This window comes from Ruditapes philippinarum, unplaced genomic scaffold (assembly GCF_026571515.1).
Source record: "Ruditapes philippinarum isolate M1 unplaced genomic scaffold, ASM2657151v2 ctg1881_1_1_1_1, whole genome shotgun sequence".
Classification (NCBI taxonomy): domain Eukaryota; kingdom Metazoa; phylum Mollusca; class Bivalvia; order Venerida; family Veneridae; genus Ruditapes; species Ruditapes philippinarum.
This window is the reverse complement of record NW_026865939.1, coordinates 62,886-351,243: the sequence shown is the minus strand read 5'-3', so window position 1 is coordinate 351,243 and position 288,358 is coordinate 62,886. Positions and strand designations below refer to the sequence as shown.

Genomic DNA, 288,358 nt, shown 5'->3' with positions numbered 1-288,358 from the left:
TATATAATCTGGTAAAAAAGATACATGTATTTAGGTTATATGAAATAGACAAATGAAACAGTTTTCTTAAAAAAATACCATACAAATATATATATAACATGGGACGACAATTATGTGATCATACACATCTGTCTTTTGATTATTTTTTTTTAAACGGTGCATAGATTTAAATCTTCCATAGATTTATGCTTAAAATATAGACTAAAAATCTTCCAAAAATTTATTTATTTATTTAAAAGTTTTCTCAATAAATCTATGCCAAAGCAAAAAGATTTGAATCTTCCGAAAATCAATAAGCGCACAGTATTGAAGCATTCAACAGATTTTTGCTTAAGTGCACAGATTTAAATTTTTCATAAAGTGCAAAGTATTTAAGTGTTTTAAAGAACTATGCTAAAACTTGTTCATAGACAGAAATTTTGAAACTTTAATTACTTTATGTATAAGTGCACAGCTGTTGGGCCTTATGACTTAATGAACAGATTCAAGCATTGTTAAATTTATGCTTAATCAAAGTCACTAAATCAGCATATCACTAAAGAAACAAGCAAAAAGGTTTTTGCTGAGTATGAACAAATGTAGACTCTTAGGAACTTACCATAACTAGTAACATCTGGTTTATAGTGGGAGTTATTGAACCAGTTTGCCCCAGCTGTAAAACCAAAATTAGTTCCTCCATGGAACATGTAGAAATTCACCGAAGCACCAGATTCCAGTATGTTCTGTAAGTCCGACCCTAAATCTGTAAAACATAAACAATAATCAACAAAAGAATAAAGAGACATCTACGTCATTTAATGTGATGAATTTAATTAAGAAATTGACAGGCCGATACAGCTTCTTTTTTGAAGCATGGTTAAATTTTAGCATAATTATGTACTATATATGATAAATAATTACTTGGTATTTAAAAATTAAAAGTTTGCAATAGTGATGACTAACAAATGTTTTAAGATGGAGAAAAATATCACAGCTATGTTCAAAGCAGCCTTCAGCTATTCTAAAGGTCAAATATGTTATTTTTAGATAAATCATTTCATATAATTGTCAAATGAAAAGAACTAAGGTGGAAACTGAAATTTACTGATGATAAGATACATAAACAACAAGGAAACCCCTCAATTACTCTAATCTACCGGTCTTCTCTCTTTATTAAAATTAGTGAAGTGGAAGATTCTTTCCAGATCTTCTATTTTTAAAAACTAACGTCACTTATGTGATATATATCAATCTCGAGAAGCTGTTTTGGAAAAGGCTTAAGTGTGATATGATCCAATTTTCCAAGATAAAATTACTGAAACACAGCATTGTTTTTCCAAAAGAAAATAACAGCTTAAGGTCACTTCATTATCTTTTTAAGAACAAAACTATCAAGCATCATTTTAACTGTTACTTTATTTTACATGTAACAAGATAAGATATTTTAAAATATAAGAATATATATATTCCCCAATCAATCTGTTTGTTTCATCCCCAAAGATTTATAAAACACAAGAAATGAAATAGTATTTGCAGGAAATAGATAAGTAAAAAGATAGTAATAAATATAATGTACGTTTAGCCAGGGAGTAAGCATGTGTATGTTCCCAGTGATCAAACCAGCCGGCCCAAAACTCCATCACCATGATCGGGAATTCCGGACTGATCGACTTCACTTGCTCTATCAGAACCTCACCAAGGTGAAACTTCATAAAGTTTACAGTTGGTAAAGTCTCTGAAATAAATGACAAATACTACATTTAAAATAGCCACATGCAATCATCAGTATATAAATCATCTGAGTTATTTTTGACAATATATGAGAATAACACCTCTTGTGAGATTAACCCTTGACCTACTAGTGTGGAAAATGATTGACCTTTTCCATCAGTATACAGCCAGGCAGTTGATGACAGGAATAACAAGGTCTGTCATTACTGAAAATATGTGCACTTCCCAATGACCAATCATGAAAAATTTCAGTCAGTAGACCAAATGCAATATTTTTTTAGTTAAACTTACTCAAACACAGTCGAAAAGAGGGTACAGCAATGTTACACATACATGTACGTATTTACTAAATTTACAAATACCTACATACATGTACATGTACATCAATCTTAAAAGTTAAAGGAACTTCACTGCCTAAAAACATTAAACTTGAAATTCATACTGGGGCACTCAAAACAGAAAAATATACAAAAGAATGATTGTTAGTGCTGTTTTAGCCACTACTTAGTAAAAAGTGGTTCAACACTTTTCATTTTTGTGTCATTATGCACAATGGAAATGATTAATATTGAGAAACAGAGTTAGCAAATGGTCTGAAATATTGCCTACGAGTTATTGATATAGACCTACATTAAATGGTATAAAAAAAATCTTTAAAAAATCACTCCCATCAGGTCAGTAAAGTCCCTTTGACAAGATAGCATGTGATTTTCAACATTATCAAAGCCTTTTAAAAAACACACAAAAAAACACAATTATACATGAATATTTTACCATCATAGAATGGTGCAACATTGAATCCTGTCAGCTCCTTGCCTACTATGCCATCAGCAACAAACAACAATTCCTTTACACCATTTTTAAGCAGCAACTAAAAGTAGATTATCATTTCCCTATATACAAGGAAGAATATATGTACATGTCATATGAATTTGAAAAAAGTTTTGTCATGTTTTTGTTTGATTGATTTGGTATTTAAGTCACATTGACACTGTCAAGGTCATATGGCAGTTTTTCTGCATAACTGTTAAGAGGACCTAGACACCTTGCAATACTTCAGGTACAACTAAGCTTGCACTATTTCTTTTATTGAAAACTTACAAATCCTTAAACAAATTAAACATCTTTATATAGTTTTATATTAAAAACAAAAAAGGCATTTCTGAGTGACAAAAAATCATCTGATTCAGAATAATTCTAAAAACTACTGTTTAGAACTAAACTAATAATTGTAAGTACATATACATACATTTGCAATGTATCAAATCAATAGGACAAAGTTACCTGTTTAAGGAACAATAAATGTTCCACCTCATTACTGTATGATCCAAACTCATTTTCAACAGCCACTGCAATAATTGGTCCACCTTGTATATGCTAAAATGCATGCAAGATACATTTAAACAATCAATGTTGTGTTTATTTAGGTTTAACACCACTAAAGCAACAAAATTCCAATTATATACTAAGTGATTCTGTAACAGTCATTACAAATAACTGAAAACTACAGCCCTCAGGAAATGGTTATCTGAATACATGCCATGAATATCAAGAGGATATTTTTTCGTTTGCGTGAAATATGGTTTATATTTTCACGAAACATGATAAAATGCCCCATATTTTCACAAGCTGGTACAGCGAGTGAAAACATGTGGCATTTTATCTTGTTGAGTGAAAATATATACCATATTTCACGAAAAACGAAAAAATAACCTTTTTATTTAATTTCATTATCAAAGAAAATGGTAACGAATTCCCTTGCTTGTAGCAAGCAAGTACTTTCAATTGTACAGTGCGCAGTAATTTATGCGTAAGCACTCGCTGTTTGGGGCTACATTGTGACGTCATGAAAACAACTCTTTAAACGTCTGTACAGCGTTAATTACTGTATTAAAGATATTGGTGTTCGGATTAATTTTCTTAGTTAGACCATTTTCTATCATGTTAGATAGTTTTCAAAACAAAATTCAAGAAAAAGTTGTTTTGTATTTATCAGATTTTTCAAACAAAACGGCGAAAGAAGTCCCTTAAAATAAATATGAGTTTTGACTCCGCCCACTTTTATATTTATATTTCATATTTATTTTTAAAAAATATGAAATATATTTAACTGATATAGCACCATATTTCATGGGTAAAATTAAATAAATGCAGATAAATGTCATGCAAGCAAACGGTCAACTAAAATATGCCAGTGATTTTCTTTTTCAATTTTAAAAACAACCTGTGGCTTCCCTAAAGGGGAAAATACAATAAATCAGAAAAGGGTGATAACTTGAAATTGATTCCAACAACTGAGAGTGAAATTTAGGCATTTCATAAAATTTAAATTTCATTTAATTTAACATGTATGGTACAAAGTAGAGCCTATCTAAAGGGACAGCTCTTGTCTTTCAGTCAATTAAATTTATCACAAGCATATATAAGTCACCGCACCTTAATATATACATATTCAGGATATTCAGAGGTGGCACACTTAGGCGTTTGGAATGTTTATAAATGTGGACAAAGAAGCAGTTTTAACTAGTATAAGTAAAAATTTCCATTTGTCGAAAAGTTAGCGGATTTAAAATTCAATTTAAAATTGAATCACCAATCTTGGAGTAACATGAAAACTGAAAACAGGTTGGGTGATATTCACACTTTGGGAAATTTTAGAGATTTTCATCAATTCGCGAAATTCGCTAATATTTCTGCGTGGCTAACTTAACCACTTAAACAGTATACATTTTAGCAGAAGGAAGTGAACATGTGACTTACCTGTAAATCAGCTACAAGAGGTATAAGTTTGTTAAAGAATCTCTCCACAGCTGTCTGATATGGTGGGTAGTTACTGCGTACCTTCATATTTGGATCTTTCAATAACCACCTGAAATAATAAACATATTGACTTGATATGTATCTTATCATATTACAAAATAAAAATCAATTTTTGCCTTTGCCAGTGTCAGAAATAGACATATTTTGGGCCTTATCAGTGTCTTACAAGGTGAAAGCTGTTTTCATTGTCAGTATCTGACATAGAAAATCTATATCAATCTTTCATCTGGAATCTTTAGCCATTGTAAATAAATGACATTAAAATGTTTCTGGATTTCACAATTTTTTATGACAATATCAGTAACAGCTTTCTTAACACATGTTAACAAGATACAAATATACTTACTTGTTGCCTTATCTTTGATCAAATATATGATTACACTTACATGTACATTCATTCAACATGTAGCAGGACAATTCATTTGAATGGTGTTAATAGTACAAAACAAACTTACGCTGGAAGGCCACCAAAGTCCCATTCTGAGCAGATATAAGGCCCTGGACGAAGGATAACATAAAGTCCCTCTTCGTGAGCCATCTCTATGTACTTCCTGAAATATTCATACATGTAACTTTAGAAAAAACAAATACAGTACAACCTTTGCAGAAAGGCCCTCTGTAGAGCAATTACCTCTTTACATCAACATCATTATTTCTTCCAAAAGTAAACATTCACAATTCAAAACTACTAGTCATTACAGAGTATCACTTTTTTTCCTCCAAGAGGTTTTATTGTACTCTCCTTTATCTTTTCAAATCATGAGGCAATAATAACTTGTCTATGTCACAAGTAAAGTGTTAGGTTTGATTGTCTGACCAGTAGGACATTTTTCATTTCTGATATTTTGATACTGAATATGATATTTTGATACTGAATATGATATTTTGATACTGAATAGAATATGATATTTTGATACTGAATATGATATTTTGATACTGAATATGATATTTTGATACTGAATATGATATTTTGATACTGAATAATAAAGGACATTTGAGTGATGAAAAAGAACTTATATTTGAAAACTGGTATAAACCTTTTTAGAAATAAGAAAAGTTATAGTAAAACTTCACAAATTTCAAAGGAAATTCAAAGTTTACAAAGAGATAAAGTTTAAACCCATTCACTTCTTTTTTGGAGATACAAACTTGCACCCAAAAATTTTTAATAACAAAAGTGTGACACTGACTTGAGTACAAAAGCTCTGCCTATTCTTCGCATAGTCAAGCTCAAAATGAGTGACACCACATTTTGTATAGACTATGCAATTCAACGTTCGAATCTCAAGATGAATTTAATATTAACACTTCAATTATTTTTTAATCTTTCATTATTTATAAAAAAATTACCTTATATCTAGAATTCCCCCAAAATTGAAAACACCAGGCTGTTCCTCATGCGAATTCCAGGACACATATCTGAAAAGGAAACTAGTGTTTGAACAAACCACATCCATCATATTTGTTATAAAGATAATTGACTTGTTACACTACCAATTATAAATGGTCATAGGTTGTATAACCCCAATTTAGAGTTGCTATGCCAAGTTTGTTTATGCTTACAACCATTTATATATATATGGCTATAGGATTAGGAATATCAAATCTAAATATATTGCAGCACATCTGCTTTTCATGATTAGAATAAATTTGAAGTAATCATTTTATAATATATACAAGCACTATAGAGTCTAAAATAGATAATATACATGTAAATGTCACAATTTATTAGTTTATTGATACATTTTGTTCAATTATAACATCTGATCAAATACACATTTTGGTATATAATAAACTATAATTTATAATACAAATAATCATTAATGATCCTATAGATCTTACAAACTGACTCCTTCTTACAGTGACCATTTCAGGTTAAAAATTCATCCACATTTTCTCATTTTATTTCATACTGAAGTGTTAATCTTACAATCTATACACTTATATACTATGTGGATATGACATGTTATTATAACATTCTTATTTACATATCAGATTATAATTCAAGAATTCCAGAATTAAAAGTAATCTATTTTTATAATTTGTATCTTATTTCAACTGAAAATTTAAAAACTCACGTTTCCAATGTATTCAAGCCACATGCTTTCATTTTCCGCATACGATCCTGCCAGTACTCTGGCATGACTCTAAAATAATGCATGGCACCACTGAGAATACGGAAAACTTTTCCATCCAGATAAAATTTACCTCCTTTGAATGTCAAACTTCCAGTGCTTGTATATGGTTTCTCCACCTTTTTCAGTGGAAATTTCTCCACCTTTTTTATTGTTTCTTTTTCCTGGTCATGAACAGACCGACCACTGTCAATCTTTTCTCCATTATCAATAGCACTCAATACCTGTTTCAGTCCAGTTTCTGTCAGGCCCTGCTTGTGATCTTCATACACCCATTTTGAAACTGTCTGCACTTTTTGTTGCGGTGGAACTTCGGCTGGGGTTTCAGTGTAATTAATGTACATCCATAACTTCCAAACAATTATTAAAGCAAGGATAACAACAATAACTTTTTTAATCAGCGCATTCCTGTAGCGCATAATTTTTTGGTTCGCTTTATTTTTACTTTCGTCTTGTTGCTCCATTATTCTGACTAAATCTTTATTTCTTCTTTTTTGGGCATCAATGTGTACAGAATACATTCTTCATTACAATCTGAAAATACATAATTACATAATTCTATATAAAATGCATCTATATACTTACCTTTGTAATAAACTCATTCCAGCTGGAGAAGGATAAATTTTCTGACAGCTTAATATTTAGTCCTTCCACATCCATTGACTTCATAATTTAATTCACTTTCAAAAGAAATATAAATATATTCAAAGAAAACTAAAAAAAAAAAAGAAAGAAAAGTTTCCAGATAATAAAGCTTAAAATAAAAGATACTACTGTTTTAAATCATATTAAAAATGTCTAAATTTCACTGAAACAATCTTTGTCTAAAACTAGGTCTACTAAACATAGTCAACGGGCTCATCTCACAAACTGTATTGTATTTTTAATTTTCTTCAATTTAGTAATATTATTAGAAACTATTTCTGCCCAAGTTTGATATTCAATAAGTTGTCCCCATGTTCCAATCCCGATGTCCCAACCTGTATAAAGTTCCTGTAGTCTGTAAGATGATTCTGAGCTCTGATGGAAAGGCTCTCTTAAAGGCCCTGTTCTTTTGACAAACTTACTCCACTACTTCATAGTTGGTTCATTTGTTTGATTTGTGTATATAACAAGTTAGAAAGAGGCATATTAATTACTTTTCTAGAAATATGATTTTTATGTGATAAGCCCGATCGGGTTTTAACCAGCTTGCTATAAGAATATATTTAATTATTTCGGGTACATTTTATTTTGGGTTCAAACATGACAAACTAGTAAAATATAAATATTCAAACGCATTAAGCATTCATTCTCGATTAAATTGCTTTTGCATAAAATGTTATTTGTCTCAGACCTACAACAATTGAAAACTGATGTCTTTTCTTTATGATTTCTAAAAAAAAACAACATTATTTACCTGTAAAATGCAGTACGGAAGTTGACAACCATTTTAAATATCACGTGATTAGCACGTGACTGGTTATATTCCGAAATCGGATCATCTAGGTTAAATGGTACTAAATTTAATGTTCAGGAGAAAATCTGGGAAATAATATTCTCATCGTCGGATACCCACGATTGATAAACATGTCACATAACATCTGATGAATGTTAATGGTTCGGCCGTGGGTATCCGACGATGTAATATTCTGTCCCAGAGAAAATTTACTTTGAACAGTGTTTAAAAATGACGTTTGAAATTATGTTTTGTCAAAGGGACCTTTCCAATTTTAAACTCTTTGGTATATATTTAACTCATTTAATTGGTACTAAAATCTGGGATCAAAGCTAAAATGTACTATCCTGTTAAATCAACGAATTACATTCGCGCGATTTAAAGATTCAAAACATAATTTCATTTAGTGTTATTAAGTCGGTATTAATTCCGCCGCTCGACCGATTAATAAAATTAACGTTGACTGAACATTAACATATTAACCTATACGAAAATGACTGAATTGTGTGAGCCTGTTCATTGACCTTAGTGGGGTAAATGCAACCTACTGTCTGTCTCGTTCCCCAAGCCCACCACCCCCACACAGAGTGAGCTCGCCTGTTCATTGACCTTAGTGGGGTAAGTGCAAACTATATTGTCTGTCCCGTTCCCCCCACCCCACCCACACACACCATAGCAACGGCTTTAGCAGATTTCTTGTTATTGTAACATGTAAATTTAGGAGCATCCGCAGATCTGTTCCTTTGTCAGGAACCATGGCTGGAAACTTCAGTGCAACACATACTTTATTCCCATTCCATGAAAGTTTTATGTTTACATGAAATTAAGTATACTACTTGGACGATGATAGTTTTAATATGTTCCAAACCATGAACTTCTTCATTAGCGAGAAGATTAGCCAATTTAAAAAGCTTTTCATTGACTTTTCAGAGGTCATCGATTATAAAAATCATCTTGCTAACATTGGTCTACAAAAATCACAGAAATATGGAGAACATTGAAAAATATCTTGTGCGTTCAATTAATTAAGACTTAAAATATCGCTTTACACGAAGAAAATGGTCTATTTTGAAAAGCAAATTACTTCGATTCTACTTAAATTGTTTCGGTTTCGCCCGATGAAAATTGCAATGGTCATTTCTTGTTAAGGTTAGATTTTTGATTTATTCATATTTCTTCGTTGCGCAAAAGTGGCGTATCCGAATGAACATAGTTACCAACAGGGTCTTTAAAAATATTGTTTAAAAGACCCTGTTACCACCAATACTCAGCGAGATTTGAAGTCAGTTTACAAAGCAATGTATATTATCAAACCTTATTATTGTTTGGTTTCGTCATTTTTACCTAACATTAATTATCTACTACTGGTATTTTTTAAATTCTTCCAAAAGTCGCCACGACGCAAACATTTACAGCAAATCATTTACAGCAAATCATACGTAGTTATATTTACGATTAATTAAATATTGATTATTTGTTGAGAATTACATTGTACTTCGATCATCAACATCTTGCGACTTTATGAATTAAAGAGTTCGAAACGAAAGTTAAGTGCATGTATGTAAACGTTGGTATTGAAAATCTATTCAATATTTCAATGCATAAAATGGAAGAGGAGCTAGCATTTAAACTACACACATACATCCTAGCCATTTTACAAAAATTAACTGCACGAAATAATAACAAAAAGGGTATACTTTGTACATGATTTATAATATCTACAAATTTGTCTCAATTTGACTAAAATGTAGAAGACATTCCCTGGTAAGAAGGTAGGAATAATCGTAAACACATATAAAAGCTTTTATGGTGTACTTCCTTCAAGTTTTTAAAAAGTTAAAAAAAGTGAATATAAACACCTTCAATTTTGTGTGTACATATTAAAATCTTGAAAATTTAATTGAAATCAAATAAGCATGACGATCATCGATCTACCATTACCTTGTTAAACTGATTTTATCTATAAAGAAACGTGAGTACAAATGTATACATACTACCGGTACCTTTTTACATATAACAATTTCCAAACATTATTAGAATATTAATACTAATACTATTGATATATGAACAAGATTAGGAAAAGTCAATTTGATATAAAACCATGCACCAGTTTTGTTCCTAAAAGTTATAATGCCGTCATCTAAATTAGGGCTGACATTGATGGACAATTTTGTATGGATGTATCGAGGTACAAATATCGTGGTGTTATGCATGCTTGTATTAGACAATACAAATACTACAAACTAACAGAAAGTTTGTTCTTTCTATTTATTTTTGTCACTGACATTTGAAAACAGAGTGTAAAGTTCAAGTTAGCCAACAAAATTGGAAAAAAGTGACTTCTCTTATTAGGCAAAATAGAGAGGTATTTTCACTAACAGAAATTAATAAATTTTAGCTTGTATCGATATTTGAAAGTGTGTATCAATATTGTATCAAATGATGAATATCGATGATATATCGATATCGCGATATTCAATGACCTCCCTAATCTAAATTAACCATCATATCAAGCTGTCGTTGAATCATTGTATCAAAATTGCCTACTTTTTGGACGTTACAAAACAATGCAGCAAAGGTGCGAGTACATATATAATATTTACTTCGTTATTTCATTTTTTGAAGAACTGTATTGCCTAATTAAATAGTGAGTTCGAATATATGGGAATAAATGTCTAAAATGCTAAAATTTCATTTTTATAATATTTAACTTTATTGTGTTTAGGTCGTAATGAAATCTAGCATTTATCTTCCGACGGTTAATTTACTCTTAGAACTTCAAAGTTTTAGAACAAAGTTTCATTATAATGGAAATATATATAGTCACGCAGTTTGAACAATGAAAACAAACGCTTTTTTTACTTGTGAATTAATGAGCATTCTTTTGACTTTTATTTTAAAACTACAATGATTAAACGTGTACGACATAAAGAAGACAAACCTTAAGTCCATTTCATTTCCACATCTTGTTTGTAGCCGTTTTCAAATGTCATAGCTCTATATAACACATGTTGCTCTCAGAAATGGAGGGAATGACGCTACGAAACAATCAACTTTTGTCGATTTTACAACATGTTACACCAATGAGCGCATTTACTGTTGTCAAGAATGAGTTGATTTGTCTATTTAACCGCAAAAAAATCGAAATGGTTATTTTGAAAGAAGGAAGAAGAAGATGAAGAAATCAACATAAATAAATAACTTTAAAAAAACGACTAAATTATGTTATTAATATCAGTTCAACAATATGTCAACCATTTTAACATTTTTGTTTTTCATGGATGCAAATCTAGATAAGTGACCACCAATTATCAATATACTGTATATCCTCATGAATTAAAACTGAAAAGCCTATAGCACTTTCCCAGTTAATTAAAACGATAACTTAATTACTTTGCCTAGATATGCATGCAATATTTATATTTCAACTAAACTAAGTCCTATTAATTTCTTTATTTATTTCATATATGTTTTCGTTTTTCTCGCGACTTTACTTAAGACGTGCTTTTTCTTTATCAATTTTGTGAAGAACTGGTCAATCTAGAATAAATCATAATTATTAAGACACACACTTAAATATTTGAAAGATCCTGTACAACTTTAAAGGTAAGACTATAATATTTTGTTTCCACACAGGCAAAAAGACCTTTCCCGATTTTAAAACCTTTTTCATTTTGCCCTTTCCCATATCTGCACATAAAGAAAAATTTATTGACCGTATTCGTATTTTTTTTCCAACATTTTTTTTCAACCAATCATTAGCCGGATATCCTGAAGTCTCGTTCCTTCAAAAGTAGTACAAGTCAGTGCGGTATTCATCCGCAAAGTAGTACAGAATATTTTGCATAAATCTGATAAGATTCTGGTGTTTAACAAGTGATTTTTTTTAAGTAATTTAAAATTAAGAAATAATAAACGTAGTAATCGATAACGGTTTATAACCATCACTTCCGCTGAAGTAAAATCATAATTGACATTTATTTTGGGATTTCGAGACGTTGTTCGGTCAAATATGTCTGAAATTTCCCTGACCGAAGATGTCCATAAAAAATGTAGATATCAAGAGAATAGAAAAACCCTTAAATAATTGCAATATTGGATTGACTACAATAGTAAAACAAGTTATTTATTAACCAATGTATGAGATTGTCAAATTTATATTTATTTGTTATAACATAGACTTTGATAGTGTAAATAAACATAATTTTGACCTGTGCAGTTCTTTCCGAGAACTTTGTCGAAAACAAGAGACAACCATACTTTAGACTGGTGTGGTATGAGTTGCACATTTTAGCAGACTTAAAACCAGATAAATTTGTTGTGATACAGTGCAAGCTGTCCATGCTGAGATGCCTCTCTCGGAAAGGTGAGTTCCTGTTTACCTGCAGATGTTTCACTTCCTGTTTTACTTATTTTCTATTTCTTGTCGAATATTATTGACAAAATCTCTTTCTCATTCCTATCATGCATTGAATGAAATTAAAAACTTGCTCCTGTCTGCTATATACTTAAAAATGTGTACATGCTGTAAAGATGCATTTTGAACAATTGTTCTATCTTAGAATCTATCTATCTCTATAAAACCCCTTATATATGACAGTCAAGTTTGTGTGTTACTATCACAAAACATTGCAAATGTAAGTTGCCAACACTACATGCTCCACAAATGTTACTTCCTAATGTTTTTGTTGTTTTTTTTTTTTTCTTCAAATGTATTTTTCAATGTCTAAAACAATATGGTAAATTGGTAGTCAAAATATATTGACATGCCAAAGCTTGATTCTGAGATATTTTCGTTCTTGGGCAGAATCTCGCCTTTATTTTAGAGGCGAGATATTGCCCAGACACGGAAATAGCACAATATCTTGTCGCGCAGTATACTCGGTTCCTATGGTATCAAGGGTTCTATGATATCAAGGTATTTAAATTTTCTGTGACTGCTAGTAAAAGAAACACATGATGATGCTAATATTTGTAAAACTTGCACACTAGATTCATTTTCATCTGCCAATGAATTTAATTTGATGAATAATGAATGTATTAACGGCAAGAACCCTATTTTATAAAACCTTTATATTTGACTACCATTTTCCTTAATGGTTTTTACACAGTCAATTAAAATATGTTATAAACACATATACTGACATATAGTCTGTTCATATAGTTTTAATTTAACAGCAAGTTAACTGTTGGAAGTTTTTCACAACTTAACTTGAAAGTTTTGACTCATCTATCCTTCCATACTTGCTTTTTTGGGGATTACCTTGATACCGTAGTAACCTCCTCTGAAATTACCCAAAATGGCAGACATTGAAAATATTCTAAAAAATTTCATTTTTATTGGTTCTTTTGAAATAAGTTTTTGACAAACAGTTCTGGAAAAGGTTCACTGATAAGATGGACGAAAAATCTCACTCTCTTATGATATTTATATTTAAATATTTTCCGATTAACGTTAAGTACCTTGATATCATAGAACCCCGGGCTACAATCAGTTGGACTAGGTAAATTGGTAACAGACAGTTAAGAATTTCCACATGTTCAGGTTCAGGTACTGTTTCCCAAAAACATTAAAAGTGTATTAATTTCCTTTGAAAAAGAGGGACTTAGGGAGAGCTCTGATAGTCTATGTATCAAATATAAATTGTGGATTTTGTACAAGAATAGAATTCCAAGGGTACACTTTAATTGCTTATTATCTAACTTTATCGCAACGTTAGACTTGCAGGATTATCTAAATTTATCGCAACATTAGACTTATTGGGTTTATAAAGTTTATTATTTTGAACTTCACATACATTTTAAGAAAATGACATGCCAAAAGTAATATTAAAATAATTGAACAGTAAAATCTCTTATCACGAGAAACTTGTAGTTTAAGTGATAAATAAACGTTATTCTTCTATAAGAGGGAAGTTATGAAACAATGACAAATTCAAAATATTAAGTTGTTTAATGTTTTACATGTTGATTTATCTGTTACTTTTGAAATCTTTGACAATAAAATAGACATAGACTTGATAAAAAAGTATTTCTGGATAGTCTATGTATCACATATAAATTGTGGATTTTGTACAAGAATAGAATTCCAAGGGTACACTTTAATTGCTTATTATCTAATTTTATTGCAATGTTAGACTTGCAGGATTATCTAAATTTAGCGCAACATTAGACTTATTGGGTTTATAAAGTTTATTATTTTGAACTTCACATACATTTTAAGAAAATGACATGCCAAAAGTAATATTAAAATGATTTAACAGTAAAATCTCTTATCACGAGAAACTTGTAGTTTAAGTGATAAATAAATGTTATTCTTCTATAAGAGAGAAGTTATGAAACAATGACAAATTCAAAATATTAAGTTGTTTAATGTTTTACATGTTGATTTATCTGTTACTTTTGAAATCTTTGACAATAAAATAGACATAGACTTGATAAAAAAGTATTTCTGGTAAATGATATTTTCAAATTATAACAATGCTTTCAGCATGATTTAACAAGTTAGCTTATTATGGACACACCACTTCTAAATAGTAGATGCATGTTTACAGTGTAGGTGTGGTCATCTTTATTTAAATTAAACCTGCTTTCCAAAGATGTCATTAAATATTAAAAATACCACCAATCAGGATTCAAATTCGGGTTGCATACAGGTGAATTTTGAAAATTGCAAGTGACTTGATCTTAGTTCTTACACTTGCAAATTTTTACAGATGAATGTTATATGCATTGGCAGGATGTTGCTACATTTTGACGAATATATGTCAACAGAAACTTTGATAACAGGGGATAAGCAGCTCTAAAAATATTTAATGCCACCGCACGGAGCTTTTACGTTACTGAATGTTTTTTTACATTTTCATCCATCACTGGATTACAAGATATTTTTTGCCCCTTCTTTTGATACTAATGATGAAGTCATTATACCATGGCTGTGTGCTCATTGCGTTAATTTTCTGATTTCATAGACATATGAGAAAATACAAAAGATAGACTTTCCTTACATAAACACATTGTGCAAAAGTAATTAAATTAATTTTAGAAAAAATGATTATTTACGAAAAAATGCAAAATCTTATTCTATAAATATATTAAATAGAAATCTTAAATAAAGGTAAAACAATGTGATAATTGGTTCATCTATATCATAGCTAAAGTTATATTGATAATGAAAATGAGCGGTCCAGTTAGCTCAAAGGTAGGGCATTGGACTGTTAATCAGGCGACCAGAGTTCGATTCTCGGAAAGTGCAGGTCGGTTCCGTGTAATTGAACATGAAATCCATTCTACGGTCATCTCACTGTACCTCTGCTCTGGCATGTACAGAAGTTCGTTAAGAAAGTATATGCAACCAGTGCTGGTAAACTGTTTGATGGCATGCCCAGGAATGTTGCAGTGGCTGAACTGTGCTCTGGTAAATTCAGTGTGGCTGGCTTTCGTGATCTGGAGTGAAAAGTACCACCACCACCACCAAAGAAACATATTTACATTTGTCTAACATTGAATTTTAAAGAAATACCGTACATCAAAGTTTTGATTCTTCAATGTCTTCAATAAATAATTCAGTATTTTTTTAAAAATTATTCTGTGAATAATAAACATTTCTTTTTTAGATTTGTTGAAAATTAGTCATGCAAGTTGCTCCTGTGATTTAGAGAATGAACTATTTTATATGACTACCAGGTATATATCTTCTGACACTACTTTAGTTTAAGGTCAAGGTCATACGTCTCTGATCTATAGAATTCTTATCTGCTCCTGAACCAATTGAAATATGTTCTTGAAACTTATCCAGTGTTCAATGTCATAGAATAACTGTCCACTTCATGCCTCATGAATTCATTGAAGGATATTAATGATATGTGAGTTTAGAGGACACATAGAGCCCACATTTAAAGGAAACTGAAGTTCTACTATTTAATTAATTATACATTTGTCATAAAGGTGCAAGAGAGAGCTTTCACTAGATTTGATTTGATTTTATGTTTGTGCTTTGCTATTTGATTAATTTTGATTTGTAACTCAGGCTATGTTGTGTAGGAAATACTTAAAAAAACAATATTTAGCTACATTGAAAGACACCCAATTTTAATGACACAAGACTGTCTACAATTTGTTGTTTGCCTTCCATTTTTTAAGTGCTGCGTTTTGATTGGATAAGCAAGAGTGCTTAACCAGTGAAAAGAAAACTTTTGTTTAATATTAAAAAAAGATATTTTCACGAAAATAGTGACAACGAATCAAATCAAAATACGGCCTAGGAAAAACAGTAGTTTAATTCTTTTTTTTTTTGTGAACATACTTTTTTCTGTTTTGTTATATATATTCATGTGCTACAGTCATTGCTTTTGTTCATCTCTATAGTATGCACATAATTATGATAGACAAAATATATATACGAAGACTATCATCGTATGTGATTGTATATTTTTTTATTATTTATTTTTTTTAAAGTATACATGTATCATAATATGTTGCCATTTATTGTTTTATACCTTTAATAATCAAGAGAACAGCTGATACATGACACATATATTCTATTTATAATATTATCCTGTATGTATATTCTGCAATATTTATATAACATGTAATATATATTTCACATAACACTGGGAAATGAATTCTTGTTAATAATAATGGGAAAGTGAATGATATAGACTACATGTATGACGTGTTTGTGCATTATCTATTATCTGTACAGAATATTTATGCCAAAAGAATTATTGCATTTCAATGTAAGCATTGTAAATTACTACAGCTTACTTGGTATATGTTATATATACATGTATACATGTAGCAGAAGATAAAGCAGTAGAGGAAACTAGTATCAGTAATTTACAATCAGCATGTAAAGTTTCAAGTCTCTTTTTGTAGCATTGTTTTGATAATTTATTTTTGTAAATCATTTTGAATTTTTTTTTACAAGTATTGTTGACATTTGAATTAATAAATCCATGCTATAAAGTATCTACCTTGACAACGTCACACTATCCGACTTATTTTTGAGTGAAGTTATTTTTATCTTTCTTTTGGATCATGACATTGGCTATGATAGGATTTTAATGATAAATTGCGATACAAAACATAGGATAACTCTTAAGTTGTAAGCAGATTGGATGGCATTTGTAATGACAGATTTTTTGCTGTATTGTTAACTATCTCATTCATTCACTTTTTTGTCAGAGGTAACTCTGTAAGAAGTAAGTTGTGATATTTATTAAAGATTACCTCCCTTGGAGTACATTAATTATTTTTAACTACTGTGTTATAGACTGGAATTTCTATATACAGTTCTGCAATGGCTCATTCAGTGAAATTTTAATCAGTTTTGATTGTAACAATTACCTGATTTTACTGTATTCTGTATCCGGAGAATATAGGATAATTTACATGCTTTTGAAGAGAATTGAGAAATAAAATATGTAAATATTATAAATATTAATCTCCATCTTTGCTTAATAAATGACACATAGTGTTATATGTGTTACCATTAAAACCAAATTAATTCAATTAATCTAATTGATGTGGAAAAAACATAAACCAATGTCAAAGCATTTTTCTCAACCCATCATTTGCTGTAGGTGCTGTACATGAAGCTGGTTCCCTTAATTGTTTCTCAATAAAAATGATGCTGGGAAGCAGTAGCAAAGGAAAAAGGTGAAATTTGATATGTTAACATGTGTTTATGTAGGGATCTTTCTAACATTCTCTATGGGAATTTTGTACTTTGTGATAGTCAATAAGTGTACAAAAGTCGATGAAAAATTGATAAGATTTTTGTTTTCTAATACATGTATATTGAAGAAATGTTTTATTGAAATGTCTTTGGATTAAGAATTTTGTGACAGGGTTATTATAAATACACTAAAAAAGATGTGATAAAGCGGCATGTAAAGGGTTTATATTCTATGAGTGTGTGCTAATATGCAGTGAGTAGAATTGACCTATACCAGCCTAGAAATACTGTGTACATGTACACTTTACACAATATGACCTTTGAATGATTGTACATATTAAAGACTGTCTTTGTGTTAATGAATAGATATGTAAATGTGTTGAATAATTACTTTAATTATGGAAATTAATTACCAAGCTGAATAAAAAAGCTGCTTTAAATGAAATATATATATGATTTGCATTGCCATTGTTCTATAGAAGTGTACATGTAGGATACACCCTTTTCTTTGTGGAATGAAAATTTTATCCTTGTGAAAGGAATTACAAAATGTTTTAATTGGTATTCTGATGTTATGTTCCATGTAACAAAACTTTCCTTATATCAATTATGGCATTTCATAATTACATGTAGATATTTCACTTAAATTAGAAAAGATGTTAACAGTTACAGAAAGTACTTTGATATTAAGTGATATTGTTACCCAGGGAAAGTATATAATCAGGGAAATTAATTGATATTTGCGGACTATTTTATTGAGATCTAACTATTTTCTCTAAACTTCACGATTTGTCATGAGTATTTTATGGAGAACTACCTTTAATTACTGGTTCAATAGCTAAATATAACCAACAGCGATGGTTAATTTGACTTAAATGTATTGAATGTGATCAAGCAGAATATGTACACATACTACAAAAATGTAATCAAGCACAAACATTTATAAGGTCAGGACTTTAAAGTGAGTCTTTTCCCCTCTAGGCTGTAGACTGTGTTACAACCTTATCCGTTTTAGTTTTAAGTGGTAGTTATCTTGAAGGGTAAGGATGTCAAATAAATACACAGTCTATCAAGTTATTGAAAGGGAAATGTGTAGACAGTTATCACAGTATTGTGATTAAATTGTTTTTATTTAACAAACACAACATTGGAAATACTACGTCTTGTGACAAACGTACGATAAGGAGACAGAAAAATAACAATTTTCATGTGCTATAACAAGAGGAGTTAATACAAATAGTTAAGGAATAGTGAAAAGATAGTTTTGTATGATGTGCTGTTCAGTGATACAGGAAATTATTCTGTGTTGTTGGTAATGATAATGAGCGTCATCTTAGTTGACATAGTTTGTTAAACTCATTGGCTACTTGGATACAAAGCAATGATGGGGAATCGGGGAGAATGAGCTGTGATACATGGAAAGGTCAATGTGTCGATGTTTTTGTAGCAGAGTGTGATAGAAACAATAGAGAAAATAAGCCACATGAGATGATTAAATCAGTGTAGATCATTGACTTCAGAATTATACCACTTAAATACAGAAAATATAGTCAAGTGAAATCTTTTATTGGTCATTTTAGGAAATGTTTTCTAGTCATTTTTCCTTTCTGAAATGAAAAGTTAATTTTATATAGTGTATAATATAGAGACTTGAGGAAGGAACAGAATGGCTGGTAGGTCAAGTATTAAATGCATTAATAGTGAACTGTTTACTCCTTCCATGTTGTGGTAATTATGTATATAAATAGAAAGTTGTATACATGTAATGTAGCGTATGGTACGTGACAGAACCTTAATCTGTAATGTAATTAATATTTTGCACTGGATCTTAATGTTCATTCTTCAAGCTATGCAGTTTGGTAATTATAATGTTAGATTTGGTACAATTAAGTGCTTGGCTCAGGTCTGTAGTTTGTTTTGGTCCATTTAGTAGCTCAGGTTTAGGTTGTCTACCAGTTTCTAGACAGTGTAGTTTGCTGATTTTATCATTTAGTAGCTTGTGCACAATTTGTAACGTTTTGCCAAGTCATATAAACATGGTTTCAGTTGAGTTGTTTGTCTAATTACGGTGTATGTGTTGTGCATGTTCCGAGGTGTACTGCATAATCGTTCATAATGTTATGTGTTGAAATCAGTGAAGCTCAACGTTTGACGATATTTCGACTGTTTGTGAATAGTTTTGCATCAACGTATTTAAGATGGTGACAGGATTTAGATTTGTTAATGCGCTGTTGCTTCGTCTCATTTACATATGGAAATTTACGACACTTTCCTTTGATTGTCATATCAAATGTTGATCGGATTAGTTATTGACAATTTCTTGTATGATAAAATAGTATTATAAATATCTCCACCATGTCATCGAGCTAGGTTTCAAGTGGATTTATTGTTGACTCATTTCAAGTTGGTATAGTAAAGTTAGATTTCACTTAGAGGAAATTGAGACTTGAATCTATGTAAACTGTGCTATTAGGATGTTTATGAAACTTTCTTTTACAACTGAATTTAAATTCGATTTCTGATTAAAAGCGTTTTTATTTTCAAGTAGAAGAATGAAAGATGCATCCCCCTACAGCAATGATATTAGCTGTTTATCTCCAATTAGTTGTTTACTTGTAACAGTTTAAATGTTTAATTGCATTCCCATTTCAACGTAAAACATCAGATGTGAAATTTATTTTAAGACAGTCGCTTTTAATGATTGTTTTTGTTTTGAAATACTTTATCTTACTCTAAACTGCGGAAATTCAAGTCATACTTTAGTTATGTTAGGAAGAGGGAAATTCCAAAGATGTATGAGGTGCTTAAATAGGACAGCACCATTCCTTTTAGATTGTCTTTTGGCCTAGTTTAAGGAATACATTTTTTCCAGAAAACATTCTTTAATAATCTATGTTATGCTTTAAGCATTTATCAATTTCAAAAAATCTTTTACATCAGCTACATGCATGTCTAGAATGCTCCCTCCTACTTTTAGCTTTCAATTTTACCTTTATCCCCTGAATTGTCTTTACCCAAATTAAACATTTAATAATTCAATTGAGAACGAGACTCAATTGGTTTTTATTGAAATGTCTAAAAATACTTTTTACTTTGGCCTGTATTTGTTTTGGAATTGGCTAAAATACTATATTTACCTGGCATACAATATACATTTTCTGAAAGGAATGTCTGGGAATGTACTGTTAGTTGTTTACTAGAGAGATATTGTTTGTTTCTCTGTTCAGCATGACAGGATCATTGATGTTACAGATAAACTTATAATTGTCTTACTTGACCTGTAATTATGCTTGAATTGAATGCCCTGTTTATCTCCCATTGCTATCATTGCCTTTAAGTTTAAAAGAAAAATGAAATTCGTCTTCTATCACAAAGCTTGCACATGATGTACCTATTTCTGATTTTCTCTGGCATAATGTTGGTTACATCATTTAGAAGCAGTATGTTATGTGTTCTATATCTTTTAATTTGAGACAGCATTGGTAGCAGCAGGTTGGCTTGTTTCTAGCCAAAAACATGTCATTTATGTGAACAGTTCCTTCTAGTAGATATTTTGTGATATAGACATCTTTCATGGGCAATGTATATATATTATAGTTAAAAAGAAACATATTGTGTTTGAATAAGCTTTGTTTTTGAATAATTGTTGCGACTTTATGTATGCACTTAGTGAACCAGGATACTAAAGTGTCATTTTTTGTGTTTCATCCTCTCAGTCATAAGTATAAAGTTATATTATTAAGATTTTTCTTGGCTCTTAGTTATACCATTAGTCTTGTATCTTGACAAGGTAAAAAATTAAACCAAAAGGTATAGTTGTGTTATACTTATAGTGTATATATATATGTCAGTGTGTCAAGTGTTGAAGAGAAAAAAGAATATATATTTATATATGTGTGAAAAAAGTTGGAAATTTAATAATTCTCTGTGCATTATATAATGTGTTGAAATTAGTTGCAAGTGTTTTTAGTTCAAAGAAAGGGAGAAAAAGTGAGGAGTTGTTTCAAGTGTATTCGTTTTTCTCTTTTCTGTGTTGAAGGATTTACAAGCAGGAGATATGCCTTTGAAGAAGTGGCGTTCAATGGATATATTTAACTTTTCTCCAAGAGAGAACCCTATTATGGAAAGTATAAGTAATAAATTTGCCGAGATATCTCAATCACATGCTGGCACCTTACTCAGAAATCGCAGGTGAGAACAAATCAAACTTTGTTTATTTTCAGTCTGGAAAACGAAAAAAAAGGTCAAACCATAGTATAAGCATGTTACTGTAAATTTAAAGGGGTCAATGAAAAGTTCTTGTGTGTAATTTAGGTAATATGAAGTCAGCCAACAAAAACAAGGTCGCTTTGAGATGGGAAATTACATAATATATAGCAATTTGGTCCTTGTGTTTCCATTCCTGGTCTTAAAATTTTTTTTTAAATGTTGTTAGAATGCAAATAAGTATAGAAAAATATAATTGGCACTGCAATTAAAACTGGCATGCACTTAAGTCTTATTATTGCAAGAGATAGTTCAACATGTGATTAAGTCCTATACTACATTCATTTGTATAAAGACCATATTTAGAAAACATGCCATTAAAGGTCACTATTTTATTTCCTTATTTGATAAAAATAATGTAAAATTAACAACCATTTCTGAGATCAGTCCTAGTTGTTAAGTAAATAACACATTTGTTCTTAATGAAAGTTAAAACATTAAACTTATACTGAAGAATAGCGTTTTTAAGCCTCAACTCAAAGCACACATGAGTATGACTATCTATAGATGACACTAGTGCTGATTGGAAGTTCCAGGAACTGAGGAAGCGGACAGCTTAAAAGTACTTGATAACAGTTTGGAATCTTAATGAATTAAATGAAAATTTTTAACTGCATGTATTGTGTTTGAACAAATTCTAACAATTTTACAACAATAAACTTGTTGGTATGTTACATTATGTAAATATAAGTTCAATTAATTATGGACAAAAAATTTAAAAAGTTAATAGAAGGCACAATCATCACAATGTTCATTGCGAATTGACTTAAACTTTCCCCCTCAGCTTTTATTGAAGATAAGTGACAATGTGAAGTCATGTTTAGTAATATGGTTAAGGTGAAGGGAAAACTTTTGTCATAATTATTATTCTTCCCATTGTTCTGTGTTATAACACAATGAAAAAAATATTCATTGTTTTGTAGAGAATTATGTATTTAGGTGTATTAACATGTTTGCAGACATATAACATGATGTTTGTAGAGAGAACTCTGATAACTCTATATTTATATATTATCAGGAGATGAAAGAGAAACTGTTGTTTTTTTTTGTGTTTTTTTTCACTATTTAATGTAATTTAAATTTGAAGATACCATGTTGTTATGTTGATAAGATATGATAATTTGCCAAATTGTTGTAAAACTGTTGTACAATGATAAGAAACTAGATTGTGTGTGCTTATTTGAGTGCATGTACAATTAATAGATCAGTTTGAAATGATGTAATTAATAAAAAAGTATGACATTTCAATTGTTCTTAATCCACAAGAAAAAGACTGGGGACTAAGATGGTTTATCCTGGGACTGGTCAGTATGGGATTGTTTATCATGAGACTGGTAAGAATTAACACTCTGATTAGAGGGTTTATCCTGGGACCGGTCAGTATAGGGATTCAGATGGGTTATCATGGGACTGGTCAGTATGGGATGGTTTATCCTAGGACTGGTCAGTATGGGAACTTATATTAGTTGGTTTATCATGGGACTAGTCAGTAAGGTCTCAGATTAGATGGTTTATCCTTGGACTGGTCAGTATGGGGACTTATATTAGATAGTTTATCCTGGGACTGGTCAGTATGGGGATTCAGATGGTTTATCATGGGACTGGTCAGTATGCAATTGTTTATCCTACGACTGGTCAGTATTAGGACTATGTTTTAGTTGGTTTATCATGGGACTAGTCAGTAAGATCTCAGATTAGATGGTTTATCTTTGGACTGGTCAGTATGGTCCAGCTGTCATCTTGTATAATAACACACTCTTATTAAAATAAGTTCATGATTATGCAGCACAAAATTAAAGAGGTCCAATGAAAAGCTGCAGTGTTCAGTCTGCTCCATCGTTATCCTGAGAATGATTTAAAGGCCTGCAGACAATTACATATGTTATGAAAAAACAGCCTTTTGCAAGTTATTCTCTGATAGTTGACAATCATGAATTTAATCTTTGTCATATGGAACATCAAAGCTGGAAATATGCATTCCATTTGATATTTGTATTGTATGTGTCGTTATCAAACAGTGAATTGTTCTCTGATTCAAAGTAGGGAATATATTTACAGAATCATACGTACCCACGCATTATAATTTATATCACAAATATAATTTACATTTTTGAAACATGCTAGTTGTGTTTGAATTACATGTTGACAGACAATATTGTAATATTTTTATGAATATGTAGAGGCTATTAAGGTTAATTATCACCATAGAAAAATTACGATCTACCATTGTTCTTGACTAGTTATTTGACATTTACACAATATATTTCGTACATTGATTGAATTATAAGTCATGGCAATTTTTGGATAGAAGTATACAATCTGTAAATGCATTTCAGTATTTATTGAAAGTGGATATACTAATAATACTATGATATTGTTACAGTGGAGACAGACACAGACATTATTTTATCGCTGACACTTAGGCCAATGTTATGTTTATAAATTATGTTAATTTTGTTAACTAGAGCAGCAAGAAAAACTCTGTCTTATTTGAAAATTCATTTGCATAAAATTTGTCTGTCAAAATCTATGCAAACTAAGACACATTCATTTATTCAAGTATTCTACTATACAAGGGTGTTTGTGCATACAGTATTATTTACTTACCAAATATAGTGTCATACAGTATTAAAAGGCATTTTTCACTCATCAGGGGCTGTTTTTAGCAGGGTTCAAATATAAGTTTGCATTCTTGCAAACTACAAGAAAATTTTGAATTTTTTTTTATCAGAAAGTTAATTTTTTTCAAGAGTCATTTTCCAAAAACATAAAACAAAGTTAAGAGCATGTATTTCCCAGTGTGAGCATCGACAGGATGCTGTTTCATTATGATGACTATTACAATGTGAGCGTTTTTGAAGCTGCCTGTTCTGTCAGAACAAGCTCCTCTAGGTAAACGCTCAAAGACTTCTTCCGTTTGGATAAAACTAAAACTATTTTAGTCAGTTTTCATGATGACTGTGAGAAGGTCAGAGAAAAAGATTCTTTCTAGAACGTTTTGTGTTCCACATATTCCAAAGTTAGACATATTATTTGAATGCGTACATTGTATATAGGAAAACTATTCTATGCTCAGTGCTGTACTGAATTCTGCGTGTTCATATAAGTAGGTACCGGCTGGGTGGCTGAATTCATGCACAGAGAGTCTTCCAGTTTTCTGCCATTTATAAGTAAAGCTTAAGAAAGATGTTTATTCCATTGACTTTATCAGTGTATCATGTTAACCATTAAGCTGCTGTATTTATGTATCGGATTTAACTAGCTTAAAATTTTGAACAGTCTAAAGATTTATTTCAATATCAAAAGACAAAATGCTGCCAACAGTATAGAGCCTGGTCAGACTCACGCAGCACAGATCCAACCCAAGTTGTATACAGGTGGCAAGGGCTTATCCCTCTTGATTCCTTCAGGTTTATAGGGAACAAAAAATAGAATTGACTTAAAGTATTTAGTGGAATCAGTTTCTGTTTGTAGTTTGTAAACATTAAAATCAAGAAACTATGGAAAGCCTGTAGTACCTTATCATTTAGTGTTTACATTCTTTTACAGATTATATTGATTGGTTTTTTCTTGAGTATGTCCAATACTATAAAAAGAACAAAGTTACACTAAAGGGATTGAAAAGAATGTAACAGACATCAAATTTGTGCTATGTTGCGTTTGTAATGCCAGTTTAGAAATGATAAGATTAAGAGAAAAGAAAATATTTCAAGAGATATTGTCACATTTCCTTGTTAGCAGACGGACAGATTTGTGAGTCAGAGACTATTTAGTTACTGCCAGCAGAACAGTGTTGACGTGGAGGTTACCGAGGCTGTCTATCAATATGATACATGATTAGTTTTCTAACTGCTGAATTATAATAGTTGTACAATATATGTTAATATATCTGTGAACTATGCTGTACATTGACCTAGATCTGTACTGTATATAGAATGAGTAATTTCTATAATTAATGTATGACTCATAGACACTTTAAACAGGAGCAAGTCTGAAACAACATAAGACTGGTTCCCTTACATAATTATATTGCAGAATTTTTCATACAAAGTTTTCAGACATTTGCCTGAAGTTCAGGTTTTTTTCCCTACTCTTGAAAGGTTTCTTTTTCTAAAAAAAAAGAACACCAATTAAAATAATAACTAAATTCTGGGTTTCCAAGGTTTTCTGATATTTTTAACCCATTTAAAAAAAATTTGAATTCTGGTGACAATGATAATTGTGATGAATTATCATCATCATCATCATCATAAGCTGAATTGTCATCATTATCATCATCAGCAATTATCATTATTATCTGTATTTAAAGACACCATCAAAAATTCAGTTAGTATACAATGTTTTATCAAAAACATATTAAAGTTTGATTTCAACATATTGATTTTAAAGACATTTTGCATGGTAAATAACATTATAATTTGATACCATTTCATGCTATATGTGATATAAAACTTCAAAAGGCATTCATTTGAGTGTATTGAGTGAATTAAAATAATAATCTTTCAATGCCATGAAATGATAGTGAATATATACATAAATATTTAAAAAAGGGAAAAAAACATCTGGAAGAAAACTATATTTCATGAGAATCAGCAGTGTGATTTTCTTCATTTGGCAGCTCTGATTTACATATACCTTAAGTATATTACAAAGAACCCCCACATCAAAATACTAGAATCAATGAGTGAATGGCTTTTGTTCTTATACATAGGAATAGCTATAGTTCTGATATGATGCAACATGTATTTTATAAGTACAGACTGAGATGAATCATCATATAGTATTACATAAACATTACTTCTTTAACAGGAGAAATCATTGTTGTCAGTAATTCATCTTTTAAGTCATATATAAATTAAAGTGAAAAATATTAATAAAAAGGTTAAACAAGCTCTAAAAGACCTAAAAACATAAAATTATTTTTTTACATAGATCAAGACTTGTGAGCTCTTGAAATGTAAAAATCTGCAAAGGATAGTGAAAGAAATATACTCCCAATTAAATTGAAAATTAGTAGTTAATGCAATTTTTAGCACTTTTTGAGTGCAATGCTTTTCATTTTTGTGTCATTTTGCACAAGTAGAATAATTATTCTGGAAAATGAGGATGAGGAAATGAATTGAAAATTTGTGCAGAAGTTATTATTTTATACTATTAGACATACATCAAATGGTATACAAAGTTTGGGGAAAATGTTTCTGGTCTTGTCACATTAAAAAAACTGAGTGGAGTCCCTTTAAACCAAAATTAAGTTCAAACATCCAATGTTGAAAACTATAATTAAATTATTATATGGTATATTATTGTTTTAATTTCAGGCTGGGCAGCCTTGGTAGTGTGAAGAGTGCAGATGATCAGTCTGAGCAGACGGACAGTGCTAGTAAGTCAAGTATCTATTATCTCTACTCCTTAACCTGCTGAATTTGTGTAATTTGTGTCCATTTAAAATTCTAACGATTTCAAAATCAAAATACAAAAATAGAGCTACCAGCAGTGTAGAGTTTGGTCAGACTTCATGGATGTGCAGGCTTGGCTGGCAAATGCTAATCACTTTAATGTTGATAAAAAAAGTGATTACTTTTTCGACACTGCCCCCCATCAAAAAGGTACATCAGGATGTTGCCAGAAGGGGGATGTACCCCCTTCTGTTTGGGGGGTTTGAAGGGGGACGGTAGCCCCCCATCATCACCAAAAAGATTTTGAACATGTGACAGGCTAAATAAAAATGGCCTCATGGTAACAGGAAATTAAAGATTGAGCATGCTGTTACAGAGGCTATGGTCCAGTCAACATTTGTGCCAAGTTTCATCAGTACTGAAGCATTTTTCATTGTTTCATAGCAGTTGGAGGCTTTTTAATGAAAACGGCCATTTTTCACAATGTGCTCATGCGGTTAAGGGTTAAAACAATTTTGGCTGAAGATAATTATGCTGATAAAGCACTGAAAGTGCTGCGAAAAGAAATGGATTTTATTGTAATCTAAAATATCTTTTTCCTTAATTCATGTAAATGTATACAAAAATTGACCACAAGACACTCTGTATGATTTTGACAATGATTTATTGTATTTGGGTTATTTTTGGTAATTAGTAATTCATTAGGGCCGCCATAGTCACTTACTGCAGATCATATACCCTTCACTTCTTAAAGTTAAAAACCAGTTTCTTCTGTTTGAGAAATAAATGTCCGTTTCATAAACAAAAGTTAATAAATGGACAAATATTGAGATTGGGGCAACTTTGAGTTTGAGGTAAATGTCATTGACTTATCAGGTATAAAGTGACTGCACTCACCTTTGTCATTTTGGTTTGTATAAGGTGTAAATTTTTCTTGCGTTGGTGTTTATTTTGTCAGCCTACGTAATGTTGGGAATATAACCCTTGTTATTACCTTATTTAGTTACATTACAATGCAGTGGAAAATATAATCATGTTCTTATGTAATTATTAGCTTTTCACTGCTTTTGGTTTGAATCCCTCCAGGGATCTTATCTTTTGAAAGAGCTATCAAGCTAGCATACAGAAGGTTAGTGGTTCTACTCTTGTGTCCCTGATTCTCGGAAATAATGTATTGAGGAGAAGTTAAGCGTAGCTCTTCCTCTACCAGTACAATTGGAAAGTCATCAAAAATGTTGATACAACCTAAAACACAATAAATCAACTATATAATGAGAACAAGATAAAAATAAATATTTTAACAAAAAAAGGATTTTCTGTTATGCTTTTTGTAATAAAAGTCCATGATTAGTTTATTTATTGTTCTTGTCATTTTTACATATAATTTCATATTGTCATATGACTGATTTTCTGTCTGGACTTTCTAATACTTATCTCTGCAGTAATTACAAGTTAATAATGAAATTGTGTTTCAATTTAGTGCCATACCCAAACAAACTGTACTAGAAACAGTGTTATAAAATCTTTGTATTTGTAAACACTGAATGGACAATATTTTAATAGAGTTTTATTATTTTCAGACTCTACGGTACTGCTTCAGAGGACTGCCATTATTCAGAAAGATGAAAAAGGGTATGGGTTGACAGTGAGTGGGGACAATCCTGTCTATGTGGCAAGTGTGAAAACTGGTGAGTTGTCTCCCCTGTTTGTTTGTTCTTTTTAACTGCTTTCATGATTTAAACAGGTGTCAAATGATGGATTGCGCAGGTGTTGTGAAACTTTTATTTAAGCAAATTCATTATAATTTTAAAATTAGCAAATACAAAATAACAGGTTTGGTGTTTGTATTATTATGGTTACCAAACAGCTGTTGTCCTAGATTATTTTTGTGATGATATATTAATAGCATAATTGAATAGTATAATATTTGTCATAAGATTTTACCAAGGATGTACCTACCTATTCTGAAGATGATTTGGTAAATGAAAATTATCAGCACATAGTCAACCCACACCACCTTAATAGGAACTTTACCATTAACCTTCTTGAACTGGAAGTGATTAAACTTTGCCACCAGTATAGAACCAGGTCAGCCTGCATGTCCATGTAGTCTGACAAGGCTTGTTACTTTTGGTAATTCAAATTTTGCATTTGGTATAATGGACTGTTCCAAATTCAAAGCTGGGCAAGTCCATTATGTAAAATTATGTAGGTAAAGGGGTTAAGAGGAGTCAGAATATACTAGAATATCTTTCATCTGTTTAAACAAGATTCCTGAATTTCTGTCACATAATAATACAGATTGTGGTTCTTAGCCATCGCAGTTTTGAAAATTTAATATTCCATAAATTATTATAGTTTGTTAATTTCCTAAAATCATAATTTTTACTGTTGCATATTAGAAAGCAATTTGTACAATTGTAGTTTCATAATGATGATAAAATCTTAAACTATCTAATGATGAACTACTTAAAAATCATGAATATTAATGGGTGACTAATTTACATAGATTTCCTGGTTGTTTCATCTGATAAAGTTGATCAATAAATATCTGTATTAATGCAGTATATCCCTAAGGCATATCCATAAAAGCATATCCCCCTGTGATGAAGCTGTTTTTTATGTATATATAAAAAAACTATGCCAGCATAATGTTGATTATATGACCATGTCAGCATTAAAGTGATTATGTAAACAGTCCAACATGATGTTGATTATATGACTTATCATAGCATTACAGTGATTATATAAACATTCCAAGATAATAATGATTATATGACCATATCAGGAAAAATGGTGATTTTATGAACATTATGGTGAATGTACAAACATAAAAGCAAAATATGCGAGCAAACTGGTCATTATATAAACATGCCAGCAAAATGGTGAATATGTGAACATACGAGCATAATGGCGAATATGTGAACATGTTCTGACAGGTCTTCTGTTCCAAAATTTGGAAGTCAAATACTGCAAAATGTCCAGCACTGGAAGTTACAATATATTGGTAAAGAAGAAAAATGACTCTGTTTTGGAAGTAATAAGCTAAAATCAAGGAGAAAATGACTCCCAAACTTCCGAAGCTCTGTGTCTGCATAATGATTTCATAAAAATACCAAAATAATTGTGAATATATTACCATGCCAATTTAATGGTGTTTTCCAGCATAATGGTGATTATCTGATCACAGGGCCCAAATAACCTTATAGGTGACTGGGGCCTGGGGTCCTAATGTAGGGGAATTCTGCGCCATGTTGGGGAAAAAAGGGACATTAATTTGTCAGTCAACAAAAATACTCATAATCTGTAGTATTTATTTTGCAAAAAGCAAATTTCAATAAGATATTGTAAAAGAGCTCCGTCAAAAAGAAAGAGGGATTTGTTTTACAGGTATGCCTGTATTTCATACCAAATAGTTGAAGTATGTAAAATATTTGACTTCAGTTTACTATCAACATCAGGTAAAGATTAAAACATCTCAGAAATGATATTTTTGTATCATTGCAGGGTAATAATTAAACTAAAAACTATATGAGCATTGTTATTGTGCATTAATTTACAGAAATCTCGTTTGTAAATTCCTTAACGGCTATGAAATAGCATGTATGTTGAATAATGTAAACTACATGTGTTGTATTGCGAAATTCTTGCGCAATGTAATGGTTGAAATAGTATTTTGTAAATGTAGTAGATGAGAAATTTGGGTGCTTACTGATGGCTATCATTGAATTAAATTTGATTAAGGAAGTATACTATATACTGATTTTGGTCCAGAAATTTTGAATTTAATTTGAATTAGCAAAATGAGCGGCATCATGACAAAACCAACATAATGGGTTTGCGACTAGAATGGATCCAGATCATTGCGCGGATGCGCAGGCTGGTCAGGATGCATGCTGGTCGCAAACCCATAATGTTGGTTTTGTCATGACGCGGCTCAAATGGACTTTTTGATATGAATTAACCACATGGCTGCCTGTCATTGATAACATACTGAAATGAGTAAAATAAACTTTAAAGATTTGTAGTATAAATAATTTTAACTATTTGATGACTTGGATTATTCAAGGACTGGTGGTGGCAATGATAGGCCTGACCTTGTTGGTATACAGTCTGGTCATTCTTTATGTATATGCTGCTCTAGTCTTGGCAATTGCTTTGTTTCTGTTAATTCACCTTTGAAACTCCCTAGGCAGTCTTACTGAGTAATTAATTAAGCCTGTTGATTATGTTTCACTTGCAATTCACTGATGTGGGTTTGAAGCCCGCTTTAGACTTCAGAATAAAATGGAACCCTTAAAATTTACAATCTCAAAACTGTTAAAGTAAATGCCCTTAATTGAAATAAAGTCATTACATTACTATAGCATCTAATTGAAGTAAGCCTTTATTTCCTCAGTTATTTGTAGAATTTTACCCTCAATTATTTGTAGAAATTACTACAACATAGTCACTTCTCCTGTTCTTTAGATTTATTAAAAAAAATCAAGAGATGGCAAGATTTTTTGACTGTTGGTCCTAGTGAGTGAGATATATTTTGCTGATCCTAGTGAGGTACTTTTTTCGTTCTAGTGAGGTATATTTTAGCTACATGTAGGAATTAAAAGTAGGCAAGTTTGCTGAATGTTTGAAACTATTGATATCGCTATATGTTTTTACTTGCAGGTGGTGCAGCAGAGAAGGCTGGGGTACAAGTCGGAGACAAGATTATCAAGGTAACTATTTCACCAATCTGGCATTCAATCATACATCACTTATCTTATATATTATATTACAGGGTTTATGTTGAAATGACTGTATCACAGTCTATAAGGCTATTAACATACAGCCCTATAGTGTTGAACTATCAATATATTTATTTATAACATATTTTACTTTCATATGGCTGTAAGGCATTGTAGTTTGTTGTTAGAAGATTTACTGCCATCTTATGAAAGATTGGGTATATATTCTATCAACATGAGAACCAGTCTAATATATTATATATGACAATGCCTTTACTGATTTACATTTTAATAATTCAATTATTCATTAACTGTATTATGATAATAATTATAAGACAAATCTTCTGGTTTCACCATATTAAGGCATCTTCAAGATAATGAATAACATTGTTGAAACGGCTGGGTAACAACATAAAAAATATATAACTGAGGTACATTAAAGTGTATCTCTTAGTGAAATCAAAATGTTTCTGTCTGACTCTATTTGATTGATAATATATTGAACAGATTGAAAAATAGCAATATTAGACTGTATGATCAAAATACGACTTAATTATGCAGGAAATAGGTATTTTTACTCCAAGAAAGCCTAGCTATTACGATTGCTTCTGCATTGTAGTCATGCAAAAACTTGAATGAAGCCAATTATTCAAACATTTTAAAAGTTATCAATATAAAACTTGGAATACTTACTTACCATCACAAGGTGAAGTTGGTAGACAATTGTGAAAGCAGTGTTTTTGGAGTTGTGCCCCTTTTATATTTGAATTTTTAACTGGCTAGCGTTAACACCACACGCGGTGCTCTTGTAATAGTATTTTGATTGATATCTGTTCTGATAAAAGTAACACTAACTAAGAAAATGAAAACTGTCTCCGGCTTTATTAAGTTGGTAAGGTAGTAGAATGAAACAGTCATGATTTTTTTGTTCACAATTATTGTTTTCAAGTAAAGAAAATATTGTTAAAAAATGTTTTTCTTGAAAATAAATAAATGTATGTAGTAGTTTTAATTTTGTATAAAAATGTTTTGTATGCTGTATGTGTACAGGTGAATGGGAAGCTGGTGACGAACTCTAACCATACTGAGGTTGTCAAGATGATTAGGGGTAAGTCATTAAATACATACCCATTCTGAACCCCCTTGTGGCTGAAATTTAGGCATTAGAATTGCAGCATCCGTGTTTTCATTTGTGATCCTAAGAAGCAACTAAATAGGTTCGAATCACTGGAGTCTTCGGATCTTGTAGCTCCAGCAGGGGAGTTGGTTTTGACCCTTGGTGTGAATATAAACTTGTAACACCGGAGATGAGCCAAAATCATCTTTCATGTTAAGGTGCCATATGACCATAACTTAAAATCAGGTGAACAGCTATCCTTGAAAAAGCGTACAGTGTTTTGGAAATGTTGATGGATTTTATTTTAAAGGGTTATAATATTTAAATTTTAAAGTTATTACAGAATCTGGAGGTATAGAGAGATGCTTAGATTGGTTTGGAATAAATTCTGAAACAAAGAACTGTTTAATACTTCATGGATTCTTTGTTGAATGGTTGTACATTTTGTATTAGATATATAAAGATATTCTATACCAGCTTTATATATATATATTAAATGCTGCATTGAATGTAATTGTAAAATTTCATGCCTATGAATTTTAATGGCATTATTATATGGTTTAAATAAATTATAATTTTATGTTTGTCAGTGTAAGAGTCTGTAGTACATAAGATATGGTTTTATATGTATATATAAATATACATAAATAATAAAATGCATATCATATTTCAATGTCTTCTGTCTGTTCAATCATAAAGATTTAAAGATACATCTTTAATAGTGTATTCATTGAATTTTGTAGCACACCAGAATGGTAAATGTTATTTGTGTTGCTAGGGGTTTAGGATAGATACAATAATCAGCAAAAAAAAATTGTCAGTTTTATTTTGTTGCGTCAGGCAAATGTTTGGCATAACTGTTGCAAGATTTTTTGATGTCGTGCACAGTTTAAATTATTATTGTAAATGAACTATAATTATGGTTTATAGGAATGTGGTTTCTGACATTGGTTATTTATAAATATGAAGAATTCATTAAGGTTTTTTTGGTTTTATGGCAATGGAATTAGCACAGCTCAGGTTGACAGTTTTGAAAAGGTTGTATAAACTAATTTTGGCAAGAACTAATTCCTAAGTGGAAGACTGTCTGTCTCTGGTGAATGTCTCTCAGTATATTGTTGTTGTTTTTTTACTGTAAAAAGCTGGATTCCTCATTCTCCTATGGAAACAACTGCTTAATGTCAGTTGTCATGCTCATATAAATTAATTGGCCCAAAAAAAGGCCATCAAAAATCTGAAATACTACTTTAGAGGCAGTATGTTCATTATGAGTTGGTGGTATTCATCATCTATTACAGTATGACATACATTACATTTCCTATGACAGCCTGTTTGGCAAAGTGGTCAAGTTTTCAAAATCTTAGAAACTGACCTTTCTTTCACTTGAAGGGTATATGTTGAAGTGTATATGTTGGTCTTCATAAAGTGCATTTTAACTACATGTATGCCTGAAAGCACAACAGTACAAGTGTTAATGACCTGGAATTTGAGTTCAAGTTTGGGTATTGCATGTGTGTTAAATAGTAATTTCAAATTGCCATGGAGGGCAAAATTGCATTTAAAGTTTTGGATTTATATATATTTGCATAAAGTCCAGAAAGTCTTCTGCCATTTGTCCATCCCACTGTTTCACATTGTTCAAGTGGAGGTGGAGTTGTGACCATGAGAAAAACAGGTTGATGTTAAAAACAAAATTCTTATTTTGTATTTTCTCCCTACCTGTAAAAGCATTTGAAGACCAACAGTTGAATATTTTATGCAGAACCCATGTCCTGCCTAGTTTGGTATGGAATGCCTCAAAATGTAAAGTATGACCTTACTTGTGTAGACGTGATACAAAACACAAACATAAATGTCCCCGGTCTAAGGATGAGGATAGTAAGTGATGTTTCCTGATGTACATTAGGACATTTATGTTGCGTTAAGTAGATTAGGTCATCTCTAGGACAGTGTTTACATCACTCCGGTCTGAGATAACGACCTAATTTAGATTATCAATCATTGGGATTGAGCTTCTGATGAACAGAATTACCAGTCTGTTCTAGTTATAGACTTATTGGAGTCTTGTACTGTCTGTGACATGCACAAAAAAATTTGCCAGGACGTTATAAGAAAATCTATTATTTATAGCATATTTGTTACAAGAATTACTTGCTGATCCCTTTTTGTAATGGATTGTAAAATAATTGTAAAATAATAAAAAAATTCAAAATACAGTAAAAATGGATGTTTATGTGACTTATGTCGTTATGGCTTTATATTATATTCCATATTTTTTGATGGTGTGTCCATTTGTCTCAAAGTCAGTAGAAGATATTTTTAAGATGCCAAAGTCAAAATTTATCCCTGACTTACCTACAAAATAGAACCAGGTCAGCCTTGCAGTTGCAACTGAATCTGTTACTGAAATATTTTCACATTCATATTAATTTAATTATAGCTAAAATGTAACAGTACTAAATTCAACACATGGCGTGGCATAATTAAAAATCAATCTGCTTGGGGTCATAGGGTCTGTAACATTTTCAATTTTGTTGTGTTGGACTTTCTTTAGGGATTCTGTTTTTCTCTATTTTGTATTTGAAATTATGACATTGATTTCATACATGTTGATAGTTCACTTTTTAAAAAAAATTTATATGAGAACTAAAACATACTGAGATGCAGAGCTACTTGTTTTGAAGATTTTCAGTTATATGTGAATCGTGCTTTTAAAATCTTCTCTTTCATATTTTTAACCACTACACATATAAGTTTATATACTGATTAAAGAAGATTCAGAGAGGTTTGCTAGTAAATTTCAAAGTCGTGGTTTAACCCATTGCTTCATGAGCATTTTGTGAAAAATGGCTGTTTTCATTGAAAAGTCTCCCGTTACAAGTTCAAATTGCTATAATACTATAAAAACTGCTTCAACACTAATCAAACTTGGCACAAATGTTGACTGGACCATTGCCCTTGCAACAACATGCTCAGGCTTAAATTTTCTGTTACCATGGCAACGAGGGGACATCTCAAAATTGCCAAAAATCACTATTTTGCGTTGATTTTTTCCATCAAAATTGATTTCAAAGTGCTGCAACTTCTCAATGGATTGAGATAGAGTCAAATGCTTTTCAGCGTTGGTTACACGTTACCTTATGATCAATCTGGGGTCATTTACAGCCTCTCACAAGTCCAAAATTTTCTTGGCGATGAGGGGGACTCCGCCCCCCTTCAAACCCCCCCAAACAGGGGCACATCCCCCTTCTGGCAACCCCCTGATGTATCTTTTGGTTGGGGGGCCGCGCCGAAAAAGAGGTCACTTTTTTTTAACAACATTTCTCAAACAAAAACAAGTGTTTGGGGCCTAAATAAGGCATTTTTTCATCATTTGAGACAACAAAAAGGGGGGGGGGGGGTGAAAAAGGCGTTAAAAGGCGTGTATATGAAGTAATGGGTTAATGTCTGCAGAAAGATTTGTATTGTTGATAGATAAACCTCACGCTGGGTTGCTGGCACCATTTACATCCTTCTACCTGCAAAATATTCCCCCCAGAATCAACATGCTCTGGTAAACAAAATGAAAGTGGGAGTTATTGTTTTAAGTGTGTATGGTTTTAAAGGTATTTAGTAAATGCTTGAATAAAAAAAGAAATGTAAGGAAATAGGGCAGTTTTTAAGCCATAGGCAAAAAGAACGATTTTTTTTTTGTTTCTCTTCAAGAATTATTTATATTGTAAAAGATATATGAGATCTGACATGAAACTTTTAGTTAGTGTTCAATCATTTGAGCTCTTGACTTTTTGAACTCTTGACTATTTGAGCTTTTGGCTATTTGAGCTCTTAAATATTTGAGCTCTTGGCTATTTGAGCTCATGTCTCTTAGCTTTTGGCTCTTTGAGCTCTTAGCTCTTTGAGCTTTTTACTATTTTAGCTTTTTGCTATATGAGCTCTTGACTTTTTGAGCTCTTGGCTCTTTTAGCTCCTGACTCATTAAGCTCTTGGCTGTTTCAACTGGTAAGTTAAGTGAGAAGGCTATTATAAATTAATTTTATGGAGTCAACCCCTCTAAGCTTTGTCAAGACTTTTGATGATATCAACAAAAGAACTGATTGAAGTAAATCCTATATGATATCTCTGTTTCAGTTTCTTGTTGGTTTTAAATACAGTCAACCCTGTTACCCAAAAACCTTGACTATAACAAATAAAGAATTGATGTTCTTTACCAAACAGGTGGTCTGTTAAAGGGAGCCTTGACAGAGTCATTTTTTTTGTTCAGATTTAAACCAAATGACAAACTCTGTAAGATGTGTTCTATTGTGAATTTATGACTTTGAGGTTTGATTGACTTAAACTTATGAACACAATACACCATGTTCATGGGTATTTATCTAAAATGTTCCCTGGCACATAAATGTTATTAACAGATTTACATCACTATTTATTTTTGAAATAAGTGTAAAACAGGGATAACTTAATCATTTAACATAAGAATTTGCCGCCCAAATTTTGGAGTTAATCTGTTTCTCTGCAATTATTGCTTTTTTCACACATAAATCATCCGCTGACTAGAAGATAGGATCAAAATAGTTCTATAGATTTTCATGTATAAACTGCTGGCAGTAACATGCTCGGAATTTTCAAAATTGATAATGCTAACTTCATTGAACTCTGGAGAAGGAAATTTGCAAGGAAAAGAAAATTGATTTTGACATTTATTGAATCAGTTGAACTATTACTATCAATGAAACTGTTTATTTGTGAATGAACAACTCTTGTTGTACAGGGCACACACAGATTGCTGACCTGGTTTGTATTTCCCTGGTCAGATATTTAATTCATTCATTCATTCAGTGAGCCAGGAAAGAATTCCAAGAAGATAAGCTGTTAACTGATAAGCCTTGCAGGCTTTATAGGAAGTCAATTTGTCCCAAGAAATACATTTATTATCAAAAAATTGGTGTGAAGGTCAAGTGAACAGATACTTATCTAATATTGGTCAGTTCTGGTACAGTGTACAGAGCACTGACTTGGTTGATTTCTGTCCATGGTGATATTATTATGAATAGGCATACAACTGATATACCTCGGGTTTGGTTTTTGTCAAGTCAAACCCATGGCAGGGGCAAAAGAAGATCAGTTGTCTTGGCTAGGTTGTTCGAAAGCCTGTAAGAACATGTGAATTTTTTCCAGAGTAAAAAATCACACAGACAAGTAAGTTAATTTTATTGGATTAAACAGAAGCAGATTTTGTCGGCCCTGATTGGTAAAAGCCTTGCCCTGAGAAGACAGGCAGATGGTCAAATCCCCCTTAAAGCCATGGCATTACAATGTGAACATAACCCTTGCCCCTTTTGACACCAAAACAAAATCACCACATTGACGTGGCAAGTCAGGCAGTTCAGGGTGACTTAAGGTAAAAACTGAACACTGCTCCTAATCCCAACTTTTCCCAAGGGAGGTGTGGCATATTTACAATAGAATATGCATAAGCAAAAAGCAAAATCTTAGAAAAGGAGAATTTTTTTTGTCATTATTTTCTTGTGAAGGTTATTAATCCTATTTGAGATATGTATGATATATTCTGAATAAAGATAAAATTTTAAAAGTGATGATGAAATGTTTAGATACCAGTTAGGAAAGTGCTCTGTTATTCTTATTCAACAAGGATTTTGATAGTGTTTCAGGGCTGTAGACATAAGTAGACTGATGTGCTATATTGTATATATAAACAAGTGTTTACAGTGGTATATATGATACATAATGCATGTTAGTTAGAGACAGGAAGCTTCAAGGTATCTTCTGAGAGAGATGTTTATCTCTACCCAGTTATCCTGCACATGATCTCTTCAACTGTTATATTCTACTTCAAACAGTCAGGCCATGTATATTATATTGTTGAGTTTTGTATTTCCATCCTGTAGTTGAAGAAACATTTTTTTGCACTTTGTCAATTATAAAGAGGTCATTGGATAAGCTTAGCTTTTGGAAGGGCATGAGTTCTTACTCATTCCTGAACTGATGCCCTCTCTTGCCTAAATTTATACTCATTTGAGCCTGAATTAATGCATTTAAGATATTGTCGTCTTAGTGCAGTAATGGGTTAACTCCTTATATAATTTAATAGGAGTTAACCCTTTACTGCACTAAGGGGATGATATGATATTCATTAAATTTCTATTGTGAAACAAGTTCTTACTACTTTACTAATTTAGTATGCTTCCATATAAATGTGACCCATGGAGAGAAATAATGTATTGAATATAACAGATATGATAGTTATCAGTTATTGGAAAAATACACGCTTTAAATCGGTGATAAATTTCTTAACTGCATTGAAAAGCTTTTAGTTTCAGGTAGATTATATGCAACTGTTGAGAGAAAAAAATTCCAAACTATTTATATAAGTTGGCCTAGAGCGAACATCCAATGGTTGTACAATGCCAAGTTCTAGGTAACTCATTCTGAGAGAGCTGTAGTTTGCTATCTAATATATTGGAATTCTCTTCACTAGTGAGCTTGTGTAACTTTTTCAATTTCACTGGAATTAAATATTAAGATATTTGATTAATTAAACTGTGCGTATATGTAATTTAGTTGTATTTATTTGGGAAATCTATTTATAATGTTGTTATTCTTCTATTTTATGAAGGGTTTTATTTAATTCCTGTGTATTTAATGGAACTCAAAACCGTGTCTTAAGAGCACAGTACGTACATTTTCTGGAATTTATTTTCAGTAACTTAAATGTAAAAATATAAAATAGATTAGTGATATAACTAATTTATACCATTGTTTTGTACCAATAGAAACGATCGTAAGTTGGATTTAAGGAACCTGGCAGCTGCATATATCGTGAAAATCTACATTGCATTTTATGTATAATAGCGTGTTGGAACACTGTCAAGTTTTCTGACATTTTTTGTTTTTGTTTGATTGTTTGATTCTCGTAGAGTTCTTAGTGCCATTGTTGTTTAAATGTTAATGTGGAATACCTGGCTAATGATTGGACGTCATGTAATAACTATTGTTCAACATTCTGGCTCGATGTAGGATATAAAGCTGTATAAATCGCTGCAATGACAGAACAAGCAGGTATATAAATTTCTTCATGCTCGTTAATTCTGTATGTTTAAAATAATAAATATATTTTTCACTTATAAAGTGTATTAAAAGGAGCTTTGAGAAGTGGCGGGTAATTCTTAAAAGTGTTTGCCCTTTTAAGTTAACTTTATTTTAAACTGCATTATACAATTATTAGCTCATTAAATTGATCCACATACCTTCAACAATCAGATAAATTGTTTCCAACTCTGAAATGTAGAGTTATGGCCCTTGTCAGTAGGTTTTTACAGGCATACTTGCATACAAATGTCATTTTCGGTGACAGATAATTCAACATCAGATAATAACAAGACTTCAAAGTCATCCCATAAATAATGTTTAAAACAATATTTTTTTTCTGGTAAATTTTAGCCGGATATGTGGTCTGATTTAAGATCTTGAGTAATATGACTGTGTGCATTTGACAATATTCTCTGATAATGTATGCCTTTTAACACGTTAATTAATTCTCAGTTTATGTTATTTGCTTTGGCTAAAAAATTCTTAACTTATATGCACTTTTCTAAAGTTTCTTGGTAAATTAATATTTAGGGGAAAATTCCTTATGAATCTAAAGACATTATAAGCATTAATGACAAGATAAAAAATTGAAAGTTTGTCCAGTAAACTTCTTTTATACCTGTAATGCAATTTGAATGAAACTTTTACATGATTGATTGGTAGCTCAAGTACTTACGCATATTTCATGGATTTTCCTGTTGAATGAATTTTGGCTTAGTTATGGCCCCTTAATAAAGAAAATCTTTTGGCCTGTTAATGAATTTTGTGTCTCCTGCTACACAGTAGCTACAACATGCTTCAAAGTAGCCCAAACATAAAGGGAACAAGCTGGTCAATCATCCCTCAATACAACTACTTAATTGGCTATCATCAGGCGACACAATGTGATCACTGATCACTCTTGTTTATTTTGAGTGCTTATTCCATTAGGGAACCTTTTTGCCTCAGTTCCATCAACAGACAGAAACCTTGATCGATTACTTAAAAGAAATAAACTTTTATTCAAAGATTATATAAACTCATTCTGATAAACTAAGTCTCTAGGATTACACTAATTTACTTCTAGCTTATATAGCTATATTATTTGGCACAATAGGGCCCAAACATACAATGTCAAAACACCAGATCTGATAATAATTCTGGTATATTATTTGGGTGGAGAACTATAGGTGCATAGGGAATAACTATGACATGTTATAGCCTAGAAAACAGTTTAAGAAAACATTTAAGAAAACACATCAAGGATGATTCATGATTAACTACTGTAACTTTTCTTAAATGTATGCATACAATTATGGGATGACACTACTAAAACCACAGGCTGTCCTTCTACTACAGTAATAGACTAGTGTTATGAGACATGTGAACCTTTGACTGCTACAATTTCACTGGGTAACTGTAAGGAGTTAAGGGGAATTATTGTTTTGATTTTTGTTAAGAAACAAAATAACATTGAAAAGACAAGTAATTTAATATAATTTTTGTTACAGAAAATTATTTTAAAAGAGGTATATCGTATGAAAAGTTGTCCACTTTCGTATCAAAATAGCTATTTGTACCTGTAACTGTCGTAAGATTAAAATTTATATCTTTTTGGTATCTTATGTTTATATTGTGGGCAGAAACAAAACTTTGAGATACTTATCCATGTATCTGAAATTTTAGTGTCTTGTTTATAAATTTTGTGAGTTCTCTAAAAAAAAAGTTAAACTGTAAGAAAAGGATTATTTTCTATGAACATAATTTAAAAATTGGGTGGAAAAAGTAAGTGAAGAACAGTATGAGGGGAATATTTATGTTAATATCACGATGGATTTAACAGCTGTACCTCATTCTCTGTTTTTCACCTAAATTTGATGATGAGCCGAAAACGATTTTCAGGTAAATACAGAAAATGATTTTAGCACATGATGGCAAGGAACATGTACGTTCTTTTAATGTAATTGTTTATATATTGAGGAGAAAATTCTGCAGGCTTTCAGCAGATGTTTTGTGGTAGGAAATATAATTATTTTACTGTATAGAACTTGGGAGGAGTTTCTTATTTTAATCAATTCCATTCCCAGACTTGAACATTTACTAGGTCAAAATTTCAATTAAGTCGTAACAGGTCAATGACTTTGATTGGATTGTAATATTTTGTATCAAATATTGTTATATTTTGTATCATATGAGCCGAACACGACAAAACCAACATAATGCGTTTGCGACCAGCATGGATCCAGACCAGCCTGCGCATCGGCGCAGTCTGATCAGGATCCATGCTGTTCGCTTACCAACCCTATTACAATAAGCAAAACTGATAGCAAACAGCATGGATCCAGATCAGACTGCGCGGATGCGCAGGCTGGTCTGGATCCATGCTGGTCGCAAACGCACTAAGTTGGTTTTGTCATGACGCGGCTCATATATATTATATACTTATCATGGATTATCAGTTTTTGCTTTGAATATTCTTCTGCTTCACTTTATATCTTGACATGTAAAGGTAAAAATGTGATGCATGATGGCAAATATATTATGGTGTATACTGTTCTTAATTTATGGGTTATTTAAGAATTAAGGCAGTTTATATATTCAGTTTCCGGTGCGTTTTACAAAGTGATATGTATACAACTTTCATATGTCACCCTACATCAGTCTCAGGTGATATACAACACTCATTATGGTACTATACAGCATTTACAGGTGGTAAACAACATTGGTACAGGTGACATACATCACTCACTTATTTCTATATACATATCAGTAACAGGTGATGTTTGAAACCCTGATAACCCTGATACAAAAGTCTTGTATAATATACATATTTTTATGGTGATGGACAGCAGTAGAATATCATATTCAGCACAAATTAGGTGATATACAGCACTAATAATGTGATATACAGTAGTCACAGTAGATATTCATACTAATATGGTGATATACAGTCACACTGGTGATATTCAACACTGATATGATGGTAAACTGCAGTCACAGGTGATATTTAACACTAATTTGGTAATATATATCAGTCAAAGGTGATATACAACACTCTTATGGTGATATACAGCAGTCACATGTGATATACAACACTAATATGGTGATATACACAGTCACAGGTGATATACAACACTAATATGGTGATATACACAGTCACAGGTGATATACAACACAAATATGGTGATATACAGTCACATGTGATATACAACACTAATATGGTGATATACAGTCACATGTGATATACAACACAAATATGGTGATATACAGTCACATGTGATATACAACACAAATATGGTGATATACACAGTCACATGTGATATACAACACTAATATGGTGATATACAGTCACATGTGATATACAACACAAATATGGTGATATACACAGTCACATGTGATATACAACACTGATATGGTGATATACAGTCACATGTGATATACAACATAAATATGGTGATATACAGCAGTCAAAGGTGATATAAAGCAATCAAATTTGATATACAACACTAATATGGTGATATACACAGTCACAGGTGATATACAACACTAATATGGTGATACACAGCAGTCAAAGGTGATATACAACACTAATATGGTGATGTACAACAGTCTCAGGTGATATACAACATTAATAATGTAATATACAACAGTCATCTGGTGATATACAGCAGCAATAGAAGATATGCATTACTTGTATTTGAATATTTGCTTATATAAATAATTTGAGGAACACAAAGCTCAAAAATGATAATTATATTACAGCACTCATGTGTTAGTACTTGAGTACTCAGTGGTGATTACTTGAGTGCACACAGGTATGCTACTTCACTCTGTAACACTATCATATAATGCACTCAAACAATACTTAAAACGTCTTTTGAACATATTCATGTAATGTAGATATTCAAGCACTCACAGAAAAAGATTACATGTTTGCCACAAGGCAACAATAGCCCTGTAACCTAATGTTTCTTATGTAGGATGAGGAAAGGGGAATATATTACAAAATGTCTGGCCATGATAGATTATCAGTGCCTGATAAATTAATCAACCTTTGATCTTATAGATTAGCCTATCAATCATCTATAACTGCTATCCTATACAGGCAAGTGATTTGTTCTAGTCATAATTTCAAAATGTGAGAGAAGTTTGAACCCTTCAGTTATATAACCGGCTCATATAACTGTCCACTCAGACTGTGTTGCTTTGGAGTTGAAACTGTATATTTTTAAGAAATTGTAGATATATAATTTTATATATAAGTATTGACCTTAGTAACAAACAGTGCATTCTTACATTCAAATTGTTGTTTATGATTTGTTTGGTAAAAAAAGACATAACTAAATGGTCAAGCAAAACTATATGATATCAAAACTTGATATGTAAATTTATCAACATATGTTGAACAATGTATTTCAGTAGACTATATATTGGCTTATATAAAAAGTAATGTAGGCAGCTAGTACATAAAGCTTAGCTTACATAAAAAACATAGATAATCTTCAGGGAAAGAAAAAACCTGAGAAAATTCATAATAGCTACAAAGAGGTTACTTTTACCTGATTGCGAGCAGGTGCAGCGAGCCGGTTAAATGAAAGTTGTGTGTTTACAGAAATACAGCCTACAATCATTATACTTAGGACTGTTTGCATAAACTCGATTTGAATTGGATTGGCAAAGTATTTCAAATGGAATTTCATGAATTTAAGAAAGTCAGTCAGATTGGTATAATAAGTAAAGTGTTATGAACAATTAAAACAGTCTTTGAGATAAAGAGTGAAGCGCGATTGATGCCTCCGAGAGATTTTCTAATTTTCATGATAATTGAAAAACGTTTAAAAGTAGCAGGATGTTCTTGAAATAATTTCAATTGTTCCGTCGAGAGTTGCTAATTACCATTGCGATGGGTTTAAGTTCTTTTGTTATCATATGAAACAATGTGTATAAAATAGCTATTAATTTTTATATTTTTTTTTCTTTATAATAAAGATGGGGCTGATAAATATATGTAATTTATAGGAAATCTTACAAATAATTTGAGTGTAAGAGTTAACCATTATATGCTAAAGATCTTAAATCAATCAGTAAATTCACCAGTTTTAGGTAAAAGTAGTTTGACAAACTAGTTGTAATTTATTCTAGTTTTAGAATTGATGGGAGGAAAGAAAAATAAAACAAAACCCTGAATGTTTATCCATTGAAGTCTGCTAAAAAATCTTTTGCTGTGTTAAAATAATACAAAACTACTAAAACTATCTCTGTAAAGATTTGAATTTTTTTATTTATTTTTACATTATTCCTGTTATCAAAATGACTCTTTCACGAGGTCAGTTTATTCAATTTAAATTTTGACCTACTGACTTCCTGACACATATAATACATATGTGTTATGTATGAGATATGTTTTGATTACATATTCACATAGTATGGTAATGAATCATAATTACACACGTGTTTTGTGTAATGACCTGCATACATGTAGAGAATACAAATATAGTATATTTATTTATGTTCAGTCACTCTCTGTTGTTTTTCTCGCCAATGTTTTATGAGTATATATAATATTACTATTGTTTATACAAGTTCGTACTGTATGTGATGTGAGATAGGCTGCCTTTGATGTTAATGGGATGGAGCGAAGTGGATTCCTAGGCTTCATTTTATGATATATCTACCATATTTAATTTAGTAATAGCCCGTCAGCACTTTATATTTCTGGAAATTTATACACAATGTAAAATAAAATATTCATAACCCTTAATTACCCCACTAAATATCTTAAATGGACTTGTCCATCTTACATTCAGGACAAAACCATTCATATTTTTTAAGGGAAAATTTGAAATTATTTACTGACAGGATGGATATAAGCAAACAGTGCAGACCATGATTGGATGGCACAGATGTGCTGGCTTATCTTGGTCTGCACTGGTCACATGGGTAGAATCACCACTAGGCATTAAGGGTTAAGCATATTTCTTTGCACATGCATAATTTCCTATGTGCTTATTATTCTGTGACTTAAAAATAGATTGACACATAAGAAGCCACTGTCTGATTATTTGGAAAAGGGGATACATAATATAAAAAAAATTTATATAACAAAAAATTATGTGAAAATTTATTTTCATTTTACACCTCAATTCTAATATTATAAGAGCAGTTTGTCAGGTTGTAATATGCTATCTTTGTTTTGCACCTCATGAGGCTACTTGGAGAATATTACACACTGTGCACCAGTGACTTATTAACTTGCAAAACTGGTGAACTAGACTTTCCGCTTTAAATTATGACTTGCTGAAGGGATTTCAATAGATTTGAAAATGAGCAACTGTCGAGAATCTGTTCAGCTGGACACAGTGGACAGATGAGCAACCTGGTCTGGTAATCTGTATAGGCAGCATAAACAAAATTGTTTATTTTTACATAGTAAATGCAGTGCCAGTGAAATCTGAATTTGACTTACTTGTCTGTTTTCATCTAACGCATCTCTTAACTTGTCTGTATGATATTTATATGGTAAATTAAATTCTGAAAATTTCCCCTTATCCATACAGACTGTGGGACAGCCTGGGCAATAGGGACAATTGATTTTGCCACCCCTGGAAAATGGATGTGCAATGTAGAGCCAGTCAGAACATAATAATCTATGCAGTCATTGTGCTATAGAAACCAGATTTGTAAATTGATTTGTATCCAACTTTTATCTTTAAAGTAATGCAGAAATAGTATCAACCACTGTCTTTTTGCAAGGCAAGGATTTGCTTAATTTTGATGGTTTAAACCAAATAATTGTATTGAAATGTATAAAATTATGAAAGGAAGAAGTCAGTATATGAATATACTTTTTCTCTGATGATAATTTTACATTTGACAGTGAGCTCATCTTATCCTTCTATGAAATCAGTTATGCTTCACTGATGGTATCCACCCAAGCAAGAAACGAAATGTTTATAACCAGCCTCCCATCCTCCCTCCCCTCCCTCCCTGCCAAGTCATCCCACAGTCTTATACCGCATCCCAGTCTAGTGCCCCTGTTAAGTTTTTTTTCTAGAAATTAATTTTCCCTGAAAAAAATACAACAAAAAACATTATATAGACTGCAGGTTTCAAGAGGAGGTACTTACAGGGAGACAGAACAGTTGTGGTTAAAAGATGAATCCAACAGCACCTGCTGTGAAAGAAGATTTTTAAGCTAGGATAAACAGCATGTATTTCTATGTTGAACTTTTGTAAGATAAAATATGTGTAATATATATAAATATGTGGTGAGATATATTATAGTGAATTATTTTGTGGCTTTTATTTCTTTATACTCTGGACTTAATTCTGAGCTGTCTTAAACTGTTTCTATGTATTTGGTTACTATTTTGAACAAATGTAAAGTGTGAGGAAAACTTGTGTATTTTATTTTGGCATTTTAAACTAAGACAAGACTTAAATGTTAAAGTAGACTGGTCTGTGACCAGCACTGGTCTGTGGGATTTTAGGATCTTGGCAGAGATGTTGAATTGGTTCATATGGGATGAAGCTGTAATGAATTGTCTGATTATTGTTCAAACCAGGTACTTAATTGTCCTTAACCAGGGGCTTTGTTGTCCTGAACCAGATGCTTTGTTGTCCTGAACCAGGTGCTTGCTTGTCTTTAACCAGGCGCTTGCTTGTCCTAAACCAGGCGCTTGCTTATCCTAAACCAGGCACTTCCTTGTCTTTAACCAGGTGCTTGCTTGTCTTTAACCAGGCGCTTGCTTGTCCTTAACCAGGTGCTTTCTTGTCCTGAATCAGGTGCTTTCTTGTCCTGAATCAGGTGCTTTCTTGTCCTGAATCAGGTGCTTACTTGTCCTGAATCAGGTGCTTACTTGTCCTGAACCAGGTGCTTTCTTGTCCTGAACCAGGTGCTTGCTTGTCCGTAACCAGGTGCTTGATTGTCCTTAACCATATGCTTGCTTGTCCTTAACCAGGTGCTTACTTGTCTGTATTCAGGTGCTTGCTTGTCCTCAACCAGGTGCTTAGTTGTCCTGAACCACATGCTTGATTGTGCCTTCCATAATTCACAAAGGAGTACCTGGGTTCTTCTTACTGCAATATAACTATTATAGGAATTGGCACTATAATAATGGTCACTATTACTTAGCACTGAACTTAAGCTAAAAAAACAACCCATCTGGTTTTGCTGTTTTCTGCTTTTTCTTAAAAATGTAATTTTGAAATGTCCTTAATATGTACATAGTTTGTAGATGGGACATCTTGCGCAATAAGGAGAACATAAATTATGCTGAAGGCAATCTGTATGTGATATAAAACACATTATAAATGATAGTAAATGTTATATAATATCCCAAGGTTGTGGCTCTATTGTTTTCAAGTGTCAGGTGATAAAGGTTGTAGCATACCAAAAACCAGAAACCATGTTATTCTTGGAAGTTATGTTGTTTTGTATGTCATGTGATGCTGGAGGAAATACCTAGGGTGTGTTAAATGCTCCACACAGGTAATTAAGTAAGTTCAGAGTAGAACAAGTGGTAAGGTGTACATGTGTATGTGTGTGTTCTTTTTTTTCCCTTCATCTGTTTAGAAGGTTAGTTCAGAACAGTAGGTTGTTTTCCTCAAGAATTGTTTGGATTTTGGCAGAGATGTTCGATATACAGTGACAATTATATGATGTAAAATTGTGGTGGATTTGGTACATAGCATTCATAAGATAGGTGCAAACTAAACAATCAATTATCGCTTATGGAGTTTACACAGTGCAGTGGTTAATTTTGGAGTGTTTTGGGATATTCATATTCGTAATTTCAGTTATTGTAATATTTTCCTCAGAAATATATCTAGTGAGTTCTTGAAAATTTTAACAAAATATTTTCATGTTTAGAAAAAAGTATTTTATTCACTAATTCTTTGAAGTATTTTCAGTAACCAAGTGATAATTATAAATTAACTGGGGTTATATATGAGTACAAACTATAATGTTTGGCAAAAAAATAAATTTAATAAAGACCTTGTTTCCACAAAATTAGCATATCTTTGTTGAGAAAGTCAACATTAGACTTTTGTCTGATTGTATTTGATAGTGTTTTAGTATATTTCCACATTACAATCATAAAATTGCTGAACGTTTCACCTGAAAATCAGAAAATACTGACAATTATAGTAAAGGTTAGACCTTTCTTGTAATTGAAATATATTGGGCTTGCTGTGTTGTCATTGGATTCAACTGAGGAGAGCTGTATGTCATCACAGAGTTTGGAATTTCCCAGTTTTTGCCTACTGGTTTGGTAAACTTTGTCTTCTTCTGTTGCAGTTTCATTCTCAGGTGATTTATATTGACAAGTCTTGCCTCATGCATAGAAATTGGTGAATATTTTTCAGTTACTAATCTGGAAATACTGGTCAATGTTTTGTTTCTACACACAGTTATTTTAATTTATCTTTGACATTGAGTCTAATGGTCATTTGTCTCAAAATGCTGATTCACAAATCATGTAAGATTGGTAAGTCGGTCACTTGTGAAGAAATTAATAATTACTGGTTCGTTTTCTAGGAGAGCCGGTTAGGAAGATAGTGTGCCAAGATGTGACCCCAAAAATATGTTGAAATCGGTATAAATTCCAGAAAACCATACAGACAAACATTATTATATGATAAGTAATTTCTTCATTCTGCTGTTTGAACATTTAAATTTTAATGAGCAAACTGTATTAGACTCTGACTGTGTTTAGAATTTAATTACAAACTGAAAATCACTGCAATAAAAATTAAGTAAATCCTTGCTTTGCAGTTGGTGAATCTAAAATTGAGGAAGACAATTTATTGATATGTTTTACAAATTGATCCTGAAGTTTTTGTTGTACAAGTCACACTTGAAATGTTAAATAATTTATTCATCAACAGTTTTAATCTTAAGTATCGTACATTATTATAAGTGTGACACATAATATTTGGCTATATTTTCGTTCATGTGAAATGATAGCATTACGCTGCATGATATCATTATATTCACCGTCTTATCTATTACCGTTTAATTAAACTGTGCATGTTTAGGTTTCATATTGACCTCAGATATCTGGGTTACAGTACCAAACGGACAATAAGTTGCTATATATAGTAACATTTTTTCACCTAGCTTCAGAGCCAATTAAATCATTAATGGTGCAAGTATTCATATAAAGGTGACCTCTTCAGAGGAATTAATTACCGTATTATACGACCATATATGTTTATGGTGTAAATCAAGTTATATTAATATATACGCTGGCTTACTGAGTCGACAAATTAAGTAGAAATGCAAGTAATAGGTCATTTAACGTCAGTTTTGTTGCACAGGTTCGGTGTAGCGTGACCAGCTATATTCTAGATTTACTAATATTATGAAGGCAGATTATTAGGAGAGGAAGAAAATATGTATCATCCCTAATAGGAAATATAACTTGACGAAAACTTAAATGTAACACAAAATTATGTGGTTTTAAGTGAATAGTGATGCTTGTTACACACTGCGGCGGGTAAGTTGATTAATATATGTTAAACAGTCGTATATTTTTATTTTAAGAGAAAAAAGAGGAAATGTTATTGTGTTATTTTTGTATATGGTGAATGACTGCAGGTAAAGTCAAGGTCATATGTAATATTACCAGCTAAATATACAGTAAACTTAATGTGAGTGCATGAAGTGACATAATTATAAAACGTGTTTTAATGGCGTCGTCACAAGGCAAAATTTCGTATCACAAGACTGATTTGTTTATATTACAACAATCTTTGCTGAAATGCATGTGACTTTTATTGTCATTAAATAAGATTTGTGTAAGCAATTATATTTAAAATTGTTTTATAGAAAAGTTTATTATAGCAATACTTGAGAATTTATGAAGGCTATATTTAGTTTTGGTTAATGTAAAATGAGGGCTCAGAGCTGTAGTTATTCTGGTATAAAAAGTTGTATTGATTGTTCTGATTTAATATATAATTACAGTTTTTGTTTTGATCAAATCCATGTTTCAATAAAAAAAATTTTTTTTCTTTTTTTTATTGGGTTTTACATCACACCGACACAGTATAGGTCATATGGTGACATTCCAGCTTTACTGGTGGAGGAAGACCTCAGGTACAATTCCGTGCATTATTTCAGGCACTAAAAGGTCCCTGAGTAGAACCACCCACATTCCGTAAGCTAGCTGGATAGCTTCCTCACATGAAAAAATTTAAAGTCCCTGTAGGGATTTGAACCCACAGTGGTGAGGGGCAAGTAGTTTGAAGTCAAGGACCTTTACCACTCGGCCACTGACGCCTCTTTAGATTAAATCGATGCCTAGGTGCGAAAGGGTTGTAACTCATAATTTCACCGAAAATGTTTTTATGGTATTTTTCAATGAAGGAGCAATATACACACATGTTGTAAAAATATTAAACTTGAAAGCTAAAATTAAACTACCAAAAAAGTATATTGTCCAAAGGTTGTAACTCAAACAGACATATTTTGTTGGTGCGAAACGGTTGTAACTTAAGTTACAACCGTTTCGCACCAACATTTTGATAATATTTTGAATAAATCCTAGTGCAAAACAGTTGTATCTCAATATCTTATAAATATTTAGTGGATTATTTCTTTCAAACTAATTGACAAGTTAATAAAACAGTCTCAGCTTCTGATTCCTTGTTATTTACATAATTGTTGAGCTTTCATTCAGACATAATACAAGAATTTGAATAACTTATACATATTTCAAACATAAATCAATTCCAATGCTTATAAAAGAAACAATATCATAGTACATTGCTTTATTTGACTAACAGTACTATTATAGTGAATTTTTTTCAACATAAAAATTGTCATTGGTATAATGTTGCAAAATAGCAAGAAAAAGTAATGGAACTATTTTGGTTTTACGAAAATGAAATTACCGTAACTCAAAATAAATTTATTATAAACAATTACCATACAATATATTATGATTGTATCATAGTTTGGAGACTTTTGAAAACATGTCAGAGTTAAATTGCATACCAATACATGCACAGTGCTTTAACAGAGCTTGCTTGTTAACTGGTTCATTTTTTCTGGTTTCTACATATTGTGATGACAGGGAAAGAGAAAGGGAAGGAGATAACAGTAGAAAAGTCATATTCAGATGCTTATACATTTGGTACATTTTTCTTGGATGACTGGGAATGTGTTTTTATTTTTGCCTAAGATACAAAAGAGAAAGAACATCAAAACAATCGGCAATCTGATTTATACTCTCATACAAATCCGACAGCCTCGTGTTTCGATGCTTTTTTAATTACTAAATGTTAAAATAACTTAAAGAAATTATACAATTATTACTCAATTCTTGATTTGGTTTTAAACTTACATGAATTACTATTGGAATATTTTCATGTCTTGTCAAAGACAAATTGTATAAATATTGTACTAAAATTTATTTACGTTACAAGACAATGTCTGACTAGATATGTGAACAAATTTTTCTTTGACAACTTATTGTAAACAGTAAGTTTAGATACATATACATAATAATAAAATAATTATGTATAGACAAAAGTATTACAATATAACAAAGGTGTTACGTGTAGATGATATAAACCTACATGTAGATAAAAGATGTTAAAACTAAAATTCTTAAAAAAAATATTAAAGGATTTCTCAGTATCGATAGAAAAATCTAAACCTAACATTATATCCCTAAAGCAAAGATTAAAAATGTAACATGCTTGTTTGCATGCCTGTTTGATTGAGCTTTTCAAGGACAGCAGTAGTAAATGCAATCAACTGTCAACTCTTCTGGCACAAATTTAAGCAAAACTCAACTAAACATGTTCATGGTGTTAAAATTGAGAAATCACAAATATCTGCTGATGGGACAAAAGAAAAAGACTTTCCATTAAACTGCAAGCCAACAGTATGATGTATGGTTGAATTACACAGATAAACAGGCTACATGTATATCTTGCTTAAGTTACATAGGTCTATTATTTTAGAAATAATATATCCCAAACTGTGATTTTATCGCTCAATAAAATCACTGTTTGGAGGTCGGATGTGTGGAATTACGAGGGCAGAGGGCGTAGCCCGAGTGATATAATGATGCACATTCAATCAACAAACAGTGATTTTATCCACTGATTCCAAGCGATTTGGATTTATTATTTTGATTCTAACACGACATCCACAAATAAAATTTTAATGCTGCCATACCTTATATATAGCTTAATTGCGCCCGATTTGTTCCGTACTCATTTTCAGCGCATCACATTTTTAGTGGTTACTTTGCGTGTATAATGATAACATCACATGTCTTAATATAGAATGTCAAACAGTGATTTTATTGCATAATAACGCACACTTTTGGTTCTTCTATGTTCAATAGTGAAAAATGCGGGTCGTGTTAGAATATTAAGTAAAATATGTTATTGACCCTTTGTTTTCTGTTAGATAAAACTAAATTATCAGATATATTCTATCTGCTATTTAAAATCATTCTTAAAGATATTAATCACTTCTTTAGCTGTATGTGCGTTTGTGTGCACACCTGTGAATTTTATTGGGGTGAGGGGATCGCATTTTAATAATTTTTATTATTTGCAGGCCTTATTTTTTTCTCATTTAATTACTGACTGATTTATATAATTATAAGGACTGTAATTAGAGTTGTAAGAATAGCATGAGCTTAGAAGCTTAGAACATCTATTATCATCTTTCTCATACTTTTGGCTTAATAGTAAAGAAGATCCTGGATAATGCTTAAATATATAGAATTTGTACACAAAAGCACATCCTAGGAATTATCTAAGTTTTCAAATTAAGAAAAGCCTATGTATAGAATAGATGTAAAATAAAATGAGAGTATTCCCATTTTCTAAAGGCTTATATTAACAAAAATAAATGTGTCTTAGATGGTTTTGTCATTATGTAAGTTTACATTTTGAATTGGGGAATTGGGAAAATTTACCTTTGATTCTTGCAAAAGCATACATGTTAATGCATATTTGGAACTTATGATTGGTTTGACAATCTGAACTGTGTGTCACATGGAAAAAATATTATACATAAAGTGAATTTCTTTAAAAAAAAATTATTTGACTGAAATTATATTTTAAAAACATAAAATTTGAAGGTTCTTCACTGAAATATCCAGGCAATATGTTAAATTAGTTCATACTAAACACAACTAAGCTTTGATCTGTTCATTTGACCCATTACAATTATCAGAATTTAAAGCAAAAATTTAGTTACAACCCTTTCGCACCAAATCATTTTTTGAATTTTTTTATTTTTTTGGTGCGAAAGGGTTGTAACTGAAACTTTATCAAATATCTCTTTATCCTGGCAAAATAAAATAACCTTTCCAATCAATTATATATCAGTAAATGAATGAAAGCCAAAAACCAAAATTAAAGAAGTATTTATTAGAATGTAAAAGAATAAATAAGTTTTTTGTCTCTCCTGAATAATTTCAAAATATTGAGTTACAACCCTTTCGCACCAAGGCATCGAAATAGTCTTGAGTAAATTTACAGTAAGATCATTATGATAATTTTGGGGCAGTTACAAGTCTGTCTTTTATATGAATGAAAAGGCAGTGAAGTTATAAGCTTTTAAGGTGTATAATTGTATTAGAAAAATTCACCATCAGTTCACTGACTAATTTAACAATCAACTTGCAAACTTTTTGGTATGATAATATATTATGATCTATTGTTAACTCCCTCATAACTTTAATGTTAGAAACAGAGAAATTGCCAACAACTGTTCTCAAAAGTTCTATATAAGTTGTACATGTAGCAGATTCTTCTTATGTTCAGGTAACCATAGATTTCTTGCTATATGATCAGGTGATGTACATTCAAATCATACTATATAATAGCTCCATGTTACGAGAGAGAGAAAAAAAACTCACACCAAACCCTGACCTCATGCAAAAAAACTAGGCGGGTTTATGATTTCCTTGATGTTAAAATATTGGTTGTTGATTATAGAAGCAGGTAAGTATGGCACTATAATTATGTTTGTTGTTAATTATAGAGAACAGGTGTGAGCCGCTGATCAGTTGCTGTTGTTTTTATGTGCGTTCTGTATTCACGTAGCACAGCCTCCTACAGGGCTTGTTAGAGGAACTTGGTATGTTATATTGGTACACATTGAATTGCTATCATCGGCTTTGTTGTCAGATCCTGACCAGGATTTTGCCATATTTGCTACAAGCCTGAATTCTGAATTTTGTTTAATCTTCTGAACATTTCGTGATTTCTAGACAGGATTTCAATTTTTGTTTTTGGATGGATTAGCATCCCTGACTGAGTTTTTCTGAATTCTTACTTTTGATCAGTTTAGTCTGCTGGTTCCAATCTTGCAAAGAATATTCTTGCTTTTCAATTTTGCTGGTTCCGGTTGTGAATTCTTTCCTGTAAGAAAACTTGAGCTGGATGTAGGTCAGATATTGTGATCTTGAATAATTGGCTGAAAGTACATAATTTTAAAGGTGCGACTTTGAATCCTTAATACAACAATAAGAAAAGTTTAACTTGTCAAGTGACCACTTATAATGGCTTGAAGTAGCTGATAAAACCAAACAAACAATCAAACATCTTACAGTCATTAAGATCACTATTAGGTTCCAGGAAGTGAATAAATAAAGCGAAGTGTGAATATAGCTTCCATTTAGCCTGCATTGATTGGTTTTATGATCCTGCTCTCCAAACATTTTTCTTCCCTCTGCTCTGCCATAGTTTCCTTAATATTTGCTCTTTATATTGTTTACCAAACTGTCAAGTTTTTGGTGATTAAACTCCCCAGATCTACAATTTTATTGATCATAAAAGCAAATTTTCTGGAATCTTGTTTATCAGTATCTGGCTGCCTTACAACACCACTTCAGGTTTTTTTTACCATGAAGATGATGAAAAAAATAACACAGATCTGCACTATTTTATTTGTTTTCTGCAGAAGGTATGATTGTCTGTACAAGTGGATGAATACATTTTGAAGAACTATTTTTTTGCCATGACGGGTAAGGCGGTGCTGTAAGGTTTTGTGAATGTTGGCAATTAGGTCATAGAAACCTCCTTTATGCTCTTTTGGCATAGTATTTTAAATTGTTTATTTGGACCAATGCAAATATTAAAATTTGACAATGAAATGTGTGGAAACATCATTATGTTCTTCTTCTGTTCATCTTTAAATGGACTGTTCCAAATTTAAAACAGGGTCTAAACTATTATCTGTAAAGGGATAAATTCATCAGAGAAATTGGCTTCATTTAATTTTAATTAAAGCCTCTTAAAGTTTGAGGTGATGATCTTAGTAATACCAATTTGCTTGTCTATTTATACTGTTGAATGCTCTGAACTGAAATACCTCAAACTAACATTGGGAGATACAAAAGTTTTAGCAGGACAAAGAACACAGAACTGAAAAATTGTAGGGTCAAGTCCTAATTTAACAGGTAAAAATTGTATATTTGTTTAGTTATAGAAATATCTAATGGGGACACTATTTAATTTTTATTTCTTAAATAAATTTACATTTCAATAATGTGGCCTATTTGATTTTAAGTTCCTGTTTGCAATGATATTTATTCCTTCAGTCTATTTTGTATGTAAAAAGATTTATAAAGCAAGTAGATTAATCACTTCTTTTTACAAGAATAAAATCATGTAAATTTATAATATTGATGTATTTTCCAATAAAAAGATAACATTTGCTGGCCACATTTTACAGGACTCTAATGTATTAATTATGAAATTACTTAGTTTAACCCACTGCCACTGCTAAAGTTATTTTATGAACTTGCCCTTTGTTTGTTTTGGACCTGCCCATTATGAGTTTGATTAAGGGATTTCAATTTTCAAATGTTAGAATTAAGCATTCATCAGGTCTGACAATGGTTAGACTGTCACTCAAGTCCTCCTCTGCAGGACTCTTGTCAGTCAAGTCCTTTTGGACTCATGTGTCAAGTCCTTTTGGACTCATGTGTCAAGTCCTTTTGGACTTGTGTGTCAAGTCCTATTAGACACATGTGTCATGTCCTTTTGGACTCATGTGTCAAGTCCTTTTGGACTTCAAGTCCTTTTGGACTCATGTGTCAGGTTCTTTTGGACTCATGTAAAGTCATTTTTGGACTTATAGTGTCAAGTCCTTTTGAGACCTTTCTGACTCATGTGTAAAGTCCTTTTGGACTCATGTGTCAAGTCCCTCTAGAAAGATGTGTCAAGTCCTTTCAATACTGGTGTGTCAAAATTTAATACAGGAAGTATACTCAGAATAGATTAAGATTATTTTACATGAAAATAGATAAGTTTAAACTTCAGAATTTAGTTAACCTGCTCCTTCATTGATCAAGTATATAAGCTACATACTGGGTCGACTGGGTATTGTGGGAAGGGAAGAGAAGTATTTGTTTAAAGATTTGTTTCCTGTAATAGTTAAACCACAGGTTGACATAGAGAGGTTTCTGTATTATCTCTTTAAGGGTATTTTGTTTGATTTTAGTGGAAAGTTTATAAAGTGTAGATTGTTTAGTTGAACATTTATGCTAACTGAATGCCTGGATTGTAATGATTTATTAACATAATTATACTGGAATAAAATTGTAATCATGAAGACATTGAAAGATTTGTGAAATATGTTTGAGTTACAACTGTATTAGCTGTTTGGGAAAAATAAAGTTGTGTTTAAGGTAAGAGTTTCATTTGGATTTAATGTTTGCCAGAAAAATTAATAAGTAGGTTTTTTAAAATAAATTTATGAAATAAATTTTGAAAAAAAAAAACAAACAAAAAAACAGGTTACGTCACTTGCGATCAATGTTCAATATAGATTTATTGATCAATATAGATTGATACGTAACAGAAACCTTGCACACAAAAATTTGTATAGATTAACTTCCTTGTATTACATGGTACCTAATTTTAACACATAAAGAAATATGGGGGGAAAATTTGGCAGAATAGACTTTTTAAGATATAGATTTTACAATTTGATTACATTTGGTCAAGTGGTTTCAGATAAGAGGCCACTTGATACAATAGCCATGATTGATAGTCATTGACCATGTACTTTAATTATAATACTGATTGTGCTTGGATGTTTGACATTGTTGGTTCCAGGATGACCCTGTCTGTTATTTAAAGATCATTATTATCATTTATGCTAGAAGATTGGTCTGTCATGATTTTGCTTCTGTTTAGAAAGTTGATTTGGTACATTATCTTCAGAATGTCATAAGAATCTGAGATACATTCTGGTTGATGATCTTCACACAGGGGAACGACCTTATTTTATTTAAATGTCTCTGGTACTAATAATGTTTAAAGGTCATGAAATAAGATTGTGACATTTATGATTTACTTTTGAAAAAATGATTGTGTTTGGTAATTTCTGGACTACAGAGTGAAGTACATGTGCCTGTTATTCAACATGTATTTTATTAGTAAGTTGACTCCCGAGGTTTCAGTTAGTTGTACTAATATCACTGACTTATGGATCATGTTGCTAGATAACTTGTGTAAGGAGTTGGATTCCTGGAATGGACAAGTTGTTTCATAACAAGCTGTTTCATGTAAAGATCACATTTATACTTACCAAGCTATGTTACAAAAAGTTCACTAATGTTACAGCTTAATGGGACAGAAATAATGGACAGAATGGGTCCACATTGACAGATATATTGACAGTAAAGCAGCATTCAGTGACATATCATACAGATATTTCATTATTATTTAAAAAATGCTCAAACAGCAATTTAATGTCTTTGGCAATTGTACCAGTTAACGGTCAGCAGAACTGGACGTCCATGCATTTTGAGTAGATTCCATTATTTTATTTGCTTGCTTGAAGTGATTTGATAATGAAAACTCTTAAAATAGGAATAAACTATTCCAAATTCAAAGCAGGCCAAATCAAATGCCTAAATTCAGTAAGGAACCAAGTGTTACCGCCTATGATATCCATAAGAAATGATATTGGACAGAAAAAAGAATTGGAAGCTGCATTGCCATGACCATTGCAGTATTGGTTATAGGGTTAAAGAAAGAGAAATTCCTGTAAGATATTTCCCATCATGCTTCAATTATATTGCAAGTTTCTTAAATTAATTATTGCAATAAATTTCTTGCATCTAAAGGTAAATCATTGTTTTGTAAGTAGTTTCTGGCAAATAATTGATTAGTTTGTAGTCAGCTATGATTGGCCAACTCCGAATAATGGTTCTAATGTAAGATAAAGCACTGGGCGTGTGCATGCTTTCTATTTATAGCATGACTGTATCTATATTTAATGTAATGTCTTGTAATGATGGGGTATTAATTACATTGGTGAACCAGTCAGCAATAAATGCTATTATAATGCAGGCATTGTCTTAAACTACAGTACCGAAATAGCATAAATGACATATACCAATGGAGATAGAGGGCATTTTTTTCTGGCATTATGAGTTTATACAGATAGCTTTGAAATGGACAAGCTGTGTTGAAATGGAAAGAAAATTGAGTCCTCTATCCATCAAAATATATTGTGCATTTAAGGTTATTCGGTAATTTGATTATTGATCTTTACTAAGTTTGTTTTGATATTATAGAATTATAAGTTTTGTAGTAGAGGGTGGTAGTCTAAGACAGTCATATCTATATCCAAAATAATCATTGTTGGCGTAACTAAAAGAAAGAAAAAAAACATTGTATATAAAAGGAACTCAATTGAGGTTTAAAAGCCTAAAAAATCATAAAATGTGAATTTTTTACATAGATCAGCTGAAGCGCTTGCAGAATCATATACAAAAAAGAAGAAAAGAAATACACTCAGAAATAAATTGATAATACTATTTTTGCACTATTTTTTAGGCGTTACAAGGCTTTATTTACAGTTTTCGGTCATTTTCACAATTAGAATGATTATATAGGAAAAACAGAGTGGATAAATGATCTGAAATTTTGCACACAAGTTATTGTTCTAGACCTACATCAAATGCAGGTATATTAATTTCGAAAAAGATATTTCTTTTCCTGTCATGTTAGAAAACCACTGTCGAGTCCCTTTAATGTTGGAACTTTTAGTTATTTGTTAATATGGTAGATTTATACTTGATTGCAGTACCAGTGTTGATGTTTACTCTGTAATGGAAGATGAAAATGTATTTGCAGTAATTGGTAAAGATTTCTTCTTCTCAAAGGAATTTTATCATGGTTACAGTTTTTTTTCTTCACGAAATGTTGGCTAAATTATTATATAAGAGTATATTCTTTCCCAATTATTACAGTTCTTGTTGATATATGACACTTTGTAAGCCAGCAATTAACCAGGTTTTACTGATGCCAATTAACTTAAACATCCAAGTTTCCCCCAGAATGATTTTCCAAGGTAAGAATGAAGGTTCAGTCAGAAACTGGGTTAGTTTCAAGTGTGCTAGAACCTTGAAATTTCTAAATTGTTTGAGAAAATGATTTTTCTCATCTCTAAAAGATAAGCAGATGTGGTTGAAGACATATTTTAGACACTTTAAAGTGGACATTATAGGAAGAAAATAGTCTGTTTTATGCCACATTTACTGTTTAATTGCTTGACTTATTACTTGAGAAATTATCGGATAACTGGTCCAAGTTCATGGTTGTCAAAGAATTATTTTAAGATCAGGTACTCAGTGATCTCAAACTCTCAGGTAACCTCTTTGCACTTGTCACATTCTTAAATATGTTACCTGATTAATTCAAAGTTTAAATTATTTCATACAACAATTTGAAATGCTTTTGATATAATTAAAGAAAGGATTTTTGCTGTGACCTTGAAAACTTGTCAGTTTAAGTAGAAGAAAGAAGAAGTTATGTATAATTATAGGAAAAGTGGCATTCAGGAAAGAAAAGACTTCTGGGAAGTTGAGTCCATTTTAGCATACCAAGGCCAATGGATTTGACATTTTGTATTGATATTGTTGTTTATTTTGAATATGAATGGGAAATAAAAATGGATTTTGACCAACATTAAAATTACATAAAACTTACCTTGTTGATTTGTGGCACTGGTTGATGACCAGGCAGGTGAGGTTTCAGGTATAGACTAATTAAATACTTCTTGTAACCAAACTAATAGATCTAAAAATTTTGATATGACTAAAAATTTGTTACATTATAAACTTGTACTTTTTATCTAACAAAACAAATAAAATTTTAATGCCTAGACTAAATGCTTACATGTAACGGGAAGTTAAAGTGTTTTTTACAAGAACATTCCATGTACAAGATGGATATTATGAGGGAATGAAAAGCCTGAAGGAAAATTTGATAGTTGTAGATTTCCAGACTTTGTTGATGGTAGCCTGTTCTTGTCTGATTGGTTTGATAAGCCATGGAGCACCTGTTTCACATACTTGCTTTTTCTCTGATGATATAGGTACTCTCTTTAATGTTTCATCCATTCAATTATGTGGTTGTAGCAATGCTATCTCATGTACAATGTCAATTTAGAGGCCAGGCTTAATTGTAGACATTTGATTGGCTATCGGTGACATTTTATGAGATTTTGACCAATGGGAAGAGTGCATTTATTGTCTGGTTCCCGGTATGAATTGGTTTATATTTGTTTAGTACATATGTATCTTGATATATAGGTTATCAGAGCTGTGTTAGAATGTGCCAAACCTTATCAATGGTGTTATATTTTTTGTTGAAATGATAGGTTATAGTGTTTTGAAATTTGTTCTAATGTGCTTGCAGGCGCGAGTCTAGAGCCAATTGCATTTTAAAGTGTTTATCTTAAAGAAACATACTAAAATTGACAACAGCTCGCAAGATTTCAAAGTGGATGTTATGTAATATCTGAAGAGACACTTTCTGTCAGTAAAAGTTTTGGCAATGGTAGACATATAAAAAATATAATGTTGTTAATTGTATTATATACAAGGATAGCTGTTTACAAGATACAAAATATCACGTATGATGTGTCACTGGCAAAGGTCAATAATTCTAACATGGATTTTTACAGAATTATAGCCCTTGTTTGAACTTTGAAAATTCTACATTATCCCAGCTCTTGTTTTACTATCAAGCAGTAGTCATGCATGCTGTCCTTCTGACAGCTCTTGTTTTGTAAGGGCCTGTTGCATTGTAAAATGTTGTTTGGTCTATATTTTTAAATAAAATTTATTGTAACTCATTCATTGAGAATATTTCATTGACTTTATAAATACATACATTGACATATATATGTTACTATAACGCAAGAGTATATTTAACATTTTGTTCTTCCTTTTATTTTTCAGCTGGATCCTATGTGGCGTTGACGCTGCTTGGCAAGCCATCTAACACCCATTTATCCAACAGAGATTCTATATATGAGCGCGAGCCCAGTTCAAACCGAGAATCATCAGGATCATTTAGAGACTCAATAGTTGATAAAATAACTGGACCACAACCAGTTGATGTAAGTATATGTCTCCATGGTAACACAGTGTGTCATTTCCATGGTTACCATTAAATTGAAGCTGACAAAACAGATTGGTGCCAGTATTAGGCTGCTTTATTTCAAGTCAGAGGTTGAAGAAAATAGGGAAAAAGCCATGATCCACATTTGTTTGTCTGTCTGGTACAGTACTTTTAGAAGATCTTTTTATTTAATATTTTTAGAAAATATAATTATGATCCCTTGAATACCCTGAATTATTTATAGAATCTAGTTTCAAGCTTCAAATGTTGAAATTGTTTCAAAGAGGTTTAACATAGACTATCATGAAAAATTGCAACCCATCACTAATGTAGCTTTTCTTGAACTGCTGTAATCAGTTTAAAGATATCAGTGAAGGTGTTTATTTGTATATACTAAATTGATTGACAACACTTCATGTAATATGACAAATATCACATACAATACAATTAGGATACAAATAAGCAATATGTATTAAAAAACAGATTTGGTTTTTACCATGTTGTGATATGAGGAGGGTTTTTAGGTTGTTGGGTTAATGTATGTATTGATAGATCATGCTCTAATATTATTGTGTCTGGCACACCTCCAGTTCTTGTACTGATCATACAGGATAACCTGGCAGCTAGAACAGATCAACTCGTGTATTTTGAATTGGTTAACCTTAAGGGAACAGGCAAGGAACTCCTATATAAGCCAACATCAAATTAATTGTCCCTCATAGTTGTGGGTTCAGTGTCTGTCCAGGAACTTTGATTTTTATTAAGTAAGAAAGGTTCCAAAATAATTTTTCCAATGGTTCTTTTCTTAGTGACATCAATGCTGTTTATGCCAAACAAAACAACTGCTCTAGATTTTAATTGGCTTAATTTGGGTAATTGCTTTGCCTTGTATGATTTTGGAACAGTCCAATCGGAGATGAAGGGATTTCATTATAGAACTACAAGAATTGGTCAATTATCAGTGTAGAGCATCGTCATGCTGCAAGGAGGAGCATGCTGGCCTGGCTCTATACTGGTGGCAAAGGATTATCATTTTAGGTTCCAGCCGGTTAAGAGCTAGGGTGGCATTAGAGTGTTGTTTTTTGTCTACCAGTTATTGTTGAAAATTGTTATATGACCTTGACAATGTTCATGTGACCTGGAACTTGAGAAAAAATGATAAGATATGGATTCTATATAGTTATGCATGTTCGAATGGAAATATAAATTAGATTGAAGCGCGTAAATGTTTTATACTACACAATTTGTCTTACAGATGCTTTCATATCAGGACATCTGGTACTCCCAACTGTGCAATTTTATGTGATAATGCACTTAAAGTTAATATCAATTTTTGAACAGGTTATTGTGAATGATCAGTAGATTTGCGCATAGTGAATGCAACACTGATCATGGTTATATCAATGCTGTAACATCCATAGGTGTTGTGATATATATTATGTTGTAGAAAACTATAAAGATCCCACAAACTATCTTTGTTCAGAATCACTCTTTCTTTGAACTCATTTAATGTATATATGCCAAGGTCTACTTGAAAAGTTTTATACAAATACATTAAGAACAGCCATACCTATTGATTTCAATTGGATTTATTTTGTGAATGAATCTATTCAGTTCATTTGAAAAAGCTCTACCTTTGAAATTTTAAACTCATCAAGGCCATGGTCATATTTTCTTGCCTGTCTTATTTTTAATTGAAAATGAAAATGTGAAGCAATGGTAAGCTAGGAAGTTAAACTCAGTATGTTGAAGTGCCTAATTGTAAGAATTGAAGTTTCAGATAAAAAAAATTATTTTTGATACTTTAGATTATTATAAAAAACAAGGTCTAGTTAATATAAAGCTATTTTTAATAACACTGGCAAGTTGAGGAAGTATCCTCTTATCTGATGCAGATAATGTTATGTTACAGGGTGGCAAAATTAACTGAAGTTTTAATCATGGTTTTGAATAATACACATATGTAAAATACACCAGTATGATATAACACTTCATATATGGTAATTTATATACATTTGTAATTTATATTTAGGAAAGTTCTTTTTTTGTCATATAAAAGTGAAGAGAAAAAAGCAAAACACTTTCATTACATTGCCTTTATCATGTAAACCATTCCTTGAATAGATAATATTATGAGGTTTGTGGTTAAATGTTTGTGTACAAGTGTTGGAGAAAAATGTGGATTTTCTGGGGATGTTTTATAAAACACCTACACATTATGTTAAAAAGAAAGTGGTTCAAAGCTATCTTAATCAGAATGTCATATATGTTTCACCAATCAGTGGATTTTTCCACCAAACTTATAATCGCAACTAGTTATAGCCCCATTGTGTTAAGATGTTGGTAATATTTGTGACTTTCGGCTTCTCTCTGTGACTCATTGTTTAAGAACCTTTGAACAATGTAATGAATGGTAAATATTACTTACGTTTACTTTACACACAAAAGAAAATGAATTGTTTTAGGCGAGCAATTTGTTCTCCATATTCCCTCTTGTTTATAATGTACATGCATAGTAATAACCATTAAAGATAGAGAAATTTAGGATATAAAATGATTTTGCTCAAGTGTAATTTGTGGCAATGATAAGTACTTAGCTGATAAAGACCTTCATCTTATCTAGAAATGTTCAAGTTCAACTCATACAATTTTCTTTATCATTTCTTGCCTGGGCCTCATTGGCTATTTAATCCTCACAGTTTGAAATGTGTGGATAGATCATATGAGTGGGTATTTTTGTTCATCAAAGTTTTGTACAACTTGGTCAGTTTTACGGGAAAAGAAAATTTTTAATAATTTTTTAGTTTCCGTAGTTTTTCTGAAATTTTATATTATTTTGCTATGGTGTCAATTAAATTTTAGTTGTTATACCCTTCTTACAATCAGTTTTCAATATTGTTGTTGTGTTGAACCAGTGATAGTGACGGCCCTGGGAAGTTTGTTATGGCAGTCTGTAGTTTAAACATTTTACTATTACACTAGCTTTCATGGTGCTGACTTGTAGATCCTTGGTTTTACCCTGTTAAAGACATATGGTGTTTTTAGCTACCATCAGAGTAAAAAACAAGCATTCCGTTTACAGATGCATGACTTTATATTTTTATTTCTTATTTAGAACTACATGAAACATGTTTGGTTTTCTCATAACAAGTATATATATAACTATTATTTCAGCAATACCTAGTAAGTAATCCCGTATGCTTTTAAAGTACATGCGTGTTTTTCTACATGTCTTTTACAGTTCCTTGTTATACATGTCTTTGATAATACAGTATCTTGTAAGATTCTGTGATATATATATTAACATTTCATGTATTAAAATATCCTTGAAACTCTCTCTCACCGGAATGGTAGTGGTTGGGGGAAATACTTCTTCTTGAATACCGCCTCTTTTTATAGAATGATTATAAATGCCCTTTTCAATTAATGAAGCCTCTGAATCCATTTAGTTATAGAATGATTGACTTCTGCAATTATTTAGTTATTCATATTTAAATTTCATATTGTGTTATGAAATGAGGAAAGGTGCTGTGTTACCAACTCCCTGTATTAAATATTTTTCTTAAAATAGGAAATTTGAAAATGTGAGAATTCCTTTCATTATTATTGTGGTGCATTATTTTGTAGATGTCCATAGATTTATTATAAGTTTTGAATGCTACAATCAAATATAAATGTATAATATTATATAATCTAAGATCAAAGTTATGGGTGGGAGGGGGTTCAGATTTGACAGAATGGTTCATGTTAGTGACTGTGAACCTATAACTAGAACAAAGTTTGATGTATCTTTGGCCTCTCTGATTATCCCCCTCTATCTGTGCAAAAAGTTGCATGCAACTCAAAACAATTTCATTGTTGTTTCTGTTCAGATTGTTTATAAAATTCTAACTAAATTCTATGTCAGTTATTTAAGTGTATAATAGTCTATGAAACCAAATTGTTTGTTGCCAATAACAATCTTTATATTTTTCTGTATGTTACTTTTCTCATTATTCTTTTTGCATTTTTGTAATGCTCTGTATTATTTATTATTTCTTTGCAGTGAAGTGGAAAGTTTAAATTGTTGTAAAGTTGTTTCTAGAAAGGGCCTCATTTAATACTTGCTATCTTGTAGGGCCTCATTTATCACTTGCCATTTTGTAGGATCTCCTGTATTAAAAGGGATTATTTATTTTTTCGATGCCTTTCTCAGCTTTACTCTTAAACCGCCTCCGCAGTGGAGGGGTTAGAGTCGATGACTTCTAATCCAGTTACCTCTCTGGCGTGGGTTTGATCCCCAGGAGATGCTTTGGTAGTTTAGCACAGAGGAAGGTAGTCTAGTTCTGGTGTAACTCTCCAGGAACGATGGTTAGGAAACTACCAGCCTATATGACTGAAATACTGTTGGGAAAAGGCGTAAAATGAAACAAACAAACAAACTTAAAATTTGCTTGGGATATTCAGACTTTATAATCACACGTACCAAAGGGTTACTATTTAGGATCTTGTTGCACGAATGGATTGTGCTAGGTCAGGATCACAGGAGTCGAAGGTGCTGCATGTGATCCTTTAGTATAATAAATAAGAGCCATATTTGTAAAATTATTTTGCATAACTATTAGCGATAATTACTCAGCAAATAATTATGATTATGTAACATGCATTGTAAAACAATTTTATTTTTTTTGACAGATTTGTTTATTAAGTTGATTATTTATTTCAGGCTGAGAAAGAGAAAGAAGTAAGGCAACAAAAAGTGAACACTATACGTGTTATGTACGAGACTGTACATGAGGAATATGATGTAAGTTGTTACATGCCAGGTGACCACCAGTATAGAGCCAGGCCAGCGTGCATGCCATTGCCATCTAACAAGGCTTTGTACTGTTGCTTGCTTGGTTTTAGAATTTTGATTGAAATCTCATGGGTTTGAAATTGACTATTCCAACCATGACAGCAATTTTGTTTTGCAATTGTGGAATTAAGTGTAAAGGTGGAACTATAATGATCTTATTTGTTCTGATTATTTCATTGTTATAAAACATGATTATGAAAGCCAGTTGTAGAAATTTAGCACTATTTGCTGTTATAAAGTTGTTTTCTCTGACTAGAATATAGAACTAGTCCTGATGCACTTTATGAGAATTCTTGTCTCAAAATACATACTTGGGTTCCACTATGACTCAGTGACTAAGGTATCTGAGTTCAAATCACTTGCCCTTAAATGCTGGGTTTGAACCTTACTAAGGACTTTAGATAAATTCTTTAGAGGAAGCTATCTAACTAGCTTACCATAGGTTAGTGGTTCTACTTAGATGCTAGCACTTAAGTAATGTGAAAAGTTGCCTTATGACCGTAACATTATTATGCGATTATAAAACTCAGCAATAAAACAAACCAGCAAAATATTACTAGTAGAAGAACAGTATATTGGAAGGATGTTTTTAAATTCTTTGCTCAAGGTAATGTTGTTTATCGCCTGTCCAAGGTAAGTAATGGAATATCTGTGCAATTACTTATTTTAAGAATGAAGTTTGTTGGCAAATATTCGGAAAAATGTTCGTTGCTATTAAGTCAGTAACGTACATGATGTATGTTGAAAAACACTGTTCTTAAGCTTCAAAACATAGGTTGGCTCAACATGAAATATTTGCTGCGATTTATCTTTAAACGGAAACAAATAGACAGTTTTTGCATTGAGCTCTGTAGGAATGTACAATCGAACAATTTTAAACATATGGAATTTTGCATGAAAAAAAAATAGAATTGCCTCGACTAGGATTTGAACCATAGGCCTCTCACACCCTCAATGAGACCGCTTACCTCTGCACCACGGCGAAGTTATACATATGAACCTTGAATAAAAACGAATACATTATGTAATTCTAAATTGAGAATTTCCATTTCGTGTTTGTAATCCTTATTAATTTCGAGGTATTTTGTTGACGATAAACGTGTTGTTTAACACTGATGAAAATAATTTATCGAAAATCTTCTCGCCAAAACAGTCCGACATGTATATATTCCACTACTCGACAGTTAGATTTATTTGTGTACAAATGTGTGCTAAAAATAGCATTTTCATTGATTAAAATGATATTCATGATAATCCGAAGCTGTACGGAAATAGCCGAACATTTTTCATCGGGTAAAAAAGATATTCATCCGTGAAATTTGTGATTGTAACCTCATATTTCTATTGACTAATCTAAACTTTTAATGCACTGTAATTCGTTAAATGCCTACATTTAAAATTATTCTTTCTTTTAAATTGCTGGTTTTTAAGCAGTTTTGAGTGAGAACTACTTTGCGTTGTTAGGACTGTTAGGATAAACGGACTGTTAGACCGTGGATGTTAGCTATGTATTTACTGATCTTACGATCAGAAAATACAAAAAGTTGGTAAACATTTACATTAGCATGATACATCAGAAAATCATTGTGTTTTGGAGGGATTCGAACTTATGACCTCTGCCTTGCAAGCAACTGAACACAGTGCTATAGGTCATTGAGCTTAAGAATCAATTCCTTGATGCAATTGTCATATGTCAAAGATACTGTTTGGTTGTTTTTATAGCAATGTATGTGTGTGTTTACTCAGAGTAATAATGATCTGATCGGCCTAAAGTAAAAGGGTTACCATGAGTAAAAGTGAATATTGTACCCAATCCTAGAGCAGTCTTTTCTCTTATCGAGGGCAAGTGACTATAACGATTATAAGGCCTATATCAACAGTTTATAGCCAGTCTATTTGACACAATCCTTGAATTCTGTGCATTATGATGGCACAGATGTTGCCAGCTGAACTTGGTCTGCAATGGTTGCAGCTTAGAATTTTTTCCCCCCAGCAGGCAAAGGGTTAGCTACCATGCACCTCTTTACCAAAAATTAAACTTTCTGATCTATTTTTCATTGGAGAGGAATTCGTACTTGTACTTTTTGAGAAATGTGTTAATACTATTTTAGAAATGGGATGGAAAGATTGTATGTTAAACATGAGTTATTATAGACTGTTTTTGATTGACTTGGACAGAGAGAAAAGAAAATCAGGTTAATAGAATGAAAACAAGGAACGGAAAATGATAGGTGTGTGTTTAACTCGTCAGAACGCAAGGCAAGAGGGCATTTGTACTTCAGTCAAATATATAATACTCCCAATATATTGGTTGATTGTAACAAAGTGTCTGATTTAGATTGACTAGAAGAAATTGAAAGAGTTGATTGTTTAGAAATTCGACAGAAATTTTGATAGGAAAGTCATTAGAAAAAAGTAAACTGAATTGTGAATAGGTATTAAAAAGGATGAGAAAGAAATGTCTCTGTAAAAGTTTGTTTGTACCACAGGATAAGGTTAGAAAATCAAAAATATTCTTAATTCCAGAATAACAGAAAAAACTTATTGTCATGATCCCCTTGTCAGCAGTGGTGTTGTCATTTTCATTTGTTATACTTGATTAGTGGGTACGAGTGTCTAAAAAGAAGCATAATTACCTTATCTCTTTATGGATTTTGCGTTCTCTTCACAAATATGTAAAGTTAAGTAAAAATTGTAATGCAAATATTGAAAAACAGAAGAATTTTAATTTTCTTTTTTCAGAAATTACGGAAAGCATGTAAAGCAAATCCTTCAGATAGTAAACTTCAAGATAAGTTGCAAGAGAAGGAGAAGACATTGAAGATTTTAGAGGCACAGTTGATGAGCCTACCTGGAACTGGCAACTTTAACCGAGATTCACAGGTATAATATAAACAAAACATTGACTGGTTTTATGAAGTTGACTCCTTAGACTGGTTGAAATTTTAAGGGAGGGTTGATTCAGGGACTTTAAGATCACATTTTATTTGTCTTATGGAATGTCTAAAATTGTTCTGTTTGAAAAGCCTGCCTTGTAACGGTATAAAAAGATAGAAAAAGAGGAACTTTTTATATTGTCAGTTAAAGAACTGTATCCTTAATGGTCTATACTATAGGAGAAATACAAAGTGCAAACTGAAAACAAAAAAGGTTGGTCCTTCATAAGGCTCACATTTTGCTTACAGTTTGTGAAAGTGCAGCTTCAGAAATGAATACAATACTCAGAGCTTAAATTGAACATAGAAATTCAATTTTATTGCATTTACTCTGTAGTTGTCCTTCATAAATTTAAACTTGTTGTTCTTAAATTAAACTTGTCGTATTGCCCCCAGTATGAGAAAAAAAAAAAGATAAAACTGAACCTTCAATTGTTAAACATGAAATTGTTACAGAAATCGTTAAATTAAAGCTGTTAATACAATGTCATGGTAAAATGCTACCCAAAGTCACCAGAACAGTTTAAAGAAGAAATCTACATTTTCAAATGGTCATTAACTGTCTATGAAACACTGCTGATATGTTTGTTCATTGTGGAACCTTCCGTGTAACATTGTTTTGTCATTCAATGAAAAAATGGCGTCATTTAGTAAAGAAAAAATGGTCTGAAATGAAAATAGCATATTCTTTTCGGTCATGATTTTGACACTTCCATATTGAAATCTCTTTAATCAACAATGGACAGTACAAAATTTGAAGCTTGACAGGTCCATTATGTAAACATGGGGTTGAAATGAGAGGGAGTTAATAAGTTATGAGGAAGCTATGAGGTTTGTCTACTGGACAGCTTGATTTAGTGCCAGAATTTTGTCAAGAATTAAACTATGGATATGTAGCTTTTGATGTTAACAATGTGATAAGAGGATTATTGGCAGAGAAATGTGCTATTTATAGATTTTGCAGACGTAATCTGTTGCTGACGCACTAGTGGTAGTAACAGTCTTTTAATGTATATGTTTTGTATGTTGTTTGTACCAAGATTCAAGGACACGAAGTTAAAGGTCAAAAGAACTTTTTGCAAGTGAATAAATTGGAAAATGATGCTTCAATATAAATTGCATTCTGCTATAGGCTATTATGGCTAAGATTTGTAACAGGTTGAAATGTATATTGTAAGCCTTGCTTCTCCGATTTATTATACTTAACAAGCTGTCTTCTTGAACATTGCCCCCATAAGTGCTACACATTCCACAATATATATAATATACCTCATAAGAAAACATACCCTCATATGGCAACACATTCCTCATAATATATCACATCCCTCTTATAAGATGACATATTCCTCATAAGGTATTACATCTCATGACTGAAAACATCCCTCATAAGGTTACACACCTCTTATGAGAGAACATATCACACCCCTCATAATGTATTACATTTATTCTAAGGTAATAACTTGCTCATAAGATAACTCTCCCCTAACAGGTAACACATCCCCAAAAAGGGTGACATGTCTCTCATATTGTTACACATATCTGGAAGAGTTATTCATTCCTCATAAGGTGAACACACTCCTCATAAAGTAACACACTCCTCAAAAGGTTAAAAAAATATGTATGATCAATAAAATATTTATTTAACAGTGCTAACAACTTAATATAAACACTTGGAATGTTAATTTTTTTCCAGAAAAAAAAAACACTCAGTAATTCTTAGTAAAATCTGTTATATTAAAAAGTTTGAGTGAATACTAATAATTGGTGTTGGTTTCTTTCTATCTCACAATTGTGGAAAAAGTTCACCAAAGAAATAATAATCAATGTTTTGCCAAGAAAATTTATAGTTTAGAATTTTTATATAGAAATAGTAGAAAGTTGTGGTTAATACAGGGATTTCACCAATTTTGTTTCCTTTTAACAGTTTTCCTACAGTGAATGTGGCTGGATTTTTAGCTCACCTGTCACAAAGTGACAGGGTGAGCTTTTGTGATCGATTTTCGTTCGGCGTCCGTCCGGCGTCTGTCCGTAAACTTTTACTTTAAATGACATCTCCTCATAAACCACTAAGCCAATTTCATCCAAACTTCACAGGAATGTTCCTTTGGTGGTCACCTTTAAAAATTGTTCAAAGAATTTAATTCCATGCAGAACTCTGGTTGCCATGGCAACCGAAAGAAAAAACTTTAAATATCTTCTAAAACCATAAGAGCTAGAGCATAGATATTTGGCATGAAACATCTTCTAGTGAGTGTCTACCAAGTTTGTTCAAATTAAAGCCCTTGGGTCAAAATTGGCCCCGCCCCGGGGGGTCATTGATTTTCCCTATATGCATATAGTAAAAACTTAAAAAATCTTCTTTTAAAGAACTCAAAGAGCTATGGCTAAGATATTGAGCATCAAACATGTTCTAATAGGTGTCTACCAAGTTTGTTCAAATAAAAGCCCTGGGGTCAAAATTGGCCCCGCCCCAGGGGGGTCATTGATTTTCCCTATATGCATATAGTAAAAACTTAAAAAATCTTCTTTTAAAGAACCAAAAGAGTTAGAGCTAAGATATTTAGCATGAAACATGTTCTAATAAGTGTCTACCAAGTTTGTTCAAATAAAAGCCCTGGGGTCAAAATTGGCCCCGCCCCGGGGGGGTCATTGATTTTCCCTATATGCATATAGTAAAAACTTAAAAAATCTTCTTTTAAAGAACTCAAAGAGCTATGGCTAAGATATTTAGCATCAAACATGTTCTAATAGGTGTCTACCAAGTTTGTTCAAATAAAAGCCCTGGGGCCAAAATTGGCACCGCCCGGGGGTCATTGATTTTCCTTATATGTGTATAGCAAAAACTTAAAAAATCTTCTTTGAAAAAACCCAAATAGCTAGAGTTAAAATATTTAGCATGAAACATCTTTTAGTGAGTGTCTACAAAGTTTGTTCAAATAAAAGACCTGGGGTCAAAATTGGCCCCGCCCCGGGGGTCATTGATTTTCTTTATATGTGTATAGCAAAAACTTAAAATCTTCTTTGAAAAAACCCAAATAGCTAGAGTTTAGATATTAAGCATGAAACATCTTCTAGTAAGTGTCTACAAAGTTTGTTCAAATAAAAGCCCTGGCCCGGCCCCAGGGGTGTCATTGTTTTTAACTATATGTGTATAGTAAAAACTTTAAAAAAATCTTCTTTTAAAAAGCCCAATGAGCTAGAGCTTAGATGTTTAGCATGAAACATCTTCTTATGGGTGTCTACCAAGTTTGTGCAAATAAAAGCCCTTGGGTTAAATTGGCCCTGCAACGTTGGGGGTTGGGGGGCCTATATACAGGTGAGCGACCTCAGGGCCATCATGGCCCTCTTGTTATTTGATTTTTGTGTTTTTTTTATTAAAAGTAGTAAATGATATATGCTTTTCATATATCTGTAATATAATATTTTTCATTTTTCAGCCACCTCAGATAAATGTAGATTCAGAATCAGCCACAGATTCTCCGCACTCAGTGACCCCATGGGTAAGATATTCAGATTCTTATATTTATTTTATTTTTCTTGTGTACACATTTGCCTAGATAGTAGCTTACAATATTACCCTGACTATTCTTTTCTTTATTGTATATACTCGTAGGTTTTTTTTATGGTAATAATTCTTCAGTTTCAAATAGTACCTTGATGGTGAAAACGTCAACTATAAATATGTGTTATATATGTTTTATACTATACCAGATACTAGCACACCCTTTATTTACTCCTTTATCAATGTTACCTAGGTTTCTGGATGAATTTAAAATGTTCATACATGTAACAAAATACATGTATTTCTTACGTGCAAATAACTTAACAAGAAATAAAGGTGTGTACCCTTAGAATGCTGAAAATCTTAAATGAACTAGCCCAGCCTTCATTTTCAGAACTGTTCATTCTCAATTTTGGGGATATCAAGATGAAAAAAAATCAAGATATAGTAACTACATGTATGTCTAGGGGGTAATCTGAAATTGCAGGTACACAAACAAATTATTTTATTTTTTGCACTTTCCTCAAAAAAAAAGTGAGGCTGTGGTCAGGCAGTTCGACTTGTGACAGGGACATTTCATTCATTTTCAGTATTCTATTGGTTAAACAAAAGTTAACTTAGCACAAAAATTGCTGAAAATTGTTACATAGTGAAAAGCTTAGAATAATCTTATTTCACCCTGCATAGAAGTGTGTGAGTGTTTTTAAGATTGATGTTAAAATGCACTGTGTTAAACAAGCACTTTGTACGAGTGAGTGTAAATTACCTTCCCTTTGTCTAGTTGAGTAGTACATGTAAACCATGATAAGGTTTTTAGTCATTGTGAAAGTTAATAAGTTAAAGGGACTCCACTGAGATTTTTTTGACATGGAAATAATTTCTTCGAAGTTAATATTCATAAAATTATTTTGATGTAGGTCAAATCTTTCGCTCACTGTTTCCAGAATAATTATTCTTATTATGAATAAAACACACAAAAAAAACACTCTATTCACTCAAATGAAGCTGAATTGCACAAAAATACGATGTGCAATATATTTCATTATTATCTTTTGCATATCTTTCTGTTTAAAGTGTCCCAGCTGATCTATGTAAGAAATTCAGACCTTTTGGACCTCAGTGGAGTCCTTTGTTTTGTTAGAGGTAGAGTCTCTTTTTATGAAAAATGAATTTAACAAAAGGCTAGGGAAACCAATATGTTAAAACATTAAACACTATTTAAAATATATAAATTATCCTTTAACTTGAATGTTGTATTATGTTTAATTATTTTCAATCAAGGGAAGAAACTATGCACAGAATATCCTGCTTAATGTTATCAAAGGGAGATAATAAGCTTTTTCAGGATGTGTCTATCTATTTATAGAAATTATGACCACAGAAAGTAAATTATTATGATAAGATTTGTGTGCATGATTTTAATGTGTATTTATCGTTGTTTTTGATTCTGTAGCTTCCAAAGAAAGAGCGTAAACATATGAAACACAGCTCTTCCCCAGGGGCCATGTATAGCCCCGCCGAGGCCCAGGAAAGGGGTAGTGCAAATGTTTCTAGGTCAAAATCCGATGTTTCAACACGCAAAAATCCTCTTTCTGAGTATTCCTTTGGGCACCTGGGATATAAGAGAACAGAATCGAGTCCGGAGGTAGTAATGCACTTCTATTTGGAGTTTGAAACCACTAAATATTTTTGTATTTCCCTAAACTTGCCTGTTTTTTGCCATACCCATTATGTTTGATCTATATAGTTCATTATCAACTTTTTATACTTGTATATACATATAACCCCATTTATACTTCACAACACATTCAAAAATTGGTTGTCTTTTCGTGAAGTTTGAAAAAGCAGTATATGAAAACTAGTAAGTCTTTCGGCCAAAGAATGTAGCTTTTTAGATTTAATGTCTTCAAGAAATGGTATATACATGTATCTACTTTTTGATTGTTAGTGGAAATAATAATTTGGCTATGATACCAGCCTGCCAGTCTGCATATACATGCCTTCTTTAAGTCGTATGAGTTGCAACCGCTTTTAACCAAACCCTAGAAACATCGTTACACTAGCTGAGGCATAGATTGCAATTTGTCATAATTATATTAAATTTGTGGTTATTATATTAAAATGATTCATAGACAGTGTTGTGAGTATAAATGGGGCTAATTTGTTACTTCACTTGGATAGGTTTGGTTTTTGGTTTACGTATTTTTATGTTGCTCTGACATTGTAATCTTCGTTATCACGATAGTTCATATATGTTGTACAATCTTTTACTTATCACCGAATTAGAAACAAAACTTTTGACTTACACTTTTGCTCGTTCTGAATTTGAATGCTTTTTCAATGGCTGTAAAAGTATATTTTTTTGCGATAAAATTTACTCGTATAACCTTTATTTTTTTACTTTGTGTATATTTTATGTAAGTAAATGTAATTTTCCCATACGGCTGCCTAAATATAGCTTCGATGTAAATGCCGCTTACAAAAATATAAATACTTTAGCAAAGTATCTTCTTACATTTCTTGTATGAATTTGATTAGAACAAAAATTTTATAGTAAAAGTAGATTCTTAGTATTTAAACATAATATTGAAATTGATAATAATATTTTAAAATTTTTATGAATTACGGGTAAAATATGTATATATCTAAAAAAAAATTATTTTAATTTTGCTATCGTGATATTATTATGTTTGTTATAAATGTCGCCAAGTTTTATTTTTAGACATAAATTACTATTACCCTACAGGTGTCGCAAGTAAGCACAGGAAAAAAAGTAAAAAAAAGTGCCAGTTTCAAAGGGTTTTGTAGAACGTATGCCCGTAAGATGAAATCTAGCGTAAGAAAATAGTTCCGGTCATTGTTGAAAGTTTTTGTTTCATATTTTTTCACACGGTTATTGTACTAGTTGACATGCAGGGCAATGGTGTTTTGTTTCTTTGAAAATAGTAATTCATTTAACATTATTATTTGATCACAGACTAATTTGGGAGATCACCACAGCTTCAAATACAGTTATATTAAGTTGCTTTGAAATGTTACAAGAATTTTTAGACTACAGTTCAATCTTTGCGGAGGCCTTTGGGAAGTTGGTTGTTACTGACAGGTGTTGCTGTAGGGAGGTGAAATATATTGTGAAGTCTTACTTTGGGAAATTTTAATATGGTTGTTGGAGAGATTGCTGCTGTACAGAGGGCCTGCAGAGGTTGCACTGTAGTGTATCATAAGGCACGATTACTATCTCTTCACTTAACATAAAAAAAAATGTTTTATATATAAATAAATAGTAAACATTTGATCAAGGAAAATTTTTATTGATAATATAATAGTCAGCAAGTTACCTTGCTAAAACCAACAAAAAAAAGCTAGACGTAAACTTTTAATATTCAAGGTAAACGTAACTTTTGCCGAATTATATGGAAGCTCCTTTTAAAAATTGACATAACTTTAAGCTAGCATTAAATTTGTTCAAATTCAAAAGTTAGACAAATTTATGATAAGAGGTCAAGGGTTAAATTCTAGACATCTCAAATGCATGCATTTCAGGTTAAAGTTAATTTTATGGTATACAGTGTGGACAAGGTATATGAAAAAACAGTAAATGACCCACAGATGATGTACTTATAAATTTTTATGATGACAGTGTATATAATAAATTTTTTTTCGTCTTTTTGCTTGTTTTTGTTTTTTGTTTTTTTTTTTAATTAAAAAATTTTTTGTTACTCAACTTTTTGTTTAAGCCCGGAAAACTGTATAGATTAGTTAATATATAATTGCTAAAATATAAACATTTTCTTACCAATTTTCACAATTTTCAGGTATGCATTTATTCCTAAACTTGTTTTTCTTTTTTTACATAGACAAAATAGCACATGCATAATGTAATGTATATTTAAGTATTTCAAATTTTTTTGAAGTGACAAATTTTGTGTGATTTTTGTTTTGATCTTTTTCAATGGAAACAAATTAAATTTTTTTTATAACTAAGTTGTCACATTTAAAGAATCGTCAAGAGCATTTTGGTATGGACTAAATGGAACTGATGTCATAGATCAGTGTTTAAACTGGAATTATTACGTTCAGAAAAGTAATTCTAAGAAGTCTAAAAAACAATGACTTTAATTCAAATTGTTTATTTTCTTTGTTTCTGTGTTTAGAGGTCGGAGTCATTCCGAAGAAAGTTTGGTAAACCTAAAATGACAATCAGGAAGGTAAAAGGCCTGCTTGATTTCCACCAAAGCCCCATGTTAGAATAGGATGCGCTTGATTATTAGAAAAATTAAGATATATCAATTATATATACAGGAATATGTTCCTATTTGACCAAATTAACAATCTTGTATAGACAGCAGGCATTACCCAATATATTCTTCACTAATACAAACTGTTGACCAGTGGAATTCAAATAATTTTTATGTTGTTTTTATGTTGTGTGTTGTGTGTTATGATGTTATAGTATTATTTTTGCTTGAATACATTCATCAAATGTAAATTAGTTTGACATGCTAACTCTTAAGTCGATGGTCCTTAAGGTTTGGGAGTAAGAGTCAAGCGTGTTGCACATGTTTTTTCAGCGCTGATTTTTTGGTTGACAACAGTATGTCTTGCAACAGCCATTTTGACAGCCATTTATGTTCCATGCTTTAAAGCTCACCTGAGCAGGCTCAGGGTGTGATTTTAGGATCGTCGAATGTCCTTTTTCGGCCATTCTTTAACATTAAGGTTGATAACACTCTGATGGTCACATTTTTTGCCTCAATTGTCACCAAACTTGGCTAGATTGTTTGTCACACAAGTATAATCAAGAATCATTTAGAGCCTTACTAATCAGGTGGGCTATATAAGGACTAGCTTGGCCCTCTTGTTATGAGAGGAGATATGAATAAGCAGTTATTTGCAGTAATTCAGAATCAAGGTTTACTTGTAAGGTGATTGAAAGATATTAAAGCACTTTCTTAGTGTGCATGGTTATTAGGATATGATGTAAATGTTTGAGAGATCTGTGCTCTATTGAATGACAACATACAGGTTGTTCTTAGTACTAATAGAATTACTATAAACATGTCTGAATAAGGTTTTGAAACTGATAGATGACAGAATATAACTTTTAACTGTTTATCAGTAGAAATATTAAGTTGTAGACATTTTCTCCAGTTTGCATAATTTGGGTAAATATTGTTCTTCAGGTAGAAATGCTAAAATAATGTCAACCCAAATTCTAGGAAAAAATGATAGTCCTGATGTTGTATTGAAAAAAGAATTAATTCAATTGCACCTGACATCAAGTCAGTTTTCAAATATTTTTGAAAATATAATTACAACTGAGAAGGTGATTCTAATCAAGCAATATTAAAACAATCTGTGGGGATGATGACATTCAATGACATCATTGAAATGATTTTTTTTCCCCGCAAAAACTGTCACTTGATACAAACGTTAAAATAAATAACTTAATATTTTATTTTATTTTTTCAAAATACATTGAATGTCATGAATGTTGAATAGATAGATAATCAAAACAATATAAGACTAAGTATATATACATTGTAGTGGACGATACAGATAATTTTATGCAGTATGTTGTTATGGCATCATGATATGTTATTGTTTATCCACATGAAAAAGTCACAGATATCTGCATGTGATCACAACATTGATAGCATTAATTATACCCTTCTTTGCCTGCAAGATTGGGAAAGGCTTCTGCATGACTTTGAAGATGCACATGTTGACATGTCAGAGGTTCACTGTAACACTGAACCAACCATTTACTTAACCACTATGTTCATTAATTTATGATTATTAATTTATGGTGCAGTTTTATTTATTAACTTTCAAAGGGCCACTGTAGACAGGTGGTTAAGGTAGCTGACTTTAAGTCACTTGAACTTCACTGCTGTAGGTCCGAATCCCATGAGGGATTTTGGATATTTTCATTTGAGAAAGCTAACCAGCTAGCTTATGGAAAGTCTGTAGTTCTACTCGGGTGGCCATTTGCCCTAGAAAATTTGGCATGAAGGTTCAAGAGGTACCAAATGCCTTTTTTTACCAGTAAAACTAGGAAGTCGCCATATGACCTCAGTATTATCAAAAAAGGTTTATAACTTAATAGTCAGAATACTTACAATGTGTACTTTAACTTAATACTTCATTGTTTGTATCTACATAGTCCATAAAACAAGTTCAATGAACAGAAAATATTTGTTTGTTTGGTGTGAATATGCTAAATATACCAATAAAAAATGAGAAAATTGTAATATTTTCAAGAGTGCATTGCCCGAGTGAAAATTCAAATAGTTACTTTAATGTGTGATATATACCAAAAAATAACATATTTTCTTTTTATTTAATGCCTAATAAGAAAAAACCCGTGAATGTTTTACTGTTTTCATTAAAGCGTCGGAAACAGAAGCATGTGAAATAGATGACGTCAGATGTTTTAACAGCTACACAAATGCTGCCCCATTAAGTCATTAAATTTTGCAGTTATTGCTCTAAAGTAAATTTTAACAATTTTAAAAGAAATGGAGATAACTGACAATTAAGACTTAATTGCAACAATTAAATTAACAGAATTGTAAAAATTTAAACTTTGTTAAATAAGGTGTAGGAAAGCATATCAGTCACAGTGTGTGTGATATACCATGAGTGATATGGAATTTTTAAGGATAAAACCCAGTTTTTCACTGGTAACTATGAAATTAAACCAAGTTGTTCACTTGTTCTTTGTAACAGTGATATAAAAGTACATGAAGGATCTTTATTGCTGCAAAAAAAATGATTAAAATTATTTTTTTAAAGTGTGGGATTTTTTTCTAAGCATGAGGGAATTGTTTTAAAGTACACATCATATTTTTTATAACAGTTTCTCACATATTATTGTTCATGTTATTGTTACAAGGATGACCATCTTTGTTTTCTGTTTTTGAAATTATATTTAAAACATATTGATATTTTTTCATGCAGCTAACAATAAAGACACATGGTTATAATTTTTACATAGGATTTGTATAATTATAATATGATGATACTCATATATATGTGTGTATATACTGTTAAACATACTTGAACAATATTGATTTTCTGTCAATTTTCTCATGGTTGTATTTATTTTCAACTGAACATATGGATAGATAAATTATTGTAAAAAGTGGGCATCATTGTTAGTGAATGTTTGCTATTTGTTTGATGTTATAGCTATATAGAAAATATGGATAATATACAAAGTGTGATATCAGTGCTTAATAAAGGATATACCTTTGTAAAGCAACTTCAAGTCACTCCAAATAAGGTACTCATTGCTTTGGAAGTTTTATTAACGATCTGCCAAACTAAACATGCATTCCTTTTTCCATTGCACACAAATATAAATATGAAATCTTAAGCAAGGTAGGAAAGTAAACTGTCATGTCAGGTTGAGTGACTGGGTAGACAGAAGTGTAGAAGAAGAACAGTTAAACATTACCATCATGTTTTCTGATTTTATTATGTGGATGAGATTTGTAGCAGTTCTTACAACATCACAGGAAAAAATCTGAACTATTCTTTTGTCATTATTTGGACTAATGTTTTAAATCTGATTTTTTTTTTTCAGACTGCTTCTGTACCTTACACAGTTTCAGATCTGGGCTCTGATTCACCGTGTACCAGTCCAAGTTGTTCACCTACACCAATACATAGTCAAAACCTAGATATAGATACAGTTACTGGAGACTCCGGCATTGAGGTTTGCTATTATACTTGTTCTGCTTTGTTGTTATTGTTTCTATTTACTGTAGATTGGGACATTTTCGGGATATTTTTATTTTGCTAATATTTGCATATTGAATGCATCATGAATTCAAAAATAATTTTCATAATTTTTTATGCATTCTGTTATGGAAATTAATGAAGATTACCAAGGCTTGGGAGTTTTATTGGTAATATATGTATAAATGTATAAATGATCTTTTTAAAGACATATAAAATATTGAATATCAAAAAAATATAATAGGAGTAATTTTATTTATGTCGAAGAATCATTTTTACGATTTTTTTACAATCATTAAAAAAAGGCAAGATCAGGAATCAAACTCTGATCACCATGACTAAGTTGCACCTGTCAACAGCATTATCAGCTGGTTGGATAATGCATATATGCTTTTACATATTACCACTTTGAAAATAATATAAAATACCTGGAGTTTTTACCAAAATTTTTATTGAAATTAATATGGAAATTTCCGAACATTTCGAAAATGACATGGTGCTTTAATCAATTTTGTGACATCATGATAAAAATTGGTCTGCTTGCAGTTAGGACCATGGTTGTATTGTAATGTTACATTTATATTTTGGAAATGTTCAAAATTAGCAGTAAAGGCATAAGAATGTCACAAAAGTGCTTGTTAGTGACTCTCTGTGTGGTATAAATTATTCCATGTCTAGAACAAAGAAAGAATCCATGTGATCTCTTGTGTGGGCAAGAAGATGTTTCAGCAGTACAATGAACCTTTTATATAACAGATATGATATTTAAGATGATGTGACCAGCTTTTCTGGTGAACAGAATAACTCTCTTCCTGTTAGCTCAGACTATAACTAAGCTACCTGTAAGGAAAGTTGATTCTCGGATGTTCTCATGCAGATGAACAAGTGATTTATTCATTGAATAAAAGTAAGTCAAAGGGTTCGAATCTTCAGATAAAGGTATTTTCGTCATACTATTATTTTTTTTCATGAGTGTTTATTAAATCTTTGAAAATTATCTATTCTGTTTTACACAGGACGGAAGTCAGAACTCTATAGTGATGTCTACCAGGGCAAGTACGCATATAATTGGTATGGATGATGATGATTTTGCATCAGATGATGAAAGTGTAAGAATTTTTTACCGTGCCTGTTTTATGTGTCTAAATATAGCAGCAATGTGACGTGATAAATGTCTTAATGCACTGCTTGTCATGTAATAAATGCTATAGCAGTGTTTTATCTTTGTGTTTGAGCAAAAATGAAAAATACATCGCTAGATTGTCAGGCCTGATGATATATTTTTCATCGGCACTCAAAGACTTCGCAATTTTTGGTAATGTCTTTTCATTTTTCAAGTTCAGTAGTTATTTTATTTGTTATTTTATTATATACAAATAATACCTATGGTGGTTACCAAAATCTTAGGGCCTGATATTGATTTTTTGGGGTAAAAATCTTTTTGAGAAGTTTTCAATTGAATTAATCTTAAACAAAGATAATAATCTGAATTTGCATATTTTGGTGAATTTTAGCTTTTAGTTTACATAATGTGAACAGAAAACCAAGTGCTTTTAGTAGCCACCATTTTCTTGTGTAGAATTTTCAACTGTTTTGTAGGTATACAAGGGCATGTTTACATGAGTACTTATTTTGTTGTCATGTAACCATGGCCTGATAAATTACTGTTTTTGGTTAGCACATTGTACAAGAATTATTGCACCACTGTGAATAAGTTGTTTATCTTCCTTGATTTGTAAATAAATTAATGAAATTTTGTATCTTTACACAATTCCAAATAAATTTTGGTCAAGAAATAACAACTTTAATGGTAGTTTATCATTAAGACTTAGGGCTTTTTTTACATTAATAGGACTTAACATTTTATTAAAATATAATTATGTTACATTTTATCAAACACATAGTTCAATATGTAATGTTGAAAATATAAAAATGCATGGTCGCATGTATAACTTTTTATTTCTATAGATATTAGAATTTAACTAAAATTTTGTGTTTAAGAAATATTTCTGGCATGTCTGATCTACTGCACTGTTATGAACACTTTTTGAAGATATGAACACTTTTTGAAGAACACACTTTTTGAAGCTCACTGTTGGTCTCCGTACTAATTTTCATGAGAAAAAACAACAACTTTTTTTTCTTCATATAAGCAATTTTGATGGCTATATAGTGGATTTTTGTTTTGTTTTTAATGGGTGTAGAATATATTTAAAGAGAGGTGTAAAATGCACGATTTTCCAGTGAAATGTAGAAAATATTTTACTTCAGTGAGGTTATGTTTTATAATAAACAATTTTTTCTTTTATTAATGCTTGAATTCTTTCTTTTCTTAATGCTTGTCAATAAAATAAATAAACTTGATTTTCACAATGTGTGATATTCAGTAAATGGTATAAGTTATACCTCACTGAGAAAACTCAGTATTTCATTTAAAGTAGCATAAAAATTTGAAATGTTTATTTCAGTTTGACTACGAGCGAAGATCTAAACCTCCTGTCTCACCATTTTTGATTAAGCTTCAGAACTTTGAGGTTGTTTCAAAATCATCTTTCCATCATTTTCTGCACTTTGGCTTCATATACTGCTCCTTGTCGTTGCTAGGTTACACACTTTCAACAAAATAAAGTCTCGTCTTGTACTGGAAAATGTTTTACTTTGATAGAGTATTATCTTTTTACCTTCAAGACAACACTTTGTATAAATGTTGGAAGTTTGAAACTTTGCTGTACAATCTATATAACCATTTTATATCATTGACATTAAATGAGTGATCATTCTTAAAAAAGGACCATTTGTTAATATTGTCTTAATTGTTATAGTTACTGTTCCAAGTGAAAGATGTCTTCAGATTTACATTTGTAGTTATAAATGCATTTATCCAGCTTTTTTGGAGGAAATAAAAAAAAAAAATATATAGATACAAGATTATTAAAAAGTTACCAAAATGAAAATTCAGCAAACTTCAGGGAAAAAAATCATGATTTCTAAATATTTTTAAATGGGTAACAAAACTTTTAGCTTTGACCAACTTCCAGAATTTTTTATGATTTTTTTTGGAGGGGGGGGAGGGGGGGTGAAAGATTATAATGTGTTGTGAGCTGTTCTTAGCTTACGTACTTTCTAAGTTCAGTATGGATGGACTGTCATTTCAAATCATTATGTAACAAGTGGTCTTTTTATAGAATGATGACTCTTTAACATGTACTTGTATATTTATATACACAAATTAACATCTGCTATTTATAGAGAATATTACATTCTTATATCTTCCATTAACAAATAAGTAAAGGTTTTCTATATTGAAATGTGACAACAACACTGGTGAAAAATGAAAACAGACAATTCACACTAACATTACCTAGCTAAAACTAAAAATGTTTAGCTTTTGTCACCAGTAAAAACAAGGCCAGCCTGTTTGTTTGTGCAGACTGACCAGGCTCTATGCTGTAGGTAGCTCAATTTTTCGTATTTAGAGGATAAAATCAAACCTTGGCAAATTTATTACAACAAATTAGCATGTTATGAGTACTATATCTTTTGTGACTGCTGACTTTGTATAGTGGACTTGTGCCACTTTGATTTTGGAACAGTCCATTAATTTTTTGTACTTAAAAGGATTTCATTATCAAATACTAAAATTGGGCAGCTGCAAACAGTATAGAGCCCTGTCATACTGCATGGATATACTAGCTAGTATGAATACTGGTAGTGGCATAGATGTGTCATTGCTGTCAACATCTAAAGGGTCAAGGTCAAAAGATTGATATTGCTTAGCAACAAAGTTTCATTGCACCATGAACAGTTTGTTAGAAAGATGATATCAAGTTATAATGTAAAGTTTTGTTCACATTTTATTCACGTAGTATATTTAAAACCTACTCTTTACTTTCACTGCTGGAGTTTTGAATCCCACTAGGGGATGTTGACATTTCATTGATGTGAAGAAGTTAGATAACAGAAGTTTGATGTGGGTTTTTTTCAGTTGCATGTTTGATCCAATGACCATTACTAACTGGATTGTTATGATTTCAAATCTTTAACTCACCTTACCTAAAAAAAGCCGTATTCTACATTTAAGTTTATATAAAAAAGGGAAGTTGTGCTAGATTTCGATTTAAAATTTATGTTTTGAGGCCATAAATAACAATATAAAAAGGTGACTCAAAAGTCTGACAAGGGTTTATGATTGGTTACTTTGATTGGCAATAGGTACATTTAATTCCACAATGTCAGCTAGACTGCTGTGGTTGAAGTGCATTGTAGGAATGGCTAGAATAAATTACCATCTATAAAAATTGACCAGCCAAGATAAAAATTAAAATCTGACAAGATTCTATATACTGTTGGTTACTGAACTTTAGTGGTCCTAACATTGGACAGTGTTTTAAGGTTAAATACCAATATGCAATATGGGTAAATGGCTAACAGAAAAATTGTCATATGATTTATACCACACACATATATATTCATGTATTAAACAGATTGCTACTTAGACATGTATATATATCTAACAAGCTGTCACCTTTAAGAGAGATGACTTTAATATCATCCATGTGTCGTTGGTTGACATGTACATATTTTATTTTCCCCTTTTTGATTGTTTTTAGTTGAATTACTTAGTATTCAGATAAGATGTTTTTTTTCACAAAAAGATAGAAAATAGCTGTAGACTTGAAATTGTTATATTAACATAGTGTCCTACAGAATTATATAATATATTTGGATTAGTCCTATTTCTTAGCTCTCCTATTCTGTAACCCTTACAGGCAGGCCAGTAATGAATTTTTAGTCCCTTGGATTAGTTCTACATTTGTATATTTAGTTCATCTTCTTTTCTCTAAAACAAGACATCAATTGAAAGTCACTTTAACAAAAGGTTTAAATCCTAGGTCAAATATTACAGTACGAATGCTTTTTATCCAACACTCATAAATTGTTGAAACAAGTAAAACATAAGGAGCTATTGCCTTGTAGTAAAGGTGTCTGCTTATCAACCACGGGATTAAAGGTTCAAACCCTACTTAGGTCACAACATGTTAATTCCAGGAAGCAGACACCTTGAGGGTGGTTCAAATATGAGCTACAAGTGTTCTACCCAAGATTAAGTTAATAGCATTTAACTAAGTAACATATAAAAGTCATGATATGATTTTAACCAAAAGTTCGTTAAAACATGTATTATGAAGTGTGTCAAAGAAATTGAAGCATGGAATGTAGCAATGATACCATGTAGTCTGACCAGACACTCACATGTTGGCGGTTCTAAATTAATATTTAAAATATAATAATCTCTTAACCTTGTACCCTGCGGAAATCGTGAGTTATAAGCCTTTGCCCCAGAAATAGAGCCAGGCCAGCATCCTTGTCTGTGCAGTCTGACCAGGCTCAATACTGTTGGCTGCTCTATTTGCAGAAATCACCATTAGTCCTCAGTAAGATCACTGGTTTATTTTAACTGAACATTTTCACAATTTCTGCAGGGTAAAGGTGTAAGAGTAAGTTTAGCTTTCATTATGGGTTGTAGTTTCAATGTTTGAGAACTGGTTTAACACAGTGTATATACTAAAATAAATCACGCTCAAAATCAGTGAAATTTAGGTGCTGGTTTCCTTCGAGGGTTTGTTTTATATTGGCATAAAATCACGATCAGCTAGATTATGAAGGATTTCTTCACTGTCCAGTCACTGAATTAATACTAGTATATTCACTTTTCACATTATACAATATTTTGCATGGGATTGTATACTCAGAATTTACATTTTACAGCTGTTACTCATGATTTTATCTAGATAATTAAATAAAGATAATGAAATATAAACCAGGCTGCATGTTTATAGTGATATTCTAGCTTTGTTTACCAGGGAAACAAAGCGTAAAATCATTTAAATAGATCAGGATATACAATTTCAAGTTTAGAGCTATTTTAAGTCAAAATTGCTTTAAATTAAGAGCTTTTATGGCGAAAAATTTTGAAATTTAGAGCTTAAATGCCAAAATTGCTTGAAATTTAGAGCTTTATGTCAAATTGCTTTAAATTAAGAGCTTTTGATGTCAAAATTGCTTGAAATTTAGAGCTTTTATGTCAAAATCGTTTTAAATTTAGATCTTTTGTGTCAAAATTGCTTTATGCTTTAAACTGACAAAATTGCTTTGGAGTCTTTAATTCAAAACTCTTCAAATTCTCTTTTTCATTGACTGAATGGCTAATTAAGGTAACTCAAAGTACTAATTCTTCATATAACAACATGTCTCTCTAAAATTCCAATTAAGGTCATTCCAAATTCATAATAATGTAAAATTTGAACTCTGTTTTCATACCTAGTTTTTTTCACTTTAGTTACAAGCATGTACAGCATGCAATGTTTTTCTAACTCTGAAAAGAAATGTGTTATGAAATTGATATTGAATTTCTGATATGTATGTAATGTATGATAAAATATTTGTCTTGCAGACAGGGGACAGTAAAGTGTTCAGCGACCTACGTGTGTTGGAGACCAAGCCAGCTCACATGGCGATATTTATGCACTACGTTTTAACACATCATAATCCTGCGCCACTTTTATTCTATCAAATGACGAGTCTGTACATGAATGCTCAGGGCAGCTGTAAAGATTTAAAGAAATGGGCGTATGAAATTCATTCAACATTTATTGTACATTCAGCTGTAAGTAAAACAAAACCTTCTGTTAATATAGTATTATTGCTTGAAATGCTATACATTATTTCTTTCATTGAAAGTGCATTGTTTTGATTTAACATAAATAATTTCTATAAGAGTATATACAGAGTGTGTTTTTTATTGGTCAGAATGTGGTTCTAAACTGAGGCAGCAATGGTTATCAATGTAAGATTGCAACACTGGAAGATCTTGAAAAAAATGGAGGGACAAAATGAAAAAGAGATGAAGACAATATTGTAAAAAAAAACATTTTGTGTTTCATAAAGTTGTAGTCAAAGTTGTCCTGCGGGCTCATGGGATTAAAACTCTGCCCAGTCAAGTTGGTCTGTCCAACTGTCCACATTAAACTTGTCTGGCTTTCATAGGTCAAACTACTGATGGGATTTCAACCAAACTTCACAGTACCAACACTAGTTGTGCATGTGGCTGCCATGTTCCACTTTGCTGCACAAAATGGCCGCCAGCATGTCCTTGCAATATTCTTTATCTGTGAGAACCAGCTGATGTTATACTCGCACTACCACAAAATAGGGCCAGGCTGTTATGTGTAGCCATACAGTGTGCCATGGCCATATAATGTTTGATGTACAGAGTTATGATCTTTGCAATGGACTAGTTAACACTCGAAGCAAGAAGAGTTTGCGTTCCTTTGAGTGTTACTAAAGGTTATATATATACTTAAATTTATCTTTGATTGTGTTACAGCCTTTAAGAGTGCCATCATTGGGTGATCACATCGTACAAGAGGTAGATACTATGTTAATGTTCAAGTCAGAACGGGAAGAACAACTACGTTCTATATTTGGTAACGCACGGACTGTTGCTAAGGACGATGTACAGAAACTTCTAGAAGATCTCAGACAGAAGAAAGAACAAGGTATAGTCAGATGCAAAAATAGAATTATTGCATGACTGATGTTTGATGTCAGTATGAACAAAATCTGCATAATTGAACAGTTGTTATGGCTAATGATATTACGAAATGTTAAAAATTATCAAAAAAAGACACATTTAAATCTGATGTACATTGGTGCAAGTTTTCAGGCATATGCCTGAAGATTAGGTTTTTTGTGACAAATTTCATCATGTTTTACTATTAGATTATGTAGGAAAATGAATATGAATACAGTTTTCAGGTTTTTAAAATTTCGACTTGCACCCATGGATATAAATTCACATTTATCTCTGTATTGAGTTGCTTCATGTGAGAAAGCAATCCAGCTTGCTAACGATAAAGTATGTGGTTCTACCTGCTCTTGCTGGAAGGAGTACAGGAGATCTTTCTGAAGTAGGAAAGCTGAAAAGTCTCCAAGCTACCTTTATGTTATTGTGTTGATGTGATAATCATCCATCACAATCACCTTGGGTTGTAGCGCTGACAAAGAGCTTAATGTAGTGTTTTCACCTAAGTGTTGTTTAGTCTGTCTTTGGTCATTCCACTATTTTGTTGGTATAAGCAATTTGAAAGACTTCTAGTCTTCTTATGACTTAAAATTAAATAAATTCATGATATAGTTATTCATCAGATACTTAGTAATAATGTTATTATTGTTAAGTCTGCAAGGTTGTTCCACCAATAGAGTATGGCCTGCCATCATCTACCTTTGGACTTGGACCATATTGATTAGTTTAATCAATTAATTCTTTAAATTACTTGAATATACACTGAATGAACTGTTCCAAATTGGAGGGAGGACAATTTAATTACTTATGTTTATTATCGTTATGGTAGATGCTCTAAAAATGGTGTTGCATTTGAAACAATAAAAAAAATATGAGTAATGATTGCCTTGTTTGACAACTATGTAGATTAATGAATTGTCATTCATGTTTATTTTAGGTTTGATAGAGGGCTCAGGGGATCTGAAAGATCACATGGATAGAAGTGAAGAGTTAAAAATTGTAGAAAAATACTTGTTTTCTGATCTGGAAAAATGTGTGTAAGTATTTTGTGGTGTTAGGTGAAAAGAGACTTACTTAATTTATAAAGATTTTAATTGTGCCAGTTGTAATAGTAATAGAAGACTTTTGTGGTGCTTTTTTCCAACTTTTGAATATATTTCTTACCACAAATGGGTCATAAAACTTTTAGATGAAAATATAGTTAATTATTTTACCTTGTGTATAACATTGAAATTATATATGACAATTGGCCTTGTGTGTGACATTTGACCTTGTGTGTTGCAATTGACCTTGTGTCTGACATTTGAGCTTGTGTATGGAATTTGACCTTGTCTATGACATTTGACCTTGTGTGTTACACTTGACCTTGTGTATGACATTTGATCTTGAGTGTTACATTTGATCTTGTGTATGACATTTGACCTTGTGTTTGACATTTGACCTTGTGTGTTACATTTGACCTTGTGTGTAACATTTGACCTTGTGTGTTACAATTGACCTTGTGCTACATTTGACTTTGTGTATGTCATTAAACCTTGTGTATGACTTTGCTCCTGTTACAGATCAAGTGAAGAAGATGACAAAATGTCGGCCCAGGGCTGGGCGATCGCTACATTCCTCCGTCACAGTGGCCTCAGTAAACCCACTTCTCACAGTAGTAATATCTTAGAACGTGTGCCAAGTTTTGTCACTAAAGATAAACAGATGTCTAAATTTAAATTCAGTAATAAATCAAAGACCAAGGTATGAACCAATTTTATATTGTATACTTAAATATTAAGATTTTAATGTTACAAATGGCTTTGAAACTTTTAAACATGTAAGTCATATGAATTAATCTTGGAGGAATTAGTGATAAGATAAGGTATATTAAGATAAGGTGTATTTAAGGTTAGAACTTAAGTTAGCTTATAAAGTATAAAGATCCAGCTAGCTTACGGAACGTTGGTGGTTCCACTCAGGTGCCCGTTCGTGCCTGAAATAATGCACCTGAGTTCTTCCTCCACCAGTAAAGCTGGAACGTCGCGATATGACTTATACTGTGTCAATGTGACGTAAAACCCAAAACAAACAAATAAAAATAAAGTATAAAGAAGTTTTACCTCATATGCTGTAACAAAAATAGCAAGATATGATGTCCATAAATAAAAGTAGAGCAAAAATGATAAAAAATTGTGCATTTCTTGTATATGTGTTGTTTTCTCCATTCCAGAGCCATAAAGGTCATCAGTTTGTATTAAGTCATCTCTATAAAAAGGAAAACTGTCTGAAATGTAATAAAGTGCTATGGGGAGTTGGTTTCCAAGGTTACCAGTGTCAAAGTAAGTCTTCTTAGTAATATGCCGAATTTGTACTCAGTTCAGTAGAGGATAACTCTTGTTGCTTAAGTTCTGATTTAAATGTTTTATATGACAAGCAGTGAGTGTAAAGTTTTCGCTCAATGAAACAATATCTGGCCCCTGACAGGGTTTGAACCAACACAACTTGCAATTCTTAGATTGTTAGTCCTACTTGTTAACCATCCTTGCTGCACAATTAGGATATCAGTCCTAATTGATAACATAGGACCAAGGTTTTGTTATTTAGAGGCTTATTTTGGTAAAACAGCTGTTTTAAGCAGGGGTGTCCATGGATGAGTGGTAAAGGCCATTCACTTCAAACCACTTGCCCCTCACCACTGTGGTTTCAAAGACTTTTTCTCTCTCATGTGAGGAAGCTATCCAGCTAGCTTACGGAGTGTCATTGGTTGTTCCCTGTCTGTGCCTGAAATAATGCACGGAAGGACACCTGAGGTCTTCCCCCATCAGTAAAGCAAGAAAGTCCTGAGATGTTTTCCAAACCAGTCGATTTGGAAGTTTACCATATAGCCACTTCAGTGCACTTATGTCAGACCTGAATTCCTATCTTTCTCCATTTAATATCTTTATGTGATGTTTTATAGATTTTATATGCCGTGTTATTGATTTTATGCAGCATGTGATCTGTGTGTACATAGACAGTGTGTTGATGATCTAGAAGAAGTGTGTAATAAGAAGAAGAATAAACGTGCCTCAACTGCATTAAATGTCTTCAAACCAAAGTCATCGCAAGGTAAATACAAACTAATAGTCTTTGTTCACACTGACATGTTTTTAGTCTGTTTGATTTGTTTATTTTTTACATCCCACAATTTTAGAAATTTTGTGTGTGAAAGTTTCAGTGCATACTTTCCAAATATGCATGCCAGAAATTTAACAATAAGTCTAATGAGTTTATGTATTATATATTATATAAGGACGCTTTTCTGCTAAAATCACTTAAAAATGATTATTTTCATCACTTATGTACTTTGTTGTTTTAACTTTGTTGAATTGCCGTAAATTAAATTGTAGAAATAGTTAACACTATTTTTATTAGTATAGACAATTTATTTAGTGGATATTTCATTATCACTTTCACTTGAAATGCATATATTTGATCATAGAAGTATTAGATAATGTCTAATAAATTGAAAGTTTGCATTTTAAGGAATAACTTAAATAGAGGTTTTAAAAGTTAATGTTATACATGCTATTTTAAATTTAATTTTGGACCATATAAGTTTATTATGCAATCTGCTTTCTGAAATTCTGATATACTGCGCTAGCAATTTAATTTCTTCAATATTAAAAAAAAGAGCTTGCCATAAATTTCCCCAATAGTCATAGCAAAAAGGGGTATTGTTAATCTCTTGAAAAATAAAGAGTTAAATATCTTATTTAAGCAGACAAGGCTTTCCATACTTTCTACCCCGCAACAGGCAGTTGTGTGTTTTACTGTGTAACAAATTAAATGTGGCTTTCTGTGTTTGCTGAAAGTTTATATATTCAAATTGTTACATGTTAACAGTATGTTTTGTTCCCTTCCATTCCTGTTAGTCTGATGAATGGCTTTAGCATATATATATATATATAGTGTAAAAAAACTTGTATAGTAAGGAATGTTTTAATAATGGTAATGATATTAATATGTAGACATAATCAACAGAGTAATTAACAGAATAAATGTTTTCTTCTATACCATATTTGCCCATGTATAACTTCTTAGCATTTTGCTTGAAAGAAAAAAAGAATCGTATACTATGTTAAACCATACATGCTTTGTCTCGCTGACCTTTCTTTATATAGCAGACAATATAAGAGTAAGGTTCTAACCTTGTTAAATTGCCTGCCAAATAGGCTAACATATTAGGGTCATAGGTTCTGGAGGTTGAGCTTGGGCTGAGGCCTTGTTTTCTTTTCACAATTTGATTAACAACAGTATGTTCAGTTATACTAGTTTATCATGGCTTTTTTCAAATGATCCATGTGAAGACATTGGCCTGTTAATTGTTTATTATTTGTCTCTCATCGCTGATTCAGGAATCATGTACGATTAGTAGTCGGTCACTTGCACAGAAATTGGTTATTACTGGTTTGTTATCCAGGAAAAAGGGTAAAGTGGACTGCAATATGACAAAAACAGCATGTTAAAATTGGCTAGGAAACCAATTAGATAAATAGACTATTTCTTGAGAAGAAAGACATAAATAAGAAGCCTTTTTGTTTAAAGGTCAGAAGCCAAAGTATCAGGTCACAGGGTCCTTTATAAAAATTTGTGTTGCTTTATTGAAAATGGGTTAATATACAGATATCATCTTCATGGATCCGAGCTGCCTTAAATTGTTTTATTATCAGGTTATTTGTGGAACGTTTTACACAGGGATGCTCTGAAATGACACTTGTTTGTTTTTAGCTCACCTGTCACAAAGTGACAGGGTGAGCTTTTGTGATCGCTTTTCGTCCGGCGTCCGTCCGTCCGTCCGTAAACTTTTACTTTAAATGACATCTCCTCATAAACCACTAAGCCAATTTCATCCAAACTTCACAGGAATGTTCCTTTGGTGGTCACCTTTGAAAATTGTTCAAAGAATTTAATTCCATGCAGAACTCTGGTTGCCATGGCAACGGAAAGAAAAAACTTTAAATATCTTCTTTTAAAAAACCCTGAGAGCTAGAGCTTAGATATTTGGCATGAAGCATCTTCTAGTGAGTGACTACCAAGTTTGTTCAAATAAAAGCCATGGGGTCAAAATTGGCCCCGCCCCATGGGGTCATTGATTTTCCCTATATACATATAGTAAAAACTTAAAAAAATCTTCTTATAAAGAACCCAAAAAGCTAGAGTTAAGATATTTAGCATGAAACATGTTCTAATGGGTGTCTACCAAGTTTGTTCAAATAAAAGCCCTGGGGTCAAAATTGGCCCCGCCCCAGGGGGTTATTGATTTTCCCTATATGCATATAGTAAAAACTTAAAAAATCTTCTTTTAAAGACCCAAAGAGCTAGAGCTAAGATATTTAGCATGAAACATGTTCTAATGGGTGTCTACCAAGTTTGTTCAAATAAATTCCCTGGGATCAAAATTGGCCTCGTCCCGGGGGTCATTGATTTTCCTTATATGTACAGCAAAAACTTCAAAAATCTTCTATGAAAAAACCCAAATAGCTAGAGTTTAGATATTAAGCATGAAACATTTTCTAGTGAGTGTCTATCTAGTTTGTTCAAATAAAAGCCCTTGGGTCAAAACTGTCCCCGCCCCTGGGGTGTCAATGTTTTTAACTATATTTGTATAGTAAAAACATAAAAATCTTCTTTTAAAAAACCCTGAGAGCTAGAGCTTAGATATTTGGCATGAAGCATATTCTAGTGAGTGTCTACCAAGTTTGTTCAAATAAAAGCCCTGGGGTCAAAATTGGCCCCGCCCCAGGGGGTTATTGATTTTCCCTATATGCATATAGTAAAAACTTAAAAAATCTTCTTTTAAAGAACTCAAAGAGCTAGAGCTAAGATATTTAGCATGAAACATGTTCTAATGGGTGTCTACCAAGTTTGTTCAAATAAATTCCCTGGGGTCAAAATTGGCCCCGTCCCGGGGGTCATTGATCTCCTTATATGTACAGCAAAAACTTCAAAAATCTTCTATGAAAAAACCCAAATAGCTAGAGTTTAGATATTAAGCATGAAACATCTTCTAGTGAGTGTCTATCAAGTTTGTTCAAATAAAAGCCCTGGGGTCAAAACTGTCCCCGCCCCTGGGGTGTCAATGTTTTTAACTATATTTGTATAGTAAAAACATAAAAATCTTCTTTTAAAAAACCCAGTGAGCTAGAGCTTAGATATTTAGCATGAAACATCTTCTTATGGTTTTTTACCAAGTTTGTTCAAATAAAAGCCCTTGGGTTAAAATTGGCCCTGGCGGGGGAGGGGGGGGGGGCTGGTCATTGTTTTACATTATATGTGTGTAGTAAAAACTAAACATCATGAAACATCTTCTAATGGGTGTCTTCTAAGTTTGTTCAAATAAAAGCCCTGGGGTTTAAACTGGCCCCGCTCCGGGGGCCTATATACAGGTGAGCGACCTCAGGGCCATCATGGCCCTCTTGTTTCTTTGACATAAGCATTTTTTCCTTTGCTGTAAGCAATTTATATACTATTGTTACATAGGTATATCGGTGCGATCTGCCTTGTCCGACATAATAACATCAGGTAACATTATTGCTTATAGACTTAAACACTGTGTACAGCTTCTGCTTATCTCTAACAATATTATACTAGCATGACCATTTCCAATTTAGTGTCAAACATTCACATTACATTTGATTATACTTGATGTTTGTATATAGTCATTACTTTAATTACTAATAAAAATGTACAATAATAAAGTTATGATAATGAAATATATATGGATGATAATTATTATGATATAACATGATAATAATGGTGAATATGGTATTTTTCTTTTTTTGAAATGATTCTCGATAGGTGAGCCTTATTTGATTAAGACTTTAATCCAACATTATGGTTTATCAGCCCTACATTTCTTCCATGAAATTTGACAATATTCTGTGACAAAACAAGGTTAATTCAAGTACATAAATTTTGAATGCTTTTTAGCCAAGCTGGTAAATAACTCAATAAATATTGGAAAGATATGACCACAATTTATGTTTGGAGATTTATTATAAAAATTTCTGCCTAGAAAAAATAAATTGTACTACCATAAGCATCTGTTAATTTATCAACCTTTTATATGGGCCAAGAAATTGACCTATTTGCTTTGAGTGTGGCTTAGTGTAGTGGAAATAATCATGGTAATTCATGTATTGCTTGTTATTTTGGAAGAAAGAAACGCCTAAATGCTTATAAGAGTGGCATAGTTTAGTGAGAGCAGTGTGGAGGGGGAAGATTTGCTAGTAGTGAGGTTGACACACTAGTGCCATTAGTATAAAAACTAAACTAGTTTTTGTGGTCTCTTTGGCTGGGTAGTTCAGGTCGTTGACTTTAAACCAATGGTAACTCGCTGGTATGGGTTTGAATGGGACCAGGGACTTTGGATTCTTTCATGTGAGAAAGCTATCCAGCTGACTTATGAATGTTTAGTGGTTCTACTCCTGACTAAAGTAATGCATGGTGGGACTTCTGGTTATTCAAGCTTTAGTATTTGGTTTTGAAATCTATGAACTAATAATTTAGGTACATTATCAGTTGAGTGTAATAATATTTGAGCCTGGAATAATACTTAAGATGATTCATTGTGGGCGAATATATTGTATTAATCTGGAAACCTGCCTAGGTGATTTAACTTGTGAAAATATGTTTTTGAAATTATAAACAATTAACAAGTGTAATTGGATAAATCAAAACACAATCTGCTTTTGATTTAGAAAATTTGGTTTCATATTGAATCATGTAATTAATAATGTTTTATTACATGTTTACTGTAGAATGTATTTATTATTATTTTAACAATTTGATAATTCTCATAAATTTAACAATAGAATAATTACTCAAAATATAAGTAATAAAAATGAAATTGAAGGTTGAATGTTCACATAGTTTCTGTATTGATTAATATAAAGAACACCACCACTATATGTACTGATAAAAAATATATATTTACAAAATCAACTATACTTTTTATTAAGTAAACCCTTAATGGTTATACGTTATATTTTCATAGTTTCTTCCCAAATTGTTAATAGGGTTGGTATTATAAGAAACAAAGTTGAAAGCTTGTTTGATGCTATTTGATCAGTACATTTGTAACTTAGGATTGAACAAGGAGCAGTTACGTAATGGTTGATGTTTCTGCCACTCAACGAAGCAGTTGTGTGTTCGAGCCTAAAACTAAGGTCATGGATATCTTTCCCTCATAATGACACCAGTACTGGCCAGTCCCAGGAACCAGACTCTACATGATTAATATTACACATAGTTTTAAAAACTTGCCTCACTATTGAGCGAAGAAATGTTCAATAAAAAGGATTTTATATACAAAAATGTTTGTATTTTTAACCATTAACAGCTAACATTTTGTGTTGATTAAAATTTTGTATAGTCCTGTTACAGTTATATAACTGTATAAAACATTCATTGTTAATGGAAAAGAATATAACATTCAAAATGAATATTCATACACTCTTGTAAAAGGTATACCATATAATTCATATATACAATAATATATATATTGTAGATGAAACATAACATCTGTTAGTGTACCAATAAGTTCATCAATTAAACGTGATTTCCAATTTCAGGTTATATAGCCCTATATAAACAGTTGTTTTGAAATGCTAGGGCTATATTGCAAACAACCATTTATAGAGGGTCATATAACCTGTCAAAAATATTGATGACTAATAATATACCGTTATTAAGTTATTGTTAAGATGTCAAATATTTATAACAAATTTATAATACAGCAAGCATCTTTTTTAAGAGAAAAAATGAGATTTCCTCATAAATTGACAGCAGCTGTGTATATAAATCTATATAAATGTCACGATTGTCTAGTGAAAGCGACAAGCATTATTTTAATAAACATGATTAAAAATTATGCCACATTATACTTCATATCTTTTTAACATACAGAAATCTACGCATAAAAGAAATAGAAATTATATTAATACAAATATTAAGAATAGTAATGCTCTGGACAGCAAAGACCTCTCTGAATATTTGTTAAACTACACAAAAATTAGCGCAGAAATACGAACCACTTGCAGTAGCTTTTTTCAAATGCTAATAGTTTACACTCATATTGTATGGTTGTCTCGTATAGACCACTCTTGTAGCTGTTATATCTCATTTACACACTCCCCTGAACTTTAATGAATGTGCAATATATACATGTGAACACACAAAATATGGATGACATGCACATCAAGCAAATAAAACTCTGCCTTTTTCTCTAGAACTCTATCTCTATCCACCTAGTTTGTTGTAAATTGTCTTTTAAAGGTCACCTCGATGTAAAGTGCATGACTAGGTTTATTTGTATCAAGGCATCAATTAAAGCACAGAACATTTGTATAAATTTGGTATAACTTTACTGGAACTTATTTTTAAGTCGATCAGCATTATCCATTTAATTTCAACTCGATGCTAGATTTTTGTCTTTGTTTCAATATTTGAAACAAGCTGTAGAAATAAATTTACATAGAAGCAATTACATCCTTGTAAAACAGTTCATTATACCCACATTAATCTTTCAATACCTTGTACCTTGTCAGACAGTGCTTATTGGTTGTGGCATTGTAATGGTACCAAAAAAAAAAAAATTGGGTGTACAAGCAATGTAAAGGTTATGGTACATCCTGAAACTAATGTGGATAATTTAGTATGATAATTTGAAAATATTGTTGTTTTGTTTAAAGCAATACCAATGACATAAGTTTGTTGTTGTTTTCAGCAACACCAATGATAAATGTGAATATAGTTTAGATTATTGTTGTTTTCAGCAACATAAATATGAATGTAGTTAAGATTATTGTTGTTTTCAACAACACCAATGATAATTGTGAATGTAGTTAGGTCTTTTTCAACAAGACCAAGGATAATTGTGAATGTAATTAAGTTTATTGTTGTTTTCAGCAACACCAATGATAAGTGTGAATGTAATTATGTTTATTGTTGTTTTCAGCAACACCAATGATAAGTGTGAATGTAATTAAGTTTATTGTTGTTTTCAGCAACACCAATGATAAATGATGCGGAGAGGGAACAAGTTGGCAGTCCTACTTCCAATCAACCAAATGTTTTTACTCAACCACTTAAAGATCCTGAAGACAAGGAAATCAGTAAGATTTTGAAGAGTTATTTTACATGAAATACATGGAATCTTTTTTTAGTCAGATGGACTCATTATCACAAATGTGATAAAAGTTCATATTTGCAAGTATACTATTTGTGAAAATATTAACAAAAGTCTTTTCTGTTTGTTAACATCTTGACCAAAACTGATTTTATTGACCTTTCATATTCATTCACTTTATATATTCTAGGCCAATATGACGTATGATTTATTCATTTTTTTCTTCATTAAGAGATACATATATAATTTGTTTCAGACGCATTCAAGGAACAAGGCCATTCAGTCGGGAGCTTAGTGAACCGGTTCGAGAAACAGAGTCCGGAACAGGAAACAGCCGGAAGGTTTGTTTACTTATCTGTGTTCATTATTGTTTATGAAGACAAGACAGAGGTGCATGATATGTCGGTGGTTGTCACAGAAAGGTTAATTGATGTTGCTATAGGTTACTAAAGTCATATAAGGAAGGTAATTTATTATTCTATGGAGGTTATTAGGTTGGTTTAAACATTATTGATTTCTTCTTTCATATTTTCTAAACTTAATTTAATGCATAAAATACATATAGGATTGAGTATGAAACTCCTCACATTAGGTTACTACTACAACTATTCAAGGGAGGTAATGAATGAATTCAAGGGAGGTAATTTATTGAATAAAGAGAGGTTATTAATGAATTTAAGGGAGGTTATTTATTATTCAAGGGAGGTTATTTATTATTCAAGGGAGGTAATTTATTCAAGACAAGTAATTGGACCAGAGAAGGTATTTGAGGAAGATATCTTTTCATTTGAAAATAGTATAATTTTACACTGTAATATGTTCAGGAAGATTGGACAAATTGTAACATTATTTAGGTAGCATATGCCCTTCAAAACTCATATAGTTGGGACTGAATATTACCACTACAAATTAAGAAGAAACCAAAGTAAGCGTAGTTGCAGAAATGCATAATGCCATGAAAATTAATATGACATTTCTCCTTGGCCTTTCAGTTTCTTATGTACATAGTTGAAAAAAACAAAACAACAACTCAAAACAAAAGGTGGTAGTGTGATTGCTAATCTGGTGAAATCCTATTTTTGCATGTTGTTAATGATTTTGTTGAAATACCAATATGAAAGTAAACAAATGGTAAACATTGTAATATGTTGGTAGGTATAATAGATTTGGTTACTCACGGCGATCCGCTGCAGAATTTTCACCGAGGTAAGCTAACTTGCATTGAAACAAAACACTCTGAGCCAAAACATTTACATGTACAATAAAATAAGGAATCTAGGTGAAGCAAGGGCTTATTTTGAAAGGATAGTATGTTAAGAGGAATTTATTAAGAAACATACATTTTTCAAGCCCAGTAAATCGTAAATGATGTAAATATTCTTTGTAAGGAAAATATTGATATTTGATTACTTGATTTTGCCATTATTTTGGCATTGACATCCTTATTTTTTAAAAGAAAATTTAGACAGTTATAGTATACTTTAGTGACACAGGGATTATAAAACTGCACTTTTGTAAACTTCATTTTGATTGGACAATTGTGATGTTTATATAACCTGTGTACTAATGCTGCAAATTTATGATGTAATTTTTATTAAAGCAAGGAAAAAATTTTGTAGTATCATAAAATTGTGATAAACACTTTAGACTAATCAGTTATACAATACTGTAGTGACTCAGCGATTATAAAATGGCACTTTTGTGAAATTGTGATAAATACTTTTGACAACTTATATGACTGTTTTATGAAACATTTATAGGCAATATAACCCATACATAAAAGCTAAGGTTATATAAGCTTTCAACTGTTTAAAATGGGTCATATAACATGTCATGTGTTGTAACTGAGGAATGAAAATAAGATCTTAAAGCAGCATGCCTCCAGATTTCATGCTTATTTTCATAAAATTTTGAAAATGTATTTAAAGTAAATATTGTGAAGTGAACAAAGAAAGTAATTTATATATTGCAAACGACACTTGCAATCCACGTAAATTAACAAAAGGAGGTCAAAATATGCAAAAAAAGCCCCGACTGTGTTAGTCACACAGTAGAAATACTGTGATAGATACTACAAAATCAGTCAATAATTGCACAGAGCATGTAAATTATTACTTGAATCTTGAATTAAAAATCTTTCTCAAGTTTGATTATCTTGAGATATTTTGGCTTATCTTGAGGCATGCAGCTTTAAATGCTGTATAATTTATGAATAAGGGGGAGTCTAAATTCTAAAAATAGATCTCAGAGTGTTTAATGTTTGCAATAATGATACAGTACACTCTCTGTTTTATATGTAGCATGACCTCATGATTATGTGTACCTTTAGGAGAGAACAAAACAACATTCTGATTACTGTCTCCATGCATAAAGTGATAAAATATATATAATTTATTGCATAATGTTTAGCTTCTAATTAATCCTTAACCAGCTGAATTTGTATAATGGACTTGCCCTTTTTATCCCCCGCCGAAAAATTTCGGCGGAGGATATAGAAATAGTCTCCGTCCGTCCGTCCTTCCGTCCGAAATTTTTGTCCGGAGCATATCTCTAAAAGTATTTGAGTTATCAACTTGAAACTTCATAGGTGGATAGACCTCATTGAGGAGGAGTGCAGTGCACAAGAATGATAACTTTACCTTGCATGATTTTTGAGTTATTGCCCTTTGTTATTTTTCAAAATTGATTTTTGTCCAGAGCATAACTCCAAAAGCCTATGAGATATTAACATGAAACTTCATAGGTGCATAGATCTCACTCAGGAGGTGTGCAGTGCACAAGAATGATAACTCTTCCTTTCATAATTTTTGAGTTATTGCCCTTTGTTATTTTTCATACCTAATTTTTCACCTGAGTGGAGCATAATTCAAAAAGTGTTTGAGATATCAACATGAAATGTCATAGAAGGATAGATCTTATTGAGGAGGAATGTTGTGCGCAAGAATGATAACTCTTCCCTATACAATTTTTGAGTTATTGCCCTTTGTTGTTTTTTTTCATGCTATTTTGTCCAGAGCTTATCTCAAAAAGTATTTGAGTTATCAACTTGAAACTTCATAGGTAGATGGATCTCATTGAGGAGGAGTGCAGTGCTGAAGAATGATAACTCTACCCTGCATTATTTTTGAGTTATTGCCCTTTGTTATTTTTCAAAATTAATTTTTGTCCAGAGCATAACTCAAAAAGCCTTTGAGATATCAAAATGAAACTTCATAGGTGCATAGATCTCACTCAGGAGGTGTGCACTGCACAAGAATGATAACTGTACCTTTTATAATTTTTGAGTTTTTGCCCTTTGTTATTTTTCATACTTAATTTTTCAATTCAATTTTTTTCTCAAAAAGTATTTGAGGTATCAACTTGAAACTTCATAGGTGGATAGATTTTACTGAGGAGGGATGCAGCACACAAGAATGATTACCTACCCTGGATTATTTTTCAATTATTGCCCTTTGTTATTTTCAGCCATCAGTATTCACATAGGTTTCAAATCTGTAATCACTATAGCCATCAGTTTTCATTACCAAAAGACCTCTTAAAATGGAATTATTCTGCTCTACTACATATACATTCTTCCAATGAGCAAACACATTCGGCGGGGGATGGCCATGTTGACATGGCTTTTGTTTGAATTTGGAACAGTCCATTTGTATTTTAAAGGGATTTCAATATAGAAATACAAAATATTTAGCCGGCAACAGTATAGAGCTTAATCCAGACTGCATGGACGTGCAGGCTGGCCTGGCTTTATACTGGTGGCAAAGGTTTATCGTGGTTTGATTCTAGCCGGTTAAGGGTTTATATAAATAAATGCAATACACCTTCATTACATAGACCCCCCAGTTTATGAATAGAACATGAATGTAGAGAGTAGCATGTAAGTAAAAGTATCAGCAAGCATTTGTGGTTTAGTACTGTATTATAAGAAATACCCCAGTTATCTGCCCTTAGATGATTCAAAATATGGTATAGTAAATTAGTTTGTATGAACAGTGGTTAGACATATAAAATAACATTTTTCTCAGTCGGGAGAAATCAGTTCGATATAACAAGCATCAATTTAAGCTACACAGTTACGGAACCTGTTAAAAGACACGACTTCTAGTGTAAGTGAATTGTCCCCCTTTGATAACATGAAAGAGACATTGGAATTGATGTTCAAATTACATTCATAGACCAATTTCTTCTTCTAATGTACAGATTATGATTTCTTGAATTCTAGAATTACCAGGAAAAATGCTATATCACCAAGGTAAGGTTTCACTCTGGAAATATCCCCTTGAGTCTGTACGACATTTTATCGCTAGACATTATTGTAGTAAAGTTTCTTCAGATTAAGAAATATTTTTAAATTTTTACTTTCATACATCGTTTGGAAACAAAGGAAAAAAGGGTAATAACAATTATAAGTTCGAAATGTTTTCCTCGAGTCTTCGCTAGATATTATTATAGTAAACTTATTTTGTCACATTAAGTAATGTATTAATTTTTTACTTTCATGCTTCGTTCGGAAATAAAGGAAAAAGAGGTGAAAACATTTAGAAGTTTGAAATGTTTTCTGTTTATCATTATATGTTGTGGAATTTTAATTTTGTATTAAGCACAAAATTTGATTTTAAAGAATGGTTTGCAGTTTTTCAGTTGCTTTATTATAGAAGCACATTTTGATTTTGATTCTTTTTACTGACACAAAAGAAGAAGAATTTACTCAATAAATAAATGTAGTTGATATACTTGAATGTAGATAATTTATTGATTTACTTGAATGTAGAGATTTAATTGATTAACTTAAATTAGAATGATGTGAAGTGGGTTATTTATTTATTTTTGACATCTAACATAAAGAATTAATTTATTTGATTGAGGTTAGAATGATGTAGAATAGTTAATTGATTTATTTGATATAAAACATAATATACATGAGGAATTAATTGACTTTTTTAAGCATTCAAAATGACAATAATTAATTGATTAAATATTCAATATCTTGCATACTGAATTAATGGATTTAACTTTAAAAAAATGACAAGAATTAATTGATTTATTCAATATCATACATAATTAATTGATTTAACCATCTAAAATGTCAAGAATTAATTGATTTAATTTTGATATAGAGATTTATTAATCATATTATATACTACAATAATTGTTTAGACACAGTCGTCGTCCCAGTATGAACCAATCATTGTCAGTTCCGCCAAGGTAAACACACATTCCCCTATACCTTCAATGCAAAAACATTCCAAATCAGAGCAATAGAACTTCTCTTAGAATAAAATACATATATTATCTCTACCATGTATAACTTCTTAGAAATTTACGCTCGTTAACTTTATTTACATGTATAATTATGTAAATGTACAACATTCTATCTCTGTCTATTTTACTATTGATAATTCTTATAAGTAAACATTAACTTTTTGAAATATGTACATTGTAATTCATGATTAAATTACTCGTAACCTGCAGAAGTTATGTAATAGATTTGTCCAACTTAAAATTTAGAACAGTCCATTTTGAAAATTAGGGGATTTCAATATGGAAATACAAAAATTGACCTGGTCAGACTACAGGGATGTACAGGCTGACCTTGATCAAAAGGTCATCACTTCTGGTCCCAGCAGGTCAAAGGTCGTTATGCCAAATTTTCATGTTGATAAGACATTATACCATACAGATACATTATTAGGTTCTTCTGCAGTTTAAGGTTGAGAGCACCACTATTCTATGTGTGTATGAATTATGTAAGATATAGAATAGTTTTGCATTGACCTTAAAAAAATTGTTTAATGGATAAATTAGTAATGGAAGATATATGAAATTGTGAAATTCATTTCGGTTGTTTGAATTCTTAATTTGTCATTAATGACTTACAGCTTATTATATTGTATAATTTTATTTATTTTAATATTTAAATTGACATTTATTTTAAGGAATTTCTGTAACTATATGAGAAAAAATTACTATTTTTAGGATGATACCAGAATATGAATTAGACTATGATTGGTATAGCACATTGTTAAAAGCTTTACAAAATCCTCAAAAAATTTGTCCTGTCTTAAAAAATTGTTCAAACCCCTCCACAATTTTAAAGCTTTTCAAACCCCTTTAAATTTAGCTTTTCAAACCTTTCAAAAAGTTGGTAAAGTGGCACAAAAAGTTTACCCAACATGCTTTAGCTTTTACCTTTAAAAGATTTACCAATGGCATAAGCACATTTTACATGATCATTTTAGCTTTTTAGAGCACATTTCACATTATGAATTTTCTTTTCCCAACAGTCATGACTGTGATCATAAAAAAATTTCCATTCAGCACAATGTTTATTGTTACCATGTATTGATATTCTTGTAATTTCCACATACTTAATTATGCCTTAAGTGTCTTAAAATCATGTCCCACAATCTCAAATTTTGTCATTTTCTTAGTATCATATGATTAATTGTTTGACATTTGCAGTCTTTAGCAAGATAAAAGCCTGATTTATAATGCACATATCACATTAGTTAACATTTATTTGACAAACCACAGTTCATTGATACAAACAACAAAAACAACAATAAAAATACAAACAAGCAAGATAGGGTCAGTTGAGGTCATCTGAGTCATGTTGGGAAGTTTTACAGGAAGTAGATGAATGTTTATTTTGAGACCATATATTTATTACTAGTCTGATAGTTAGCCAATCAGATACCGGGACTTTAGAGACTGGTCTACTGATTATTTCCTTACTTTTTACATGTTTAAAATGATTTGAACTTCAGAGAAATAGTAACCACTGCAGTCGTGTAAATTGTTTGATATTTTGTTGCCTTGTATTTAATGAAACATTTGTGAAACATTGTGAAAGTTAAATCTATGTATAGGGCCTCGGTGGGTAGGTGGTCAAAGTGACTAAGACTTTAATTCACTTGTCCCTCAATGTTGTGGGTTCGAATCCCAATTCAAGCTAGTTTATAGAAGACTGGTGGGTCTGCTCAGGGGCCAAGTTGTGCCTGAAATAATGCACAAGGGGATGTACTGGTAATGCAGAAAAGTTGCTAAAAGACCTTTATGTTGTCAATGTGACTTAAAAATCAATTAAAAACTATATGAGCCGCGTCACGAAAAAACCAACATAATGTGTTTGTGACCAGCATGTAACCAGACCAGCCTGCGCATCCGCGCAGTCTGATCAGGATCCATGCTGTTCGCTTACCAACTCTATTAGAAGTAGAGAAACTGATAGCGAACAGCATGGATCCTGATCAGGCTGGTCTGGATCCATGCTGGTCGCAAACGCACTATGTTGGTTTTGTCGTGACGCAGCTCATATATAATATTATATATATATATGTGTCTATCCATCTATGATAATATAATTAAATATCCGATTGCATATAAAGAGCATGTCCTCCACTGATCTAGTGTGTATAACAGATTACTTCCGAGCTTTTATCTAGCCCTATTTCTTTTTGTAAAGGGCAAACTATACACTTGTTAACAGGCCTGATAAATACTCTATATGCATATATTTTATAAATATATATATATAGCATTCTAGAATGACGTGAATTCGATTTCCTGACTTCTAAGTATCAAACTTTTCTCTATGTTAGTTGTTATAGCTGTGGTTTGAGAGAAAACGTATTGGATGCTAGTGACATAATTCATTGTTCTAAATTTAGCTCACAAGCTATTTCTTCCTTTGTTAAATTTAAGTATATTTTTATTATACAAAGAAAAAAAAGATTGTATTTTGCTTGTGTTAGTATTTTATATAATATTATTTGTAAGGTTAAAATTCAGGAAATGAGCTTTAAAAGAAGGTAAGAGGTTTGTGTTCATATTGCTTTATCTGATATATGATCATTGAAATTTGTAAGTCCTGTATGGCAAGTTTATGTTTAAAGATAGAAACATTCTTTGTATTTAGTTAACCCTTAACCTGCTGAATTTGTGTAATGGATTTGCCCTGCTTTGAATTTGGAACAGTCCATTCAGAGTTTAAGGGATTTCATTATCAAAATACAAGATTTGAGCTACCGCCAGTATTGAATCTGGGCAGATGGCAAAGATTTACAGGCAGGTCTGGATCTACACAGTTAGCAATGACTTTCGCAGGTTAAGTGTTGAAGTAAACACAAAGGGCCTATTTATGTGTGTTAGGATTTTAATGGCCACCATGAATTGGTCACTACATGAATATCAGCAATGAACTCCTAGCTACTTAGTTCTTAGTTGGAACTTATTAGAACTTTCCCTTTCTTAGTTCTGATTTAGGTTTCTTAAATTGGTTTTCACTTGGGTTTCATAAATTAAAGTCAATATGTGATCATTTTAAAAGCAAAGAATGAAATATAGATTTTTAGCTTTGGCAGCAAAATTAAAAATTTAATGGAGAGAAAGATAATTATGTGTGACCTTTTAGTGAAATGTGAGATATGTTCAAAATAATTGTGATATTTATCATCTTTATGCAATAAAGTGTTAACTCCTATTAAATTTCAATAGAAGTTAACCTGTTACTGCACTATGGTGACTCATAATAAACTCATAATATCAATACATTGATAAGATGTGGTAGTATTTACAAGGATTGCCAGTTATTAGATATTATTAAGATATTATTTGCAAGTTCATAATGCATCAGCAAAAAATTTAGAAATGAAATGTACTTCTATGATTCTACGTGATGCTGGAATTAGGAAAGGATGAAAATGATAATAAGAATATATAACTATCAGATGAACGTGAATCTTAAATATCTGATTGTGACATTTTTTGCGCTTAAACCTAAAGTTTGTTTATGTTTTATTTGTTTCAGGAAAAATTCCGATATAGGACGGTCAGAAAGTATGAAAGGGAGAGGTGATACAGTAAGTTGTTACTCTTGAATTTTTACCATACTTAAAATTATATTATGCCCGTGCAAGAATATAGAGTAAGTGAAGAGGTAAAAGTCAGAAAAAGTTTATATTTAGCCATATTGCTTTCAATTTTATGATTGGCTTCGCTTCAACAATAAATAAATTTTTGCCTAGTTTAAATAAAATCATTCTGCTCGCAATCAAAAGTCATTTCCACCAGCCTGAACATAGATTTATTTCACTTTGTACCAGCACTAAAAAAACAACACCATTTTCCATAGAGAAAGACATGCTCTATTTTTAACAAATTTATTATAAGTTATTTTATATTTTGTATAGATTACTCGACCTACAAAGCGGTCAAACAGCGACCTTGCCATGGATGAGAACACGTTACGAGCTCTTCAATCAGCAAGTTCCTCTACGTCTAGTCTTAGGTACTCGTTTCATGTCATTTTCATTTACTAAATTATGTTCTTTCTTGAGGGGAGGGGGGATTAAACAATATTTTGGGAAAAACGTGGGCACAAACAAGCTTTGCAGTGACAACTTCAGAAATAAGTGCAACAGATATTGACAAATCCTTTGTGAAAGGTACTGTGTCGCGATATTGGTCAAAGTTTGTTTGTATTGGGGAATTTGCTTGGAAAAATCCACATTTTACAAAGTTCTTGATAACGGCTATAGGTATAGCCATTGTCATGGTTACACTGTTGTTAAAACTATATATTAAAGTTTAAATTTCTTCTTTTGAGAGTAATAAATGAACATATTGATATATAAAAAATTCAATGCATGATTTTCAAATTTTATAAATTTGTGTAATCTTTGGGTTTTGTTGACTTTCTACCACTAAATCCAATCAGTAACCCATGCACTTGAAACCCTATTCCATTTTCTTAGGATTTTAGTTCAAGATAATTTAACACTTGTGATACAGTGTTATTTAAATGTAAATATGTTACAGAAGTATGGAGAGCCCGAGTACATCGATGGATACATTGACTGCACAAATACAGGATGATTCTGACTTTGATGTGGAACCAGAACTGCCCTCACTTAAACAAGTCTTAGGTGAAGACACAGTTCGCAAACTTAAACCCAAGGAAAAGAAAAGACAAGATGTTATTAATGGTAAGAACATCAGAAATTTTCTATGATTTTGTTATGTGCTTTGATTTTGTTGTACATGTATCCATGCAAGAGTTTCAAGCAGTGGGATGAACAGCGGTCAGGGTTGTCATTAACATTTTTTGCAGAAGGTTTGTTTTGAACTTGATGTGGTCATTTCTGTCTTTATCATGCATAACAAAGAGTGTTTTCTTAATTTTGAGGCGGCCCATAATGCATTTGAAACAGGCATTTTGGCCTCCTGCCGCCTCTTAATGTCAACCCTGAGCGGTAAATGTCCACTTCTGTATAACCAGATTTCTAAAAAATATTCAAAGCTGAAAACAAAAAAGTTATCAAGAAAGAAACAAATGGTTTCATATATTTGAATGCCTAATCATTATATTATTGTATTAGATTTGTTGATATTGTTTTAGTATGCAGAACTTTAATATGTGTATGTACTGAATATTACTTAGACATTTCATGTAGCTATCCAGCTAGCTGGCAGAACGTCGGTGGTTCTTCTCAGATGCCCATTTGTGCCTGAAATAATGCACGGAAGGGCATCTGAGGTCTTCCTCCATCAGTAAAGCTGGAAAGTTGCCATATGACATACATTGTATATGTTGGTGGGACATAAAACCCAACAAAAAAATAAATCTGAACCATTCAGTGTTTTTCTATGGATATTGAATTGTTTTATTCTGTAAGCTTAATCAAATATACTTATTGTGTATGTTTGCAGAATTATTTTACACAGAGAAGTGCCATGTACGTAACTTGAAAATTTTGGACAAGCTGTTTTATAGACCAATGTTGAAAGAACAGGCCATACCTCAGGATTTCACAAAAAGCCTTTTTCCTAATTTGGAAACTATGATTTTCCTTCATGGTAAGACAGGTTTAACTATTTCATTTAGATTTAAAAAAGCATATGATGCTTTTGATTCTTGTTTAGTTTTTGAAATGATTTTTTCTGTCCAATAGAATTGCAGTATATCAAATGAATCATTACACATCTACTTTGGTAATTTGACTTAATTTAATCAATCTAGTTGTACATCGACAATTTTACAACAATAATTTTGAACACTTCTTAATTGGTTAGTGTTTATAAGTAAGCATTTACTAAACAAAATTTAGTCGAACTTGACTTAGTGTTTATAAGTAAGCATTTACTAAACAAAATTTAGTCGAACTTGACTTAGTGTTTATAAGTAAGCATTTACTAAACAAAATTTAGTCGAACTTGACTTAGTGTTTATAAGTAAGCATTTACTAAACAAAATTCAGTCGAACTTGACCTATTTTCTTTTGTAAATACTAATACATACTAACATGTACTTAATGGTACTAATCTATAGACACAATATAATGTTGCTAAGGTTTTAGAATTCTAGAAGGATAAAAGTGCAAAATTGTTGATAATTTTGAAATTCTCTGAAAAAAAGGTGTAGAGGTCTTGATTTTCATATAAATCTTTTGATGACATTTATTGTTCCTTTAAGGTTAAACCAACATGTGAGGAATAAGTTCTACAGCCTCTTCAATATTCAAACATAATATCAAGAAATATAAAAGTACATTAAAATAAAAGTACATTAGTACTTTTCATTAAAGGCAAATGAAGTCTTGGGATAAAAAAAACAACATGTATTTTATTTGAATGAAGAAGAACAGTTTGATATTTTTTGTTACATTCAGGAAAAATTTGTGCTTAAAGTTGAAATGCTTTTAAGTCCCCTACCGGTTTACCGGAGGGGACTTTAGGTTTACCCTCCGAAAATTCTGGTTGCTATGGCAACAAATGGACTGAATTTCAAGATTTCTGATTCTAGTTTTTTAAGTTTTTTCACTATAAGTTCTTTATTTCTTAAGGTATTATCTTCAAACTTCAAATATAAGTTGCTTGTCATCAACCACATCATATGTGACAAAGTTTACAACTTTAGCACAAAATTTATTAGAATTACCTCCCTTGAACTTAAAATTTTCATGAAAAAAAAAATATTGTTTTTTTTAATAACTTCTTTTTTTCTGAATGTATCTACTTCAAACTTCATATATATGCTTCTTATTATCACTTAACATTTGTGAGAAAGTTCAATACTCTAGCAATACTATTTCCAGAATTAGGCCCCCTTTTGAACTTTGACTTTTTTTTTCGAAAAATTGGTAATTTTTACTTCAACTTCTTCAATCATGATAGGATTTCCTTCAAATTCCCATATCATAATAATATGACAAGGTTTATAAATCTAGCGTCCATATTTCCAAAGTTATCTCCACCTTAAACTTTTAATTTTTCTTATTCGTTCTTTAAAAGGCACATTATGCGTCAGAAATGCCATCATTTTTATTTCTCAAAATTTTAAATATTTGGTGTCTTGTTACAAGTTCCACAAAAAAAAACTTATTTGCCATATAAATGAACTATCTTTGCATGTTTTGATTTGCTGGCAATTGATATAATTATAATGAATTAGTATTTTGCATGGAAGTCAAAATACTATTTGTTTACATTTTGCTACCTTTACGACACGTTACTGCACATTCAGCACTACTTTCTTCAGCTGTTAAATATCTTACATGTTCTAAATCCTATTATCCATTATTAAAACATTATTAAACATGTGTCTTACATTTCTAAAGAATTTAATAAAAAAAGGATTTCTGAGGCATAATGTGCCTTTAACTTTCATTTACTTCAAATTAAAAATAACCATTCTTTATTCATACGTTCATTACTAATTGTTCTCTGTTACACTCACATCAGGTATGACATCTTGCATCTTTATTTCAAGAGTTATCTCCTTTTTAAAAATTTTGCTTTTAAAAATGTTATATTTTGATAACAGGGATGTTTAAAAAATAACTGTAGAATGTTCTTCAATCTGTCTGTCTGTACATTAAACTGTTTCCTGTGATCACTTTTAAAGAACTTTTTCAACAAATTTACTTAAAATAGAAACATAAGTGAATTGCCAATGGCCCTTCAGAATGTTGCTGGGGTTCTAACCGGTAGGGGACTTATGGATTGCTTGCAATACTATGATAATTGCTTGTTCAAAATGATTTTCTGCTTTCAATTTTGTATTGTTTTTTCAGGTTCCCTAAATGATTCTATGAAAAACCGACGTAAAGAAAAATCTGTGATAACCAATGTGGGTGATCTTTTATTGCAAAGGGTAAGTTATTCCATCGTTACCAAACCCCGGCAAACTTATTTTCTTAAAACTTTAATTCTTGTTAAAAATAAAAATGCATTTCAAATTGGCAGGTATTTTATAATTTTATTTGCCAGAAGTGGAGGGGCTGAAGGCAAAGATAACCTAGCTTACCCAATCTCTCTGAAATCCTGAAAACGAAAATAGCAAAGCTCATTTCACAATTGACCCTTAACATGTTAAACTGAGTTCTACAAAGTAAAGGGTTAAATTGGGTAATATTGTTTTGTAAAGTTATGATGTATTGTGGTATTTTTTGTTACAGTTTGATGGTGAGGCGGGGGAGAACTTCCGTAACGGCTGTGCCATATTCTGTAGAAACCAGTCTCATACGTTAGAAACTCTTAAAATAAGAGTTCGAAAAGAACCTAAAATGGCTCAACTTCTCTCGGTAAGTCATTAAATATTCACTATCATATTAAATATGATAATGATTTCATGTATCCTCTTTTTGCTCAGGTATTTTCAATTCTTGAATTATGCAAAATTTTCAGCTCCACGAGTTTAAACATTATTATGTGAGTATAAAATTGATAAAGCGATTTAATAAGCTGATTTGTCATACAGTGGTATAGCTCTGTCTGATTTATGAGAGGATAGAAGGTCACATGGTTTGTCTTGCCTGACTCGCTTCACACCATTTACATGTTAAATTGTTCAAAAAATTAAATATGTGCATAAATGTGTTGAATTTTAGTTGATGGACAGATTGGTCGATCTATAGTTTTCTTGACCAAGAACATTGAATTATACACAGTAATGTAACCTTATAACAAATTCATAATACTGAACAATCATTTTTGAAAAGGGCACATTATGCCTCAGAAACTAATAATTTGTTCCTTCTTTAAGAAGCGCAATCATGAGTTTTATAACATTAAGATTAAAAATAAGAGTTCCAGAGTATGTTAGTTGCTTACATTCTGAAGAAAATAGCGCTGAATGTGAAATTATATGTCGTAAAAAAACATCCATCTGAAGCCAAAATATTGTTGTAAAATATTGTCCTTGACTTCAAACCGCCTGCCCCTAACCACTGTGAGTTCAAATCCAGCCAGGGACTTCGTTTTCTTTCATGTGAGGAATCCATCAAGCTAGCTTACTAAACGTTATTGGTTCTACTCAGTTGCCCATTGGTGCTTAAAATTATGCATGGAGGGGCACCTGAGGTCTTCCTCCACCAGTAAAGCTGGTGGCCATATGACCTGTTTGCTTGCCTGGCTCTATACTGGTGACAAACGTTATACACTATCAGTTTAATCAGGACAAATTAAATCTTAGTACACTTTTTATTACCATTATAATTATATAATGTGCCTTGTTTTACAGGATGCAGAGAATAATCCACTATGTCAAAGGCTGGCCCTGAAAGATATCATTCCTAAACAATTTATGAGGCTGACCAAGTACCCACTGTTGATAGAAAACCTACTTAAATATACACAAAGTAAGAAAACTGAAGTTATATCTTCAGTAACAAACTTAATAGAAAATGTTCATAGAAAATAGAGAGTTGTTAATCTTTTATTTGGTATTATGTATTGGTGGTCAACGCATATATGGCAATTTAAATAGTCAATATGATGATAGGTTTATTGAAAGTAAAAGTAAAATAGTAATATTCAGGTAATTAGATATTCTTTCTTACTGGCTTAGTAATTAGGTTATTAATAACAGAAAGAAAAAAGCATTCAGATTCGCGTGATCTGGGTCATGGGAGATATTATTTCAAGATGATTAAAATGAGTACAGTAAGTCTGATGCTTTACGTCCCCACCATAAAAACAAGTGATTCTTTGTGGGAAAGTTGTCATTACAGAAATAGAAATGGACATTGCTGGCATAGAATCCAGTTAGATACTGTTAATAGATAATTGTCAGTATGTGTATGAGTTGAATGGTGAAACAAACTTCGACAAAGTAACCATCTTGTTAATTTCTCAGTCTTCAATTGTTTGGTCTTCTTTTATGTTATACTAGTTTTTATTTTGATGTTTTGTGCATTTAATTTGATTAGTTTGGAAAGAAATGATTATAGAAGATAGTTACTAAGTATAATACAAACAATATCATATATACTATATATATATGATGTTACAGCTAATACTGAAGAATATAGTAACCTAGAGCGGGCTCAGAAGTGCAGTAAACATATCTTAGAATATGTGAACCAGGCTGTGAAAGACTGCGAGAATCATCAGCGATTAATAGATCTCCAGAGGAAAATGGACAAAAAGTCCATAGATAACAGTCCAGAAATGGAGGAACTTAGGGTATAATACTTATTCAGAAATATATTGTTTTCTTTAAAGCGGCCTTCAGATTACCTAAAGATTAAATATGTTATTTTTAGATGAGTCGTTTTGTATAATTATCATATCAAAAGAATTAAGGTGGAAAAATTGAATTTGCTGTATTAAAATACATAAACAATTAGGAAACTCCTTAATACATCTAATCTACCGGTCTGCCCTCTATATTTAAATTAGTAAAGCTGACAATTCCTTTTCCAAGGCCGTGTTGAAGAAGGTTAAACTTGGATGTTTTTCCAAGATAAATTTACTGATTTAAAACTTTATTTAATTTGAAACAATATAGAATTGTTTTTCCAACAGAAAATAAAAGATGAAGGCTGCTTAAATTCTGCATAAATGGCAAATGAAATGATTAATTTTTTTTTGTTAAATCCAGTAATATATCTGATTGATATTTTAAATATTTATTGTTAACCAGCTTAATTTCTTAAATGGACTTGCCAACCTTCTATTTTTGGAACTGTCTATTATCAATTTTGGGGATATCAAGAAGAAGTTTAAAGATGGTCTGCCACTAGTATAGAATCTGGTCAGCCCTGGGTCTTTACTTGTGACAAATGATAATCACTTGATTACACCAGGGTAGGGGTTGATAGTTACACATTATGAAAATATGATGATTTTCTTGATTATTTCAATGACCCCTGGATAAGAAATCTAATGGATAGCATAGTAGAATTTATTTTTACATAAATGAGTGTAGAAGGATTTGGCTATAAGGTAATGTGCTATTTGTCATTAAAGAAGATGAACAATCATTTATTTGTAATTTTATTGAGGAAAAATAGTACCAAGAGGTAATGAACATTCTTTGCTCTCTATTTCAGACGTTTGATTTAAGTAAACACAAGTTACTTCATGATGGGTCATTAATTTGGAGTTTAAACAATAGAAAACAAATAGAGCTACATGTAGTGCTACTAGAACGTGCAATGGTTCTCTTACAAAAACAAGACGAGAGACTCGTATTGAAGCTGCAAAGTACGCAGCTTGTGGCGGGTAAAACTGACTCTAAGAAACATAGTCCATTGTTATGGTTGAATAATGTGCTAGCTAGAAATGATGCGACAGATAAGAAAGCATTTTTCGTTGTGAATACTTCCAAGGCAGGGCCGCAGATTTACAAACTAGTTGCTGGAACAGCAGACGAACAAAAAACGTAAGTATTTTAACACTGTTTGTCAAAATTATTATGAGGTAAACATGAAATATTGTTTTGATAATTGATATATTGTGGTGTTTGTTGTCCATCAGTAAAACTAAATGATAAAAGGTGGCATTATCTTAAAATGTTAACTCAATACATTCATTTATCAACATAATTGTGCGTCAGACAGTAAATAATCCAGTTTCCTTACCTAATGTGACAGTTTGTACCATATAGGTATAGTGTAGATTTTGAAATATGCCTACTAATAAATAACAAGACGTACTATTTAACTTATTATGTTTTACTTGTTATTTGAACACTATTATGTTACGTTTAACTTTTACGTTCAATTTGAACACTGTATACTATTTGACAGTTGGACCAAGTATATCACGCAGGCGTCAGAGGCCATGAAGAAGAATGAGATCAACCAGAAGAAGAAACCTCCGGTACAAGAGGAAATACCCAGGGAACCACCTGTACAATCTGGGTATATATTTATATATAAAAATCTACTTTGCTTGGGAAATAACATCATGTCTCAGTAAATATAAACAAACAAAAATAATAGCTTAAATGATGATATCTTCATATTTATTATACCACCAGAAATGAAGTTTAGTAGGGTATATATAGGAGTCAGCTTGTCGGTTGGTCTGTCTGTCGGTCCACTTCATAGTTTCCAGATGATAACTATAGCTTATATGAAGACCATAGTTGGGATTGCTTTTGGACCCCTGGGTTCAAGGTCAATGTCACCATTACTAAAAATAGAAAAATGATTTCTGAAAGATAGGCAGTTAATTGTAATAATTATTGGGTACACAGATGAAACATCATGAAATATAGGTCAAGTTCAAATTTTGCTTTACACCAAAAGTAAAATTGGCTGTTGGGTGTATTACCTTAAGTGATAGCTCTAGTTTGTTTCAGTAATTATTTAATATCAGTAATTATTACAATTATATAATTCAATGTTAATTATCACAAAAATTTCGTTATATTTTAAACATCAGAGGTCTGTCTTTACACTTAAATCTAATCATTGCTAAAAAAAAAATCATGACCTTACTAGAAATCAAACCGTGTGAAATAAGGATCATCTGTAAATATCTTAGGGATTATAACCATATTTTAATACATGTTTAGAGATATATCATATGTAAATTGTCTGTATTTATGATACAGTACGGAGAATGGAGAAGTTCAGGATATAGAGTCGGGGACATTGGTACACCCGGAAGATGTCACATTTAATGATCCAGTTATCAATACAGCCGTTCAAGTGATTACACCGCTCGGTACGTACTACCATGGTAACATGTTGACACAGTTACATTTTACCATGGAAACCTATTTACATTATTGCATATTGCCATTATAAAGTATGTTGCTATGGTAATGCAAAGTTACCGTGGTTACATATTACTCGTAACAAAGTAAAGAAGTAGAATATATTAGTAAAATATAAATTAATGGCAATCAAAATTAACTTTATTTGAAACATAATTGAGCCGTGTCACGACAAAACCAACATAATTGGTTTGCGACCAGCATGGATCCTGATCAGACTGCGCGGATGCGCAGGCTGGTCTGGATCCATGCTGGTCGCAAATGCACTATGTTGGTTTTGTTGTGACGCGGCTTATATGTGCTCAGTGGGATTGTTGGGCTAATGGAGTTAGATATAAAGATTGATGGATAACCTAATGTATTAATACATCTAGTTTGTAAATAGAAATGTGTGAAAGTATAAATGTCTTAAGATCTACATTATTTACAAATCAGTTGTAAAATTGAAGAAAATATAGCTAGAACTTGTTTTCTATTTGTATATTGGGATAGAGTGAAAACAAATTGGAAAACAAAGATATTAATGTATATGTTTTCAAGATTTATTTTGTCAGTAGTGTATCAAACTTTGGGACAGGTCAGTTTCAGGGTTAAAGGTGAAAGGTTAGCAGACCATGAGTGTGTGCATGGATTATGTGCCCTTGACCCAGTTTTACTAACTTGACCCAGTTACAATACCTCTACCTGAATGTTCCACAGTGTTTTAGTGTGTTTTCACATGGAATGGTTACTATGACAACATGAATTGACATGAATTGATACAAAAACTCATGTTGTTCAAGCTTGGCTGTTATATTTAGACTAGATAAAATGTTGTTTTTGTTGTTGTCAAATAAAATCTTTCATCCAGGCAAGCTGTTTCATGTAAAATGAATTGTGGCGGGTCTTGCAAGGCTGCAAAAGGAGTAAAACTTGAACATTTCATTTGGTTTTGCTAAAGTTCATCACTTTTTTTTTTTTTTTTTGACTAACAGTTTATGAAAACATCTATTTCAACTGCATAGAAAATATTTTTCTTGGAAGAAAAACTTCATCCATCGTTTAGCTCTCTTAAAAGAGCATTAGATTAGTAAACCAGGGGTCACTAATTTGACCCCTAAATGGGGTTAAACTTCTTAACAGTTCATCTCGGATTTTGAGTCTACTGGTCATTTGTCTCTCAGAGAAGATTAAAAAAAAAGAAGCAGAATTATTGGTCAGACATCTGCAGAGAAATTTGCAATTACTGGTTAGTTATCCAGGAAAGCTGGACCATGTGACCGAATAAGGAAATTCAGATATTATGAACAAACAATATCTAACGTTATATCAGTAATATGTTTGTCCTTGTGTTTGTTCAGTAAGCTTTGTGCTGCACTATAAAGTACACTCTTGTATTTGTGTTCACTCAGTAAAACTGCTTTCACTTTCAATATAGCTTCTCTATCTGCATTTAATGCACACTTAAATAATGTATAATTTCACCAATTATTTGTGGAATGCATATTTTGAACACAGATGAAATTTGAACAATTTTAATTACATATTTTGTGAAATTGTAGAACCAACCCTGAAATGACCAAGTTTGTACATTGTATATGGAAACAGCTTGCCTGCATATTGTTACAGTGGTTTATTAGAAAAACTGGATAATGGCATTTATATACAAAATAAAAGAAAAAAACATCATTAAAACTCTAGAAAAATGAGTGAATGAACGAAAAAAAATACAATTTTATCTTTGATATGACAATATTTTTCAAATTTTTATTAAATCAAGTTTTTCTACAAAGAAGGTACTTTGAAAAATTTATAAAAACTACAATAAAAAAAAACTTTCTTTAGTTAATTTTTCCTGCAGTGGGAGAAACATTGCTCTTTTTTTATCCAGTTAGACTAATAAATCATGTCTCTCTTGAATCATTTAATATATTGAAATTATGCAAGGCAATATGGCCAAATGTTTAGTAGATGTTAATAGTGACATTAGACATGACAGTGTGAATGGAGATGTCATTAAGGAATGGTAGGCAGACTATGAAATATTTAGCGGCCATCTTGTTTGTTGTGCATGCCTTGTAAATGCCTGTACGAATGTTTACAGAGAAGTTACGACAGAATGACGAACATTTAGCTGCTGTGTTAGAGGAGAGACAAGGTCTGTTAGCAGAACTTCTCAATGTCAACCCTAATGATGTCGCCGATAAAGTTCAGGTTTGTAAAAAGAGCTTTAACTTTCTTTTTTCTCTTGCTTGTAATCTTTAATTGGTTATAGACTTTTAGGAAATGTATTATTCGCTAAAACTAATGGCCTACTTCATGGGGTCACTGGTTTGATCCACGGGCTAATTGAAATTGCTGTGTGACAACTAATCTCGGACATTTAGTGTACTGGTCATTTGTCTCTCACCGCCGATTTGGATAAGTAGCTCGTAACTTGCGAAGAAATTGATAATTACTGGTTAGTTATCCAGGAAAGCCTGTCTGGTTTGTTGACCCGAGAGAAATGACCAAAACCCAGTGTGAATACTGGGGTAAAAACCAGAAAAACAAACAGACTCTAAATTTAATATAGGTTCATGTCTAGCTAGTCATATTGAACTATATATTCATTCAGGTAGTTCTTTTCCGTTATGATTTCAAGCTAGATTACAAAAGATTGGTGGATAAAAAGCAAAGATTGGTATCTTATGTTGTTATATACAAATAAAGTGTTAGAATGATATAGTATTCCAAAACAAACATGATCAAATTTGTAAAGTGAATGTGTGTGTTATTGGTTGGTAACACTCGTGAGTATCACAGCATTGGAAGTCGGCCTACAGTAAGCCTGTAATATAGTGAAGCCAGTCAATTAATCTTGGTAACTTGACTATGCCTATCTTGTGACTCCTTGATTTTTAGCATTCTGATGTTTAACAATATACAGTTTCGTAATGACATTACTCAAGTACATGAGGATAAAGTTAGAGAAATGACTAGGGATATAATATATTTATTACAGGATGTAGTTGAGGGAGAAGAGGGTGAAGGTGTACCTCAGGAATTGATCGCAGCATGTCATCATCAGGCTTCCGAAATCGTGAATATGATGAGAGAAAATACACCACCCCGTGTCATGCCAAATACAGACTGTATGTGTTCTCTCTAAAAATAACTTAGTTAAAAACATGATATTTTTGTCTTGATATAGGTTAAGTGTTACATGTTGAGAAGGATCATAATGTTGCTGGTTTTTGGTATTGACCAGTAAGCTGTTGATACTGAAGAGTCTGTTTTACCAAATCTGAGCGATTATTTTAAGTTGAAAGTTATTGATACAAAACTACTTACCTTTAGTTTTATAAAAGTATTATTACTATTTTAATGTACAATGACATTGAGTCTGCTTATGGTTAGAAAGAGGTGTTATAAGAAACTATGTTTTGATTTTCAAAACTTTATATTTGGGCTTGTAAGAATAGAAATGTTTCATCTCAAGGGTGGACCCTAATGTTGCAAGTTTAGATGGTTGTTACATAAATCTGGGTGCCCATGGTGTGCCCATGGTTACAAGCCAGAAAGTTCTTTTAGGGATCCTTGAGTCTTGACTTTATTAATGATTTTTGGACTTAAGATATGGCATTGACATATGTATAAATGAATTTAGTTGAATATGATTGTGATATACAAAGAATATTTGATAGTTAAATGAACAGAATGTGCATGACCAACAGTCACTTACACTTGTTTCTATGGCAAAAATCGCTACTAACTCTAAATATTGTACTATCATTCTGTGAGAATATCGTGTTCGTATCACAGTTCATCCACTCCATACATTCATTGTTTAACACTTGTCTGTTTATGATGAAGAGTTGTTTGCCACACCCCACCCATTTGTTTCTACATTAATCACTGGCTGCATGTATAATCTGACCGGAATTGATGCCTGTAATGTTGTCATCCAATGATCATGGCTGCTAATCTAGACCCGATAATGTCGGCACCTAACCGATGAAACTTCTGAAATATGAAGAAGAAGAAAAAAAGTAAACAAGGGTCCAATATTCATACAATAGTGAAAAAGTTATTTGTCTGTTAGTCATAATAATACATATTGGCATTTCTTGTGAATGTCGTCATCTTTTGTATGTTTGCAGTGATAAGTTAGTGCACTATGTCACCAGTATAGAGCCAGGCCAGCCTGAACATTAGTGCAGTCTGACCAGGCTCTATCTGCCGTATTTTGATATTTAAACACTTGACAAATCATACCTTAAGATAATTATGATGATGGATCATGGAACCCAAAATTTTCCTCTTATGTTCTTTTATGTGCAATAATTTAAAGTGCTGTCTTTAAAACCTGTTTTAACAGATGAGATTCCAGCTGATTTCGTATTATATCAATAAGCACATTTTTTAAACTGTTTTTATGTGTTTTTCAACCATTTTATGTGTTGGGTTTTTTTTTCAACAGTTTTTATGTGTTTTTGTATATTGAACAGCTGGCGAGCATGTAGAGTCGGTAGAGGACATGACTATGCCTATACCTATGGAGAGATTACGTGACATGGCCAACAGAATGAACCAGATTCTTACAAATCTACTTGTAAGTATAACACAATCTTTACACATATGTATGGGTGTGTTTATACACATATGTGTATACACACTTTATATAGGTTTAAATATTATTTATGCATTTATTTTGAAATCACTTTTTTTCGAAAAAATAAACCACTATTGGTAGATTTTTCATTTGAACAAATTTTTGTTGTTGTTGTGATTTTATAGATCCGTTTTAGATGGACAATTATCTGACCACTCTCTTATATATAAAGTTGTAGAATCCTTAATACACTGTAGCTTTTAAAAAAAAAAAATGGAATTAGATTTTGAAACTAGATATGTAGTTCTGAATACATCTTCCTGTTTTCTAATCGCCTGCTAATTATTTTCAAGCAAACTTTCCTATATAAAAAAAAATCCTTGAAAAAAAACTCGTAAAAAATTTAGACTTAAAGCTCAAGATACAGGTGAAACTTATCTTTAATTTCCAGAATTTTAAGAAATAGTGTTTATACTTAACGCAGTTTGCTTTCCTAAAAAAAGTTGTTTATTAGTTTAATTAAATAATACATTGCAATTTATTGAGATTTTTTTTTTAATATTGTGGAACCCAAAAAAATTATTTTTTCAATTGTTTGCTTTTTAAAGTTTAAGATAAAAATATAAATTGACATAGAAATCATGTTAAAAAGTATAGAAAGCTAAAAGTTGCATGGCGGGCTTTCTAAACCTGTAGTTGGTTATGAAAGTTGGATATAGCCATGCTTACAAGCAATGTTTTCCACTTGTTCAAAGTTTAAAATATGAAGTGTCACATGCCATCCAAACCCATCACCATACATTTCTTATGTATTAATATTTGCATTTTGCCAGATCACAGATCAGTGAACGAAAACTGTGTTTTAGTGAAACATTCAGGAAAACATACTGAAATATTCGATTATTTTTTGACGCAATGATTTCTTAAGTAACATATAACATAAATAAAATCGAAAACATACAAGATTTGAATGTTCTGTAAATTTCATATTTCAAACTGTGGTGTGAAGCTTGCCAAAAATGCTTGTTATCATTTTATATTGTGATCCATACCACACAATCACGTCTGTTTTAATTGATCAAGTATTCAACTACCCTGTTCACTTGCCCCCTTTAATTCACCATACCAAGATTTTAGTGAATCAATATTTTGTCAGATATTGCGTAATTTTCTATTAATCAAACTATGCTGTTAGTGATCTTTAGTAGAAATAAATTTATCAAAGGGTAGTTTTAAATTTTTAAAAGTTTACATTTTTAGTAGAAGTGGGTCAAATTGCTGAATGACGCAATTTTTTCTGGCACACCAAACTGTGATATTTTAAAATTTTCTACATTTTATTAGACATTTTGTAGTATATATTTTTCATACTTCGTTTCATATGTATTGATTCAAGTTTGGAGATATGTTTCACACTTAAATTCTCCTCCTCAAATCAGAAATTTTAATTTTGCTTATCTTTTGTGACAATGATAGATGATAAAAAGACAAAAAAACAAAAAAAACTTATTAAAGTTTCCAGTAGTTATTACAAAAAAAATATTTAACCATCTTTCTATTGATAAAATAGAGAGTAATGTTAAAAGTGTATTTTTTTTTAACATGTCTCCAAACTTGGTGTTTAAAAATCCTAGGCCCATTTATAGTGGTATCTCTTGTAAATCCTTGTTAAGGCATGTAAAAATTGTACTGATACCAATGTTTCGCGATTGTTTCGTCCTTGTTCAAAATGTACATGTCTAATTTGTGTTTTGTTTAGGCTCAAACCAGGGCTACTGCCACCATGACTCCCATGACACAGGTCAGGGCACCCAGTTGCTAGGCAACGAACACCCTTCAGTCAGACAGTTAAACAAAATGGCATCTAGGGACAATATTTAAAATAGATAAAAATAAAAAGTTTTAAAAAATGTTGAAAAATGTTAATTAGTGATTAAAATAACATTTATAATATTTTTAAGATATGAAGTAATTTAAATTTTAAAAACAATTGAAATAAAATAAAATAAAATTTTCCTAATTGCCATTTTATTACAAGTTACTGTAGCGATGGGCAGTGCATGGTATTATAGATTATTTACAATTTTCAGCAGGCATTCCAGCTTCACTCCAGCATTTGATACTTTTAGTATGTCGTCTTGGAAACAACTTAAAATGCCTAGCGTTATTACTCCAGTTTGGAACCCTCTTTTAATTTGTGACAATGTTGCCATGGTTACAGTAGACTGAAGGGTTGATATGCCAGAAATACTTGTTACTCGAATTAACTCTTGCTCTGCCTTGCCTTAACACAACATACACTGAACTTTTCAAATGGCTCAATAAAATAGTTCATGATAATTAAAGATATTTGTTACACACTTCCATGTTTAGGTTTAAATTTGTGACAAGTGAAATTTTCATAACTTTTTATCTAAATTTTGATTGAAATATTTATTTGAAATGATGAAAAGGTTTCATTTTCAGAGTTATTTTAAGAGTTCAGTGTATACATATTTGCCAGCAAATGTTTAGATTCAACTAAAGACGGCTGCAAGTTTTTAGTATTATATATATATACATGATAAAATATCTCAAAGCTTTCCGTACACCAGGGTATTCTCGATATTTGATATAATTTGCTTACAATACTCTGCTCAGGACGGCTTTTGAGATGTTATCACCTACTAATGTTTTATAGTGTTTCAATTCTTTTATTTTTCATTCTTTTCACCTTTTTAACCCCGTGTATCTTACCAAGAGTTTCAAAAAATGTAAAAAATAGAAGACAAACTTACAAACACATGTATATTTGATGCTTATCGCTAATATTGTAAACAACTGTACACACTGTGTTAATTGACACTGGTTAGAGTTTATAGAGGTCATGGACAAATCACAGAAATAACCAAATTACAGCGGGTATGGTTTTCTTCTTGAAGTTGAAACATTGATCTGATTAATACATTACTTTTACTATTTCCTTATGGACCTTTACTAAGCATTAAAATAGTTTAATAGTGGGTTATGCTGTTTATCCCACTTATAACTTATTCTTAGCATTTGTATTTTTGATACAATTTCTTTTAACCACTCTCTTTCAATTTATAAATGGGACATCCTTGGCCTGACCACTTGCCCGCTCGCTGCTGTGGGTTCCTCTTGTATAGTCCTTGGCCTTGAACCACTTGCCCACTCGCCATTGTGGGTTTCTCTTGTGACTTTGGAATCTTTCATGGGGGACTTGCTTGATGGTACTACTTGTTTAGTTGCTTGTTGTCCGAGATAATACACAATAGGGCATTAGAAGTGTTCTTTCGCTGGAAATTCGCTATATGACTTTTGCAGTGAAAGTGTGACTTGACATTACAAATGTTTCCAAATTGTTGAATAGAATTCAGATGTAATGAGATCCTATATTTAGATTTTGTAAACAGTTAAATGTAACTTTATAATACATTATACTCCAGATGTCATTCTTTCTTGAACATTGAATAGATTGTCTCTCACTTTTAAGGATTTTCATACCACTCAAGATGAGGAATTCATATCAGTTTATACATTTGGTGCTCTTACTAGCTTACTGATAATCAGTCTGAAAATTTGTAATATTATAAAACACTTATTAAGTCGGACATATTTTAAATAATAGATATCTTTTACCCCAATGAGAATTGTTGTATCAGACTTGTTGTTAATTTTAGTATTTAAGTATGTATTAATGATAATGGATGATAATTATGATAACAGATCTAGCTTAGAGACTTGTACTTGTAGCTCCCCCTTGCTGTGGCTGTCCGGCTTGATCTGAATGTTTGCTGGTGTGAACATGAATGCATGCATGAGATCATTTTGTATTGTCAGTTTGAGGGGCGCACTTCTCTTATGTGACATCACACTGTGTTAGTTGCACAAAATCTTTCTTTGACGCAAAAAAAAAGTCAACAGGGAGCACAGTTACACAATATGTTAGTTATTTAAAACAAGATTTGTTAATCACTGCTATTTAAATAAATAATCATATTCTCTTAAATTGTTTAGTTGATTATTGAGATTACCTTTCAAGTATTGTGAGTTTTTAAGTAGGAATCCTCTAAAGATTGGCTTACAGTTCTGTAAAGAAAAATATGTAAATTGGGATAAAAAGCACTTCATATCATATGTGGCACGCTAAATATCTTAAATGGACTTTCAATCTGGACAAAACCATCATATTAAAGGGAAAATTTCATGAAGGGAAAATTTCATAATAAGTTCTGACTGAACTAGCCATCAATGTTGATCGGCACTAGTGACATGGGTAGATTCAGATTTAGTGAAATACATGTAGATGAGAAACAAACTCAAACTGACATGTCTATCTTTGTTTAACTAAACTTCTAAATCATTGACACAGCTTGTGTTGTTTCATCATTTGCCTTGGTTTGAGGCAGCTTTGTGGTACGGGACATCTTGTTACAGTCTATCGTCACACAAAAAAAACAGCATTACAGAAGATCATAGTACAAAACAAACTGAGGCAGAAAGTCTGTCATGTTTGCAAGAAAATAAATTTTTACCTTAAAATAAAAGTTTAAAGATTTACATGTTTGTACAATTTGTTTATATAAAAATGTTTTTTTCTGATAAAACAGCATAAAACTAGAAATTAGCAAAAAAATCTCTAAAACAAACTATATCAATTGACTACATGTATTAAATATCTAAAACAATGACTGGTACCTCAGTTTGTAGAAATGTGTTTAGTAGATTTTGGATAAAATCTTTTTTAGACTTGTTTAGTGTTTTAATATAGAAGTTTGGTTAAATTTAACTGTGCAAGGTAGAATAAATTGATTTAGTACAAGCATTGAGTAACTTGGGGTAATTTTATTATTAGATTTTTATAATGTTATGTCATATTGCTAATGACAACGCTATCTTTGTACCATATTACATTGTAGTGAAATCAGACAAAAGTGTTTTTTGATGGCATTTCTAAAGGAAAATTCTGAATCTGTTAATTGTCTGTGGCAAACTTACTCTTTGGGTTAACATACACTTGCAATGACCAGTTACTGTAAAGGTTATACAACAAAAACAAAAAATGTTATTGAGATTGTTAATTTTATTTGCATAGCACCTTAAAAGCTATTTTTCAACTAGAACAGTGCTTTTGTTGGCTTTCGACTTTTAGAATACCCCCCTTAAGAAACCAAACTCCATGGGTAGATTGCAGCTTTAAAAAAATAATTTTTTACATGATATATAGGCTTGGAAGAGAAATGAAAGAATCTTTGTGAATTAATTGATTATATGGTAGAGATGTGTAGATAACTTGCTAGCTAGATGAATGATATTTAGAACATGTTAGTGGACAATGTCACCATTATATCATTATTTAGTTAGATGATTATTATGCAGAAATATTTTTATCAAAAATTATTTATATACATGTACATATGTCCTAAGGTTATAAATATATAGGAATCCAGTCCGACAATTGGACACTGCTGTTAGTTGACTTAAAATTTTTTGTTTGTCATCAAACAAATCATGTATCATAAATTTATGCTTGACGTCGGTATCAAGTAGATCTACTTTGTCTGTGTTGAATCTAATTTCCTTGGAACTTAGATTAATATTTTCAAAGTGCAGTTATTTTTATTCATGATCATTTTTATGTTTCATTAAGTTTCATATATTTCATACTAATTTTTTGATCCTCTTCTCATATTTTTTTTTTTTTTTTTTTTTTTTTTTTTTTTGGCCATACTTTCCAGTTTTTGTCAAGTCTTGACTCTGCATAAGATTTATGTAGCATGACAATCACTCATTTAATGAATCAAAATTCTGAAGTAAGATATTAAATATGGTTATAAGTCTTTATTCTGCTGATTTTATCCGTCAACTTTTTTATGCTCATGGTTAAAAATTGTATTTTTTATCTTTATTTTTTTAGTGCTGCTGGTAGCTCAATTATTTAACACGGATATTTTTAAATACATGTATCGGTTAATATTGAAAGCCGTGGATTTTAAATAAAGAAAAAGTAGAATAGTTTGTTATATTATGATTGTGTAACATTTGTTTTGATGAAGCAGAATAACTTATTTATAAAATAATTACAGGCTGCAGTAAATAGCCGGGATGAAGAACGAGACCGTCTCCGTAGAGAGCTGAAATTTGCGCAAGAGGAGTTAAATCGTTTGCGACGTATACAGAAAAAGCAGATGGAAGCTCAGAAAGAGAAAGGGGAAGATGTGGAAGAAGAAACTATTGAGGAGGAAAAGCCAGGACGTCCAGCTAGCATTGTATCCGAGACTTCGACAGTTTCTGAATCTGAGGGTGACGAGAACAAAGAGGATAGTGAACAAACTGATGAACAAGAACCAGGTAACAGAATTTAATGATGGTTGAATTGTATCTTGTTGAGCTTATCCCTGCTTTGGTCCTCTAGTAAGGGAGAAATTTCTCGGTGACAATCAATATTAGATATTGAGATTAATGGTCATTTGTCTCTTGCTGTTGATTTAAAAATTATGTGGGATAAGTGAAAAGTGATTGGTCACATGCAGAGAAATTAGTGAATACTAATTAGTTGTCCAGGAAAGTCAGTTTGGTGGACCCTGCACAGAGAAAAGGAAAGATAGACGTAAAATAAGTGAATAAAACAACAAACAGCTGAAACTTGAAATCACTACAGCTGATATCTATATGTTAGACTTTTAGTGAAAGCGAATCAAACCAAAGATTGAAGAGGCAGTAACTCCCATAAACAAGACAAATGCCAAAGGTTGTCTTGATGAGAAAAAAATTCATTGCATAATTTTTACTATTTTCTTAGTGGACCACTAAACAAGATTAATTCCCTAGATTTTTTTGTTGCATGTCAAAAATAAAAATACTGACATCTATGCCATGGTCAGATATCATGTGACATGTTAAACTTTGTGTTAAACTTGTAAAATGTAATTTTTTTAAATTCTATATATAAGTTGTAATCAAGATTTCTTGTAGTGCAATTGTTCAGCAGTTTAACTTTGCCTCGTGTTCTATAATAAACTTGATTTTATTTACAGAAGTGACAGAGGATGGTATGCCTGGCCTTCCAATAGAACCAGAAATTGTGAGTGAGCTTGAAACATTAAATGAGGTATCCCCGGGAACTATGGACACCCTAGTGGACACTGATTCAGCTCTAGAACTAGCAGAAATATCAGCTCTTGAAAGTGATGATACAAATACATATGAAGAAGCTGAAGTGGAAGCTGTTGATGAAGAATTACATGAGATGGAACCTCCAGATGAAGATCAAATGGAAGACCCTGATTTGGACACACCAATTGTTAAAATAAGTGCACCAGATAATGAAAGTGACGATGATGATGATGACGACGATGATGATGATGATGAAGAGGAAGAAAATAAGGATGACGATACAAAAGCAAATGAAAAGACTGAAGAGTATGATGTTGATGTTGAAGACGATGTTAATAATGGTGATATTGAATTGACAGGTCAGGTTGAAAATGTAATGGATAGATTAAAAGTTGAAGGAAACACTGAAGGTGAAAGTGACACTGATGTTAATAGTGAAAAAAAAGAAAGTGGAGGTGAAGAGTTTCATGATGCCATTGAGGGTAAGGAGGACAGAAATAGCACAGAAATCACTGAAGATCCTGGTGGTCTACAGACTGATACTAAAACTGATGAAGTTTTAAAGGATAGTTCAAAAAACAGTGATGAGAAAAGTGAAAATGAAAATACTGAAACTGATGATAAAATCGATAGTGGAAATAAAGAACAGTCTAATAATAATATAGAAATAACTGATTCAGATGTGATGCTAAAACAGAAAGACATCAGTAATATTGATGAAAATTTAAGTGAAATAAAAGACAATACAGTTGATAGTTTAAATGAGGCACAGTCGAGTGAGGAAGTTTGAGTCTTATTGCTTAGACTTCATTTTATTGTTGCTGTTTTTCGTTTTTTTTAGAAATAAAAAAAATCACAATTTCTGTCCTGCATAGCCATGAACTACATATCCCTGTTTTGTAAATAATGGTATATATTAATCTGTCCCGAGGCAAGAAATATATGTATATGTAAAGTTAAAGGATTTAAAATGTGTATAATCATGCAATATACGTCATTTTTTATATCAATTGGTAGAAGTAGGTAATGTTTGTAAGCATTCAATGTTATAAATATTGTTGATCATCTGATTCTCTGTCTGGTTGAATAGTGATCATGATAATGTAAGAAGGGAGGATAAATGTTACCTAACACATAAACAGGAGGTTAAAATGAATGTTAGACAGGAATAGTTTCAGAAAAATCAAATCACTGTGTTTTCTTTAATGGGTCAAATGTTGTTGCAGTTTTTATGGCTGAGTGAATTTCGACGATGGCTGGAATTTTTGACAAAAATTTGCTGTATGCTTTATAAGTGTGTTTTGATTTTGCATAATGGGGTTGACCACAGAAACCAAATCAGGGTTCAACATTGTACAGTCATGACTAAGTGATGAAGTTAGTATAGTGAGTGTAACTGAATCCTTGTCGTCAAAGTTTTACAATAAGTTTATAAGACATAGTCTTGTTTTGGAAAGTTTAGGTACATGTGTACAGGGGACAAGGGTGAGAACAGGACTGGGTTACTGTTCGGAAAATATTTTAGCCAGTATATAAATGTGCAAACCAAGATTAGCGAGTTATAAAAGTTGATTATATATAAGATATTTATATGCAGCATATGTTGTTTGTTTATTTGAAGACATCGTAGTTTGAGATCTGTGTACGTTAAAGCTTTGATTACAGGCTTGTTTATGATTGTTAATAAATCCATACATTAAGTGTACTCTGATTATTTGATACTTGGAAAAAAAACACAGGTTGCTAATGTATTTGGCTTTATGGTACATGTTGTGTACTTTTAAATACTGTTAAATGTATGTGTTTTTGCGTTTTAGAAACTAACGTTATGTTTGTCAGTTAAACAGAATTTTTTTGTGATCTTCATTGTAGCACATTTAATACAGTTTACTTATTTATAAAATAATGTCATGGGGTACGGGATTTAAATTCTGTTTATTTTAAACTTAGAAAAAAGTATCCTGTACAAGTCAGTTTTTCCTGAGATGGATTTGACAGTTAATTTATCTTAGAGGCGGAATATATAGAGTAGATTGGTTGTTTATAAGCTGGAACAAGCTAGTTCCTACAGATAAATTGTCTTTTTATAGTTTGGTAATTTTGTCTGAAATGAAACTTTAATTTAACGTTAATTTTATAATTTCGTCTGAAATAAAACATTTCCTGAAGTCATTTTTGAAAGAAAAGTTTACAGATGATATATAGTTGTTGACAGATAAGTTAAAGGTCTCTAATTCTTGTTGCCATTTTAAGTTATAAGGATACTCAAGATGGAAAGCTAGTTTGATATAACTGAATGAACTTGTTCTATATGGTTAACCTGGGTTTTATCTTAACTGGAATTATATTTGTACATTGTTATTTGTTTGAGGTCAGGTGTCAGTCATGCCCTGTAATTTAAGGATTTTTGGAAGATTTTAACTTTTTTCTACAAAAACTACTGTTTTCTCTTAAGTGTGAATCTAATTTTACAAATTAATTATAATTTGTTTTGGTAAATGAAAATATTGCCGTTAAACAATTTTAACATTCGTTTTGGTAAATGAAAATATTGCCGTTTAAATAATTTAACATTTATTTTGATTATTGAAAATATTGCCGTTAATATAATTGCAGAACTAATTACTTGGAGACCATTATGGTTTGCAGTTAACATAGAAGTTCTTCCAGAAGTTAAGGTTTATTTTAACAAAAATAGTTTGCAAATCACTTGGACATGGCTTATGTCAGGAGATCAAGTTTGTAAACTTGTGCTTAAACAAAACCGTGTAAAAAACATCAAAGCATTGAATAATAGATGTATTATAAAAACTTGTACAGTTTTACATAGAACAGTGTTGTTTCTGTTCTAAAACGTCATTTAATTTGTTAACATTCACAGTGTTTTATTTAAACGAAATTCATATTAAAAAAACCTTTGTACAGCCCCAGCCAAGTCTGGATTTAGTTATTTGATATAGCAGTTATTTGTTGAGTTTTTTTGAGTACAAGTATATTTTGTAAATGGAAACTTTGTTTGTATATATTATGTATTGTATGTAGATAGATATATACACATGTTGATTGATAACTACCATACTGGTCTATCATCTACTCATGGAATTCATAGTCTTTTTGTTAACCGCCTTGTTCTGGTGACGAACTTGTCCTGGTGACCATCTTGTCCTGGTTTAGTTCAGTAACTGCCCATTTCAATTAAAGAAGTTTTGAAAATTCAAGTATAAATCTTTGTTATTTTAGAAAGTATAAATTAAAGATAAAATGGAGCAATACAGAGCTTGGTTAGATTGATTCTATGGCTGAGTGGTTAAGGTTGCCAACTTAAAGTCACTGCCCCTCGCTGGGTTTGAATCAAAGAGTTTGGATTCTTTCATGTGAGGAAGCTATCTAGCTTGATTACAGAAAATTGGTGGTTACGATTATTTTCCTTTTCCTATATGCTTTTTGTACCATATAAATCCCCATACTTGAAAAACACTCTCCAATGAAAAAAATTATGAAAGAATTTCTCAGATGTAATAAATGTAGAAAAAAAAGAACGTTAATTCCATGAGTAGATTGGTAGACTCTATCATGTTATCCCTGGATTTGTTTTTAAAAAGGGGACTAGAAATATAGTGCTTTATGATGTTTGTATTATATATAACGACAAAAAAAGGTATATAATGTTTAAACATACAGCACTGTGATTGTGTTCATTGTATAACATTGTAATTTACTAATATAAAAATTGACATAGCAAAACCAGTCTTACAGCAAACTCTGCTTCTAATATTGTAAACATTCTCATTATTATTACCACTATGTTTAATATTCTTTAACCGGTTTTTGTTTTTTTTTATCATTTTTTGCGTTTTTTTTTTAAATATGTATATTGTATTACCCAAAGAAAAACCACATAGTTAATGTATTTTGAGAATTACGCAATTTCTTTTATTGTTTGTTTTTTTTTTGCCGTTTTTTATTTCAATATAACTCAGATGTTTAACAACACTAGCTTACTTTGGTTATTAATCTAGAAGTTTTTTTGGATGGGTCTTGAATATGTATTAATCCAAGTGCATACAGATTTGAATTCTTGTTAGAATTTGGTTATATATTAAAGGAACTCCACTTAGGTCCAAAAGTAAAAAAAAAAACTAATATATGAATTTCTTACATAGGTCAGCTAGGAGACTTAAAACAGAAAGATATGTAAAAAATAGAAAGTCATATTTTTGTGCTATTCTAAGACAGATTTGTGTGAAAATTTGGATATTTTTAAAAAAAAAGAACGAATATTCTCAATCAAAGCACTGAATGTACTGATGGGGAGGCTATGAGAGAATGTTTCAGACTTATAGTTTCTTTTCTTTTTGCTTAAAATATACTACCAAAATAAAAAGATATGCACATTGCGCTATTTATCCTTACTGTTGTGTTCAACCATTCATATATATGGTTAATGAGGTTGACTATTCATTTTGTTAATATTCCAGAACATTTAATTAAGGTCTACATTCGGACTGTTAATCATGCAAATTTTGAAAAACCTAAACTGTCAATAATAAATGACATACCAGCAAGTATATGACGACTGTTCATTATCCAGATAAACAATAACATTTTACAACTGACGGTTCCTTATCAAAATATTCTAGGACTGTTCATGCATAAATATTTTATGTCCATTTTAATATTATTGAATGATAATAACAACTGCCAAGTGATGCAACATTTTTATTGAACATAAAAATTATACACGTTTAGATGTACCATAATTGAGATCAATAAGATACTGTCTTGTGATGAGTATTAATTAACATTCATGCTCTACGGACAGAAGGTTGTCTTCTTCAGAAGCAAATCTCGAATAAAATCACGTTTCAGAAAATTAAATCAAATTATTCAAAACTGAATCAACCTAAGTGAAATTGATCAGGAAGTTATATCTTCTTTTTTTTACCGCCAACACTCAACACTCAACCAACTTATGGTAGTTAATCGATAGATTCTACGTGTAGATTTTTAAACCTCACTAGCTTTGAAATATATACTGCGGAAAATCTGTTGTTAACAGGTGTGCGGTTATTTCGTAGGGTTTTCCCTGTCGACCATTTCCCCGCAAATAGATGAGAAATCGAAGCCGTCAGTGCTATGAATGGTGTTATAAATGGCGTGTTTTTGGAAGTGTTTGTTTGAAACTTCTCCAAATACCTCCAGAGGCGTGCACGTCGCGGAGAAGGCACACGGAAGGTCATAGTCAAGTCATCATAAGTACCAGAGGTGATTGGTTGACCTGTCGTGACTTACTCTGGAGGTTTGGCGCTAATAGATGCCGTTTTTTGTTGTCGTCAGTCAGAAAGTTTGATGCCGCTTGACGGTATTGTCGTCTCCTTTACCACCAATTAAAGAACGAAGAATGGGCTTCCAGGAAGAATCTGCTTGAAAAAGACGTCCCAGATGCTATAATCTCGGACATATGGTTATTCCGGCGCCGAGTATAAATAAACTTAAAACACACACACTTTGTTCAAAACAAAACAACAACCACATTTTCTGTAGTAATTTTTTCAAGTGTTTGTAAAATGAATAAGAAATTCCTCTTATGCCGCCCATTATTTTTAGAACACAACCATAAAAGTTCTTTTTTTTAATTTTTCAAATAAACATTTATCACTTCAGCGCGAGCAAATATCGGTTTCAAATTAAAGTTTCGTAAGATATGTTAATGACTTCCCGATGCTCGACTGTAAGTAATTTGTATATGTATGCGGTTTTTTTTTGTTTTGTTTTTTTGTTTTTGTTTTTAATTAAAGCTTCTTATTCTTTAATATTTTTATGTATCTCATAATCTGTATTGAAAATTTGAATTTTATTACAAATGGACTATCAAATTATGATGTATGCCCTAGAATTGAATAAACTTTCTAATTACACAATACGGGGGTCATACTGATCTTTGCGTCTTTCTCTGAAATAATTATTTCCTTGTTAAAACATATTTGACCACATATTTCTGTCAATTAACTGTTCACTTTACTTCCGATTTTGTTGTACGGAAACACATGTTTCTATTTGTGTTTTCTAATCAATTCGAATCTATAATCAGTTTAATGGGATCACCACCGGGTAAACGACTACTAGGTACTTTGGTCATGTTTTTTACCACAAATATTTGAATGTTTCTATTGGGATTAAAATGAGCATAGTTAACTAAACAACTGTTTGTATAAATTCCTGACCTGTCTAATTCTAATTATGAGATTAGTGAATATATAAGACTTTCACTACAAAATATTCCTAAACAAAAGAGCACATGTTTAAATTTATTCCTATACAAATAAAAGATCAGAGTAGGGATCTTTCAATTACCAAAAGATACTTTTATGTTAAAAGTTTGATTAATGAATTATGTAAGATGAAAATATAAGTATTGCTTTTTTTTATTTTGCTAATGTAAAATGTAATATTGTGCTGGAATTTTGTCGGAGGTCCTTAGGGTTTTGTAGTTAAATAGTTTTTTTTTTCGGCGATAATGGTTAAAGAATATATAATGTTTTTAAACTATATGTTCATCACCATCAGTGAATTTTTAGTTAAATGTATGCAAAATATTTACTAAACAGCTATATGATTTAGCGGTTTATGAGCGTTTTCCGCGTACAGCCTCCTGGGGTGTACAAATAAGTTAGTTTTCCCTAGTTATCACGCAAGCATGATCCATGTCTCTGATGTAAGCGACAGTTTACAATTATTTGTCTTTAAAAATATTAAGGACTATTAATAGTTTATAACAACAAAAGAACATGCATGATATTGAGAATACGTAGTTGCAACGTTCTAGTTAATGACCCGTCATAAACAGTTGGTCGCTGCGTAGTAATTGGAAAATTGTTATCAAAAATAATAAAGAATATTTGCCACTGAATTAAAGCATTTACTTATAAATTTTCATTTATGCTTTTGTTAAAAAAATATGGATAAAGTTATTATTTTGAAGGGTTTTCATACCAGAACTATTTATTACAGACGTACGTCTGCCTAAACCTGATTACCGCGGCAGTATGACGTCACGGAGTATTGATTTAAACAAAAATCAAGAATTTTTCAGAGAATTATTATCTTTACAAATTGCAGATATGAAATTAAAGAATGAAAATATTTTCATATTGTAAATGTCTGTGATGAGTGATGAGTCAGCTTAGAAAAAATCAAGGTACTATTTTTTGACCTGATTACCGCGGCAGTATGACGTCACGGAGTAGTGATTTAAACAAAAATCAAGAATTTTTCAGAGAATTATTATCTTTACAATTGCAGATATGAAATTAAAGAATGAAAATATTTTCATATTGTAAATGTCTGTGATGAGTGATGAGTCAGCTTAGAAAAAATCAAGGTACTATTTTTTGACCTGATTACCGCGGCAGTAAGATTTGACAGACAGTTATTAACATTGGGTCGGCATAGCCTCCCCAAAAATCTGGGTGAGCGAATTGTCCAATATTTTGCACATAAGTTATTTGTCTAGACCTGAATCAAATGCAACTTTTATTTCCAGTCATGTCAAAAAACCTCATTGGAGTCCCTTTAAAATGTTTTATGAATGGCCAAATCTGCTTGTGAACAGTACTGAAAGTTGGTCCAAATTTTATATAAAACATTAAGTGAAAATTTTGGTTGACCACTTGTGAACATTGCAGTTAACCCTGTGTGAACATTGTAGTAGGGTGGAATTGTGAACATTTTGGCGAGATAATCTTGAATGTGAACATCGTGGTTAATATAAAAATATTATGAATACTATTAAATTTACTATTGTAATGATCAAAATTAAACTAGACTTTATTGTGAACAATGCTTTGTTTGGTGAATAAAAAATACACTTCTCAGCATGTAAAATATGTTCACATTTTAATAAAGCCAAATATAAAGCGATATTTCAAATATGAACGTAAGAATACAAACTTTTAAACTTTGATTTGTTTCTTAAAAAATCTCACAGTTAAACTGACCTTATTTCATTGACAAGTTTTTATTCCTAACATCAAAATTTAAACCTATTCTAACAAAGTCAATAACATTTCCCTTAAAAAAATGATAATGCACCATGGCTCATATAATAGATTTTTGAGTATATATTTATACATGTTTTTCATAGATGATCGACCAAACATCATGGCATGATATCAGTTCACAGTGGTGCCTGTGTTAATTTGGCGCAAGAGTGATTGAAGTTCAACTCCTATAAAATGCAATGCCTTTAAAATAAGTGAATGGTTTTTGTTTGAATTGAAATATACTGCAAAAGAAAATATTTCCTAATTAATCAGCAATTTTGAATATGCAAGATTGTTTTCCAATGATGAGAAATTCTTAGCCATTTGAGTAATGCATTGGTGAATTTACTCTATTTTACACAGAAATTCTGCTCGTAAAACTGATAAATTTAAAATGTTAAAATGTGAATTTGAAAGTTTGATAATAATATGCAAGTTAGATACATTATAGTGCAATAATTTCTCCTAAACAGAAAGAAATGAAGATGTCCATAGCATAATGATTTTTACTTTTTCTAATAAAAAAATGTGTGAAGTTTGACATAAATTATTATAGTATAATTTTTGAAAAAAGAATAATTGCAAAAAAATAATGTATATTTTCTGACTGTAGTACTGTAAAGATATTTGAAAATAACAGTAAAGTGAGTAAACAAAGTGTAAGAGTTAAACAAAGTTACAAATGAATGGGTTATATTGCTATGTTCAAGGCCAGATGAAAAAGAAACGTAAAATATTTCAATTTTGTTTGATATTTTTATTGAAACAAATTCTTTACAGTTTGTTATTTAGCATGCGGTTTTTAAGTCATTATTCATGCAAAATAGTACTGTTTGAAATATTAAAACTTTTTTATACATATTATATAATTTTTGGATTGGTTTAGATTTTTTCACATTGACATTTATCTATGCACATCTTAAGAGAAAGTTTGGTCCTTCTGGCTTGTAGTAAATCTGTCAAAAGATACAGGTATGAAACAGAAGGAGGGGGAGGTTTTGGGGTATGGGGAATTCATATCAAATCCAGTTATAGTAGTTTCTTTTATAATTTCTATTGAATAGAACATGTAAATGCATTGTTATTTCTAAAGCGATCCTTTTAAAAAGAAGAGTACAGGATATGTTTTCCTGAATTCATACTTATATATAATATTATATATACATACATATATATATATTTACCCAGTGTTTTTGTTGTTCAGTAAATGATTAGCCTCAAGTTATATTTACAAACTGCTATGTCGATTTTTCTATATCAATTATCATGCAACAGTCAGATGATTATTGCTTGAATAAAATGAAGAATTAAACATTACAACGCAAGTGTTCTTTGTTTTTTTCTTACATAAATGAATTTATTTTAAAGGCCCATTAAGCCAAAAAGTTACATATTTTTGATGCCCTGTTGCGGTTTCTATAAAGTTACTCATTTACTTAGCTTAGCCCTCTTGCTTCGTTCCCCTTAAGGCAGTTGGTTTTAGCTTGTCTGTCTTTGAACAAAACGTTGAGTGGCATTGTTGTTGTTGTGCAAAAACTTCAATGTAGCCCATTAAACAATTTTAATGATATCAATTTGAAACTTGGAATACTTGCCTATTGTGGCAAGACAAGGGACATGATTCTGAAAGCTATATTTTTAGAGTTACGCCCTTTTTTTAAACTTGGATTTTTTTTCTTATCAAAAGTGGTTATTTTAACAGACAAGCCTTAACACCACATGTGGCTCTTGTAGTTTTTGTAAGGAAGTCAATATATGATACTTTTATCACAAATAATTGCACATTCAGTGTTAGTCTCTTCATGTGATAAGCATCTTAATGATCTAAATCCATTATTACAACATGTTTGCCATTTCTAAACAAAGACAAAAAATATTCATTGTTGACGGTTAATGTGCCTTTAAACTATTTCGGTGTTAAAACATGATGTGTGCAGTGTAACCTTTGTGTGCATATCGGCCCTTATTACAGCAGTAACATTTTCACAACAACAGTATCAATTTTTCCCGGAATAAGATATAGGGGATATTTGTTTAGTTCAGTGTAAGATCGGAATATATTTCACCGAGTGAGCACCAAAAGGTATATTTCACGAGTGGCGCAGCCACGAGTGAAATATGAACTTTTGGTGTCACAAGGTGAAATATATTTCGATCTTACACTAAACTAAACAAATTGTCTTTTTATTACATGCAAAGAAACGTTTTAAAAAGACATTAAACCTAATACTGAATGAAAAGCGCGCCAAATAATAATACAACGTGACGTCATTTACGACGTCACGTCATTAAGTTGGTACCCAGTACTGTGCACGCTGGTATTTCACTGAAACAACGTAAGGGGCTTAAATTCAAAACAGTGAAATTATCAAAGTGGTAATTTAACTGTTTCAAACAGTGAAATTACCAGTTTTATATCACTGATATATTTCTATAAACCACCGAAAAGCGTGTAATAAATCAACATTAACTCTCTAGAGCGGTACGTCTTTACAAAAAAACAAATTCTGCCTCCCTTAGGGCGTTGCTCTGCATAGGTTGCACTGTACAGTCACAACATAAAGAATGTTACCATGTCAGACTGAATGGGTTTACAGGCTGGCTTCATGCTGTTGGCAAAAGCCTATCATTTATGATAATGCTGGAAAGACGTACACGGGGAACTGAAACGGGCCTATGGGATATGTACAAGTACTGATTTACTTGATTGTCCAATAAAGGCTATGCTAGCGTAGAATTAATAAGAAGTATATAAAATGGTTGATGTGATTAGGATAGAATCAAACAATTGTTCAATGAATTGTGATGAAATCTGTAACATCGGCCGCAGAACTAAATTTTTTTCCACGAAAAATACTAAAACTTTTGATATAAATAAGAGCAAAAAAACAAATTTATAAAGATAAAAAATATTCTAAAGAAATGGCACACGAAATAAAATGTATATATAAAGATAACAAGAAAAGCATTGATGCAAAGCATCACAGGGCGTCCAAGCAAGAAATGCAGCAAGTGAAGATGAACTAGTACACATATGATGACAAGATTTTCTTATAAACTACCAGAAATGTATATCACTTATGAATGAGCGGACGAAAGACATTGTTCATTATGAACTTTGATTGGCATGCTAGATATTAGAATATTACTTGTTATTTCTTTATGATCGTGGTTATTAATAGCAACGGATATACATGTATGCAATCATTTATAATCCATATGTGTAACGCATGATCAACACGTACCACACCTTTGTAATTGTCCCTTATTATGTTATCGCTATTAGCGAAGACCCCCTCTTAAGGTATCTGTTCACACTTTAAGTTAGTAAAAATATGACACTGGTTATATTACCATGTTGATCATGTTGAGCATAATTGTTTATTATACAATAATTGTAATATCTATTAATTTTAATAAAAAAAAATACAAATTTTATGAATAATGTTTTCTTTTCTTTTTTGTGTTTTATGTGCTATTTTAATACCAAGTTTTTACTACTCTTTTTTTATTAAAATTGTAAAATAAATTTTAAGAATTCAATTGTCATATTGACCGACGATTATAAGTCAAAGCTTAACTGAAAAATGTCAGTAAATTATGGTTTATCTTTTAATATATAATATTGTTTATTTTTAAACCATGTACATGTACATTTGTATTTTTCTTTATCATTTTTTAAATTATCAATCAATTGAATAATTCATAAAATCTAATTTGTAACTTTGAGTAATTCCTCGGCATCTTTACTAAACACGGATAACAAACTAAATAAAATGTTTCAAAGTTGATAATGTCATTTTAATACCATAAAAATGTACCTTTTTCTCAATTATTGTACATATCACGGATTTATATTACATATAAATCCGTGTACATATTTATTGTTTTTATCTCATATAGATAAAATGAAACATGCTATTGTTGTTGTTTTTTTTCTAATTGTAACGATATCAAATCTACTCCAAAACCGGGAGAGACCGGATAATAAACGTGTGGTACTATTCTCCGGTCACTAGTAAATCCCGGTCAAAATAGACCGGGAGAGACCGGTAATTACCGATAGGAGTGATAAATAGATATATCTATAAATAGATTTTTGGAATATTTAGGTGTACATGTACAACAATAACATACCATGATAACCCACTGTGTACTACAAAATGATAAATAAAAAACCCCGAAGAGCGCGATTTATTGACGGAAAAGGTTATTTCATTTGAAAATGTTTGCATTGCGAAATTCTCCAGTTCGCTATTCATTGTAACATATCGCGACATTTCATTCTTAATTAATAATCAAGCACCCTCATACCGATCGGAATGATCGGCTTTTATTATGACCGACTACAAGGCTCGAGAAGTTGCTGTCGCCCTTTCACAAAATCTGATTTCATTCCATAAGGGCGCCGCGCTTCGGCGCGGACGCCAATAAATTCTCGGGTGATTCTAGATAACACAATTTACTCGGGGCGCCTGTGACCGAGTGCTTAAGGTCGTTGACTAACTTCGTCCGTTCGTGCCTGAAAAGAATGCACTTAAGGTCTTCCTCCAGCAAGAAACTGGTAAAGCTGGGAAGTCGCCATATGACAATAACAGTGGTTATATACTTAATAAAATATTTGATTGAAATTGAATTGGTGCGACGTAAAACCCAGCCAAAAAAAACTACCGACACCAGTGCCAAGGGAAATATACGTATGTTAATTATAATAAACTGATTGTATTATAAATAGATCTCCATAAGTAACAGTTGAAGCTCTAGTGTTGAGCTTAAAAGTTTGCATTCAAACAGTGTTTCAAAATAAATAGATTAAATGCCTTCAAAGTACACTCTTAATTCTTTAAAAGTGATAAGCATTTGCCGCTAGTATGAAGACAGGTCAGCTTACACATGAGGTTGTCAGCGCAATGTTGAATGGATTGTTTCCAAATTCAAAGCTCATGGAAATACATAACTGTAATATAAATCTCTGTCATAACATGTACCACTGTTTGTAACTTGTATACACTTAAATCATGGAATTCTGGATGACATTTGCATGAAAAAGAAAACGATTCTGGTAAATGCAAGAAGGGGAAGAAACTTTATTGGTTCAGAATAGTAAAATGTTGCAAGAATTGTCTTTTCCAGTTATAATAAAACTGTTACGTCTTTTACTAATGTGACGCTGCTTATATTGCGCTTTTTTATATTCAATAAACAAATAAACTGTTTTAGTTTATGCCACTCGTGTGAATACTGTCTTAAGCTCGCTCGATGAAAAAATTACACAAAAACTAGCAAATAGCCTCTATTTCCTTTTTTGGTGTCGTAATTTCAATTACATTTTGATTTGATTTTATTAAATGTTTTAGACAGTTTCTTTTAGATAAGCAATAAGCAATTTTGCTCTAACAGCTAAAAATTATGGTTAAAATCGCCTTTCAAAATGTGTGTTGCTACTTAAATACAACAGTATAATCTAGGGTAACGCCCCGCTTCGAAAACGGTTTTTAATATGAGTCAAACTAATAGATGATTGTCGTCTGCAACGAATATTATTGTTGTGTAAGTTTGAAAGCAGAATTTCTTGTGCAGCAAAGTTATACAAATTTGTCTTCCCTTACTATTATATTTTCCTAAATAAAATCAAATTTTAACCCCGTTGAAAATTAACCGACCTTAATCTATTCATTTCCGACGTTGAGAATTGACCGCCAATATTCCAAATAGATTTTGATGAAACATAATAAGTTGTTTTTTAATATACATATTCAAATGGGGTAATTTTAACGGTAATTTTAATTCAGTGTTTGAAGTATAGACACTGAGTACTTACAATCATAAACTCTCACAGGCTCCACAAAAATGCGTTCAAAAGGACGAATCTGAGTACAAACAGACAAGTGTGGCTAGTTAGGGAAGGTAATGTTAATCTAAGTTGAAAGTGTAACAAAATGATTTCCTACTTTTAAGTGATTGAAATACATGTATAATCTGGCTGTACATAATGGATCAGATTGTTGTGAAGCACACGAAGAAGGGTAGATGGTGTTCAATTTTTTATCTGACTAGTGTAATATCTTTTAAATAATTTCAACTTTATTGGCAAAATCAGCAAAAACAATTGCCTTTGGCCATTTACAAATTATACATGCAAAGTATAAGAAGTCAGAAGAAGGCAGTTTAATAGTTTTATTTTAGCACTAGCAGGCGTATCCCTTTAATTACGGGAAAACATAAGTATGCATATTGCATGTAATATTATATGAACATTCTCTACTGTATACTGCAAAACCAGTACAAATAATACGAAGTGTTTTCTTTTAGCTCCTGGCGTCCTTGAATTGCATCAGTTTGACCATGGGCATATTGTGCAGGATTATTGGGATTGATTTCCAAAGCTACATGCCTATAGTTGATCAGTTTTCTATAGGGATCGACATGTAACATTTGGGTAGACCATCAATATATTGGGAAAACAGTTAATATTCCACGTTGAAAACGTTGTATGTTGATAAAAAAACATCCGTTTCAAAAAAGAGTAATGGGCTCAATTTTCAACGTCGTCAAAATTGACTGTTACAAGAACACTCGAGGACAACCGTTCCCTTATGTATTGTTGTAAGATGATGATGAAGAACTTCCGTGTTAACATTAGATAGTACTTTCATATCTCTAGCACACTCGGAAAGGAGTCCACTTTCGGTTGGCCTTTTGAACTGTGATCCCTATTGATAAGGAAATAATATATACATATATCTTATAAAATGTTTGTCCGGTTTTAAAATAAATATTTGATGAATCGAAAAATAAATCTAACGCTTAAACGATACATCCATGATAGAAAAAAAGAGATTTCTATTTATAGTAATAATCTTATACATATGTATTAATTTAGGATTTACTTAAATGCTGAAAAGAAAGCATTTTTTTTCAAACAGATACGCAGCTGTTTGTTGCTTTGTTTAAACATAATCGTCATTAGTTAACTATAAGCTAAAAAAATAGATTTTTATCAAGTTTTGCAAAATGCCTTTACTTTAAGACATGTATTATTACAAAATGTGTTTAATATATTAAACATTCCGACTCGGAAAGTATAGCTCGTGTATCGTGTATTCCACACAGCGTGCACGTGAACATTATATACTAGATATCTATCCTTCCAAATCGAAGTACCAGGTTTGACTTGGAAACGTCCACTGGGAGCATTCTAGATCATACATCAATAGGTTATATTCAGTTATTTTTCAGCGGGAACCACGCTGATTATATTGAGACCAAGGTCATTAATTCAGAGAGTTGAAGACGATAAATATCGGGGTCTGTGAATTGTTAAAATAAAAAGATGAATATTATGATTATCGGTGTATATATATAGTCATCATTATTTTATTTTTAGAACGATTAATTATTTTACTAGGTCTAGTTTGCAATGTTCGCTATTAACTCAGTACATATTTTCCCTAAAATGTTGTATGGTTTTTAGATATTTAACGAAGAAAGGATAAAAGATGATAATGATAAGATAATAAGATTAGTAAGAATAATGACACGTGCTTTGATAACAAGAGCTTAAGTAGAACGTGTTAATAACCTCCGATTTTAGCGGACTATACACATAGTAGATTGATGTAATAGAAACTATTATAAACCAATACAGTTTCAGTTAGTCAAAGTACATCGATTCATAACTTTTTTTTCTGGCTACAAGAGGATATTTTAAAACGAGAGTTCAGTGTACAAGTAGTTTGACATTTTGTAGTTATTCTAACTAGCGACGAGGAAAAAGTTTTTAAAAAGTTCAGTGGTTACTATATTTATTTGCCTACTTAGTCCGTTTACGGGAATTGTTCGAAATAACGTTACTTATATTTCATATAGTATTACCCTACACATTATTTTATACTTCACGAATAGCCAACATTTTTTTTCCTGGATGGGATATCTTACTTGATAAATGAGCCGCGTCACGACAAAACCAACATAGTGCGTTTGCGACCAGCATGGATCCAGACCAGCCTGCGCATCCGCGCAGGCTGATCAGGATCCATGCTGTTCGCTATTATTTTCTCTACTTGTAAAAGGGTTGGTAAGCGAACAGCATGGATTCTGATCAGACTGCGCGGGTGCGCAGGCTGGTCTGGATCCATGCTGGTCGCAAACGCACTATGTGGATTTGTCGTGACGCGGCTCAAATGTTTATTTTACTTCTGCTACAATTTTTTTCCTGCAGAGATGACTGTATAAATTTCAGGAGAAATTAAAGATCTGATTTGGTGATAATTTGAAGCAGTTTGGATTATTTTTCTTACTGTCATCGCAAGGAACCCCGGCTGGATATTTTCTCCCGGCTACGAATATTTCTGTGAGAGTGGAACTACAAGTGTGTCTGCAGGCAGATTTGTGTCTTTTACTTCATCGAGTAGCGGAGGAATATATTATAATAATTGCGTAAACTTTTTCACCGCCATATGTTTTGTTTTTAATATAAACATTAGCATGGGCGTGACAAGGAGCTAAAAGAATCTGGGAAAAATTATTTTGAAAAAAAAAATCTTCGTGCAAGTGAGATAAAAAAAGATGGAATTAAATATGCTGTTAGTGAAAGTTGGAGTTTTTCTAATTTATTTTATGAAACCAGCAATGCTGGCTAAAGGTAGGTTCTAACTTAAAAATGTTGTTTTGTTTTTTATTTATTTATCTTCTGGCGAGATTTACTTTTATATAATAATAAAGTGACTTTAACGAAACGAAAAAGTATGAAGACCATATCTTTATTTAGAATTATAGAGTTTTTATTGTTACATTTTCAAATCCCTTTTGTTTAATAATGCACGGAATAGTTTATACGTAAGAGTTCATTTTGTGGTTAATCTAATGAGCTTTCATAAATTCAAGACATATTGTTTTAATTATAGAATAAAGGAAAACAATTATGGATTATACGCTAAATAAATGGGAAATTGGGGTTTTAGGGCGGGGGAGTGAATTATAAGCGCGCGCTTTGTAAAAAATCATTTGCTCTAGACCTACTGAAAGGAGTGAATGTTGGCGTGTTGTTTGCCTCAAAATAATGCAATACCAAAAAAAGCTTGATATCTATTTGGCCAATCAAACATTGGCTTTAAGGACTTTGCCCTTCAGTTAACAGTAGGATATGTTAAGTACCCGGATATGGTCATCTTTATTTGTGTTTATTGACCTGTCACTTCATAACGATGTTTTTGACGTTTTTAATATAAACAAATATCGTTAATGATATAAGACGAACAAAAGTAGTATTTAGGTAAATAATCAATTGTTTAAATAATGCATTGTAAAAATAGTCGCGTTCTTCATGAAGGGTGCTCACATTAGTCTTGATAAATTGATGTTATAGGAAGATGACGTCATCACAAGAAGCATTTTTATTAGTACAAAACTGGATGGTCTCAATATTTATAAGTTATCTAACATTGAACTGTACAAATACGGTAATACATTTATATTTAAACGAGTACACAGCTGGAGAAACCATATTGGACGAGCAGTTGGACAAATCTTATAGGATTTCTCGCCGAAGAAACGTATAAAATGTTGCGTAATATTATAATTGTTTGACAAACAGGTTCATTTTTTGCAAGACTCGGCTATTTTTTCGTGAAGGGCTTTTACATTGGCGTTACATGGAAAAGGTCAAACGCACTCAATTGTCCAATACAGGCTAACTATATTGGATGCTACAGCGTCCAATATGGAAAAAAATATTGGATGGAAACGTGGCCAATATGAAAGCAGGGATTAAATGTTAATATTTGATATAGAATAAACATGTTTATTAAGCTGCAACATATGTAGGTATACAAAACATTAAAGATTGCTGTAAGTTAATAACTGAATATTGGACCTGTACGGGTCCCAATATATATTTTGTCCCGAACAATTTTACTGGGAGTGACTGACTGATTATTAAATATTGCTTAGCACTTTGAATTTATTATAAGCTTATAAAGTTACTGCTGAAAATTAGCATATTATTACAAACAGAAAACGCATGTATTCCCTGGCAATGAAATGTTAATATATACATGATAGCATTTACATTAACTAGTGAGTTTTTATATTACACACTGGCTTGTTTGAATGGCAATAACTATATTTGTATATTTGCAGAATTAGTTGACATTTAACAAACGTTATTTTCCCGCCCAATCAAATGATTGTATGAATACGGTTAACTAATGTATAATGTCATACAAAATGATATTGGTACTTTTGGCATAGTTTTATGTTAATTATGAATATGTATAAATGGCACAAAAAAGTCGTGTTGGACTGGTTGAGTTGTTAAAGGGAAATTTCATGCGTACTTTAGGTATGACTGTGTTGACAGACTGAATGACATTACGTTTCAGTCATGCTTGTGTAGATACAGTGCAGTGATATACATGAACGAACTTTAGGTATGATTGTGTAGGCATAGTGAAAAAATATACGTACTTTAGTTATGATTGTGTAGGTTAAGTGATATTCGCAATAGAGTTATTTGTATTGTATTGATATGACATACGTACTTACGTACTTTAGCTTTGATTGTGTGGGAAAAGTGAAATGACATACATATTTAAGGTATGCTTGAGTTGGTTAATTGAAAAGATATACATATTTTAGTAATGATTGTGTTGGTAAAGTAAAATGACACTCGTACGTTAGGTACGCTTGTGTAGGTAAAGTAAAATGGCAAACGTAACTTATGACTGTAGGTGAAGTGAAAAGCCTTAAGGAATAAGACGATTAAGTGATTTTTTCAAACGGCATTATCTGAATTAAAACGCTAATGTATCTTTATTCATTTTTTTCCAACCCACGATAGGTCATTTTTTTTCAAACATGTATATAAATTTCGATTTCTGCTGCCGATTAATTGTATACGATGAAAGGAAATCGTGCACGTCTGCATTTCGCATGAGGTCCAAACAGGAAGATAAAATTTCGTCTGCGTTGGTTTATTTATTTAAGTACTTAGATAAAAAAAAAACGACCAATAATAGCTTAGTTAATCATTATCCTAAACGGAAGTGCTATTTAAAGTACAGTTAAACGAAAGTTTAATGTCCGCCCTTTCGAGTGTCAAAAATCCATGCTTTACTACTGATCTGAATAATATACGTTAATTACAACATTCGACTGTCTCAATTTGACGGAAGTTATCGCCGAAAGATGAGTCAATTTTGCAAGTTCAAGCGGTCTTCAAATACAGGGTTGACTGTAATGTTTGCTATTGTCATGTTGAAGTACTTCTAAGTATCTGATACTGTAAATATGTTTGATGTAAGGAGGTATCACGCAAGCTACTGGAAATCTATTTATATAATAGTTTACTACATACTTATCATCTGTCTCTCGTATCAGTTTTCAAGGAACCCCACCCACTAATTTTTTCTTTGATAATTAAAAAAACAGAACCTTGAACAGAAAAGATAAGTTATCGACTAAACCAGACATGTCAAAATCGGCACACACACACATATACAAAACACACAATATGTGTTTTGTTTTAAACTTTTTTCATAGCAGAAGTTGCGTACAGTATTATCAAATTAAATTAATATTTCGATGTTGTAGGTAAGTTACAGATAATCTTTTAACAGATTTCATATAAATATAATATGTCAACATAATAGTTTTTTCCAAGAGAGTTTTTTTTATACCGAATAATTGTACCAATTCTGAGTTCCAGGTATGTATTCGCAAGTTCGATCCATGACATGGAACTTGTTTATTGCCGTTTCTCTCTCCTCGAGGCAATCGTGATCATAGTTGGCACGTGCCTGAAGAACTGGCACGGGAACTGTAATATATACACGGGTTACTCGTTTTTGGCATGACTACGGCTATTGTTAAAACAAACATTTGAACCAAACAAACAAAAAATAAAAGTTTGGCGATATATCTAAAGTTTCTCACAGACATTTTTATGCATAAAAGTAACATTTCTTTATACAAAATACATTTGTGTTTTATTTCTTGTCATATAAATATCATTGAAGGAATTCAGTTTATAAGATAATAGGAAGTAAAATACCATTTTTTTAGGTATACTTCAACAGAAGTTTTCTCTAGACAATTTACTATCTATAGAATTCTGAAAAATGAGATAAAACTAGTATCAATATCACAGGAAAGTAATGGGAGAAATTCTTGTAATAAAACTTTCTTTTCGAATTTAGATAGTTAACCATTTGTTATAGTTACACATTACAACTCCGCTTACCGTCGGCAAATTTCTTGACCCAGCTACCGTAATTTGAAGTTGTTATCTTAGAATTGACTAATTTTCTTTTATCTTTATTTCGTCAGAAATTCTGTAATTTATTGAACGACAGATCATCCCACGAGATAGCTAGCTGCATTAATTAACCATTTATCTTATTTCTTATAATTTCTAGCGTTCCTTCATGATAGTCCAGACACTTGCAGAATTTTCTTGAGATCTACCACGTGTATAAATGTCTGCATTATGCCGATATCTTACGTAATATTTATCACTTTAATATGTAATCGAGCTGAAACTGTTGGCATAAGTCTCCGACACATGTCACCAGCTAATTTGATAAATATTCAGGGAAACAGGCTTGCTTTTATTGCACGAGAACTCACTACCACGCTACCCTCGTGTAATGGAATTGTCCATACGATGACATGTTTGCTTTGGAGATGGAAAAGTTTATTCAATATCTAAAGGATTTCGATGGCAAAATACTAAAATGACCATGGCAGTTAACATAATAAAACTCTGTTGATGACTACACGGGTATGGGCGGTCCGGTTAGCTCAAGTGTTCAGGACGGTGCAGGTCAATTTCTTTGTAATTGGTCATAACACCCTTTCTACGGTCATTGTCACTGTACCCCTGCTCTGGCATGTACAGAAGTTATCAATTCCTTGCGAAAGAGTAGGCAACAAGTACTGGTAAACTGTTTGAAAGTCTGCCCAGGAACGATGCGGTGCTTGAACACTGCTCTGATAAATTCAATATTGCTTACTGCCGTGATCCTGAGGGTAAACTACCAATACCAGCACCAAGGGTACGGAAGCTTGCCTACTTCTATGCTTATGTCATTCTATACTGGTGCCATAGGCAAATCACAAAAATATGATATTGGCTCTAAATGTTTATTTATTTTGTTGAAGACCTCACTATGGTTGAAATAATGTTTATTGAAATACATTTGTTATAAATCTGTATCGGACAAAGGGGAATGGTATATGTTACATACACTGACAAGGGAAACATGTTACAATTTATGTTTCTACTATGTTTTGTTTACATTATCCCGCCTGTTTTACGTAAATTATTTCTCTTAAACTTATTATCACATCTGATTCTATAAGTGCCAGCATTGTTCTCTTACATTCAATAATATGTCAGGTACTTTGAAACATGCTGGGCTTCTTTAAACAAAACAAATTATTATGATTTAAACTACATTTTATATAATTGTAATGTAATTTATTTACCACAGACTTTTAACCCCCACCCCCAACTACCGATAGATTTGATGGAATCGTCGCCACATCGTGGTTAAAGAACTTAAGATTCAGTGATTTCTTGACGATGCTTACAATGTTAAATGTTATCATGAGATATGATTTCACGTAACTGATAAGAAACAAATAAACGAAAATCATTATACTTGTAGAATAGGGAGTGAACTGATTACGATGTATCGTTGTGGAATTCCGGTAGAAAGGCATGTTAAGTAATGTATGTTTTTATCTAGAATCACGTGGAGCGGGAGAATTTTTTTCTGGCCTATGTTATGACAACCGTGAAGAGTTATGATGGATACAACCGTGAGAATCCAATACTGATAATGACTTGAGTATAGAACTTTCAGGGTCGTTGTTAATTCATTAACACATGATACGGAAGTATCACCGTATAAAACCGTATAGTACATGTAGATGTCCCGCGTAGTGATGTAGCGTAGCAGGTCCCCACCAGTGTAGTATTTAGAAAGATAATATACGTACTTTCAGCTAACAAAGTATTGTAGAACTGTTATATTATTAGTTAATTGTTGTACTTGTACTTTAGATGATATAATAAAAGTACTTCTGGGAAGTGTTCTATTGCACACGTTAATAAATTCCGAGAACTTAATTAAGTCTGTACAGTTTTTTAACAAAAACACCAAGAAACAAACACCTTTTTCTATTATCTTTTTTTTGTTCTGGGAAATGTTACTCATGCTTTCGATTTTGTTTCTTTACCATTTTTTTTGTTACTATACTTGAATCACTAGACTCTATTCTAGCAGATATAATATCTCGAGGAAACGGTAGCATGCAGTTGTTTATCTGTGAGTGAAATCCATCACATCTGGGGTTTGAGATAATTTACAGTTTTATGTAATAAAATAGTTAATACGCTTCATTTTAGCCTCGTTTCCAAGATTTTATGATAATCACAATTTATAGAATTTCTCTTGTGGGAAACCATATGTCTGTCCCAGGTAGATGAATACAGAATGATTGATCTAAATTTTGTGATTCAATAGAAGGGGGTTTAATCCCCCATATCATTCTGGAGGATTTTGCCATGTAGCATTTAGCATTTCTGCTGAGGGTTCCTTGTCCCATACTCGTTTACAGTAATGATAGGTTGACGTTTGCAATAGATTATTGACGTCATTGTTGTCCTTATGTATTAGTGACAATAACCAAGAAAATTTTGCCCATTGCCACATATAACCAAGGGTAGAATAGAACTGGATGTGATATATTGACATTAATATAAAACCATTTACGCCGGGGAGAATGATATTGACATTAAGTGTTTTATATTAATGCTAATAATTTGGATCATACAGGTTTCTGCCTTGGCTGTGGATGCTTAATAATACACGTCCATAGGACAGATTAACTAAGCAACATAGTGACATTTTTCTAGAATGGTGTAACCAATTTTGACAGAGTGACATTTTCATAGAACGAAGTAACCAATTTGAACAGAGTGATATTTTCATAGAACGGTGAAACCAGTTTGGACAAAGTGACATTTTCATAGAACGGCATAACTAATACAGACGGAGTGACATTTTCATAGAATGTTGTGACCAATTTGGAGAGAGTGACATTTTCATAGAACGGTGTAACCAATCGGGACAGAGCGGCACGGTGTAGCCAATTGGGACAAATTGACATTTTCATAGAACGGTGTAACCAACTGGAACAGAGTGACATTTCCATAGCATGGTGAAACAAATTGCCGCATAGCGACATTTTCAAAGAACGGGGTAACCAATCGGAACAGAGAGACACGGTGTAACCAATTTGGACAAATTGACATTTTCATAGAACGCTGTAACCAATTTGGACATAGGGACATTATCATAAAACGGAGTAACCAATTTGGAAAAGTTGACCTATTCATAGAACGGTGTAACGAATTGCGACATAAAGACATTTTCATAAAACGGTGAAACGAATTGCGACATAAAGACATTTTCATAAAACGGTCTAACTAATTGCGACATAGCAACATTTTCTTATAACGGTCTAACCAATTGGACATAGCGACATTTTATAGAATGGTGTAACCAATGGGACAAAGCGTTATTTTCATAGAACGGTAGAACCAATTTGGACAGAGTAACATTTTCATAGAACGGTTTAACCAATTGGGACAGAGTAACATTTTCATAGAACGGTAGAACCAATTGGGATAGAGTTACATTTTCATAGAACGGTTTAACCAATTGGGACCGAGGGACATTTTCAAAGAACGGGGTAACCAATTAAGACATAGCGATGTTTCCATTAGACATTTTCAAAGAACGATGCTACCAATTTGGGCCGATGGACATTTTCATGGAACGGTTTTCGCCATCCATCTTTTCTAATAGGATATAGTTACCAATATGGTAGTGTTATATTTTACATGCGAAATTTGAAGTCATGACTAAAAGTTAGAGTATGCTGTTATTTAGATATTTAATAAGATTATACTTTATTATAAATTTACCTTTCATGGAATGGTTTATACCATAGCAACCAGTAGTACTTAAGTGACATTTACAAGGAACAGTTTGGTTACGAATATGGGTAGATCGGCATTTATATAGAACGGTTTTCGCCATAGTTACCAATATGGGTACTGACACTTGCAGAGAAAAATGTCACAACTTATGTAGAATATTTGTAGAGGACACTAAATATTGTAATATGAAGTTAAAACTAGCTAGTTGTAGAATGTGTCTGTGATATGTACCGATTCTATGTTTGGAAGAGGTTCACATGAAACTTACATAATATAGTTAGAAATGACGTTTTCTAGTATTACATGCAGCCTTAGTAATATTTACAAACTCTTCCTATGATATCTGAAACCTGAAATGTACGTTTGTAACCTGAAAAATTGAACATTAATCTATGCAACATGTAGCAACAAGATATTTTAATGTTTTCTTCTATTTTTAACAGCAGCAGATATCGGTAAAGTATATTTAAATCCATAAAACCCAAAGGAATCACCTCCCCCAATGTTGTTTCTGGTGCATGATATCATTTTGCTTACTATGTGAAGGTCATATTTAAATTCATTTTCTTACATCTTCCTTAGTTCAAATCTGTTTTGTTCATGCAAAATACATGTTTCTCAAATCCTTTGCTATATATGCTGTCATTATGCTTTATTTTGTAATTGGGAAACCGCGAAAATGGGTAAATCATTTATTTCTGTAAGTGCACATGTTTTCTGTAGACATATTGCATTCTCGTCTGCTTCTATGTCTTTTATCTGTGTCATTGTATCTTTGATTCTTATATTACCTTCCTTTTTGGAGCGGGCTTTTATGGCTTCTTTCAAAATCTTTCTTTCAATCTCACTGGCTTTTAAAATCATATTTTGCGTTTTATTTAGCAAAGTGAATGCGCTTTAAGTAGATTCTCAACGAAATAATAGATGGTAGTTATAATTATTTTGTATTGCTTCAATAAAACATAATTAGGAATTCCCGCGAACTTTGACTACAGGAGCGAATAGCGTATTTTCCGGCATTGCTACTATGAGAAAAGCGCGGGAAACTAAGCTCGTAACGCAGAGGGAGCGTAAATAACTATTCAGCGTCCTTTAAATGTTTTTGCAAGGTTAAATAATTATATTCACGCGCATTCAACAGCGAAGAAAAAAAGTAATCAGTGAGTAGATTAACGAGCTTCTATTTCGTAACATATGTTTGGAAGACAGCACGATGTTTTCGTGTTAACAAATATATCATGATATAAGAAAAAGTATATTAAGCCAAGAAAAGAATTACCTGTTATTATCGTATTGATGTTAATTATTTTGCCACCGGATAAAAACATTTTATTATAATGATAATTACACAGTTGTTTGTAATTATCACCGAAGCATCATTTTGTTAAGTGAATCAATTTTTTGCCATGGAGATAAAATGCTATAAAATAATAATGTGGTAAGGTGGAGCTCGTGGTAAATACGTAATTTAGGATACAGGTATATACCTGTAGCACATTTCTTTATAGAACCACCGTTAAACTAAAACTGAAATAACGACATTGAGTTAAGAGGAGATCGGAGATATAATACTAACACTTATTGCCTGATTCATTAATAAAAAGACATTATCATGATTATGTTACAGATTAAATCTTAGCTCTGTGGCTTTAGACAGGTTGGAATTTTGATCATGAAAGCACTTTTTCGAATAAGACCAAGTACGTGTCACATATAAAATAGTCAAATGTCGTTCAGAAAGAGATGAATTAGTTACGTATCGTTCAGAAAGAGGTAAAGTAATCACGTGTCGTTCAGAAAGAGATAATTTAATTACGTGTCGTTCAGAAAGAGATTACGTGGTCACGTGTCGTTCAGAAGGAGATGAAATAGTCACGTGTCGTTCAGAAAGAGATAAAATAGTCACGTGCCGTTCAGAAGGAGATAATTTAGTTACGTGTCGTTCAGAAAGAGAGAAAATAGTCACGTGCTGTTCAGAAAGAGTTAATTTAGTTACGTGTCGTTCAGAAAGAGATAAAATAGTCACATGCCGTTCAGAAGGAGATAATTTAGTTACGTGTCGTTCAGAAAGAGATTAAGTGGTCATGTGTCGTTCAGAAGGGAAAAAAAGTAGTCATATATCGTTAAGAAAAAGATATCGTTCAGAAAAAGATTAAGTAGTCACGTGTCGTTCAGAAAGAGATAAATTAGTTACGTGTCGAAATAAAATTGAGCAGTATATTTCGACACATTAAAAGTAACTTCTGTAGATAGTTCGTTCCTAAATCAGTAGTAAAATTCATTTAACAGTAAACAATATTTTGACATATTAAATACCTTATATTTTCATAAAAAATAGAATAAATCTGGAACGCGTGCTTCTCTCATACCATCATGAACTAGCTGGCATATAGATGCCACTGACTTGGCAACGAAATATTTATTATAACATAATGTCACGGTGACATTTTATACGGAAGTTTGCATATTTATGTTTATTCATTGCATATTATGCACTGTTAATTAAGAAAAAAATGACATGATTTTAGGAACTCATAATCTTTATGATAATTCTGTTATTTGGAAAGCAAAACAAATGTTTGGTTTATATGCAAAACAATTCAGCGTTTAATCCTAATGCATGCGGTAGGCCTTTCATCTAAAATAAATTCTGCCTTTGATAAGAAAAGATTGTGTAGAGCATACTGTGTCACGTTCATTATGCAAATATGTTTCATTCGTTAATGCAAAATAATGTGTTTAATCATTTTGTATACAAATTGAATGACTCATTATAACATATGAAATAAATTATATTACATATAATTCATCACACGATATATATGTAAGGACTGTATGGCGTCCATAGGACGTTCTAGTTCATGGCGCACTGAGAAAAGCGATCCTTGGCGTTTGTTTCGTGCATTTAGAACGCAAGTCTGATGTGTCGTGGCTATTTATCCATCTTTACTATTCATGTTCAATAGTTTTAAAAGAAATTATAAACGGGCTGATTTATTATATCTTTTCAAATATCTTTTTTCGTTCCTGCATATCAATGGCATATACAAATGAAATGATATTCATCTACAATAATTGAAGAACATAGCATAACATACAATATAAACACTACCTTCCTTTCTTCTCCAAGAATATCTGCAAGTTTGCACTTTTAAAGACATTCTTGATCTACTAAAATATATACGCATATTTTATCAACACACGATATACATTACATATCAATACAACAGACGACACATGGGATATATCGCATATAAATAAATACACGAGACAACACGTGCTGTACATTACATATAATTTACTTCAGATGTAATGTTGCGTAAAAAACGGTCATAATGGTTTCAAAAAATGAAATATCACAGAGAGCTGCTACAGATAAAGTATGGATTAAGATTCAAAATATTCCATGAACACACATATAATATGTTTGAAACTTTTCGGAACAAGATTTTACGACTTCAGCTGAGCAACATACCAGTTTCTTTATTTTCGCTAAAATCAAAACTTCAAAAGTTTTAACAAATATCAGATTGCCTGAAACATTTTAATGAAGAGTACATATGGCAGTGAAATTAGCAAAACAGGTTTAACATTGGAATTCTAGAGCAGTATAAAGCTTGAGGGTACTAATATTGACGTATTAATTGAAGATTAAAAATACGGCAGTGAGATGATGGCGCTTTTATTACACCGTAGTGTCTAAATTTATAGCTTATCAAGATAGTTGTCGCGTAAGCAATAAATGAAGTACAGATTTTAAAATGTTCTTAATGCAGATTTAGATTTAGATAATTTCGCTGGAAAAGAGAGCAGGACCTAAATCATTGGATCGTTGTCATTTTTATTTCAAAATTAAAAGAAACGATGAAGTTAAGTTTATAATTATGATAAGATAATGTCTGTTAAAATTATAAATAATAGCGAAGACTTGCGTTCTTACTCTGTTATATCTAGAATTTATTTCTCTACATGGACTGCCCATCAAATATCGTTCAGAATTATCACTGATCTAATTTTCTATAGATCTATATAAAATATGCGAGTATTTACCTCAACAAACAAAAAATCATATATGTTTCTTAGTGAAACGTACCATTTGTTTAAGACATCAGATTTTCTCTTGTTCCCACGCTTACATTAATGTTACAGATCATTCCTGCTAGGAAGTTGTGTATTTTTGCATAGATACCAGAAAAAAAATCATCTTCATGAATATCAACAGACAAAACCTCCACTTTACTTACATCTTTGCTGAAACGTGTTTAACTTTTTTGAATAGAATAAAACTTTCTTGAATAGACTAAAACTTTCTTGAATAGAATAAAACTTTCATGAATAATAAAACTTTCATGAATATTTAAACTTTCTTGAATTTAATAAAATTTTCTTGCATTTAATAAATCTTCATAACTCTCTTCAGATAATAATGCAATAATTCATAAATAATAGATGTAATTATACTCGTTGAATAAAATTATATTATGCGAGACTTTAGCGCGCATAGCATTTTTTTGTAACCAGTTCAATTAATTTTGTAATGAAGCTATACTATTCTTTCTATCACGTATCACATAAAAAGAAAGAAAAAAATACTTAAGTCATTTTTAAGTCATTTTTTTCATTGACGCGCTTATACTGTAATGCATTTAGCGAGACTTTACGTTGTTCGAGTGACGCGTATGACGTCACGTCCAAAATACGAGTGCTCATCCGTGCGATATTGTTATATTACGGAGACGTAAAAAGTGCAAAGGTTTGTGATAAATGTATGTAAAACACCGGAATAAAACGGCTTTAATCGTACGGAAGATGATTAAAGACCTCTTTCATTAAATATTTTTTACGACATATGACGTTCGTCATCAGTTCGTTTTACGACACCTGCAAGTGTCTGTATTTCGTTATAGTTTGCAGTAGATATACGTTCTTAGAAAGTAACTTTGAGTCACAGTCTATGACTGTGCCGTCTGTTTCCGATAGTTTCCGGTGCCATTATCTACCCAGGATCTCCGATTTGAAAGGCAGACGATCTAAGCTCGATGCCGCCAAAAATGAATTTATATCCAGAGGACCAACAGTACTAATCAATCTTTGACTATATTTCCTGAACCTTTCTCAGTTTTCTTTTAACTTTACAAAGATAATTGAAATATTGGCAAATTACCAATCTGCTCTGATTGAAATATCTCGAAAATTAATCTTAAATATCATAAAATCAGTGTTCTCATTTTTTTTTTATACATATTTCGAAAATCTTGTTATTTTGTTTCCATCAACATATAAACGATATAAATTTTAACCCTTAGTTTATTATTTAGAACGCATGAAGTTTGCATTAAGGAAGTCATTTTATAAACGAAAGTCCATATTTTCATGTTCATATTTCATGATTACATATAGCCGCAATTATTTTCATTACAACATTTCATTTCATAACTTAAATCATTAAATTAAACCACAATCTTCATTATTCATTTTTTATAATTTAAGTAGCCTAGATTAAAGACACCAAGTAGTACTTGTGTTTCAAGTTTTTGTTTTTATTTCAGATTCTATGGAACTTTCCAAGTTTACGTTTTTATGGGAGGACGCGGAGGCAAGATGTTCGAGACAGGGTCAGCTTCTAGCACCTGGTCGTAGATACAGGGCTAAGATGATCAAAAACATGATGGTGAAAGAAAATGTAGATGCAGTTTGGTTGAATGGATGGAGAGCAGTTTCTGACATCGTACCTGGTAAGTTCCTTGGTATAGATAATATACATGCACATGTAAGTTGATGTACATGTATTAATCTTTATATCTTAGATATCTCATATATTGATACACAGCTATCTTATCCCGACCCCCACCCCAAAGTTGATATGTATTCCTTTATGAAATGTTTAAACGCTTATAGACTCCTTTCTGAGAAGGTTAAGAAATTTCAATTTAATTTAACGTTTTTTTAACGTTTAGATACAAATGACTTATGTACCAGATTACGAATTACGGAATTATTGATTATGTTAAATACTGTTGATTTTTATTATGAAAATTAACATGTAGTTTAGGTGGTTAGAAACAGTTTCATGTAATAGGAAAGGGACATGTAAAATGGCAAACCATGTGTACACTGTATATGTAGTTTATCAGCAAAATGCACCATATTGACACCAGAAGGCATATTCTTTGAGGGAGATAATTAGAAATACATAACAATCCGTTACACCGGTTTCCGTCAGGCAGGAACGCTACATTTATTTAATAAGTTATGACTAAACCCCGTCACTGCATCGTTTAAACTCTAAGAGAATTCAGATGTTCGAAATTGCAACGCGCAAGTTTACAAGGATTTAATAGCTTTTCTGTCTCTAACATGTTCTTTATAATTATGTCTCATATACATGTCAGCAGCAGACGACAAGCACTATACTCGTATGTTGTGACGTCATGTGTCATTTTGGAAGTATTAACAGATGAAAAAAGGAGCTTGCCATTTTTTTTTTTGACAAAAATAAGTTTCTTCATTTCATTAAGGCGTTAACTTTTTTGTTCTAGAAGACTTTCATAAGATCCATAAGGAATCTGTGTGTTTAGCATGAAACAAAGTTGTATGTAGAAAACAGAAATAAAAAAATCCCTGTTCCAAAACACTCCAAAAAACACGGAGCAACTCGATATGTGTTGGTATGTGGATAAGGTGAATGCCTTCCCCTTGTAAATCTATTATCAAAATGTGCTTAAATAATTTAACTGTTGTAATGTTTCACCTGACTAATGTTGTGCAATATTCTTTGTAATGTTAAAAAACTTCTCCCATAATGCAGTGCAAGTATAAAGGTATGTTTAGAGCTGATATACCTTGATATTCATTCGTATCAGAATTTATAATCAATCTCCGCTTCAGGAATAAGACTTGTTATATACATGTATATCTTTGCAACATAATGCTTTACAAAAATGAAACTTGAATTTATATTTTAGTCTACAAAAAAGAAACTTTGATTTAAGAATAAGTCATTCCAAGATACAGAAACTCGATTTTTTTTGTATAACTATATATAATTATAAATCTTTTTGGATAATGGCAAGGTTAAAAGTCTAAAGAGAAAACTAAAAATCATCGAAATAGCTTCTTATATAGACTGCTTAGTGCTTACTTATCGGTAATTGTTTAAAGGTTAATTCAAAAGTAAAGACAGACATTGGGGGTAAACATATAAATACATATTTAAGTCTTCCATCGACTTTTATTGCGTACATTTACCCATGACTTGCTGAGACCTGAAGTGATTGCCACCAGTACAGAGCCAAGTCAGTCCGCACATCAGTACAGTATGACCAGGCTTTATACTGTGGTATTTTAATTTTTTGTATTTTGATATTAAAATCCCTAAAACTTTGCAAGGACTGTTCCAAATTCAAAGCAGGGCAATATTATTACACAAAATCGGCAAAACGGAAAATCATTGATACTCAATGAAAGCCTGACTACCATATATTTTAACGCTTAATTAAACGCAAACCAGTGATACTCATTGAAAGCCTGACTACCAGATGTTTGTTCTCTTCTTTATTGATATCTTTGTGACGGTAACTTAGTATATTATTGACTGCACACAGATATTAACGAGGTACTTTGTCATATTAGTGATATGAACTCGAAGTGTGACGAAATAAATTATTATAATAGCTGTAGTATTAATGGCCGACTTGACATTGGAATTCTGAATATCGTGCCATGTTCATGGTTGATTCTAGGAAGAGAATATATTGCCTTCTAACAAAACAAACGGATTTCTTCCACAAACTTTTCAAACTGTAATCAAGTTTGATTGATTATCTACCAACTGGTGTCTTTCAAACCGTAAATATAGGCAAAAGTAAAGTGAGCATTTATTATATTGTATTTTCGTTTACCTTTTCTTGCGTAACATGCCGAAATATGTAAGAGATCCAAAAATACTTTTGCCTCGCTATCTTAAAAGAGATGCCCAACAACTTAAGTATAAAACATCTGGTAAGATATAAGATAACTTTTGAAATGCACCACACATCTTTGATTTCTATGATTTAAAGTTATTTAGAATTATTACAAAAATGCATGGTTTTCAACAAAAATGTTAAAATTTACATTCATATTGTAACAAACCGCATTTGAGCTTCGCCATGACAAAACCAACGTAATGCGTTTGCGACCAGCATGGATCCAGACCAGCCTGCGCAGTCTGATCAGGATCCATGCTGTTCGCTATGAGTTTCTCTACTTGTTATAGGGTTTGTAAGGTAACAACATACATGGAACCTGATCAGACTGCGCGAATGCGCAGGCTGGTCTGGATCCATGCTGGTCGCAAACGCATTATGTTGGTTTTGTCATGGCACGGCTACTTTGTCTTTAACATATTCTGATACCGCCCATCTTGCTTTGGATGTTGCCAATGTAATTATTAACTATATTGTTTTATGTTTTCTTTTAATTGGTATTCCTTGTTCAGATTTAATGGATTTCACTTACATAATAAATAAACCATAGTATTTAATTGTTTAATGAAGAAACATTCAATAGGGTGGTTTGCTATTATTGACAAAAACTTATCATTTAATCTAAACACCAACAATGGATCATTTGCGTGCCACTCATCTTTAAGCTAGTGGGTTGGAGAAAAACAAAGGTCAAGACTTTATTTCCTTGCCTGACACCAACTCTGATTAGTACAAGAAAAGGACCAAAGACTTTTGTCAAAAAAGGGTAATTTTTACCATCTGCATCATTTCCCATTTTTAGACAATGTTTATTTACGTTAATCATGTTGATGTTATTCAACACGCTGACGATACCATCGGAAGTCAACGTAAAATAATTTTGGCTTTCTTTTAGGAGGTTGAATACACATGTTTAGCAAACGTCTACAAAACTATGTATTTATACATACAAACAACACATTTATTGTTAAGATCATCAACGCAAATGAGACAAGGTGCGTCACTTTAGCAGCTGAAGACATAATGCCTCAAGTTCGGATCCCAAAATCTCTACTGCTGATATCTCAGTTTATATATTAATGAAGAAATATCAATAGCAATTAACAACCAAACATTTTTAACCAAAAAATTTTGTTTTTACACAAATTTAAGTTGGTACTGGTAAAATGTGTATTCGTAAAACACAGAGATGAATTATAAGAATCAAATACATTTTAAAGGAAATCATAAACATTGTCTTCAAGATAAATATGTCGAAATGTTATATCTAAAAGGTCAACAATGTGTTAGCAACGCACTAATTCAACTACTTTATACTAAGAATATGTGTGGTTTTAGCTAGTGTGTTTTGTTAACTCCAGGTGTTCAATAACATAAGTTCATAGTAAACACACTGATTATCTATGACGTAATGAAACATCCATTGTTCCAGAAGCAAGTAATAAAAAAAAGTAATATGAACTCCTAAATGTTCGAATAAACCTATTTAGCCTGCCTGAAAAATAATCATTCACGGGTAGCGCCTAGAAATATGTGATGGAATGTGCCAACACTGTTTCAGCATATCAGGTTAACAAGAAAGCATTCTATAATGGATGTTTTAGCGCCTAGTGATTGCGCAAGATTGATTTTAAGTATGACAATCTATACAACAAGAAATAAGTACGAAAAAAGTTAAACGAATGCTTATTTTACAATTTTATCTTAGATATATAGTTTAAGGTTGCTTTCTTTTCTTTATTTACTGGTGTCCAATTTGCCAAATTGACTTTTGTAAAACAAAATACACAAATAAAGCAAAGTCAAATGATAACCCCTCCTATAGTACCTTCACGATTATACCATTGCATCAATAATATCATGTTGACATTTGCCCTGATTAATTCCTCACTTTACAAATAATCTACCCTTGAAACAATATGTTGTTTGTTTTATTATTTCACACAAAGGGTTAACGTTCTTGTATTAGTCAATTTGTCCGGTGTAAAGTTACTTATACGCCCATGTCACATCGGGAATAACATTGCTTTCATTGAAATTCATGACAAGCGAGATTTTAGATTTTTTTCAACAAATTTCACGGCTAAGATAAGAGAACATTCTGCAAATATAACTTAAGCAATAAGCTGTTTAAACATAAGCTGCAGTCTTTTTACATGAAAGATTAACCATTAAATCTTTAAACGTCTGCTCAAGACAAGATTTTCCTCATGTTGATAAGAGTTTTACCCGAATTTAATAGCGTTTTAGCATTTCTTTCTACACAGTATGTACTATATGCGTCTGGTTACTCGTATACTACTTAGTGAAATATGACAGGAAACTATAGATATATGTCTCCGAAAAATACAACAAAAATTATATCATTGACAAATAGGCGCTGGTTATTTAGAAATTTGTCATTTTTCCTCATGTTTTTCACGTATGTATTGCAACAATAATATACTTCTTGGTTTACTTAAATGAAAACAAAAGAGTGTCGTAAATTACTTCTGCTACGTTCCTTGACGTTCAACTTTTAAAAAGTCATTTTAATCAATTATGCAGACAAAAAATATAAACATGTAGAACAGCGCATAATGTGACTTTAGTGTGAAACTTGAATAATAACTTTCTAACATATCTGAAATATATTTTTAACTGAAATTAGAGATTTTTTAACAATTTTGGAATCTCTTGCATTTTGCCTTTTTCACGATCTTGTCTATATTTAAAGTCGTGACTTGAACCAATAAATTGTTAACCGTTCATTCTCAAAAACAAAGAGATAATTTGTCTGTGTCTTAACAATTGATAACATCAACAAGGTTTCGTGCCTATTAGCTACATTCAATATTATAATCTACTTAACTTTTTTATCCATGCACTTTGTTATGAAAGGTGCAATTGACTTTTGATTCGAGTAAAGTGAAAACAACAGCAAACATATCTGATTTGTTTGCAACCCGTAACTTCTAATTATGTTATAATATTTGTCAAATACAAAACAAGGTATGTTTAATTATAATTGGACTAAACTTCATTCCAGAATTAAAAAACGTGCCTCGAAAATATGCCAACAAATTGAAAATAGTGCGTTTGGGATTTGACTTGATTTGTCTGCATAATTTGTTGTATGATGTGCAAAATGCACCTGCAGTTGTCTAGTTTTCTCTATGAAATATTTATTGCTTTGTTGCATTGCGCTGATAACTGACAACAAATTCATTCTCGATGTGTTAAAGTATAACATTATGCTTCCAATCAAAATTTTTCTTGGAGAAACTACGAGCAGATTTATATTATTATGTTGACGCAATGGAATTACTTACCTTTAATACTCTAGCCAATTTGATTTAACTATTGGCTCTGAATTTACTTGAATGAAAGATTTATATAAAGTCATACGTATTAGGTTGCAGATTTAAATTAATTCTTATTTATGATTTGCATCTCACGCAATAAAGATTGATTGTCAAAAAAGATATGCATTAAATGCTTATGAAAACAATTGCCAATTCGATAACGAACTTCTTAGATTAATGATTCTTTGTAACAAAGGTAAATGATAAACACATGGGGCAAGTTGTAATATTTTCACAAGATATACACACTTTTTTACTTTATGTATTTATTACTATGAATTGCGATGACTTTAGTTTAGTAAATACAGTTTTCTATTATAGAACATGGTATATGTATATTTTGTTCTTTTCATCTGTTTTTTTTTTCTTTCACTACAGCACTTGACAGGATTGACAAAATTGTTCATCTTTCAATTGTTTATGACATTGTTACAGACTTAACTAAATATTAAGCTTTAATTTAATAGATTCATTATTTATCACTTTTAACATGATAAGAAACTGCTTTTCACTATTTCTCATCACTAAATTATCTGATGAGAACAGAATTTATTTGTTTAACAGACATAATGCACGTGTAATTTCGCTTTTAAAATTCTTCATTATTATTGTTATTATTATTAATAGTTGAACTACCATTTTCTTAATGAGCTATGACATCGGCTGAAGGGAATTGATGTGAAATAATATCAAGGTATTATTAGGAAATCCCAACGTTTGTTTTTACTTCTATAACATGTGTAACAATACGAGGAATGTTGCTTTCAGGGACATTTGTACTATTACGTTTTTTTCAATATCTGCAATCAGGGTGCATAGCAGAAACAGTTGCGTAGAAAATTACATCTAATGTGTTAGTATAGGTAAGCTATAAAACATAGGTTGGGGGATGGAGAAATGAAGTTCCCGAGATACTTGATGATCATGCACGAGCATCTGGAGTATTTTACACGTTACAAATACTGACATGGGACATATTGTATGAAATCTTTTGTGCGTTTTTTTGTTGTAACCCTGCCGCGTCACTTTTTCTAGTTATTCATACATGTTTTAAATGCACTTACATGATAAATGGTAAATCGTTTAAGAATCAATGATAAGTTTGTTAGCACGATGTTCTCTCGATAGTTTGAATGCTTTCATATTCAAATTTATTGTAAGATACACTATGCCCAAAGTGATATTAAGCAAAGCTACATTCGATAAATTTAACACAATGCGGCAATGTACATTAGTTTGAAACAATTTTAAATGCAAAACTATCTTGAAAACGTTTCAGCAATACATAGATGTCTTCATGTTATTTCACGGCGCATCAAGAAAATATTGTGTATTTTTCCAAAATAATTTTTTTTCTAGAGTATAAACTAAAATTTAAATTCCACCATATCAGGGATATACAATGTAAATAACACAACATATTTTATTAATTTCCTGATCGTTTCTGATCGTATATGTTTATTAAACTTCTATTGGTCTGGACAAACAAGTCATTTTTTAGAGATCATTAGAACCTTGTCGTTATAAAAGTTGTAATCATTCTGAAATTACAATATTAAGAGATATAAATAGGTCTGGTTTATTTAATCAGTTTTTCATTTACAATGTGTCATTTATTTCAAGAATGCAAACAAAAAGATATGAAATAATTTTCGAAATGCACCATGCATTATTGATATATATAATTTTAAGGAATTGTAAATGGCATAAATAAAAATCCATGACTTTTATAAGAAATGTTAAAATAAAACTTCATATTGTACAATGTATAATTGTATGTACATGTATTGTATATGATTTGTCTTTAACTTATACAGATACCCATCATGCTTTGGATGTTTCCAATCAAAACATTCCATTGTTTATATTGTCTGTTTTATTGAAATTCTTTGTTAAGATTTAATGAATTACCCTTACATAATAAACAAACAATAGTAAAATAAAATACACGACGAAACAATCAATGAGGTGTCTTCCCGTTATTGACAAAAACATATTTCAAACTGAACAAACACTAATTGGATCAAGTACTTTCCACTCATCTTTAAGATGGTGAGTAAGAGCCAAACAAAGGTCAATGCTCCATTTTCTTGCCTGAAATAAATCCTGATTGGTACAAAAATGACTGAAGACTTCTTTCAAAGGAAAGTAATTTATTCTTCCTCATCCTATCCTTCAACAATGTTTATTTATGTCTAATTTTGTGTTTGATACACAATTGACGATATCATCGGACATTTTATGTTTGAGACGTTCTTTTTGTCTAGCTTGTAGGCAGCTTAAATATTTCAACAGCTCATGATGTTCAAAAAGGTGCATATTAATTCATAAAATGTAATTGTTAAAGAGACCGAGGTTTTTGACATGACGGAACGAATGTTTGTGTTTTTCGAAATTTCTGTACCATTGATGTTGGTCTGGACCAATGACGTTTTTTGGAACGTTTTTCCACATACTGAGCTAAGAATCGTATAAAGAAAATCTAAACTCAATTTAATTATGAGCACAAAATGTTTATCTTTTATTATTCTTTGCAGATTTATCCATTCTAAGAGCTTCACTTGATCGAAGTAAGAATGTATGTTTGTAGTTTTTTGAACTTGGAGGGATTTCTTTAAATTAGACATTATAGTTAAGATCATAAACTTTAATCTAGTTATAATCAAACACACCATGTTTAGTATTTGAATAATATTATACCTTCATTAGAAATATTTTACATAGAAGTTATTGGTCGTCTCAACAAATCAGATATATTTTGCTGTTTTCACTTGATCCGAATCAAAAGACAAATATAACTTTCATAACAACGTGCATGCATAAAAAAGTTCCACCTGTTAAATTGATTGTAACAATAAATGTAGCAAATAGGTACGAAACCTCTTTGATGTTATCAATTGTTACAGACACGGACAAATTATCTCTTTGTTGCAGAGAATATTATCAGAAATTAACACTTTCAAGTCACGATTTTAAATATATACAACTTCGTAGAGAAAGGAAAAGTGCAAGGGATTCCAAGATTGATAAAAACAAATCTCTACTTTCAATGGGGGAAAATATTAATCAAGTATGTCAGAGAGATACTTATCAAGTTTCATACAAAAGCAAAAAAAGTCAATCCATGCGATGTCCTACATGTATTTATTTTATCCATCTGGATATTTGATTCAAATGACATTTTTAAGAGTTGAACACTTAACACTGTTAACACTGCTTAATACGATGTTTGGAAGGGTTTGAGAGTTGTTGCATCACGAGTAGAGTCAATGGTTTTGTTTTCATTAAGTTGTTACATTTACATTGTCTGTCATTAGCAGAGTAATTTACGTACAATGGTTTTGTTTCCATTTGGGCATACCGCGAAGTATATTTCTTCTCATGCACACATGCAAAACAAGAGGCAATATAACAAATTCAACCAGCGTCTATTTGTCAATGATATTAATGTTTTATTTTTCGGAGATCTTTCCTGTTATTATAAAACAAGACGCATATAGTACAGACTGTGTAGAAAGTAATGTTAAAAACGCTATTAAAATAGGGCAAAACTCTTACAATCTGTCCTGAGCAGGTCTTAAGCAGACATTGAAAGATGAAATGACAAATCTCTCATTTAAGAAGACTGTTGCTTATGTTTGAAAAGCTTTATAGCATTGCTGAAGTTACATTTGCAGAATTTTCGCTTATCTTATCAGTGAAGTTTGTTGAAAAAATATAAATGCATTTCAATGACATCACTATTATTTCCGATGTGACATGGGCGTATCAGTCACTTTATACCAGAAAAAAATGAGTAATACGAGAAGGTTAAACCTTTGTTTTTCATATGAATAAGATAAACAACATATTGTTTCAACTGTAGATTGACGGTAAAGCTAGGAATTATATATTCTAAACAAGATCCTTAGTCGTGATAATGTCTATAGAATATAGAAAAGCTAGTCATACTTATAGTACAATTGCTTATTTTTTCACTCTGGTAAAATTTACATGCAAATGAAATACTTAACAGCAAATGTGCCTACTGAAGGCCAATCCACTTTAAGATTAAACCTAAAGGAATCAATGATGGCTCACTTTTAACATGATAAGAAACAGCTTTTCACTATTTCTCATCATAAAATTATCTAATGAGAACAGTATTTATTTGTTTAACAGACATAATGCACATGTAATTTCGCTTTTAAAATTCTTTATTATTGTTGTTATTATCATAAATGGTTGAACTACCATTTTCTTAATGAGCTCTGACATCGTCTGAAATGAATTGATCTGAAATAATCATTCCAAGGTTATTCTTATATGTTTACTTCTACATCATGTTGAACAATACAAGGAATGTAGCTTTCAGGGACTTTTATACTATTACGTTTTTTTTTGTTTGTTTGTTTTAATTTTTGTTTTTGCCTATCTGCAATCAGAGTGCATAGCAGAAACAGGCATCTAATGTGTTAGTATAGGTAAGGTATAAAACATGGGGAGAAATGAAGTTCCCGAGATACTTGATGATCATGCACGAGCATCTGCAGTATTTTACACGTTACAAATATTAACATGGCACATATTGTATGAAAAATCTGTTTGTTAGTTTTTTGTTGTTTTTTTTTTTCGCTATCCTGTTGATATTTCTAGTGACGCGTACTTTAAATGCATTTATTTCATTAATAGTACATCATTTATGATACCATGATCATTTTAGATGTACTGTATGGAAATTTTATTGGCACGATTTTCTCTCGAGAGTTTCTATGCTTTGATTTTTGAAATGATTAGAACATCATCATAAGTCACTTAGAACTTTATAAATATATACTTTTCAAGAAATTTTTTATAAGAATATCCAAATGATATATTACTATTGTTTTATCAATATTTAAAATTCTTTGAAAATATGCCTATGGTAGACGAATTTACTTTAAGACAATGAAAGTACTTGGTTGTTGACAACATTGACAAACTTTAGAAGTTGTTTTGCTAATACGCATGTCATTATCATTATTATATCACTATAAACATTTTATTTAGGCTCTTATTCATTTTCGTTTCTTATTTTAGTTCCGATGCAATTTGTCAACCAGTCTGTAAGATGAAGGCTATGTTTATTTCAATTGATAAATGCATTGATAATATCGTCTGAGTTTTACAGAAAACAGAAGTTTTTTGTCTTACTTACTTCAGACAGCTGAATAAACACTGATGCATCTTTCACTTTACTTAAATAAATAAAGCTATGCAATGATATAATCGCATTCTATGTTGTAAATGAGTCAGATTCAATATTTTTGGTGTCGATACGTTTTGGAAAAGGGAATACCCCTCGAATGTTGCAAAAACAATTTGACGAACATTTGAGACTAACTTTCATTGAGTCTTTTTATGAGTTAAAAAGGTAGGATCAATATCATTGCTAGCACCATTAATCAAAATACAGTATTATAAAGCATCGAAACTAAAATAAGAAACAAAATAAAAAAGAACATGAATAAAATGTAAAAGTGATATTATAATGTGTAGAATAGCAATTATTTTATTTATAGTAAACGTATTTGATTTTTATGACGTGGTAAAATGTGTTGCTGTTGTTGAAGTTAAAAGAAAAGAAGCGATTCATTAAACCGATTTTGTCTACCTGTCTGATAAAATAAAAAAAAATAGAAAAATTAACACCATGAGGAAATATGCGTAAGACTGTGTCAGCATTATTGTAGAATATCAGGTTCACGTGCAAGTATTCGTTAATGTCTGTTTCAGCAATCGGCTATTTTCGTAAAATCGACTTATTGAGTAATACAATTAAATAATAAAAAAAACAACGAAAAACAACAAACCCCCCCCCCCACAAAACAAGGTAAACATAGGAAACGAAAAGAAAATTATCAGCTTGTTTCTATATAATAGGGGTCATTTCTAAATAACTATATTTATATATAGAAGGAAAAACATCTTGTCAATGCATATTAATAAATGGAGAACAAATCCAACACTGATAATCTTTCGAATTAGTAGATTCTCTGATCAAAATCAATGCTTATTCATATATCAGACATAGCAAAACGCCATTTTATGCAAAATACGAGTATAGTTATCAAATAACATGTAGCAAACACTTCTCACAGAAACGTAGTCTTCTTTCTGTTGAAGTCTGCTTTTAATAGCCCAAAATTTAATTCCAACTGAAACACTGAGCAACTTACTTCAGCAGGAACTTTGTTGCATTATTATATATGTACACACAAACTTTGACGTATTTCACAACAAATCCACAAACTTTTACTACGACAATACACAATCAATATATCTGACATATGAACACATTCATCTAAAAGCACATTTCAAAAGATGATATAATGTTTGAAGAACCCAACAATATACATAATAATAATAATGGTTACAAATAATTTCATTATAAACTTTTGATGCATATCAAGCACATCAAAGAAAGTTACAGAAAAACTCTACCATGGATTATAAACACTATCGGAGACTGCAAGTCGAAGTTTGTCAAGTGACATCTTAACCTTTAATCTGCTGCTTTGTGTGATATTATTTACTGCTACGAATTTGGAACAGTTGAAAGGTTTTAAATATCAAATAATTTAAATAAGCTGCTTAGTCAGACAATTTTTTACGGGGGTGTAGGCTGGCCTGGCTCTATACGTGTGGCAAAGGTTAATCACTCTCGATTTCAACAACTCACCGGTAACGAGTCATAATTTTATCCTTTCTTACGATTTGATTTCAAAAGTGGATGAATGCAGTTCTATTTATAAAATATTTTTCAAGTGTTTTATGCTAATTGACCCCCATAAGTGGTGATTTTTTTAAAACTTTTATTTGGCTGAACTTTAACGGTAAAATATACGCACGAACTATATCTTTGAGCTTGTTGGGTGAAACCTCACTTGTAATTCCTTTCCTTTTCCTCTGAATATTGCATTGTAAGTGCAGATATTCGTTTGAATACCTGACAACCAGATTTTCTCCATTATTGTATCTAATTTTTACCTATATCATTTTACATTTTGTTTTTCAAGATCGTGACTTGTAGCAATTATCATATGTATATATTTTTTGATAAAATGACTCAGTTTGTCTTCATCTGCAGTCAGTAATAATGACATCACTGAGGTCTTGCACATATTCAACCATTCAACCAATTAAATCAAGTTGCTTTTGGTAAAATTTGTTATAACAGATCTTATTTGTTTTAACTGTTTGTCAAAAGTTACAAAGGTATGTTGACATATTCGCCGTTGAGTTTTAAACAAAGAAATATGTTTTTGTTTGGCTGTTGTTTGAGGAGTTTCTGAGTTTAGTATTTTGACATGTCTAAGTATTGTTCTAGAATTTTTTTCAGGTTTTATATGGAAGAAGAAAGGCTCAATGATGAATGTTTAATGAGTAATTACTTTATAAATGACTGTAAAATATTATGATTTATATTTAAAAAATATGACACGAAACGTAAAACAACTTGAATAAATAAACAAATGAAATAAACGAAACAACCGCATAAGCATTCAGAAATAAAAAAACCTTTTGATAATATTAAACAAAATGTAGCTAGACCTTTATCACACAGAAACTTGACTAACCGGAAAATATAAAATACTTTTGATTTTATTAATTTACTTATACAATGTCAATCACAAAATGAGTCTGCAAATTTAGATGGTTTTTTATACTTCTTTCTTTAAACTTGAGAAACGCCGTCACAAAGGTAACTTTGACGGCCATAACACCTTCACCTTTCAGAGTGTTATCAAAAAATTCTTCATGAATTTCGAGATAGAGAAAATGAAAATCTGAAGGATCACCTAAAACATGTATAGCATAAAGTGCCCGTATGCTGGAGCATGTTTATAAGAACGATAGCATGCATGCACCTAGCACCGTTTTACAAAGAATTCAACAATTAAAACCAATGTAGCTGATTGAATGTTAAATTAAAGACATGTAAAGATATGTTCATATTATGAAATAATATTATGAAATTTGAACATTTGAACGTATGTATATCAGTATTTCGTGTTTTTCAAAGTAGAAATTTACAATATTAAATAATTACGGTGTCAGTAGGGATAAAATGGGTACATTTTCCTGGGTATGTAATGTCTTTTTTCTTGAGTAAGTCGTGTCGAAATTTCAACTGGATACAGCTCTTCATTTGTATATGAGGATACTGATATAAATGTATATACACATGAATTTTTGTGGAATACAGTTGTTTGCATTCTTTTCAAAACCAATGACATATTGTGGAATCAATGTTATTTGATGTAGAGTATTCAATGAAAAGGAGGTTTTACTATAAAAGTTCTGTAAATGTATCTGATCTGCCTTGAGTTGGAATAGTCTATTCAAAGTTTTAGAGATTTCAGTATAAAAGTACAAAATTAACGCTATCAATAGTATAGACCCTGATCAGACTACAAGGATGTTTCAGGCTGGCAATGGCAAAGGCTAATCACGTTTGGCTCGGACAGGTTATATGTAAAGACAACGGTTCAATGTGTTAATCTAAAAACTTCATTTTACTTTTAAATTCTTTTCAAAGTAGAAGATATTTCTTTTAATTGTTTTACACTTTTTCACTTGTTCCTTTAAAAAAAATCCTTGCTTATTTCTTTTGAACTTAATATTAATTTTCATAATGACCACTTACAACGTCTGAACTGAACTGACGTGAAATAATTATCTCAAGGTTTTTGAAGGTAATTTGATGTTTTTGCTACTTTTTCTTGGGAAGCAATGTGAGCTATTTTCATTCAGGAACAGTCTTTCAACATCTGGAAAAACATAAACAGGCGCTTAGACTATAAAGCTGAAATGTTAATATTGTTTAAACACAGCATTGTATATTTTTCGAGACATTTAAAAATCCATGCAAGAGCATCTGGAATATCTTACACACTACAAGTACTTATGTTCTAAAACAAAAGTTACATCATAAACAGTCTTCTCTTATGTTACCCTGTTTGTTTTTAATGACTCATACACATATTTAATAGTAAACTCATGAAAGATTAAAATATTTCATGTTTGGGATAAGTAAAATTGAACTTTAGTTCTAAGGTCAAAATAGCAAAGTAGTTTGAATGTGAAAAACAATAATATAACTCGTATTTTATAGGCAAGTATTTCAAATTCCTCCATTGTATGTTTTTATATAATATCTATTTTATATTGCCAGTTCGAAATGAAAAGAAACAGATGCTTTCATTAAAATTTGTTGTTAAAATGTTTACCAGCGTCCAACGTAGCAGTCTTTTAACTCTTCTGGAATAAAAGAAGCTACTATATCTCAAAAACGAAAAATGACATGTAAAAACAGTAATCAGTAAAAAATGTTGTTTCTGTTTTTAGAAATTTCATCACAAGGCAAGATAACTGGCGTCAGCTACAAATCATCAAATTTCTATAGTAACGAAAGCATACTTGCTGTGTGAAATTTGTCTCTAAAATGCCAAAATAAGTTATGATTTACTTTTCTTATCCTGTTTAATGTTATCCGCTCTTTGGTGTGCAATATTGTAGAAAGTGTATAGATAACAATGAAATATCGACAGAGAAACCCCAAACAATTGTCCTTGAATATGATGTTGCAATTAAACATTTCGTCCCCTTTTTTAAATGATGATTAATGAAATTGTTTGAAACAAAGTATTAAAGTATTTCATTGTATTTATTACTATTTACGATATCAACTCTAAGGCAATAGTATGACAATAGCATTTAGTGTGATTTTTTTTTGCCTTCCTTGTATTTCTATTCTAACATTTTTCCCCTCAGATACCTCGTGTTAGTTTGGCATATATAAGACAACACAAAAATATAATGCTCAGCATATTATTCATATACAGCACTCATTCAGTGGCTATTTGCAAACCAAATTCTATTAGATCCAATTTATATATTTTTACTCGATTGAGATTACAAGAACTGCAAGAGCTCGCCAGTCTGCTCCCTGGAACTCACCTGCATTAGGCGTCATGTTCATGTCCCAAGTAAGGCCCCATCTGCGATTCTTGAATTGAAATACAAACACCTTAACCACTAGAACACCGCTCTCTTGAAAGTCCTTGAGAATTCCTGCTGTTTTTTTTCATGTTTTTTGTAATGTGAATTATATGTATATTAATGACTTACGTCAGATATTATCTCATCTTGGAAGATTGCAATTATCATGATAAAACATGCTGTGCCAAAGTCACGCAGTTTACATCCAGGAAAATGATTTTAGTGATATGAGTACGATTCAAATTCAGGTTTCTGAACGAATGTTTTGTTTAAATTTTCAAAAACGTCTAACCGAGAAACTATATTTATATCAAAAATTTAAAAATAAGCTAACGTAATTTTGATAAGTAACATATCATAATTATGAAAGTGTTTTACTTATATGTATTTATATGACCTTCATGATGTAACTGTTTCTTTTAATATCCCTGATGTTTCGACATCAAAGACGAATGCAAATCACTTGAACCTTCTTTGTATAAACTCCGTGTTTCACCCCAATGAATACACTTCACAGTGTTAAATTGACAAAAAGTGAAAATTATGAAAGAAGATAAAATATTGATTGTTTTATAAATGAATGACTAAAGCAGACCAGACCAGACCAGAAAATACACACTCACTGAAAAATGATAAAATGTTCGAGTTTTCAGTACAAATCTGAATAGCAGTATAGAGTCAGACCATACTGCACCTCAGGCTAGAGCCAGGTAAAATCCGAATATAGCAGTATCCTTTAAACCGCTGGAAGTCAAAGAGATAAACTGTGCCAACAATATTGCCGCCTGACCAGGTTCTAAACTGATGGTTGACTTACTTTCAAAATTTTATCTTGATATCCCTAAAATGGATTATAGAGGCTGGACCAAGTTCATTAAAAAAAATCGAAACAAACAAGAAACATTTTTTGTACGTAACGTTCTATGTTAAATTCGGTTAAATGAGGAATTCCCAAGAGTTGTTGCGACGTTCCAAAATACCTCGAGAAACTAAAATAATAAAGCTTTCATAACTTACATTATTTACGTTTATACAAAACAGTTTTCTTTTTTTTTCTGCACGCCAGCGTTCATACGGCAGGTAAAAACAAAACACTGTACTCTTATCTTTATAGTAGAACAGTCCTTGAACGCTGCATTTCTTGCACAGTTTCCTAAAATAAAATGACAAAAACTGATGATTACTTGTGAGACCTTGAGTATTATTTATCCAGTAATTTACGTTGTTAGACATGATTAAGGAAACAATGCATCATAATACGAATGATTAAGAAGTAATAAAGGAAATGAAATGTACCTCTATTATGTAAAATGTAATGATAAAAAGTCTGATCTTTGCAATGGTGAAGACAACAGGTTTCAATAAATTCATACACTGTGAAGAAAATGTTACGATAATAAATCTATGTCTGGTTAATATGGTAATAAAATGATATATCTAATAAGATCAATTTTATTTAGATTGTCGGCTTTTATAATAATATTAATCAACACTCCAATATACTTATTATTAAATTTCACTTTATGACAATAAAAACAAAGACATAGCATTTTTAAGTACATATACGTGTATGAAAAATAGCCTAAAAGTATTTTTGTTAAAGAATTGTAGACAACGAGGAAATATACGAATTTCTATTGCTTTTTTATGCTTTTTTATTATTTTTTTGTTTTGCTTTTTTTGGATAAAAGTTTAGTTCCGGCTCAGGACATCTCATCACAATCACTGGTATATTTTGTTATTTGAATAACCTTTGACATTTATCTTAAAAAAGATAACAATAGTTTTTGTAGACATAAACTAAAATGTAATCTGTTACACACTATCATTACACATTACATATTTAAAATGCGTCTAGGGAAATTTGTTTTTCTCTGTCATTGAAAACAGAAATACTATTGGCTTTTTCCGCACGATCAAAAATTTTCATTGACAGAGTTTTCCGGCACAACTAATGATTCCAAATTTCATGTTAATTATCAAATATATTTTAGAAAAAAAAAGATACCATGTCTGTTGATTCCAGACAAACCTTTGCTCCAGGATTGTGCTTGCTTAATTAATTTACATTCATCTGGGTATGCTGCATGCGCATTCCTTCAATGCCTGTTCGAATATTTAGAATAACATTTCAGCATATTGGTTAGGAAATGGAAACAGAAACTTCAATTACAATTTATGATTTCAAATGGTAGCCGAAGTAATATAGTTGGTAACTGTCTGGTAGATACATAATCTGTGTAAAACTATACATAATTTAATATCATAGTGATTAAATGTATGACTTAAAATCATCGTGATTAAAAGACATTGAATTGGTTTCTGAATTCCAATTAACATATTGCTAGAGCGATTGAACTATCAAAACAACGTGTAAGAGTTAGTTTTAGTTCCGTCCATTGTTTTCTCGTTTAGGGCACACGCATTCTTTTACTCGGGGACCATACGCCGCTTTCCAGAGAATGGCACTACTGTGTCACATTAAAGGTTCCTTGATTATCGCCGTATGAACACATCTGCAGATGTCTGTAAATTCAAAACTTCACCATTTTTTGTGTTTAAATGTTGAATTCTGCTTGAGCTGGTGCTAGAGGCGTGGACGGTAACTTGCACTTTCCATTACCGTCCATGAACAGGCTCAATGAAACCGAGCCTGCAACATTTTCAATTTTGTCTTGTTGGGCTTTCTTTAAGGATTCTGTTTTTCATTATTTCATTGTCACATCCGTGTTATTTGTGCCGTATGGGGGCTGTAAAAAATCTCCCCGTACATTAAATCAATGATGTTATATTTTCGATCCTTGAAGATCGTTCAGCACGACATTATTGTTTTGTATACATTTTAGTTTCTTGTATTTGACCTTTTTTTCAATTTGGGTGGTTCCAGTATTCCTACTTGAATACTGGACAATCACCCTTAGGATATGTTGCCTGCTTTTTAAAATTTTTTTTGACGTCTTATCTGTGATATGCAGGCTTCATAACCTCAGATCCCCTTTCTAAATTCCATTTTATTTAGTTCCGCCCATTGTTTTCTCGTTTAGGGCACACGCATTCTTTTACTCGGGGACCATACGCCGCTTTTCATGGAATGGCACTACTGTGTCATATTGAAGGTTACATGATAATCGCCGTATGAACACATCTGCGGATGTCTGTAAATTCAAAATTTCACCATTTTTTGTGTTTAAATGTTGAATTCTGCTTAAACCCGGTGCTAGGGGGCGTGGACGGTAACTTGCACTTTCCATTACCGTCAATGAACAGGCTCAATCAAACCGAGCCTGCAACATTTTCAATTTTGTCTTGTTGAGCTTTCTTTAGGGATTCTGTTTTTCACAATTTTATAAAAAAAATCTTACAATTGTGAAAAACAGTAATGAATATATCCTATAATACCAAATTTCCTCTTCAAGTTTACTTAGCAAAACATGAACTGTTTGGTAATGTTTTACTTTATTTACTCATTGTGACTATTTTTTTTAAAAAAAGTTTGAAAAATAAACAATTAAATCAATGCTTATATGTTTTAACAATGGTTACAAATATTGAATTTTATCTATTTGTCTTGTTTAAAATTTGCATGTCCCGAGGAGGATAAATTAGAATCAGATCTTTTGACATTAAGTCACATTTAGTAGTATGTTCAATAAAAAACTGTTCGTATTTCAATAAAGATATAAACACAAACAACTGAATTAATTCAAACAGGTTAACAAGTATCATTTAAATTTTAAATTTAATTCTTTTCCTAAATAATTCTTACAAACTTGATAAATTCTACTAAAAAATACCATAATATAATGACATAATGCCCATCAAAGTGTTGATGGTCACGGAACATGAAAAACTGAAAATAAGTTGACATTTTGCCATAATAAATTACTGTGTTCAATATTTTACTTTGAAAAATAATCAATAATTCACGTGACACGAAAATTTCAATAAATATCTTTCGGAATGTATCGGTAACATTCAATTCTTGAAGAAAAAATATAGGTGGAGCAGTCTTTATGATTTAGATAGTTTTTATTGTATCATTAACCATTTTTATTATTAGTTACTGGTCAATCACAATTACAATAGCCAGTCTTTTGAAATACATGTTTTTTACTAATTCAACTCAGCTTGACAGAGAAAAGAATGTGCATAATGTCATTTTAACCATTATTAAATGAACTTTGTGGAAAAAAATCTGGAAAAAAGGTGATTTATCGGAAGCATTAATCACAACAAAAAATCATGAAAATTGCAGAGTCTGTACATGATGGTAATGAAAAAGTGCAACATCCCTCACGCCCCCAGCACCGGTTTAAGTGGGACACAATATTCAACATTTAAAGTACAAGAATCAGTTATTTCAAAAGAAAACTTAAATAATTATTATATGATCCTTAAACAATTTTGCTATTGAAATTCGCATGATTTATCACAACCTCCAAACTAGCGCCCTAGACACTAGTATTTGTTTGTCGTATTTCAGGCATATCAAGGTCTGAATCATAGCTGCAATCTCGCACAGAAGATACGTGCTGTTCTAGAATAAATGCGTTTGTTATAGTTTCTTTTTCCTTTTGGCCTATCTGAAATCTAATGATAAAGAACATTTCTCGGGAAAAAATGATTGTTTTATGTTTAATATGCTATGTGAATATAACTTATCATGTACATGATTAATATCTTATTTGTAAAAAAAATCTTGACAAAGCATACTTGTGCCAATGTCACGATATAATGGGTTTTCAGAGAAATCTGTACTTTAAAATCACAGTGGGGTAGGCATAACGGAAGCACTGTAAGCCTGTTTTATTGTAACTGGGATAAGAAATCACTGTGAAAAACATGTCATAATAGCAAATTGTTCACGTTAGTTCATGATAGAATTGATTAAAAGTAAATGTGTCTTAATTAAAAAAGGAATCTGCTCAAAGTATGTCATCATAATAACAATTTATAATGGATAGAAAATTCCAGAATATATTTTGTCAAATAGTTTTACTGTTAATGCCGCAGAATGCTAGACATTACCGGAATTTCTGCGTGCTAAGTATAAAAATTCATTGTACTTCATTAAAATTATATTATATGTTACGTATGACTTTTTTCGTTTTACAACTTTTTAGAATATCTGTTTGAAAATAGTAATAGAAATATATCTTTGGATTTTCAAAATGTATGTTGACTGAAGTCCGATGGGGTCAAAGATATAAATCAAAATATTTTATTCATTATAAACAACAACATATGTTAAACTTCGTAAAGTCTTTGAAGTGTTTGGCAGTCATATTACTAGGATAATCAGGCAACATGTTTCATTGCAGGTCAAAATTAATATTTCTGTTTTTAGAAATGCGATTGAAATATTGGCTCATTGGAATTAAGTATTTTTGGCCCGAAAGTCTGTTTGAGTGGCGGATATTTTGACTACGAATTGTTACCCATCAAAGTAACCGACTTGAAATGTCGTTGCTGAGCAAGCATTGGTGACTTTCCAAGAGCTTCATTTAGAAGATTATTTTCAGCTTAATTGTCCTTGAATGTGTTACTCTTTGTCAAAATATATTAGTAAAGCTAAGGTGCAACTTGCATACCTTGTGTCAGAATATTTCATGTTAAAATGTGAGTACATTAACTCTGTTTGGAATGTGTCTACGTGTGTATCTTGTGAGTGAATCTTGGCTTTTCACAAACTGTTTGAAATAAAGGAGGAAAAGACAAAACATGCAAATTGAGATATATCATTTTCACCAACTGTATGCAACGAAAGATACAAAAACTGTATACGTCCAGTTTAAACATTTTGACATCAGACATTGGCTTTAAAATATATATAATAGAACATATAAGATTACTCGTAATGTTCTACCACATATTTCCAATGTGGAAAAGACTATTGTTTTTCTTTTATAGAGTTATAAGGAATAGATGCAATAAAAAAGTCCTGGATGAATTTTTGGAATGGCACTTAAAGTGTCAAATTGAAGGTTCCATGATAACCACCGTATGAACATATATGTTTCTGAATCATTTTTTTTAAATTATTTATATTCGTTTTTAAATGTTGAAGTTTGTTTTTGCCCATGCTAGGGGCGTGTATGGTAATGTGCAACATTTCCTATTTTGCTGTTTTGGACGTACTAAGGACTTTATCTCAGTTATTTGATATTTTAGTATTATCGTTTGCATTCATTCTTTAACATTTAAATCTCTTTATACTGTACCAATTATACTACATATACATGAAAGTCTTTGTCAACTTGTTTCTATACATATCTATTGTATAAGCAAATCTATACTTCATTATTGGATAATACTTAGAACAAAAAAAATCTCAAATTGATAATACGTGCACACACGCAGGTTTAGTTCAGAAACTTGAAACGATGTTTTCCCTGTGTGAGTCATTCAAATTATGTTCGGCATGAATAAGAACATTTATAACTTTAATAAAAAAAGAGGGTAAGACAATGTGATTTTTTCAAATCATAAATTCTACAGTATAGAAATATTTTTACCTTTCTTGTATTTGCACAGTACAAATTATCTAAAAGAACATTTCATTACGTTAAATGGACAAACATATTTGTAAAGTAGAAAATATCTCGCATTCCTCGTGTCAATGAGAAAAAACTTAAAATTACTTCCGGGATCATTATGTTTAATTATCGTTATGATATCAGATTACAAAGCAATTGATGTGTTCAGATAAAGACTAAGAAGAAAATGGTACTCATTTAATTTTCAATGACTCAAGAATAACGAAAACTTCATTTGAATAATATAGTATCTACCGGTCTTAATTTCAAATTGATTGTTAAAAAGTCTATCTAGTTCACCAGTTATAGTCATCTAGATAAGGTCAAATAAAAAATGATAATTTATTTTCAAATATATTCAATATTTTTAATTAATGCAATTGCTTACGAGTGCTAGTCGCCATATGACCAAAAATTACTTCTGAGTGCATGCATGCAAGAAACTAATTTGTGCTTTTTTATCAAGTTACAATATCAATTGCAAGGCCTTTGGAATTTACCTGTCAAGCAACTGATGAACGCTTTTGTCTATTGATCATATATATTGGGATATCAGCAAGCCATGGTCGTATAATGTTTGTTATATGAATGGGATGTACTGAATTCATGTATATAATTTACAAGCATATGCAATTTTCTTTTCATGGTAACTGTGAGATATAATAGTTTTGTGAGTCATTTAAAAAAGGTTCAGCAACATGTAAAACGCTTATGTTTAAATAAATCAGCGAGATATGTTGTACATAATGCACAGCGTCAGAATTTATAACTCCCGAAATTTACCAGATGCACGTGTATAATATACAAATGTATCGAGCACAAATATCTGTAATAGGTTGCATACAATTCTTCAATAAATATGTTCTATGAACCTGTTTCTATTCTTCTTTTTTTCACTCTGATTGCAGATAAGCACAAAAACTCGTAAAGTGATAGTAGATATATCTTTTAACATTTATTTTTCAAATAACGTGATACCAAAATGTGATATCAAAACGATATTTATGTCTTATTTAAAAAACGAAACTGAGAAGGAAGTAGCCGAGACATTGTAGACATATTCACGTTGTGAAGTAACTATAATTTGCAAAAACATATATATGCAATAGTAGTTGGTTTTAAATGCCGTTTACTTCAACACTATTAACTGACATTTCATATGAAATATGTGAGGTCGAATAACTTTTCATGTATGTACACAGTGTTTGTTTTCCACAAAAAGTTATTGTAAAATGCATTTCCAACAACAACGGCACAATTGGAAGATTATTTAAATTATTTCATAAATTTATAAAATTCATGAAATAAACAACAAATATAATATATTAAGTCTTCATATATTTCAGATGCAGACGGCAAACTAAATACATTGAAAGTTGATTTCAGTAGACCACAAAATAAAGACCTGAAGATGATATGTCGGTTGGGTAGGTATTTTGAATAGAAATATATGAAAGATATATTTTTCTTTCGATGCTATATAGAAAACTTACATGTATATTTAATATATAAATGGTAACCCTAACACGTCACGTTCAGACATATTGTATGAGTGAACTATTGTTACTAAAACATATTGGTAACGAAAGAATATATGCTTATTTGGATTTTTACTGAAATTATTTAACCGAACAAGACAACATAGATCATACAGCAGCTGTGTAAATACAATATCCCAAAATCTTTTGAATTTTGCTGCAGTGTTTAAAATGGTATCTTTAAAAAAATATTTTATATTTATTGTTCGACTGTTACAGATTCAGTTTATTACGATCCAACATATAGAGCGAAGTCGACGGAAATAGCACGGTCTAAATGTAAATCGGATGGCGCGGAACTTGCTGATGTCACAACAGAAGAAGATGTTAAAGAAATCACAAAAGACATGCTTGTGGATACTCCACACTGGATTAACTCTATATCGTCAAAAGGTAGGATATTGTTGCCATATATTACAATAATAATTTGTTTACAGCTACCTACATTATAAGGCCACGTGGCCGAGTGTTTTAAGTAACTGACTTCAAACCACTTGTCCCTCCTTACCTCTGTTTGTCTGAATCCTGCAAGAGGCTTCGAATGCTTGTACATTAGGAAACAAGGCAGCTAGTTTATGGAATGTCAGTGATTCTACCATGGTGCACGTCCGTGTCTAAACTAATGCAAGGAAGGGTACCTGAAGTCTTCCTCCATCAGAAAAGCTGGAGAGTAGCCATATGGCAATAAAAAGTGCCCGTAAGACTTATCCCAGAGCAAAAATAATGATAATGATTATAAATAATAATAATACAAAACAACAACAACAACAAGAAAAACAGAAAAAAGACAACAATAATCTACTTTAAATGAAACTAATAAGACATGTGTATTGCACAATTTCAGTCATAAGACAACCCTTTTCAATAATTTCGAACAAATAAATTTTCGTCTGTTTTTAAAATGTCGCATTCTTTTGTAAGCAGGATGTACGAACGCTTAAAACAGTTTACTCATTTGTACTTAGCCACTTATTACAATACTAATACAATATTATTACAATTACTTTAAAGGAACTCCACTGAAGACTAAAAGCATAAATATATATATAATTTGAAAGTATTACGCAATAAACTAGGCTTTTAAATAGGGAAAAGAGAAACATAAAAGATGATAAGAATATACTCAGATTTAATTCAAAAATTGATAATTAGTGCGAGTCTTAGTCCAATTTGAGTAAAAAGACGTTTTTGTGTGTTTTTGGGGCGAGGGCACCTATCAAATATATAATCTGAGCGAGCGAATGTCATGAAAAATTGCACGCATATTAATGCATTATTGGAATAGACCTATCTTGAAAATAATCATTCCAGTACACTTCAGTGGAGTTTCTTTAAACAAATAAGTTTGCAAAATTTTGCCTTATGGTACTCAAACAAACGCATATAATACGAGTAGTTCGGCAGTAGTGTGACCATATCAAAGCCTTTGCTTTATATAAGACCTAGATTTATGCTTTCGCAAACATAATTGCATATTATGAATTAAACATTTTACAGGAAGGTCTGGATATTACATTAGTAAGTAGACAAATGGACGCTATATTTCAATTTCAAATTAGCGAAAGCTCAGCCTGCCTATGTCCGGTTTTCAAATTCAATTTTGAAAGTACTATCCCTCTTGCATGATAAATAAAAAAACACATTGCAACTATGATCGCAGACTGATCAACTGAAAGTTGTGTTTTGCAAAGGACATTTTACATAATATACTCAAAATGTTAATGTAAAGCCAAAATATTGTGCAGCTTAAAGCATGACATGAAATCAGCGTTATTCGCCATGGACTGAGCATACTTCGTCATGGAATAAGCTTTCTTCGCTTGCTTTTTTTTATACATAAAACCTTTCTATTCCGCTGCTTTTTCTTATATTGTTCTTATCCAAAAAGCTGGCGATCAGACCTTGTTTTCAGATTAAATCAATTTGAAGATTAAGAGCTTAAATCTAAATAATATTTGATAAAAACATGTTTGTCTGATGACACTGTTAGAATAGGGCGTGAGAGGTAAGGTAACATTGAGATAATGAAAACACCACCAAAGTATGATGCACACTGGTATTTTTAAGAATACCAACAGGGATTTTGGACTCCTTAACGTGACGAAGCTATCCAGCTAGCATACATACCCTAGTCATGTACCCGTTCGTGCCTGAAATAAAACACGGAATGGACCCATCAGTAAAGCTGGAACGTTCATACATGGTGCGACGTCAAAGAAAGAATGCTCTAAAATATTCCATATTTATTCAGCTTTGCTTTATTGGATTGTCGCCTTTTTTACTTTTCTTTGTTATTTTCCTTAATAAAATCATTAGAGAATCATTACTTAGGAATAATATATCTTTATACAAAAACATTATTCCAGATCTGGTTTGTAGGAATATCCCAATAATGTCCAGATGTCTGCAAGTTTTACCTGTGTGGATTAATTTTAACACCAAAGGTTTATTTTATAAAACCTCCCTTTAATCACAGGTTTGACAGATGCTAACATCTTTTGCTTAAATTACCATTTCTTTGTTTCTTAAGATTTTCAACAATATTGGTCAACAAAATATCATTATTAATAAATAACCACATAACTATTTTTCTTGTCATAAAGGTTCAAAAATAAAACAGTGCCTGGTCGCTAAATTAGTTGGAGATGACCTGAAGTACAGTTATGAAGATTGTTCTCAAGAATATCATTTTATTTGTGTCGAAGGTAAGATGTTAAAATGTCCTGATGGTCTGTAAGATAATTTTATATGTCTTTTATTAAAACATTACAAATTGGTAGGGTATTTAACTGACAGGACTGATTCTAAAACAGATTGAACGTGATATAGCTTGAAGAAACACAATATTATTCATCATTTACAATCGAACGAACATTAGAAGAATTATTTATATCCATATACGATATGAAAACATATTGCTGTAGACTGTGGATCCAAGTGTATTTGCTTACGTAATTGAATAGTAATACCAATATCGGTAGTAACGAAAATAAACTGTTTTTCTTATATATTTTTCATTGTATTATTGATGGGACGGTTATGATTTTCAATTCATATTTTCGAAAAGCAATACCATAGCAATATTCATCAGTTTATTAATTCATTTGGCTTTTGTAGGCGATGATATAATGTCGTCATTTTCACCACTTATATCTCTAAAGATGGCACGGTTTGAAGAATTTGAAGAAGAAATAGAGAAGCTATCGCCCACTACAGCAATATTTGATTTGTTTTCTTCAAGTGAAATACCATTAGAAAGCTCTTCAATAAACGTGCCCGTGTCTTTGACATCAACTTTTCCACCTACAATGACACCTGAAATCACTCCAAGTAATCAGATTACTTCAACATCTAGTTCCTCCCCTATTCAATATACAACGTCAAGTACGTCTGTTATTCTCAATGTTCAATCTGAGATGACATATGCAGATGTCACTTCCAGTACACAATCTGATGTCGCTCCTAGTGTTCAACCTCATGTGACACCGGCGGGTGTTACCTCCAGTGTTCAGCCTCAATTGTCACCTACAGATGTAACCTCCTCTGTTCAAGTTGCAGCAATCACTACCGATGTCATTTCCAGTGTTCAAATTATGGACACTTATGATGATATTTCAGAAACTGAAACTGTTGTTACAACTTCTTCAGTTAGTAGATCTAATGTAGATTCACCTTTAGCCACTTATACAATACTAACAACCGCGCCATATACAGATACGACAACAACCATGGATAAAGAATCATCTTCTGAAGCAGATATTTTTTCTTTGACAATGTTGGATAAAGATCCTGTTACTATTACGAGTTCCGTAATTTCTACAGATGTTTCAACTGCCATGGATGTTTTACAACCATCGGAAACCACACAAGATATTGTTCAAATCACAATAGATTCAGTGGATAATTTATCTTCGTCAAGCATAGACGTAACTGATATTCAAACGGCAAGTATCAATGCGAATACTGATGAAACAATGCGCGTAACATTCAGCTCCTCGCAAACAGTTGAAAGTTCTAGTATAGATACACTTTATCGAGAAAATGTTTTTATTGAGCCTCAGAATTCCTCAGTTACAATACAATTTTCCTCAGACATGCTAATCCCGATGAGCACAACAGTGACATCATCAAGTTCGAAATATTCGCCACTTTTAACATTTGTTAATACAACAGGATACTACCGGAGTCCGACAGACACATCTATTAACACTGACACAGAATTATTTGTAATACAGGCAATGCAAACAGTACCATCAAAATTATCTTCTTCAAGCTATTTTGAAACCTTTGACACATATGAACCGGAAAACACTATGCCAACAGACAGACTTGATATGGGAGAAGTTTCTACCACACACACTACATCTGCTAGTGTTTTACAAACCCCAGATATCATCATCGAACCTTCTTCTACTCTAACTGTAATGCTAAGTAAGTCATCATCATATGAAGAAAACAATTTCATTTATGAGTCTATCAGTAGTTCTGAAAACATACATACCACATCCGCTGAGTTTTTGTCATCTACATTTAAACATTTTGGCACAGAAGATTCAAAGACATCTTCACACATGTCAACTAATACCATTTCTCATTTTACATCTTTATCTTCATCTCAAGATGTTATGGCGACACAAAATACTAACTCATATGCAGCGCATGCGACCGGCTCCTCGCTCATGCAGATTACCAGTAAATCAAGTTTAATGCCATATGAATGTACAGAGATTGATTCCACTACGCTTTGCGGTGATATGCTAACTCCTCCAGATGACCCATATACATTAGATGTTCTTGAATCCTCATCAACAATTTTTAACTTTATCACACCATCAATGCCATACTCATTGACAGATGTTCCTCTTTCATCTTCATTGACAGCATCATCACTTTCTACGTATCCCGCTAAACATTTGTCATCTTACAGTTATATAACAACGGAAGATATTACTAATATAGAACCAGAGCCTTCATTGTCATCTGTTAGTCCAAGTAATTATAATTACTATGATTCCGAAAGATATGATAGTTTTGATGAAGACGAAGACAAAACCTTTTCACCAGAAAATGAACCAACTCCAAAATATACTATAGGTACTAGTGATGAAGATGAAACAGACCAAGTTGACGAAAATATACCAGGAGATTTAGATAAAGACGATATGGACGAAGACAATGCAATTGGAAACGCAAGCGCGGACAAAGGAGAAATTGTTGATGAAGAAGAAGGTAATTATCATTCTTATGTTTTTGTTTTGTCCTAATCATACACAAGATTACTTTTAATGATGTATGGATTGTATAATTATGGTAATGTATTACCCACAGCAAATATGCAAAAAAGTGTTTATCAAAGAGAATCGAACTAAATTGTATATATGCACTAACAATTTACATATATCTGAAATTTATATTACTACATGTAGTAAGTTCGAACAAATCTAAAATCTCTAAATAGAAATTGATACTTTACTTATTGAATTGAATGCTCTTCAGCTTTAACACTGTTCTATGTTAACCAATGAAATTTTTTCTCACTCTCATAATTGCAGGTACAGAAATTGGTCTATGGATAGCGTTTGCGATACTTATAACCTTGGTGTTAATTGCACTCATTTTAGCAGCATTCTTATATCGAAAGTAAGTACTTTATATTCCTAACAGATATGTCTGATTAGAAACTTGCGGTTTCGGTTCTTGCTCTTTCATTACCACCTTGTGTATGATTATTGTATAACCAAGACAGTGAAGTTATTATATAACCTAAAGTGTAATTATTACATTGGGGGAGAAAAGTATCTTTCTAGGCATATCAAACTTAATTACAATGTAGAGACAAATGCTGATCAAGCGCAATGTTTTCTTTAAGGTAAAGTGGAAGCATATGAGCCGGCTGGTAATTTAAGTTCAATGTTATAAGGAGTTTATGCACATGTAAGCGCAAACTGAGATCTAAGGCATTTGATTTGTCAGAGAGTAGTACAGAATAAATACTGACTAGTGGAATTCTTGAGATTCGAGACAGAACTTTGACAAAAAGTTAATAACATGATTCCCATACTGGTTAGTTTGAAACTGATTAAGATAAGTGCGATTACTTTTTCAGATTTTTACATAAAATGTGTTTAATCTAAACACTAATTATAATTGATGACTATTTTTGCAGAAGAAAACAGCAAAAATCAAAAGACATAAATACTGCAGCACCACCTGCCGCCGCCGGAGAGACTGTCGAATTAAGAGATTCTCGCTCTCCATCTCGCGAGAATGGGAAACCACGAGAATCTACAACTTACAAGGATCCAGCCTATGATATATAGCATACGGTCTAATAATATTGTCAATATCGATTCGAGGTGTCTTCGAACATTAAAGAAATTGTGCCTTCTGAATTCTATCGACAGGGATTCAAACTACGTTTCTAAAAGGAAGTGATAGTGATAAATTAAACCTTTTACTTTATATTGCCGACACATGAATTAAAGATTTTTTTAGAAAAGTGAAGTAGAAAAGTTAAGATTTACTTCAGAGAAGCATTCCGCCTCTAAGTGTAGCATTCTTAGTGTTGTTTGTGTTTTCTTTATACAGAAAGATAATAAAAAATTACACTGACACATATTCTTAACGAGAGGAATGCTGAAAATGTGTTTCATTATTTGGAACACTACAGGAGTAATTTGCAGCATTTTCTAGTCAGTCAAAGAATTAACTTGAATTAAGCTTCTTGAACTATTTTCTCTCTATAATTGCTTGTTGAAATATGTATACTCATTATTATAGACTCTGCTGCAGTTAATGAAAAGTTGTTTTTTTCTAGAGATAATTTATTCATTTCATACAATTTTATCGGAGCTTAACTAATGTTTCTACAAATAAGAGTCCGTGATCTAGTGCGATTATAGTTTTGGACAAGAAATATTAAGACACATATAAATTTGCTTGTTGTGACACTGAAAAAATGTGCCAAATACTAACTGATTATTCCTACCAAAATGTTATTTATGTCAGTTAAAAGCTAAATGCATCTAACAGAACGTTATTTTTATATGTACAATGCTAATAGCTAAAACAACTTGCATAACATTATCTTTATCAGTTTATAGCTAACAACATATAATAACATCTGGAAAAACATCATCTACATCAGATAGTTTATACAGAATTAACTCTAGTTCGATTGTGGTGGAAGCTATAAGCTTATTGAAACATTCTCGAATCCGTTTCTTGAACCAACCAGTATGAGTGTGAAGTTTCTTGCTCAAGGAAACAATGTATAGCCCAAGACGGGGATAATGGGTCCCAGTCACAGGATGATCTCTGACTGATTCACCGTGCATATTAGTTCTTACAAAAATATATTTTTAACATGATTATAATGCTATTGCTTCCAGTGTTTTTATATCTATATGTCCGCAATTTAGTTATTTATATATGTGAATGTTTACATTTGTCTTCCCTTTTGATGTCAGTCATATAAATTGAACAAAAAGATATATGTATTTTTATATGATTGATCAGTTATCGCTCATTTATTTTCTGTCCATACATGTTATTTATATTATATATAGATATAATATAAACAAAACTGCAGTGAAATCTAATATTAAAAAGTTGTAGGTTTCTAACCTATTTCATTAATAATTATATTTGATCACATATAATTTTATTTATAGCATCTTCTGTAAAAATTTGTTTATAGCCGTTATAGAGCTAGACAATAAAAATAAGTTGAAATTATATTTAAGTATTACATTAAATTCGAAGCTCAACCTCTTATTTATTTGCAGTTTGCAGAAAAGGTGTGTTTGTTTCAGATTGTTCCTTCTATCATTGACCTTCTGTGTCTTGTCTTTGAAAATAATGTCATTAAAGAGATTTAAATGAAAAATAATTATTAAAATGTAAAGTTTTCTTTTATTATTTTGTTTATAACAACCTAGTTGAATGACTCTTCGCAAACAAAAAAGAGAAATTGTATTTAAAACAATCGGAGCAAGTTGTGAACTTGTTGAATGAACAGTTGATCCCGAATGAATCGGGGAGAAGAGAGGGATCTATCATTGATGTTACACAAGATGTGAAATTTAAAATTGTCAAGTATGAATGTCTAGGTTTGTAAAGGTTAATCAGCTAAAATACTTTATGAGAAAAAGTAACCTTATGAAATATAGAAACAAAGATCAACAAGGATGGGCGGCATTCAATGAATGCATCACCAAACAAAAATCTCCAACACAAGACTACCACCTTCTGAACTCCGGTGTTACCATAAATAAACGAGGGGCATATTAATTAGTGGCAAGGGCAGCGCGTTTTTATAATTAAGTCATACCTGTGCATGATCTTTGCAAGAGTACACCTGGAAAATGATTAGTAGAGTCGTTCAAAATATTCATCATGGACCTCTACACATTTTTTTCAGCCACTGAATCCATTTCTGAACTGTTCTGTGTGTATACTGTTTATACATTGGTAGAGAGCGCTTCCGACTTCACTTTTGGTTTCGAACCGGCGACCCCAAAGGCAAGATTTAATGTATGGATTAAACCAAAAGTCACAAGGAGAGAGGTCAGGACTATAAGCGGGATGTAGTAAAACCTCAATTCTCTGCTGCTCTAAATAAGCTGAACCAAGCCTGGCCGATGCGCAGGTGCATTATCATGGAGTAATTTGATCCTGTAGACCCTACCTAATGATCCACAAAGTTTGCAATCAACTCTTTGCTCCTCTCTCACATCACAATGTAAGCCATGTTTACAACCAGTATACAAAACCCCATGTAAATAAATGACCTGCTAAAAATTTATGCAAATTGGCTAGAAAAAATCAATTATCTTTCACGTGCAAATCATTTTTAAATTGAGTTGTTGCCACTAATTAATATATGCCCCTCGTACTCTCTAATGAATGTCAGAAAACGCAAAATATCTTTGAAAAAGAAACTGTCAAAGAGTTCGTTTCAATGAGATTCTCAGATTCAAGTTTTTTAGTGACCACTGAAAAACAAAGGAAATAATTGTAAAATTACAGAGTCTATATACCCTGAAAAAGAAAATTTACCAGGAGTGAAGGTGAAAACAAACGGCCTATGATCGAAAATAAACGATTAAATTTTTGAAAAATGGCTTAAAGTTGGCATAAAATAAAACAATCTTTTAAACAAGTACATGTACTTTACAACAAAGATGTATTAAAGTTTGAATATTTAAATGCTTGACATAAATACAGACTAGCACAGCAAAAACAGTATAATTCTATATTTTAAAAATGTATGTAAATAAAATATCATTTTATATGTATTGATCTGAATATTGTTTAATCAAAAGCGCCTGAAGTATATGAAGTGTTTCATTAAATATTCTAAATTAATTTATCTCTTTTAGGATCAATTATTTTTTGGGCGTTTTTAAAATATTCTCACTTAGAAATTAAGAAGTTTAAGAGATAACACAGACTGAAGGTAACTATTCATTTTTGCAACACACAAATAAGCTAATATATGAAATGCCCATTAATGCGAAAGAACTGTACAACATGTGACCATACAGAAAAAAGAAATTGTTAAGTAACAATCGCATAATCTTTTTAGATTTGTATGTTCAAGGGAGATTAAAAATGCATAGCTTTTGTGTTTTAATGATGCATGAATATACCAAATAACTTCATACAAAAACTCACGGATATTTCTTGACAGAAAACTATTATAATGAAAAACCTTTTCTGTAATGGTGTTGTTATCCCATAAAAAGGCGGTATAGATAAGAATGATCAAGAACAAATAATATGTCAATGATAACAAATGGAGAAAAATACCTCAAGAGCGTCCAAAATCAAAAATGGCCAATGTAAAAAAATTGTTGCAGGTTCCGTTTGATTGAGCCTTTTCATGGACGTTACTGGAAACTACAAGCTAACTCCCCGCCCCCCCGCACCGACTTAAGATTCTCAAACCAAGAACATGTCAATCAAGGGAGATAATATCATAATATGAAGTTGTATAAGAACTTTCAAAAGAAAATCACACAAACAGCGATGAATGATTACTGTATAAAAAATATTTAAAACCAAACACGAGATGAAAATATCAATAACATATAACGAGTATATAACAGTATGATTAGTAACATTCATATTGACGTATGTTATTCTTTTCAAAATTTAGTTCTGCACAATTTATAACTCGGCACGTGTGTGTTTCCGTCTTCCGTTCTTAAGTTAAGTATTGTGCCAATCCTGAAAGAGCTTTTCTTTATTTGTACTAATAAGAACATATAGGAAAGAATATAAAGTAATAATTTAAGAATGAAAATAATTAAATATGTTATGCAGTATCGTCCGGTCCGGTCCATGTTTGTATGTTTGTTTGATGTACATTACAGTAATCATTGTGTTGTTCTACCTAAGCTCAGCAGATAATATGGCAAATATCGACAATAAAAACGTTGGTACACTGGTCGCTCTTGTTCCTAGGAATAAAATGAAAAATTAAAACAATCTGAAGTCAAGTCACATTATTTTGTTTACATTACAGATCATGGAGCAGGGAAAAACAACTAACTGAGTTTCAAATCATCTACAGGATAGAGCTCTAATACAACAAAATTAAACCTGTTCAATGTTACTTATAATTTTAGTTTTTTTACTAACATTATGTTCATGATTCTTTGCAACTAGCACATTTAAGAGAAATGTAAACTAGTATATAGCAATGGTAATCGTGTACGAACATGTAATGTACTTAAATACGATGAATGCTCTGTTTCGTTTTAGAATGACAATATTTCAATAGAAGATAGCCCATACAAACCTTTTGTTCCTGCATGATACATCGTATGATACTGCAGACTTCCAGGAGTTACTGTTAACAGCTGACCATCTTCATTCGTTAGTTCAAGAATACCAAATCGGATCAATGTGTCGATATTTTTAAACTTTTCATCTAGTGTCACATTTCCCTCTATTGCATGCAGTTGGAGAGACACACGGAATGGCTCTGTAAAAGACTTTCAGTTTAAAACAGAAATAGAAATAAAAGGAATAGAAAGATTTGCCTACAAAGCAAAAGAAAAGAAACTTAGGCATACTCGGTTTGTTTGTGTCCACCCGTGGATGGCGAATTTAAACTCCGTTCTGAGGCACAGTTTAGCATTTGGGACAGACTGGTGTCACAGATATATCCATTACAACATGAACAGATTGTGTTACACACCGTTTGTTTTTTTCATATCAGATTACCTATTTTTATAACGATAAAGAGAGCTGAAACTGAGTATAGTGCGGGCATCAATTGTTCAATACTTTCTGACACTAACAGACTTATAACATATATCCCAGATGTTAATTTGCATAAAATAGAACCATATCAGTCAGCAAATAAAATTTGGAAACTATCATTTTTTTACAAAACTTATTACAGATCCAGTTAAGAATCAATTGTTGTTCTTAGTCTCGCCAACACTGTAAAGATCATATGGCGAATATATAGCTTTACTGATAAAAGAAGGCCTTAGGGGTAGTTCGTATATCTTTTCAGGCATGAGCCGGAACCTGAGTAGAATCAACAACTTCAAAAGCAAGCTTCAAGAATCGGCATTGTTATTCAGCATTAGTTTAACACAACGGAAAGTAACACCACTTGTAAATCAGTTAATTATTTGTTTACGTTTGAGTAATATAAAATTAGGCATAAGCGTAATTTTCCGTTGTTTTTATACCTCTTTCAAGCTGTAAGTCTTTAAAGCTATTAGCAGAATAGCCAGTTTGAGAGACCAGACCTTGTCTGACAGAATCTACAAACAACGATTCAGAAGTGACAACATCGCTGTATTGATCTGAGAATGAAAATCTCATCTGAATGTATGGCTGTTTTTGTTGCTTTATAACTTGATATGTTGATGACGAAGAGCTATTTGATTGCGATGACGAAGAGCTATTTGATTGCAGTTCTACAAAAAATATATATTAGAACGAGTCACAAGTTTTGATTTGTACGAATGATATCTAATTCGTAAATTGGTCGGAGTGAAATTTACATGAAAAAAGTGCTCTAAAAATTCGTTAAAACTGGTACGATCATAATGAAATGCTCTCTCAATAAAATGTATCAGCTGTTTTAACAATACTAACGATGTTTGGAATATTTTGAATACACATTTGAACAAAGTTTATTGAATATCTAAAATTCGTGTCACAGTAGATTAGAGATGATCACTATTACCTCTTTGATAAATAGCATACACTTCAATCTCACATAACTGGAGAAATACTGGGTCTTCTTCGTTTGCCATAATTTTCACATATCTTGTTGCAACATATGGATGTATATGAAATGTTACAATGTTTCTTTCGACGCCATCGGTGAATCCAATGTTAGTCCATTCGGGTGTCATTACAAATAGTTGAATGTCGTACTCTTCGCCAACTAAAAGTGTTTATTTTCCAAATTTTTGAAGATTTGATATTACAACTTGTTTCACAACAATTCATTAAGTACATGTACTGTGTTTTCAATTGAGTATTATTATGCTGTTTTTTTATTCATAAAAAAGACAGTTTCAATATGTCCTTGGAATTTTGATTGTATTCATTGTGAAAAACAATCACACATTGATGGTGTTTTTTCTATCAGAGAAATCCGGATACGAAAAGAGATTAATTGATTTAGAAAATATCTCGAGTCCTCTTTTTCTTTTCTTTTAAATGAATATATATGTAACTGATTACTTACGACAACAATCAGATCTTTTATAAACCTTTACATCTATAAGATTGTATTCATCAGCGAGATCTATAGTAAAGTATGGCTTCCTTTCATTGTGGGTGGTTACGCACGTGGCTCCATCTAGAACATTCTGGTTGTTGTTTCCGTCCACTGCATTGTTAGGAAACCAATGTTTATGGTGGAGACTTGATGCAGCAACTTTTTTCCCAACAGCCACGTTAGACGTTCCTTTAAATTTTGTTATATAAGAAAAACTATTTAATCTTAGTTATGAAATATCTTAATTAAATGTTAAATTTATTGTTTCTGATTCCAATATGCAGCCATCAATTTATTCCTTATCATTAAGGTAGAGAAAGGAAAGAATGTTCCAATATATCTAGATCTGTTTATTAATCTATCGGTATTGGTACTTAAATACTTACTATATTCACAGTTGATTCCACCATACCCGTCTTCACATACACATCTGTAATTTCTGCAATTCTCATCGTTACAGTGAATCAGGTAACACATTTCAGCATTTTGACATGGGTTAGGATTGCATTCAGCTACAAAAATATAACTTCCTTATACATGTAAATGTTATTTACATAAACATACTACTTATAGTCTACGGCTTTGTAATTTATCTTCTTTTTTAATTCGCCTGTAAGGTAAAAAATGTTTAGGAGGTTAGTTTCTTTGCAAGTTTATTTGATAATGTCATTTTAATGTATTATCTACATAAATACCCAATATTTTTGAACTGTAACACTTTTTAGAGTTGTATCAATTACTTTTGAAGAACCTATTATCATGCATTTTGTTTTATTGGGTGCAATGACATATTATTAGGATTATACCAAACCAATCATTTATATATTTAAGTTAAATCTTTTTGTAAATTATCTTGTATTTCTAGTAAACGGTCATCAGATTGGCATACAAGTCTTTAGTAAGACCATTACAGAGTATCATATACATATAGCATATACATATACATTATATCATTGATATAAATCAAAAATAGTTGGGGCCTAAGGATCGAACCTTGAGGAACTTCTGATTTTACCTCTAAAATGTCAGATTTTAAATAACCTACTTGTACTGTTTGTATTCTGTTTGATTAATATGAACAAAAAGAGCTTTTTCAGAAAAATGATATAATTTCAATTTGTGCATCAAAATTTAATTATTTCTTTAACACTGATATTCGGTATGACTTTCATCAAGAAACAAAGAAATAAAGAATCGAAATAGTCCACGAAACTCTTTTATAGAAACGTATCCGAAATGAATCAGTAGCATTGTTACAGTTCCTAGCAATATATGAAAAGCAATGAATAGGACGTGATAACGAAATAACGGAATACAATAATTGACATCGTAAGTGAAACGTGAAAAGTTTATGTGGAACAAAGGTAAGTGGTTTGATGAAATAGAATGATTTGTTTGTTCAGATTATCTTTCATTTGAAAGGGGAAAATAAAGATAACTTTGACTGCTGAAATGCAGAATTTGAGATACGTTTCATTCGCATGGTAAGAAATCAATTAAGTTTACCTATTTTTCCGAGCACCTCAACTTCGCATAGGTGGAAAAACCCCATTTCTCGTGTTCGAACAAGTTGAATAAATCTAGCGTTTGTATTCAGCGGAAGTATTATATCTTGAATGTCCTTTATCTGACCTTCAACAAAACTTATATTTGACATTGTATCTAGTGTCGTTCCAAGTTGTAATAAAACGTCATGGGCAAGATCGCCTTTAAAAACAATAAGTATTGTAAGCATTATTGTTTTGAAATGAATCCTTTAATTATGAGATGCTGACATTTTCTTTATAATAAACCATATATTTCAGACAATGTAATGTCATAATTGAAGGACATCATCATATTTCTGTTGGTCGTCTATAAACTTAGAAGGGAGTTATAAGAAAAGGATATCTGCATACTTACTGCAGCAATCCAGGCGATTAAATAATCTAATAGCAAATATCACATAAATGCCAGTCAGGTCAACTCGCCACCAAGGATTATCTTCTTCCAGAGTGTGGAAACATGTTTTATATCGTAAGCTTTGGCCACGGTCACCGTCAACACCAAACTTAGACTCATAGACACTCAGGACTGACGACATTTCAGTCGGCTTTTCAAAAGCTACATTGACCGCATCATCTAAATAGTAACATAAATATCTACATGTATATTGATATTATTTATATTTCTAGTTATAGCTACATATGAAAAAGTAAAAGCTATTCTAACTTTGCATTTCATTGGATTATTACAATACAAAAATGTAAAGCAAAAGAAAGTCGTGATCACTGAGCTCGTGTTTTGCATAATTTGCCATTGTATAAGTTATTTTGTCATTTCAAGGTCAAATAACTTGCTCTAGATAGATAATAGCTCAAGATAACGCTCCGCTTTAAGACCGTGACCAAATACAAACATTTTCTGGTGATCTTTCAATTTTGAAAGCGATTTGGTTTCTAAATCTAACCCTGGGAAAATCAATATTGAATAGGTAATTTTCACGATTTCGAGAAAAACATGGCGTTGTCCATATAGCCAACAGGTAAACTGGCAAAACAATCTTGCCCATTAAAAATAAACTTTATTATTTTAAGTTAATTTGTTATAAAAAAAACAAACATTTTTTTCTAACAAACATCAACAACTTGTTAAACTTCCACCACGGATAACGGTATTTAAATATTTTATCCAAAAAAACCGGTTTTGTTGCATGGCTCAAAATATCTTTGTCGGGAAATCCGAATGATATAGGAGGCGAAACATATACGGTCGTCATCAGAGCTACACAAAAGAAATAAGTAGATCTAACATTAGTCAGATTGTAATTATATATAATAATACATTTTTGTGCTATATTAAAATGTTTTTAATTTCTTCCTAGATCACAATACAACATTTCATGGAATTTTTAACAAACATGTAAGTTGCATTTTTTTCAGTTTAATCAAAGACACTGATCTTTTTTAAGAAAAAATTGCATCTGTTTAGGTGAATTTGTTCTTACAAATTAACAATTTCTATCAAGTCTTGAAATTTTGTACAATGACAAGAGTCAGCTGGAAAATATTGAATTAACTAACTGTTAATTGACTGCCTCTGAAATAACCACGTAATTTAATTCAGACACAACACAAGATATACTTATACTATACTATGATATATTGCGTGGTGAAATAACCGGCAGCATCTAATTAAGTCTGTCAATTTGTTCATATTTGAAATAGCTATTTCACAAATTACGAGCATACCAAATGTTTAGGTCGTGGTTATGAATACGATGATGGCGTTCCGACATCATTGAAGGGACTCCACTGAGGTTCTTTGACATGACATGAATGGAATTACATTTTCTAGATTTTGATAACATCTTGTCATGTAGGTCTATACCAATACAAATGTGTGCTCTTTAGATTATTGGCTCTCTCCGATTTTTAAGAATAATAATGTTTATTTTGCAAAAAAGCGCTTCAAATGAAAAGCGTTTAAATGCTTATAACTGACATCGAGCTTAGAATCGCACTTTATATTGGCTTTCAATTTAGTTTCTTAATTATCTTCGCCATACTTTTCCGATTTAAGTGCCACACTGACCTACGTAAGATTTTTGAATTTAATGTTTTAGGTTTTGGGGCCGTAGTACTTCTTTATCAAAAGATTGATTACTTTATTTATAAGTTAAACATTGAATCATACTTGATGCCAAACTCTCAAAAGTTTTCAAGAGTTTCTATATCCTGATTTATATATTCTGGCGTAACTACGTCCAATAAATGCATCATACGACACTAGATGATGATTTTCTCATTAAATCTCTTTATTGGGCAAATATTGAGAGAATATATTTTAAAATTTGTACTTTTGGTGCCGTCGATTGACCTTTCCTGGTCTATTTGAATACACCTCTTCGTAGCATTCAAAGTTAAGTATTTATTTCCATGCTTGACCATTAATTTTATACTTCAACCTTTCTTTTCTTTTTCAATGTATCAATATTTGTTTGTCACCCTTAAGTATGTGCCACATTTTCATTTGGTGCCCCCATGTGTAATACGCCAGAATTAATTGTTGTGTCTGTGTAAAGTGAACGATGGGCTCCCTTAGTTATCACATGTTCTCATATTTAAGAAACAAGGGGGATATTGTCCCCAAAGCGCTCAGCTGAAGACATACTGTTATTTTTGTAAGGGCCAATTTGACCATAAAGGCAAACTTTGACAACTATCGTAGAGGAGCTATAGATGAAATCATATACCAAATGTCTAAGCTCTAAGTTTTAACTATCACGGGGCGGGGCAAATTTTGACCGAAGGGTAACTTTTTGAACAATCTTGGTAGATGTCCATGACACAATGTATCATGCCATATATCTTACATATATATCTTTTCAATTCAGAGGAGAAGTTTTAATTTAAAGTTGTTGCTATATATACATATAAGGGAAACCTTTGACCCTCTGGGCGGTGCCAATTTTGACACTAGGGGCAAAATTTGAACAACCTAGAGGGCCTATAGATAATAGAATATATCATATATCAAAGGTCTCGGTCTTGAACTGTCAGAAATGAAGATTTCTTTTTAATTTGCACTTTGAAAGCCTTTTCTGGCCACATGACTACTTATGCGACAAACAGGAATTGTTTGAGGGGGCCACTAAAGGATCATTATAGTAAATTTTGGTTACTTTGTAGTCATTGGTTTCAGAAGAGATGTTGTTTAATGTTATTGTTGACCACGCACGGCGATGGACGACGGACTTAGGGGAATCAAATAGCTCAGCATGTTGTGGTCCGGGGAGCTAAAAAAAGGAGAAAGACCTTGTTTGATCAGTTTTGACTTCTGAACATTGCAAAGATGTTTTCATTTTAGACAAAGACTTGCATTTTCAATCTTTTATATTGGGCCCTGATAGAAATATAGAAATGTCCCCATGCAGCAGCTGGTGATTGAATTGACAACAATAGATGGAATTGAATTAAAAATTGTACCCTACCCTGGCATTGTTAACTTTTTCTTGAGGGTCACAAATAATTGCTAGATTCAAGATATGCACTTTAGATGCAGTCACACGGAATCAGAACAGAAACTGAGGGAAAATAAGAAAGATACAGCGGAGGAGGGACGGGCATCGTAAATTGTAAATGTAGACCTTGCTGTCCATAAAACATCAGACACCTCAGGTATTGATCTTAATCTTTTCAGCTCTTGATCAAAGCTAGTGAGCCTGATCAAACTGTTATGGCAGTGTTCTTGGTTACATGTATTCGGCAATCCTAGTAAGATTTTTTTTGCTGTTACTTGTCAACGAATTCCAAACATCGTTGACAAGCTGAAACAAGAGCAGGATAAAGGATTAGATATTATAAATAGCAAGTCACAGGTGCCAGTATCAATAAAATATCTTACTTTTATTGTTTCTATCATTTAAGAACGATAAATGTCAATATAAAATGTCACAAAAAATAACAAAATTTTCTGGTAGAATTATAACTAAATAATAAAATATGGAAAATGTCATTGACTTTTGTAAACATACGCAAAAATCAACGTAAGAGTTGCTATAAGTACATAACTCAGGTGCAGTCCAAATATACATCTACCTATGAAAGATAATATGTGGAAAGAAATATTTTAATAGGAAAGAAAATTGTTAATGGTTTATTCTACCGATTGTTTATTGTGTCACTTTGATGCTCGTGTACAGAAAATCATAAAAATGAGATTTAAATTTTCATTGGCTGGCAAGAACACCGCTTCGAAAATTCAAGATAGTGTTTTACACACAAAACTAAACAAAAATAATGAAACAATGCTTATTTAGAGTTGTTTGTTTAGTTAATGTATTGTATCCCCCCCCCCAATAATATAGTATTTATTGAATAATTGAAGGGACTTAATAAGCCAAAAATATCAAATCAATGCAAAGAAAAAGTGCACTTTTGTAAATAGTCATTACACCTCAGTGAACGACAGTGAATTTACCTAAATGAAGTTTACCTTTGTACTATTATGGTAAAAGTATATTTGTTTTTGATACCAGCACCTGTGTAGAAAGTTTGCCAATACATTTTAAAGAGACAAACATACCATTAGATTTAGCAAAATTACCTTGTATTCCATAAACTTCTACTTCACAAAGAGGATAGTAGTCTGTTGTACCATCTTGATGGATCTCAACATATCTTGTTTTAGGGTTAGTATACGTTACAAATTCCCGAATTTTTTGAGAATTGTCAGGTGTTTCGATATAAACAGCAGTCTCCACACTGTTTTTACTGATTCCTAGCTTTAGATTTAGGTCACCTGTTTTAACTGTGAGACAGAAATGTCTTAAGTAAAAATAATTTACATGAGTTTATAACAGTTACAGTGACAATAATATGGTTGGGAAATGAAAAGTTACTGTATTCCATTGAACGTAATATTTCGTCACATAATTATGTAAAATGAATTACTTTCCTTGATTAAAGAACATTAACTAAATGCAACTCTTGAACTGATAAAACAATACATGAAACATGTTATTTTTTATTGAAAGTGCATTCAATGTTCCACTTAAAAGTAAATGTATAATGTTTGGTGTTTTCCTTTATTACTTGAAATATGGTAATATATGAAGTAAACCGTCGTTCTTCCGTTTTCTAATAGCGAGTCGTTTAAAATCAAATTATGTATGCTCATTTTTTCAATTGTCATGTTTAGGCTCTGAGGGATATTAGAAACGAATGATGATTCAATATCAGCAATATTTATGCTTACGATTCTGTTTCGTAGAACTCTTACAAACTATTATCAAAGATATGTTTTTAAAACATAAATATGCTTCCGACTTCTGTACTTATACTTATGTTTATTACCACTTTTATCAATTTAAAATTAGCGTTGCCCTAGAAGGAATTTTGGTAGGCAGAACTTATTTCCATTTATGATTATTATCGGCTTTCCAATGGGGTCTTAAATATATTTTTCTAAACAAATTGTTTCCTCACTATTCATAATCTTATTGAAAATAAACCCTGTCTATATGAATTATTTAACTTACAATCATGGCCAAATGTTCCATTACCATTCACTTTGTAAAGTAACTGTGCTTAGCCTTTGCTACCAACAAAAATAATTTACAACGAATGTAAATGGTCACAAACGCATCAATAAGAATACCGCCGATTATATATACTAATGGCCTCGTCACACTTAACGATATACTATCCTAGGATAAAATATTTCAATCACAGAAATTTATATACTTCTGAATATATCTAATTTGAAAAAAGTATGAATAAACTGTATGGAAAGCAGCGTTTTCAATTTCAGATCAAGTAAAGTGGGGTTTCTTTTGCCAGCTTTTTAATGACAATATTTTTTTTATTAGGGTCACCTATATAGTGTGTGGGGTTTAAAACTAACATATCTACTTTGTGTGTAGTCAAAACATGTTTATTTTACAATTACAAAGAGACTGTCTGTATTGCAATCATCAATATTTTCTAATATCAAATTTGAGCATAGTACGGTATATCTTTAAGCGAAAATAACTAACGTCGTGTTGCGCATTCTGGAGAGAAATCGTTACAATCAGTATAAAATTGTCCATCATTTAAATGCAGCCTTACAAAATGGGGAATGTTGTTAGTTCTGGCGAATCTTGACCGAACATTTTAATACGGGGATGAGAAAGAAAAGACTGTATTTGTTATATTGGCTTTAGCTTGTACAAGTTTTTGTGAAACTAAGCTCATATGGCATTATTTAAAAATCTTGAAAAAGGATGATCCCTCGGAAACATTAATCACAACAAAATTACATGAAAATTACAGACGCGGTTTCATTGAGTCTGTATATGAGTGATAATGAAAACTGCAACATTTCTCAAGCCCCCTAGCCCAGGCGTCTTCGTCTTATTATTTATTATCTTTTAAATTAAACATTATTAAGCGTTATATGTTACACACGTATATACAGATCCATATCTTTTTATTATATCACGAATATGAATGTAAAACAATGTAGGACTTTAGCTAAGAAATAGTAAAAAATGCGTTTTTCTTTGCGAATAAATTAAATTCCTACCTTATTTTACATTCATATTCGTAATATAATAATTAGATCTGGATGTTATATGCTTAATATCTTATATATGTCTTATTTAAAAGGTAATAAATATTCAAAGTGCAAACCTAACATTTTCTGAAAATGTGTTTCTACGCGGCTATACATCCATACCTGTTTCACATACGTCTATGTCGCAATATTCCCACAACACTTTAGGATCGGTGGTGAAACACCATGGCTTCTTGTTTCTGTAGATAATATCGAAAAATTCATTTTTGGATTCTTCATTACGTAATTTATAATGGTAATAGAAATAATCTGAAAGTACCCGACAGTAGTTTTCACCAACATTAGCTCCGTAATGGTATGGATGAAGAAAACTAACGTTCGATAGTGGATGTTGTGTGTCCCACGGTAGACAGGGTATGCCGCTAAGTGTTGTATTTGTTTTACCTCTGTATGCTTCCGGATTTGTGTAACAGTCTTTTTCGTCAACGACTTAAATAGAAAGATTATTTATAAGACGTTTCATGTGGAAATATCACTATAGCATTCATTTAATGTTTCTAGAAGATGAATGGTGAAAATTGTATGTCTGTGTTCCTTTTATTTTCAATATAAAACATTTTGTCTATTATATACACCGTGTGAAATTTCTAATTTGTTACCTTTAACTGTTTTTCTTGGCAATTAATAGAGTAGATAAAGAAAAAATAAAGATCGCCGAAGACAATTTATTTTGCTAAATTTACTGCATGTTTTCAGATTCACAAAGCCGATTCTCGATTGAGATCTGTTATATGACTTATAACTTAACGTCTTGACATAACAGACGAAACAAAAATAGTATGTGGTCGTTCTAAGTGTATCTTTAACTTTTATAATGAATTTGACTAGTTTATTACACTTAGCATTTTTGATGCGATCATGTCCTAGCAAATCGTTCTCTAGTAATAAAAAATCCAAGTTATGATACCCTATAGCTTTATTACTACATACGTTGCATGCTTTATAGTTAGTGGCGAGTTGACAAGAAATGTTTTGTTTGGTTCATCTTGATTCTTTCTTAATCTGTTGGCTCCTTATTATCAACCACTATAAGAAAAATTCTCTTCTATAATTGAGGAAATTAAAAATACTTGATATTACCTATGTCACAGCAATCCTTCGCATAGTACACCCGGACATTAAATATAGTGTAGACATCTCCGAGATCCACTTGCCACCAGGACTCTCCTTTCTTCTCAATATTGATACAAGATCCGTTTGCCACATACTGATCTGTGTTGCCGTCAACAACTATACTCGATTGGTATATTGATAACGTTGACTGCAGTGTCTGTTTTCCAAGAGCGACATTTCCAACGGCATCTAGAGTAATATTAAAAACTCAAGCCAAAGAAAATAATTGAGCCGCATCATGACAAAAAGCAACATAATGTGTTTGCGACCAGCATGGATCAAGACCAGCCTGCGCATCCGCGCAGTCTGATCAAGATCCACGCTGTTTGCTATCAGTTTTTCTACTTGTAATAGGGTTTGTAAGCGAACAGCATGGATCCTGATCAGACTGCGCGGATGCGCAGGCTGGTCTGGATTCATGCTGGTCGCAAACACACTACGTTGGTTTTGTCGTGACGCGGCTCATATTATTTGCACTGTTTATTCATGAAATATGAAATATCGAGGCTAGAGGTGGACAGACGGCTAAATCTTTTGAATAAATTTTAGATAAAGACAAGTAATGAAATGAGTTTAACTTTTATACTAAATACTCTCACTAGTAAAAATCGATATCTTTCGTAAATAATTCATGAACACTTTGTAAAACAGACGAGAAACAATATACATGAGCAAGACATTGCTACATGTATTTATATATTCTGTATTACTAGGTTTAAAGCATAAATAATAAATATACGAAACTTCATTTAATAAAAACCTTGTACTTCCCTTAGGTCGTCTCCCGCCCCCTCCCCACCCAGCAGTGCCTTATATAATTTAAAAGAACAAAGTTTGTCGTGTAAAAATCATAAGGAGGATCTCGTGGCAATTAATGTTTGTATTGTAATTATTTAAGGACTGAGATGGTACCAAAATGTCAATCTCAAGCTAGTCATATAATTTCCTTAAACAGTGGTCTTTTTGTCACTTTTATTCGTATATATACTATAAAGTATTACGGTATATTTAAACATTTTACCTTTATCGGCAGCAACAACAGGTTCACTGGTTGTATCTTCAACTGGAAAGTTAATTTTTGTTACACAATATACGCTTTTTATCGTATATATAGTTCATTTATAGAAATAGCGATTGTTTCAACTATGTACACATGTGTATACCTTTGTTTTGCATGTATCTTATTCATTTATATTGAAATTCGTGTTTTTATTTCACTATTCTGCGAGTTATTATTAAATAAATAAATATTTGATATTTATTATTTCATCATATTATTATAGCATATAATGTAATCAATAAATACAGAATTGAAATTCCTTATTGTTTTCAAACAATGTGTAATAAAACACTTACATGTGACTACTGAGCCGATAGCATCTAAATTCAACACTGTGAATAAAAATATGGTAAAACTCAATAGTCTTTACACCGATTTGTATATGTCAGTTTCTATCTAAATTATAATTCATGAATGGAGTAACAATATTAAAATATTATAAAATTATCTTACCATACATGTATTAAAAAATTAAACCAATTACCTGACGGCAAATAAAGTGTTATGATCAAAACTCCTTTCCAAAAAATAATATTCATTTTTATTTTTCTTTCAACATCCTCCCATGGCTTAGAAAAAACAATTGACAAGGTATTACATTTTAAAGGTTCTGCCAACTTGGCATTTGTCAATTATTAAACGCATATAATGGACTATGTTAACTGATGTGGGTTCCTCAGATATCAAATAACAAAGATAAGGTGTCTCTCTCCTGTTCTTTTGAACAACATGTATCTAAATTTCACTCGGAACTTATGTTATATATATTTATTGTTTTGTATTTCCATGATTTTTATAGTAACATGGCACAGTGGTTTAATAAACTGATAATGTATATAATCTGTTAAAAAAGTCAAAGCGTTTGGATAAATTGTAATAATTGATTAATTTTTTATTTTGATTTATGCTGCATAAATATCCAATGCACATTTTATAAATAGTTCCTAGAAAGTCAAATTAAATAAAATTATTGAAATTATCATATTTTGCCGTAACTGGTTATTACTTTGTTATTGATGAATGGATTAACTTCATATTATAGCACAACATCTTTTTAGGAACAGACCAGAACAGATAGTTTATTCAGATTTGTACATAGTACATCATCTTGTATATACATATCAATAATTATATATGTCAACGTGAGATACAATAACAACAGAATTATTTTTGACAGTAATGGTAGTAATTTGAATACATATAAATCAAAACAATTAATCATGTATAAGGAGAAAGAACATGTAATAGAGTTATCTTTCTACAGTTAATACTGAATTTCTTAAAGCAAGAGCGTTTTTGATGAACAGTGATAATTGTATGAGCTCGGTTTTATCACAAGAATTCAAAAGTTTGATAAATTTATAAACAGATGGTCTTTTGACGTAAATATCCTTTTTGTATTTTTGTCTTAATTCTGAATAAAAGTTGCATATACATATAAAATGATATTCATCTTCTATATCTAAATTGTTACAACATAAACAATATCGTTCATTACGGGGAATAGGGTTTCTATTAAATCTTCCTGTTTGAATTCTAAGGGGAAGACCACTCATTCGTAATTTACAAAAATAAAATCTAAATCCTTTTGGTAAAATATCTAAATATTTCTCATATTCAAATGTACTCTTGACATTTTTATAAAAATATAAAAGGGAACTATTTTCTAAGTTAGCAAACCATTCTTGTTTAACAACATCCAAAATGCGAGTTTTAAACTCTGTCAAAAACATATTCTTATCTATGTAATTTATTTGATCAAAAACATATGAAAATCCATAAGCATTCAAAAAAAAAAATCACATTTGTGACCCAGTTTACACATCCACTATTGCTGTCATTTAATGCTATATTATACATTGTTTTTAATAAGATATTATCAGTCTCAACAATTTTCATCCAGTATTTTATCATTCTTATATATCTATTTACATACAATGGGTACCTTCCAAAATTCGCCATAAACATGTGCATAACATGTATTCTGTCTCACTTTTAATAATCTTTTGCAAAATTTTAAATGAATTCTTTCAATTGGTTTCGACTTAGAATATCCCCATGACTTCACATATAGAAACAACAAAAGCATCAAATAACTGACAAAATAACTTTGGACCTAGATCATATTCATTACATTTACAAAACAACACATTCATAGCCTTTTACGCCTTACCTATCAAAATTTTAATGTTCCTGATTCAATAAAAAGATACCAGTGTGGTTAAAAACTGTTCCCAAGTAATTAAAGTCATTTACCACATCATTTTTTTTTTACATTCATAATACCAATTCTCTTTGGTAAGAGCACACCCCTTTTACGAAAGACCATTATTTTTGTTTTTGTTGTATTTACTTTAAGACCCCAGTTATCACAATAATTTTTTTAAGTGTCTAAAAGTTTTTAAGTTTCCTCAGGTGTCTGACCTATGATGGCCATGTCGTCAGCAAACAACAAAGAATTAAAACTATATCCTCCAGTAATTTGATAGACCAGAGTCGACACTGTTTTGTAAAAACAATTCTAAATCTTCCATAAAAAGAGAAAATATCAGAGGAGACATTACCTCCTCTTGACGTAAGCCTACAGCATAATTAAAATAATCAGAATAAGGATAACACCTTCATGTCTTGACCTTGGCTGTTTTTTGACCTTGACCTTGAATGTTAATTTGTTGATTTTTTTTACTGATTTTTGCTATAATTGAGTGTAACTTGGTAATTAATAGATGGATTATCGTCATACTTTGACAAACAACATGTTGGACAAGTCCTTCTAAAAGATTGAACTGACTTTGACCTTGAACTTTAAATGACCTTGACAGAATTCATTTCAAATTATTTAATTTTCACTGATTATAGCTATAATTGGCAGTAACTTGATAATCAACAATTGATTATTTTCATACTTGGACAAAACAACCTTTTTGATAAGACATTCTGAAACGTTGTTGTAACCTTGACCTTTAAAGTATTGAATTTTGGTTAAGTGGTCATAATTTTGTTATTTACGATGCGGATTTGATTCATACGTGGACAAAACAACACTTGTATCCAAACAGACACGTGGAATACTTTAGATATGACCTTGACCTTTAAATGACCTTTACCGTCAAATGATCAAATAATTTTGTTATGTTTTTCTTTATTAACTTTGGCATTTTATGGAAAGGATTCATACTTGGACAAAACAACAAGTGTGACTAGACAGACCTACTAAAATTTTTAAAAAAAAGGAACTATTGTTTTTGTCTTTAATTTTCTTTTTAAAAATTGGTTTAAACTGTTTATTTGTTAACCAACCATAAATATAACCCTTTTGATTGTAATGCTTCAGGACGCTTCTGGACGCTATCTAGATATTTTCTTCCGGACGCTTTTTAGTGAGAGAGTCTTGAAGATTTTTCACGACGTGTAGAAAAAATGCGACCAGTACAAAACGCAAAACGAATTTAAGAAACACGGCGGGAATTGTTTAGTACTTAAACAATAATACATACTTTGTATTGCCAACAAAAGTTATGATACATTTGTGCAGCACATTCGATTTCTTAATTAAAACTGTAACTCGGGTTCTTACTGAGCGTTAACGTAAGCATATTTTGCATCGAAAATTTTCAGGATTTTCATCTGTTCATCCATATATCTTTTTTTTTCAGTTCTAAATAATTTTTTGTTGAACCAACACTGGGCCATAGTTATTTCTTATATTGATTTATTTCAACAATTCAGAAAATTTAACATTCAACAGGCTGGTAAAAATGCCTGATTAGTCTTGCACCTCTAATCATAGGAAATTATACTCAGTTCCTATGTTATCGCTGGTTCTATGATATCGTGGTATATACATTTTCTGCGACTGCGCGCAAAAGCGACACCTGCCGATGCTGCTATTTTTATAAATGTCACGCTAAACCGCATCGCATTCGCCGATAATTATAATTTTGAAAAAATGAATGCATTCCTGGTAAGAAAACTTTTTTATGCAAACCTTTACATTTAACTACCATTTCCATTCATTTTTTTACACAGTCAGTTGAAATAAGCCATATTCCCACTCACTTACATTTATAAACAAACCAAAACGAGGCTTGATGTTACTATAAATAGCCATTGCTAATATTGGAAAATGTATGGAAGGCCACTTTAGTCATAATTTTTGTCCCTAAAATATTATTAAAAAATCACACAGCAATTTTTTTTAATATACATTTATAATTATATTTGAATATGATACAATGAATAAAAATCATTTAACAATTTGCACAATACACAAACAAAAACATCATTCTGATAGTTTACAAATATTAATATCAAATATTATAAACAAGTTCAGTTCAACTTGATAGATCTACACATAAAATACTTCAAAAAATATATTCATCTTTAAATAAGATTTATATTCTTAACTTTTTGCATCCATCAATACAATATCTTTTCCTTGAGCATATCCTGGTGTACGTAGTTCCGACGCACCTAAGAAATTATCACCATTTACCGTAACAAAATAAGGTGACAACTAACAAATTACCTAAGCAGTGAAAAATTTATTCATTTCTTCATCTTTTACAACGTTTTTCATTAACTAAAAACTATCGTTAACACAAAAATAATCAAAATATGACAAGCATAGATTTCCAATATGGCGGATATGAGAGTACAGAGAAACGACGCATTTGATTGGTTTCTATATTTAATCTTACTAAAACGAAAGTACACTTCCTTTTCACTGCGAGAATGATGTACAGCAATTTTGTAAACAGCACGAAACATTTCAAGCACAAAAGTAAATAAATAAAAGATGACAATTATTTCAGTTAAGCAGGATTTCAGTTTTTTGAGAAGACTAAATTCAAAACATGCTTTACAATGATTACAGGTAGACCAAAACAACAAAGATAACATCCGTTTTATTGCCCTACCACTCACAATTGTGCTAAAATATTTTCTTTCATTAGTATGTGGCTTTTTACATGTCAGTGAGGTTTCTTTGTACAAGAAAAAAAGAAGCAGGAGAGACAGTTTCAGATATAACAGGAGCAGTGTCAGACTCAATGAGTGGCTCATTTTCAGACAGGAAAGAAGGTTTAAATCCTGGTTCTGGCTGGCTGCATCTTCTGATGAGATTTCTCTTGCTGTTAATCAGTGAAAGGGAGAAGTTAGACTGGTTTTCAAAGGCTTTCTGAAAATAGACTGCAAAATCTTGGATAACAGTACTTTATATTTAAATAGGCACTGAATTCAAGCTTACATATGTCATTATGTAATTTAGTGATTGACCTTCCACAGGACCAGGGTCTTTCAAATATAATTTCTATTTGAAAGACCCTGACCAGACAGGTCTCTCAAAATTTATGTCCGCACCTATTGAAATGTTTTTCAAAGGCCTGAAACAACCTATAGATGTCCATGGGCTGTAGAACATTGCATGTATGAGCAAGTGAATAAGTAAAATAATCATTTCTTGTCTTGCCCATTGAACAATATTGAAATTGATGTGATATCTATGCTTATGATCATAAAATATAACAACTGGGCAAGATTCAGACCTTTCTGGAAGAAATCAGATGTGATTGCAGATAGAGCTTAAATCATATGCTTCAATCACTCTCTGAAACAGTACCATCTGTCACAGGAGTACTACCATTCAGCAATGCTGAATTTATGCCAGTAGCAGATATACAATACAGCATATTGACAAGCAGTAATTATGTATCTCTGCATTAAAAAAAATAAATAGCTGTTGTCATTGAAGTTGGTGAATAATTACTGATCTTGACTTCAGGGATCTGTAAAAAATAACATAGATAATATTAATAATAAAGCAACAAAAAAGAACTTAATAGAATACAAACTTTAATATAAATGCATCCATAAAGTCACACAATAATGAGCTAACGAGTACACCTTCCTACACAGTGAATTATATATTTGGTGGTCACATACCATGTCATAATACTATCTCATGGCTTTCTAAAAATAGCGGCGAGTTAGGGTGTCGGCTGGTCCGACTGTCATTTTATCAATTTTGAGAAAACTATAATTTCAAAATTATACAAAATTAGTAATAAGAAAAAAACATCATTTTTAAGTGTTTTTATTAAAAAGTACGAAAAGATTACGTCAAAATCGCCAACTGTCCACATTTTCGCTGATAGAAATCACCGAAATGTTAACTTACAAAAAAGCGCGGGAATGACGTCACACGGAAACCCCAAAACGAAATCGAGGTCAAAACAAAAATGGCGTCGTAATTAAGATGCGTCGAAATAAAGTACTGGAGGATACAATATCTTTTGAGTATGATAACTTTTTTCATCATTTTAGGGTCCACCTTAAAAAAAAAAGAGACTACAATATGACAGGTCCAATTTGCAGAGAGCCTTCCAGGCTACAAGTAATGGAATGTCTGTTTACAGAGCTGCCAGAATGTATTCTGTGCCAGAAACCACTTTAAGGGATAGGAAAACAGGCAAAGTTGAGGTAGATTCAATTATTGGGTTTGAAACAATCTTCAATAAAGAAGAAGAAAATAAGTTGGTACAGCCTGTATCTTATATGGCTGAAATAGGCTATGGGTACAATAAACAAGGAATCCAACATATGGCAAAAGACTATGCAAAGTCACTTGGTAAATCTGTAAAGGCCAAAAACTCCCTAAGTAATTGTTGGTTTATGGGCTTCTGAAACGTTGGCCAAATTGAACTGTTGCCAAACCCCAGAAACTGTCCCTTGCAAGGGCTCAATCAGCATCTAGAGAAGCGCTTGACAAGTATTTTAGAGAGCTTTCAGCCATCATAGAAAAACATAAATTTGATGAGCATCCTGAAAGAATTTTTAACATTGATGAAACGGGCATAAATGCGAACATGCTCCGCCTAAGATTGTTTTCAGTAAAGGGACAAAACCACAAGCTATAACATCCACTAGATCTTCTACGATAACCATAATTGCTGGGGGGAATGCATTGGGGAATTTTATCCCACCTTATTACATCTTCCCTGGAAAAAGGTGGAATCCAGATTTTTTAGAGGGGTGTCTTCCTGGGTCAGCAGGAGAAATGTCTGACTCTGGGTGGTCAAACACCCAGATATTTCAGAATTACGTCACTACACATTTCATGAAGTATTCCGGTGTAAGTCTAGGCATAGATCAGCCATCAACTCTGATATTATACGATGGTCATAGGTCCCATATAAATCTGACACTCACTGACTGGGCCAAACAGAACAATGTCATTTTATATGTGCTTCCTCCCCATACCAGCCATCTGACACAGCCATTGGATGTATCTGTATTTGGGCCTTTGAAAGCTATGTATAATAAAGAATGCCAGGTTTATCTTCAGCAATATCCAGGTATTAACATCACCAAATACCAGGTTGCTCAACTAACCAGGAAACCTTACATCAGAGCATTATCGTCTGAAAAACTGATAACAGGATTTAGAAAAACTGGAATATACCCTCTGAACAGTAACGTTATTGAGGATAGCCAGGTTGCTCCAGCTATCATTTATGACAAAAATGATACAGAGAACCAAAATGACTCTGATAAAAATATTGCAGAAAACTCTTCCTCTAACAATAATGTAGTAGACAAAGCTGCTCCTTCAAACTCTGTCAACAACCAAACTGCTTCTTCCAACCTTGTAAACAAGCAAGCTGCACCTGCCAACTCTGTAAACAAATCTCCAAACAGCTTTTTTGATGATAAAACTATAAAGTCAGTTGTTCTGAAAAAGAAAAAAAGATTTGTACCACCATACTTAGCAGGAAACCTTCTAAATAAACAAAACCAAAACTTGATAAATTCAAATTCAATACACGTACAGAAAGAAAGAAATAAACAATCCAATAAAGTCATGAATATTAAAAAAGAAAAAAGTGTAAATCAATTAGCACAGTTGTAAAACCAAGTACATCTGGAATTCAATCTTCAAAGAAAGGTGGTCCATTACTCCTTGGTGAGGATGATGATTGTCTCAGTTCATCTGATGATATCTGTGATGAAGATCTGTGCTGTGTGTGTGGTGAATGGCAACCGAAGGAGTTAAGGGGTGCACTCAGTGTTGTAATAACCAAATGGGCACAGTGTGATGTCTGCAACCATTGGACTCACCTAATTTATTGCTCACCTGTCCATGTTGTCCGTCTCAATGATGGATTCAAGTGTCCACACTGTGAAAATAACTAATGTGTATCCATTAAAAATCATGTAAATAAGTAAAATGATTGTTAAAAAGGTTTGCAAACAGTTAATTAACATTTAAAAGTTTGAATTTTATACCTATATTACTGTTGACAGTTTTTCACAAACTTATTTGAAGATTTCGGCAGATTTAGCCTTCCATATTTACATTTTAAGGATTACCACGATATCGTAGTAACCTCCCCTGAAATGAGCCAAAATGGCGACAATGTAAATAGTTAAAAAAAATACAATTTAATTGGAACTTTTGACATATTTTTTTCACAAACAGTTTTGTAAAAGGATGACTTATTAAAAGGAAGAGGAATTTCATTCAGGTATGATTTTTATTTTTTACTTTTTGCCGATAAACGTTAAGTACCGCGATATCATAGAACCCCGGGCTAAATTATTCAACTGATGAAATTAAAGTAATCAAACGGTACATAGAAATCACTAATCATGATTTTTGTGTCGCCTTGAAAAGGTGACATATAGGGGTTACTTTTGGCGTCGGCGGCGTCTGTGTCGGCGTCGTCGTCGGCGTCCCCTAAAGCTTGTCCGGAGCATAACTCAGTCACTATAAGTCTGATTGACTTCAAACTTGGTATGCATGCTTCTTTCAATAACCCGAAGTGCAGTGCACAAGGACTGGTACTCTGCAGTTCTTATTTTTTTAGTTATTGCCCTTTGTTAATTTTCATACTTTAATTTTGTCCGGGCCATTTCTCTAAAACTAAAAAAGCTATGGACTTGAAACTTCATAGGATGATAGATCTCATTAAGAAGAAGTGCAGTGCACAAGAACCGGTACTCTGCACTTCCTAATTTTTGAGTTATTGCCCTTTGTTAATTTTCATACTTTATTTTTGTCCGGGCCATTTCTCCTAATGTATAAAAGCCATGGACTTGAAACTTCATAGGATGATAGGTCTCATTAAGAAGAAGTGCAGTGCACAAGAACAGGTACTCTGCATTTCTTATTTTTTGAGTTATTGCCCTTTGTTTATTTTCATACTTTAATTTTGTCTAGGCCATTTCTCCTTAAGTATAAAAGCTATGGACTTGAAACTTCATAGGATGATAGATCTCATTAAGAAGAAGTGCAGTGCACAAGAATCGGTACTCTGCATTTCTTAATTTTTGAGTTATGGCCCTTTGTTGATTTTCATACTTATTTTTTGTCCAGGCCATTTCTCCGAAAGTATAAAAGTTATGGACTTGAAACTTCATAGGATGATAGATCTCATTAAGAAAAAGTGCAGTGCATAAGAACTGATACTCTGCATTTCTTATTTTTTGAGTTATTGCCCTTTGTTGATTTTCTTACTTTATTTTTGTCCAGGTCATTTCTCCTCAAGTATGAAAGCTATGGCCTTGAAACATCATAGAATGATAGATCTTATTGATAAGAAATGCAGTGCACAGATATGCTGCTCTGCACTTATTATTTTTTTAGTTATTGCCCTTTGTTATTTTTCATATTTCATTTTTGTCCTGGCCATTTCTCCTAAACTACATTGTTCACAAGGCGACACATCCGACTCGCGGAGTTCTAGTTTGGATTATAAACTACCAAATTTGCATGCGTCAAACTGAATGCACATATTTTGAAACTGTGCATCTTTTTCAATTTTTATGCGTATTTTACGCAGGACGCACATCTAAATTAATCACTGAGAAGTATAGATGTACCTCTGGAGCTCTGAAAAAAAGTGTGTTTCAGCCACGGATTTACATTACAGGGATCGGACACTCCCAGTTAACCCTAATTAAATGCTTAAATTACTTTTTCGTGCACCCGATAAAGGTACATCGATCGATAATTTACCGGCGCTAAGCGTAAATGCCCGTTCGCAACGGATACCTACTTTACAAAATACCATAAAGCTTTTCCATATATTATCCGATTTTGGAAATTAAAAGTTTATTTTGATGAATAATACTTGTTTAATTCAAATATCTAATTTATTTCTTTAAAGTATAAATTATCTGTCCGCAATGACGATTAAAAAATTAACTTGACGAAATCCGCGGTAAATTTACATTTTTTATATAAAAAGCAGGTATTTTAAAATTATTATTATGGTAACATAATAAATTCAATTTCAAAATAAAAAAGAAGCCGATGTAAGATATTCACAGATGATCAAAGATGCAATATTTAAGATTTATTGGGTTATATAGTCAAATTTATTAATGCACAATTGTTTTACGGGTAATGTATTGCAGGCTTTACAATTCGCTTAACACATGAAGAAAATTTATTAATTTTTTAGCACAAAATATTGCCGAGATTTTAATATTGCCATATTCATAGAATATTTAAATTTCATTCATCATAATTTATATCATTATTATTTTTTGTAAATCTGTTGCAGTGAAGTAAACAATCATCGTAACAGTTTTATAAGTACTCTCGTGTGGCTGTCTCGATTCCGGCCTTTTTAATGTCACTTGTATATTTTAATTATTCTTTTTATTTGAATGCCTGTAGAAAGATATTACTGATATTTTTTTAATGTATCGCTAGAAAAACAAAAAAGAAATCTTTACAGTTTGAGTCAGTATTATGCGAAATAAAAGTAACCTTTGATTTTTTTTACACATCACTTAAATTTCTTTGAAGTTTAATTACTTTTGAAGGGGTTAATTACCAGGTAACAAGTGATAATTGAAAAACTTTATTTTCAAACTTTGATTACCAGGTTACATGTGATAATTGCAACTCTCAATCTTCAAAAACAAATAGAATTTGAATGTATATTTTGTATGTGCGCGGTCTTTAACTACAATCCATGGTATGGGTGATAAGAAAATGATTCTAAAGAGGATATACATGTATATTATATAAATACAATGTAAATCTATTTTCTTTATACAACTTAATTTGTATAGCCCTTTCCTTGAAAAATAATGAAAATAAACATATGACGAATATATCATTTGACGTGAACTATGAAAAAAATCTGTTTCAAAATAAAAAAAATATTATAAAACAGCTGTTCTGTATGCCAATAAAAGTTTCTTCCTTGTCAATCTAATGAATTCATCTATATATGAACGCTTGTCTAGAATGATCTGAAAAATTATTTAATACACTAATTAGTAGAATATTTACAACATTATTTACTAAAATACATGTAATCAAATAAAAAATGTACAAATCATTTGAAAAAATTCAAAGAAATAAAGACAAATTTCAAATATGAATTTTTTTAAAAATTTTAAACAATCAAGAATTTTTAGCTCACCTGACCACGAAGTGGTCATGGTGAGGTATAGTGATGGGGCTATGTCCGGCGTCTGTCGTCGTGCGTTGTGCGTCGTTCGTCGTCAACAATTGGGTTGTTAACAGTCTAGCAGTCACAGTTTTGATTGGATCATCATCAAACTTTGTCAGAATGTTTGTCTCAATGAAATACAGATCGAGTTCGAAGATGGGTTATCTCCGGTCAAAAACTAGGTCACAGGAGCTAAAAATAGAAAAAGCTTGTTAACACTCTTGAGGCTGCAGTTTTCATCCAAATATTCTGGAAATTTGTCAGGAAGGTTGTTTTGATGATATCTAGGTCAAGTTCGAAGATTGGTCATCTCCGGTCAAAAACTAGGTCACAGGAGCTAAAAATAGAAAAAGCTTGTTAACACTCTAACAATTGGGTTGTTAACAGTCTAGCAGTCACAGTTTTGATTGGATCATCATCAAACTTTGTCAGAATGTTTGTCTCAATGAAATACAGATCGAGTTCGAAGATGGGTTATCTCGGGTTCAAAAACTAGGTCACAGGAGCTAAAAATAGAAAAAGCTTGTTAACACTCTAGAGGCTGCAGTTTTCATCCAAATATTCTGGAAATTTGTCAGGAAGGTTGTTTTGATGATATCTAGGTCAAGTTCGAAGATGGGTCATCTCTGGTCAAAAACTAGGTCACGAGCTAAGAATAGAAAAAGCTTGTTAACACTCCAATAATTGGGTTGTTAACAGTCTGGCAGTCACAGTTTTGATTGGATCATCATCAAACTTTTTCAGAATGTTTGTTTTAATGAAATACAGATCGAGTTCGAAGATGGGTTATCTCCGGTCAAAAACTAGGTCACAGGAGCTAAAAATAGAAAAAGCTTGTTAACACTCTTGAGGCTGCAGTTTTCATCCAAATATTCTGGAAATTTGTCAGGAAGGTTGTTTTGATGATATCTAGGTCAAGTTCGAAGATTGGTCATCTCCAGTCAAAAACTAGGTCACAGGAGCTAAAAATAGAAAAAGCTTGTTAACACTCTAGTGGCTGCAGTTTTCATCCAAATATTCTGGAAATTTGTCAGGAAGGTTGTTTTGATGATATCTAGGTCAAGTTCGAAGATTGGTCATCTCCAGTCAAAAACTAGGTCACAGGAGCTAAAAATAGAAAAAGCTTGTTAACACTCTAACAATTGGGTTGTTAACAGTCTAGCAGTCACAGTTTTGATTGGATCATCATCAAACTTTGTCAGAATGTTTGTCTCAATAAAATACAGATCAAGTTCGAAGATGGGTTATCTCGGGTCAAAAACTAGGTCACAGGAGCTAAAAATAGAAAAAGCTTGTTAACACTCTAGAGGCTGCAGTTTTCATCCAAATATTCTGGAAATTTGTGAGGAAGGTTGTTTTGATGATATCTAGGTCAAGTTCGAAGATGGGTCATCTCTGGTCAAAAACTAGGTCACGAGCTAAGAATAGAAAAAGCTTGTTAACACTCCAATAATTGGGTTGTTAACAGTCTAGCAGTCACAGTTTTGATTGGATCATCATCAAACTTTTTCAGAATGTTTGTCTCAATGAAATACAGATCGAGTTCGAAGATGGGTTATCTCGGGTCAAAAACTAGGTCACAGGAGCTAAAAATAGAAAAAGCTTGAGGCTGCAATTTTCATCCAAATATTCTGGAAATTTGTCAGGAAGGTTGTTTTAATGATATCTAGGTCAAGTTCGAAGATGGGTCATCTCTGGTCAAAAACTAGGTCACAGGAGCTAAAAATAGAAAAAGCTTGTTAACACTCTTATGGCTGCAGTTTTCATCCAAATATTTTGGAAATTTGTCAGGAAGGTTGTTTTGATGATATCTAGGTCAAGTTCGAAGATGAGTCATCTCCAGTCAAAAACTAGGTCACAGGAGCTAAAACTAGAAAAAGTTTGTTAACACTCTAGTGGCTGCAGTTTTCATCCAAATATTTTGGAAATTTGTCAGGAAGGTTGTTTTGATGATATCTAGGTCAAGTTGGAAGATTGGTAATGTCCGGTCAAAAACTAGGTCACAGGAGCTAAAAATAGAAAAAGCTTGTTAACACTCTAGTGGCTGCAGTTTTCATCCAAATATTCTGGAAATTTGTGAGGAAGGTTGTTTTGATGATATCTAGGTCAAGTTGGAAGATGGGTCATGTCCGGTCAAAAACTATGTCACAGGTGCTAAAAATAGAAAAAGCTTGTTAACACTCTAGTGGCTGCAGTTTTCATCCAAATATTTGGGAAATTTGTCAGGAAGGTTGTTTTGATGATTTTCAGGTCAAGTTTGAAGATGGGTTATCACGGGTCAAAAAACTAGGTCACAGGAGCTAAAAATCGAAAAAGCTTGTTAACATTCTAGTGGCTGCAGTTTTGATTAAAATATTCTGCAAATTTGTCAGGAAGGTTGTTTTAATGATTTCCAGGTCAAGTTTAAAGATGGGTCATGTCTAGTCAAAAACTAGGTCACAGGAGCTAAAAATAGAAAAAGCTTGTTAACACTCTAATGGTTGCAGTTTTCATCCAAACAGTCTGGAAATTTGTCAGAAAGGTTTTTTTGATGATTTCTAGGTCAAGTTTGAAGATGGGTCATCTCAGGTCAAAAACTAGGTCACAGGAGCTAAAAATAGAAAAAGCTTGTTAACACTCTAATGGCTGCAGTGTTCATCTAAATATTCTGGAAATTTGTCAAGAAGGTTGTTTTGATGATACCTAAGTCAAGTTGGAAGATGGGTCATCTCCGGTCAAAAACTAGGTCACAGGAGCTAAAAATAGAAAAGCTTGTTAACACATTAGGGGCTGCAGTTTTCATCCAAATATTCTTGAAATTTGTCAGGAAGGTTGTTTTGATGATGTCTAGGTCAAGTTCGAAGATGGGTTATCTCCGGTCAAAAACTAGGTCACAGGAGCTAAACATAGAAAAAGCTTCTTAACACTCTAGTGGCTGCAGTATTGATTCAAATATTCTGGAAATTTGTCAGGAAGGTTGTTTTGATGATTTCTAGGTCAAGTTCGAAGATGGTCATCTCAGGTCAAAAACTAGGTCACAGGAGTTAAAAATAGAAAAAGCTTGTTTACACTCTAGTGGCTGCAGTTTTTATTCAAATATTCTGGAAATTTGTCAAGAATGTTGTTTTGATGTTTTCTGGGTCAATTGATGTTTTCTGGGTCAAGTGCTAAGATTGGTCATGTTCGGTCAAAAACTAGGTCACAGGAGCTGAAAATAGAAAAATCTTTTTAACACTCTAGTGGCTGCAGTTTTGATCCAAATTTCATGGAAATTGGTCAGGAAGGTTGTTTTGATGATTTCTAGGTCAAGTTTGAATATGGGTCGTGTCCAGTCAAAAATTAGGTCACATTGCCCAAATATGGAAAAATCTTTATAACACACTAGAGGTCACATGTTTGACTCAGTTGAATCAAACTTGGTCATGATGCTTGTTTAAGACATTGCTTGGATGCGGTTGTGTCAGGTGAGCGATCCAGGGCCATCATGGCCCTCTTGTTTTTTTTGCAATGCACCCATTAAACCATGTAAAAAAAGAATTACCTTAATCTGAATTGGGTAATATTTTGTGTTTGACGTAAAAGGGCGGCATAGTGTAGAGAGTATGCCTAAACAATAGGCGAATATTTTTTAAATTAGGTACTTTTTAACTAAGCGTTGCATCGTTCTATCTGCATATTTTCATATATTAATACTTAAGCGACACAAAATAATACTGTATCAATACATTCATGTGTATAATTTTTCACAAAGCTACAATAACACCACATACTCTTGTGAAAATCTGTCATGTTTCGCACTCCGCGTGTTCTGCCATCTCTCATTCTGTCCACCTTTATCCGATATGCCATGCGCGCGACGAGACTTTCAGCTGAACGAAAGTGTGCGATCCTTGCAATGTAAATCTGTGGTTTCAGCACAACCTAACCAATGGAAAGTGCAGTCACACACCTGCAACAATCCCTGCGCCCCCAGACAAACCTCATCCTGACGGACGTCAACCTCTTTCCAAAATTTAAAACTGGGCCTCAACCTGTCCCCCACACAAATAAACCCAGACCATTCCAACCACCTTGGGTCTAACAGAATGATGTGATAAATGGTTAAACCAACTTGGCACGGGTCAATTCAGTCCACTTTAAAAAAAATATATGAAACATATTAACTTTCTCTGATTTTATAAGATAGAGCAAGTCCAAAGTTCAGCTGCTAGATATATTTTTAATGATTATGATTATACAAGTAGTGTCTCAGATATGATAAATGAACTTAATTGGCAAACCCTTGTGCAGGGTCGAAATATCAGTGCTGTACCCTACTTGTATAAAATCCAAAACAACATTGTCTTTGTCGACCACCAACACCTTACACAAAAAAGAAATCTGATACCCTACACGAGGACACAATACCATCAAAATTCTTTCTTTCCTAGGAGCATATGCTTTAGAATAGCCTACCTCTAACTGTTCAGTCTAGCCCCAGTTTTGACATCTTTACTGGGAGGCTTGACCCATTCTACAAATTCTAAATTGCATGCTATGTCTTTTAAATTAATAGTCTTGTAGAACTTTTATTATTTTATCTTTTTAAATTTGCATGTACATACACGCCTGCTAGTCATAATCAGAATTGATTGTTAAGCAGTACCATGTAGATTACTTGCATGTTATTGAGGCAAGCTGTTTTAAATTAAAAATAAGAGATATCAGGTACATCATACTTCTGCAGAATTAAAGTATATTTTGAAGAAATATGTTATGTTTATTCTTGCATTTGTTAAAAATTCATATTATATTTTCAAATGTGTTTACTTTGATGCTTTTTGTTATACGCCTGTTTGAAAAACAGGTTGTATTATAGTCTCCCCCTGGTGGGTGGGGTATATTTGTCCGGAGCATATATCTCTTTCACCCATGGAGGAATTTTAATGAAACTTCAAAGAAATGTTCACCACTATGACTTTGTTATTATCCACAAATAAAATTGGAAAAAAATGCTGAATTTTCCTATTGAATTTCATGAAAGATTCTTAGGTTTAAGCCAAATGTGTGTGTCACACATAAAAACAGAGTACATAATTGAAATCTACACTAAGGCCACTCTTAAAAAATTATCTGTTTGCTATTGCCCGCCAACCTGGCGAAAATGCCCCGACTCAAAAGTTTTTTTCAGCTTAAAAAAATCAGATTTTTTTTTTTATTTCCGCCAAATCAGCCAGGGTATTCGACCCAAAAAATTCCCTCGAAAACAAAAATAAAATCATAATTTTGATAATTTTTCGGTAACTAACAATTAAATATTTTAACATTTTTAAAACAGGGGTGCAAATATCCGACATTCAGAAATTATAGGAGACAATTCTTGCGTGTGTTATTTTTTACAGACGTGTAATAAATTGAGTAATAATCACCCGAGAGAACGAAATGTCCCGGTGATCCACTATAATTTTTCCAGGTCGTACGGGAATATTAACGCAGGATTAGTTTATCACATCCGTAATTTGACCATGCTTGAATTTATGTTTTATTTCATGTTATGATTACTAGTGAACATGTTTTTGGCTGTCTTTTACATGTCAGTTTTGCCGTCACGGATTATGATAGTGTAGTCCAAATTTCCACAATCTGCTACAACGTACTAGGCGTATTAAGTAACGTTCTGTAAAAATCATATATAAAAAAAAGCCTACCTACCAACCCACTCCTTATAATTCTTGGTCGGCAATAGCAAACATATATATTATTAAGGATGGCCTAAAAATCCTATCAGATTCTTAGGTTTAAGCCAAATGTGTGTGTCACACATAAAAACAGAGTACATAATTGAAATCTACACTAAAAATCCTATCAGAGTGCCATGTTTGACAGTGTTTTTTTTTTACCAAAATATTCCCCGAAATTCGGCCCCATTCCCCCCTCCAAAATAGTATGTTTTTTCCCCTCTCAAAGCCGAAATTTCCCCCCATATGGCAGCCAAAATTTGCCTGCAACCAATACCATTTTTTGTGTGCATATAACTGCCAAAAAATGTTTTATTTTAAGCCTGTAAGACTTACTGTTAAGCAAAGTTGTTTACAAATTATTACTAGGTATGTAAGGGGAGCTACTCCCGGCGTCCCAACAAGTTTAACATGCGACGCTTTAAATCCCGCTTTTAGATCCGTATATTAAGAAAAAGCGACATGTTTTAAACTTGTGTTGCAAGAGTTGCTCCCCTTTTCTACTCACTGGAAAGAAAACAATGTCAAACAAAAGTAAATGTAAATCTTACAGTGGTACCATAAGTGGTGTATTAAAATATGCATTGGATTCGTTTTTATTAGTCCCCTACCGGTTTAACCGGAGGGGACTTTAGGTTTACCCTCCGTCCGTCTGTCCGTCTGTCTGTCTGTCTGTCTGTCAGTCTGTCAGTCCGTCCGTCCACAAAACTGGATCCCGTGATAACGCAAAAAGTACTGAAAATATTTTTATGAAACTTGATATATGGATAGATGGCAGTATGGAGATTATGCACGTCTTTTTTTTTTCTTCCTATGTTGAAAATTCTGGTTGCTATGGCAACAAATAGTCTGAAAATATGGCAAATTTAACACATAAACTGGATCCAGTGATAACTCAAAAAGTACTGAAAATATTTTTATGAAACTTGAAATATGGGTAGATGGCAGCCTGGAGATTATGCACATCTTTTTCTTTTCTTCCTATGTTTGAAAAATTCTGGTTGCTATGGCAACAAATAGCCTTAATTTCAAGATTTCTGATTTAAATTTTCAGCTTTTCCACTATATGTTCTTTATTTCTTTAAGGTGTTTACTTCAAACTTTAAATATAAGTTTCTGGTCATCAAACCACATCATATGTGACAAGGTTCTCCTCATTTGTTTCTCTATATATTATTTTAAATAACTCATTTGAAGAAGTGACATTTTTGAGAGGTTTATATTTTCCACAAATATTTCCGAAATTCGATTCCCCCTTAATAGATGTTTTTTCGGAAAGCGAAAATTTCCCCTTCAACTTCCTCAATCCATAGATTTATTTAAAACTCCAAAAATGTTTATAATAGCCTGAAGTTATGTTAACAAATTTTACAATATTATTATAAATTGCGCCAATTAACAGGAGTTTGTTAGACAATTAGAAAGGACAACTTTTTGAAGGGCTCCCGTTTTTAGGGACTAAACATTGTACTTGTGGACCATAATTATTAAATGCTTGTTTTCTCCTCATTTGTGAAGAAATAAAATTCCCCCTCCTATTGCATTTTTCCCCCTCCAAACGGCACCGACCCCTTTCCCCCAAAAGTGAAAAAAAACAATGTTTGATTAATATGGTATCTTGAAAAATAAAAAAGTTATGAAGTTTTGAATGAAAATTTCATATAAATCGGTTCCGAAAACGCGAATCAATTTCATAAGTAATATGTCGCTTAAATTTTCTAAAAAAATCGCATTATGTAGTAAACTTCAAAACATAACTTTTTTTATCTTTTAAGATATTTACAAAGTTTAAAGTGTTCTATGTTTGTCTACAAGTAACCTTTTATTATAACATTACATATTTACAAGACAATATAATTAAGTTGAACATTTAACTGGGGTTGCTACTATGAGAAGCTGTCAGTGTGTCGCGCACAAACCAGGCCTCTAGGTCAAAGGTCAAGGTCACATATAAAGGCCGTTGAAAAACACTTGTCAGGAGCAAAACTTCTAGATGCATAGAGGGATTTCAATATTACTTGGCACAATTGTTAACTATTGTGAGGCGGAGTGTCGTGTGCAAAATTTATGTCTCTGTGGTCAAGGTTTCACATAGGTGTCAAAGTTCAGATTAAATATAAAAATGTGTATTGGGACCATTGGGTCCAGAAATTATATCCTACACATATGAAGGGATTTTAATGAAACTTCATAGAAATGTTCACTACTATAAGAAGCAGTGTCATATGCATGAATCAGATCTCTAGGTCAAAGGTCAAGGTCACACTTAGAGGTCATAGAAAAATGCTTGTCTGAAGCAAAACTTCTACATGCATAGAGGGATTTCAGTATATCTTGGCACAAATGTTAACTATTGTGAGGCGAAGTGTCGCTCGCAAAATTTATGTCCCTGCGGCCAAGTTCAAGGTCACAGATAGGGGTCAACGTTTGATAAAAATTAGAAAATGTGCATTTGGACCATTTAGTCATCATTTATTGAAGGATTGAAACACAAATGGTGTGAAACATGTAATTTAGGTTAATATATGCAAGGTCAAGGTCACTCAAGATGATTGTAAAAGGTCACTAAAGATGATAAAATATAGAGATTTTGTTCAGAGCATATCTCCTACACATACGGAGAGATAGTAATGAAACTTCAAACAAATGTTCACCACTATCCTGTGCATGAACCAGGTCTCTAGGTCAAAGGTCACAGTTAGAGGTCATTGAAAAACGCGTGTTCGGAGCAAAACTTCTACTTGCATAGAGGGATTTCAATATAACTTGGCACAAATGTTCACTATTGTTAGGCAGAGTGTCGCACACATAGGGGTCAAAGTTCAGATAAAAAATCACTAGAGATGATAATATATCCAGATATTGCCCAGAGCATATCTCCTGTATGCATATCTGTATATGCCCACATCTCTCTTAAAAGCTTCTGTGATCGGAGTATACAGTGCCCATCAAAAGTCTGGAGACAAACAACAATTCACTGATTTTTGGGTAAACTTGGCAAAATCTGTCCAGCAAATGCAGTTTTATTGTTTGAAATATAACATTTACCTCCATTTATTATCTTTTGGCATAAAAAGTTAACAAAGTAATAAGATGTTCATATTTATATGACAAACTTACAGGTTTACATATTTTAGAGAAAACTAATAATTAACTAGTGATTTCGATCACTTCAAAAACCTTTGATTATCCATAAAAATGTCTGCCCAAATATCAACATAACTTCCATGGTCACTCTAGTGAATATTCCACTACAATACAATGGTTCCATAAGAAGACAGAGTGCGCTCAGTGAACTCTGAGAAGTCGAGGAGTCGCTGCTTCAGAAATTGTCAAATTCTACAAATAGGAAGGTTAGTTACTTAAATTGTCATTTCTTTCACTTGCTGAACACTTGAAAATTATTTTGAAAGAACAATATTAGCCTCGGATGGCTCTTTTAGGCTTAACTTACTTTTTCTTCTTCCAGACCCACTGTTTACAAGATCATGGATCAATTTGAGGCTACTGGAATTCTCCATGATTGACCTAGATTGGGCCGCCCAAAGACCATTACATTAAGAGATGATCGCTTGCTTATCAGGCAATCTTTACAAGACAGGAGACTCATTGTTCCATTGCTCAAGAGGTCATGGGAATTGACTGGAGTTAATGCTTCACATTCCACAGTTTGTCGCAGACTTCAGCAAGTTGGATTAGAGAGTCATCAAGCCATTAAGAAGCCTTTACTGACCAATGCTCATAGAGAGGAGCGTTTGGCTTTTGCTAGAGCACTGAGTCATGCTGACTGGAAATTGGTGAATTGGTCCACTATTCTGTTTAATTAGATGAAGTTCAACAAGTTTCAGACGATGTCCAAGTGAAGCTCTTTTGAACAAATGTGTTGTGTCAACAGTGAAACTTAAAGGTGGCGGATCATGGTATGGGGTGCCTTGAGCTACCAGGGACCTGGTATTCTGAAGGTCATGCACGGAAACTTGAATTCCCAAGGTTACATCAACATTTTGTGCTATTGTGCCATACCATCGGCTCATCTGCTAGTGTATGGAGATGAGTTCTGGTACCATGATGATGGTGTACCAGGCAACCAGGCCAAGATAGTGAAATAATAGCACTCCCAGAGTAGTATTATGTGTTTGGAGAACTGGCCACCACAGTCTTCAGACCACAACCCCATCAAAATCTTGTGGCATGATATCAAAATGAACATCGGGAACAAGCATCATGGTAATTTGAGAGAACTGTCTATGTTTGTGACTCCTGGTATGTGTTGACAGTTAACAGATGATGAACATTAGTTAAGAGTATGCCTAGGAGAATTCAAGCCGTTCTGACAGATGCTAACTGTGTGATCTTTTCTGTACTGCTGTTGGTTGGTTGATGTGCTATTGGTGTAGATGACACAAAATTTGGCATTTGATACTTTTAATACAAGTTATGCATTGTTTTTTGTGATGATATTTGACATGAATGAATTATTATGTATTATTATACATTCATATAGAATTAAATTGAGCATTTTGCCAAGAATACTTGTTTTTATTAACTTGTCTCTAGACTTTTGATGGGCACTGTATTTTGTAAAGTAATCTTCAATAAAATATGAAAGAAAAACGTGTAACTTATTATCATAAGCTTCTAATGGTGGTCATTAATTAAATTTAAATGATTATGAAAATCATAATTATTTCCTGATTAATCGGTACCCTTAACATACACATGTATGTTAATTGATTGGTAATAATAGCAGGTGAATAGCAGTTCTTAAAATGTCCTTTTCCAATTTCACTTAAATTATTTGTCTTTGTCAAAAGCTTAAAATTAAGATTATCACAATAAAGTAAAAAACCTGTTTGAAAAGTGTGCAGCATTTACATGTGCCAAGTTTGTTTTAGGGCCAAGCTGACCCTCATTCTTTTTATGTGCCACATGTTATTTTCAAGTTCATAAGTTGTAACATTTACATTGACAAAATCTGGTATCTGACAGACTGATAAATTGAAAGACAAATCAGTGTACATATCTCCAGAGATGTATGTCTCTGCTAACAGATATGTATATTGATTTCAATGAAAATAAGGTAAAACTTGTTATGTTACATAATTAGATGAATGTACTCCCAATTAAAGAATCATCACACCAAATCAAACAAGTATTAGCATAAATACAGCATTCGTTTTTCTGGGGGTACACTCTACAGACAATTAATGTAAAAAGGTTTAATACCACAAAATCTTTCTAGTTTTTCATTTTTTAACAGAAATATTTAAAGACAGCAGTATAATTCACAGTTCTTGCAAATATCATGTACTGTTATTATAAACCTGACGTAAAATTCCCAATTTACTTTATTTCATGACTCAGAAATTCCAAATTTGGTGAACCACTGGTTCCAAATTTGGTGGGATAAAAATGCTTAATATCCCAGTTTTTATACCCCCGAAACGAAGTTTGGGGGGTATATAGGAGTCCGGTCCAGCGGTCCATTGCATTTTCCTTGTCCAGAGCATAACTTGAAGACTAATGGTTCGAATTCAATATAACTTCATACAATGGTCAAGCACATTGAGAGGAAGTGCAGTGCACAAGAACCATAACTCTATCTTCACTAGTTACAGAGTTATTGCCCTTTGTTAATTTTCCTTGTCTGGAGCGTAACTTGAAAAGTACTGGTTGGAATTCAAAACAACTTTACACAATGATCAAGCACAATAAGGGCAAGTGCAGTGCACAAGAACCATAACTATATCAAAAGTAATTACAGAATTATTGCCCTTTGTTACTTTTCCATTGCTTTTTTTGTCTGGAGCATAACTTGAAGACTAATGGTTGGAATTCAATACAAATTCATACAATGATTAATCCCATTGAGAGGAAGTGCAGTGCACAAGAACCATAACTCTATCTAATGTTATTACAGAGTTATTGCCCTTTGTTACTTTTCCATTGCTTTCTTTTGTCCGGACCATAACTTGAAGAGTAATAGTTGGAATTCAATATAACTTCATACAATGGTCAAGCACATTGAGAGGAAGTGCAGTGCACAAGAACCATTACTCCATCTTGGCAAATATCAGAGTTATTGCCCTTTGTTACTTTTCCTTGTCCAGAGCATAACTTTAAAAGTACTGGTTGGAACAACTTCATACAATGGTTAAGCACAATAAGAGGAAATGCAGTGCACAAGAACCATAACTTATCCAGAGTAATTATAGAGTTATTGCCCTTTGTTACTTTTCCATTGCTTTTTTCTTGTCCAGAGCATAACTTGAAAACTACTAGCTGGAATTCAATACAATTTCATACAATGGTCAAGTATATTGAGAGAAAGCACAGTGCACAGAAACCATAACTCTTTCTTGACTCATTTAAGAGTGTTTGCCCTTTGTTACTTTTATTTTAATTGTCCAGTGCATAACTTGAAAATTAATGGTTGGAATTCAATGAAACTTCATACAATGGTCAAGGGCAGTGAGATGAAGTGCAGTGAACAAGAACCATAACTCTTTTTGGATAAATTACAGTTATTGCCCTTTGTTACTTCTTTTGTCCAGTGCATAACTTGAAAACTACTTGTTGGAATTCAATACAATTTCATACAATGGTCACAATGAGGGGAAGTATAGTGTACAATAACCATGACTCCAACTTCAGTATTTGTAGAGTTATTGCCCTTTGTTCCTTTTCCATGTCTGGTGCATAACTTAAAAACTAATGTTTAAAATTCAATGCAACTTCATACAATGGTCAAGCGCAATGAGAGGAAGTGCAGTGCTCAAGAAGCATAACTCTTTCAGGACTTATAACAGAGTAATTCAATAAAACTTCATCAATGGTCACCCACATTGAAAGGAAATGCAACATACAAGAACCACAACTATCTTTAATTGCCCACAACCATAACTCTATTGTTTTCAATTCTTTTGCAAGGTATTCTGTTACTAGTAACTTCCTCATTTCCAAGACAGTCTTGCGGAGGGTATTATTCACATGTAGTGATAGTTCTAGTTAAAGGTAGGAGGTAAAGATACCCTAATGAATAATAGAAGTGGGAACACTGTATATTATACTATATATTTTTTAAAATTATATGCCTAAGCATAACAAACAAATTATCTATTACACGTCATATAGGTATTTGAACCAAATAACTTGATAGACACAGTGTTCTACTGCAGTGACAGTCTCTACAATTAAATACATATTATGTTCTGCATCTTACTTTCAGGGGGTAACATGGGTATACCAGAGATGGATGGTACTACAGCACCAGTCAAGAAACGTCAGAGGCTTTCACTGAAGGCAGGAAGACAAAGAGCAGGTTTAACCTCTCAGTCACCAGCTGATGATTCCAGTAACAATGCTCGAAAACAGTAATGTTGTTTTATATTGACTTTGAATTGATTGTACATACAGTATATTCTTAGTAGATAAAGTTGTAAATTCGTCTGGTTCATTTTAACAATAAATTGAGGATTTCTGTTCAATTAAATGGTTTTAGGAAAAACACTTCTCCAGTCGAAGTTGTAAGGTAACTGTGTGTCAGATTGTTTCAGTAATGATTTTATGAATGATTACAACTTGATAAACCTCTTACAATTTGTTAACATGTTATACTCATGACATAAATTTTAAAAGGAAAGACATAGAAAAAATTTTTAACATGTATATTTATTATCATTGAGAGTTCTTAAGATTTTAGCTGGGGCGATATTCATAGAATAAAAAGGGGCTTTTCTTTATAGCTGGTTGGGTCCTACTCATGGTTGCTTCAAGTATGGTGTTTTTTTTTTGGACATCTGGATGGGGGGTGAAATTCACAATTGAAACAAGATTTAAAAAAAGAAGAGAATTTTACATGAATAAAAAATGAAACTGGTCAGCAAGGCCATTGCCTGTCCGGTGGATGAAGTTTAAATGTAATCTTGAACATGCAATTATGAAAGTATTCAGATGTGAAAGTAAAATAACAAAAACTCTAAAGTTTGAAGACGTAAATACTAAAGTATGCAAGAAAGAAAATTAAAACATTGCCATAGTAATGATTTGTAATTTTGAACTTGTAGCAGCTCTTCCATTAAGTTAAAGAAATTAGAAGGCCCATTGGATAGGTTAAGAAGAAAAAGCATTATATTTTAGAAGTCTGCACAAGCTAGAATCAAGGAGTAAGTAACTCCGAAACTATAACTAACAGAGGCACTGTTATAGAAAGTAAAAATCTATGCATTACTTCTTACAGAGAGAGTGAGTGTTCTGAGAGCAGTACAACAGTTGCAAGCTCATTAAGTTCATCAACTGTTGACAGTAGTACATCATCAAGTACTGAAACAAGTATGTCAACGAGTACGACAGCTGACACTGATGTCTCGAGCTCCATCAGTAAAGTTGATGTGAGGGTACCTGCTGTCGCCTCGCTGGAAAATCTTGGTAACTTTTTCTATAATTGTAGCTTTTCCTTCTTATATGAGACGTATTTTTATGTTTGACTTTTTTGATATCTTGAAGATTTTATGTGGTCCTTATAGAATAATTAGACAATGTTTTACCATGAATAAGTCGAAGTCCTAAGGTTACTTTGACAACTTCAATCTTAGATATTTTTCGTACGTTCCCTATCGGCGATGATGATTGCCTATCAGCTTTATGATAGGTGTAAATTAAAAAAGCCTTGTGTTTTAACAGCATTTGTATGCCTTCCTATATGTGAAAATATGCTTCAATTGAAATGATTCTAATTGCTGTAGTTGTATTTGAACATAACGTATTTTTTTTCGTTTGGACCTTCTAATGTCTGGTGATCATCACACAGGATATATTAACTATAAGCTCCTTTTTGTTAAGTCTTTTGTAAGTCATTTGTTAATGTCCGCAGCTAAAGAAAATTTGTCATTAAATTGAGACCAATACATAAGTCGAAGACTTTACGCAAGTCCCTTCAATTTTCAATTACCAAAATTGAAGTTAAAGATTGAAGTTAAAATGGAAAATGGCTGTATGGCTGATTTGACCTAACAACATTGTATTATATATATATTTATCAAACAACTTTTTTTCACATATTTTTTAGGAAATAAAAAGATGCATTTTTACTGTAGCTATATTTTATTCATTTCAGGCAACACATGTTTCATGAACTCAATTATGCAGGTACTAAGATATACACCAGGATTCTTACATAATCTGGCATTACTTTACCAAGACATACAGTCATCAGAGAAAATCAAACGTAAAAATAAAACTAGCGATGATGTAAGCACCTTTATTTCTTTGTGACTTATAACCCATATGACTTATAACCCTTGTGACTTATAACCCATACACTTAATATTGGAAGCATTTTGTTGTTGTTTATTTCTCGGTTATAATACTTGGGCTATCCTTCTCACCACAGCATTAATGTTAGCATAACATTTGCTTTAGAGTAAGAATGCAACTAAATATCTCTATCAACCACTTGATAACAAAAATTGAACTATTGTTGTAATAAGGGTGTGTCTGTGGCTGAGTGATTTAGGTTTGATTATTTACCACTTGTCCCTGGCCTCAGTGGGTTCAAGTTCAGCTAGGATATTTGGATTATTTCATGTGAGGAAGCTTTCAAGCTAGGTTACAAAAGATCAATGGTTCTTCTTTGATGTCCACCTGGGCCCTTCTGTCACCAGTAAAGCTAGACAGTCACTTGTGTATCTTAAAACCAAACCAAGGAAGAAAATAATTGTAATAATTAAATAACTCAGCAAGATAAGCATAAGTATTAACTTTATTATACACATTGAGTTTTTAGTGACCTTAAACAATTTCTGTTTAAAGTTGTGTATGCAAGTTTGATCTCCATAACCACTGAAGTTGTTCATTTAAAATCTGTGCAGTGTGACAATATTTCAAATTATCCTGTAATTATACAGTTATAGGCTAAAATGTAGGGATATCATACTCGTGTTTCAGGACCTGTCAAGTTTTGCTGAGGATATGAATAAGAGATGCTGTAAAGTTGTCAAGAATGTGTACAAGGTATATGCCTCTTAAACTTTTTATTGACTTTAAACTGCAAAATGACTTATTTTCTCCTCTGTCTAGAAAACTGTAAAGCTTTATTGAATATTTGATTTGGCACCTTGCAAAAAGTAAGGGATTTATTGTTGTGTGCGTCTGACTATTATGTGGATAGCTGTTGTTTAAGAGCATCAATGATTGTTTGCCAGCATAATAATGGATTAAACTTTACCAAAATTTGTTTATATGTAGAGTTTAGCTCCTTTCCTGATGGCCTGATCCCATTGCAGATAAATGAAAATGTGACTGTCGATGTCAAATAATTGAATTTAGCTTTGATTGTCATAAATGTGTTATTTATTAAATGATTAATTTTTACTTGGACAAAAGAACCTTTATGACCAAATCCATAATAGGATAGTTAAAAAATGGCATTGACCTTTATTTGATCTTGACCATCAAGGTCAAATTATTGAAATTTGTTAAAATTTTCTACAATGTCAATAGAAATAAAAAATCCTAAATTAAACTATCCAGAACCAAGAAAAGTGGGGTATGCTGTTCACAAGTCTTGTTTCTCAAAATTATAGGAAATGTTTTAGTCCTAGTTTAAATTTACTTTAATTTTCCATGCATAAATTACTTCAGGTGTACAGAGATCTATCAACATTAGAGGATAAGTATGATGAGGTAGCCTCAGATGATGTCATGTCCATGGCAGTAAAACCTAATAAAATATTATCAGCTATCAGGTCAGTTTATCTTTTGTTCTCCCCTGTATAATTGTACAGATAGTCCATACAGAGGTAATTTTAGGTTGATTGTGTAGAAAGCTTTTACTCGAGATACACTCTTCCAATTTCTTCCTGAAACGAATCAATCCAAAGCAATGATTGATATGTTTCTTGTTTAAGGAAACAAGGCCATGCAGCCATCAATCCTTAGATTACTGATTCAATATGTTAATTGTTTGGCCACACTACCACCACCACCAAAAACAGCTTGTTTTACAAAGACACAAGAAGACTTTGGCGTTATTTACGCTTGACATGTTACAGTTACATTATGATTCATTTGTTCATTCTGGATGCTTAAATTAACAATGCTTTAAGGATGTTTTCGGGAGTTTTCATAAGTATGGATATGGAAAATTAAAACTGTTCAATAAAATTTCTTTAAAATTGTTTTATTTGAGGGTAAAACTTTTTTTATATTAAATGTGATTCAGCTATGTTGAAGCACAGTTGACACTGCAGGTGACATACTTTACCATGCTTGATCAGGGTTTTATTTTCATTCATGTCTTCACAAGCTGGATATTTGATCATAAAGGGTGAAATGGTATGTCACTTAGTCAGTCAGAAGAAAATTTGTAAAAGGGGCTTTTGTGGCTGAGAGGTTACCACCACTGACTTCAAATCACTTGTCCCTAACTGCTGTGGGTTTGAATTGTTGCTTGATGCTTAACTAATTAGTAAAGGTTTCTTTATTTAAATACGTAATATGTAATTAATTGCCTAAGCACTGAGAGTTATCAACAGGTACTTTTTAAAAGATTTTAATAGTCTCTACAGGTCTGAAGGTTTATTTTCTTTTTGTCAAGTGTCAAATGATCTGATCTGTAGGTAACAGGAAAATAAGATTATGTAATTGTGAGGGCAGATTACAAAATTTCATTACTCTGCATCGAATTTAATTGATGTATTGAATTAAATTTTTATACAACTTTTTGTAGAGAATTGAACCCAATGTATGAAGGACATATGCAACATGATGCCCAAGAATTCCTGCGCTGTTTCTTGTGCTATTTTCAAGATGCTGAAAAAGAAGTGCAGAAATTTTACAGTCAACTTCCACACTCCTTCTCTCCAAAAATCAATCCTATAATGCAAAGGTTTCTGGCCAGTTCAAATGCAAGTCAAGAAACAAAAGATAAGATTGTGAAAATTGTGAACGAGATATCTAATGAATCAGATGATAAATTGGGCACAGAAAATGCAATAGAAACTGAAAAAGTGAAGGTTAATCTGTTTCCAAAGGCAGAAATCAGAACAGAGACAGCAAAGTCCCCTCAGAAGGTACAGAAGGTGCCAAATGTTGGGGACACAGCTGGCGTGGTGGACAAGATTAATGAGAAGGTCACTCAGATAGGTGCAAGTACTGAACCATCGGTTTCAAAAGACACTGCTTCAGGAACAGTAATGCATGTTGATTTGAAAGAAGTAAATGTAACTAAGCTGCCATCCTCTGTAGAGATAGGACTAGGCGCAGAATCAGAGGTTACTGACACTATAGGTAAACAACAGAAACCTAAAGCCTTGGCAAGAAGAAACAGAAGAATAAAACCTTATGATAAAGATGAAAAGATTCAAAGGCCAAAGAAAGATAATAAAGATAAGATTATTAAACAAAGAAGAGGTAAGAGGTCTAAGGAAAAAGACACTTCTGAGTTAGGTGGCCCAGACTGTGATATTAGAAATGAACAGAAATGTTCTACCATAATTCCTCTGCAATTAAGAAATGAAAATGTGTGTAAGGAGAAATCTGTACCAGTCATATCAAAGTCTGATAATGCAATAGATGTGAAGAAGAAGAAAGCGTTAGAAACCAGATCATACCAGGATGTCTTTTCCCAGTTTCTATCTGCTTTACCTGAAGACGATACAGATTCAGTGGAAATGCAGTCTGATTCTGATAATGAAGATATTGTCTTGAAGAAAATAAAGGAAAAACAACTTAGGAATTCTCCAAGAAGATCACCTCGAAAGACTTCATCAGAGATGTTGAGACCCAACGAACGTAAGATTGAAATATCCAAGCTTGCTCTATCAGCAAAATCTGAGTCATCGTTACTTACTGCTAAGCAGCATCTTGATTTTTCTGAGAATAAAGGTGGTTTAGAAAGGAAAAATGAAACAGAATGTAAAACTGATGCAAGTGATGAAGCCCCCTCAAATGTACCTACCGCTGTGTCTCAGTTTGTCGTAAAATCAGAAATAGCTGATGATGGGGATGATATTAGAAATACAGAAGTACCCGATATTGATGCTGGAGTGAGAACTGAGCAGAAAAATGAATCTAAGTCAGTGCCAATAGCTCTTGTACCTGTAGTCAAACTAGAGAATTGCGACTATATTCTAAATGAAAATGGAACATCTGTGAGTGCAGCTTATGCCACCAAATGCCTCACACCAATGAAGAATGACCGTCGTAGCAGCTCAGGTTCGAACAATTATCTAAAACAGAGGAATCAGCCATTCTCCATGGATATATCTGATGACCAGCAACTGAAAAGAGCACTTGCAGAGATGCTAAATTCTCCAGTAAAAAGCAGGTCCAAATATGATCTCATAGAAAGAACATTTCAGGTAGATTTTAACTTCTATGACTTTTACACTTGTTCAAAAAAGCTGATATATCTATTCTGGAACACATGCTTGGGTTTTGTATTTATTTAAAAAAAAAGTCAAATATCCAAAAGATTTCTTTTTTGTATTGTTTTATAGGCATTAAAAACATACTGAAAAGTGTTATGGTTACTGTACCAACTTTTCACTGTTTTGAAAATTATAAATGATTCCTTCATCTCGATTATTTAAGACAAAAGGGGTACAGCTCAGTTAAACTTAAGGTGGTACTCTCCTTTACATAATATTATTTGAATCAAGAAAATGTCTGTTTTTTTTAATGTAAGAATTTTGTTTCAGGGATCCATGATGTTACGAACACGTTGTTTACAGTGCGAGTCATCTACTGAGAGACAGGAAGACTTTCATGATGTCAGTGTTCCAGTCAGAATTGAGAAATCTGACAGTGATGATGAAGATGGTTTGTTATTATGTAACATTATGTCTGTCTACTGGTACAGCTAAAATATTATCCCTTACCAAGCTTAATATTTTAAATGAACTTGTCCATTTTTCAATCTGGACAGAACCATTCATCATTTTCAAGGAAAAAATCAAAATATTCACTGACTGAATAGTGCACAGTGCCAACCATAATCAGACAGCACAGATGTGCTGGTACATTGTGGTCTGCACTAGTCACATGTCACATCTGTTGCCTCAATTAGGCTACAAGGAATGGCTATTGTATCAAGATAGAACCAGAAAATTAATTGTATTTTCCTTAAGCCTTTATTAAGTAGGACAATATTTATCCACAATAAATAAAGGAAAGATGTAAAAGTAGAGCTGTCATTGATTCAATGCAAAGCATATCAACGATATATCGATATCAAGTGACTAAAATCAACGATACACCGATATATCGATAATATCCTATACTCACTTGTCTGTCATTCACTTTCATACCTGTTTCAATGATTTCAGTCAAAAACATGTTCTGTACAGTGTCTTGTCCACTGCATGATTTTTTCTAGAAAATATTTTTTGTCACCATTGCTATGAAATAATTCAACTATATAACAAAAGCATAACATTAGATATAAATAACTGCTTCTGTATATATTTTGGGTGAATTTTATAATTTCTAGACATTTAATTTATTAGTCAAAAGTATCGATTTTTTAGAATGTGTATCGATTATTGATCGGCAAAAAAATATCAATGATACATCGATATTGTCGATATCGATGACAGCTCTATGTAAAAGTCTTAACGATGATAGTTTCTATATTGGTTTTCATTTGCTATCATTACAGTGGTTGAAATGTTGTGTAAGGTTTCTAAAGAGAACAAAACTTGATTTTTCATTATTTTCCTAAAGAATATTGGCATAGAAACTTCTCATGAGTTAACAATAATACATGATATAGTAATGTTAAGCCTTAAATTGTTCTAGAAGAAGTAACTGAGAACAAATGTGATTTACTGGACCTGATAGAAGCTTCCACTGAGATAGAAAAATTGTTGGAGGAGAATAAATATTACTGTGATGAATGCAAAGCATATGTCGAAGCTGAGCGGTCCATGCACTATGATGTGATGCCAGATATTCTTACACTACATCTAAAACGGTTTTCTTCAGAGACAAGGTACGATCACAATGGCTTGCATGGTTTTTAGCGTCATAACTAAACAATGATGTATTGCTATGATGTAAAGTTGAAGAAAGTTTCAAATGTTTTAATATTTAGGTTATTTTATTTATGTTAATACTTGAAAATTTCAGTCATGAAATTTCTTGATTTTGTTCTGTAAATTTTACCTACAAAGAGAACTTTGTATTAATACTACAACTGTAAAACAGGACTACATGATATATATAAGTATCTTTTCAATGGAAGATATTGTTATTGCAGAAATCCTAGTAACATTATGAAGATTAACGACCATGTTGATATACCTCTTACCTTACCGTGTCTACGGTATAAATGCTCACAGTCTTGTCTTCGACCCGATCATAGGTAATATTCCATTTTTCTATACATTAAATATATCTCTAGAATAGACACTGGTATCTTCTGTTCTATTTCCATTAATTTGCTACCATAATTATGTACTTTAGTGGTGTGATGTTGTGTTCCTAGGGAATTTTTTTGGATGTCAGATAAAAAAATATGAACTCTTACTTATATAGTATTGAAAACAAAAAGTTTCTCCATTTTAATTCTATTTGAAAAATTATTTCCTGGTGACCATTCAATATGTTTGCTAAATTATTCTTTTTTTTAAAGGCGAGGTTTGGAGTTAGATGTAAGTTTACCCTTACCGTGCTAAGTATCTAAAACAGCCTTGTCCATATCTATCTTTCAATCTGCACCCAATCATTATACCAGTTCTATATATAATTTCTTAGATACTTATTGAATGAATAGCAAACAGCGCATTCTGGCGCAAGCATATTCTTTGTCAGCTAACAGGCTAAGTGTTATTTATATGTTCAGTAAGGAACAATTTAAAAATCCCCTTTTTTACAATTGGGGGAATAGGAATGAGTACATGTGTATTTATTGATTTTCCACAATATAATTATCACTGAAAAGGATAAGATAAAATGTTTTATGTAACTCAAAGGGGCATCCGTTGCCGAGTGGTTAAGGTCGTTGACTTCAAACCACTTTACCTCACTGCTGAGGGAACGAATCCCAACAGGGACTTTGGATTCATTCATGTGAGGAAGCTATCCAGCTAGCTTACGGAACATCAGTGGTTCTACTCAGGTGCCCGTTTGTGCCTGAAATAATGCACGGAGGGGCACCTGAGGTCTTCCTCCACCAGTAAAGCTGGAATGTTGCCAAATGACCTAAACTGTGTCTGTGTGATGTAAAACCCAATCAAACAAACAAATGTAACTCAAGGTACCTCTGTAAGGGGGATTATGAGTTTGTTAATCAACTGAAGTAGCATTGATTGCTTTGTATTTACAGGTACAGACTGTATGGAGTAGTGACTCACTCAGGCGTAACTCTTACTTCAGGACATTATCTAGCTTATGTTAGAGCTTTGCCTAACCATCCGACAGACAATTCTCACAGGAAACAACAAAATTGTCATATCGATACAAACTACAACAATCAACTAGGGGAAATTAGTCAGAAAGAGAATTCTGTCAACAAGTCGGATAATTCAATGCCTGCGACTCGTCGTAAGATGGGTGTGGCCACAAAGTTGCCATCCCGCTTTGATGACAATGTTATTGCCAATACTAAAGTTAAAGCATTTCAATCAGTTGCAGTGAAAAAAATAAAACCCGACCTCGTAGCGTCATTGTTGCCAAGCAAACAGTATGACGAGGAATGGTTTGAATGTGACGATGAAACTGTCCGAGTCTTTGATGAACCAGATTTTGTTGAATTATTATCAGAGAAATCAGGGTCTCTGCTGGGAACACCATATCTGTTGTTTTACCACAAAGCAACCATGTGTTGACGCAGCACTAGTTGATTAGATAGAATGTCTGTGAAAATGTGATATGAATTGTGTATGCCATAATGGAATTTAGTATTCTGTAAACTTCATTTTACTTTATTTTGGTAAAATCTGTCTTACAATAGTTGGTTTAGGATACATATTCACTTTGAAAACCAACATTTCTTTTTGTTATTAACATAGTTAAAGATGAATTTATTAATGTACATATAATGCTCCAAATCAAGTGCATTTGTGGTGTTTTTGAACTTAATCAAATTTTTTTGCAATATTATTTCTGTGTTCTTTCTGATATATATCTTGGTTTAATTTTTTTTCATCTTCCTTTGTAATTGTACATTTTGTCTGGTTATTAGTGAAATGTTACTATTTTTAGTTTTAAAAAGTTTGTTCATACAAATTTAACAACTTTCATGCTTGTAAGTCAAACCAAGTTGGAAAAGTTCTACTGTAAAATTAGAAAATACCCATTCCAAGCTGGTACAGTGTTACTGCTAGTTGTACAGCATTAGCAACCTTAACACACAAGTTGGTACAATTTTTATTACTACTGCAAGTCTTACACAACTATAAGTCGTACACAAGTTGGTATAACACTACTGATTGGTACAATACTACTGTAAGTCATACACAAGTTGGTACAATACTACTGCAAGTCATACACAAGTTGGTACAATACTACTGTAAGTCATACACAACTGTAAAACATACATAAGTTGGTACAATACTGTTATGAGTCATCAACATGTTGGTACAATACTGTTATGAGTCATCAACAAGTTGGTACAATACAACTGCAAGTCATACACAAGTTGGTACAATACAACTGCAAGTCATACACAAGTTGGAACAATACTACTGCAAGTCATACACAAGTTGGTACAATACTACTGTAAGTCATACACAAGTTGTTACAATACTACTGCAAGTCATACGCAAGTTGGTACAATACTGTTATGAGTCATCAACAAGTTGGTACAATACAACTGCAAGTCATACACAAGTTGGTACAATACAACTGCAAGTCATACATAAGTTGGTACAATACTGTTATGAGTCATCAACAAGTTGGTACAATACTACTGCACAAGTTGATAAGTACTACTGTAAGTCATACACAAGTTAGTACAATACTACTGCAAGTCATACACAACTGTAAAACATACTTAAATTGGTACAATACTGTTATGAGTCATCAACAAGTTGGTACAATACAACTGCAAGTCGTACACAAGTTGGTACAATACAACTGCAAGTCGTACACAAGTTGGTACAATACAACTGCAAGTCATACACAAGTTGGTACAATACTGTTATGAGTCATCAACAAGTTGGTGCAATACAACTGCAAGTCATACACAAGTTGGTACAATATTACTGCAAGTCATACACAAGTTGGTACAATACTACTGTAAGTCATACACAAGTTGGTACAATACTTCTGTAAGTCATACACAAGTTGGTGCAAAACTATTGTTAGTCATACACAAGTTGGTACAATACTACTGCAAGTCATACACAAGTTGGTACAATACTACTGTAAGTCATACACAAGTTGGTACAATACTTCTGTAAGTCATACACAAGTTGGTGCAATACTATTGTTAGTCATACACAAGTTGGTACAATACTACTGTTAGTCATACACAAGTTGGTACAATACTACTGTTAGTCATACACAAGTTGGTACAATACTACTGTAAGTCATACACAAGTTGGTACAATACCACTGTTAGTCATACACAAGTTGATACAATACTGCTGTAAGTCATACACAAGTTGGTACAATACTACTGTAAGTCATACACAAGTTGGTGCAATACTATTGTTAGTCATACACAAGTTCAATACTACTTCAAGCCATACAATCTTACACATTTCTACATAGATCTTGCTCAAGTGATGTTTCATGTATATTTGATTTTGTTTTTTAGTTGATTTGTAAAATTTGTTTGGAGTAAAAAAAATTGTTGTTATTTATGTTAGAAAATCAGTTTCCGAGGAGAGGAATATGGTGTCTTAATATTCAAGTAGAGATAATGCATGAACGTTACTTCTGAAGCTAAGAATTATTTTCCTCATGCAAAAAATAATTTATTTGATTAGTTTAAGAGCATTACAGGAGTAGGATGAAATGTATTTCTGTTTGAGATACATGTATAGTGAAAGATGATAATTGCTACTCACCACTCCATGTATCATGAACTTCAAATGAAGCCTAACCCTTACCCAGCTGGACTCCTTTGCCACCAGTATAGAGCCATGCCAGGCTGCACTTCCATACAGTTATTTTCAGGCACTGTACTGTTTTTATATCAGACAGTTTCAAAAATAGACGTTTGACAAGTTGATTTAAGAAATTCAGTAGGTTTAGGGTTAAAGGAATGTGATTACTATTACATGTGTTTAAAAATATGTTTGTTTGTGAAATGAATTTTTTTTGTGATTGTCTTTTGTTAACAAGATTAGTTTACCGGTTAAGATAGGTAAAGGAATAATCTTAAAATGATGAAATAACAATATTCATCAGAAGAAAATGATTTCTCATTAAACCATGGGCAAAAGTTTTCAGGCGTTTTCCTGTATTCTGGATTTTTTAACTGTTTCTACATAAAACTATAAACAAAATGGCTAAATGTTTACATTCCAAACCCCTACTTTAAAAAAGTTTCCTGGTGAATTTTCTTTTGATTTAATATATAAAGCCTGGCCGCCCGTACTTCTGTGCAGTCTGACTCTGCTTAAAACTAAATTACAATTTGTAGCTCAATTTTTTATTTGACTTTGAAATCCCCTAATCTTTGAACAGTCTTCGGTGAAGTCTAAGAATTTATGAAAGTTTCTATCTTGTTGTCATTGTGTTTAGTTATATGTTATGTAGAAATTATTTCACTTGCATGTTTGTAATGTCTTGGGTATTCTTTTAAAGAAAGCTGTCTTTGAGGTAGTTAAAACTAGTTTTAAAAAATTGAAAACAACTTAATAGATTTACATTAAACTATTTTACATTATGTACAGAGTTTCCATACATGTAAAAGATAAATGTAAAATCAGTTATTATTTGAACAAATGTTTTGGTGGATTTAACTTTCGTTGATTTAATTAAGAGATGTTTTTCTTAGATACGACTTAATTTTGATACATTCAGTACCTCTGAAGTTATAACCTGCTGGAAATGAAAGTGATTAGCCATATATCACATGTATAGAGTGAGGCCAGTCTGCTATACTGTTGGTAGCTCAATTTTTGTATTTTTATACTGAAATCCCTTGACTTTTAAATGGACTGTTCCAAATTTATTTAGCTGGACAAATCCATTACAAAAATTCATTCAGCAGGTTAAGGTCCAAATAAGTTAGAACAAGAATGGTTTTAACATTTCAAGAGAGAAAGAAAAGGTCAAGGTGAGTCCGCTTTTTGTGAACACTGGATGCTTCCACTTCTAATCTGTAACATCCAGAGATGAACATTTTGTAGATTTTTATTCTATAAATTTTCCCAATAAATTTAAATTTATGTAGTTGTTGCTCAGATGGATTTGATAAATCAACAAAACCTGAAATATTAAAACCTTGAACATTCAGACTAGGTCTGATTCAGAACATGATATATCGTTACATTTTAAGAGGTCTGTATATCAGGTTTTCGTCATGTTAACTACTATGTAAAATGGAGGGGGAAAATCTTTTAACAATATCTTGTTAATGAAAATAGTACCGTATGTGTTCTAGAGCGTGACTATATGGCTGTCGTGAACACTGGTTTATGATTGGGCAAAGTATTGCAAATTTATACGTTTTTTTCACATAGGTTTAGATAAAGACACTGTATTAGTTATTTGTTTTATGTGTATATGTGATTAATTGTTAACATACAACAGGGTCTTTCTATTTGAAAGACCCTGTATACCAAGTGAAATTTACTTCTTGATTTAAGTGCTAATAGTAACCCAGCAATGAATTTTTGTTTTGTAATGATATGTATTTGAAAATAATTTACATTCATTTTGAAAATGTTAATAAATGTTGAATCTGTGTGAAAATCTTCATTGTCTTTGTTTAAAAGGTTTCAAGAAAGAAACCAAATTTTAGATACAGATGATAATAGTGTAACAAGTTTTTCCATACCAGGTGACTTATAAATAATGTTGAGAGAAAAGCTAGCAAAGTTAAGAAATGCATATATGAGCCGCGTCACGACAAAACCAACATAGTGCTTTTGCGACCAGCATGGATCCAGACGAGCCTGGGCAGTCTGATCAGGATCCATGCTGTTCGCTATCAGTTTCTCTACTTGTAATAGAGTTGGTAAGCGAACAGATCCTGATGAGACTGCGCAGATGCGCAGGCTGGTCTGGATCCATGCTGGTCTCAAACGCACTATGTTGGTTTTGTCGTGACTCGGCTCATATATATTCACAATCCGTATAAAACTTTACAGTACAACAGAATTTATTATTCATACCACCAAAACTCTACCCTATTACAAAAGAGAAATTTTGACAAGTTTACACAATATGTTCACTTACTTTATACTTTGTACCCGAAAACAAAGTTTTATTTTGCTTAAAACTAGAACATATTTAGATGCAAACTGGATATGGGTGACTCGAACCGGAGGAGTGTGGGTCATCTTTAGGTATAAGCCCCAAAAGTACGACTGTTGTTTTAATATCAATATAAATATGTTTAGGTTTAAGGCAAGAAAAATTAGTTTTAAATAGAAATGAATCAAACTTGCATTCCCGCAATTTGAATTCGGGAAAGTGTTGCCATGGGATCATGTGCTCACTGTACCAACTACATTTTAAACTAAACTAGATCGCAGCCCATACTTCTATTTACTTACTAAAAGATAAGTATAAAATGAAAACAAAAAATTATCTTAAGGTCTCTGATTAATTTGTATCCTATATTTTTACTGTACTTTAATGAACTGTTCTATTTATTTCGTTATATAAGTTGAAGCCCCGCCCACCGTTATATAAATGCTGTAAACAAATTACTAATAAGCGTATGATAAGACTCATTCACAACTCTTGACCTAGATGAGTATAAATAACGTGCGAATAAACGTGAGTTGTTACAACCCTGTGTTTGTTCATTAGATGATAAATATTTACAACTGGGAGATAAATTTGTTATACACAAGCTGACCGTACATAGTAGTTACAGATGAAACAGCTTACGGAAGGAGATCCAATTCTTCAGGTATTTCATTGAATTGTTTTGTTTTTATATTTTTTTTCTTTACTTTATTACACATATATTTTTATATGTTTCCTACATTAGACAGTGTCTTTCTATATGAAAGTCCCTGAGCAAGACCGGTACATAAAGTAAATGTAGACGGCGATTTTATTATTACGCACAAATATAATTCAGCAAAGTTGGTGAAAAATTAGCGAGACTTTCAAAATATCTCAATTAATTTGCCAAAATACTTTGTCAGAAAATTTATAAAGATATGAAATCACTAAATTTGTGGAGGCAGTCAGTTCTTGTATGAAGTAAATTTAAAACGTTTTATTGTGTTTTTATAGGGACAGATGGCTACCCATTCTCCAGTAAAGATCACGTTAATCGTGCTAACCCTGCTAGCGTTCGGCCTAGTGGCAGCAATTAATGCCCTAGCAGCAACAAGTGATGGCGGAGGTAAGGAGATTTTTCTTATTTTATCTCCGTTTCTTATGTAAGATAAACGTACAAAGGTATTAAGCTTTACAAGATGTTACATTGTTGTTGATGCTGAATATACAGAGCTATTAATAAGAAATAAAATTTGTATAACTGGATAGAATCCAACATTCTTGACAGGAATGTACTAGAATGTTACTCGCGAAAAGTAGAGAATAGAGTATAAATCTCCGTTCAATATTCGTATGTTCAGAATTGATTAGGTTCTTATATGCTTGTAGTTTCCGTCGTTGCATTAGTTATAAAAATTTTGACAGGATATATGGCCCTGTATTAAACGGTTGTTTGGAAATACAACCAGAGTCGTAAAGCGAGGGTTATATTGCAAATAACCGTTAATTTGTATACGAGCATACAACATGTCAGAAATATTTATAACAAATTTATAATACAGTAAGCATCTTTTTATAGAGAAAAAGTGAGATTTCTTCATAAATTGACAGCAGCCGAGTTTATTAATATTAATAAGAATGCACGTTTGTAACGTCATTTTTCATTGGATAATCGTGACGTTTATATAGTTTAATATACACGGCTGCTGTCGATTCATGAAGAAATCTTACTTTTTCTCTCTAAACATGATGCTTGCTGTATTATAAATTCGTTATAAAGATTGTTGACAGGTTATATGGCCGTATATAAACGGCTGTTTGCAATATAACCCCCGCCTAACGGCTCGGGTTATATTTACAAATAGCCGTTTATATAAGGTCATATAACCTGCCAACGATCTTTATAACTAATAATAGAAACGTCACGATTATCCAATGAAAAGCGACATTACACATGTGCAGTATTTTAAGTATGTATACATATAAAATAAACATGAAAAAGCATACTAATTAGCAATCGTTTTGATATATCCATTTGAACAAAACATGTTATAATTAGAGTCTTGTATTTCAATTTTTATAAAGTGTTCATATCCATAATATTTATTTCAGGTATATTCCAGAACAACACGGGCACTATTTCCAACCTTTTTAATCTAGAAGTAACGCCTGCTGGCTGGACATTCAGTATTTGGGGTTTCATATACGCATGGCAAGCTATTTGGATCATATACGCGCTAACGACAATATGCCGCCGTAAAGTTGGAACATATTTGTACCTGATGCCAGTCTATCCAACTGCATTGTTTATATCTTATATAATTAATAACATTCTCAATGTTTCGTGGTTGTTTGCGTGGGACAGGACAAAGATTGCCATAGCACTTCCGCTACTCGCTTTACAGCCGTTCACGTTGTATATTTGCCTTTTCTTTTCGTTTAGAACACTGTACAACAATCTGGATTATTTAACAAGAAACAAACTGACCGTTGACATTTGGCTTATCCGTTTATTGATCCAAAACGGTATTGCTTTTTATGCTGCATGGGTTACCGTGGCAACTCTTCTTAACTTTGGTGTCGTTTTAACATATAAAGACGGAAGTGACGTCACTGACACATTTTTATCACAAGACATCTCCAGCACCATAATTCTGGCTATTGTTACAGCAGAAATTATTCTATGGTTTAGCCTCGATCTGACAATACTCGATAAGTATACACGTTACACTTTCGCGCCATATATCACACTTACTGTGGCTAGTGCTGGGATTGTATCAAAGAACTTTAACCTTGACACAGCATACCGAAACTCCGTGTTCAGTGTAGTCATATTAGTTACTGCCAGCATTTGTCTCGTTGTCAAGGTAACTGTGATGATTTGGAGACACTTCAAACGGCCAATACAACCTCTTCTTCAAGACTTTAAACCAACCGTTTGAAGTGTTGATAACATGTACGTTTTTACATGATATCCTTTAGAAAACCAAAGACAAAAACGCTTTGTCTAGCTTTCCTATATACAATTGCAAAAGGTCATAAATTATAGCGTGACCTTCCTCAAATTGGTCAGTGACCCATTATAAATTCGGTGAATAATTGACCAAACAGTAACAGTGACTAAATACTTTAAAATGGGTCAAAAGAAATTGAGATTAACCATAAAGTATAAAATGAACAAACCTTAAGAAACTATTAAAACTTTGGAAAACAAACAAGTACATATTTTATAAACATGAATTGTGAAACATTATAAGGACATTGTTTATGTGTTATTTTATTCATAAATTTTATTTTAGCTTTGTAACTTAAAATTTTATGTCTTTATACTCGTTGGGTTACAATGAATTTGCATGTGCACTGCTGTGTCAGCAAAGACAATTTTGAAAATAACAAGTAATAGAAATTTATCAATTCTACATATAAGAACAAACTCATTCATTTTACATGATTTATACTCATACCATGTTCATTGTATGTTTTGTATATATATATACAAATTACATTTTCATACACCAAATATAGTTACTCTTCCTTTTGTATATTACATTTTTTCAAACTGGAACCCAAGGTCATGACTAGAAATGCAAGAACACAGAACTTCAGGTAAGTTACACAATAATAGAACTCCGCTGAGTGTAGCCCGGGTTTTAAATTTTCTCCCACCTGACATATAATTAAAGTACAAATCACTGCAGGCATATTCTGACATATGACTTTAAAAGCAGATATCCCGGAAGAATTCACAGCAGCCTCTTTACCATTGTTTATATCTTCTCTGTTGTTTAGAAACTGTGAAGAGAAATACAGGAAAATTCCATACCCTGCAAAAAAGAAGATATATGAAATAAATAACATTAATACATGTACAGTATTTAGCCAAAGCATCTTATCATTACTTATTTATCCATAGTTAAACCAACTGACTTGGTTTATCAGGAGATCACTTTGGCTATACATCAAATGGGCTCTTACTACAGATATCACTTACACTGCTGAAAAGAAGACTTTGAAAGTGGCTTTTTTCATCAAAAGAACTGGCTTGAAGTTGAACATTTTTCTTTATTTACTAGACATTTAGGAATTATAAGGGCTTTATAATTTAGCTTCATTTTTCTATTAATAACCACAAAGAATTCCCTTGACTAAAATTAAATAATATTCAGCTCCTTTATTTTGCAAGAAAAAAAAGCTTTATGTAAATAAGGTACCTATGTCCAGCTATATCATCTTAAATTATCAGTAAACACTAAACAATCACCTAATCATTCTGCTACCCTTAGTGTTGATGCTTAAAAATGGTGCCTACACACACATTATCTAAGATAAACAGTCAGTCAATCAGTTAATAAATGAAAATATTATCAGAATACTGTGATGGAATGAAAGAATGAGCTCATAAGTTAAGCTAGCAATAAAATGACCATGTTCAAGAGTTCATTAATCCCCGAAAATGCTACTATTTTCTTTTCTTAAAAACTTTTTATTTTCATATCCTGTTCCAAAAAAGTACATATTGACCATATATCTAAACCATCTTTGATACAGTATAACCTTTGCTGAGCAACACCAGATAGGAGATCAACACAGATTTCGGTTGTTGTTCTATACAGGATAAATTCATCTTGAGGCATTAGTTTTGGAAAAATTAATATTGTTGTTGTGAAGAGAAAATTGCTGTACAGATGACTGGCTACATTGTAGAGGTTTCACTGTAGCTTATATTGCTTTTTAATACAATTTTAGTAATTTATTATTTTGTATGGAAACCAAAATACCATTTTGTTTACCTAGAACACTGCCTGCATCTCTATAAACTGCATTAAATAATGTAGTATCAAGATGTATCCAGTCTGGGTTTGCACAATACTTTGTTGCCAAGGAGATCGACCATTGTGGGTCAAGGCCACACCATTTCAGCATGTAAAACGTCAGGATACAGCTTGTTGGCATGGCAACTGATGCTGTCACACAATGGGATAATTTCAAATGTTGTAAGTCTATCTTGTTGACTACCAATGTTAAAATAATACCTGTAAAAAATTTGAAGATCAAACATAATTAAACAATTAATGAAAGTTTACACATTATAATTATTTATTTGTAGTAAAATGTTTCAAATATAAGAACATACATTTGTTAAAAATATAAAAATGCACCTATGAATTTTATGATATGTCTCGTTCAGTTTTCCAATGTAATCACAGTGCCCTCTTAAAAGTTTAAAACAGTACAAGAATATCAACTATGATTAATATTCATTTTTTTTTTTTAAAGAATGAGATATTCATTTTTTTAAAAGAATGAAAATAACAAATTTTCAATAACAAAATGTATATCATTTTGAGAACCTATAAAGAGGTGAAAAATTCCTACCCATTAAAGTTCCTAGAATCACCTGGTGTGGAAAATGAGTAGCTATAAATAGCCTTGAGACATTTACAGCAACCATGAACAAAGTAAATGCTATCCATAGTATACACTGAACAAGTAATCTGAAATAAAGAGCACAATTTTAAAGAAACCTAAAATATATATTACTCCGTAAAGTAATCTAAAATATACAGCACACTGTAAAAGTAACCTTAAATGCAAGCCATCCGAAATATACATGTAGAGCACTGTATTCCCACTGTATATAGTTTACTTAACGTTATACATTTTCAGAACTTGATAAGGGGAATATAGACTCATAAGTCCATGATATATGCAACATTTTCAAAAATCCCAAAGTGGTAAAGGCTGGTGACCGTGTCACTGGTACCTCATTGCTGTGGCCATGTTAGTATTCCATCAGAAACAATGCATTTCTTTATGTGAGGAAAGCTGGCTTAGCCAAGGTCTTTGGTTCTACTCAGATACCTATAAGTGTCTGAAATAATGTCCAGAAAATGCCACTCAACCTTCACACTCTTTGTATAATGTTAAACCCATTGACTATATTTTTATCACACAATGGTTAAGAAAAAGTTCATATCAAATACAAAATCGGTTTAGATATAAAAATTAATACAATATATAAATAAATTATGAAGCAAAAATAAGTATACCTTGGCCTTGTGTTTTGGATCAGTGAAAGAACTAAACAGAACACAACAGAAGAAGTAACCATTGCATGACCCGATGGACTACCTGAAATTGAAAAAGAATTATCTTTGTAACACAACCAATATGTAGATATAAAGCTATAGTAGGCTATTAAATTTTGGCATATCTCTAGTTTAACAAATATGAGGTCCTAATTGTATATCAGTTTTATACTGTATGCCAGCACTGACAAAATAAGGACAATTTGAGATATGTCATTGGGAAAACACTCTGATTCTGTACACAACCATTCACCTGCTGAATTTGGGAAATTGGACTTAACCAGCTTTTTATTTAAAACAGTTCATTTAAAGTTTCAGTAATTACAATATTAAAATACAAAAAATAAGCTTCCAAAAGTATAGAGCCTGGCCAGACTGCACTGATGTACACGCTGGCCTGGATATGTATTGGCAGCAAAAGGTCTAACATGTTATAGGTTAAGTTACCTCAATTTCATCAGCTTATGTCTGTCAGGTTTGCAGCTTTAAACAATTTATTGCATCCAACATACATCCAGCCCCTTATTTGATGGTAAATTTTCAATATTTAAAATGAAACATAAGTTTAACTGTTTAAGAGATACAGTCAAGCTTACCTTTAACTCCTTGTAAAACCATAAGTTACTTATAGTCTTTCAGATGAGCAGTTGTACAAGCTCATATAGTAATATAAGAAACATTTCAATATGTGATTATATTTAACATGTCTAGTCACACCATCTCTGTAAATTAAGTATAAAGCAACTTTCAAGAGTTACTCAAGAGGAGGACTTCAAGTGATTTTATTCCAATACAATAATCCACATTGTTCAACTCCTTCATGTCAGGGAAAACAATTTACATCTACTTACCTAGACCAGTTTCACAGGTTAGTCTGTACTGTTTTAGTTGAGCACCCTCCCTGTGATGTGATCTAGGGTCTAACACCCACCAATATGGCCTCTCTCCATGAAGAACCCTACAAAATATACGAGTTCACTAGCCTTTGGTTTCAACATATTTATTTAAGCTCGATTGCAAAACAAGTTCTTGCAACTTATATTAATCACTTTCTAGTCTTTCCAACTCCAAATCTTTTTTTATTTACGATTTAATGGACTTGGCCTGCTGAATTTATTTTCTTTCAATATCAAAACATAAAATTGAGTTGACCACATTACAGAGATTGGTTGGACAGCATGCTTGTGTATGCTGGCATCATCAAATATTAGTGGCAAAGGAAAGTCATATAATTAAGTTGGCTGAATTAATTATTGGTAAACTGTACTGTAATACTCAAGATAGTTTAACGAGATCTCACCATTTAAGTAAAGCATTTATCCATTCTGATAGACTTGCCAACCATAGTACTTTGATCCCAGTTTGTCTGTGAAGACAGTATGCTATTGGGAAGTAGAGGAGGAAGGCATTTCTAGGATCACCAAGATGGGAGGCTGTCATCATCAGCTCATCATAGTTCTAGTACATATATAAAACAGTTATTTTATTTGGACACTTCAGAATAAATATCTAAACATATTTGATTTATTTTATTCCTACATGTAGTTCACTAAAACTGAAATTTGAGAGGAATAAAAAACCTACAAAAATACTCAAGATAGTTTAATGCAGTATGTAAAGATAGATATAGCTAACAGAAAAAAATTCTGAACTTCTAAGAATGCATGAACATAAAAGGAAACAGATTTACCTTGAATTCAGACTGGAGAAATCTGACAGAATCAACTCCCACATTGTGAAGAAGATCCATGTCTGCTACTGAAAGAACAATTATACTCTGTTAATTTTCACTGCCTCTGAAATTTAAAATATAGCATGTTGTTTTATTGTTTTAAACAGTTTAAATATAAGTATTGACTAGGACAGATATTACATGTACATACCATCCTAGTTTGGAACACGTGCACTGCAGACCATGTCAAAGGCACTAGAAATATTAAATTTAAGAGTGTTATGCACTCAATTTCTCAATTTGATGAATTAAGTTGTGATTGTGAATCTTCGAAATACTGAAATTTTCACAAAAATCAAGTTCTTTCCCATGTGAAAATCTCCAGTTTGGAAATACTATACACCTAGTTTATATCCCTTGTCCAACAAATGTACCTTGTCTCTAGTTACTATTATGACAAGAATGAGAATATGTTTTTTGATAGATTTCAAAAGTATCTATATGTATCTATAAGCACTCACTAGTAACAAAATTCAAAGTTTAAAATGTACATAACTCTAAAAATAACTGCTATCAGATAATGCACCTTGTATTGCAACTAAAGTGAGAATTTACTGCAGTGGCAGGCCCATCACTATACTGGAAGAAGAAGAAGCTTGGTAATGATAATCTAGTAAAATAATTTTCAAAAGTTTTGTGTTGATACTAATGATAGTTTTGAAATCATTTTACTTAATAAGTTATTTGAACAAAGATAAAAGGCTTGTATTACTCCAAAATAAAAGCTTTGAGAAAAATGCCCTTTAATTGTCTTTACAACCGCGCCTTACCATGATAAGTAAGTATTCCAAATTTTGTGCTGATCTACAAGTGTTTGAGTTATGGGCTACACTAAAGTTTTTGTGTGATGGCAGCAAAACATACCGACAAGCAAAAAAATAAATGTTCTCTTCAAAACATCCCTTGCAATTTCTCAGTTTCTTTATTGCTTATGTATGCTTATCCGCTGTAACATATGATGGTGATCTACATATACTCAATTAACTTCTATATAATTATTGTGTAGCGTGTATCGAGCTGTTGATTAATTATTCAAGTGCTACAAAATAAAATTATTTTAAACCACAAGATTCTCAAATGTAAATATATAATTTTTCTTGGGATACTTATCCGAAATGATTTGAAATATTTTATATAAATTTTCCTTCTGGTTTCTTAACCTTTTGATTATATATTAACTTAATAAAAACTCTAGAAATTATAAAATACAAAAATAACAATCTTCAACTAATACTTAAATCATTCAAAATATATATTTCAAGAAACAATAAAACTCTATTTACTCTTACTTTCAAACAAACTAAAATTTACATTCCTAAACCTATCTCCTATTTATAACTTTTATATTTCAAATCAACAAACTCTTATCATAAAACGTTCAAAAACTGATTCTTCTAATAATGTTTTCAAATAAACTCTTCTCTATCAAACACTTGTCCAAGAGGTTTTACTTAGGCAATAAGGTATTTTTAGCACCAGTATCTAAGATGCCTGGCTACTAGTAAATACAATACTACCTATATCCAACTCTTGCAAGGACAACAGGCAGACTAACTATTTAAATCATAGAAGTAAAGATATTTTTAGCACCAGTATCTAAGATGCCTGGCTACTAGTAAATATAATTACAACTTAACGGTCCGGAGCCAAAATCAAATCTAAATTCTCAACATTGCGCAAGCTCTTATATATGCCTCTGGTGCGTCATCTCCGCGGTGAATAAAACAATGATTTTGATTGGCTAAAATAATAAAACGCTTCTTGATACCGATTTTAATTGAAACTTATAAGCGTCTGTTACTTGGATTAAATTTCCTTACAAACCATAAAACAAACAGATAAACAATTCAAATGATAAACACACTTGACAATACTTCAAATATATATCGTTACATAAGTATAATTACTAAATAACTTTAATTACCTATTGTTTATCCTGTTATCTTCACATAAAAATAAATTCTTTTGTTTTACTGTACAAATGGCGAAATCATACTAAGGGGAGGTAATCAAATGAAGTTTATAAAGTATAGGAAGCATTTTCGTCACATTACCCACGCCTCCGACTTCATGCGTCCCGCATGTTCTTTTAAATAGCCTACATCTGTATGTCTCATGTTATTAACGTTTTAAAATGAAGAAAACAAACACTTTCAAACATGTACTTGAATTATATTTTACATATACCGTTATGTAATGATAACATTAAAACAAAACAAACTTAAAAAAAAATATGTTCCGAAATACTCAAGCTTCAGTATTTGTTCTCATGATAGATAATCTATTGTCTATGCTTTCTTACACTTCATCTCCATCTGTAACACACATTTCCCTTCTGTTATTATTCTCCTTATAACAACATCTTCTGGCTTAATATTCATACCCTTTGGAAGATAATCACCAAGACTAATTGTCTGTTCCCTCTGATTTGCTCCTGATGTAATAGTTTCAAAACTCTGAAATACCTTCTTACTCTCTGACTTAATTGTCATTTCATGTGTTGATCTCCCATCTGTTTCAAGGTTCAGTTCACAATCTATATTAATAAGATTTTCCCCTTTTTCAGTTGTAACATTATTTTTCTGGGTTGTCCCTACCTTAGTTTGACTAGTTACCGCCTTGGTTTGACTTGTTAAGACTTTCTGTTTCTTAAACATGTCTTTTGATAATTCCATCATAGGACATTTTCTTTTAGGAACAAAAAGTGTTGGCTTTGTTTGCATTCTAAGAATACCTTTGATCGATTTACTTTTTGTCTTTAATTTATTTCCATCACATTTAATATTGTCACTGCTTGACTCCAAACATATCACATTACTTTCACTCTTATTACCGCTTTCGTCTCTTCCACTAGTCACATCCAACATGTCATCTTCTAAACATATTTCTGGGTCCACATCCCAATCACTATCACTTGACTGTAACTCAACTAATTCTTCTTTTTCATTTTTCTCACTTTCTGCAATCTTTCCTTTTTCGTGAAACTTTTTTACATGTACTTTCAAATATCTCTCTGTCTTGAATGTTACTCCACACACATCACATGGTATTCTTTCTTTTTCGTCACCTGCTTGTTTTGACATTTTATCTCTTGATAATGCTGACCTGGAAATAGAATAAATATAATCATTTAACCAATATGGGTTCTTTCTTTCTCTACCATATCTACTTTTACTGGATATTATTTCTTCATGATTCTCTATCTCTTGTTCGTCTATGGTTGTATCTTCCTGAAAAGAATCAGAAATTACTGGGCTCTCTTCAAATGTTAACTGTTTTGGTGCTTTTCGCATTCTGTTTGCATGAATGACCTGTAAAGAATTTGATTTTCCACAATTAACTTTGTATAAAACATCTGATAATATTTCTGTTACGGTATAAGGACCCCTCCAAAAAGAAGTTAATTTCGAAGAACATCCCAACTTCTTAACAGGAAAATATACAAACACATTTTCATCTTTAGCAAATTTTTCATATGATAATTTTGAGTCATGAAATACTTTTTGACGTTTCATTGATTTTTCAGTAGTTTGCCTCACTAAATTATGAGCGGATTCTAATTTTTCTTGCAACTCCCAAACCCATTGAGAAGGGGGTATTCTTTTCATGTTTGGAGGCATTTCGAAAGCTAAGTCTAGGGGAGTATTTAATTCTCTTCCTAACATTAACATATTTGGCGTCATTCCTGTTGTCTCGTGTTCAGTAGATCTATAAGCCATCATAACATATGGGAGTAACTCATCCCAGTTTTTATGATTTTCTTGAACATACATACTTAACATTGAAGCTAATGTTTTATTAAACCTTTCCACCATTCCGTCAGATTGAGCATGATATGGTGTTGTCCTTGTTTTCTTTATCTGTAATAAATTACATAATTCACGGAAAAGCTTACTTTCAAACTGTGATCCTTGATCTGAATGAATATTGTTTGGAATACCAAATCTAGTTATAACATTGTCAACTAAAATTTTAGCAACTGTGCTAGCTTCCATATTAGACATTGGAAAAGATTCAGTCCATTTGGTGAAATAATCGGCTATCACCAAAATATACTTATTTCCCGAATCAGTTTGAGGCAATTCACCTAGAATATCGATTGCAATTCTTTCAAACGGATAGCCACTCCTTACAATTTGCATCGGAGCTCTCTTTGTTTGGGTAGGACCTTTTCTCTTATTACATGCTTCGCATCCAGAAACATATCCCCTTACATCATTTTGAAGTCCTGGCCAATAAAATCTTTGCCTAATTTTACTTAAAGTCTTTCTAATACCAAGGTGACCTGAAGCTTTAATATCGTGAGAATATTGTAAAACTAAATGTCTTAATTTAAGGGGAACTATTGCTTGCCAATAAATAAGTTCGCTTCCTAATACTTCCCATTTTCTAACTAAAAGATCATCATGAATTTCTAATCTTGGCCACTGACTCCAAAGCGATTTTAAGAAGAAATTTTCACTTAAAATATCTTTGTATTCTGGTCTGTTACCCGTTTTTATCCATGTTTTAATCAACTGTATATTTCTATCTTCATTTTGAGCCTTTTGCAAATTTATTTCCCCATAACTTTCTATGTTTTGTTCAAGTGAAGTAACCAAACATACATTGCTTTGAAATTCAGGATGATTTTCAAGGCCGCATTGTCTACATGGAATTCTGCTCAAACTGTCTGCATTTTTATGAAGTCTTCCTGGCCTATGTTCTATAGACATATTATAGGCTGCTAATACCTCTAACCACCTTGCAACTTGACCTTCTGGATTTTTGAAATTCATTAACCAACGCAGTGAACCATGATCAGTCCTTACAGTAAAGTTTTGACCATATAAATAATGTCTAAAATATTTAACAAAGTAAACCAATGCCAACAACTCCTTTCGAGTTACACAATATTTTCGTTCAGATTTGGTTAAAGTTCTACTCGCATACGCAATAACGTGCTCGGAGTTACCAATTTTCTGTGAAAGTACACTTCCTATTGCAAAATTACTGCCATCAACATCTAAAATAAATGTTTTTGAAAAATCAGGATGAGCTAAAACTGGTGCTTCAGTAAGCATTTTTTTTAATTTGATAAAAGATTCTGAACAATCTTTGTTCCATAAAAATGGTTGACGTTTCTCTGTTAGTGTGAAAAGTGGTTTTGCTATTTCAGAAAAGTTGAATATAAATTTTCTATAGTAACTGCAAAGACCTAAGAACGACCTTACTTCATGAACATTATTCGGAATAGGCCATGTTTTTATGCTCTCAATTTTCTTTGGATCAGTTTTAATACCTGAAGCCGATACGACGTGACCTAGAAATTCAACTTCTTTAGCAAAAAGACAACATTTCTTAGCCTTTAATTTTAAATTAGCTCCTTCCATGCGTTGAAAAATTGCTTCTAAATTTTTAACCATGTCTTCGAAAGTTTTTCCTGTCACAATTATATCATCTAAATATATCAAGCAAGTTTGCCAATGAAGCCCTGCAAGAACAGTTTCCATAAGCCTTTCGAAAGTTGCAGGCGCGTTGCATAAACCAAATGGCATAACTTTAAACTGAAACAATCCAAATCTAGTTGAAAATGCAGTTTTCTGTTGATGATCTTTTTCTACTTCAACCTGCCAATATCCAGAGGAAAGATCGAGGCTACTAAACCACTTTGAACCTGATAATTGATCGAGCGATTCGTCTATCCTCGGAAGCGGATATGCATCTTTTATTGTCACATTATTTAATTTTCTATAATCTACGCAAAAACGATGTGTCCCGTCTTTCTTCTTAACCATTACTACACCACTAGACCATGGACTTGAAGAAGGTTCTATAATACCTTTATCTAACATTTCTTTTATTTGTTTTTCAATTTCTTTATTTAAACTTTCTGGGACTCGGCGTAAAGGCTGTTTAATTGGTCTAGATTCTCCAGTTGGAATCTGATGTCTCACTATGCCAGTTCGGCCTATATCAGTTTCGGACTCGGAAAAAATATTTGAATATCTACTTAACAATTCAGCTACTTGCTTACTTTGAGATTTATCAAGGTCTTTGACAGATCTTTCATAGAGATCTTTCATATGTTCTGGTATTTTTGAAGACTCTTCACTTTTATTTGACAAAGTGCTGACGCTGATAATAGGACTTAAAGTTGCTAAATTAGTACCTGGATATAAGATTTGTTCTTCTTCAGAAAGATTCATTATTCTGATAGGGACATTACTATCTCCAAAAACTAAAGACTTTGCTATCAAACTTTTACCATATGTATGTTGATTTTCAACAGGTTCAACAATATATAACCCATGTTTTTGTATTAACTGGGGGTTGGAAACATTCCCCTGAATTAAAATTTCAGATCTAGGAGGAATGATAGATTTATCTTTTACAGAAATTCTATAGCAACCTATGCTTCCTCGACAATTTAAAGGACATGTTTTACCTTGAATCAACATCGTGTTTTCGGCTACATTAATAGTTATATTATGAGTTTTCATGAAATCAAGTCCAAGAACAACATCAATATCAATATCTGAAATAACGACATTTGCTTGATATTTACAATTATTGATTTCAATATCAATACTTGTTTTACCTTTTGTATTTAAAGGTGTCCCTGATGCAGAAATAATTTCTTGAGTGCACATGTCTAAGTCATTCTTATACCCAAGTAATCCAAAGAATTCAGTCGAAATTAATGTAAGCGTTGCTCCTGTATCTACAAGACAATTTGCTTTTTTACCATTTATAATAGCTGTAACATATAACCCTGAACCTTGCTTAGAAACAGAATAAGTTTGCTTAGAAGATGAATGACCGATGTGTTTTTCATTAGAAACTGTATTTTTAAAACGTGTTTTATTGTTTGGACAAGTATATTGACTATGACCCTCCTTTCCACAGTTGAAGCATTTGAAACTCTTTGTTCTATTTTCAGTCTTATTTGTATTTGAAAAAGTTCTTGTTGAACCTCTGGGGTTGAACGTATTTGTTTGATATCTATAGTTAAAATTATTTCGCTCTGATCTATCTACAGTACTTGATCTCTCTTTTTCAAAAGAATCAAACCTTTTCTTCAATTCTTCAAAGCTTTTAGTCAACATTTCTATAGCACTGTTTTCTTTCGAACTTTCTTTGACTTTATTAGAATTTAAAGATCTATAACTACCCTGTTTTTCAAAATGTTTTCGTTCAGCCCTATTAAAAGCTTCTAACTCAACTGCATGTCGAACAGCGTCATTTAGATTTAATGGTCTTGCTTGTTTTATTCTTAAACGCATTTCTGAACTAAAAATGGAGTCAATAAATTGTTCTTTTGCTAATGTTTCTTTAACATCACCAGGGGCTGAAGGATATGCCAAATTTGTTAAACGTCTTATGTCTTGGGCCATTTCTGATAAAGTTTCAGTTGCTTTCTGGCGTCTTTCCCGTAATTGTACTCTATAGAGTTCTGTCTGATTTGGGGGAGCAAATCGCTCTTGAAGTGCATTAACTAATTCTGTATAACTACTTGAATTTCCTAAATTACCAAAAACACCTTGAGCATTTCCTCTCAAAGATACAGCAAGATAGAGACCCTTTTGTTTATATGACCAGTTATTAATTTCAGAACAAGCCTCAAAATGAGCTTGGTAATCTATCCAAGACCCGGTGCCATCAAATGTAGCTGGTTTCATAAAAACAGAAGACCTATTTGAATTAATTTTAGAGGAAGTATCTGATTTCATATTTTCATCGTATATTTCTCTTTGGGATTTTCGTCTTCTTGTCACATGTCTATCCCATATTTCCGGACTTAAATCTCTGTCTTCTTGTTCATTTTTGAAAGTATTACTTTGCGTTTTACTATGAGTCATAGGAGTTGAAAATCTAATACGTGGTTCAGAATTCAAAAATGTGTTTGACAACTGCTCTCGTTTTTCTATTATTTTTCTTTCAGGGATATGCGGCAATTGTCTTTTTGTTTGAGAACGAAAAGATGTATTAGGACTAATATTCCTAGGTGTCTGAATAGTTGAAGTAGTTTGTAACTTAAGCAATTGTTTTTCTAAAAGCTCTATTTCGTTTTGCATTCTCAAACTTTCATTCTCTTTTCTCAACATATCTATCTCTTCGAGATAAACAGACAAATCTTCAGGATTTCTAGCCTCAGCCATAATTCTTAAAAATAATTACGTCAATATAAAAATTTCAACAAACGCAGGTAAGTGATAATGTTATTTTATCAAAAAAAATCTTTTTGAAATCTATCAAATTAGATTTATCCCACCTTCGCTGCCACCAATTTTGTAGCGTGTATCGAGCTGTTGATTAATTATTCAAGTGCTACAAAATAAAATTATTTTAAACCACAAGATTCTCAAATGTAAATATATAATTTTTCTTGGGATACTTATCCGAAATGATTTGAAATATTTTATATAAATTTTCCTTCTGGTTTCTTAACCTTTTGATTATATATTAACTTAATAAAAACTCTAGAAATTATAAAATGCAAAAATAACAATCTTCAACTAATACTTAAATCATTCAAAATATATATTTCAAGAAACAATAAAACTCTATTTACTCTTACTTTCAAACAAACTAAAATTTACATTCCTAAACCTATCTCCTATTTCTAACTTTTATATTTCAAATCAACAAACTCTTATCATAAAACGTTCAAAAACTGATTCTTCTAATAATGTTTTCAAATAAACTCTTCTCTATCAAACACTTGTCCAAGAGGTTTTACTTAGGCAATAAGGTATTTTTAGCACCAGTATCTAAGATGCCTGGCTACTAGTAAATACAATATTACCTATATCCAACTCTTGCAAGGACAACAGGCAGACTAACTATTTAAATCATAGAAGTAAAGATATTTTTAGCACCAGTATCTAAGATGCCTGGCTACTAGTAAATATAATTACAACTTAACGGTCCGGAGCCAAAACCAAATCTAAATTCTCAACATTGCGCAAGCTCTTATATATGCCTCTGATGCGTCATCTCCGCGGTGAATAAAACAATGATTTTGATTGGCTAAAATAATAAAACGCTTCTTGATACTGATTTTAATTGAAACTTATAAGCGTCTGTAACTTGGATTAAATTTCCTTACAAACCATAAAACAAACAGATAAACAATTCAAATGATAAACACACTTGACAATTCTTCAAATATATATCGTTACAAAAGTATAATTACTAAATTTACCTTAATTACCTATTGTTTATCCTGTTATCTTCACATATAAAAATAAATTGTTTTGTCCGGGTATTAGGTACAGACGGTTTCTAGTACACTTTCAACAAACATCAACATATTTCCATCAAGATCTGCAACAAAAAAGCATGCAATTCATTCAATTATGATACAACGAAATCAAAGATAAATAAATATTAGCATGGCATGAAAAATTAAATAATGATAAGCAGTCACCTGTGCTGACATATTATTCTACTTTCGATATTGATTGACACATGGCGGGAGATTTACTGCACACAAATAGTTAAAATAAAGCTGATAAAATAATTTCGACGGCTAGGATAACATTTTTAATAACAAAAATATATTTATTCCTATTTAAATATTTCTATCTAATTTAATGGAATAAAATTATATATACCATTTGCTGCTTCTTCTGTAATGCACGTGGATTTCTACTTCCGGAAAAACACAACTTGCTAATATTTTCAATTTATTAGAGTTTTGTAATTAAGAAAAACTGATTTGTACTTAAGGAGGACTTTAGTTTAAAACATTTAATTATGTCGCACTATAATTTTAAGAAGATAACTGTTGTGCCAACAGCAAAGGTATTTATAATTTAAAGTCATATGTTTTCGCGACGTTCTGATTTTGACATAGCCAACTTTAACATAGTAAACCTATTTCAGAGTAATGTAAGAGACACATTCTTAATATTGAATAATAGGATTGTGCTAGAAGACTGAATGGAAAAGCATAATATTGATATTTAGGTTAATTACCAATTTTGATCCAGACCCTTCTCCTTGGTGGATGATGGATCGACCCATATCATAAGCAGTTTCCTGGATTAGACCCCCATTTATATTTCAAGAGTAAAACTTGTCATTAAATATACATATATATACTATCAAATTAGTGGCAGATCTAAAATGCACATACTTTTAAATTTTTCTAGCATTTTTTATTGTTGGTCGAAAGCTATACATAGCTTATGTTTTGTGAAATGTTATATACAAATTACATGTATATATATTTACCGACAATAAATAAATTTTGATTTGATTTGATTGATTTGTTCAATTAGTGCATTTTTTCCGCACCAAAAACTGTCTTTTATCTGTGACAATTATTGCATACTTGTATGGTTAATTTAATCTTAATTCTATCTTTGCAAGGGAGCCAAAAATGCTAAAATTGTTTCTTTTTAAAGTTAAAATAATTAATTTAGTCTCTGAGTTAGAGATGATCCAATTAATAAGTATTGTGTTCAATAAAAATTTGAATGTTGCATTTTTCAAAAATCACAATGTTTTTTAATATGGAAAAAAATTGAAAAGTAAATAACATTCATCAAATTTACTATTTAGCACTGGACTGGTAGCCCATGTCCAGTGAAAATTAGTTTGGGCCAGTGAAAATTTTAAGAAAATTTAGTTAAATCAGTGATTTTTTCCCCAGTTTTTAAAACAACCTGTGGCTTTCTGGAGGGGAACATACATATATATCTTTTAATCCACCAATTCTGATGAGCATAACATATGTTACAAACAGGTTATAGTACATATAATCAAATACATATGGTAACATTTGTAAATTGAGTAACATGCATAAACATGGTACACTTCAAATATTATAGAACATATAAATTACAAGAGTTTCATGAATACGTCGATAGTATAAATGAATATATTAGCGAAAGTTAAATCGAAAGCATATATTCTACATTATACAACCGAATCAAAATTCATTACAGAACAGAACATAATCTTAAGTCTAGTTTCGAAACGAAAGTACTAGAACAAAGAAGATGTGTTTCAATTCATCAACAACACACCTGTACAATCAAAATTGCCAAATTGAAGGAGAGCATCCATGTATATTGGCATTTATGTAACATAAACAGACGGTCTATTGGCTTTAGTACAGATGCTACATTAAACAAGTAAGCATAGTCTATAGGCAAATGCATGGTTGATAAACCCGTTCATTGAGCACAACACGGATACTTGTATAAGTTTATCACATTGATCCGAGGGCGACATATCAATAAAAGATTGATAACCTTCATATCCCCACTTATCAATTAAACAATCCCACAATTTAGCTCTCTCAGAATCCTTATTTGGGCAAAAGCACACTAGGTGTTCAACAATGTTTTCACATACTCTTTTGCAGTTGGAGCATTCCGTAGTGTATTTTCTAGACACTTGACGAGAAACAATTTTCATAAGTTGCCTACACATGAATATAAGTTTATGATTTTGCCTTGCAACATTCCAAAGTAGACAAGACTTTGAATTCTTGGAGAACATGGTATTCAAGAAACTATATTGCTCAGTTAGTCTATTTAATATTAGTGTTCGCTCCCGAGACAATACACATTTTCCAAGTAAATCCTTCCAAGCATAGTTTGATGGAAAAATGCCGTCAGCAGCATAACTGTCCAAAATATACTTCAACTCATATTTTTGCAATATGCGATAAATGTCCGGTAAAAATCCGTGTGACTGTTTGTCGCCATTTAAAAAGTGGAAAAGTCTTTTATTGAAAAATCCTTTTGCGAGGTATTTATTTGGCAGTCTACAAAGCTGACCTAAGAATTGTAGTTTTTTTATGGTCAATTATTGTCTCAATAGAATTTGCACCAATCGACAATAGAGTGAGATCAGTTGAGGTACATGGATGAAATGATTGAATATTCTTAAGGCAAAATCTATGGGATTGTTCTAGGCGTTGAATGTCGGAACCGGTGAGAGTGGACCAAAGTTCGCATCCGTACAAAGACTTCGGAATGACGATGGAACTATAGATCACCATAGAAGAGATTGGGTTTAAGCAAATGGGACTGATTCCACTGTTCACAATGCTAAGATATGTCCCACGTAGTTTATTGCACGAGTCCTCAACGATATCTTTCGTCGAGAGAAAAGAGTCCGATTTAATGCCAAGATGAACATAATTGGTTACTTCGTTAATCACTTCATTACCAAGTTTGAAAGCCCTGTTATTGTCTATTTTAAAGTGCTCATTGAAAGAAATAATTCCACATTTAGACGCATTGTATTCATACCTCCATTTCTTGGAATATCTGTGACAAATATCCAGCATAGTGTTAAGACCCGAAATTGAAAGAGACACCAAGGTCTAAGGGTGTAACGGTTTACCGGTATACCGATATATTGCAATATGAAAAAATAAATTTCGTACCGCGGTACGATCTTTTGAAAACCGGTATTTTATAAAAATCATAATTTTCAATTAATTGCCTTCTAATTTTGTACAAATTTCACATAAAATCTTTAATTGGCAAATTTTGTTGGCGCCAACGTAAGATAAAAGTATCCGACAACTAGTACACTTATTAGTCAATAAGCGGCCGCATAATTTACATAAGCGGCCCAGATGTGAAAGGTCACACGCGACTAGTTTTGTTTATCAAATTGTGTGACACTTTACTTTCTATTTATTCATTACATTTTTATTAAGTTTCTACTAAAAATATATACATATAATAATAATATATGAATGTTACTCCATCTTTACATCAAAACATATACACGACAATACGTATTGCAATATATTGCAATACGCTTCAGCTAAATGGCAATATATTGCAATACGGTTTTTGCTGTATTGTTACACCCCTACCAAGGTCATATCATCTGCTACTGTTGGAGCACTTATGTTGTTATTGTACACACTTATGCCACCGTTACTGTTTTCTAGTAAATTTATCAATTCATTTATATACAGTAAATATAGGATCGGGGAACTTTTTCCTCCCTGCCTTGTGCCACGAAGTACGGGGAACCAATCAGAATAAACGCCTTTATATCGAACACAACTGGTCATATTTTGATACATAGCACGGAACGCTAAGAAAGTTGTAGTGTCAATATTTGTATCAAATAGTAATTTATGAAATAAACCATCATGCCAGACAGTATCAAAAGCTTTACGCCCGTCTAAAAATGACACATATAATTTTGAGCCATACTCTCTAGCGTAAAATATACTTTCTCTTAAAATGAATGACGTCATTAAGCACGAGAGACCGTCCTGAAATCCACCTTGTTGAATATTGATGGTAGAGAGAATATCATCTTTTGATCGTGCAATAAGAACAGATTCATATGTTTTAAGACCTACTGGAACTAGGGTAATAGCCCGGTGATTGTCCGGATCGTCTTTTCTTTTATTACCTCCTTTATGAAGAGTAATAATCACACCACGCTTGAGACTGTCTGGTACATGCGTTGAGCGTAACATTCTAGTGTAAATATTTGCTAATGCAGGGGAAACAACACTTTTAGCGTACTTATAATGTTCATAAGTAACGTTATCATGCCCCGCAGCTTTACCTTTAGGAAACGAGCCTATGATTTCACTAATTAGTTCAGGCGTTACAACCGCAGACTGGTCGGGAACTAAATTAGGTAACGTATCATGTAGGCGTTGCGATATCTCTGTCTTAAAGACATTGTCATAGTCATTATCATCTATATTCGCATACATCTCTTTGAAGTAGCCATGCCAACCACGTGTTATTCTTACTTTGTCTCTGACCAACGTACCGTTGAATTTAATACCGGAATTGGCAGAAGATCTACTAGGTTTTCGGCGCCTATTCGTATTTTTCCAGAAGGTCACGGGGTCAACCTCTGCAGTGCGATCAACTTCCGCGTTTTCCTCGGCCATGTGCTCCGCAACACGACGTCGATGAATGCGCCGAAATTCACGTTTGGCGTTCTTATATTCGGTGTAAGCCGACCACTCGTGACCACGCGGCCGTCTTGTCTACACCACTCTTCTCGGAGTTTTGACATTTCACTATGACAGTGCTTAAGTGGGTCGTTCCAATATGGTTTCAAGTAAGAAACGGGGCGTCGCTTTGGTAAAGTCGCGTTTGCACCGTCCACAAGACAGCTTACTACTATTTCATGGTCACGATCAATAGATGCTGGGTCGAGATCAAAATCATTACATGTAATTTCTTGTAAAACTATTTGATAACAGAGTGTTATTATACAAATCAATTTGTTCAGGTGTGCATTTCGCCCAGTTTATCAAATCACCGCCTCTAGTAAAATCTTCTTGACCATTTCCGAGAAACTGAACATTTATGGTGCATAGAACTGGTCTATGGGTGGACACATTCAAACAATTGTCATCAAGTATTTCACAGCGCACGACATCCTCAGTAAGCTCAATGGGTAAACAAATAAAATCTATCAAAGTTCGATTTTTGCCGTCATATGAAACAAACGTAGTATTTGCACCAGTACAAATATCTGTGCAATTAATCGGCAAAAAGTTAGTATCTGCAAAAAAATTACACAATAACTTGTCCCGTGTACGATCGCTGTTGACCTCAAACTTCGAATTAAAATCCCCGAGATACAAGACTGTTCCCGAACTACTATGTGTATACCATATATTATAGAGTTTGTTTATATATTCTCTAAAGAACTTTACCGAGTGGTTGACGCATGGTAAATATACTTGGAAAATGTACATATACTGGTTTTCAGACACACTTCCGCACCAAAAACTGTCTTTTATCTGTGACAATTATTGCATACTTGTATGGTTAATTTAATCTTAATTCTATCTTTGCAAGGGAGCCAAAAATGCTAAAATTGTTTCTTTTTAAAGTTAAAATAATTAATTTAGTCTCTGAGTTAGAGATGATCCAATTAATAAGTATTGTGTTCAATAAAAATTTGAATGTTGCATTTTTCAAAAATCACAATGTTTTTTAATATGGAAAAAAATTGAAAAGTAAATAACATTCATCAAATTTACTATTTAGCACTGGACTGGTAGCCCATGTCCAGTGAAAATTAGTTTGGGCCAGTGAAAATTTTAAGAAAATTTAGTTAAATCAGTGATTTTTTCCCCAGTTTTTAAAACAACCTGTGGCTTTCTGGAGGGGAACATACAGCATGATAAATCAGAAAAAGGGGAAACCTGAGATCAAATTCCAACAACTGAAAATGGGATTTATCTGCACATTTTATGAAAAAAATTGATTTCAATTTAATTTAACATGCATGGTTCATAGCAGAGGCTATCTATAGGGACAGATTTCTGTCTTCTAGCTGATATACTAGTAAGTCAGATGCTATTAAATCATGGTTCTGGTAAGGAAGAGCACGAGGCATTTTAGGGGAAAATATTAGCTTTTTAGGGGAAAATATACCTATTTTTGGCTAGGGGAAACAGCCTTTATTCGGCTGTAAAATACAGTGAAAAAAATCACTGTAAGTATATAGTAGAATAAATTCAAAACTGATGTTCGGGCCAGTAAATTAATGATATTAGTATATTTCATATTCAATTTGACTTTTTATCATCTTCCTGATAAACTTGATCTTAATCATGATTTGTGCAAGATTATAACTCCAGGAGAAGTAACAACATTATAATTTATATTGTTAGAATAGAATAAAGTTTATTTACCAACCATGGGTCATTTACATGACATGTTAATCACAGAATAAGACAATAATCATAATGAGATCAATAGTGATCAGATGAGATCAAAAGTAAGTTAGGATATTAAATAATAAAATAACCAAGGCTTAATTGGTATTAGATAAACACAAATTACACAACTAACAAAGAGTAGTGAGACAAATAAAATAATTATGAAAACAAATAAAGCTGAATAAAATTTTAACTATTTGAACACATAAAGTTGTTATGTTTTATAGGACTTTGTGGATATAGTGCTGTCTAAAACACAGAGGAAAACACCAACAGTTGTGCACAAACAGTACAAGATCTCGAGGATTAGACAGTTTTATACGAGGAAAATCAAGTTTTCTCAGCAGACTTTCCATGATAAGTTAACACAGATTATCACAGACTTCCCTAAGCTTGAAGTAAGTTTAACCATAGACCAACTGTAGTTGTTAAGTGGATTGCCTAACTTTATATTTAGAACATTACCATTGACAAGGTGAAGTTAATTAATGGATTTGCCTAACTTTATATTAAGAACATCCCATTTTAAGTTTGACTGGGATTTGAGCTTTCAAATTTCAAGAATAATTAAGCTACCAAAAATATAAGTTCTATAATGTTCAAGGCATAGAACCTTAGGTTCCATCAGGTTATCGTCTAAAATTCAGGTAAATAATTGTTTACTGGATGACTTTATATTTCTGTCACTATGTGATCTTAAGTTTTATAATGTTAATTTACATCTTAGATTTGTATGTAGCTTTTAATTTTTGAATTAAACAAATTATTTTTCTCCAATTCCATTTAAGTGTAACCAGTGGACTTATCTGTTATGAACGGTTGTGCACCATGAAGCTATTGTGGCAGGGGATTAGCTTGGAAAAACCACATTTGACGAGTTCAGGATAACATCTATTGATTATAAATTTGTTTTGCTTATATTTCAGGATGTGCATCCCTTTTATGCTGATTTGATGAACGTATTATATGACAAAGATCATTTCAAGCTGGCTTTAGGGCAGATCAATACTGCAAGACATCTTATTGATAAGTATGTACTAAACCATGCTCTGTTCATTTAATAAATCTTTCCTGCTTTGAATTGGGACTGTCCAGTTTTACATATTGATAGAGATTTTAATATGAGAATGCTTTGATTTGCTTACTTGCATGCAAGCCATGATTTATACTGACTGCATAGTCCTGATATTATCACAGCTGGCTTTCAAATATATAAAATTTCATGTGTATTGCCTTGTGATTTTTACCACCATTCTAGAATGGTATACATTTGACAACCCTCTGATTTTTATCATCAAAGTGTTTTGTTGTTTGGTGTGCTTACGGCCATTTTCTATGTTTCATCATATTTGTAGATTTCTAATTCTTTATCAGAATAGAGCTATCGTTTAATTTGAAATACCATCCATAGAAACACTTCTTATGTAAATTACATTAAAGTGACCATATTGTAATATAATGGAGAACATTCAGTTAAACATCTTTTGACTTATTTCCTTTGAATCAGAAAATACACAATGTGCAGTAAGTTGTAACAAACTGTACACAAAAAAGCAAAAATACAGAATCCCTAAAGTAAAAAACAAAACAGATTTATTATTTACTCAATTCAATTGTCTTTATTCAGCCAGGTATCAACAAAATACATAAGGGGTACTTAATTTATGTCTTTTATATGTAATTAATGTACTGGAGAAATCTCTTGTTAGATTATAGTGATGTTGATTATTGATACATTATAGTGTTTACACTGTTTGTTATCTAAAGCATATATACTTGCATTTAAGGCTTATAGTAACATATTTAAGGCTTATAGTTACGCACCTTGCCTTTAGTAAGTCTGTTACTAAACATAACTTTTTGTTGGGAACAAGTACTATAGACTTTGTCTTATATTTACAGTGTTGCTAAAGATTATGTCAGGCTGATGAAGTATGCCGATAGTTTGTACAGATGTAAACAGCTAAAAAAAGCAGCACTAGGAAGGTAAGTGTGTAATCTGATAGAAAAAGATAAAGTTAAATAAGTTAAAATATTGAATTCTGTGGAATTTCTTATTCACTGAGGTATATTTTACTATTAGGAATAGGAAAACATTAAGTGTATGCTCAGTGATAGCAAATTTATATTTACAAAATTGTTTAGCTAGTTTAACTTTTTCTCATAAATTGAGTGTACTCAGCATTTAACTATTTCTCGGGATATTTCTATACATATATATATATAATGTGAAGTGAACACAATATATATTATTAGAAAAGATAGAAAACATGTTAAGAATCAGACGAAATTTAAAAGTAGATGAACTTCCTTGTTCTGCAATCACTTTATATATATTTTAACTTAATAATCTATTCCTTGAGTTATTAAAGGATTTTAGCATAAAAATTTCATCCTACATATGTTTGTGTATGTTCTATAAATAGAATGTGTACGATAATGAAGAGGCAGAAACAGAGTTTGGAATATCTAGAGCAAGTTAGACAGCATCTGTCACGTTTACCTACCATAGACCCAAATACTAGGACATTACTTATATGTGGTTTCCCAAATGTTGGCAAGTCCAGTTTTATAAACAAGGTAACAAATTTATTTAGTTGTTAGTCCCAATCTGATAAAAATCAGCTCTAAATAACCCTCCGCTTTTAGATCTGAACGTGACCATATACAAAATTATTTCTGGCAACTATTCACACAGCCAATCATCATTGAGCTTTCATAATTAAGTAAGCGATGTGGTTTATAATTTTTACTCTGGGAAAACCAATACTGTTAGGTAATTTTCACAATTTCGAGAACGAACATGGCGTTGTCCATAAAGCCCTAAACTGGCTAAACAATTTTTCCCATTAAAAATTAACTCTAAGTAATTTGTTCAAAGTTACTTCAAACATTTTTTTTCTAACAAAAATCAACAATTTGTTTAACTTCCATGTATAATGGTATTTTGATACTTCTTCAAACTGGTTTGATTGCATGGCTAAAATTATTTTCTTGGGAAATCGAATTATAAAGGTGAAACATATACGGCCGTCTTCAGATCTACATAACAGAAACATGTAGATCTGAACTTTAGTCAGATTGTTGTTAGTCGATACATATACTTACTTTTTGTGCACTTTGCTGAATGACAGTTCTTAGGTAGTTAAATATTTGTATGATGAACATGAGTTGATGACAGAAATGTTAATAAGTCCAGGGCTCGAGCTAGTGGGCGATTCGGGCGAAATAGTCGCCGAATTCCGTCTGACTTCGCCGACATCCTACATAAAAGCGAAGATGAAGTCGCCCGATTTTATTGATCCATTATTGAAAATTACCAACAATAACAATAACTGAATAACATGTTGTGTGTGTTTGCTTTGTTTACCCTCGCCGCCGGAAAAAGGGACTGTCATGCATCTCAATCAACGCGAAATGTCATTAATCCATTTGTTTACCAACATGTCATAAAAGTCTAATTAACAGACACTCGAGGAACAATTAGACTCCGCCCACGGCGAGATTACCGATACGTGCGAGAAACCAATCGTAATTCACGTTTTAATCGAGGCGACATTATTAAACCAATCATTAAATCGCTAACATACAACTACCCGTAACAATTATTTATGATGGAGGGATCAAACGTCAATTAAATTTTCACTATCGAATGATTGTCAGAATTAAGAGGACCGCTCGTCATATAACTGTAACGGTCATTTTAAATGAAAGTTATGATAACCTTTTTTGTCGACGAGTTAAATTTGATAAAATTGACGGCGTATTACACTGTATTTATTACAAATGAAGTTAAATTAAAGATCGTTTCTTTCGTTATCTACTTTCATTTTCTTTACAAGATAAGTGAATATGAATATAATGTCCGGCGCAAGCTTTTTAATAGTAAATCAGAAGGGAATAACTGTTAATCCACCCATGATATGATCTATGATAGGAATCAACTATGGCTATTTTTATCTTCATTTAATGCAATGGTTGCATTACATGATGCTCATTCTTATTACTTGTTTCAAACTACTTTTAAATTAAAATTGAATATTCTGTTGTAACACATTTCCAATTCATTTAATAAGATATGTACAATGAGTCAACATAATTGCGATAACATACAACAAACATCGATAAATGAATCTCCTCACTTCTCCCTAAAGTCTCCCCACTTCTCCCTAAAGCAGCTGGAGGGAGAAGTGACTTCTCCCTAAATTTTGAACCTAGCTTGAGCCCTGAAGTCTGATTTATAATACGGCATAATTACTTTCCTTGAGCATAAACTGAAATTCCTTCATAAATTGACAGCAGTCTTATGCATGGATTATATCATCTGATGAAAAGTGATGTTACTAACATGCAGTATAATAATGCTTAATTTTAATTTCACATGATTTACAATAAATTTAAAGGAGGGAGTTAATTGTGTTTTTAAGATAATTTTGAAGTTTCTCTTGAATCAAACTGAAATTTTTGAAGTAACATCTTGCAAGTTGTTTTGTCATTCTGCCATTGTTTATCTTTATATTATATTATTAAAAGACTTTAATTATTGAAGACAAATTTTTAAAATGATTGATGGTTGTTTATGCTGTTTTAAACGTATACCTACAATTGTAATTTATTATTCAGATTACACGAGCTGATGTTGAAGTTCAGCCATATGCCTTTACCACAAAGTCACTGTTTGTTGGTCACACTGATTATAAATATTTAAGATGGCAGGTATGTATTCTAGCAAGCTTATTTTGAACTTTTTACTCAATTTTGTATATCCATGAAAATAACAACTTAATACTGTTCATAATGTAAGAATATGATGTTACATTGACAAAAAACATTTAAAAGTACAGACATAGAAAAATATTGAAAGTTTTAACATATGTATAATGTTGTAATTTAGGTTGTAGACACACCAGGTATTCTGGATCATTCACTTGAGGATAGAAACACAATAGAGATGCAGGCTATCACAGCTCTCGCTCATTTACGTGCCGCAGTTCTCTATGTTATGGACATCTCAGAACAGTGCGGACATTCTATAGAACAACAGGTAGTGTATTGAACTAATGTTATGTACAGTTAGACCTTCATTAAAGACCGCACTTTTATTAAAGAGAAATGTATCCCATAACAGAGAAGCAGACTAGTCAAGAAATATGTCTGTTGCTGCTGATTGCTATTGGTTTCCAGTATTTAAAATTAAGAAATATTTCCCAATTTGCATTTTAAATGTTATAGCTATTAACAACCTTATGTTTCGGGGCGTCCGTGGCCGAGTGGTTAAGGTTGTTGACTTCAAACGTCTTGCCCCTCACTGCTGTGGGTTCGAATCCCGACAGGGACATTCGATTCTTTCATGTGAGGAAGCTATCCAGCTAGCTTTCGGAATGTCGGTGGTTCTACTCGGGGTGCCTGTTCGTGCCTGAAATAATGCACACAGGGGCACCTGAGGTCTTTCTCCACCAGTGAAAGCTGAAATGTCGCCAAATGACCTATACTGTGTAGATGTGACGTTAAACCCAATCAAACAAACAAACAAAAACCTTATGTCTCCACATCCTTGTTTCAAATTGGTTGAAATACATTTTAGATGTTATTAATGTTGAATGTCATAAAAGCTTTTTACTAAATAGATAGGACTTCTATTGACTAATAGCCTAGGGTGCTGACTTTGACTTAGAATTTTAAATAATATCAAATGTAGAGTAAGAAATTATTCATCAACCTTAAGGAGAGTTGAAAGTTGAAAGATGTAGTTTTTGAAAATGGTATGTATGGCCTACCTTCCCTGTTGAAAGGCGTGTTGCCATATGACCTTTTAAATTGTTAAATTGATGCCTGAATCCTTAAAAAAAGTAAAGTGTTTAGTTTACAAACATGATGCTATGATTGGTACATGCCACTTATTCACATATAAAGAGGTATTTAACCATATTTTATGTATATTACATTATTGAATATGAATTATTTCAGGTATCTTTATTCAGAAATATCAAACCCCTCTTTGCAAACAAGCCACTGATAGTGTGTGTAAACAAGGTGGACATATTAAAAGTGGATGATCTTCCAGAAGATAAAAGGGTGAGTTCTTTGTCATATTGATCAGGAAACGTGTAAAAATACTTCTGCTAGTAATTTCCATATAACACTATTTTATGGTTTCAAACAACAATGGTCAGACAGGATGACCAAGTATTTAAAACAGTTCTTTTAACTTTTTTTTGCATGAAACAAAGTTTTCAATCTAAAGAAAAAGGTCAAGGTCAATAAAAAGTTACATAGGTAGGCATGGATATCACCGTCCTGAAAAAGTGTGTAAACTAGTATGCCATATTTTGCAATCTTTGACTGCATTTTATAGCAGATTTTTCAGGTTTAAAACACAGTCAACTTTTGTGAGTGACTGGAGAGGTCAGCCTTTTTAAAATTGATATATAACAAAAAAAACCTGTTTGGTCCATAACATTGATAAAGCTTTGTTTGTTTATTGATATGCTTTTATTGCAGGATATGATTAAAAGTTTTGAAGATGAAGGGATACCTATAATGAACATGAGTACATTAACAGAAGAGGGTGTCATTGAGCTTAGAAATGAGGTATGTATAATTCTGGGACATGATAAAACGGCACAAGCAACTGCAGAATACATGAGATATCTTTTGTTGGCAATTGACTGCTGATGGATCAATAAGTGCAGTGTTTATTTTATGTATTAATACTGTTAGTATAAAGTTTTCATACATAAGGATTATTAAAATTTTACCCCAGCTGGCTTAAATTTCTCTTTTTATACGCTGTTTACTACTTACAAAAATTACTATTTAACAACTATCAATAAGACTTAAAGGAGGTGTGAGCGCCTTATTGCGTGAAAAGATACATGTAATGCACAATGATTTGCTTGTTTTTAAATTCAGATGTGCAAGATGTGTGTATACACATAGCAACATTTAGTCCTATTTTCTACCATAACATCAGAAATGAGTACAGCACATATTTTCATGAAAGAAGCTTTACCCACACTACAACAAAAAACTTCAAACAAATTTCCACCTCATTCCTTTAGAAGTGTCACACTTAACTGTGGACAACAATAAAGACATGCTTATATAATCAAACCTGTGAAGAAAGCCCCCCCCCCACCCAGGAAGAGAAAAACATAATCTTTATATGCAAGTGGTGTTTATTTTGAGGTTATTTTTATTCCAGTTTATCAATGGTACATTGTCATAAAGTAGCCTTTATTTGACATTGTCATAAAGTAGCATTTGTTTGACATTGTCATAAAGTAGCATTTGTTTGACATTGTCATAAAGTAGCATTTGTTTGACATTGTCATAAAGTAGCATTTGTTTGACATTGTCATAAAGTAGCATTTGTTTGACATTGTCATAAAGTAGCATTTGTTTGACATTGTCATAAAGTAGCATTTGTTTGACATTGTCATAAAGTAGCATTTGTTTGACATTGTCATAAAGTAGTCTTTATTTGCAGGGTTATCTTTATTCAGAGGTGGCCTTTAAAACAGGTTTGACTGTACCATAAGAATAGTCAGATCGTTTTTCATTATAATTTTGATGATATATTAATATGTGTATATATTTTTCAGGCATGTGATCGGCTATTAGCACACAGAGTGGAAACAAAGATAAAAACAAAGAAAGTCAATGATATTGCTAACCGTTTACATGTTGCTGTACCACAGAAGAGAGACCATAAGGTAAGTGGTTCTGTTATCTATGGTCCTTTCAGTTACTGTATCAAATCTAGTTATACATGTATGTTCCTTTCAGTTATTGCATTAAATCTAGTTATACATGTATGTTTTCGGAAATCAGATTTTAAGTTATGATATGATTTTAAATGCATTTGGATGAGACAAGAGAAATTATATAGAGGATATTTGTTTGTTTACATGTAAGATAGAAATATATTTCACTGAGTGGATACCAGATGCAATATTTATATTGAAGAATTGAAGATATTTTTTAAAGCCAAACAAGCAAACATATTTAGAAAGCATATGGAAGTATATTTATTTGTCTGCAGGACAGACCAGCATTTATACCGGAGGCAGTGCAGAAAAAGAGACAAGCTATGGAAGTTGAACGAGAAAAAAGGCGATTGGTAATTCTAATTTACTTATGCTTTTATGAAAAAAAAGTATTTAAACTGTTACAGAAAACCAATGCAAAACAAGTTGGTTTTGAGGGAAGACCTAATGTACTCTTCCTGGTGTTTGCATTGCCTTCACACTTCAGATAAGTTTTTTAAGTTTTTGCATGCCAATTGGTGTATCCAAAACTACTAAAGCGAAGGGTTCCAACTTAAAACACTTCTTTGAGAGCATAATAGGTCACTGCCCAAGACATATTACTCAAATATAGACTTGACCGAATTATGGCCTTTTGAATTTATAAAATTCTTCATTATCCAGGTTCTTGTTTTATATCAACCATTGAGAATATTAGAGCACACTCTTACTGACAGCTTTTACTTTTTAGCTATTTATGTGCAGAAAATTGAAATTGTAATTTGTATAGCTTTTGCATATTAATTATTATTTTAAGTGATAATAATTACCATTGAAATTTGCATGACACCCTATTCTCATATATTGGAGAATGTATATTTATATTTTAGGAACGTGATATTGAAATGGAGGAAGGAGATGACTACATACTTGATCTTAGAAGTAAGTTTTCATTAAATATTATTGGGTTATGTGTTATATTTATAGACTAATGTTTTCTTTATTACTGGACAAAGGTTTTATGACATTATGAAGCATGTTTAAATGGAGCATGTTTCTTAGGTATTTGTGTTTGGGATAGGCAGGTTAAACTTCAGGGTTACCGAAAATTATAAGACATTACTAGTTATATTTTTGTCTATAAGCAGTACACTTAATTTTTAGTCATAACCTTTTTAGTTGGAGCCTTCCTGGCTAGTTCTTGGCAGTGGGTTTGAAAACCTCCAGGAATTTTGAAATCTCTCGTATCAGGAAGTAACAGAGTTAGCTTACAGAAGGTTGATGGTCCTACTTGAGAGTGTTTTTCTGCCTGAAATACTGCAAGCAGGGTCACCCCTGAGGTTTTTCTATGCCAGTTAAGCTGAAAAGTCAATATGTGACTTGAATCGTGTGTGAAAGTTGATCAAAACAAACAAAAAATCACCCTGCTTTGGGTCTTCAAAAAAAATGTGTCGGTTACAAAACAAATAACTTTGAAAATCAAGGTTATTGTAGTAATAATGAACATAGACTCACATATATAGGTGTGAACTATAGAAAGCTGATTGTAACAAATTGTTTGTATCTGACAGAAACATGGGACTTACCTAATGAGGAGGAGAAATATGATGTTTTACCCGAGATATGGGAGGGACACAATGTTGCGGACTTTATTGATCCTGAAATTATGGAGGTACTTTGATTTGTTCATCTTTTTATCAAAATCTGTTTTGAAGATTTTAATTTAATTCAATGTCATATCCGCTATATAGATAAAAAAAATCATTATTGAGTTATACACATGAACATGAAAAAGGTACTCAGAAAAGATGAGTAAATTAATGACCTGACGTTGCGCATACATTCCTGATGTTTTATTTTAATATGCACTTGTATGCTTAAAATAGCTAATTTAAATAGCATAGAAGTTATATGTACATATGGTATTTATATTTATTTTTAGGTAAGACTTAATCCTTTTTAGTTATGCACAGTATCAGTGCATTCAGTGTTTTGATTTAGCATGCTAAATAATTCTCTGAATGCCAAAACGAAATGCCTTGAGATAGTAAAAAGACTATACCGTATATAATGCAATTTGATCTATTTATAGAAACTGGATGCATTAGAGAAGGAGGAGGAGTTAAGAGAGAAGGCTGGTTACTATGACGATGATGATAGTGAGGAAGATGAAGAAATGAAAGATTTACGTAAAACTGCTGCCAAGTAAGTAAAGTGTGGAATTCATAGATAAATAAAATCACAAAAGTATTTCTCCTAAATTGAATGGGTGATTCGGAGTTTTAAAAGAATTACTTCATATTAGACAAATATGATAACTAAAGTTTAAATAAAGGGTTGAATGATGGTGTCATAGAATTATTACACTCGAGTTTTGTATCATAATAATTGAGCCGCGTCATGACAAAACCAACGTAATACGTTTGCGACCAGCATGGATCCAGACCAGCCTGCGCCTCCGCGCAGTCTGATCAGGATCCATGCTGTTCGCTTACAAACTCTATAACAAGTAGAGAAACTGATAACGAACAGCAAGGAACCTGATCAGACGGCGGGGATGCGCAGGCTGGTCTCGATCCATGCTGGTCTCAAACCCATTATGTTGGTTTTGTCGTGGCGCAGCTCATATAAGCTTATATCTCCTCAGACTTGAATGTGTATCATAGGTTTTGTTGTGTCGCCTCTACGGAGTAGTGGCGACATATAGGGATCACTTCTCCGTCGTCTGTCTGTCCATCTGTCTGTCTGTCTGTCTGTCTGTCTGTCCGTCTGTCCGTCCGTCCGTCACAAAACTTGTCCGGACTACTCCTCATAAACTACTGGTGCAATTTCATCCAAACTTTACAGGAATGATCAGTACCAAGTCTAGTTGTGCATATTGTCAGGATTTTCCGGTTCAATGATTTTTGTCAGAGTTATGACCCTTCAATAATTTTTAATTTTAAAGTTTGTCCGGACTACTTCTCTTATACCACTAATGCAATTTCAATGAAACTTTACAGGATTGATCTGTAGCTCAAGTCCTTGCGCATATTGCACGGGTTTTCCGGTTGAATGATTTTTGGCCGAGTTATGGCCCTTTGATAAAAAGGTTTCTTTTTCTGTGTGTTGCCAGATACACAAAAGCTTGTCCGGACTACTCCTCATAAACTACTGGTGCAATTTCATCCAAACTTTACAGGAATGATCAGTACCAAGTCTAGTTGTGCATATTGTCAGCATTTTCCGGTTCAATGATTTTTGTTTGAGTTATGGCCCTTTAATAATTTTTATTTTTAAAGTTTGTCCAGACTACTTCTCTTATACCACTTATGCAATTTCAATGAAACTTTACAGGATTGATCTGTAGCTCAAGTCCTTGCGCATATTACACGGGTTTTCCGGTTGAATGATTTTTGGCCGAGTTATGGCCCTTTGATAAAAAGGTGTTTTTTTCTGTGTGTTGCCAGATACGCAAAAGCTTGTCCGGACTACTCCTCATAAACTACTGGTGAAATTTTATCCAAACTTTACAGGAATGATCAGTACAAAGTGGTTAGTCTAGTTGTGCACTGTCCGTCTGTCTGTCCGTCTGTCACAAAATTTGTCCCAACATGAAATTGGCCATCATGAGGCGACACATGTGATTACTGATCGCTCTTGTTTATCACTGTCAGTACTGCTTCTGATAACTTACCAGTATTGATAGTGGTAATATTCCTAGAAACATAGTCACGAACTGAGTAAATCACCTTTAACTTTCTGTCAGAATAAGTGCTTAAGAAGTCTACAGCCACTCACATTAAATGGAATAGTTGAAATAATTAAAACCTTGTTATGTAAATTAACATTTTAGAGCAAGATTTTTATGCCCCCGCCATGTAATGGCCAGGGCATATAGTGTTACCCTGTTCCGTCATTCCGTCCTTCCGTCCTTCCATCCTTCCGTCCTTCCGTCATTCTGTCATTCCGTCATCATCAGTTTCCGTTCATTATCTTAAAAACGGTTGCACACATTCAACTCAAATTTGACATATGAATATGTCATGACAAAATACAGGTCAAGTTCGAATTTGGTCATGGTTCGATGATTTTTGACAGAGTTATGCCCCTTTTACTTTGAAAATAATATGAAATTTCAGTTTCCGTTCATTATCTCCCCAACGGTACAACACATTCAACTCAAACTTGACATGGATATGCCATGACAAAATACAGGTCAAGTTCGAATTTGGTCATGGTTCGATGATTTTTGGCAGAGTTATGCCCCTTTTACTTTGAAAATAATATGAAATTTTCAGTTTCCGTTCATTATCTCCCCAACGGTACAACACATTCAACTCAAACTTGACATATGGATATGTCATTAGAAAATACAGGCCAAGTTCGAATTTGGTCATGGTTCGATGATTTTTGGCAGAGTTATGCCCCTTTTACTTTGAAAATAATGTGAATTTTCAGTTTCCGTTCATTATCTATCCAACGGTACAACACATTCAACTCAAACTTGACATATGGATATGTCATGACAAAATACAGGTCAAGTTCGAATTTGGTCATGGTTAGATGATTTTTGGCAGAGTTATGCCCCTTTTACTTTGAAAATAATATGAAATTTTCAGTTTCCGCTTATTATCTCCCCAACGGTACAACACATTCAACTCAAACTTGACATATGGATATGTCATTAGAAAATACAGGCCAAGTTCGAATTTGGTCATGGTTCAATGATTTTTGGCAGAGTTATGCCCCTTTTACTTTGAAAATAATGTGAAATTTTCAGTTTCCGTTCATTATCTTCCCAACGGTACAACACATTCAACTCAAACTTGACATATGGATGCGTCAAAAGAATGCGCAGGTCATGTTCAAATTTGGTCATGGTTCAATGATTTTTGGCAGAGTTATGCCCCTTTCACTTTGAAAGTAATATGAAATTTTCAGTTTCCGTTTATTATCTCCCCAACAGTACAACACATTCAACTCAAATTTGACATATGGATATATTTTTGGAATGCCCAGGCCAAGTTGGAATTTGGTCATGGTTCAATGATTTTTGGCAGAGTTATGCCCCTTTCACTTTGAAAATAATATGAAATTTACAGTTTCTGTTCATTATCTACCCAACAGTGTTACATATTCAACTTAAATTTGACATATGGATATGTCAAAGGAATGGGCAGGTCAAGTTGAAATTTGGTCATGGTTTGATGATTTTTTTTGCAGAGTTATGTCCCTTTCACTTTGAAAATAATATAGATACATCTTAGGAATAAGCAGTTTAAGTATGAATTTTGTTGTGGTTCAATGATTTTAGACAAACTTATCTTTCCTGAATGTTGGAAAAATTTTGTACTTTCAGTTTCAGCACTCATACTTTTAGCCATTATTTTGGCTACAAATATGAAATATGTTATTTTTAAAAGGTTAAGACTGAATAATTTCAGTGTCTTGAACATTGTATGAAAATGGTTTGTGTTAACATTTTAAAGTTTTAAGGGCTTTGAACTTAAAATGAAAAAAATAATTAATGCACCATCTGAAATTTTGGCTGCATGCGGGGGCATCAGTGGCATGATGACACATTTCTAGTTTGTTATTACTTACAACAAATATTTGTCTGTAAAAACATTAATTTGGTTCTATTACAGGATTCGTAATAAGAGACAGATAATAACGTTAGAAAGTGGAGAAAAGAGACGTATACAACGCCCAAGAGTTCCTAGAACAGCAAAGAAAATTGATTCTAAAAAGATGGAGGAAAGTATGGAGGCTCTGGGTGTAGAGATAGAAAACAAAGATGAGGTAAATGTTCTAACATTTATGATTCAGGTGACAGAGATACTGGCATAGACAATTGACCTTACAGTTGTTATAGTTACTTATATGCATTGATATAGGAGATTGAAAGTTTTACATCGGTCCAGTCATATTTATATACCTGTTAATGATAGCAAAACTATTTATTCATACAGAGTTAAGATGTAAAATTGCCATAAACACATCACAATCTAAATGGTTAACAGTTGTAACTAGCATGAATTATCAAAAAAATGTAGCTGTGTCATGCCAACATCCATATTATTATAATAACTACATGTATTAATAAACAATTTTATTATAACAATTTATAGGAAGAATGATCATTTTGAAGATGAATAAACTAGAAGATATTTGTGAAAAATCTGTAACATAAAATCAGGTGGCAATAATGTCTGACCTGTGCTTATATATATGACATTTTAAACACACAATGTAATCATGTTCAAAGAAATCTTTCATGTTTTATGTATTAATGTATGTATGATATATTATATTTGAAAGTCCGGCCAAAGTTGCTTCTCAACGAAACTAAGCAAATAATATAATTCAAGGTGTATCGTCGCTGACTAGCATCTGTGTTCACTAAATATATATATATATATATATATAACCTTATCTCTATATATACATTTACACATGTTCTCAGATGAACTTGTTTTTTGTCCCCTACCGGTTTAACCGTCCGTCTGTCTGTCAGTTTTTTCTTTTCTTCCTATGTTGAAAATTCTGGTTGATATGGCAACAAATAGTCTGAAAATATGGCAAATTTAACACATAAACTGGATCCAGTGATAACTCAAAAAGTACTGAAAATATTTTTATGAAACTTGAAATATGGATAGATGGCAGTCTGCAGATTATGCACATCTTTTTCTTTTCTTCCTATGTTAAAAATTCTGGTTGCTATTGCAACAAATAGCCTGAATTTCAAGACTTCTGATTTAAATTTTTCAGCTTTTTCACTATTAGTTCTTTATTTCTTAAGGTGTTTACTTCAAACTTTAAATAGAAGTTTTTGGTCATCAACCACATCATATGTGACAAGGTTTACAACTCTAGCACAAAAATTATCAGTATTACCTCCCTTGAACTTAGAATTTTTATGATAAAAAACGTCTTTTTTAAATAACTTCTTTATTTCCTAATGTATCTACTTCAAACTTCATATATATGTTTCTTATAATCACTCAACATTTTTGAGAAGGTTAAATACTCTAGCAAGACTATTTCCAGAATTATGTCCCCCTTGTACTTAGATTTTTTTCAAGAAATTGGTATATTTTACTCCAACTTCTTCATTCCTTATAGGATTTACTTTAAAATCCCACATCGTAATAATATGACAAGGTTGTATAAACATAATTTCCTTACAAGGCAGGGAAACTTAACACATTACTGTGAAATAGACAAACTTAGAACTCAAAAGATTTAAGTTCATTCATGTCATTCATTCACTGGTAAAATTGAATGGCCAATGGCCCATCAGAATTTTGCTGGGGTTCTAACCGGTAGGGGACTTATGGATTGCTTGCAATACTATGATAATTGCTTGTTAAATTTAGACATGCTTTGTTTATAACAATGTTATTGCTACAGTTAAACATAAATGTTAACAATTTCAGACACACTACAGTAGAGAGCGATCTAAAAGTGCGAGCCGAACATTGAAGAGGAAAAGGGAACCATCCGAGTCACTTGCCCAGTCACGCGCACGTAGTTCATCAAGAACACCACGCGATCAATCTGGCGTACGAGATGCAACAGTAAGTTTAAACTATATCCACACAAATATGTTAAAATAAACAGTCAGAACAAATAGTTCATTAACTGTGTGTGCATTAAAAGTGTTTTTTTTAAGTGTTCATTAAAGGATGCACCTGTTTTTCTATTGGCTATTTTGGTATTGATATTCAGTTTAATTCAGAAAGAGCTCTAGCATTAATCTTGACTTTCAGTTTCAATTGAATGTAGAATCTTATTTAAGCCTAGACCTATAAAAATGTCTTTTTCTCTCTACAGATTCGAAAATTTCAAGCGTACTTGAACAATTTTAGTGTAAATTCATGTAAATTCATTAAAATGCATTAACAGTATTGTGTATTTTCCTATTTGTCAAAATTGAAAATTTGATTGTGTAAATTTTGGTTATAAATGGTTTTAAAATTATCCAATTTTGGTTATAAATGGTTTTAAAATTATCCATTCTAGATGGCTAAAAAGGTGAAGAAGATTGGTAGAAAAGCACAGAAATCTTTCAATATGGAAGCTAGGAAGGGGGAGGCTGACAGACGTGTTCTCGATATGAAACCCAAGCATTTGTTCTCTGGTAAAAGAAAAATGGGAAAAACAGACAGAAGATAAACTGATTGAACTGATACTTATGTTTGGGAAATACATCTCATATTTACAATAATCACCATCTGAAATCTTTATTTTCCAATGTGGCACGATATGACAAGTAATACGTTAACAGGCTGTTAAACTAAAACTAACATACAAAAAATCAGTATGCAATTGTCATCATCAAGAGAAATATTATTTGAAACTAAAAGCCAAACTGGTTAATGTGCATATAGATGAAGATTACCACAACAGCTTTGTGTTAAAACACTAACAAGCACGATTTAATATAAGAAAAATGTCACCATTTTATGTTGATGTAAAACATTGTCTAACCTTTGAAACCTAAAGCTTTGTATAAAAACCAATATACTTCATGGGTGCAAATAAGTCAGATTTTCATGTATTTTTTTCCTGTATGAATATTGCTTATTGTGCAAGCGTTTGTTTTTACTTGTGAAAATGTTTTTCATTTATAGATATTGTTAGTGAAGAAAATATGTACCTAATTATATTTACTGTTGGTTAGGTAAATGAATGAACTTCAATGGACTAGGTTCAAGTGTATTTAATTTACTGATTGAGATGTTACATCTAGTTAAAGTCTTTTATGTGGAATCAATACTCCTCATTACTGTGTGTTTGAATCCTATCAGGGAGTTTCAAAGATATGAGGGGGTTAAAGTCTTGAGGTTTAATGCTCATTTAACTGGGGTTCCAATTCTTTTATGTGAGCTTATGGAACATCAGTGGCTCTCTTTTACATGAAATAATGCTTGGAAAGGCATTGGAGTACTTAATTCACTGTCTGTGTGACTTGAAAACCCAATTCAAATGAATAGAAATAAAAAATATAGTGACTGGTTTTAAGATATCTAAGCTAAACTTCTTACATGTCTGGAGCAAGTGTGTCTGTCAATCATTTTAGAACCAGCTTGTTCAGGTATTAATGCAAGTTTTGTCTTGGATTTAAAGAAAAGCATGTTAATATTTAACCTTAATTAGATAAGTCATCATAATCACAAACTCATGTGTATGAAATTATATTAAATAGGAATATTGGCATAAAATAAGGAATTAATATGATTTGCAATAAGCATGATATAGACAAGTATAAACAATATACAAATGTACATGGAGATGCATTTGAAAGTTAAGAAATTAATGAAGTTTAATTTTTTAATTGTTATGGTTGTTACACAAAATAAACATTGAAGAAGAATTGTGTTTTATTGTTTTTAGCTCACCTGAGCATATGCTCAGGGTGAGCTATTGGGATCACTCTTCTTCCGTCGTCTGTCGTCCGTCAATCGTCGTCCGTTCACACTTTTCAAACGACATCTCCTCTGAAACCATAAGGCAGATCATAATGAAACTTCACAGGGATGTTCCTTGTGTGAAGCCTTAACAAAGTTGTTCAAAGAATTCCATTCCATGCAGAACTCTGGTTGCCATGGCAACCAAAAGAAAAAACTTTAAACATCTTCTTCTTGATAACCCAAAGAGCTAGAGCTTAGATATTTGGCATGAAACATCTTCTAGTGAGTGTCTACCAAGATTGTTCAAATAAAAGCCCTGGGGTCAAAATTGGCCCTGCCCCAGGGGGTCATTGATTTTCCCTATAGGCATATAGTAAAAACTTAAAAAATCTTCTTTTAAAGAACCCAAAGAGCTAGACCTAAGATATTAAGCATGAAACATCTTCTAATGAGTGTCTACCAAGATTGTTCAAATAAAAGCCCTGGGGTCAAAATTGGCCCCGCCCCAGGGGGTCATTGATTTTCCTTATATGCATATAGTAAAAACTTAAAAAAATCTTCTTCTAAAAAACCCAAAGAGCTAGACCTAAGATATTAAGCATGGAACATCTTCTAATAAGTTTCTACCAAGATTGTTCAAATAAAAGCCCTGGGGTCAAAATTGGCCCCGCCCCAGGGGGTCATTGATTTTCCTTATATGCATATAGTAAAAACTTAAAAAAACCTTCTTCTACAAAACCCAAAGAGTTGGAGCTTAGATATATGGCATTAAACATGTTCTAATGGATGTCTACCAAGTTTGTTCAAATAAAAGCCCTGGGGTCAAAATTGGCCCCGCCCTAGGGGGTCATTGATTTTCCCTATATGCATATAGTAAAAACTTTAAAAGTCTTCTATTAAAGAACCCAAAGAGCTAGACCTTAGATATTAAGCATGAAACATCTTCTAATAAGTGTCTACAAAGATTGTTCAAATAAAAGCCCTGGGGTCAAAATTGGCCCCGCCCCAGGGGGTCATTGATTTTCCCTTTATGCATATAGTAAAAACTTTAAAAAATCTTCTTCTAAAAAAACCCAAAGAGCTAGAGCTTAGATATTTGGTGTAAAACATGTTCTAATGGATGTCTACCAAGTTTGTTCAAATAAAAGCCCTGGGGTCAAAATTGGCCCCGCCTTAGGGTTCATTGATTTTCCCTATATGCATATAGTAAAAACTTTAAAAAATCTTCTCTTAAAGAACCCAAAGAGCTAGAGCTAAGATATTAAGCATGAAATATCTTCTTATCAGTGTCTACCAAGTTTGTTCAAATAAAAGCCCTGGGGTCAAAATTGGCCCCGCCCCAGGGGGTCATTGATTTTCCCTATATGCATAAAGCAAAAACTTAAAAAAGAATCTTTTAAAGAACCCAAAGAGCTAGAGCTAAGATATTTAGCATAAAACATGTTCTAATGGGTGTCTATTTAATTTGTTCAAATAAAAGCCCTGGGGTCAAAATTGGCCCCGTCCCAGGGGTCATTGATTTTCCCTATATACATAGAGTAAAAAGTTAAAAATCTTCTATTAAAGAACCCAAAGAGCTAGAGATATTTAGCATAAAACATGTTCTAATGGATGTCTACCAAGTTTGTTCAAATAAAAGCCCTTGGGTTAAAATTGGTCCTGCCAGGGGGAGGGGGGGGGGGGCAAAAGTCATTGTTATTCATAATTTGTGTATAGTAAAATCTTAACATCATGAAATATCTTCTAATGGGTGTCTTCCAAGTTTGTTCAAATAAAAGCCCTTTGGTTTAAACTGGCCCGGCCCTGAGGGCCTATGTTCAGGTGAGCGACCCCAGGGCCATCATGGCCCTCTTGTTTTCTTACAAGGTCACTTCTCTAGATAAACATGTGTCATATTATCTCTGGAAAATAACAAATTTCATGTATTTTGTGACTTTTGTCCCTTAAGCAAAACTTAAAACCAGGCATGACACACATGTTCCTTTAGATGACATGCTAAGCTATTTTTCTTGACAACTAGATATGACAAAAAAGTATGACATAAATATGCCCCACTCTTTGGGGGGGGGGGCATTTAGAATTGCCCATATCTGTCCGTCCATGCATGTGTGTATTCCTATGCTGTGTATTATTAGCTCAAAGTGTTTGAGCTAGAGTCAACAAACTTGACAGGAAAGTTTATCAGCATGTGAAATTGTGCACCTGGGATGTCGTGTATTTGGTTTTGGTATTTACATTGTAGTTTTGTTAAGAGTTATTGCCTTTCACTTAACAAAGGTAGATTCATGGCTTTTGTACATTGCACTAGTGTACTTTCTCAATTTCTTCAAATTCATTCAATATTTTTCAAGTTATTCTCCGGACAAACATTTTTTAATAACATAAAGAAAGTAATGAATAAATTAAGTAATGTAGAGTTAAACTCACTAGTGTTTATATACATGTATGCGTGAAGTTTCAATTGATTATGATAGTGTGAGTTGCACTCCGGACAATTATAAAAGAAGTACAACAAAAATTAAGCAAAATGATACATGTAGTATGGTTCTTTGACACTGCACTTCCTGTTGGTAATTTTAAAAAATGCTACATGTATAGTTCTTTGACACTGCACTTCCTATTGGTAGTTTTCACTCCGGATCACGACATAAGCCACGTTGAATTCATCAGAGCTTACTTTAGCCACCGCATATTTCCCGTCAGGCTGTCAAGCAGTTAACCAGTACTAGTTGCCTTCACTTTCGTAAAGAACTGATAACTTCTTTACATGCCAGAGTAGAGGAACACGAATGACCGTAGAAAGGATTTCATGATCAATCACAACGACAGTGATCTGCACCAAACGGGAAATGAACTCGAGTCGCCCGAATCACATCCCAACGCACTGGTTATTGAGCTAACCGGGAGGTTCTGAAAATGGTATCTATCACTGTGAAGTTTTAATCAAATGTCTTCAAAATCTCTAAAGTTTTTATATGGGTAAACCTAGTTAAGTATCATAAACTAAGAAATGTAGTTATGGTTCATAGACACTGCATTTTCTCTTACTTATTTCCTGCTTCAGTCCCATTGATGCTTGTAGCCCATGTCTTGCCAACCCTGCCATGAAACGCAGGCTTAAATCGTCATCCGCAGCACACCATTACTCCCAACAACAGAGAACATGGCATTCCTCACAACCAGTCCAACGTCTGACTACTAACAGTCAACTGCTGTAGCGTTCGTACTAACAGATCAGAGTTCAACGCCGCACTACAGTACATCAAACCTGACCTGATGCGGACCAGAATCATGGTTGAAAGGTTTGAAGCCTGGGAAAGATCCCGACAAGAACACCATAATGTCAAGTGATATATTCCCACCTGAGCTGACATTCCACCGTAACGACAGGTTATCTGGTGTCGGAGGAGGTGTGTTCACTACTGCAAGAGACAACCTTACTATGGACGTACGG

General features: G+C 32.1%; 9 protein-coding genes across 36 annotated transcripts in view; 5 read left to right on the top strand and 4 right to left on the bottom strand.

The window, feature by feature from the left end:
• LOC132730795 (beta-galactosidase-1-like protein 2) overlaps positions 1 to 11,201 on the bottom strand; it is a 32,793-nt gene extending 21,592 nt beyond the window's left edge. The window contains exons 1-10 of the mRNA XM_060716811.1: positions 11,045 to 11,201; positions 6,609 to 7,199; positions 5,881 to 5,949; positions 4,986 to 5,081; positions 4,471 to 4,579; positions 2,995 to 3,087; positions 2,485 to 2,581; positions 1,556 to 1,714; positions 599 to 742; positions 1 to 8 (exon numbers count right to left, since the gene is read on the bottom strand). The exon at positions 1 to 8 is cut by the window's left edge and continues 85 nt beyond it. Of these exons, the coding sequence (XP_060572794.1) occupies positions 1 to 8; positions 599 to 742; positions 1,556 to 1,714; positions 2,485 to 2,581; positions 2,995 to 3,087; positions 4,471 to 4,579; positions 4,986 to 5,081; positions 5,881 to 5,949; positions 6,609 to 7,186 (1,353 nt within the window). The 5' untranslated portion in view covers positions 7,187 to 7,199; positions 11,045 to 11,201. The remainder of the gene's footprint in view (positions 9 to 598; positions 743 to 1,555; positions 1,715 to 2,484; positions 2,582 to 2,994; positions 3,088 to 4,470; positions 4,580 to 4,985; positions 5,082 to 5,880; positions 5,950 to 6,608; positions 7,200 to 11,044) is intronic.
• Positions 11,202 to 12,086: 885 nt separating this feature from the next.
• On the top strand, positions 12,087 to 133,023 carry LOC132730805 (rho guanine nucleotide exchange factor 11-like). Of its 27 annotated transcripts, none has more exons than XM_060716825.1 (45): positions 12,087 to 12,469; positions 21,822 to 21,973; positions 27,367 to 27,428; positions 29,025 to 29,132; positions 32,110 to 32,159; positions 33,219 to 33,276; positions 62,619 to 62,779; positions 67,487 to 67,567; positions 70,361 to 70,501; positions 73,992 to 74,054; positions 75,510 to 75,701; positions 76,803 to 76,892; positions 81,648 to 81,779; positions 82,819 to 82,911; positions 84,271 to 84,336; positions 88,257 to 88,469; positions 89,190 to 89,361; positions 90,325 to 90,424; positions 90,950 to 91,130; positions 91,600 to 91,708; positions 92,361 to 92,477; positions 95,892 to 95,933; positions 99,419 to 99,526; positions 99,797 to 99,881; positions 100,696 to 100,746; positions 103,763 to 103,792; positions 104,698 to 104,745; positions 105,517 to 105,549; positions 108,350 to 108,401; positions 108,732 to 108,829; positions 109,360 to 109,526; positions 110,251 to 110,397; positions 112,614 to 112,693; positions 112,998 to 113,123; positions 114,062 to 114,179; positions 114,833 to 115,005; positions 115,875 to 116,206; positions 116,574 to 116,687; positions 117,386 to 117,498; positions 119,634 to 119,743; positions 120,534 to 120,663; positions 122,020 to 122,123; positions 123,883 to 123,924; positions 128,213 to 128,477; positions 129,164 to 133,023. In XM_060716825.1, exons 2-45 carry the CDS (start codon positions 21,840 to 21,842, stop codon positions 130,030 to 130,032), a joined length of 5,760 nt encoding a protein of 1,919 aa, XP_060572808.1. In that variant the 5' UTR covers positions 12,087 to 12,469; positions 21,822 to 21,839; the 3' UTR covers positions 130,033 to 133,023. The 27 variants fall into 27 exon arrangements, with proteins under 27 accessions (XP_060572808.1, XP_060572825.1, XP_060572831.1 ...); XM_060716827.1 differs by lacking the exon at positions 12,087 to 12,469 and adding an exon at positions 18,832 to 19,455 and having other exon boundaries at positions 109,363 to 109,526; XM_060716830.1 differs by lacking the exons at positions 12,087 to 12,469; positions 76,803 to 76,892 and adding exons at positions 18,833 to 19,455; positions 78,211 to 78,264.
• A 12,360-nt stretch (positions 133,024 to 145,383) lies between these two features.
• On the top strand, positions 145,384 to 190,615 carry LOC132730803 (uncharacterized). The gene is made up of 9 exons (XM_060716822.1): positions 145,384 to 145,928; positions 158,846 to 159,031; positions 182,513 to 182,593; positions 182,924 to 183,097; positions 184,202 to 184,222; positions 185,308 to 185,409; positions 185,822 to 187,933; positions 188,257 to 188,344; positions 188,871 to 190,615. Exons 1-9 carry the CDS (start codon positions 145,853 to 145,855, stop codon positions 189,022 to 189,024), a joined length of 2,994 nt encoding a protein of 997 aa, XP_060572805.1. The 5' UTR covers positions 145,384 to 145,852; the 3' UTR covers positions 189,025 to 190,615.
• Positions 190,616 to 190,781: 166 nt separating this feature from the next.
• LOC132730804 (uncharacterized) lies at positions 190,782 to 194,625 on the bottom strand. Its single transcript, XM_060716823.1, has 3 exons — positions 194,419 to 194,625; positions 193,512 to 193,697; positions 190,782 to 193,170 (listed from the first exon to the last, which is right to left on the bottom strand). The coding sequence occupies exons 1-3, from the start codon at positions 194,552 to 194,554 to the stop codon at positions 193,100 to 193,102; spliced, it is 393 nt and encodes a 130-aa protein (XP_060572806.1). The 5' UTR covers positions 194,555 to 194,625; the 3' UTR covers positions 190,782 to 193,099.
• A 136-nt stretch (positions 194,626 to 194,761) lies between these two features.
• On the bottom strand, positions 194,762 to 211,880 carry LOC132730807 (uncharacterized). Its single transcript, XM_060716855.1, has 12 exons — positions 211,857 to 211,880; positions 210,708 to 210,916; positions 206,034 to 206,101; positions 205,699 to 205,740; positions 204,645 to 204,866; positions 203,667 to 203,993; positions 201,552 to 201,755; positions 197,367 to 197,585; positions 196,971 to 197,171; positions 195,851 to 195,976; positions 195,432 to 195,653; positions 194,762 to 195,125 (listed from the first exon to the last, which is right to left on the bottom strand). Exons 1-12 carry the CDS (start codon positions 211,878 to 211,880, stop codon positions 194,902 to 194,904), a joined length of 2,088 nt encoding a protein of 695 aa, XP_060572838.1. The 3' UTR covers positions 194,762 to 194,901.
• LOC132730799 (ubiquitin carboxyl-terminal hydrolase 1-like) lies at positions 209,143 to 240,961 on the top strand. 2 transcript variants are annotated; one of them, XM_060716817.1, is made up of 11 exons: positions 209,143 to 209,325; positions 230,133 to 230,277; positions 231,144 to 231,331; positions 232,020 to 232,153; positions 232,850 to 232,915; positions 233,546 to 233,649; positions 234,633 to 236,265; positions 236,605 to 236,725; positions 237,707 to 237,896; positions 238,164 to 238,268; positions 239,232 to 240,961. In XM_060716817.1, the coding sequence occupies exons 2-11, from the start codon at positions 230,141 to 230,143 to the stop codon at positions 239,731 to 239,733; spliced, it is 3,180 nt and encodes a 1,059-aa protein (XP_060572800.1). In that variant the 5' UTR covers positions 209,143 to 209,325; positions 230,133 to 230,140; the 3' UTR covers positions 239,734 to 240,961. The 2 variants fall into 2 exon arrangements, with proteins under 2 accessions (XP_060572800.1, XP_060572799.1); XM_060716816.1 differs by having other exon boundaries at positions 237,704 to 237,896.
• A 3,822-nt stretch (positions 240,962 to 244,783) lies between these two features.
• On the top strand, positions 244,784 to 247,568 carry LOC132730798 (uncharacterized). Its single transcript, XM_060716815.1, has 3 exons — positions 244,784 to 244,943; positions 245,276 to 245,387; positions 246,374 to 247,568. The coding sequence occupies exons 1-3, from the start codon at positions 244,908 to 244,910 to the stop codon at positions 247,201 to 247,203; spliced, it is 978 nt and encodes a 325-aa protein (XP_060572798.1). The 5' UTR covers positions 244,784 to 244,907; the 3' UTR covers positions 247,204 to 247,568.
• Positions 247,569 to 247,698: 130 nt separating this feature from the next.
• LOC132730797 (glucose-6-phosphatase 3-like) lies at positions 247,699 to 252,150 on the bottom strand. Its single transcript, XM_060716814.1, has 7 exons — positions 252,041 to 252,150; positions 251,651 to 251,808; positions 251,202 to 251,308; positions 250,312 to 250,393; positions 249,638 to 249,756; positions 249,052 to 249,294; positions 247,699 to 248,085 (listed from the first exon to the last, which is right to left on the bottom strand). The coding sequence occupies exons 1-7, from the start codon at positions 252,098 to 252,100 to the stop codon at positions 247,787 to 247,789; spliced, it is 1,068 nt and encodes a 355-aa protein (XP_060572797.1). The 5' UTR covers positions 252,101 to 252,150; the 3' UTR covers positions 247,699 to 247,786.
• A 9,539-nt stretch (positions 252,151 to 261,689) lies between these two features.
• On the top strand, positions 261,690 to 284,866 carry LOC132730800 (GTP-binding protein 4-like). Its single transcript, XM_060716818.1, has 17 exons — positions 261,690 to 261,871; positions 267,983 to 268,153; positions 268,682 to 268,785; positions 269,658 to 269,741; positions 270,182 to 270,335; positions 272,379 to 272,471; positions 272,650 to 272,799; positions 273,723 to 273,830; positions 274,257 to 274,346; positions 275,360 to 275,470; positions 275,800 to 275,877; positions 276,394 to 276,445; positions 277,075 to 277,175; positions 277,596 to 277,708; positions 281,134 to 281,287; positions 282,928 to 283,068; positions 283,514 to 284,866. The coding sequence occupies exons 1-17, from the start codon at positions 261,824 to 261,826 to the stop codon at positions 283,664 to 283,666; spliced, it is 1,905 nt and encodes a 634-aa protein (XP_060572801.1). The 5' UTR covers positions 261,690 to 261,823; the 3' UTR covers positions 283,667 to 284,866.
• Positions 284,867 to 288,358: the final 3,492 nt, after the last annotated feature.

What these genes read in the sequence shown, in the direction of transcription:
- LOC132730807 (XM_060716855.1), bottom strand. Translation starts at nt 211,880, where the DNA reads ATGTGGACAGTTGGCGATTTTGAC. An exon ending in TATCGGCTCAGTAGTCACAT is followed by an intron (nt 205,741 to 206,033) that starts GTAAGTGTTTTA and finishes TTAACTTTCCAG; the next exon opens with TTGAAGATACAACCAGTGAA. An exon ending in TGTTGTTGCTGCCGATAAAG is followed by an intron (nt 204,867 to 205,698) that starts GTAAAATGTTTA and finishes ATATTACTCTAG; the next exon opens with ATGCCGTTGGAAATGTCGCT.
- LOC132730803 (XM_060716822.1), top strand. Translation starts at nt 145,853, where the DNA reads ATGGAATTAAATATGCTGTTAGTGAAAGTTGGAGTTTTTCTAATTTAT. An exon ending in AGTTTCTGACATCGTACCTG is followed by an intron (nt 159,032 to 182,512) that starts GTAAGTTCCTTG and finishes CATATATTTCAG; the next exon opens with ATGCAGACGGCAAACTAAAT. An exon ending in AAGGTCTGGATATTACATTA is followed by an intron (nt 184,223 to 185,307) that starts GTAAGTAGACAA and finishes CTTGTCATAAAG; the next exon opens with GTTCAAAAATAAAACAGTGC.
- LOC132730800 (XM_060716818.1), top strand. Translation starts at nt 261,824, where the DNA reads ATGTCGCACTATAATTTTAAGAAGATAACTGTTGTGCCAACAGCAAAG. An exon ending in ATAAATATTTAAGATGGCAG is followed by an intron (nt 272,472 to 272,649) that starts GTATGTATTCTA and finishes GTTGTAATTTAG; the next exon opens with GTTGTAGACACACCAGGTAT. An exon ending in AGATAGAAAACAAAGATGAG is followed by an intron (nt 281,288 to 282,927) that starts GTAAATGTTCTA and finishes TAACAATTTCAG; the next exon opens with ACACACTACAGTAGAGAGCG.
- LOC132730797 (XM_060716814.1), bottom strand. Translation starts at nt 252,100, where the DNA reads ATGGATCTTCTTCACAATGTGGGAGTTGATTCTGTCAGATTTCTCCAG. An exon ending in ATAAATGCTTTACTTAAATG is followed by an intron (nt 251,309 to 251,650) that starts GTGAGATCTCGT and finishes TATATTTTGTAG; the next exon opens with GGTTCTTCATGGAGAGAGGC. An exon ending in AACCTGTGAAACTGGTCTAG is followed by an intron (nt 250,394 to 251,201) that starts GTAAGTAGATGT and finishes TTTCAATTTCAG; the next exon opens with GTAGTCCATCGGGTCATGCA.
- LOC132730805 (XM_060716825.1), top strand. Translation starts at nt 21,840, where the DNA reads ATGCCTTTGAAGAAGTGGCGTTCAATGGATATATTTAACTTTTCTCCA. An exon ending in TGAAAGGGAGAGGTGATACA is followed by an intron (nt 108,402 to 108,731) that starts GTAAGTTGTTAC and finishes TATTTTGTATAG; the next exon opens with ATTACTCGACCTACAAAGCG. An exon ending in TCCTCTACGTCTAGTCTTAG is followed by an intron (nt 108,830 to 109,359) that starts GTACTCGTTTCA and finishes AATATGTTACAG; the next exon opens with AAGTATGGAGAGCCCGAGTA.
- LOC132730798 (XM_060716815.1), top strand. Translation starts at nt 244,908, where the DNA reads ATGAAACAGCTTACGGAAGGAGATCCAATTCTTCAG. An exon ending in AAGGAGATCCAATTCTTCAG is followed by an intron (nt 244,944 to 245,275) that starts GTATTTCATTGA and finishes GTGTTTTTATAG; the next exon opens with GGACAGATGGCTACCCATTC. An exon ending in AGCAACAAGTGATGGCGGAG is followed by an intron (nt 245,388 to 246,373) that starts GTAAGGAGATTT and finishes TATTTATTTCAG; the next exon opens with GTATATTCCAGAACAACACG.
- LOC132730804 (XM_060716823.1), bottom strand. Translation starts at nt 194,554, where the DNA reads ATGAGATTTTCATTCTCAGATCAATACAGCGATGTTGTCACTTCTGAA. An exon ending in AGACTTACAGCTTGAAAGAG is followed by an intron (nt 193,698 to 194,418) that starts GTATAAAAACAA and finishes AGTCTTTTACAG; the next exon opens with AGCCATTCCGTGTGTCTCTC. An exon ending in GTATCATGCAGGAACAAAAG is followed by an intron (nt 193,171 to 193,511) that starts GTTTGTATGGGC and finishes TTTTATTCCTAG; the next exon opens with GAACAAGAGCGACCAGTGTA.
- LOC132730799 (XM_060716816.1), top strand. Translation starts at nt 230,141, where the DNA reads ATGGGTATACCAGAGATGGATGGTACTACAGCACCAGTCAAGAAACGT. An exon ending in AAAATATTATCAGCTATCAG is followed by an intron (nt 233,650 to 234,632) that starts GTCAGTTTATCT and finishes AACTTTTTGTAG; the next exon opens with AGAATTGAACCCAATGTATG. An exon ending in CGGTTTTCTTCAGAGACAAG is followed by an intron (nt 237,897 to 238,163) that starts GTACGATCACAA and finishes TTGTTATTGCAG; the next exon opens with AAATCCTAGTAACATTATGA.